This window comes from Oncorhynchus kisutch, linkage group LG30, assembly GCF_002021735.2.
Source record: "Oncorhynchus kisutch isolate 150728-3 linkage group LG30, Okis_V2, whole genome shotgun sequence".
NCBI lineage: Eukaryota > Metazoa > Chordata > Actinopteri > Salmoniformes > Salmonidae > Oncorhynchus > Oncorhynchus kisutch.
Genome location: NC_034203.2, coordinates 16,333,554 through 16,621,911, shown reverse-complemented (window position 1 = coordinate 16,621,911; position 288,358 = coordinate 16,333,554). Strand labels below are relative to the sequence as shown.

Here is a 288,358-nt window from a genome sequence, read left to right as displayed (position 1 = left end):
ATTATGTCCCAAATGGCACCCTATTCCCGATATAGTGCACTTCTATGGGCCCTGGTCAAAAGTAGTGCACTATATAGGGAAGAGCGCACCATCTGGGACTCAACCTTGGTTCAGCTACAACATCTGCTCTCCTGTTTGCTGTCTGTTTAAATATGAGTAGATGAGTGTGGTCCATATGCGTTGTGTTTTATCCAATACAAACAGTCCCTCAGTGATCTCTAAGCTTCAGAAATAATTATATCAAAGTCACCCGTAGTCCCTGGACCTTAAATTAAAATAAGATTATTTCACTTAATTGATTTACTACATGTGTTTTGGTGCCTTCATGTGAACATTTTCTTTGATGCGTCCCAAATGGCACCCTATTTATTATATAGTGCACTACTATTGACCAGAGTCCTATGGGGCCTTGTCAAAAGTAGTGGACTATAAAAGAAATAGGGTGCCATTTGGGATGCTGGACTTCAGAGAGAGCGAGTTGCCTCATTTTCCCTTGGAGTTTCCTAAACAGGATGTTTCATTGAAGATTGTACCCTTTCTGCTTGTTTCCTCTCACAAATCACATTTAATTCATTCCTGTTTTTGTTTCATTTTTAGTTCATAAATGCGCGTTGGATTTTTTTGAACGGGGGGGTATTCGGCCTACCCTGAACGCTCTGATGGTTTGCGTTTTCAAATAGCACCCTCTTTCCTATATAGTGCTCATAGGGCTCTGGTAAAAAAGTAGTGCACTATATAGGGAATTGGGTGCCTTTCGGGTCAAAACCATGGTGTGTTCCCGTGCAATGCCCTCATAAAACAGAGACACCCCAGTCAGAATGTGTATCTTCTAAGTGTTAGGAGAGTGAGTCAATGTTTCTAAACTACACATGGGAACCTACACCAGGGTGAATTGAATACAGACGTTGTTTTTGTTCTTGCGTGTAGCTATAGATAAGCCATCTAAAACAGCAGGCACAACTAGGCTTTACTCAACTTTAGCTGCGTCTCAAATGGCACTTTATTACCAATAGACCAATAGGCCCTGGTCAAAAGTAGTGCACTATGTAGGGAATAGGGTGCTGTTTGGGACACTGAACTGTTTCTGTGGCATATTGGACACACATTAACATAGTTATCATACAGCAGCAAAAGGTGTTACTTTTCCTAAACATCACTGCAGTCCCAGAACAAAGACTTGTCTACTTTTCCTAAACATCACTGCAGTCCCAGAACAAAGACTTGTCTACTTTTCCTAAACATCACTGCAGTCCCAGAACAAAGACTTGTCTACTTTTCCTAAACATCACTGCAGTCCCAGAACAAAGACTTGTCTACTTTTCCTAAACATCACTGCAGTCCCAGAACAAAGACTTGTCTACTTTTCCTAAACATCACTGCAGTCCCAGAACAAAGACTTGTCTACTTTTCCTAAACATCACTGCAGTCCCAGAACAAAGACTTGTCTACTTTTCCTAAACATCACTGCAGTCCCAGAACAAAGACTTGTCTACTTTTCCTAAACATCACTGCAGTCCCAGAACAAAGACTTGTCTACTTTTCCTAAACATCACTGCAGTCCCAGAACAAAGACTTGTCTACTTTTCCTAAACATCACTGCAGTCCCAGAACAAAGACTTGTCTACTTTTCCTAAACATCACTGCAGTCCCAGAACAAAGGCTTGTCTACTTTTCCTAAACATCACTGCAGTCCCAGAACAAAGACTTGTCTACTTTTCCTAAACATCACTGCAGTCCCAGAACAAAGACTTGTCTACTTTTCCTAAACATCACTGCAGTCCCAGAACAAAGACTTGTCTACTTTTCCTAAACATCACTGCAGTCCCAGAACAAAGACTTGTCTACTTTTCCTAAACATCACTGCAGTCCCAGAACAAAGACTTGTCTACTTTTCCTAAACATCACTGCAGTCCCAGAACAAAGACTTGTCTACTTTTCCTAAACATCACTGCAGTCCCAGAACAAAGACTTGTCTACTTTTCCTAAACATCACTGCAGTCCCAGAACAAAGACTTGTCTACTTTTCTTCCTCCATTTTCACCCCAGTGAGACGTAGTGCACTACTTTTGACCAATACCCCGCCTTTTGACGTGACCATATAGTTCATTTGGGATGCAGACCTGAACTGAGACGGCCCTGCCTGCCTCGGGATCATAATGGACAAATTATTATTCATTTCTTAGCAAGAAACTTTGTCATTTCTTACTACAGTTGAAGTCGGAAGTTTACATGCACTTAGGTTGGAGTCATTAAAACTCATTTTTAATTTAATTTCTTGTTAACAAACTATAGTTTTGGCAAGTCGGTTAGGACATCTACTCTTTGCGTGACACAAGTAATTTTTCCAACAATTGTTTCCAGACAGATTATTTCACTTATAATTCACTGTATCACAATTCCAGTGGGTCAGAGGTTTACATACACTAAGTTGACTGTGCCTTTAAACAGCTTGGAAAATTCCAGAAAATTATTTCATTGCTTTGGATGCTTCTGATAGGCTAATTGACATCATTTGAGTCAATTGGAGGTGTACCTGTGGATGTATTTCAAGACCTACCTTCAAACCTCTTTTCTTGACATCATGGGAAAATCAAAAGAAATCAGCCAAGACCTCAGAAAAAATTGTAGACCTCCCCAAGTCTGGTTCTTTCTTGGGAGAAATTTCCAAACGCCTGAAGGTACCACGTTCATCTGTACAAACAATAGTACGCACTTATAAACAGCATGGGGCCACGCAGCCGTCATACCGCTCAGGAAGGAGACGCGTTCTGTCTCCTAGAGATGAACGTACTTTGGTGCGAAAAGTGCAAATCAATCCCAGAACAACAGCAAAGGACCTTGTGAAGATGCTGGAGGAAACAGGTACAAAAGTATCTATATCCACAGTAAACCGAGTCCAAAATCGACATAACCTGAAAGGCCGCGCAGCAAGGAAGAAGCCACTTCTCCAAAACCGCCATTAAAAAGCCAGACAACGGTTTGCAACTGCACATGGGGACAAAGATCATACTTTTTGGAAAAATGTTCTCTATTCTGATGAAACAAAAATAGAACTGTTTGGCCATAATGACCATTGTTATGTTTGAAGGAAAAAGGGGGATGCTTGCAAGCCGAAAACACCATCCCAACCTTGAAGCACAGGGGCGGCAGCATCATGTTGTGGGGGTGCTTTACTGCAGGAGGGACTGGTGCACTTCACAAAATAGATTTCATCATGAGGCAGGAAAATTATGTGGATATATTGAAGCAACATCTCAAGACATCAGTCAGGAAGTTAAAGCTTGGTCGCAAATGGTCTTCCAAATGGACAATGACCCCAAGCATACTTCCAAAGTTGTGGCAAAATGTCTTAAGGACAACAAAGTCAAAGTTTTGGAGTGGCCATGACAAAGCCCTGACCTCAATCCCATAGAAAATGTGTGGGCAGAACTGAAAAAGTGTGTGCAAGCAAGGAGGCCTACAAACCTGACTCAATTACACCAGCTCTGTCAGGAGGAATGGGCCAAAATTCACCCAACTTATTGTGGGAAGCTTGTGGAAGGCTACCCGAAACATTTAACCCAAGTTAAACAATTTAAAGGCAATGCTACGTAATACTAATTGAGTGCATGTAAACTTCTGACCCACTGGGAATGTAACGAAAGCTGAAATAAATCATTCTCTCTGCTATTATTCTGACATTTCACATTCTTAAAATGAAGTGGTGATCCTAACTGACCAAAGACAGGGAATTTTTACTAGTATTAAATGTCAGGAATTGTGAAAAACTGAGTTTAAATGTATTTGTCTAAGTTGTATGTAAACTTCTGACTTCAGCTGTATTTAACAATCATCAGCAAAATATGACAATCAGATAATGCCCCGTAATGTCCTATAATTTGACTAAATCATTATTTATCAGATGCTAGCTAGGCTTTCTCAGACTCTGCAGACATTAAAGAAATACTTCAGGATTTTGCCAATGAAGCCCATTGTCTACTTCCCCAGAGTCAGATTAACTCTTAGGATACGTTTTTTTTATTTCTGCGTGCAGAGACATGCTAAAGTCCTGAAGTCTTCCTTTAAAGTCTCTGAAATGGGGAACTATTACCCTGAAAGTGCCATCAGTCACATTTTTTATTTTGACTGAGAAACGGAAAAGCCATTGTGTTCAGAGCCCTGATGATCCAGCCTGGAAATTGGACAGCTTCAATTTGATTTCCTTCCTCTGCCACCATCGCCCGCCCGCCGCTTGCTGAAGTTATCAGTGTGCATTAGAATTACACTATCAGTCAGGCCTTCCCCCATTCCATTCCAGAATTCACATTAGAGCTCTATTTATCCGTTATCCTCGCTCTTGATATTTCCTTTGGCTTCTGTCGCCTTATAGCCCAGACATATGGGCCTCTCATCTGTTGCTGCTTTGGAAAGGATCATCTCTTTCATTGCATAGTATTGATGACTGGAATCCGCTTTTCATTTATGTTAATAATGTTGCCCTTCTTCTGAGTATTTCCAGATAAGCTTCAGCCAAAGCCCAGATCATGATATATGGAATGGCTAACGTAGGCTTCATACTGTGGTCCCCTCTCCCTTTGACTGTCAGACTGTGCTGCTTGGAGTGTCCACGCGGGAGTGTCCACTTAGGTTCTCCACAGAATGTCCATCTGAACATCTCTCTATATTGACTTCCCCATTGAGTCATGTGTACATTCCATGATCCAGTAGAAGGAACATACATACATGCCCCTGCACCCATAGTCATACTCATTGTCTTAGTAAACCGCCCTCCAAAACGGACCAGCCACCTATGTGCTCCTGTCTGTCTCTCAATCAGCACTAGAATGGTCACCATTACATTATGCACGGAGAGGGCTCGCGAAAGTGTCCCAAATGGCACCCTGTTCCCTATATAGTGCACTACTCTCGACCAGGGCCCTATAGAGTGGCGTACCCTTTCTCACAACCCTTCTTAATCTCTTGACGTTCTCCACTGCAGTATCTGTTTAAGACGGCAAGTTCTTAGGGAAACATACCATCCCTATTTTTGTCCTAAAAGCAAAAAGTCTAAATGGATTTACAGTATCTGATTTATCTGAAAAAAGACCTATGTTTGCATGGAAATGAAGGAAGGTGTACAGTCTGTAGAACAGGGGAATGTTCTGTTAGAACAGGGGAATATTCCATTGGGACTCTATGTGTGGTTTGATGGCTATTTTACCACATCAGAGAATAATCCTTAAATGTGAATTTCGAATAAAATAATCGACTTGATTCTTAATAAAAATTCACCATTTTAATTAAACAGATTAATTATCTGCGATGTATCCCCGGAGATGCGACTGTTTTGCGAACTACAACACGAGTATAGAACAAACATTTTCTGAGGTACTGTACTTACTGATGTACCCAGCCGATGAGGAAACCAGTATAGGTCCAAAGCCAGCAGCAGCTGTAGCAGTTGGTTGAGTCATGTTATCAGATGGAGGGAAGCGGGCCTTACATCCTCTCGCCAAGGAAAATGAGGCGAGATGCAAAATCTGATAAATCCATTTGTATTGATCGAGTGCTACTCAAAACATCCACTGAGAGACTCACTGACTGATGCCCTTAGTCAGTATGTTAGTCACGCTCCCTACTATCTGCTACTGGGACCGAGCTGAGAGTAGTTTAAATCCTTGAGTCGTCACGAAGACCGCTGTTTCGGGCCTGTCGATACTCCATGTAGATTAGACACTCCGTACGCCTCTGTCTGTATTCTGCACAATGTCACTAAAAACTAGGGATTTTCTTTGACTCATTATGTCAGTTTACTTCCTGGGATAAAAGACCACCTCGGGATTATCTGGGATAATTACGGTGATGAAGTTGCATTGAGTCTTTATTTGCAGTCGAGACTGATCAATACCAAAGTCATCGCAACACAGGCCTAGACTAGTTATTCAATAAAATGCAGTACATTTGAGGTAGAAACCCAGGCCACAATGTGTTTGGTCTAGTTTGTTCTCCATTGAGAGGAAGATAGACAGCTGAACAGAGTATTTTGATATATCTACTTGCTCAGTGGGCCAGAGGACCCAAGGCTAATGGATTCAGCTAGTGTCCATGAACCAGGCCAAATTAGACTCTGTATGCACGTTCCAAACGTTCGCAGACGCAGCTCAAAACATACCCTCTCCTCAAAGGGCAGTGCCTCTGGCCAAGAGCCAACACACACTGCCAACCATCTTTATCTGTGTACATCAGAATAAAATACGGAGAGAGCATACACACACTGATAAAATACCCTGTGCATTCCAAATGGCACCCTATTCCTTTTATAGGGCCCATAGGGCTGTGGTCATAAGTAGTACTCTATGTAGGGTGCCATTTTGGACACTGGCTCTGCCTCTCCTGGCCAAACACTGGCACAACTACCACCCAGCTCCACGGGAGCTCCTTGAAAGATTCAAGGCAGGCGACATTACAGCCCAACATAAATCAAGAAGTCGTCATTTGAACGTGATGAATTATTGACTACTTTTAGAATGCTATGCTTATTTAATCAACCATATTCAATTAGGATGACAAAATGTCACCTTTTTGTTTTTTTTGTCATCACAGCTATTCATTTCAGTGTACCAGTTTCATTTAGTTATGAAATGGCAAAACAAAGCAATGGCTATACAACCCAACAATTAACCAAAACACATGTAAATGTCCAACAGTAGCCATCCGCAGCCAAGCTTCCATTGCTCCAATAGCACTAGATTACAGTAATAGCCATCCCATTGGCTGCAACCACATATAACCTCCTCAACTGTAAACATTGGAATCCACAGAAATAATGGGATAGATTTAAGTGGCATTTCAGTTTAACAACGTATCAATGTATTTCCAGAGCAACTGCTGTCTGAATGTCTTGAGACTGAATTACAATATTTGCCTGATATTTACTCGCACTAAATTGTACCGTCATGGAGAGAGATGGTGAAGTGGGTTTTCCATTTCAGGCTTATGGCGCCGCCAGGAGCAATAATGTGTGTAACATGGTGTAGGTCTGCTGTTAATTTCTGACTAATGTCATGCTTTACAAACCAACCTATCAACGGTGTGCTGGGTTACGACAAGCAAACACATGGAACTGCTTATCCTCCATTGGTAACACCATCTCTCCTTTTACCAGGAAGGGAGCTTTCTAATCATGCCTTGCGATCGATGTCTCATCAGTGCCGTATCTCAGATCCCTGCTGTCCCATACAGACAGTGTGTCTCATGCATGTTTCATTGTGCTATGTAACGTCTACTGTTTCACCAAAGCAGACAATAAGTGTAATATCTAGGCCTCCAAAAATCGTTCATAGAACAGTAGCCTTCAGGCCCTAGGAATCTGTTACACATCACTAGATAAATGCACTGGAAAGCACAGGCAACAATAGGTGCCAAATGAGCATGTGAATACAGTATTAACACTGCTGAACCCCTACTGTGCACCATCACAGTCATAGAGCTCTGCCATAATGGCCTGCTGTCAAGGCCATGATCGACTGGTGCGATGTCGTGTGTGATGGATGGCGGTTGGATGGTGGTGGTGGTGGTGGTGGTGGTGGGGGGTCGTAACAGAGAGATAAAGCTGCGTCCTAAATCGCACCCTTTTCTCTAGATAGTTCACTACTTTTGTCCAGGGCCCAAAGTAGTGTAGGATATAGGGAAGCGGGTGACATTTGTGACGCTGCCAAAAGTAAGGGGCTGGGTGGAACATGGCTGAATGCACCGCCCACACTCCTGTCTCTCTAGGCCAAGGGTCCATGGGAGCCCCCATCCATCACCTCAAATCAGTCAATCAGTTAATGGACCAATCACGGCTGTCAGAAAGGCACTTACTGTAATATATATATATATATACCGCCCCATAATATGATTATGATCCCACCAATCATAACTAATAATAAACTAGTCCTTAATCTCTCTAAAAAAATAAGAGCATTGTATTTGGTACAAATCATTCCGTAAATTCTAGACCTCTGCTGAATCTGGTAATGAATGGTGCGGTTGTTGAACAAGTTGAGGAGACGAAATGACTTGGTGTTACCTTGGATTGTAAACAGTCATGGTCAAAACATTTTGATTCAGTGGTTGGGAAGAGGTCTGTCCTTGATAAAGAAATACTCGTCTTTTTTTGACACCACACTCAACAAAGCAAGTCCTGCAGGCTCGAGTTCTATCTTATCTTGATTATTGCCCAGTCACATGGTCAGGTGCTGTGAAGAAGGACCTATAAAAACTGCAGCTGGCCCAGAACAGAGCAGCACCTCTTGCTCTTCACTGTAATCAGAGGGCTTATATCAATACTATACATGCCAGTCTCTCTTGGCCAAAAGTAGAGGAGAGACAGACTGCATCACTTATTCTTTTTGTAAGAAACATTCATATGTTGAAAATTCCAAGTTATTTTCAGTGTTACACAGCACTGATACACACACTTACCCCACCAGACATGCCATCAGGGGTCTTTTCACAGTCCCCAAATCCAGAACAAATTCAAGAAAACTTCAGCAGTATGGAATTCCCTTCCATCTCATATTGCTCAAATAAACAGCGAACCTGCTTTCAAAAAAACAGATAAAGCAACACCTCGCAGCACAACACCTCTCCCCTATTTGACCTAGATATTGTTTGTATGTACCGATATGTAGACTATATGTGACATTTCAAATGTATGTAGTTCTGTCCTTGAGCTGTTCTTGTCTAATGATGTTCTGTATTATGTTTCATGTTTTGTGTGGACCCCAGGAAGAGTAGCTGCTGCTATTGCAACAGCTAATGGGGATCTGAATTAAATACCAAAATGATAAGGATTTTAGTTCACCATGTTTTTTTTCCCCTTCTTGTGGTGGTGCTCGAACATGTCATAGAGCGAGGGCCAAAATGCACACACTGGTTCTTATCGAGCTAGTCTGCCAAAGGCTATGTTTTACACAGGTACCCCAAATCTGATCTTTTGCCACTAATTGGTGTTTTGACCAATCAGATCAGATCTGTTGCCAATAATTGGGCAAAATATCAGAATTGGGCTCTCTATGTGAACGCAGCAAAAGAGATGTGTTTCCTTCGTCTCAGTTTAATAAGGAAGGTCCCTAATGTAGTTCCCCCTAAACCAAGGGCACACCACTCACCACAAGGGTCTTCATGATAACAATGTCTGTCTCCGTCCTAAGGATCCCATAATCCTATGCGACTCCCGTGGTCTGCTTTTATTTCATTTTGTATTTATAGTTTATTTCACCAGGGAAGCCACATTTAGTTTGAGGATTTATTTCAAGTGAGCCTTGGCCAAGAAAATAGCATACATTAATTTACACACACAACGCAGACAAAAAAAGAAGTGAGTTAATTTGTCAAGTAAGAACAGTGCATGGAAAGAGCCCTCTTATAGGCTGACTGCTGGTGGTGAGATTGACAGAACAGCAGCTGGCTTTTACAGCCTGGGATTGAACGGGGATGATCTGCTCATCCAGAGATGGATTCGTAAAGCCTCTGTCGCTCCCAGTGGTGCTCTTTCCTTCTCACTGTGGAGTCCAGTAAGAACCCTGGTCTCCAACTTCCCCCACATATTAATATGATCAGGATGGGTGTTTTCCGTTGCTGTCTTGTACCATTTCTATCTGTGAGATGCTCCCGTTATGTCCTGAAGGGTGGGAAGGAAGAGGAGCTCTGAAAGAGGCCATTCGGATTGAATCCAGGGGATTAGGAGCCTTTGGATCAGCTGCTACTGTCATTTACTGCACTTTACATTCTACTGTAGGGGCTCCCCTATAGACAGCCTTTGATTTTGACCTCCTTGGGGAGTTAGAATTAATAGGGACTGCAATGTGACAGTAGCCTGGTTTCATGATCTGTTTGTTCTGTCTAGCCAACTCCCTATGGTCATTATCTGTTTGTGTTGCATAGCCACCCATTGGAGTTGGCAAGACAACACCAACAAATCTGTGACCAGGCTCATGTGACGGTTCCTTTTGACCAAAACTCAAGGAGTTGAGTTTTGGTCAATGGCTCCAAGCTTGACCCGTCACTTTTCACTGTACCTCCCAAACCAGAGTTTTAGGTTTTAGATTTATGGCTGCGAACATCTGCTGTCCATTCTGAGTGGAAATAATGAGTCCTGTACGTCTTTACATTCACCCAGAGCCACACAGACGTGAGTCAGCACCTGGGGGACAGCTCCACCGACTCGCCCCGGTCAAGGCCGGACTCAGAGCCGTGGCGCTATTCCTAGGCTACTATTCACTCCAAACTGGTGTTTTTGAAGTTGTTTTGTTTGGCTGTAGGCATTATTTTGTTCTGCTGAAGTCGTAGCCTCTTTTACGGTCCTAGTCCTGACCAAGCTTAAAGCCACAGACAAAACTTAAAGGGCACATCCTATCATAACATGAAATAAATAGCTTACCAGTCACCTGCCAGGCCAAGGCTGAGTCCCAAATGGCTCGCTATGTAGTGCACTACTTTTGACCAGGGCCCATGGCTTTTACTGCCTGGGATTTAAACGTAAACAATAGGGTGCCGTTTGGGATGCGGCCCAAGTCTGTTGTTATTGAGCCCCAGAGGCCAAAGTCTGTAAACGCTGAGCTTTTCAGTGAAGGAAAGCCTTTTAAAAATCCTGTGTTAATAATTTAAATCCCTGTTTAAAGGCTTATTGGGTGATACTGAGGGGTACATTGAAACATCCAAACATTTCTGTTCCATTTCATAGTGTTATGATGTAGAAGAGTAGGGGACACACACACTTTTTCCAATTCAATATTAGCCAGCCCCAGTATTATGAAAAATGTCAGTGCTTCAAAACTATAATTCTAAGCAATAACTGTTTAAAAATAATAATAATAATTAAATCCTACCATGCTCCCAAATTGCACCCTATTCCCTACTTAGTCTCTGGTCAAACGATGCACTAATGGGCCCTGGTCATAGGTAGTGCACTACATAGGGAATAGCCCAGTGCTCTGTTGAGAGTCATCTGTTCACAGGTTGCATGGCAGGCTAATATCTAATAAAGGCATTCTGTTATCCTGAACGCTGATGGTGCTGTGACCTATAGGCAGGGTCACACATGGTGCCCCGGGGTCATGTGTGTTCAAAGGGGATATGGCTGAGTTAAATATCACAGTGATTTGACAGATCACACATGGCAGTTTCCTACCCTAAACAGGCTTAATGGATATGTTCTGTGGTTATGGATTCAATGTTTGTCAGTATTGATTTAGGTATTGATCCAATGCTTTTATTTTTTTTTGCAAATGATTGAGATAACGTCTGCTGTTTCATAGATCCCCAAACAGCCTTCGATGTGTCTGTCTGTTTCAGTTGTCTGGTTTTTGGAAGCAATGCTTTGTTAATGATTGGGATGTTGTAAGGCTATTTCATAGGAACTCCTGAGACAGGAGCGTTTTAAGAGCTGGGCTTTTTGGGGGGGGGGGCTTTTAAAGAGATCATAAAAGGATGTCCAGGAAAGTTACTGGCTTGTGTTTGAAAGTTGAAAAGTCAACTTCTGATCTCTCTCCTGCTGATGCTCTCTAGTCACCTGACATGGCTGTTCAGAGTGGTAGTCTAACAGAGAAGTCAGGTTTGAATTAGCTTTACTCCAGGGGACCACAGATGACCTACACGTACATAGCTGAGGGTCCTTTCTCCCACCCCTCTCTCTCTCTCCGCCTCTCTTATTGTCATGCTAAAAGGGGGGGCCGGTCTCACGGTAATTGACCCTAATTAACATAAACACATTTGGCATCTCCGTGCCTCCGCTCATTACAAGCCGCTGATGTGCCTTTGGAACATCTACATTTAACAAGTCCAATGAATCAATTTAATATACACCATCACCATATATCCAGCATTTCATTTAGGCAGCTCTAAAGAAACATAATGGAGAAAATGTATATCAGAAGGACAGAGTATGAGTTGGTCTACTGGATGTTATCAAGGCTATGCTGCATGCTGTAGGCTTGTTCGTTTAGCAGACAAGTTATGCTCATAAGTCCTGTGCCGTTATTTTATATCATATGGTTTTATAGTAAGAAGAATATAATTGAACTTGGCTGAATAAAATAGAAAGGATATTTTTCCCTTTCTGGAGCGAGTGCGCAGATGAAGTGGCTCTGTTGAGCGTAAAAGTGATCATTTGAAACAGGTCCTATACGCTAGATTGAGTTATTTGGCAACTTGTGAGAGATACAAACCTTAAAATGTCTTATAAATCAAAACATGTAATGGGGCCTCATGGACCGGCTAAAGGCTATTGATGATTTAAGAACGTCGCAAAGAAAAGCTTGCGCTGTGTTCCTTGCCTCAGGCTGCACAGACCGTTCTCTCATCAAGTGATCATATTATCACCCATCAGACTATTCTCAATGTAATATTGTCTTCACTAATATGTACAGTTATCATTATTAAATGGGTAGGAACAGGGGAAAGGGGAAAAGGTCATCCGTATGCACTCCAATAGCAAATGGAGGTCACTGTCCCACTCATGCTGGATAGACCACTCCGGTTGTTGCACTGTAATTGAAGGCCTAGCCGCTAGGCCTCGACATTCTCTCCCAAATCATGAATAGAAAGATTGGAGAATAGCATAAGGTAACCGGTCCATCCAGAATGATACAGGCCACACTCAAAGGCGATTACTAGAATTTGTTTGAATTTGGAGTAAAGGCTAGACCAATTATGTACCAAAGACATCTTAAATAACTTTTTTTGTCATGTTTTTCTGCCTTGCGTAATATGTATTTTATAACGGCACAATCTCAATTTTGATTCAAATTTTTTTTTCACGCTTGGGCATATATATGTGTATGCATAAGCTCTAATATGCGTATGGGTGTTTAATTAAATGCGTATGGGTGTTGAATTAATATGCGTCTGTGTGTTTAACTAATGTGTGAATGGGTGTTGAACTAGTATGCGTATGGGTGTCAAATTAATATGCGTATGGATGTTGAAAGCGCTGTCCATTTCGTTGTGTTAGGCTTTGAAACAACATCCACAATAACCATGTTTTATACTGTTTCAACCTGTTGTTGAACTTCTTTCTTCAAATCAATCACAGTGAGCTGAGTTTTAAAAGCACCATACTGTTCTGATAAGTGTTTGATGTGATTTTTGATTGTATTTGCATTACTGTCAGAGTGGTTATAGGAACAACAGAGCCCTGAGTACCAGACCATTAGGACCTAATGGAGGGACAATAGAGCCCTGAGTACCAGACCATTAGGACCTAATGGAGGAAGAACAGAGCCCTGAGTACCAGGCATTAGGACCTAATGGAGGAACAATAGAGCCCTGAGTACCAGACCATTAGGACCTAATGGAGGAAGAACAGAGCCCTGAGTACCAGGCATTAGGACCTAATGGAGGAAGAACAGAGCCCTGAGTACCAGGCATTAGGACCTGATGGAGGAAGAACAGAGCCCTGATTACCAGGCATTAGGACCTAATGGAGGAAGAACAGAGCCCTGAGTACCAGACCATTAGGACCTAATGGAGGAAGAACAGAGCCCTGATTACCAGGCATTAGGACCTAATGGAGGAAGAACAGAGCCCTGAGTACCAGACCATTAGGACCTAATGGAGGAAGAACAGAGCCCTGAGTACCAGGCATTAGGACCTAATGGAGGAAGAACAGAGCCCTGAGTACCAGGCATTAGGACCTAATGGAGGAAGAACAGAGCCCTGAGTACCAGACCATTAGGGACCTAATGGAGGAAGAACAGAGCCCTGAGTACCAGGCCATTAGGACTTAATGGAGGAACAATAGAGCCCTGAGTACCAGGCCATTAGGACTTAATGGAGGAACAATAGAGCCCTGAGTACCAGACGATTAGGACTTAATGGAGGAACAATAGAACCCTGAGTACCAGGCCATTAGGACCTAATGGAGGAACAATAGAGCCCTGAGTACCAGGCCATTAGGACTTAATGGAGGAACAATAGAGCCCTGAGTACCAGGCCATTAGGACTTAATGGAGGAACAATAGAGCCCTGAGTACCAGACCATTAGGACTTAATAGAGGAACAATAGAGCCCTGAGTACCAGGACATTAGAACCTAATGGAGGAACAATAGAGCCCTGAGTACCAGACGATTAGGACTTAATGGAGGAACAATAGAACCCTGAGTACCAGGCCATTAGGACCTAATGGAGGAATAATAGAGCACTGAGTACCAGGCCATTAGGACTTAATGGAGGAACAATAGAGCCCTGAGTACCAGGCCATTAGGACCTGATGGAGGGAAAATAGGGCCCTGAGTAGCAGGCCATTAGGACTTAATGGAGGAACAATAGAGCCCTGAGTAGCAGGCCATTGGGACCTGATGGAGGAACAATAGACCCTGAGTACAAGGCCATTGGGACCTGATGGATGGAAAATAGAGCCCTGAGTAGCAGGCCATCAAATCAAATATCAAATCAAATCACATGTTATTTGTCACATACACATGGTTAGCAGATGTTATTGCGAGTGTAGCGAAATGCTTGTGCTTCTAGTTCCGACAATGCAGTAATAACCAACAAGTAATCTAGCTAACAATTCCTAAACTACTACCTTATAGACACAAGTGTAAGGGGATAAAGAATATGTACATAAAGATATATGAGTGAGTGATGGTACAGAGCGGCATAGGCAAGATACAGTAGATGGTATTGAGTGCAGTATATACATATGAGATGAGTATGTAAACAAAGTGGCATAGTTGAAGTGGCTAGTGATACATGTATCACTAGCCACTTTAACTATGCCATGTTATTTCTTATATTAGTACCCCAGGCCATTAAGACCTGATGGAGGTACAATAGAGCCCTGAGTAGCAGGCCATTAGGACCTGATGGCGGAACAATAGAGCCCTGAGAACCAGGCCATTAGGACCTGATGGAGGACCTGATGAACAATAGAGCCCTGAGCACCTGATGGTAGTTAGCAAATTGGGTACCACCCTGATGGCCGTCGAAACGTTGGTATTACATTTTTGCATCTGAGCTCCTAGAGTGTGCGGCTCTCTTTTATTTTCAAGCTAATTGGGTACTACCTAAGCATGTCCAGAGTGCATAAGAGGAGATTACTGTGACTTAACAATTCACATGGAATTTTATTGTCGTCCTGACTGCCGGTGTGGCGGAAATACGGTCACCGCAACTGCTCCAATCTTCATCACTGCTTCTGGGACAAGGGCTGCCTTACTGTATAATGCAGATACTTAATATATGCCATTTAGCAGACACTTGTATCCAAAACGACTTACAATCATGCATGTATACATTTTACGTATGGGTGGTCCCAGGAATCGAACCCTCTATCCTGGAATGGCAAGTGCCATGCTCTACCAATTGAGCTACAGAGGACCTCTTTCTCTCGGGTCAAGGTCAGTTCAATAAGTATGCAGACGTGCCAGGTGATGTGTTTTAGTGGGCCGTGGTTGTTTATGAGTGTGCTTAGAGACAATGGACGGAAGTTGGTGAGTGATGTGTGGCCTGAGGATGTAGCTTGACTATCGACTGTTCACACTACTTTGCTCTGTTCTTGCCTGTGTCCCAAATTCTCCCTTTTCTCTTGACAGTTCATAGGGCTCTTGTCAAAAGTAGTGCACTATATAAGGGATATGGTGCCATTAGGGACACCATACTCCATGGTTATGAATAATACATTAGTATACATTAGTTTGATTCATGTTTGAGGCTTTACTGCTGGGTTTGTGAAACTCTGTCCTTGGGATTCTAAGGGGTGCACATGTCGTTTTTTGCCCTATCACTACACCGCTGATTCAAATAATCAACTAATCATCAAGCTTTGATTTGAATCAGCTGTGTAGTGTTAGCGCACAAGCCAAAACGTGAACCGAGTTTGGGAAACGCTGCTCTACTGTGTATTACAGTCCAGTGTCTGGACCATTTCCCAGCTATGCTGATAGAAACAGTCCCAAATGGTACACTGTTCCCTAATGTAATGTACTGTAGGCTCTGGTCAAAAGTAGTGTACTATATAGGAAATGCTGTGCCATTTTGAGACACCGACTTGTTCCAAATGGGCCACCACCATGCTCATGTAGTATTTCCTCTCTCACTCTCAACCCCTTGCAGCAACAGACTAGCGCCTAGCAACCACGACCGGATACAGCGGCTGAGACACGAGTTCCAGCAGGCCAGGGGAGACGACGACCCTGACGACCGGAGACGCACCTACAGCTTCGAGCAGCCCTGGGTGAGTGTCTGAGACCGGGCTGAGAACCAGGTCGGTCCTGCCTGGCTCTCCATGGACCTCCTCCATGGACCCCCTCACTAACCACCACCAACCTCCCCACCACTGCCAGCCTAGGAGGGCTGCTAATACCCTGGCTAGCTGGCTGGCTAGCTGGCTGGCTAGCTGGCTACATCGTGGAGCCTCCTACTACGACTAACCTCACAACCACCGGGGCCAGCCCTGAGTATGGACTGTCCAGTATGACACTGACTGAACAAGCTCAGCCTGTGGAGCTTCTTCTCATTAACTCCTCTGAGTCTCCCACCTAACCCAGGCTCTTCTCTAATAGGGTTGTTCCATATGATTTCAACGACCGTAACAAGTTTGGCGACTTCATCTTAAATCAGCCATAAATACACTTGTGACAGGGGGAATGGAAGCTTGTTGTGTCCAACAGGGAGGGAAAATGTCATTCTAGCTTCACAAGTTTTGTATTTTTAAAACATTTCTAGCCTGTCTATTTATCTATTTTGGTTAAAGGGTGTTGTGCTCAACCCGCTCAGTTTTCTACCACAATACCTCAGAAAATGAGTAGGACCAACCAGCTCATCTGCTTTTACACTATGATTTGACTATTAGTTCAGTCTTCTTTCTTTTTCTTTACCATATTAAAACGAGAGTTCAGTGTAACAGGGTTGACCTTTAAAAGAATCACTAATAACATCAAATGAAGAATAATATTCAGAAATTACTTTGTCACAGCAACTAAATAACTAGGGCTTTAGAATGATGGTGAAAACATGTAGAAATGTTGGTGTTAAGTGGAGGAATGTTGGGGTAAAATGGGTAAAAAATCTTCTTAGAAGTCAGAGGGTGTATGGAAGGACATGTCAAAATGCTGAATTTTGGTACTTTAGTGTTTATTAATATTAAAAATCTGATTTATTGAATTATCCATGTGGTATATATTAAAGAGCACTTCATTTTATATAACAGGCTTTTAAAATACAATATTGGCGCACAAATTCTACATAAAATATCAAAGGGATGCACGCAAAAGGCACTCTTTGTGGAGTGACCCAGAAGTGCTCAAAGTTCAAATTATAAAATACTTTGACAATCCTGTTTGTAAGCTTTTAAATAATATCAAACTCAACATTTTTTCTTTTTCAGTGATGAAAACATGGATTTCTCATGTTACGGTGGGGTATGCAAAATGGTCTCCTGAATGTTTTGGCATTCAGGTCCGAAAAGTAGACCACCGCAAACATGTATGAAAGGTTCAATTCAAATCAAAAAGGATGCAGTCAGAAAGGGTTTCAAATCATATGGAACGACCCAATAACTCTTACAACAACGGTTAAGTCCCAAATGGCATCCTATTCCCTATTTAGTGCGCTACTTTTGGCTAGAGGCCTATGTGACCTGGTTAAAAGTAGTGCACTACATGGAAAATAGGGTGCCTTTTTGGTTGCAACCAACATCTCCACCTGCATGCGTCTAGGAGCATGTGACCCTCTGGCACACTCACCTGACCTCTAACCCCACCCGTCACGACCACCACCCCCGTCGCACCACCCTTCTCATCCCATCTGCCATCAATGCCATCTGTTGGTCTGTCTGTCTGTCTCTCACAAAACAAGGACCCGCCCACCTTCTCAAGGACCAATGGACTCCTGTCTGTGTGTCTGATTGCGGGGGTGCTTTCTGTGTGATAAGAAAGCACCCCCGCAATTGTCGGTTTTTAACTGTGCCTTTTTAGAGAAGAGGTTCGGGCGTTGTGGATTTTTTTGAATTTGTACTCTTTTGTTGGCATGGCCACCAAAATAGGATGAGTGATAATTCAAGCAATTACAATTGGGAAAAATTGGAAATGCCTTGATAATTCTTACAGAATACCTTTCTATGATGTAATTGAAGGTCTCTGGTTCCTAGGTAAAGACTGCACTATGTCCTATTCTTCCATCCATTACACCAGCAGTATGCCTTAAGTATACATTTTACATTCTGTCTGTTACAACGTCAAATTATGAATGATCAGCAAAATAATTTGCCTAATGTTTGAAAGTCACTACTTTTTAATATTTCTAGAATATGTATATATTGTTGTGTCATGTCTTTTGTCCTATAACCACTGCTGTGTATATTTAAATATTTGGCTGTATTACTCCTATACGTTGTTATGAAGTACATTTGTACTAATTCAACTTTCGTCTCTTAGGCCTCTATATACGTGTGATGTTGTTTTTAGACTGTCAACATGTACCGTTTTTCTAATCTTTTGTATGGCGTTGTCTAAGGATTGATTTGAATGAGTTTTCTAACAGTTGTAAACGGAGAGATCATGAACAGACTACATTTGACCTCTGGGGCTGTATGAATCAGGTGTATCAGAGTCGGAGTACTGAGCTAGGATCATTCACTGTGATCTAAAATGCAGAACTGATCCTAGATCAGCACTCCTACTCTGAGACAATTCATGCGTACGGGCCCTGGGCTTCATTTAGAGGTGATGATGATAAATCAAATAAAAAGCTTGGTCTTGTTTTGAGACACTGAGTGTGCCATGTGTGGGGAAGGGCTTTCAAGCTGCGCTTTGTTGCTCTACACAGTCAAGCATGTACATATCGGTTGTGTCCCAAATGGCACCCTATTCCCTGTATAGTACACTACTGCCCAGCGCCTTAGGGGAATAGGGTGCTATTTTGGACTCAGGCATAGTCATTAAAGGGGCAATCTGCAGTTGCTTCATCCATTTTTTGACTTCTAAATTAATGATATGTACCCATTGATTGTTGAAGAATATTACTTATAAATGCCACATGAGCTTAGTTCAACTGTTGTACCCCATCAGAACCCGAAATATAAGCTTGTTCTTCTCCAATGTTTGTAAACAATGTAAATGTAACAAACACTACATAGCCTCTAAACATGGTTTCAACTATACATTTGATGTCATGGATGGTTCGTCCTTGCATCCAGAGCTGTCTGAATTTGAGAGCGGTCACATTTCTCCAGCCCCTACACTCGGCTTTTTACCAAATCACCTTGTTTCAACTGCTGATTGCCGATTTAAACTCCTTGATAATACCATCACATTGTTTATTTACATTACTGATAGAAAGCGAAGTTACCCTGTTCCCATGACCGCACCATTGAAGGGAGTCAGACATAATTGCCATCACAATTTATTTCTAAATAACAGAATAACCAACGTCTTACAGAACCGCATAGTAATCAGCAGTAATTTTGTGTTCTTAGATTTTATTTTCTCTGCCATACTGATTGCCAAATTATGGAAAATGGTAACATATGTCGCTGAAAACTCAATTATGCTCCCTGTGCATATAGAGTGCCTTCAGAAAGTATACAGACCCCTTGACTTTTTCCACATTTTGTTACATTACAGCCTTGTTCTGAAATTGATTAAATTATTTTTTCCCCTCATCCATCTACACACAATTACCCCATAATGACAAAACTAAAACAGTTTTCTATACTTTCTTACTCAATCATTTGTTGAAGCACCTTTGACAGCAATTACAGCCTTGGGTCTTCTTGGGTATGACACTGTAAGCTTGGCACACCTGTATTTGGGGATTTTCTCCCATTCTTCTCTGCAGATCCTCAAGCTCTGTCAGGTTGGATGGGGAGCGTTGCTGCATAGCTATTTTCAGGTCTCTCCAGAGATGTTAGATCGGGTTCAAGTCCGGGCTCTGACTGGGCCACTCAAGGACATTCAGAGACTTGTCCCAAAGCCACTCCTGCGTTGTCTTGGCTGTGTTCTTAAGGTCTTTGTCCTGTTGGAAGGTGAACCTTAACCCCCAGTCTGTGGTCCTGAGCGCTCTGGAGCAGATTTTCATCAGTAATCTCTCTACTTTGTTCCATTCTTCTTTTCCTCGATCCTGAGTAGTCTTCAAGTCCCTCCCACTGAAAAACATCTCCATGATGCTTCCACCACCATGCTTAACCGTAGGGATGGTGCCAGGATTCTTCCAAACGTGACGCTTGGCATTCAGGCCAAAGAGTTCAATCATGGTTTTATCAGACCAGAGAATCTTGTTTCTCATGGTCTGAGGGTTGCCTTTTGGGAAACTCCAAGTGGCTGTCATGTGCGTTTTACTGAGGAGTGGCTTCCGTCTGGCCACTCTACCATAAAGGCCCGATTGGTAGAGTGCTGCAGAGATGGTTGTCCTTCTGGAACGTTCTCCCATTTCCACAGAGGAACTCTGGAGCTCTGGTCACCTCCCTCACCAAGGCCCTTCTCCCCCGATTGTTCAGTTTGGCCAGGCAGCCAGCTCTAGGAAGAGTCTTGGAGGCCACTGTGTTCTTGGGGACCTTCAAGGCTGCAGAAATGTTTTGGTACCCTTCCCAGATCTGTGCCTCGACATAATCCTGTCTCAGAGCTCTACGGACTATTCTTTAAACCTCATGGCTTGGTTTTTCCTCTTACATGCGCTGTCAACTGTGGGACCTTGTATAGACAGGTGATTTGATTTGATTTGTGTGCCTTTCCAAATCATGTCCAATCAATTTAATTTACCACAGGTGAACTCCAATCAAGTTGTAGGAATATGTTAAGGATGATCAATGGAAACAGGATGAACCTGAGCTCAATTTCGAGTCTCTTAGCAAAGGGTCTGAATACCCAAGTATATCATGTATTTCAGTTTTTTTTTTTTGCTGAGGATTTTTTATTTATTTAATCAACTTTAGAATAAGGCTGTAACATAACAAAATGTGGAAAAACTCATGCACTTGAACATTCATTGTGCAATGCTTTGTTCACTATATAGAGGATAGGGTGCTATTTGGGACGCAGGATGCATTTTGTAGCTGTCTCATTATTAGAGTGAATTGATCAGACTAAGAGGCCCTATATATCAGAACATTAACCCCATCAGTCCAGCCCCACCCACTCCATTCCATTTAGCGTGAGGAGACAGACTCAGCACATAACGTTCAATTAACATCTTCTGTAGTGGCCATAGTGTTCGGTCTAGACTAGTGTCACAAGTCCAATTACAGAACGCTGACTTGAATGAGAATGTCCGTTCTAGTAATTCTATTTCTATGGTCAAGTCAGTAAGAAGAATGACTTCTCTACATACACAAGGTGAAAAGAGTTCTGGGAATTCCATTCTGGGGCCCATAGGGTAAACAATGAAGGGAGAGTCCCGCCATGTGGAAGCACTGACCCTGTCACTGTGAGTGTTCTTAGCAGGCTTTGATATTACAGGTCAGGCCAGCCCTGTGCATTATCTCCCCTTTAGCCCGCTGGGGCCTGCTGTCTGGAATCCAGCATGTCTGTAGTTGTGCTGCAAATCACTTCCCTAATGATCCTGTCCTGCATGCTGTTTAGTTAGGTGTTCCTGGTTAGCGGAGGTTAGACAGCTCTACCTCTGATTGCTACCCCTCTGGATGGTATATTTCTCACTGTAGTACAATGGTCCAGAGGAGAGCGGCGGAATCTGGCTTGTATTCTGTAGGGAAGAAACGTTTTGGCAATGGGTACTACCGAAACTCGTCCAATAACAACACAGATTGTCACTTTGCGTTGCAAAACTTTTTGCTATGGTGTGCCCTACTGAACACGACCATGGTTTCCTTGGGCTAATTCGATCACAGTGACTGATCGACTGTGTTTCTGCGTTGGGGAACCGTTATTGCGATCATTTACCACACTAAGAGCAGTGCGTCCACGGGGGCTGCTTTCGGCAGCCAGAAGCGTTTATATTGCCTCTCTGTATTTTATTTTAGCGCCTTCCGCGTTCATTTTAATACCTTGATAAGCTTTATAGGTTGTGGTTTTCTAGCTTTGTTTCCTTGTCTTACAAAGTTATTATTTCAAGACACTAAAGGGATCAAGTATATCCAATCACACCATATTGCAAACTGTAATTTACGTATGCAATATGTAATATGCACAGTGAAATTCACATCTGGAACACATCTCGCTAGCGATATGGATGGAGATGAGCTACCTTTTAGGTGTCCATGGCCTGGCTGGCGTCGCCATGGCAACAGAGTGCGACAGCGCGCCCAACAGCCCAGGTTATGCCAATCAATCCCCGATGATTAAAAGGATTCATTAGGTTTAATGTGGGTGTCTCGGAGGTCCTCCCTGCGATGACGGGACAAATTGCTTTATGGCCCTTCCACCACTAGAGCGTGGCACTCTGTATGAATACTTGGCATGGCCCATCAAAGTAATATTAGATAGCCTTTGTGTTATGACTGATCCGCAGCCATTACACCCACCTCCTCGCTGATGAAAGATGGGGAAGGAGAAAGAAGGCGTGGTAGTTAGTCGTTCCTCGACGTGTTTCAATGTGTTCCGTGGAGGATATATGGGATGTGTGGCTGAAATGGCACCCTATTCCCATATACAGTGCGCTATTTTTGACCAGGCCCCTGGTCAAAAATGTAGGTTATACTGTAGGGTGCCATTTGGGAGGCATCCACAGTCACATGCCAGGAGGAGCTGGAGATAAGTGAATGACGACGCTGTTCCTCCGTGGCGTTCCGTGGCGTGCGCTCTGGCTGTTCAGGACGGTTAATGACCTGCGCTAGGGCGTCGGCTGAGAGGCTTCGTATACACCTGCAGTACTAACATCCATCTCATCTCCGTCCACCCTGCGTCACCAGCATGCTCCTCCGTCCTCCTCTCTGTCTGTCAGTCTAACCTCTGTTTGACCTGGCCACGGTGAAGGACAAGAGCAGGCCATGTCTTGATGGCTCCTGGTAAGTATTGCAGAGCCATATATTTAGAGTTTGGCCAACTTTTAGTCCCTTCTATTTATTCATAGATTCACAGATGCACTGTAAATGCATCCTAATACATTTGGTCGAATCTCAATGTCCACACTCTTAAATGTAAGGCTCTGGTGCATTGTATGTGTCGGATAGTTGTGTGTGTTGAATAACCAGGATGTTGGCCCCTCCCTCTTTCAGCCCAACAACACCAACACAGGCCCAAGCCCGTACCAGACAGACGGACAACAGACAGGCCGACACTCTGTGTCTGTAGAGGTGCAGAGACAGAGACAGAGGCAGGAGGAGAGAGACGCCTTCCAACAGGCGCAGAGACAGTACAGCTCCCTGCCACGGTGAGTGAGGGTGTGTGTGTGTGTGTGTGTGTGTGTGTGTGTGTGTGTGTGCGTGTCTGCGTAACAGTGAGGGAGAGAGAACACACATAGGCCATACAATGTTTTCCTCGTTCAACATAATCCCTATATTTTTTCAATTTGCATTTGAGTCATTTAGCAGACGCTCTTACCCAGAGCGAATTACAGGAGCGATTAGTGTTAAGTGCCTTGTTCAAGGGCACAACGGCAGATTTTTCACCTAGTCGGCTCAGGGATTTGGACAAGAGATGTTTCGGTAACTGGCCCAATGCTCTTAACCGTTTGGCTGACTGCCGTGACCATGGTATTATGCATTCATATACATAAAATCAGCCTGATATTATCAGTCCACATATACAAATGGGTAATTCCTGTCAAGCACAAATCAAATGTTATTGGTCTCACACATTTTTAGCAGATGTTAATGCGGGTGTAGCGAAATGCTTGTGTTCCTAGCTCCAACAGAGCAGTAGGATCTAACAATTCACAACAATATGCATACATCTGAAGTAAAATAATGGAATTAAGATATATATAAATATTAGGAAGTGCAATGTCGGAGTGGCATTGACTAAAATACAGTAGAATAGAATACAGTATGTTAACATGATTAAAGTGACTAGTGTTCCATTATTAAAGAGACCATTGATTCCATGTCTATGTACAGTTGGAGTCGTTAAAACTAATTTTTCAATCACTCCACAAATTTCTTGTTAACCTCTTGAAGCTGTTTGGCAAAAGAACGTTCCCAAAGTAAACGGCCTATTTCTCATGATCAGATGCTAGAATATGCATATAATTGACAGATTAGGATAGAAAACACTCTAAAGTTTCCAAAACTGTAAAAATATTGTCTGTGGGTATAACAGAACTGATATTGCAGGCGAAAGCCTGAGGATAAACCAATCAGGAAGAGCCTCTTATTTTGAAACCTCTGTGTTCCTATGCGTGCCTGTCCTCCATTTAAAGGGATATCCACCAGATTCCTTTTTCTGTGGCTTCTCTAAGGTGTCAACAGTCTTTAGACATAGTTTCAGGCTTTTATTTTGAAAAATGAGCGTGAAGGATCACATTGTGTAAGTGGAGAGGTGGGGGCTCTCAGAGTGAGATGGTGTGCGATTGAGTGAAGCGGCCATTGTTCCTCCCGCTGTTATGGAAAAAGTTACACACTCGGTTGATATATTATCGAATATATATTTTAAAAACTACCTGGGGAATGATTATAAAAAACGTTTGACATGTTTCTGTGGACATTATGAAGACTATTTGGAATTTCCATCTGCGTTGTCGTGACCGCTCTTTCCTGTGGATTTCTGAACATAACGCGACAAAGAAACGTCAGTATTTTGGGTATAAAAATAATGTTTATGGAACAAAAGGAACATTTGCTGTGTAACTGGGAGTCTTGTGAGTGAAAACATCCGAAGATCCTCAAAGGTAAACGGTGAATTTGATTGCTTTTCTGATTTTTGTGACCAAGCTTCCTGATGCTAAGTGTACATAATGCTATGCTAGGCTATCGATAAACTTACACAAACGCTTGGATTGCTTTCGCTGTAAAGCATAATTTCTAAATCTGAGACGACAGGGTGATTAACAAAAGGCTAAGCTGTGTTTCAAAATATTGCACTTGTGATTTCATGAATATGAATATTTTCTAGTAATATTATTTGACTGTTGCGTATATGCTATTCAGCGGTTGCAGACGAAAATGATCCCGCTACAGGGATTGGTAGGGTCAAGAACTATAGTTTTGGCAAATCTACTTTGTGCATGACAAAAGTAATTTTTCCAACAATTGTTTACGGACAGATTATTTCACTTCTAATTCACTATCACAATTCCAGTGGGTCAGAAGTTGACTGTGCCTTTAAACAGCTTGGAAAATTCCAGAAAAGTATGTAATGGCTTTAGAAGTTTCTGATAGGCTAATTGACCACATTTGAGTCAATTGGAGGTGTACCTGTGGATGTATTTCAAGGCCTACCTTCAAATTCAGTGCCTCTTTGCTTGACATTATGGGAGGAGAATCAAAAGAAATCAGCCAAGACCTCCATTGTAGACCTCCACAAGTCTGGTTCATCCTTGGGAGCGATTTTCAAATGCCTGAAGGTACCACGTTCATCTGTACAGACAATAGTACGCAAGTATAAACACCATGGGACCATGCAGCCGTCATACCGCTCAGGAAGGAGACGTGTTCTGTCTCCTAGAGATGAATATACTTTAGTGTGAAAAGTGCATATCAATCCCAGAACAACAGCAAAGGACCTTGTGAAGATGCTGGAGGAAACAGGTACAAAAGTGTCTATATCCACAGTAAAACAAGTCCTATATCGACATAACCTGAAAGGCCGCTCAGCAAGGAAGAAGCCACTGCTCCAAAACCGCCATAAAAAAACAGACTACGGTTTGCAACTGCACATGGGGACAAAGATTGTACTTTTTGGATAAATGTCCTCTGGTCTGATGAAAGAAAAATAGAACCTTTTGGCCGTAATGACCATCGTTATGTTTGGAGCAAAAAGGGGGAGGTTTGCAAGCCAAAGAACACCATCCCAATCATGAAGCACAGGGGTGGCAGCATCATGTTGTGGGGGTGCTTTGCTGCAGGAGATACTGGTGCACTTCACAAGATAGATGGCATCATGAGGAAAGGAAATTGTGGATGTATTGAAGCAACATCTCAAGACATCAGTCAGGAAGTTAAAGTTTGGTCTTCCAAATGGGTCTTCCAAATGGACAATGACCCCAAGCATACTTCAAAAGTTGTGGCAAAATGGCTTAAGTACAACAAATTCAAGGTATTGGAGTGGCCATCACAAAGCCCTGACCTCAGTCCCATAGAACATTTGTGGGCAGAACTGAAAAAGTGTGTGCGAGCAAGGAGGCCTACAAACCTGACTCAGTTACACCAGCTCTGTCAGGATGAATGGGCCAAAGTTCACGCAACTTATTGTGGGAAGCTTGTGGAAGGCTACCTGAAACGTTTGACCCAAGTTAAAACTTCTTATGGCTGCAGGGGCAATATTGACTGGCTTGGATGAAAGGTGCCTAGAGTAAACGGCCTGCTCCTCAGTCCCAGTTGCTAATATATGCATATTATTGTTAGTATTGGATATAAAACACTCTGAGGTTTCTTAAACTGTTTGAATGATGTGTGTGAGTATAACAGAACTCATATGGCAGGCAAAAACCTGAGAAGAAATCCAAACAGGAAGTGGGAAATCTGAGGTTGGTTGATTTTCAACCCAGCCCCTATTGAATACACAGTGGGATATTGGTTATGTTGCACTTCCTAAGGCTTCCACTAGATGTCAACCGTCTTTAGAAACTTGTTTGAGGATTCTGTTGTGAAGTGGGGACTCATAAGGGCTGTTTGAGCCAGGTGTCTGGTCGATTGCCACAGGCTCTGAGGCGCGGTCTCGAGTGAGTTAGCTCTTGTTCCATTGCTTTTCTACAGACCTTGGAATTCTCCGGTTGGAATATTATTGACGTTTTATGTTAAAAACATCCTAAAGATTGATTCTATACTTAGTTTGACAAGTTTCTACGGACAGTAGAAAACTTTTTGACATTTCGTCTGCAACTAGGGAACGCTCTTCATGACTTTGGATTTGTTTACCAAACGAGCTAACAAAAGTAGGTCTTTGGACATAAATTATGGACATTATCGAACTAAATCAAACATTTAATGTGGAACTGGGATTCCTGGGAGAGCATTCTGATGAAGATCATCAAAGGTAAGTGAATATTTCTAATGCTGTTTCTGACTTCTGTTGACTACCCAATATGGCGGATATCTTTTTGGCTCCTTTGTTGTCTGAAAGCTGTTCTCAGATTATTGCATGGTTTGCTTTCTCCGTAAAGTTTTTTTGAAATCTATTGTGTCCTATGAGTGTCATCTGATGAAAATCGTCAAAGGTTAGTGATTCCTTTTATCTCTATTTGTGCTTTTTGTGACTCCTCTCTTTGGCTGGAAAAATGGCAGATTCTTTCTGTGACTTAGCGTTGACCTAACATAATCGTTTGTGGTGCTTGTGCTGTAAAGCCTATTTGAAATCGGACACGTTGGTGGGATTAACAAAAAGATTACATTTAAAATGGTATAAGATACATGTATGTTTGAGGAATTTTAATTATGAGATTTCTGTTGTTTGAATTTGGCGCTCTGCACTTTCACTGGCTGTTGTCATATCAATCCCGTTAACGGGATTGCAGCCCTTAAACAATTTAAAGGCAGTGCTACCAAATACTAATTGAGTGCATGTAAACTTCTGACCCGCTGGGAATGTGATGAAAGAAATGAAAGCTGAAATAAATAATTCTCTCTAGTATTATTCTGACAGTTCACATACTTAAAATAAAGTGGTGATCCTAACTGACCTAAAACAGAGAATGTTTACTAGGATTAATTGTGAAAAACTGAGAAACTTACACAAATGCTTGTCTAGCTTTGGCTGTAACGCATATTTTGAAAATCTGAGATGACAGGATGATTAACAAAAGGCTAAGCTGTGTCTCAATATATTTCACTTGTGATTTTCATGAATAGGAATATTTTCTAGGAATATTTATGTCCGTTGCGTTATGCTAATTAGTGTCAGTCGATGATTACTTTCCCTCATGCGGGATGGGAAGTCACTAGAGGTTAAAGGCAGTGCTACCAAATACTAATTGAGTGCATGTAAACTTCTGACCCGCTGGGAATGTGATGAAAGAAATGAAAGCTGAAATAAATAATTCTCTCTACTATTATTCTGACAGTTCACATTCTTAAAATAAAGTGGTGACCCTAACTGACCTAAAACAGAGAATGTTTACTAGGATTAATTGTGAAAAACTGAGATTAAATGTGTTTGGCTAAGGTGTATATAAACTTTAACTTCAACTGTATGTAGGGCAGCAGCCTTTAAGGTGCAGGGTTGAGTAACTGGGTGGTTGATGTCCTTGATTATCTTTTTGGCCTTCCTGTGAAGGTGCTGTAGGTGTCCTGGAGGGTAGGCAATGTGCCTCCAGTGATGTGTTGTGAAACCATAGTCTGGGGTTGCGTCCCAAATGGCCCCCTATTCTCTACATAAAGTACCCTTTTGACCAGAGCCCTATAGGCCCTGGTCAAAGTAGTCATGATGTAAGGCATAGGTTGCCATTTGTGATGCAGCCAGGCTGTATTGCGTTACCAGCCCCAGTAATCTGACATGATCACACTAATCTGAGATAATGTGGTTAACTTTGATCTATGTGATATGTGTGTTATTACAGGAAGTGGTGTGTCCGTCTGTGGCTTATGATTGGCTGAGGGGTTAGAGGATATTTCATGCTTGTGATTGGCTGAGGGATTATAGGATAGGTCATGCTTGTGTAGTGGGAAGCTGCTAAATGAGCTTGACTGGACTGTGAATTGTAGATGTTTTGTGGTAGCGATGAGTGTGTGTACAGGTGTATGTGTGTGTGGGGGGGCAAACTGTAATTAGTTTAATTCACTTTAGGCGGTGGTTTTCCCCAGACCCTCCACAATTACAATACACTAAACTGTCAAGGCCTAGTAGATGTTGAAAACAAGTAGGTCCAACCACATCAAATTGCAAACCTTGCTAGCGACCATAGAAACTGGAGGAAGCGTTTGGTCGAACTGCTCTGCAGCTGAACCATGATACTGTATGCTAACTAGTACAGTCAGTGGTGAGTTTGAACCAAGAGACACATTTTACACTAACCTGAGATACACTACATGACCAAAAGTATGTCGACACCTGCTCATTCCAAGATTGTAGGCATTACTATGTATGTGGACACCTGCTCGTCGAATATCTCATTCTAAAATCATGGGCATTAAAATGGAGTAGTTCCCCTCTTTGCTGATATAACAGCCTCTTTTCTTCTGGGAAAGCTTTCCACTAGATGTTGGAACATTGCTGTGTGGACTTGCTTCCATTCAGCCACGAGCATAAGTGAGGTTGGGCGCTGGTGTTGGGTGATTAGGCCTGGCTTGCAGTCGGCGTTACAATTCATCCCAACAGTGTTTGATTGGGTTGAGGACAGGGCTCTGTGCAGGCCAGTCGAGGTCTTCCACACCGATCTCGACTAACCAATTCTGTATGGACTTCGCTTTGTGAATGGTGGCATTGTCATGCTGAAAAAGGAAAGGGCCTTCCCCAAACTGTTGCCACAAAGTTGGAAGCACAGAATCATCTAGAATGTCATTGAATGTTGTAGCGTTAAGATTTCCCTTCACTGGAACGAAGGGGCCTAGTCCTAACCATGGAAAAACAGCCCAGACCATTATTCCTCCTCCACCTAACTTTACCGGACGCACTGTGCGTTTGGGCAGGTAGAGTTCTCCTGGCATCCACCAAACCCAGATTAGTCTGTCGACTGCCAGATGGTGAAGCGTGATTCATCACTCCAGAGAACGAGTTGCCGCTGCTCCAGAGTCCAATGGCGGCGAGCTTTGCACCGCTCCAGCCGATGCTTGTCATTGTGCATGGTGATCTTAGTCTTGTGTGCGGCTGCTCTGCCATGGAAACCCATTTCATGAAGCTCCCGATGAACAGTTATTGGGTTGATGTTGCTTCCAGTGGCAGTTTGTAACAGACGATTTGTACGCACTTCAGCACTCGGCAGTCCCGTTCTGTGAGCTTGTGTGGCCTACCACTTTGCGGTTGAGCCGTTGTTGCTTCAAAACCTTTCCACTTCACAATAACACCACTTACAGTTGACATGGGCAGCTCTAGTAGGGCAGAAAATTGACGATCTGACTTATTGGAAAGATGGAGTCCTATGACAGTGCCATGTTGAAAGTCACTGAACTCTTCAGTGAGGCCGTTCTACAGCCAATGTTTGTCTATGGAGATTGCATGGCCGTGTGGTCGATTTTATACACCTGTCAGCAACGGGTGTGGCTGAAATGGTCAAATCCATTCATTTGAAGGGGTGTCCACATACTTTTGTGTATGTAACCGTAAATACCCCGTATGCTCTCGACCCTACATTCTCCAGTCAGCAATGACTTATCACCAAGATGTAATCTCCTAGTCTCCGAGCTAGTACTTCATCAATGCTGCTTAATCCTCGGTTGTTGATACAGAATCCCGCTTGTTAAATATTTGAAGAAGCAGATCTGTTTAAAGCGGAGATTTATTGTACCAATGTCTCCGATGCCTGGTCAAAGAAACATCCTGTGGCTTTGTGGTGTAATTTCATTGTAATTCTATTAAGGCCAGTTGTTTGGATAAACCTGTTTTGTATTATTTTAAGAATCTGATTGTTTACCTTCAAAATGCCATTGGATGACCAGACCACAGCCTTGGAGTAAAATGGGGCCTGGTATCAGCTTGTGTGATTTTGATGGATTTCATATGGCCCCAGACACACACACACACACACACACACACACACACACACACACACACAACTTCTGTCGTTGGTTGAATGGCTGAATCATGGCCTATGCGTTCAAAAACAGCTTTCGTTTCAGATAAAGGTCAGTTTCCTCTTGGGGAAGCTTTGCTAAACAAGGGGTTCCAATTCAAATGCATCATTTGTTGTTGTTGAGAGCCCATATTGATATTCTTCAATGAAACAGCATTGATCACACAGCAAAAGTCATGCCATTTACAGCAGGACCAAAGGGCCTCCCACTGCAACAGCTGCCGTAGCTTTGGTCTCTTTAGAACACTGACTGTCTAAGTGCGTCCCAAATGGCACCCTATTCCCCATATAGTGCACTACTTTTCACCGGAGCCCTATGGTTGTGCACTGAGGGAATGGAATAGTGTGCCATTTGGGACATAGAGAATCTCACTAATGCCACATGTTCCTCCTCCATCCCTCCTCTCGCTTTCTCATTTTACATCATATGTACAGTACTGGCACGATATCTAATGGAGAAGAGATAGCTGGTTTACATTACTCACAGAGAAATGGCCCAGTTGTCCTTTTATGTCAATGAAATGAAATCATATGTGGAGGATGAAGAGACCCCGTCTTTTGAAATTGGAATTGTTCAACCAGGGGTTTAATGTAGATAGTTGGGTTTGTGTTTCAATGTGCAGTACCTGTCAAAGCTTGGACACACCTACTCATTCAAGGGGTTTTCTTTATTTTCTACATTGTAGAATAATAGTGAAGACATCAAAACTATGAAATAACACACATGGAATCATGTGGTAAGCAAACAAAGTGTTAAACAAATGAAACAATATTTCAGATGTTAGATTCTTCAAAGTAGCCACACTTTGCCTTGATGACAGCTTGAGGTAGTCACCTGGAATGCTTTTCCAACGGTCTTGAAGGAGTTCCCACATATGCTGAACACTTGTTGGCTGCTTTTCCTTCACTCTGCGGTCCAACTCATCCCAAATCATTTCAATTGGGTTCATGAGGTCAGTACAGGTGCATCAAAGCTGGGACCGAGAGACTGAAAAACAGCTTCTATCTCAAGGCCATCAGACTGTTAAACAGCCACCACTAACATTGAGTGGCTGCTGCCAACACACTGACTCAACTCCAGCCACTTTAATAATGGGAATTGATGTGAAATTATGTAAAATATATCCCTAGCCACTTTAAACAATGCTACCTAATATAATGTTTACATAACCTACATTATTCATCTCATATGTATACGTATATACTGTACTCTATCATCTACTGCATCTTTATGTAATACATGTATCACTAGCAACTTTAACTATGCCACTTTGTTTACATACTCATCTCATATGTATATACTGTACTCGATACCATCTACTGTATCTTGCCTATGCCGCTCTTTACCATCACTCATTCATATATCTTTATGTACATATTCTTTATCCCCTTACACTTGTGTGTATAAGACAGTAGTTTTGGAATTGTTAGTTAGATTACTTGTTGGTTAGTACTGCATTGTCGGAACTAGAAGCACAAGCATTTCGCTACACTCGCATTAACATCTGCTAACCATGTGTATGTGACAAATAAAATTTGATTTGATTTTGATTTGATGATAGTCCGACTAAGCGCAAACCAGATGGGATGGCGTATTGCTGCAGTATGCTTTTGTACTTATGCTGGTTACGTGTGCCTTGAATTCTAAATAAAAACACTGACAGTGTCACCAGCAAAGCACCATCACACCACCTCCTCCATGCTTCACTGTGGGAACTCATCAGTCCAAACGATAGATTTCCACTGGTCTTATGTCCATTGCTCGTGTTTCTTGGCCCAAGTAAGTCTCTTCTTCTTATTGGCGTCCTTTTAGTAGTGGTTTCTTTGCGGCAAATCGACCATGAAGTTCTGATTCATGAAGTCTCCTCTGAACAGTTGATGTTGAGATGTGTCTGTTACTTGAACTCTGTGAAGCATTTATTTGGGCTGCAATTTGAGGCTGGTAACTTTAATGAACTTATCCTCTGCAGCAGAGGTAACTCTGGGTCTTCCTATCCTGTGGAGTTCTTCATGACAGACAGTTTCATTATAGCGCTTGATGGTTTTTGCGACTGCTCTTGAAGAAACTTTAGTTTCTCTTTGCTTATTTGAGCTGTTCTTGCCATAATATGGACTTGTTTTTTAATCAAATAGGGCTATCTTCTGTATACCACCCCTACCTTATCACAACACAGCTGACTGAGATTGATTGGCTCAAACGCATTAAGAAGGAAACTTTTAACAAGGCACACCTGTTAATTGAAATGCATTCCAGGTGACTACCTCATGAAGCTGGTTGAGAAAATGGCAAGAGTGAAAAGCTGTCATCAAGGCAAAGGGTGGCTACTTTGAAGAATCTCAAATATAAAATGTGTTTAACACTTTTTTTGCTTACTACATGATTCCTTATGTGTTATTTCATAGTTTTGATGTCTTCACTATTATTCTACAATGTAGAAAATAGTAAAAATAAAGAAAAACCCTTGAATGAGTACGTGTGTCCAAACTTTTGACTGGTGCTGTATGTTATGGGTTGAAAGAAAGCATATCTACACTGAACAAAAATAGAAATGCAACATTTAAATTGGTCCCATGTTTCATGAGCTGAAATAAAAGATTTCCAAATTATTTTTTTCCTTACGCACAAAAAGCTTATTTCTCTGAAATGATGTGCACAAATGTGTTTACATCCCTGTTATTGAGCATTTCTCCTTTGCCAAGATAATCCATCCACCTGACAGGTGTGGCATATCAAGAATCTGATGACAATAAAATAATAAAAGGCCACTCTAAAATGTGCAGTTTTGTCACAAAACACATTGTTTGGAGGGAGTGTGAAATTGGCATGCTGGTTACAGGAATGTCCACCGGAGCTGTTGCCAATTGAATGTTAATTTCTCTAATTTCTCTCTCGTCCAACCGGCCTCACAACTGCAGACCACGTGTATTGCGTCGTGTGGGCGAGCAGTTTGCTGATGTCAACTTTGTGAACAGACTGCCCCGTGGTGGCGGTGGGTTTATGGTATGGGCTGGAATAAGCTTCGGACAACGAACACAATTGTATTTATATCGATGGCAATTTAAATGCAAAGAGATACTATGACGAGATTGTGAGGCCCTTTTTTTTTAAGGTATCTATGAGCAACAGATGCATATCTTCATTCCCAGTCATGTGAAATCCATAGATTAGGGCATGATTTATTTATTTAAACTGACTGATTTCCTCATATGAACTGTAACTCTGTAAAATCAATGAAATTGGTGAGTTGATATTTTTGGTCAGTATATTTTTAACCGGTCATCTTCACACAAAGGTCTGGTATCACACGCATTTTTCATTATAATGCTTCTTCAAATGATTCTTCAAATACAGAAATAATATGGTTTCTTCTTCACAGTTGGTTGATAAATCCACTAATTATGCATGGCTCTGAGACAAAAGCCTGTTAGTTGCAGACCTGGGTTCAAATACTATTTGAAATCTTTCATATACTTTGAGTGTTTGCTCTATCCTGCCTAGAGTGCCAGGTGGGTGGGGTTTACAGTTTTGGGACTATTCTATTGGTCCATCAGACAAGCTCAATCAAGCACAGATTAAGGATTTGAAATGATTTCAAATGGCGTTTGAACCCAGGTCTGGTTCGTTGATGTTATTCAGTCTATTCAATTTCTCCTGCCCCTGAGATAAGCAGTGCTCTAGGCCTGAACACTCATGCATATCATATGGGCTGAACACAGAGAGCTCACAAAGTGCCCAGTCAAGCATGAGTCGGGGTGATGTCACACACACACACATCTGCAGGGCTGACTGACTGTATGTTGTATGGAAGAAGGAGGCTGACAGCTCCTCCTTTTTAAATACCATGTCAGATTTCTACTGTGAAACCGCCAGAGTGACATAGTGGGTCCGGTTGAGTCTCATTTGCAGCAGGGCTGCTATTACTGCCTGTCAAACCCAATGGGCCGGTCTGTCCCTCACAAAAGGGTTATATGGATGGAAAGGCTGTGTCACTGTCCCTCTAGGTTAATGTGTTTCTATGTTTTTATTGTGTGCTAAATTGCCTATTGGTTATGGGTGGTGCTGGGCTTTGTCTGGCCCGGCCTCTCTCTGTGGAATCTCCTCTTTCCGAGTCATTGCACCCCTTCTCTTTAAAACCCTCTTAACATCTTCACTCGTGTCTCACCCGTAGAAATAGCATCACCACTGGCACACTCTAAATGGCAGCCTGTTTTATTCCCATGGGTACAGTATAAATAGACACCAGTCCAGTCCACCCATTATGGGATTATTGGCTTGAATATGGAATCCCATTCTAGTCATTCTATTTCTGTCGTATCACCTTTTCTCTCACTTTCTCACCCTTCTCTTTCTGAGTCAATGCACTCTTCCTCTTTAAAACGCTCCGTTCACTCGTGTCTCGCACTTCCTTTCATTCACGCTTTCTCCCTCCCTCCACAGGCAACCCAGGAAGAACCCCAGCTCCATCTCGCAGGACTCCTGGGACAAGGTCTACCCGCCGGGCGATGGCTTCCAGACGGCCAAGGAGAACCCTCGCTACTCTAGCTACAAGGGCTCCAGAAACGGCTACCCGGGGATGAGCGGAGTGAATGCCCGCGTCCTCCTGGAGGCCCAGGAGCTGCTGAGGCAGGAGCAGAGACGCAGGGAGCAGGAGGCCAAAGGGAAGCAGCTACTGCTAGCGCCCCCGCAGGAACACCCCGGGAACAACACCTATGACGGGTACTCGGCTCACAAGGACCCTGTGTCGCCTAAGGGCCCCTATAGACAGGACGTACCCCCCTCGCCCTCCCAGCTGGCCAGGCTCAACAAGCTGCAGGGGCCCGAGAAGGGAAGGCCCTTCTACTCCTGAGGGAACAGAGGAAAGGGGAAGGTATAGTGGAAGGGACAGGGCTTCCAAGAGGAGGCCACAGGGCTTCCAAGAGGAGGCCACAATTGGTGGCGCTGGATATGGACAACTTGAGGAGCTGCTTAGCAGCAACTCCTGAGGAGATAGGGACAGGACAGACAAGAGCCACTGTTGTGGAAGATGTGGACAACTTGAGGAGCTACTTAGCATAGAATGGGGAAGCTCCTTCTACTCATGAGGGGATAGGGGTAAGGATAGGGACAGGCAAGAGGGGGCCACAGTTGTGGAAGATGTGGACAACTTGAGGAGCTGATTGGCCGAGATTGATCTAAGAAGAGTTAGGGACTGCACAGTGGGTGTTTGAATTAATGGCTTACCCTGGATGTGACCTCTTAGTCTTCCATTCAGTCCTAGTCAGTCATGTTCCCCTCCTACAGACTGCTTGTTGTTAAGTGAGACTTTCTGTATTTATGGTCACAATGCTTTCTGGGTAGTAGTGTTGTGTGATTCACAGACATCTGTTACCCTCACGCTCTGACAATCAAACAGATAGGCAAACGGCCGTTATTTTAAGCCAAGTGGGGGTGTGTGTGTGTGTGTGTGTGTGTGTGTGGGTGTGTGTGTGTGCATGCGTGCATGTGAGAGAGACCGTGTGTCTGAATGTGAGTGAGCGATGTGCGAGTGTGGTGTGGTCTCCATCATTGACACTTCCATTGTGGTCTGGTGTTGTTAACCATGGCTCCTACATGACCTGTCACCCCTGCACCTTGCCCACCCCTGGCCAGGAAAAAACCCTGGGCTGCCTAGACAGTACTACTCTAACACTAAATCAAAATAACAATGTTGAGCTTCTCTCGGTATTCTATTTATCTGTTTTAATCGTTTTTGTCTTTATGAGAAGCCCCTTCAGTAGTCCCCAGAGGGTTCGAGAAAAGAGAGAGGGAGTGGAAAGAGAGGGAGTGTGTTAAAGGAGGGGGAGAAGGAGGGCATAGCACTGGTTATTAATGAAGGCCCCTCATAAATGATTCATGTGTGTGTCGTCTCCACAGAGAGTGAGAGAGAGGTCTCTGATCCACTGCCTGGCCTCTCTGCTCTGGGCACGGCTAACCTGGCCTGCCTGTCTGCCTGTCTCTGGCTCCATCCTCTCCTCCTCCCCACCTCTCCTCTTCCCCCGTCAGCCCTGCACTGAATTTTTCATCACAAGCCACCTGCTGCCTGCCACAGCCAAAGAACAGAACACAGTCGCAAGAGGCTGTTCCGGAGTGGAGGGCCACATCACTGTTTCGCTCCACAAAGAAACAGAAAGAGAGACAATCGGAATACTGATGCAAGATTTCGGTTTAATCGACCCATCTTCCTTTGTTAATAAAAATATGAAATTGTGTTTGAGTGGTAGTTGCGTTCAGCTGCCGTATAGCTGGGAACTAGTGAGTCACTCTCCTCTTGTATATAATGGGCCTTTAATGTGACGATGCTCGGATGTCTATGAAATGTACAGAATGGTGGAGATGAATGCAACCGAACAAAGGAGAGTGTGGTGAATACACAAAAGGGGGAAAAAAATAAAATGACTGGCGTATGTACTCTGTCGCCTCGTGGTATACTATAACAGAAGTGTCTGGCACCTCGCTGCTTTGGAGATGTGCTTCAATGTGTTCTCCCTACGCCAAGTACAGTCATATGAAATGCATTAGCTTCCATTTGTGAGTTAACGCGGACTACGTTCCAAATGGCACTCTATTCCCTACATAGTGCACTACTTTTGACCAGATCCCTATGGTTGAGCTAAATAGTTTGAGTGCCATTTGGGACTCAGGCCATGGTGTGAGAGAGCGAACTCCCTGTATCAGCTGTTGAACATGTCTAACATGGAAATAAGAGTGTTATGTCGTCTGCTCTGCAGTACTTCGCCAATGTCTGCAGTCTGGTGGGAATCTGTTGTGTGGTGTCCATTGCTAGCCTGGTTCCAGAGCTGTTTGTGCTGTCTAGTTTACGTCTACGGTCATCGTTGTTAACAAGGGTGTAGGATGAAGTTCCCTCGGCCTATCTTGGGTTAGTTTTGCATTTCCCCCACTAATGGTTATGATTGGGGGAGGGGAAAGCAGATCCTAAATCTGTACCTAGGGAAAACTCGAGCCCGGATGCAGTTAACAAGATGGCACAAACAGACCTGGGACCAGGCTAGTTCATGGCTAGGTTCAGAGGTCTATAATAAGTGCCTGAGGAGGGAAAACAATGTGTTCAGAATGTTTTTGTAGCTAACTGACACACCAATACACCAAGTATTTTTCACATACCGTTTGAATCTCTTCGGTACAGTATGTCATGATTGTTTTGGGGTACTTTTGTTTCCCTGAACAGCTTTCGTTGTTTGGTTCTAGTTTTTTTTACAGTGAAAGTTAAAATAAGCCTCTGCGTTAGGGGATCAGTCTATTTGTATCCCGTCTGACTTCACAATGCTGTATGTATGTATCATGACGTTTAAAGTATAAAGCTATTGTAAGCACAGTGCAATTGTTTTTCAGACTTTGACCTGATATATTTAGAAATGTATACAGACCTTTTTCCTGTACATATCACATTTAAAATAAAAGGAGGGTGGTTTCAACCTGTTTACAACTGTCTGTCTGGGATGTGTTCTATTCTTCATCCTGTCCTTTTGAAAAATGAACTGGAAGTGGTGTCAGGCTCAGGAATCCTCATTAGTAGCAGTGAGTCTGGTTTCATCCACTCTTGAATCTTTAATAGGCTTTTGCCTTCTTTATCATTAGGCTATTGTAGTTCTAAGCTTCAAATCTTGAATTAGAATAGAGCTCTGTGCATATGTATGTCCCTGTATGGTTGTGTATGTGATTTTGTGTATATGCCTTAGTCCCCTGCGTGTCCGCATTTGCATTGTCAATGCAGTTCGTATGCTTTAATAATCCCTAAATCCCTATGTTTCCTGTTGTTAATTGTAGTCATTCTTATTGTCTCTCATAAGGGACTTGTTGAATGACACTGGCTACTGTGTGTGTTACTAGGGTTAAAGTTGACATTCTAAACAAATACCATTTAAGCCATTTCAGCCACTGAGGGGAGGGTGGGGGGGGGGCTCTCTTCAAACGGAGAGATGAGAGCGGAGGAAAGAAAGAAGTGGAAGGAAAGAGATCCTTCCATCTCATCCTGTTCTTTTATCTTCCTAGCTTTGTGTGCTCTTTCATTGAGTGAAGAAATAAGCCACAGAGAGCGCCGTGTCCTCATGCTGTTGTCTACGCCTCCGGCCAGAGAAGGAGTTGTCGTCAACCTTCAGTCTTTTTCCTGTTTGACACTTCTACAGGAAACCGAAATATGTATTATTGCGTAGCTCAGGTCTGTTTGATCCCCTGCTATGGATGTGTCACGACAATGACTGACTTTGTTGTTTCGTATATGAGATGAGACTTTCACACGTTATTTTGCTTTATTTTCAAACGCAGGACTGACTACTGGGTCATATTTACTAGGAGCCAAAAAGGAAGCAAACGGGCCAAAACGAGGAGGGACCTACCTGGATTTGTCTATTAATGGAAAACTTTTCACATTTTGTTACGCTACAGCCTTATTCTAAAATGGATGATCCCCCCCCTCATCAATCTACACACAATACCCCATAATGACAAAATAATATGTAACATTTACATAAGTATTCAGACACTTTACTCAGTACTTCGTTGAAGCACCTTTGGCAAAGAATATAGCCTTGAGTCTTCTTGGGTATGACGCTACAATCTTGGCACATCTGTATTTGGGGAGTTTCTCCCATTCTTCTCTGCAGATCCTCTCAAGCTCTGTCAGGTTGGATGGGCAGTGTCGCTGCACAGCTATTTTCAGGTCTCTCCAGATATATTTGATTGAGGTAAAGTCCGGGCTCTGGCTGGGCCACTCAAGGACATTGAGACTCATCCTGAAGCCACTCCTGCATTGCCTTGGCTGTGTGCTTATGGTCTTTGTCCTGTTGGAAGGTGAACCTTCGTCTGAGTTCCTGAGCGTTCTAGAGCAGGTTTTCATCAATAATCTCTCTGTACTTTGCTTTGTTCATTTTTTCCTCGAACCTGACTAGTCTCCCAGTCCCTGCCACTGAAAAACATCCCCACAGTTTGATGTTGCCACCACCATGCTTCACCGTAGGGATGGTGCCAGGTGTTCTCCAGACGTGACACTTGGCATTCAGGCCAAAATTTCTTATGTTCTAAGAGTCCTTTAGACACCTTTTGGCAAACTCCAAGCTAGCTGTCATGTGCCTTTTACTAAGGAGTGGCTTCCGTCTGACCACTCTACCGTAAAGGCCTGATTGGTGGAGTGCTGCAGAGATGGTTTCCCTTCCTGAAGTTTCTCCCATCTCCACAGAGAAACTCTGGAGTTCTGTCAGAGTGACCGAGTTCTTGGTGACCTCCCTGACCAAGGCCATTCTCCCCCGATTGCTTAGTTTGACCGGACTGCCAGCTCTAGGAAAAGTGTTTCCAAACTCATTCCATTTAAGAACGATGGAGGCCACTGTGTTCTTGGGGCCCTTTAATGCTGCAAAAATGTTTTGGTACCCTTCCCCAGATCTGTGCCTTGACACAATCCTGTCTCAGAGCTCTACGGACAATTCCTTTGACCTCATGGCTTGGTTTTTGCTCTGACATGTACTGTCAACTGTGGGACCTTATATAGACAGGTGTGTGCTTTTCTAAATCATGTCCAATAAATTGAATTTACCACAGATGGACTCCAAGTTGTAGAAACATCTCAAGGATGATCAATGGAAACAGGATGCACCTGAGCTCAATTTAAGAGTCTCATAGCAAAGGGTCTGAATACTTATGCAATGTTATGCAATGTTTTTTTTAATTAGCAAAAATTTCTTAAACCTTTTTTTCGCTTTGTCATTAAGGGGTATTGTGTGTAGATTGCAGTTTTTTTTTAAATTCAATCCATTTTAAAATAAGACTAACGTAACAACATTTCACAGTGTGTGCACTAATGAATAATACCCAGATGATAGACAGCTGAATGACAATGGACCCTGCCTGCGTAAAAAACATCTACCATAGTTTCCAAACCTGTAGTAGATTTTGCCCTTACACATTCTTGTCAATGATAGTAAAGGTATATCTATGTGTGGTAGAGATGCCTTTTCCCGAGTTCCAACATTCCAAGTGTCGCCCAACATCGCCACGCTGAGGTAAAGGTCGTCCAGGGTCCCAGAGAGGTCACAGGGTTCACCCTCAGCTGGTGTTTAGCTCACAGGATACACCGCCTGCTTTGATTAAACACCTTTGATACACATACCTTTACACTCGTATGTATACACATCATATTACATCTCATCACAAGTATAAAAATATACATACAATATAAATGAACATTTGGTGTATATATGGTATAATGTAATATATGACATTGATTAACACTGGTGTTCAGGTTTCAGCTCAGAGGCTGGCTTTGGTTAACAGAGTTGACCTCTCCAGGACACAGTTGCCATGGGAGCAGTATGGCGAGAAGACTATAACAATCAGAGGTCTACACCTGCATTCCTAGTGAACAAGAATAGGATACATTTTAGATGGGACATAAAACAGCTAATGAGCACTGTCTCTTATGAGGCAAGCAATGATTCATTTTACAATATTCTAGAATTCACATGCAAGGGACCATCCAAAAAGGGCTAATCCACATGCAGGGGAGTATCCAAAAAGGGCTAATCCACAAGCAGGGGAGTATCCAAAAAGGGCTAATCCACATGCAGGGGAGTATCCAAAAAGGGCTAATCCACATGCAGGGGAGTATCCAAAAAGGGCTAATCCACATGCAGGGGAGTATCCAAAAAGGGCTAATCCACATGCAGGGGAGTATCCAAAAAGGGCTAATCCACATGCAGGGGACCATCCAAAAAGTGCTAATCCACATGCAAGGTACCATCCGATAGGTCTATCTCTTTCTTGTTCTATATCTATATTGTAGCTGTTTTCAGCCCAGGCTTACGCAGCAGCAGTCTGGTGTGGACTGAGGGTTATAAAAGTGTTTGTATCCCAGCCGCAGGTGCTGCCACATCATTACTCATACTCTTAACAGCTATCGCTGAGCATTTAATGCTCTCCTCTCCCCATAACCCCCAGCCACGCCACAGATCAAGTCATGGATCGCTTCTCTATGAGGAACTGTAGAACATACACTGGGCTCTAAAACGGCCTATTTCACCATTATTCTCACGTCATGGTAGAGTTAGTGGGGTTGATTACACCCCATCCTTCTGTTACGCTGTTACACAGTTATTCTGTTACACGGTTACGATGATGAACATGTCAGACCTGGGTTCATACACTTTGAAATACTGTCTCTGTGCTTGATTGAGCTTGCCTGTTTTAATGGAACCAATGTAAAAGTCTCCATGCCGGCTAAAGCCAACGCTCAGAAGTATTTGGAAGATTTCAAATACTATTTTAACCCAGGTTTGGAACATGTTTGTAGGTCGGGTGGGTCGCTGCAGTAAAGGCTGTTCAAAGGTGACACCTGTTTCTTGCCTATGTTTTCTCTGTGATGGATGGGGTCTTTATGGGTGACGCATCCTTCAGGAATTCCGAGAGGAAGCTGTCCTAGTCACGGGAGGAAACTGGAACATAAATTCTGAAGGAGACAAAAGAAATGTCGCAAATGCACCCGTATTCCCTATATAGAGCACTTCTTTTCACCAGGGCACTATGGGCTCTGGTCAAAAGTAGTGCACTACATAGGGAATAGAGTGTTATTTGGGGCTCAGACAAAGGAAACCAATAGGTGGAAGAAATTTGAGGTATTTTGTTTGTGCAGTATAGTATGCACAGCCCACTGTATGCCTACTGTTCTTGACTAGTGGGGAAGTAAGAAAGGCACATGGCAGCACTAGCCAAGGACAGGGCGGATAAATTACTCCCTGAATCCTAAAGGCATTTATACTCCAATACGATTCACCCAGCTTCTCTCTGTCAAATGCACCATGAAATGGCTCTGACATGCCCCAGTTAGCGAATGAAATCCTTCCGCCCTGGATCGCTGTCTGACGGACATTGGAGCTCTCAGATACTGGCTGGCATGTTCTCCAGTCATAGTGTCCCAAATGGCTCCCTATATAGGGCAGTACTATGTCAAAATTAGTTAAAACCACATAGGGAATATGGTGCCATTTTGGGTGCCCACCCAGCCTGGCTAGTTTACTCTATAGAGAGTTTCCCTCCCTATAGATGGCTAGAGTTTTGACTAACTAATGTCATGGTCCTGAACTCGGTGACAGATTTCATACTCAGGCAGTGGCTTTGGCCCAAACAGGCCTCCTGTATCGACAACTGGATGTCCTGGGTGAGTAAGGAGTGTGAAAGTGTAATATCTGTTATGGTATATTTAATATCTGTTACAGTGTATTTGTAATGTCTGTTACAGTATATTTGTAATAGCTGTTACAGTATATTTAATATCTGTTACAGTATATTTGTAATAGCTGTTACAGTATATTTAATATCTGTTACAGTGTATTTGTAATGTCTGTTACAGTATATTTGTAAAGTGGTAATGGGGATCCAAATAATGTATAGAGTGTAGGATGAAGAGGCAATCAGCAGTTGCTACATCCATTTTTTGACTTATACATTAATTATACCCATTTGATTGTTGAAGAATATAACTTATAAATGCCTCATGGGCTTAGTTCAACATACATAACCCATTTGAACCCAAAATAAAAGCTTGTTATACTCCAATGTGTGTAAACAATGATATTATAAATTAACACTATAGCCTCAACATGTTTACAATCATCATTTTGACATCATGGATGGTCCTTGCATCTATAGCTCTGTCTATGAATTTAAATGTTTACAGTTCTCCAGCCCTATCCCTCAGCTTCAAAAAAACAAAATTATAATCATTTTACTCCCCAATTTTGATATTGTCATATAACTGCAACTCCCCAACGGGCTGGGGAGAGGCGAAAGGCAAATCGTGCGTCCTCCGAAACATGACACACCAAGCCGCGCTTTTTAACACCCACTCGCTTAACCCGGAAGCCAGCTACACCAATGTGTTGGAGGAAACACTGTTCAACTGACAACTGAAATCAGCCTTCAGGTGCCTGGCTTGCCACATGGAGTCGCTAGAGCACGATGAGCCGGACAACGCTGGGCCAATTGTGCGCTGCCCTATGGGACTCCCAGTCACGGGCCGGTTGTGACAAAGCCTGGGATTGAACCCCAGGCTGTAGTGATGCCGTAACATTGCCTTAGACTGCTGCACCACTCAGGAGGCCATCCCTCAGCTTTTATACCAAAACAGTGTTTGGGTAGACAGTTTGTTATTATTTGAATTGCAAGTATTCCCACGAATATAAAAAGAGACATGATCGTGTCTCCAATGTAATCCAGGTATGAAGTTATATTTTCAAATGCAATCTCTTTTGGGGACTTTTTGGGGGGGTCAATTTGCAGTGTACAAATTATAGCAATTAAGTTCCGCCCCCACGACCATCCACTCTGACAAAAATTGGCCCGCAGCTGAATCTAAACTCAGCAAGAAAAGAAACGTCCTCTCACTGTCAACTGCGTTTATTTTCAGCAAACTTAACATGTGTAAATATTTGCATGAACATAAGATTCAACAACTGAGATATAAACTGAACAAGTTCCACAGACGTGACTAACAGAAATGGAATAATGTGTCCCTGGACAAAGGGGGGTCAAAATCAAAAGTTACAGTAGGTATCTGGTGTAGCCACCAGCTGCATTAAGTACTACAGTGCATCTTCTCCTCATGGACTGTATCAGGTTTTCCAGTTCTTTCTGTGAAATGTTACCCCACTCTTCCACCAAGGCATCTGCAAGTTCCCAGACATTTCTGGGGGGAATGGCCCTAGCCCTCTCCCTCTGATCCAACAGGTCCCAGACATGCTCAATGGGATTGAGATCTGGGCTCTTCACTGGCCATGGCAAAACACTGACATTGCTGTCTTGCAGGAAATCACGCACAGAATGAGCAGTAAGGCTGGTGGCATTGTCATGCTGGGGGTTCATGTTAGGATGAGCCTGCAGGAAGGGTACCACATGAGGGAGGAGGATGTCTTCCCTGTAACGCACAGCAATGAGATTGCCTGCAATGACAACAAGCTCAGTCCAATGATGCTGTGACACACAGCCCCAGACCATGACGAACCCTCCACCTCCAAATCGATCCCGCTCCAGAGTACAGACCTCGGTGTAACTCTCATTCCTTTTACGATAAACGCGAATCAGACCATCACCCCTGGTGAGATAAAACCGTGACTCGTCAGTGAAGAGCACTTTTTGCCAGTCCTGTCTGGTCCAGCGATGGTGGGTTTGTGCCCATATGTGACGTTGTTGCCGGTGATGTCTGGTGAGGACCTGCCTTACAACAGGCCTACAAGCCCTCTGTCCAGCCTCTCTCAGCCTATTGTGGACAGTCTGAGCACTGATGGAGGGATTGTGCCTTCCTGGTGTAACTCGAGCAGTGGTTGTTGCCATCCTGTACCTGTCCCACAGGTGTGATGTTCGGATGTACCGATCCTGTGCAGGTGTTACACGTGGTCTTCCACTGCGAGGACAATCAGCTGTCCGTCCTGTCTCTCTGTAGAGCTGTCTTAGGCATCTTAGGGACCCTGGGTATCTTTCTTTTGGTGTTTTTCAGTCAGTAGAAAGGTCTCTTTAGTGTCCTAAGTTTTCATAACTGTGACCTTAATTGCCTATCGTCTGGAAGCTGTTAGTGTCTTTTACGACCTTTCCACAAGTGCATGTTCATTAATTGTTTATGGTTCATTGAACAAGCATGGGAAACAATGTTTAAACCCTTTACAATGAAGATCTGTGAAGATATTTGTATTTTTACGAATTATCTTTGAAAGACAGGGTCCTGAAAAGGGGACATTTATTTGCCTACCCCTGCAGTAAACACACACGCACACACACACACTGGACATGTTGGAGAAATTAACAGCTGCAGTACGTTATCTCAAAATATGAATATTTATTGTGGAACAGAACCTACATGTATAGTGTGTATTTGTATTGTGTTGATGTGCCTTCCATACAGTTATGAGTGTATTTACATTTCTGTATACGTAATGTGAATACTTTTGAGTCCACTGTGTGTATACTGTACTTTAATACATAAGCATCACAAAGAGTCTGAAACCTGTGCATTATATACAACTTATTTTATGTAATTTGAAAGCACTTTACAGTGCCCACAACCATATGCCTCGAAATAAAAGGAGCTAAATAAGAAATAAAAGGGGACCTCTGGCCTCAAACTGCTATGTGATTGAAACCCATTTCAGCTCTGGCATTTCTCCCCCGTAATGGAAAATAAAGACTGGGGAGTGTCCAAGATGGAGTCTCTAAATGAAAAACATGGAGCATGTGACCCAGGGCCGAGGCCTTTCCATCTCCTCCGCCTGGTGCAGCTGCTGACCAGGGTTGCGTCCCAAATGGCACCCTATTCACTTTACAGTGCAAAACTTTTGATCAGAGCCCTACGTGGCTCTATTCCCTATATAGTGCGGTCCCTATATAGTGCACACTACCCTATGGGTACTAGTCAAAAATACTGCACTAGCCTATCATAGAGACAACCATTTTTTAAGTCTCTGCGATGCCGAGTGTGACTACTGTATTGATTTGAAACAAGACATATATGATATGCATTTATATTTATAGAAAGCATTTGAATTGTAATTATAGAGAATTTTGTTACATGATACCTTAGACAATATTAGCAACATTATCTCTGACATGATGATGCATCAGAATGGAGAAAGCGAGGACCTCAATAGGAATGGTGAGTATCATGCTTTATCTCATTTTGTTGTATTTTATTTACTTAGCTAGGCTAGTCCACTCAGCAACACTTGCCACTGTTTTCCAGGGAGTCAATGTTCTGTGGGCTGGATCCTAACCATGGCCCAGTCAGCAGCCACAGCCTTACAGGATTTAATTCCAAACTGGCTGAATGCATCTGGAGGTGTCACTGCTTCTATTTCACTGACTGACCAGCTTTAGGATTAGCCACCAGCGATAGGGGGTGATGGCTAAGAGAGGGGATGCACTCAGTACGCACATCCTTCCTTCCAGCTTATCAGTGACCACAGAGACCAAATGAAACAAAAACAGAAGACCATATTGAGAAAGCTTTGTGTGCCCCAGCTGCTAGCGCCCAGTGGATCCCATGGGTTGTTCCAAGTGGCACCCTATTCCCTTTACAGTGCACTACTTCTGACCAAAGCCCTATGGGTACTATGTAGGGAATAGGGTACCATTTGGAAGGCAGATGGTACCATGCAGCGCTGGACCAGCTGGGCTCCTGGTCTGGTCTGATGCCAGCAGCTGCTCCTCTCTGAACCAGCTCCAGCTGTGGACCCCCACTGGAAGGTTGGGGGTGGTGGCGGCGGTGATGGCTTTTCTAAGAAAAGGCAATGGAAATAATATAGAAGAGTCTCAAATCAATTAGTGACACAATCACTGCAGCCCAGGCCTGTAACAAACGTCTCTCTAATTGCATGGTTTTGACCCAAATGGCACCCAATTCCCTATATAGTGCACTACTTTTGACCATGGGCCCTGGTCAAAAGTAGTGCACTGTGTAGCGACTTTGGGGCCATTTGGGTCCCAGGCCACCCAAATGTTGGTTCATTATGTCTCACTGACCTGCTTTTTGTGCCATCACCAGAAACAATTACACATCTTCTGGTCAGACGTGATTGTAAAGTGGCTAATTATTGTGTCTACCGCCGGCATTCAGACGAGCCAATTGTGAGACAATAAACTAACAAGCCAATTCACAGCCATAAAAGAATGACGTTACAGGAGAATTGTTACATTGGTATTAGTACATTGAATTAACATTCTGCAACACCTTTCAACTGGGTATCTTTTGAAGGACATCCAGCATTTCAGTTCTCACACAGAGAGACTCACAGTAGTTAAATCCGTTTTATTATATTTCCAATTACATGGGCCCTGGTCAAAAGTAGTGCACAGAGACAGAGGCCATCCCAGGCGGCGGCCACCCGGCCGCCCACTCTGTCTGGGGCAGAGAGCCCAGTAAACAAATGAGTCCTTGAATGCATTCATTGTATTTTTATGTAAATTATATGTATTTGTATTCTACCTTTGCTTTTTAGCACCTGGTTCATGATGTGATGAGAAGTCTGACAGGATGACTGGAATAGGCAGGAGGAAAGACAATGGTAAACTCTGTTACATGTATACGGATAAAACTATTGCAACTGAGGGAAATTATAATCTATGTATGTGTTATGAAGGGTGTGAAAATGACTTTTGGTGGGATTCCCTTCCTACTTATTCGTTTATTAACATTGAATGTGTGCAGGGCTTTTTGTGCCATCACCAGAAACAATTACACATCTTCTGGTCAGACATGATTGTAAAATGGCTAATTGTTGTGTCTACTGCCGGCCCGCCAGCATTCAGATGAGCCAATTGTGAGACAATAAACTAACAAGCCAATTCACAGCCATAAAAGAATGACGTTACAGGAGAATTGTTACATTGGTATTAGTACATTGAATGAACATTCTGCACCGCCTTTCAACTGGGTATCTTTTGAAGGACATCCCGCATTTCAGTTCTCACACAGAGAGACTCACAGTAGAGACTCATCATTTGTATTCTATTTCCAAATCCAGTCCAACTCGTGCTGAATTCTCATTTTACGAGATATGCATATTCATCCAAAAAGGGAATTCCACATATTGGATTGTGGGAAGAATGTTCAAATAGGGTTTAAAGGGAGAATGTGGCGTGATATAGGCCAGTTAACTTTTTCCCTTTCATGTCCAGACTAATAAACAAAGCTGCCAAGCACCGGTGCCTTTTAAAGTCTTGTGTATTTTCATTTTTATTTCACCAAATCATTTTAAAGGCACTCTCACTTAGCTAAGCTCTTCCTTACAGAACAATGTAGAACTCATTCACATACAGGGCATACAATTTCATCAGTTGACATTTTAAAATACTGTCAGTCCACACAGAATATGATGGACATAGAATGTAATTGCTTGACAGTTTAGGCCTGATCTGGATTCAGCCAATTACCAAAAATTACCAGTCTCTAGCCTATCAATAACAAATGAACCATTTTACTGCACTGTGACATGGAATATTACTGATTTCCACTGACCTGCTTTACAGCACTCAGATGACGTGACAACACCACCGTGTGATAGATTTACAAACCAATAGCAGTGTGATCTCTGATGCTTTCTACCATGACCTTTGTTTACATCTCGTTGAGTCAATCGATTGTCGATACTATTGATTTCCTGGACATGTAACTGTCCTACCATGGATCAGCCTGTGGCTGTGTCCAATATGACACCCTATTCCCTATATTGTGCACTACTTTTGACCAGCGCCCTATGGGCATATAGGGTTCCATTAGAGACTTAACCTGTGTGTCTATTGACATGCAGGCTGGTGCATGACATAACCCTGGATACTTCCTAAATCTGTTGGAACCCAATGTTGCTGACTGGGCAGAATAGGGTCTACTCTTTAAGATATGCAAAGAGAATGCAGTGGTGTGTGCTATCTGGTATGCAAAAATGACAATGACAGCAGTTGAAAAGAAAGGCATGTGTTTAGAATCCACTATGTCATTCCATCTGCCTTCAGCATAATGTCACAGGTTTCTAATAGTTACTAATCCTATTTATTGAACTTTAACAGCACAGACATCAGAGAGTCAGAGATACACTACCGGTCAAAAGTTTTAGAATACCTACTCATTCAAGGATTTTTCTTTATTTTTACTACTTTCTACATTGGAGAATAATAGTGAAGACATCAACAACTATGAAATAACACACAAGGAATCATGTAGCAACCCAAAAAGTATTAAACAAATCAAAATATATTTTTTATTTGATATTCTTCAAATAGCCACCCTTTGCCTAGATGACAGCTTTGAACACTCTTGCCATTCTCTCAACCAGATTCACTTGGAATGCTTTTCCAACAGTCTTGAAGGAGTTCCCACATATGCTGAGCACTTGTTGGCTGCTTTTCCTTCACTCTGCGCTTTGTCTCATCCCAAACCATCTCAACTCGGTTGAGGTCGGGGGATTGTGGAGGCCAGGTCATCTGACGCAGCACTCCATCACTCTCCCTCTTGGTAAAATAGTCCATACACAGTCTGGAGCTGTGCTGGATCAAATCAAATCAAAGATTATTTGTCATGTGCACCGAATACAACAGGTGTAGATCTTACAGTAAAATGCTCACTTACAAGCCCTAACCAACAGTGCAATTTTTAAGTAAAAAATTGGTATTAGGTAAACAATAGATAAGTAAAGAAAAAAAGTAAAATGACAGTGAAAATAACAGTAGCGAGGCTATATGCAGGTGGTGGTCATTGTCCTGTTGAAAAACAAATGATAGTCCCTCTAAGCCCAAACCAGATGGGATGGCATATCACTGCAGAATGCTGTGGTAGCCATGCTGGTTAAGTGTGCCATGAATTCTAAATAAATCACAGACAATGTCACCAGGAAAGCACCCCCACACCATAACACCTCCTCCTCCATGCTTTACGGTGGGAAATACAGTGTGGGTGAACGGAGATCATCCGTTCACCCACACCGCGTCGCACAAAGACACAGCGGTTGGAACCAAAAATCTCCAATTTGGGCTGCAGACCAGAGGACACATTTCCATTGGTCTAAAGTCCATTGCTTGTATTTCCTATCCCAAGCACGTCTCTTATTATTCGACAATGAAGGCCTGATTCACACAGTCTCCTCTGAACAGTAGATGTTGAGATGTGTCTGTTACTTGAACTCTGTGAAGCATTTATTTGGGCTGCAATTTCTGAGGCTGGAAATTCTAATGAACTTATCCTCTGCAGCAAAGGTAACTCTGGGTCTTCCTTTCCTGTGACGGTCCTTATGAGAGCCAGTTTCACCATAGCTCTTGAAGGTTTTTGTGGCTGCACTTGGAGAAACTTTCAAAGTTCTTGAAATGTTCCTCATTGACTGACCTTCATGTCTTAAAGTAATGATGGACTATCATTTCTCTTTGATTATTTGAGCTGTTCTTGCCATAATATGGACGTGGTCTTTTACCAAATAGAGCTATCTTCTGTATTCCACCCCTACCTTGTCACAACACAACTGACTGGCTCAAACACATTAAGAAGGAAATAAATTCCACAAATTCACTTTTAACAAGGCACACCTGTTAACTGAAATGCATTCCAGGTGACTACCTCATGAATCTGGAAAAGAGAATGCCAAGAGTGCGCAAAGCTGTCATCAAGGCAAAGGGTGGCTACTTTGAAGTATCTCAAATATTAAATAGATGTTGATTTGTTTAACACTTTTTCACTACATGATTCCTGTGGTAGTTCATAGTTGTGATGTCTTCACTATTATTCTACAATGTAGAAAATAGTACAAATAAAGAAAACCCTTGAATGAGTAGGTGTTCTGAAACTTTTGACCGGTAGTGTAAGTACAAAATTACATGTTTTATTTGAAGTTGAATTGACAAGGTAAAATCTATTTTTAAATTGGTCCTGGCCAGCACACAAATCACAACTAAAGAAAATGTTCCGAATTCAGTTGAAAACAGTAGATGGCATCCAATATCAAATTATTCTAACTACCCAGTCACCAAAGTTGTTCCTCTGTTCTCTCTTTAATGACACCTATTTAATATGCCTCAGATGCTGAAGTCCACAATACCAATCAGAAAGAATAGCATAACATCTCTCAGATGTGTATGAAAAGGTGGCATCTGTCTGGAAAGGCCTCTTGTCCTGTCTGAATAGCTATAATTTTCCTTTTCAATCATCCCTCCATCACATACAGAAAATGCCTGTACAAAGAAGTCCTGCTCTCATTCCTTGTGCAACGCCAGATGCATACTGATTAATAGTTGTCTGTGTTGGAGCTGTACCATCCCCTCTCGTTTATCTCTCTCCGTCATTCTTCCAATTCTGATGAAGGCCGTTGGCGGCTGAAACATCATGATTTTAACTTAAATTAGTTTTTTTGTTTTTTAACGCATCACAATTTTAATTGTGAGCGAGAGTCACGTGTATTTCTTCCAAATTCTCTTATGTCTCACATTTGTTGAGCTCCTTCCGCTCTCCACATTTTCATTCTGCCCATTCCTCGAGTTTCCCTATTAAACGCTGACACGGGAGTTACAGACCATTCTATCGTTTCCTGTTAACTGTTCCTGTTAACTGAGATTATGAGGGACACTTCATTGTGTCTTTAATGAGAGGAGAAGAGGTTGACCCCTGAGGTCACACAAATAGGCTCACAGAGGGAGATGTTACATCAAGGGTGCATCCCAAATCGCACCCTGTTTCCTATTAAGTCCAGTACTTTTGACCAGAACTCTATGGGCCCTGGTCAAAAGTAGCACACTACATAAGGAATAGGGTGCCATTTGAGACACATCACAGGCTCACAGAGAGAGGTATTACATCCCTTTTACTAAGGCTGGCGGTGGGGGCTGAGGCTCATCTCATCCCAGACCATATGTACCAGTGTCCAGAGAGAATGACTTTGATCTTGACTGCTGACATGCTGCTTCCCCAGGGTCAGATATGAGCGGAGCTTCAGAACTCAGCTCAGATTCAGGGCAAGAGCTAAGGCCAATGGCTAACCTGTGGCCTCTGACCTTTCTCCCAAGAGGAAGGGGGTGGGGGGGGGGGGGGTGGGGGGTGGGGGGTTCTTAACCTCAGTGAGCATTCTGCTCTGTGCTCTTGCAGTCATCTTTGCAGGACACCCACACCTAGGGAGAGTAGCAACCGTGCGGGGGGGGGGGGGGGGGAACAGCCCTTTGGGAGGGGAGAGACTCTGCTGCATCACTCCAATACCAGATACTGTATGAAATCATCTGAAATGGCACTCTATTCCCTATATTGTACACTACTTAGTGAAAAAAAGAAGTATTGCACCATATAGTGAAAAGGGTGCCATTTCAGACACACCGTCTCTGCTGCTTAGCCTTTTACCCTCCTTATATCAGTCCCTGTCCCTTACACTCAACAGTCACAGCAACAATATGTTGCCCGGAAACAGCACAGACCCAGAATCTCAAGGTCAAGATCAACCCCTTCCATTCAGTCCACTCAGTCTGTTGCTCCCCTCGCTCGCCTCACTCCCCTCAAGGTGGGCACACAAAATCCCTCCATCCTCTTGGGGATTTCTTATTCATTCCAACAGATTCTTTCCCTCCCTCATCCCTCCTTCCTTCTCTTTATCTGTTTTGTACATTGTGTTTTCTTCAGCCAGGTGTGATAAGGCAATCTTGACCTCCACACACACACACACACACACACACACACACACACACACACACACACACACACACACACACACACACACACACACACACACACACACACACACACACGCTCGCACGCACACACACGCTCGCACGCACACACACCACGCACCTCTACACATTGTCCCTTCAATCTCTTTTTCTTCATGTGGTGGTGTGAATGTGAAAGGAGGGATTATCACCTGAATTCATGTCCCCCAAGGGGTCAGGGGGAAGGACTGGTCGCCTCTGCGGTCATTACTGGGTCACTCTTTGATGTCCTGATCCACTAGGGTGTCCCTGACTTTAATGGTTAGCTGCTAGAGGACTAAAATTGTCATTGGGCGCCCCAGGAGGACATTGTGCGGTCTATTGCAACATGATGAATGTCAATCACTTACTTTAGTGTTTGTTCCCCATCAACACTGGAACTAGAACACTGAAACTTAAAGCCAGAATTCAACTAGACTTTTTGTAACGAGGATTGTGTCTGACTAGCTGAGGAACACTCAACTCCGTTCTCTTAAATCAAGGTGGAGTTGAGTTTTGATAACTGGTCGCGAGATTTGCGAGCAACAACATTAAATCAATATCAGCCGATGATTGTAGAAATGTCAATTCTGAAAACGGTTAGCTGTACCTATGTTTGTCTTGTACAACCCCGGTCCTTTTGTGGGGTGCTGAAATTCCTAGTTTTAATAAAAACGTTTATGGAATACAACTACCGACTTTCCCTTCATTTGTCTTGCTCAACTCAACTCAAATGCGCCAATTGAATCTCAGCTTCCGTAGTACATCAAGGCTACCACCCGTCCAGTTAAGCAACACAAATGAGGAAAAGGTTGGTGGTTGAATTCGATAAAAGTGTACCGGACAAAAATAGAGCAAAACTCTCCAATTTCTGGACTGGGGGCCTAGCCCCCCTCCCCCGCTGGACTACCCGCCAGCCATCCTCGCATACTTAGTGCCCTCTCAGATTTTTGGGTTGCATTATACCCCTGGAATCAATATTGTTCCACAAGTTCCACAACTGAAGACTGGGTTTGGAGTTCCCAACAACTTTTAAGAAGATGACTATCAAAACGACACCTAGTCTCAAATCAAATCAAATCAAATTTTATTTGTCACATACACATGGTTAGCAGATGTTAATGCGAGTGTAGCGAAATGCTTGTGCTTCTAGTTCCGACAATGCAGTAATAAACCAACAAGTAATCTAACTAACAATTCCAAAACTACTGTCTTATACACACAAGTGTAAGGGGATAAAGAATATGTACATAAGGATATATGAATGAGTGATGGTACAGAGCAGCATAGGCAAGATACAGTAGATGATATCGAGTACAGTATATACATATGAGATGAGTATGTAAACAAAGTGGCATAGTTAAAGTGGCTAGTGATACATGTATTACATAAGGATGCAGTCGATGATATAGAGTACAGTATATACGTATGCATATGAGATGAATAATGTAGGGTAAGTAACATTATATAAGGTAGCATTGTTTAAAGTGGCTAGTGATATATTTACATCATTTCCCATCAATTCCCATTATTAAAGTGGCTGGAGTTGAGTCAGTGTCATTGTCAGTGTGTTGGCAGCAGCCACTCAATGTTAGTGGTGGCTGTTTAACAGTCTGATGGCCTTGAGATAGAAGCTGTTTTTCAGTCTCTCGGTCCCAGCTTTGATGCACCTGTACTGACCTCACCTTCTGGATGATAGCGGGGTGAACAGGCAGTGGCTCGGGTGGTTGATGTCCTTGATGATCTTTATGGCCTTCCTGTAACATCGGGTGGTGTAGGTGTCCTGGAGGGCAGGTCGTTTGCCCCCGGTGATGCGTTGTGCAGACCTCACTACCCTCTGGAGACCCTTACGGTTGAGGGCGGAGCAGTTGCCGTACCAGGCGGTGATACAGCCCGCCAGGATACTCTCGATTGTACATCTGTAGAAGTTTGTGAGTGCTTTTGGTGACAAGCCGAATTTCTTCAGCCTCCTGAGGTTGAAGAGGCGCTGCTGCGCCTTCTTCACGATGCTGTCTGTGTGAGTGGACCAATTCAGTTTGTCTGTGATGTGTATGCCGAGGAACTTAAAACTTGCTACCCTCTCCACTACTGTTCCATCGATGTGGATAGGGGGGTGTTCCCTCTGCTGTTTCCTGAAGTCCACAATCATCTCCTTAGTTTTGTTGACGTTGAGTGTGAGGTTATTTTCCTGACACCACACTCCGAAGGCCCTCACCTCCTCCCTGTAGGCCGTCTCGTCGTTGTTGGTAATCAAGCCTACCACTGTTGTGTCGTCCGCAAACATGATGATTGAGTTGGAGGCGTGCGTGGCCACGCAGTCGTGGGTGAACAGGGAGTACAGGAGAGGGCTCAGAACGCACCCTTGTGGGGCCCCAGTGTTGAGGATCAGCGGGGAGGAGATGTTGTTGCCTACCCTCACCACCTGGGGGCGGCCCGTCAGGAAGTCCAGTACCCAGTTGCACAGGGCGGGGTCGATGCCCAGGGTCTCGAGCTTGATGACGAGCTTGGAGGGTACTATGGTGTTGAATGCCGAGCTGTAGTCGATGAACAGCATTCTCACATAGGTATTCCTCTTGTCCAGGTGGGTTAGGGCAGTGTGCAGTGTGGTTGAGATTGCATCGTCTGTGGACCTATTTGGGCGGTAAGCAAATTGGAGTGGGTCTAGGGTGTCAGGTAGGGTGGAGGTGATATGGTCCTTGACTAGTCTCTCAAAGCACTTCATGATGACGGATGTGAGTGCTACGGGGCGGTAGTCGTTTAGCTCAGTTACCTTAGCTTTCTTGGGAACAGGAACAATGGTGGCCCTCTTGAAGCATGTGGGAACAGCCGACTGGTATAGGGATTGATTGAATATGTCCGTAAACACACCGGCCAGCTGGTCTGCGCATGCTCTGAGGGCGCGGCTTGGGATGCCGTCTGGGCCTGCAGCCTTGCGAGGGTTAACACGTTTAAATGTCTTACTCACCTCGGCTGCAGTGAAGGAGAGACCGCATGTTTTCGTTGCAGGCCGTGTCAGTGGCACTGTATTGTCCTCAAAGCGGGCAAAAAAGTTATTTAGTCTGCCTGGGAGCAAGACATCCTGGTCCGTGACTGGGCTGGATTTCTTCCTGTAGTCCGTGATTGACTGTAGACCCTGCCACATGCCTCTTGTGTCTGAGCCGTTGAATTGAGATTCTACTTTGTCTCTATACTGACACTTAGCTTGTTTGATAGCCTTGCGGAGGGAATAGCTGCACTGTTTGTATTCGGTCATGTTGCCAGACACCTTGCCCTGACTAAAAGCAGTGGTTCGCGCTTTCAGTTCCACACGAATGCTGCCATCAAGTCTGTGTATGGCTTTAAATTGAACATACCAGTACTTGCTGTAACATCCCCAGCACTGCCAGAAGTGAAAGACCCTTATTTCACACTCTTTTACCCCCATTAGCTGAGAGTCCAGACGAACTTCCTCCCTCCCTGTCCCAGAGCTGAGGCTAGATGCTAGAGCTACCTCACTCACTCACACTAATAATAGGGCAACGTCTCAGGACAGAGCCGACCGCAGCTTGTTAACTTTGATTGGTTGGTGTCTGGTGAAAACTTTTCAAGAAGAAGAAGAAACGGAAGACGATCGGATGTCAAAAAGAAACTTGTCTTCTGCTTTATTTATAAAAACATGACTAAAATTACATTATGTCTGTTTGATTATCAGACTAGTGAACACCAACACACAACAGCAGCTCTGTGGTGAAAAATGTAATGTGTTCCAGATGGTTTCTACTGGCCGAATGCTGGCTGCTGCATGGCTGAAATAGCTTGGGCCTGCTCCTCCTTACCCTGACACGCAAGCTAACTAACCCAATCTGATCGCTGGCCGCCAGCCCCTGTAATTCCCAAACACAGCTATTTCATTTGTGTTGCAGGTATAAGTCAGGACTCCCGGGCATCAGGGAGAAGGGTAAACAGGTTTCAAAGCCTAGCAGAAGCCTCAGACTGACGTGAGGTGGAGCAGAACTCATTAGTTTCACACCAGAAAAAGCTGCATGGCTGCATCTGGAAGGATTACGCATAACACCACACTGGGTGCCATTCAGTTAGCAGCCTTTGTGGATGTGGAAGTATTAAGTTTGCAATATAGTTAAGTTTCCAGAAATCCTGGGTAGAGGATTCCTGGATTTCCTGCTTATGTTGATTCCATCCTGATTCCAGGAATTTTCCAACAAGGATTTCTGGAAAAACAATTTTGGGAACGTTACTAGAATTTCTACAACCCTAGGTTTAGAGTTCAGGGGACAAACCTGATGAATAAAGGTTCAGGGTAGTAACTTTCTGCACACAGTCTACTGTATGGGACACTTAGCAATGTTTGGACTCGTGGCTGCTTGGACGTTAAACGCTCATCACTTACATTGTGACCTGTTTTTGTCAACTTGATTAGGGACAACATCTGGCATAATCACAGGCAGCCATCACAAACTATTTGTCAAAATAAACCATTATAAACATAACCGACGGCATCATTGCGCGGCAATCAGTGCAGATTATAGGTTTAGGTATACTCAACATTAGAACATACTCAACAACTACGTGGGGGAAAACACAGTCTCTTTCAGCATGATTCGGGATGATTAAATGCTGTGGTAATTGAACATCTGAAGGTCTGGTGTTGTTGAGGCCTTCGGTGTGTCCCAAATGGCAACATATTCCCTATATAGGGCAGTACTTCTGTCCAGAGCCCTGGGCTCTGGTCAAAACGAGTGCACTACATAGGGAATAGGGTGCCATTTGGTTATAGTCTGTTATTCTACAGCCTAGTTGTACAGCCATTTCCTGCATGGGGCTTCTGCTGCGGTCATCTGATGACTGATAACCATGCAGCAGATGTTTCAGGAAGCAAGCCATTGATAACAATCCCTGGAGGAGCACAATGATTAGGGTTCATCACCATCACACACCATCCACTGCAACTCTACATCTACACACAGGCAGATACACACCATCTAGCCATCCATCATAGCAGTAAATAAGATGCCTCGTTCTAAGGAATCTCACAGAAACACACCGAGCCGGTGATGATGAAATAGATGAGAAGACACTGATCTTACATCCAGGGGCTGATTGTCTTTGGGATTATGGACAACAACAAGATGCATTACATGTATTTTATATAGAGTGAGAATGGTTCTACATTACGTATGTACGTCTGGGGCTTTGATTCAATCTCAGCATACTATATGAACTTGCATAGACCGCTGCTGGAATTAAATGAAGCAAAACGGCTTATAAAATGCACATGGAATAATTTTGGAGATCATGCAATTGCATATGTAAAACTGAAACCTGCTGGTAAAAGTTGCACTGATAAGCAAGCAAGGAGGATGGAGAGAGAGAGTGCCCAGGGAACTGGCAGTGTCTTGTTGTGCGTTTATTCTTGCTCATAGTCGGTCTCAGCTTCAGAAGCCTGTCTGCAGGGTAGAAACTCATTCACCTCTGAAGGATTTGAGAAACACTGCAATCGTCCTGAATTTAAATGGCTTCAATCCACCGCATACAGATTGCTCTGTCTGAACACAGCCTGATATGACATTCAATAGTTCAGAGACCTCTCTCTCTTTCTCTCCCTCTTTCTTTCTCTTTCCATAACTCTCTCTCTCTCTCACACACGCACACACAAGACAGTATACACACACATAACTCCTCCCTCTCTCTCCCTCTTTCCCTCTTTTTCCTAACACCAATGAAGAGATAACCTTCCTCAACCAGAAGGACAGTTACACAAACCAGCAAACATTACACTAGCTAAGATACATTTTTTCTGTTTCTAATTGGGGACAGTGCTCACACCATGAAGGGGGAAAAGTTCACATTCTGCTTAACTGTGTGTGTGTGTGTGTGTGTGTGTGCGTGTGTGAGTTTGAGTGAGCGTGTGAGTGTAACTTTCTGCCTAACCAAGTCAAGCATCAGAAAGTGTCCTGATTCAATGTAACCTGAATGATGATCCAGATCCCCCACGGAGAATACAATTCCTCTACGAACATACCCCTATAAAAAAAAACATGTCAAATTTGGTGTTAACATGTCAACTCTAAATTTAATACATGAAAATATTGCTTCAAGTGTGAAATTTAAGCTCAACATGTGAAACAGCTGTTTTCACATGTTGAGCTTAAATTTCACACTTGAAGCAATATTCACATGTGAGGAGAATCACGTTTTGACCTCGTATGTGAATTGTGGTTTCACACGTTAAAAACATTCACATATGAACATTTTCCGTTTCATACTGTACGTGTAAAACATACACGGGATTGTTTTTCACATGTGAACTTGCAATTCCACATTTGAAAGTGAGATACCCATGTGATCGTTTTTCACATGTGAAACTGCAAATTTGCTTTTTACATTTTATAGTTTTTCACACATAAAAAAAAACGACATGTTAAAATCTCACTTTCACATGTGGAATTGCCAAGTTCACATGTGTGGTTGAAATGATGTTATTCTCCTCCCATGTGAATAGATGGTGTTATCATGTTGCTGTAGCAATGTTCCCACCAGCAGAATTAGGGTGACCACATCTAAAAAGCACAAATGTGGGACAAAGGAACGATTTTGCAGGACATTCGCGGAACAGTGGACAGAACATTTTCAGGCAGGTTAATAATGGATCATGTTCAAATGGCAACATAGTACTGCTGCATGAAGTTCACTGCTTGTTAAACACCTTTAATAGAGTCATAGTGTTATTACAACAGGTACAATCCTCTAGTGAGTGAGGTACTTTTGTGCCATTGATATTAAGTGAAACTTCTGAAGTCGAGAACAGAATTCTTAGCATTGTAAACAAAAATAATGATATTTAAAGCAAAGAATACCCCACAATATATATTTTTTTCTCTCCACCACTGCCCAGCCCCTATGTCTATGTCTCAGCGCAGAACAACAGTTCAGTGAAAGGAGGATATCCCATTTCCCTCCTAAACAATGGGCTGACAGTGTGATCATGTGGCAAAGCGACGGATTCAAAACCGCTTTGTAGAATATAAAGGCGATAAAGTGGCAGCATCATTAGTTATGATGGCTTCATTTTGTCCCACTTAATTGTTTTCATTATTGGCAAGCAATCTCTGATGAAGAGTAAGGATGTGTTACATTGTAAGGCATCAGGTTTGAAGTGTGTGAATGTGCATACAGACAATGTGAATTTAGACAAACATGGGCTGTATGATTATGAAAGACTAGAATTGAAAAACCCCCAGCTTGGACTGGTTGCAAACTCTGTCTGAAATAGCAATATGATCTCACACAAGAACACTTAACAAGCACGTGTGGCAGTAGTGTTTGGCCACCGTATGCTGTATGATGTCATAGCTCAAGGTCTCGATGTCATTACTGGAACCCTGAGCCACCTTTACTCGAACACAATACGTCACAGAGGGACTATCATCAATTCTCATAATATGTATTAGAAGACCCCAAATACAGCCAAGCAGCTCAATTACAGCCAAGCCATTCAAATTATATTCACATTTATGAGAGAATGTCAAATGAACGAGCTCATGCTGTGTTGAGCTAACCTAAATTGCAGTAAAAGTAAAAGACGCTCATCTTAGCAAAAACAGAATAATTACACTGAAAAAAACTTGGGCAAACTTTCCCTGTGTTCAAACTGTAAATTGGAGTCTTTTAAGTACAGGTGTCGGATCTTAATTTGATCAATATTTTGTTGCTGAGAATCTTCCTGCACGGTAGGAAATGCGAACTTATTGTAACGCCTGTTGTCAGAAGGAATGGACCAAAGCGCAGCGTGAAAAGTGTTCATGATTTTTTTTATTATCAAAAAACACTCGAACAAAGTATAAAAACAAAAGCGAACAGTTCTGTCAGGTGACAGAGACTAAACAGAAAATAACTACCCACTAACACAGGTGGGGAAAAGTCTGCCTAAGTATGATTCCCAATCAGAGACAACGATAGACAGCTGCCTCTGATTGGGAACCACACTCGGCCAAAACAAAGAAATAGACAACATAGAATGCCCACCCCAAATCACACCCTGACCTAACCAAATAGAGAAATAAAACGTCTCCTAAGGTCAGGGCGTGACACTCATAGCATATTCAAGGTCTACAAAATGCTTCAAATTTTTTACATTTCCACATTAAAATGTCAGACTTGATTTGTTATGAAAAATATATCAACCCCTACAAATAAATTCCATTAAGTAGCAAACTGGCTCAAATTAAGATCCTACATCTGTAACTTCAGGGCAAGTTGTACTTTGTGATTAATGACACTACTTTGTGAGGCTCTCTATGGAACAAATAACCACAAAAGCAAGAGGCAAGCAGTATAAACGTTCTGAATTGTGCTGCACACGGCTGAAAGTAAACCAGGGGTCCCTACAGGTTTGCCTAATCTGTGAATAGAATGAGAGGTCACAAAATAGATACAGTAGATATAAATTGCACAATGGATTATGTGTATGACGGCTACTCTTCTTTGTGTTGCAGGTACATTGTGATTCCCTCAATGCGCTGTTGAATAAATGTTATAGGATGCCCTTTACATCCATCTCAACTCAGGACCAAACCCAGAGATGCGTCATGCACCTGTCCTGAGCCCCCTCTCTGAAGGAAAAGTGGGTGCTTCTATTGAAACACAGAGAAGCCATTTTGGATCTGGTTAAGCATGAACATAGGAGTAAGTGAAGCCAGAGGCCACATAATGGCTTACTGGAATAGAGAAACTGATGGATGCTGTTGGACCTTCCCCACCTGTGGTGCTGTGCACGGACTCCCATCCAACCGCTGCATAAAAAACAAATTTGAATCCTGTTGCAGCCAAAGCCCATTTGATCAGGTCTGCATTCCAAATTGCACCCTATTCCCTATTTAATGCACTACTTTTGACCAGGACCTACCTGTATTTACAGTAGCAGGGAGTAGGGTACTATTTGGGGGTGCAGGCAGATCCCTGTGACAGAACATCAGTTTAATGTCCTCTCTCTCATTTCCTAAACAGCAGAATGCACAGTTGGGGGATGATGGAATCTCTAATTCGATGTGCGGTTGAACATTGAAAAAAGGGGGGTTTTAAAAGAAAACATTTAAACAGAATTTGCTAGATGCAAAGTATTAAACGCCAATGGCGGAATATATCTATTTTTCTTACCCTGGCATGAATGTGTGTTTCCATGACAACTGTTGATAACAGCTATTTTCCAAGGCCCGGAATATTCATATTGAAAGAAGTCATTGACATTTACTCTCTCTGGGTGTAAAAAAAAAGAAGGCAAAGGATAACGCACTGTGTAAAAAGACATGTAACACAACATGTTCAGCACACCATCATAAGACTGTGCCCATGGATGGTTTACCTTGAGGTGAACAAAGATACTGATCAAAAGTGTTTTAATTGCTCCTCTCCTTCCCCCTGATCCAAGCATATGGCAGACTGATGCTGCAGTTAATACCATTTCCCAGGTGAGAGATGTCTTCTGAACGTTCCGTGCACACTGACTAATGAACACGTCTGTGATAGATTACACAGGAGGTATTCTCAAGGGGATGATAAAGACAGACATACTTAAATAGAACACGTTGTGTCTCGTTCGAGTATCAATCCGTCTACCCCCACTGACTCGCTGCATGGAAGTCCCTCTTAGAGTAAATGACACCAGGTCAAATCATGTCAAACAAAAAACAACGTTATGTACAGTAACGACAAAGTGAAAGTACTGCCTCGGAGGCAGATAAACAACAACTTCAACACGGCCTTTTTGTCTCTTGCAGAAGATAAATGTGTGAGTCCTCCGGTGAGGAACGCTTTAGAGCCGAGCATCCTGAATGTGTGAAAGATGAAGGCACCACACACCCAGTCTGAACGTCAACTCTGTGATGTGCAATCTGTTACCTGGTTTTTGTAGTTCAAACCCATCACACACCAGCAGACACGGAGGTACACTGTTTGAAGCTGCAGTTTCCACCTTTACTTTTCAAGAAGCATATTCCCCAACGCTTCACAACACAAAGGCTGACTCGGATGAAACCCAGCAGTTGGCATGACAACAAGGAGGAGTTGAATCGAAGTAAACAATCGCTCCTATTGTTTATGAAAAGGCGTGGAGGTCTAAATTAGCTCAACGCTAACTCAGAAGACAAGCTGCTCATTTTCCCCCAGAAAACAAAACCAAGGGCTTCTTTCAGATGGTTCCATATGGAAACACACCAAGCCAGAACATTAGCTGACTAATGAAATTGCCACATGAATCCCTGGCTGGGTGAGTGAGTGTAGCCACAGTGTAATGCCTGGTTTCTAAGCTGATTTAAACCAATCAAGAAGTACTGGGACTCTTGTTCACACAGTCATGAACTTCAACATCAGGTAATGTTATGAATGATGACTGACAAGCAGGTTAGAATTTGTCATCCAACCTGCTTTTACTCTACGTTTGCATGCCCTGGGGGCAATCATTAATCGCCCTGTGTTGGCCGTGTGGGGGAAATGCATGTGCATTGGGAAGATATACATGTCCCTCCACCCCAACCCCATCTACCATGGGAACACTGCCCCATTGACACACATCTCCATCTCCCATGTTGGCCAGTCAATAGTGTGTGAGACATGGACCATTTAGCTGGTTGCAGATCAAATGTCTCTTGCATTGGCACCCATTAGCACATGACGAGTAGTGGCTATGGTCAAAGGGCCACTCTGCAATGAGCTCACACTGACTGTATCGCCATTGTCTTTTCCACAAAGTCAATTTCAACTGTGACCTACACTCAAAAAGTATGGGTTCAACAAGTGTTCTTCTAAAATCCTCAAAGTTCTTTGAAAATGGCCCCCAAAAGGTTCTTCCAAAAACCCCATTAGAGGTGGGGTTCATAGAGGAACCTTCTTAGTTGGTGCAGGTTCTGGCAGGAACCTAACTGCCCAACTGAAACATTTGTATTTGCATTTGAAAGGACAGCAGGTGCAGGCACTTAACAGAATAATGCAAAGATCTCTTTAATTTAAGGTAAGTTTTGTCCCCTTGTATGGTCTAAATGTATATTGTTTTATGATGATACGATCTATCTTTTCAGATTTGTGCAAATCTTTCTAAAATAGAACATGGACACAATTCAATGGTTAACAATAAACAAAGAGGTAAGGCTATGTAGGCTATAAGAACGTGTTGAAGGCTAACAGTATTGGGTGCAGATGACTGAACTGCTCACTTTTGTGTCTGTGTCTGTAGGTATACAGATGAGGAGGAATACAAAGGTATGTCCCATAGGCCTCTACATTATGGACAAGGTATGTGTATGAAAACCATTATCAAAACAGTTTTATTCATTCACATTCACCACAAAACCAAGGTATGAATACTGTCGTGTGCATGTTTTGTTAACCATCTGTATAATTACTATTTTTGGGGGGTTCACAAATCAAATCAAATCAAATTGTATTTGTCACATACACATGGTTAGCAGATGTTAATGCGAGTGTAGCGAAATGCTTGTGCTTCTAGTTCCGACAATGCAGTAATAACGAACAAGTAATCTAACTAACAATTCCCCCCCCCAAAAAAACTACTGTCTTATACACACAAGTGTAAGGGGATAAGGAATATGTACATAAGGATATATGAATGAGTGATGGTACAGAGCAGCATAGGCAAGATACAGTAGATGATATCGAGTACAGTATATACATATGAGATGAGTATGTAAACAAAGTGGCATAGTTAAAGTGGCTAGTGATACATGTATTACATAAGGATGCAGTCGATGATATAGAGTACAGTATATACGTATGCATATGAGATGAATAATGTAGGGTAAGTAACATTATAAAAGGTAGCATTGTTTAAAGTGGCTAGTGATATATTTACATCATTTCCCATCAATTCCCATTATTAAAGTGGCTGGAGTTGAGTCACCCTCCCTACACCTCCCTACACCTCTGTGTTCTTTGGTATCTATAATCAATGACCCAGATCCACATCTTCAATTGGAAGAAGTCACATGTAGGCAGGAAACCTGTTTGATCACCATGCACTGTAAAATCATTCTGGCTATGGATACGGAGAACATCAACACAATAACATCAACACGCCAGAGGATATACCCATTGGGCTCTACGGGGTGTTTACCTCATATTTACATGATCTTATTCTGCTTTGCCACTAAAATAATACTAAACACTGAGAACTAAAATATTGTGTTATTTTTGTTATTGTTATGCATATTATTACTTTTCATGATAACAATATTGGCGGGGGGGGGGTTTAAAAAATGAACCACAAAAAGGTTCTTCAAAAGGTTATTTGAGGATCCATTAAAATGGGTTATTTGAAGAACTTATTGGGGTTCCCCCGCAGTTTCAATTTGAAGAACCCATGAAGGATACTCAAGGAACCTTTTCTCTTTAGATTCTTCAGCCACCAAAAGACTGCAGTGATATAACTCGATTCAGACATAGCTTCCCTTGTTTTTTGTGTTCATTAAATAAACGTGTAGCGCTGAGGAATTTGTTCCTTTGTATTTGAAATTGCCATGAGCTGATGTCCATACTGCATTGCAATGCTTCAACAGATTATGCAAATGTGTCGTGCTGTGGCCTCTCTTAATGCCTGGAATAAAGTGAGTGTTTAATTACTTGTATCAAGGTAAGAGTGGCTCTATGTTCTCCTTCTGTGCACATGACATTATCATAGCATAGTGCTCTGTTTCCTTTTACTCTTACAAATCCTAGGGACTAATCCTGTTGTAAACATGAGTATTTTACCTCTTAATTCTGTTGGTCTGACTGTTGGTCCAACTATTTTTATCATTACTTTCAAGTGATGGTGGTTTTATGCTAAATCCATGCCACAAGTCCTGCATGTTTCATGTTTCATTCCTGTATGACTGCCTACATGTGACTCCTTCCAATTGAAGATGTGGATCTGGGTCATTGATTAGATACCAAAGAACACTATTTATCATTCAGATGAGTTCCCCACAGAGTTAGTTAACCTAACAGGGATGTAAGAAAACTGGAGGCTTATTATAAGAACTAGTGATGCTTGTCCATCACTTCCAGTCAGTTCCGGGACCAGGCTGTGTCCCAAATAACACCCCATTCCCTACATAGTGTAATGGGCCCTGGTCAAAAGTCGTGGACTATGTAGGGAAAAGGGTGCAATTTGGGACGCAAGCCATTTCAGGTGGCCATTTGCGTGCCATTTGGACAGACTGATGCTAAGTGGCACTCCAAAACGATCCAGCCGGAAATAATTGTAATTTATGTCGACAGAACATCGGACTCATCGGGGGTCTACACCCTTCTCTCCCCCCTGTTGCTACCCTTATGTCTTCTTGTGTTACCCACGGCGCTGCCAAAATGGGATAACAGGCATCATTTTGTTTAAGCTTTTATGACGGACATGTTTGTTCCCCCAACCATTAGATAGAATAATGAATTCAATAAGCAATGGCTTCCTTACCCGCGCGCTGTACGGAAGCCCCAACAATGAAGGTTTATGCGACGTGCTAAACAGCCTAACGTCCTTCGCCCTCATTACAGAGGGTTTCACAGCCTGCTAACAGCTCCTCAGTCAAGCTTGAATATCAGGCCAAGATTATAAACTGCTCATCAAGCTGTACACATGACCACTGAATGAGAAAAGAGACTTTTACATCAGGTTTATTAGACAAAAATAATCCATGAAGGGTAGCTACATGTTTTCAGATCAGGATCAAGATCATTTTGAAAGTAATGTTGATGTCCATATCATGTACACATGCTTATGTGCTTTATAGCTTGTTACTGGATCTTTATTTTCCTGGTTCCATTGTGAAAAAGTATACTTTCCCAATTATACCCTGAGATGCATTCTGACGGAGTTCCAAATAGCACCCTGTTCCTTTTATAGTGCACTACTTTTGACCGGATCCTATAGGGAATAGGGTGCCATTTGGGATGGGACCATAGTGTGTAGTCAGGTGAGTAGGCATGAGCTCTTAGTGGAAATGTTCTGGTGTTTATGTGGCGACGATTAGCACTGTAGTGGCTTGATGTCCACTCATGGGCCCATTTCAGTCATTTTCCCGAGATTGCATTTTGCCATGCCTGCATCTTTGTAAAATAACTGGATTAAACACAGAGGCTTGGGATTTGAAAGCAAGCCTGACATATGAATTGATAGAGATCTTTTCTCCGTGACAGTCTTGTATATTGTAGAGATCCTTGCTATATGAGCCACATTACAGTTCCCAGCAAGTGGGTTCAAATCAAATGTTATTTGTCACATGCGTTGTAAACAACAGGTGTAGACTAACAGTGAAATGCTTACTTACAGGCCGTTCCCAACAATGCAGAGAGAAACATTAAAAAAATGTATACAAAATATTACAACACGAAGATAATAACTACACAATGAGTAACGATAACCTGCCTATATACATGGGGTACCAGTACCGAGTCGACGTGCAGGGGTATGAGGTAATTGAGGTAATATGCACATATAGGTAAGGGTAAAGTGACTAGGCAACAGGATAGATAACAAACAGTAGCAGCAGAATATGTCAGGAGTCAAAAGAGTTAGTGCAAATAGGTTCAATGCAGATAGTCCGGGTAGCTATTTGGTTAACTGTTTAGCAGTTTTATGGCTTGGAGGTAGAAGCTGTTCTGGGTCCTGTTGGTTCCAGACTTAATGCATCGGTACCGCCTTGCCATGCAGTAGCAGAGAGAACAGTCTATGACTTGGATGGCTGGAGTCTTTGCCAATTTTTAGTGCCTTCCTCTGACACCGGCTGGTATAGAGGTCTTGGATGGCAGGCAGGGAGCTCTGCCCCAGTGATGTGCTGGGCCATATGCTCTACCCTCTATAGCACCTTGCGGTTGTATGCCAAGCAGTTGCCATACCAAGCGGTGATGCAACCAGTCAAGATGCTCTCAATGGTGCAGCTGTAAAACTATTTGAGGATCTGAGGGCTCATGTCAAATCTTTTCAGCGTCCTGAGGGGGAAGAGGCATTGTCGTGCCCTCTTCACGACTGTGTTTGTGTGTGTGGACCATGTTAAATCATTGGTGATGTGGACACCGAGGAACATGAAGCTCTCGACCCGCTCCACTATAGCCCCATCGATGTAGATGGGGATGTGCTCATCCCTTAATTTCCTGTAGTCCACGATCAGATACTTTTCCTTGCTGACGATGAGGGAGAAGTTGTTGACTTGGCACCACACTATCTCATCATTGTCTTGATCAGGCCTACCACTGTCGTGATCCATTTTCAGTTTTCTCTTATCACAGCTATTAAACTCCGTAACTGGTGTAGTGGAAATTCTACACTGGGACCCTCAAAGGCAATCTTAAATGAATCATTCTTTATTATCAGCGCGCTGCAGAAGTTCCAACCAACTCAATGCATCAAGTACACATGTCAATCAGGAGCTCTACCCGGGGCAGTCCCGTTAGTTCTCGTATATACAGAGAAGTTGTATTTGGTTCAGTTCCAGGCTGTATCACAACCGGCCGTGATTGGGAGTCCCATTGGGTGGCACAGAATTGGCCCAGCGTTGTCTGGGTTAGGGTTTGGCCGGGGTAGGCCGACATTGTAAATAAGAATTTGTTAAATAAAGGTTCAATACATTTTTTTAAAATAAAAAAATGTCTCATCACGGCCCCATTTGTGGTAATGACAGGTTGGTATCTCAATCCATTCTTAGTCTAAATTACTATACGTTTTGCAGGGTTCAGACCTCCACAATCAACCTGATACCCCAAATAAACCATTTTGGACATGCCTAAATAAATTACGGGCACAGTTGACCACCCTCCTCCCTTCCAGCACTCATCATTCTGGAGTTTCTTCATGTTCTTCTTCAGATAGTGTTTGAGTTCGTCCTCTCAATGGCACATGCTCAAAGTGGATGGCCCTTGATAATGCCTCTCACCTGAGCCGCAACGTCCTTTCCAGTCCATTACGTCTTGTCCATTTTCCTACCAGTACACCAGCAGCATGAGAGAAGTTTAGACAGGATCTCTCTCCATGCTCACTCCATGTGGACTCATGTTGCACTCCTGAGAGAAAAGGCAGTTGATAGCTTTGACTGGATGCTGTGTACAGTTTGCTGGCTCAGACAATATGGTCAAGGACCATATTGCATGCCATTGTAGCCATTACTTCAATTTGACCACACTGTTCTTTGTCAAATTATCCCTTCCATTCTAGACAACATCTGTGGTCACCTTCGCCATAACTTCGAGAGAGGACAAACCAGAAAAACAGTTTAGTTTAGGGCATTTCTGATTCAGGGATGAAATTACGGACTGGACACCCGAATGCCGGAGGACCTGCTTTCCCGTCCCCTGTGGTTCTATGTTGGTTGAAATTCCTGTGGTTGCCCTTCAGCCCAACATCCCAGAGGGATCCCAGGATCTGTGCGCCTGCGCAGACGCATCTACCCTCTGTCGGTGGCTGAAACCAAGGACATGAAGGAGTACATCCATGAGACACTCCAACAAGGTTTCATCCGCACGTCCCACCTCTCCTATGTCAAGAAGGATGGAGGGTTACGCCTGTGTATTGATTACAGAGGACTTAATGAGATCACCACCAAATACCTTTACCCTCTCACGTTGGTGCCGGCAGCCATCGAACACCTCCGCGGGGCCCGGTTCTTTTACTAAATTGGACCAAAATGAATGAAAGACAGCTTTTAACTGATGCCATTTGGCTTAGCCAATGCTCCGTCAGTGTTCCAGGCATTCATTAACGAGGTGTTCCGGGACATACTCGGACACCAGGTGGTCGTTTATATCGACAACATCCTGGTGTACTCGCAACCTTGGAGGATCACATCGCTCACGTCCGAGTAGTTCTGGAATGCCTCCTGGCTAACCAAAGGTTTGTCAAGGCAGAGAAGTGCCAGTTTCATTAGGAGTCTGTCTCCTTTCTAGGTTACCAAATCAGCCTGCAAGGAGTGAAGATGGACGTCAAGAAGGTAGATGCCGTCAGGTCATGGCCAGTCCCAACCACCATAAAGGGGTTGCAATGGTTTTTGGGGTTTGCCAACTTCTACCGCCGTTTCATCAGGAACTTGAGCTCTACCGCTGCTCCTCTCACCTCTTTCCTCTTGCCTTCCGCCTACTGAAGGGACATTTCACCTCCGCTCTGTTGCTCAAATAATGAGATCCCACAATACCCTTTGTGGTGGAGGTGGACGCTTCAGATGTGGGGGCAGTTCTGTCTCAACGACAAGGAAATCCACAAAAATTGTATCCATGTGCGTATTACTCTAAGAAGCTGTCCTCTGCAGAGAGGAATTACGGCGTCGGTGATCGAGAGCTCCTGCCGGTGATGTTGGCATTAGAAGAGTGGCGACACTGGCTGGAGGGCGCCAAGGACACATTCATCATCCTCACCAACCATCGGAACCTGGAGAACATACGGACTGCGAGGAGGCTGAATCCGTGCCAAGCAAGGTGGGCCCTTTTCTTTACGAGATTTGACTCCACGCTGACCCAGCCCAGTTTCAAATAGCACCAAAGCCGATGGCCTGTCCAATCTCTACGATTCTGGAGAGGATCCTGAATGCACCCATAGTCCCTTCCTCTCGAGTTGTAGCCCCTGTGGTCTGGGACGTTTATGTGGACATTCGCCAGGCTCTGAAGTGGGAGCCAACACCCACTACCTATAAAAATGTCTAAAAACACAATTTCACTGTGATATGATGGGGTATTGTGTGTAGGCCAGTGACACGTCTCAATGTAATCAGTTTTAAATTCAGGCTGTACCACAACAACAAGTCAAGGGGTGTGAATACTTTCTGAAAGCACTGTAGGTGTTCATCTAGTCCAGGTGGGAATTGACAGTGTGAACCTACATGTTTCTAGTAGACCACCATAATCCCTGTGCCCAAGAACTCCAAGGTAACCTGTCTAAATGACTACCGTCCCGTACATCTGCCGCTCATACTCCAACTCAGAGTAGGAGTGCTGACTTGGGATCAGTTTTCCCTTTTAGATTATTATGATTAACATTACATGGACAGGAGTGACCTGATCCTAGATGTATTCTATGAATACGAGCCCTGAGCAGCAGACATTCCCATGCTACATGCAAGACAAGGAGGTACTGGCACACTCCATTACCGTATCTCTGGAATGGCACTGCAATTAAATTATAGGCTTAAGCATGTGGGCTTTGGAGAACCTGTTAACGGAGTCAGTGTGAGTGCATCATCTTTCACAATCAGCCGTCTGTGTGATGTGCCCAGGCTGGGAAATGGGACTACTGCAGATGGAGAGATGTCTCAGCTGTGAAATGATTGGCTGGCTTGGTTTAACTTTGGACCGTAATATGCAGATCCAGAAGGAGCTAGGAGCTGGGAGCTAGCGAGAGAACATAGTGAAGTTAGTACGTTTCACTTTCAGATGCTGTGATTGTTTCATTATTGCTCTTGTTTGCTTTAGAAACGGTGGTGGTTTTGGGGTAGTCCAACAGTCCAGCAGTTTGTGTTTTCTCCTCAGTGTGTTTTCTTAAGGTAACCTTTGTGAGTTCATGAATGCTAAGGAAAATAAGGAAATTGATACTAGAGTGTTGAAAGGTCATTGGGGTGCTTTGTTTTTTTCTAGGGGTTTGACCCTGAACTATGTTTAGGCCATTGTTTGACTCTCAAAGGCCATATTGCCTCTAAAATCTACATTTCAGACAACATACATTCTGGGCATATTTTTAGCTTGATGTTAAATAACACTGAAAGAGTTGCATAGCAAGGCGGTCTTTAAGAAGGAAGCTTTCACGCTGTTAGCGACAATGTTATCATCCTGCCAGTTCAGGAAACTGTCACTGTGTCAAGCTGCAGTATTAAACAGACCAGCAGCTAGCCATATCTCACTGTTTCCATTGGACCCTCAACAGCCTCTCACAACTGTCTGAGTAGCCCACTGCAGAAACGGCCTTATCACAGGAGTAGCCTTACTAATGTCATGTAGGCTCATTTTATATGCCTAAATTGTATCATTAGCAAAAACCTGTTTTGAATTTAAACCAGTTTTTCAATAAATATTTTATCTGTTCGTTATAAATCCTGTATGGCCTAATATTTAACTCTTAGAAGCAGTTAAACAATATATATGGATTCAAAATTCTAAATTAGATGTCTATCTCCTAAAACATCAGAGCCAAGACAACCGTGGCTATGGGGTCCAAATTAGGACAGCCTCAGTCTCACTGATTGCTGAGACTGAATATGTTCTAATATGGAGACCGCATCTGTCTGTCATATAAGATGATTCTATCACTGATTGGCTTATGTCCCGGGAGCCCTCCAGCAACAGCTTCCTGTGCAGTTGGAACATATTGTGAGCCCAGTGTGACATCAGAACTGGGATGGATCCTAACCCCTCTCCTGTCCCACCCATCGGCAGACTTAATTGCTGACTCTATGGTAGACTCCAATCTAGACCACTCCCAACCTGCTTGTTTTTCTTTAGTTTTTCTTACAAGAATGCCATTCCTCCTTTCCCCCCTTTCTTTTTGAGCACTACTTCATTTGATCTTTATTTCATACCAGGTCCTGAGATTTCTCTATCGGTTTTCTATTTCTCAAGACTCTATAGGCCACTTCCTGTTTTCTTCTTATTTTCAAACCCTTTTCCTCCTCTTACTGTATACCAGGCCCTGAGAGTTCTATCTGGTTTCCACAGCCTCTCGTATGAAAGGCCATTCGTCCACAGCCAATTCAGCTATCAAACAGGGTTCAAGTGGCCTTGGCAGCCATAAATAAGAATTGTTCTCTTGATCTATATAAGCAGTTTTTTTGTCAACCATTTTGACCCTTTTCTTAGTAGCACTGTCTGCAACGCTTCCTGCTACTGAGAAGATTTTTCCGTATCCTTGCTTCTCACCAGACCTGATAAGCAGTGGATGCATGTTTTTCATCTCAAAGCATCCAGGCCTTTTCCTGTTCCAATAAAAAAAAAACTGAGGAAGTGTTGGATTTGAAAAAGTTGGCTGTGAAACAATGAGGATGGGAACCATGGTGAACTCCACTACCTGTGTGATGTAACCATGTATATGGGCATACTGTCATTTTTTGCGTCCCAAATGGCATCCTATTCGTTATTTAGTTCACAATTTTTTAACAGAGCTCTATGGGCCCTGGTCAAAAGTTGTGCACTATATAGGGAATATGGTCCTATCTCAACATATAGTAAGTATCGTTATACTTTCAAATGACCAGGCACTCAATATTGATGACATGAGACCAGTGTTATGTAGCAGTAGCAAGTTCTTAAATGAATCTTAGTAGCAGCACATTCTCAAATGAACAGATTGGTGGAAGGTTTGGGCTATAAAAAAATGTGTTACTTTCAAGAGACCCCTCTGCAGAGTTCAGTAAGCTACACAGCATAAGCCCAGACTTCTCTTACTCCAAAGTTGCCTGTTTTATCTTACTCCAGTGAGAAAATGCCAGTAGCACCAACTAGAGAGTGGCTGTGTTGTTTTGAAAAGACTAAACAGTGACACACAACACTAGCCAAATCCCCTGGTGCTCTGAACTCGTTGACAGTGGACTAATGACCACAGACTCTGACTCTGTTCTTCCAAACAGCCATATAAATTAGCCAGCGTCTTCTGCTCTTTTTTTCTGACCTTATAATTGATACCATCAAAGGCTGGCACTGCATCCTTGTGGGATGACTTGGATTATGGGAGTCAACAGATTCTTGATTGAGTGCAGAGAAAGCAAGCTGAGGTCTGGTACAGACTCACAAGGCAACAGTCCAATGTCTAGCGCTGGTGAATTGTGATTGATGACAGCATTCCTCGTCTTTAATGTGTTTCGTTTCAGCTACTGAAGACATAGTGAAAGAACCAACTATATGCCTGTGTCCCAAATGGCACCCTATTCTCTATACAGTATATTGCACAAACATAGACACTATGAAAGTAATGGGATGCCTTTTGGAATGTACAGTAGGCTAAGAGGCCTTTCTCTCTGGTGTTGTTTCAGCTACTGAACCATGGAATCAAGTTTGGCCTAAAAAACACCAGTCTGCAGAAGGTGTAATATCTGAATACTGTTTGGTTAATAAGAGCAGGTCCGATATGTTTAACTGTTTTTCAGTCCTCAGTGTACTGGGACACTCACACAGGAGTCTAACTTCACTAATGTACAGTCCTGTCCTCCTGAGTATTGTCCTCCTGAGTACAGAAACAAAAAGCTGATATAAATACACTGAACGTACAAAACATTGTGAACACCTTCCTAATATTGAGTTGCACCCCCTTTTCCCACAGAACAGTCACAATTCGTCAGAGCATGGACTCTAAGGTGTGAAAGCGTTCCACAGGGATGCTGGCCCATGTTGAATCCAATGCTTCCCACAGTTGTGCCAAGTTGGCTGGATATCTTTTGGGTGGTGGACCATTCTTGATACACACAGGAAACTGTTGAGCGTGAAAAACCTAGAAACATTGCAGTTCTTGGCACCTACTAGCATACCCCTTTCAAAGGCACTTAAATATTTTCTCTTGCCCATTCACCCTCTGAATGGCCTACATACACAACCCATGTCTCAATCGCCTCAAGGCTTAAAAATCCTTCCTTAACCCATCTCCTCCCATTCATATTCTACACTGATTGAAGTGGATTTAACAGGTGACAACAATAAGGGATCATAGCTTTCACCTGGATTCAGCTGGTCAGTCTATGTCATGGAAAGAGCAGGTATTCCTAACATTTTGTATACTCAGTGTATATCACATACAGTAGTTCATCTGCCCTGCTTTCTCTGTCTTTTGTCTCTCGCGGCCTGGCCAAGGGTAATATTTGATAATGAGTGCCCCACTGCTGCCATGGCAACAGGCCCAGCGCATCGAGACAAATGCCTCTTGGAACTCCACTCTGAGTCTGCATCCCAAATGGCACCCTATTCCCTATATAGTGCATTACCTTTGAACAGGGCCCATGCACTATGTAAGGAATAGGGTGCCATTTGGGACAAACACACTGCTTCCACCGACAGCCATGCTGTACATCTACAGTAGCTAGTCACTGAGCTGCTGCTGCTAACACTCCACTTCGCAATGATGCATTATGCAGCGCTACCATCCACCACCACCAACATCCCCAGTCAGTCATCTCAATCTGTTTTAATCACCTACACTGGGCCTCCAGCGCCCTTAATCCCTTCAACCTCCAAATGAGAGTACGGAGGGAGGGAGTACTATACAGTCTAACTGAAATTTGTCATGTAAAATAATCATTTCCAAAAGCAGGTTGAGGTTATCCTTGATGACAAGTGTCTGAGTGAAGGAGGCCTCGTTGAGATGAATGCTTGATTGTTGATAATTATTTTCATTAGGTTGTAGGCTAACTTCGCTGTCTCCCAGCTGGAGCACAGCAAGTGTAGCAGTGTAGCCCAGCCTAAATCCTCCATCCCCCCCATCTGATCACGTGAAGGTTGCGGGTGCCCTGCCAGGCTGCCGTGCCCTCAGCTGCCTAGCGACCAGATGACAAGAGCCACTCTCCCGCCTGTTTCACCCTCTTGACACGTGGCAGAGCAGAAGCAGCACAGATTTTGGCTCCTGAATGACTTCACAGGCCCAGCAGTAGAGGATGGGAACCAATATGAGCCTCCCCGGGTGATCATGATGACTTTTCATAGTCCCAAATGGCACCTTATTCCCTGCAAAGTGCACTACGTTTGACCATAACCTATTGAATCCTGGTTAAACATGGCTATGATGTAGGGAATAGGATGTCATTTCGGACGTAGACACGGTGTAGTCCCTCACCCATGAAACAATGCATGCTCAGAGTAAAGCAGTGTGTGGATGCTCTGTTTGCAAACTTATCACCCCAGGGGAAAGAAAATAGTTCACAATAAGTCCCTGGATCACCACAATGATATGCCTTCAGCAGATGATTTACCCATGTGTCATTTCTTTGTTCATAGTGTGACAAAATGGTATGAACCAACAACAACAAAAAGGATTAGACACACAGTTGTTTAATTAGATTACGATTCATTTTTCATCAGGGGGCTTTGTTTTATTACATTGGAATTTGTATTTTTATGCCGCTATAAGTTCTACTCTATATGATTTAATCTCTCTCGTTCATTAAGAACATCTTACAACACTGTTATACAGTACGATCATTATTGCAAGGATCATATAACACAAGCATGCAATGTATTAATGAGAATTTCCCCATTAAGAGACTCTGTTGTTTTAGTACATCAGTTTAATGATATGGAAGACCTCCCTATAACATGCCATAACCCCACTCATGTAGCCTTTAACATCAGGGCCGGCTCCAGGCATAAGTGATATAAGTGGTCGTTTGGGGCCCCCAGCTGCTAGGGGGCCAAATACTTTTGTTGTTGTTGTCATGTCACACCCATGCATAACCCGCAAGAGGTCTCTTCACAGTCCCCAAGTCCAGAACAGACTATGGAAGGCGCTCAGTACTAAATAGAGTCATGACTACATGGAACTCTATTCCACATCAAGTAACTGATGGTAGTAAAATTAGATTTGAAAAAAAAAAAAAGATTAAAAAACACCTTATGGAACAACAGGGACTGTGAAGCAGCACAAGCATAGGCACAGACACATGCATACACACACTCAAAATAGCATACGCACTATACACACACGTACACATGGATTTTGTACTGTATATATGTGGTAGTGGTGGAGTAGGGGCCTGAGGGCACACAGTCTGTGAATGTATTGTAATGGTTTTTTTTTGTATTATATAAACTGGACCCCAGGAAGAGTAGCTGCTGCCTTGGCATGTCTTGTGGGCTATCCATAATAAAGACAAATATCAGCTAACAATTTTTTGATTGGTAAGTTATTCTAGCCAGCTATCTAAACGTGTAGTAATCATGCTCGAATACCGAAAGGGCCTGCAGGGCGTGTGCCCAGAGGCCCTGACCTCCAGGGATGTCCCACTGAAGTCACTCTCACTCCGATATCATTAGACTTGCAGAAAGCTTGCTTTCAAACCGTTACATTTTCTCTACTCCCCATGGTAAAATCTCGCTTAGGGCCCCCAAAAGGCTAGGGCCGGCCCTGAACATGCCTCAACCCTGGAGCAATGGACTGCCTTAATGTGAGATGACAAAGGACCCCAGAAAGACTGGCTGTCCTAATGGGGACCCGAAGAGAAAATTAAAGAGGAAACAGTGGGATGCTTGGAGGATGATACTGGGCACAACCGCTGTGGTCAACTTTAGGAAGAGCTAGAGAAGAAGAGATCTGAACACATAGTGATAACAAGGCAACAGTAAACATGTCGTCCCCCACAAATGATAAAGCGCCCCAAGACTTATGCCACGTTAATGATATCGGAGTGAGAGTGACTTCAGTGGGACATCCCTGGAGGTCAGGGCCTCTGGGCACACGCCCTGCAGGCCCTTTCGGTATTCGAGCATGATTACTACACATTTAGATAGCTGGCTAGAATAACTTACCAATCAAAAAATTGTTAACTGATATTTGTATTTATTATGGATAGCCCACAAGACATGCCAAGGCAGCAGCTACTCTTCCTGGGGTCCAGTTTATATAATTTTAAAAAAAAACATTACAATACATTCACAGACTGTGTGCCCTCAGGCCCCTACTCCACCACTTGGCTTGGGCCAATTGAGATATCGCATGTGACAAACAAATTTCAGATTATCCATTATATTGACCAGATACTCAATGGTCGCTCTAACAATGAAAACTAATCATATTAAAAATGGAAGTCAGTTAGCCTGGGTACCAGTCTCTTTAGCTAATCCACTCTCTGTTGTCCATGTCATGTTTCAAAGGCAATGACAAGAAACGGTAAGGAGTGGAACGTTAGCTAAAGAGACTGGAGAAGACAGATGTTCCTCTCGCTTCACCATATTCCTCTCTGGTGGGACTCACACATTTCAGTTAGTTACTATAGCTCCCACCTTGTGCCAATCAGTGTCATTTAGTAAATGCTGTATCTCTAGGAAATTATGCATCATTCACACAAGTTTCATCAAAATCGGGCCAGTGCAGTCTAAGATATTGCGTGTGACTACGTATGAACAAACGGACGGAAACCAATCCACAGTCCTGTCCCCGATTCTATTGTGGAGGACAATAACACCTAGACTAGTAACCGACTGTCTGTGCAGCTCTGTCCTTCAGCCACTGTGAAACTGTTAAATCTACGGAAGTCCAGAGAGGACATACGAATAAAAAAAAGATTATTATTTATTTCATGATCACAACATAGCAAAAGTTGTTTTGTCGAGATCACAAGATAATTAAAAGTATCCATTCATTTGTTCAAATGTACGATAACCACCTCATCAAGAGGCCCTGTGATCGCAATGCGCTCGTGGGGCATTTAAGCACTGAACGATGCCTGACTGGGAGCTCTGTTTCCCAGGTTGCGTGCCCCCTCCCCAAGACTACAGCCAATCACATGCAAGGAACAACACAGCTAACTTGGCTAGTCTTGTGAGCTAGCTAGTATGCTATCTTGTTATCTATGCTGCCTGTTAGCTTGCATAACTGATATGTGTATAATTATAAGTGGCACTTCATGTTTTTGTGATAATGTTTACATTTACAGCGAGTCAGCTCAACTCCCGACAGGCTGATCAGATTCAATTTCAGCCTCAGAGCTTGATCAGATTCGTTAGCAGCCTCAGAGTCTGATAAATCAGGATTCTGCCTTGTAGGCTGTTTCATAGGTAAAGCTCCTTGCAGGCTGACAAAGCAGTCAGTGGGTGCAACCCGGTCTCAGGGCTTTTTGTGTTATTCTGTAAGTAAATCCGAGACATTTAGTACGATATGTTACGTTTGGTATGGTTACATAAGACAGATGGTATAACAAAAATGTCTAGCAACCCAAAGGTTGTGTGTTCGAATCTCATCCCTGACAACTTTAGCATTTTAGCTAACCTTAACCCTTTAAACTAACTCCCAAACTTAGCGAGCTAGGTAACAATAGCTGCCTAGCTAGAATTCGTAACATATCATGCGTTTAGCAAATTCGTAAGATATTGTACGTTTTGCAAATTCATAACATATTGTAAATTTAGCAAATTCGTAACATGTAATCCGATTTGTAATTCGTACAAATGGGTGATGGATAACCACAAATTACTACACACCATACAAAACGTAACATATCATACTAAATGGATTTCCGTACAGAATAATACAGATTGCTCTGAGACCAGGTTTGTGGGTTATTTAGCTAGTAAAAAATAGCTTTAAATTTAGAACAGGGATGTCAAACTTTTGGCCCGCGAGGGGGTACAATCTAGCCCATGGATGGTTTAAGTAAAATAAAAAATGAAATCTTTGGAAAAAAAATTTTTGGGGGGAGGGGGGACAAACTCAATATAATCAATGACTAAAACTAAATTGAAACTGTGTAGAAATTGTAATGGATGTACATTCATAAGTTTCTTGACTGTGGCCAGCTACCTAATAATCAGTTAAATGAAAGCTAGACAGTCAGGGAGCATCAGAAATGCCAAAAAACGATAGATAGAGGAAGAAAGCAAAGAAATATAACACATTTTCAGTGCTGTCCTCCGGACTTTGTTGAAGACCAAATGCAACCCCTGGGACAAACTGAATTTGACATCCCTGATCTACAACGAACGAGAGAAAGTGAACTAATGAAAAAGGTAGAATGACATTTCAGTGTGGCGTGCGTGACTCTGAGTGCCATGACATTCAGAGGAAACTGTGTAGACAGCCAGGGAGAAGGGCTTCATTGGTATTGGATTGATACAGAATGAGAACGTGAAACCTATCCCATCATGACTCTCCCGGGCTCTGGCTCTTTGGCTCGGGCAGCTCTAGCTGTCTCTCATTTCTATCAAGGCCCAGTATCATAGGACAGGATTGTGTTCCACGGTGTGGAAGAGGCGATGTTGTTATAATGGAGTGTGATGGAAGGGTGTGTGTGTGTGGTTGTGATGTTAGGAGGTTCAGTAGAAAGTGGAGACAAACACAACAGAAAGTCCAAAAGCCCAGAGCAGAGGTCTGTCACATAGGGGGGTTTATCCAGACAGGAACACTGTCAGTCTCAAGAGAACGGATTTTTGGCTGGGGTTATGTCCCAAATGGCATCCTATTCCCTATGTAGTGCACTACTTTTGACCAAGGCCCATAGGACTAGTATACTATATAGGGAATAGGGTGTCATTTTGAACTCATGCTGGGTTTTACCCTTGATGTTCTGGCCTGCTCCAATAAACTAGCCTGCATCTCTCTAACCTCAGATGATAGTTAATAGCCATGTAATGACATTAGAACAAAGTCAGATGTGAAATATGTAACATATGTTTCATGTAACCTTGGTTTGGACTTTCAACGCTGTCATATCGGGCTCATGAAAATACATGACTGAAACAGGTTGATAAATTGGCTTCGTTGTTAGTGGTTGAGTGAGAATGTTCACTATTGCATACGAGGGTGTAATGTAACAAAAACTGGTCGTTCAAATGTATCACGGGGCACAAACTTATGATCATGTAAGTTATATGTGATAAACTTCATCCATTTTATACATTTGGGGGACAAAATGATAGTCTTTCTCTAGCTTGGCACTTTTCACAACATTGGCCTTGAGGAAATAAAGAAGAGAGTAAAGTGTTTTGTTTTGACGTATTATTTTCAGCAATGACTTGTTGGTTTATCTCTTTTTCTTTGTGTCCATTAATTTGATGGATGAGGAATACACTGCTGTTACAGATCCTGTCTGTACTCAGGGGTAACATGTCTGTGTTGTTGTGTCATAAGTCATGTTGTCTGTCTGACAGAGGGAAACAGAGCAAGGAAGAAATGGTTTGATGCTGTTCATGCCTCAAAATACCCCTCGACACACACACACACACACACACACACACACACACACACACACACACACACAGCTTTGTCTTTGTTTTCGTGATTTTTCATGACTTTTTGGGGAGTCAAAATGATATTTTCCTCTCCACTTAATGAATCGACTGATGAGCTTCATGTTTGCCCAGAGAGAGAGCAGGGGATGCTTTGCTACTGTTGCATTCTGAAGCTGAGACAATGAGAGACTGAGAGGGGAAAGCTTCTCAATCCTCTCTGTACCAGAAACCCATTTCAAGGTCCCCTGTGGTGCCATTTGGGACACAATCCATTGTTTTGTAGAACAATGCCAAGATGACACACAGACATGGTGACACAGGAGATTAGTTGACACACTTACATCCTCTCACTCGTTTTCTGTTTCCCTCTCTTCATCCCCCTCTTCCTGAATAAACAAGGGATGTAATATGTTTGATATATAACAAGATTAGAAGTAGCAATCACCAAAACCTGAAGATTGGATTATTTTGAAAGTGAATATTTTGCTAACAAGATGACAACCATCGCACCGTGGGTGTGTGATCTAGCTCGTGAGTTCAATATCTAAACGTCATGGAAGTGGACGGAAATGTCACGTAAATGTCACAGGCTTGAATACACTTGAATACTGACAACAGTGATACGGTGCTGTCGTGAATGGGTGTATACTCTGGAGAAAGGGAAAAAGAATGCATTTGAATTGGGACTGTAAGCTGCACCGCAAGTAAATAGAGGCTGCACATATCCAATGTGTACTTGCACTGTATGACGATCTCTGAGTGTGTATAACGGTTTGTCTTCCTGGGGAACTAGCCAAAGTAGAATGCATTATAGTCAAGAATGCCATCTGCTTTCAGAATGGAGACGATCCTTTCCACAAACCTTTACTGCTTGTCCATCACTACCAATGGTAGTAATTGGTAGTGTAGTCAGCAATATGGCTCCATAGAACACATTTGCACTTATGATGCGTCCAGTCAATGTCAATTGGCATCACACACAAAATGACTGTTAATTGGCTTTTGTTCAGGCACAAAGAGGTATGAGGTGTGGCTAAAAAAAAATTGCCCTGGCCATCATAAGCATCTGTTAATGTCATTCTCCTCATAATGTTTGGTGTTGAGGATGAGTGTGTCAGACTGGTAATGGTAATTCTACGTTTGGCTACACTTAGAATGTCTGTGTCCGAAATGACTCCCTATGGAGTACACTACCTTTGACCGGGGACCATAGGGCTCTGGTCAAAAGTAGTGCACTATATAGGGAATATGGTGTCATTTGTTCTCTTCCTTAGTCTTGTGTGGCTAGCTAGGTAATCACAAGCTAATGCAACAGCCATGACCTTTCATGTCATGTTAAATGTTCGAACATGTTAAATGTTCGTGACATTTTTCATTCCATCACTCCTCTACTCTCAACAGTTGCCTGAGCCCTCCAGCATAATCTCTAGGGATGAGGAGAGGCAAAGTCTTAGTCAAACGATAGTGTATCTCATTATTCTTGTGACTGAGAGGGGACTTGTGTGTGTGTGTGTGTGTGTGTGTGTGTGTGTGTGTGTGTGTGTGTGTGTGTGTGTGTGTGTGTGTGTGTGTGTGTGTGTGTGTGTGTGTGTGTGTGTGTGTGTGTGTGTGTGTGTGTGTGTGTGTGTGTGTGTGAGTGAGGGAGAGAGCAGACACATTCTTGAGGATAAGCTTGCGAGGGTTATTGATCGGAGGCCAGTGGAAAGTAGTCGATCACCAGTGGCCTAGATAGTGTTAGGTAGGAGGACTTAGGTATTAATAAGATATGGGTCTTATAGCGTACTCTTCAAATCAGAGGAATTGATCATCATATATATCATTGTTGAGAACTGATGTAAGGTTTTCAATTCCCTTCGCATATGACGTATTCATAAGAGTAGGTTTGACTATGGAAAGTAAGAGAGAGCAGCAAGAGGAGAAATAATGAACAGACCGATAGACAGAGAAAATATGTACAGTAGCCATAAGGGGAGAGACAGAGAGGCAGTTGGGTGAGTATGTTGAGTGAGAGGGCCTCAGTGGCATATGCTCCCTGAGGGTAGAGCTAGACCTGGTGTGTGTGTGCGCTGGCAGATAGCAAATAAATGAACAAAATAATAAGAATATTTGTCACATGCTACGAAAAACAACAGGTGTGGACAAAGTGAAATGCTTACTTACAGGCCCTTCCCAACAATGATAGAAAAATAATAACACAAGGAATAAATACACAATGAGTAATGATAACTTGGCTATATACATGGGGTTCCAGTGCCAAGTCGACATGCAGGGGTAGGAGATAATTGAGGTAGATACAGTTGAAGTCGGAGGTTTACATACACTTAGTCATTAAAGTCATTAAAGTCATTAAAACTTGTTTTTCAACCACTCCACAAATTTCTTGTTAGCAAACTATAGTTTTGGCAAGTCGGTTAGGACATCTACTTTGTGCATGACACAAGTCATTTTTCCAACAATTGTTTACAGACAGATTATTTCACTTATAATTCACTGTACCACAATTCCAGTGGGTCAGACGTTTACATACACTAAGTTGACTGTGCCTTTAAACAGCTTGGAAAATTCCAGAAAATGTGTCATGGCTTTAGATGCTTCTGATAGGCTAATTGACATCATTTGAGTCAATAGGTGTACCTTTGGATGTATTTCAAGGCCTACCTTCAAACTCAGTGCCTCTTTGCTTGACATCATCGGAGAATAAAATAAATCAGCCAAGACCACGGAAAAAGTATTGTAGACCTGGTTCATCCTTGGGAGCAATTTGCAAATGCCTGAAGGTACCACGTTCATCTGTACAAACAATAGTACGCAAGTATAAACACCATGGGACCATGCAGCTGTCATACCGCCCAGGAAGGAGACGTGTTCAAAGGACCTTGTGAAGATGCTGGAGGAAACAGGTACAAAAGTATCTATATCCACAGTAAAACGAGTCCTATATCAACATAACTTGAAAGGCCACTCAGCAAGGAAGAAGCCACTGCTCCAAAACCGCCATAAAAAGCCAGACTACGGTTTGCAACTGCACATGGGGACAAAGACCATACTTCTTGGAGAAATGTTCTCTAGTCTGATGAAACAAAAATAAAACTGTTTGGTCATAATGACCATTGTTATGTTTGGAGGAAAAAGGGGGAGGCTTTAAGCCGAAGAACACTATCCCAACCTTGAAGCACGGGGGTGGCAGCATCATGTGTGAGGGTGCTTTGCTGCAGTAGGGACTGGTGCACTTCACAAAATAGATGGCATCATGAGGCAGCAAAATTATGTGGATATATTGAAGCAACATCTCAAGACATCAGTCCCAACTTATTGTGGGAAGCTTGTGGAAGGCTACCTGAAACGTTTGACCCAAGTTAAACAATTTTAAGGCAATGCTACCAAATACTAATTGAGTGTATGTAACCTTCTGACCCACCGGGAATGTGTTGAAAGAAATAAAAGCTGAAATAAATAATTTTCTCTACTATTCCACATTCTTAAAATAAAATGGTGATACTAACTGACCTAAGACAGGGAATTTTAACGAGGAATTGTGAAAAACTGAGTTGATATGTATTTGGCTAAGGTGTATGTAAACTTCCGACTTAAAATGTACATACTTAGGAAAGTATTCCAACCCCCTTGACTTTTTCCACGTTGTTAGGTTACAGCCTTATTCTAAAATGGATTAAATAGTTTTTCCCCCTCATCACTCTACACACAATACCCAGTAATGTCAAAGCAAAAACAGGTTTTTAGAAATTGTTGCTAATTTTTTGAAAAAATAGAAACTGAATTATCACATTTCCATATAGCACGTATTCAGACCCTTTACTCAGAACTTTGTTGAATGACCTTTGGCAGCGATTAAAGCCTTGAGTCTTCTTGGGTTTGACACTACACGCTTGGCACACCTGTGTTTGGGGAGTTACTCCCATTCTTCTCTGCATATCCTCTCAAGCTTTGTCAGGTTGGATGAGAAGTGTTGCTGCACAGCTATTTTCAGGTCTCTACAGAGATGTTCGATTGGGTTCAAGTCTGGGCTCTGGCTGGGCCACTCAAGGTCATTCAGAGACATGTCCCGAAGCCACTCCTGTGTTGTCTTGGCTTTGTGCACAGGGTCGTTGTCCTGGTGGAAGGTGAACCTTCGCCCCAGTCTTAGAGCTCTGAAGCAGGAGCAGGTTTTCATCTCGCTGTCCTTTACTCCGTTCATCTTTGCCTTGATCCTGACTAGTCTCCCAGTCCCTACCGCTGTTAAACATTGACACAGTATGATGATGCCACCACCATGCTTTACCGTAGGGGTGATGCCAGATTTCCTCCAGACGTGACACTTGGCATTCAGGCCAAAGAGTTCAATCTTGGTTTCATCAGACCAGAGAATCTTCTTGGCAAACTCCAAGCGGCCTGTCATGTGCCTTTTACTGAGGAGTGGTTTCCCTCTAGCCACCAAGGCCTGATTGGTGGAGTGCTGCAAAGATGGTTTCCTTCTGGAAGGTTCTCCCATCTCCACAGAGGAACTGTAGAGCTCTGTCAGAGTGACCATCAGGTTCTTAGTCACCTCCCTGACCAGGGCTGTTCTTCCCCGATTCCTCAGTTTGGCCAGCCTGCCAGCTCTAGGAAGAGTCTTGGTGGTTCAAAACTTCTTCCATTTAAGAATGATGGAGGCCACTGTGTTCTTGGGGACCTTCAATGCTGCAGAAATTTTTTGGTACCCTTCCCAGATTTGTGTGTCGACACAATCCTGTCTCAGAGATCTACGAACAGTTCCTTCGAACTCATGGCTTGGTTTTTGCTCTGACATGCACTGTCAACTGTGGGACCTTATATAGACAGGTGTGTGACTTTCCAAATCATGACCTATCAATTGAATTTACCACAGGTGCACTTCAAGTTGTAGAAACATCTCAAGGATGATGAATGGAAACAATATGCACCTGAGCTCAATTTCATTCTCTCATTGCAAAGGGCCTGAATACTTATGTAAATAAGGTATTTCTCTTTTTTTTCTAAAAACTTGTTTTTGCTTTGTCATTGTGGGGTATTGTGTGTAGATTGCAGATTTTTGTATGTCATTTAATGCATTTTAGATTAAGGCTGTAATGTAACAAAATGTCGAAAAAGTCCAGGGTCCCGAATACTTTCCGTTGGCCCTGTATACCCGGACTATCTGCATTGAACCTATTTGCACTAACTCTTTTGACTCCTGACATATTCTGCTGCTACTGTTTGTTATCTGTCCTGTTGCCTAGTCACTTTACCCTTACCTATATGTGCATATTACCTCAATTACCTCATACCCCTGCACATTGACTTGGTACTGGTACCCCATGTATATCGCCATGTTATCATTATGTTACTCATTATGTATTTATTCCTCGTGTTATTATTTTCATTTTTTTTCTATAATTTTTAAGTAAGCATTTCACTTTGTCCACACCTGTTGTTTTTCGTAGCATGTGACAAATATTCTTATTATTTTGTTCATTTATTTGCTATCTGCCAGCGCACACACACACACCAGGTCTAGCTCTACCCTCAGGGAGCATATGCCACTGAGGCCCTCTCACTCAACATACTCACCCAACTGCCTCTCTGTCTCTCCCCTTATGGCTACTGTACATATTTTCTCTGTCTATCGGTCTGTTCATTATTTCTCCTCTTGCTGCTCTCTCTTACTTTCCATAGTCAAACCTACTCTTATGAATACGTCATATGCGAAGGGAATTGAAAACCTTACATCAGTTCTCAACAATGATATATATGATGATCAATTCCTCTGATTTGAAGAGTACGCTATAAGACCCATATCTTATTAATACCTATGTCCCCCTACCTAACACTATCTAGGCCACTGGTGATCGACTACTTTCCACTGGCCTCCGATCAATAACCCTCACAAGCTTATCTACCCTACTCCCTATATAGTGCACTACTTTCTTTTCTTTTTCAAAAACATTTTCTTCACACAGAAGGTGCATTATGCCTTTACTAGTCCTATATCAACGGACCCCTCCGTGAAAATAATCCCAGCACCCCCATCCCCAAACTACTTCCAGAGACTATGGGTTGTTGTCCCGGTACCACACTGCCAGGTCAATGACCGCTTGTCTCAAATGCTGTCTCATCATCATCGGTGATCAGGCAAATCACCCTCATATCATCAGCAAACTTAATGATGGTGTTCGAGTCGTTCGCAGCCATGCAGATGTGAGTTATACAGGGAGTACAGGAGAGGATTAAGCATGCATCCCTGATGGCCCCTGTGTTGAGGGTCAGCGTGGCAGATGTTTTGTTGCCTACCCTCACCGCCTGGGGTGGGCCCATCAGGAAATCCAGGATCCAATTGCAGAGGGAGGTGTTGAGTCCAAGGGTCTTGACCTTAGTGATGAGCTTTATGGGCACTATGGTGTTGAATGCTGAGCTATAGTCAATGAACAGCAATCTCACGTAGATGTTCCTCTTGTCCAGGTGGGAACAGGCCGTGTGGAGTGCAATAGAGATTGCGTCATCTGGATCTGTTGGGGTGGTATGCAAATTGGAGTGGGTCCAGGGTGTCTGGGATGATGGTGTTGATATGAGCCATGACTAGCCTTTCAAATCATTTCATTGCTACAGATGTGAGTGCTACGGGGCGATAGTCATTTACACAGGTTACTCTGGCGTTCTTGGGCAGGTTGAAAATGTCAGTGAAGACACTTGCCAGCTGGTCAGCACATGCTCTGAGTAATGGTAATCCATCTGGCCCTGCGGCCTTGTGAATGTTAACCTGTTTAAAGATGTTACTTACCTCGGCTGTGGAGAGCGAGATCACACAGTCGCCTAGAACTGCTGGTGTTCTCATACATGCTTCAGTGTGGCTTGCCTCGATGCGAGCATAGAAGTAAATATTTAGAAGTAATATTGCATAGAAAAACCAGCTAGATTATCCATGTCCTTCTTCAGTCATGACTCAGAGAAACATAGGATATTACAGTTCTTCAGGTCCCGTTGATAGGATATTCTCGACCGGAGCGCATCCAGTTTGCTCCCCAGTGATTGTACGTTCACCAATAGAATGGAGGGTAGAGGTGGTTATGTACTCGAGGCTCGTTTGCCTCTCTTGGGGAATCTCTTCCTCTGCCGACTCGTTGAAGCAGAATTCTTCATCTAAATCGAGGTTAGTGATCGCTGTTCTGATGTCCAAAAGCTTTTTTCGGTCATAGGAAATGATGGCGGAAATATTATGTAAAAAAAAAAAGAAGTTCAGATCAGCGTAAAAAAACCATAAAGGAGTAGAATTGGTCAGGAGCCCGTAAAACGGCAGCTATCCATCTTGGCAGCTCCATCCTTTCCTGAGAGAGCAGACGGTGTGTGTGTTTGGGTGTGCATGTCTGTGTGTTTATGTGTGTGCGTATGTGTGGTTATGTGTGCATGTGTGTGTGTGTGTGTGTGTGTGTGTGTGTGTGTGTGTGTGTGTGTGTGTGTCAGACAGACAGACAGAGATGACCCAGCGTAGCACCACCAGACTGCTCAGTGGCCTCTGGAGCTGGTTGCCAGGCAGGAAGACAGAGATGATCTAATGTACACTTATATATGTACACATATATCTAGCCCTACTATACAGAGTAGGAAAGAAAATAAAGCAGGTCACCGACAGGAAGAATTTTAGACTGACGGCCATATAAAGAGCACCAAGCCGATTCAGACGAGGGTCTTTTGGGCACAGTGGCTTGAAGTAAAAAGTCAAGAGTGTGCACAATCCCGTTCGCAAAACACAAAGTGGCATTGGTTGTCTTAGCAATCTTTAAAGATAGTTTATTTACCTTGAAAGTCAAGCTTTATAACACCAAACCACACAGTAATCCTCTAAGGCAACACAAAGGGAATCAAGTGGAAAATGGTAGCTTTTGCTTCAGACTCAAGAGGAGTTCGTTCCTCCACTTAATTCTCAGTTCTAAAAATAGAGAAATAAAGGTTTCACAATTACCCTATTTCTTATTTCCATAATGTAATGGCTTTCCTTTCCAGGTGTCCAATCAGCAGTAGCTAATATTAGCACTGTGCTCAATCCTCTGAAGTCTTCTTTAGACAGGGGGGACGATAATTCTCCCCTCACCCTTGGACCATCTGTCTGAACCAGACACACATCAGGGGATAATGGCATTATGCCACCAATACCAGGAGGATTCATTCCAACCATGGCTATCATATATCTGCCATTATGCCCCTCAATACACATTAGTTACTGATCCTATATAATGTAGTATGGATGGATTAAAAAAATGTTAATCGTGTAAATCGACATAAAAACATTTGCATCAATTACCATAAGTCATACTGTAGCACAGATAGCACCCTTGACATTTGGAGTGAGTGAAGAGCATCCCTCTAAGAGCAACAAGATTCTTCTAATGGAAATGCTATGTTTATTTCTTGGCTTAACACACCAGAGGCCTTTGAATCACCTACTTTACTGTAGAAGGCCTTTGCTCCAGATTCACTGCCTCAAGTCCAGTCGGCAGTCAGCAAACAGGCTCTTTTAATATGTGTCACAAATGGCACCCTATTCCCCTCATAGTGCACTACTTTTGGAGCAGAAACCCCCCATCGTCCTTCACAGCATGTAGCGTTAATCCTGGGAGCAAACCTCCATATGCCTGGACAAACTTAATTAACATCAATCACTTATTAACATAACTGCTTTCGTCTGAGCTGCCTTTCTTCTCTAATTAGATAATTTTTATACGAGTGACGATGTTCAGGCGATGTTCAACGGCCTCGAACACTACTAACAAAGATTGGGGTCTTCATTTCAATTTCTGCTCTGGCTTTTGCATCAGCCATCAGGACACGGTGATGCAAAGCTGCAAAGCACAACGTTGCCTTGGCTATTAATCCCGAAGTCATTAGCTATGCATCAATTACTCAAGATGCCTGCCACGTTTTTGATTAGGGCGAGCGAATCACGGAAGACTGACTAACTGAATATTTAACAGTCCGCTCCGATACGCTAGCCAATGCCTCTCTGACTGACGACCCCCACTGTGTCAGAAGGCAGAGCACATCTGTCTATGATGCAGGGACTCACAGTGGGCAGAAAACTGCTAATTGATCAAAAACCCAATACTGATACTGACTTCACTCAAGAGCCTCAGATATGGGCGTTCTGAAACCGGTACACATAAACAGCCAGCCATATCTATTCCAATGGTTGTTTCACAGTTCTATGTTAGGAATATACTCCCCTTACTGAAAAGTGCCCACTCAATGGATTGGCTGTATACCTGTTTGTGCCAGAGACCTATAGTTGAAGTCGGAAGTTTGCATACACCTTAGCCAAAGACATTTCAACTCAGTTTTTCACCATTCCTGACATTTAAACTCTGTAAAAATCTCTGTCTTAGGTCAGTTAGGCTCACCACTTTATTTTATGAATGTGAAATGTCAGAATAATAGTAGAGAGAATTATTTATTTCAGATTTTATTTCTTTCATCACATTCTCAGTGGGTCAGACTTTTACATACACTCAATTAGTATTTGGTAGCATTGCCTTTAAATTGTTTAACTTGGGTCAAACATTTCGAGTGGCCTTGCATAAGCTTCCCACAATAAGTTGGGTGAATTTTGGCCCATTCCTCCTGACTGAGCTGGTGTAACTGAGTCAGGGTTGTAAAGGCCTCCTTGCTCGCACACACTTTTTCAGTTCTGCTCACAAATTTTCTATGGGATTGAGGTCAAGGCTTTGTGATGGCCACTCCAATACCTTGACTTTGTTGTCCTTAAGCCATTTTGGCACAACTTTAGAAGTATGCTTGGGGTCATTGTCCATTTGGAAGACCCATTTGCGACCAAACTTTAACTGATGTCTTGAGATGTTGCTTCAATATATCCACATAATTTTGCTGCCTCATGATGCCATCTATTTTGTGAAGTGCACCAGTCCCTACTGCAGCACAGTGGTTGAGAAACGAGTTTTAAGGACTCTAAGTGTTTGTAAACTTCCGACTTCAACTGTATATGCTTCTTCCTGTAGATTAAATAATAATTGTTTGACAATAATCGTTGTCAGATCTGTAGCCAGTACAGTATCCTGCAGGTCTCATTCCCACATACCTCCCCATGGGGATAGAGAAAGGGATGTGCGCTCACTGTGCTGCTGTGGGCCTACACAGTACTCAGTAGTGGGAGGAAACATCATCTCACGCTCCTCTGGATATTAGTGAATAATTGTTCAGCCAGATGATAGGAAGTCATTGCTCATCAGTAGGGCCATATGCAAAAACAGATACATTACATTGACAGTAGGCCTGCGTCCCTAATGGAACCCTATTCCCTCTGTAGTGCACTACTGTTGACCAGCTTCATGGTAGGGTGCCATTATGACACAAACTAAGTCATCACCAGTAGGGCCATAAAAAAAATAAAAAAAATACAATTAGGAATGTTCCTGTATGAAATGGGATCTTCGTCACCAAGGGCTTTTGTCGAAACCAAAATAGTAGTGTAGCCTACTGTAAATGTTCATATGACGAAGTAATAGTTGTTAAGACAGAAAGGTGGGTCTCTGTATCCCCAAGGCTAGTGATAACAAAACAGTGGTGCTGTAGGAGCCAGACCGATGGATGGGAACAGTGTTGCTTGAAGGTTATAATGGAATTGAAGAAAAATACATGCTTCAGGTTCAGAATAATGCCTGTAGTAAAAAGAGTAATGGTGGACATGAGAAAGAGAAATCTAATGAAAAGGTTCTAAAAAATTAATTGGCACTCCCAGGTCTATTAAATACGTGGCAATAGCCGGGTGTAATTTCTCTCGATCGCAGCACTCAATGCATTGAGTTCAAAGTGATTGCAGAAGTTAATTATGTTCAAAAGAGCTGCGTTGTTTCATCACACTAGATTGCAGGCAGCTAGGATTAATGGCAGCAGGCGTGGAGGGAAAATCCAATAGAAGCATCATTAACATTCTCCTTTGAGATACTCGCATTCAGGTTCAGTGTATTGCTCAATAATCACAGCATATTACTCCTCCTCATCTCAATACAGAACATGTGATTCCCTCCTGAAGGACGACTATTTTGTGTCAGTGATATGAAGGACAAAATCATTTTGATGAAATCTTGTGAAACGGATCAACATTTTTCTTTTCCACCAAGGGGTTTATGTGACTTTATATGGCTCTCTCTCCACTCAAGCCGCCAAGCTTACCCTAGTAAAACTGACTATCCTACCGATCCTCGACTTCGGCGATGTCATCTACAAAATGGCTTCCAACACTCTACTCAGCAAACTGGATGCAGTCTATCACAGTGCCATCCGTTTTGTCACTAAAGCACCTTATACCACCCACCACTGCGACTTGTATGCTCTAGTCGGCTGGCCCTCGCTACATATTCGTCGCCAGACCCACTGGCTCCAGGTCATCTACAAGTCTATGCTAGGTAAAGCTCCGCCTTATCTCAGCTCACTGGTCACGATGGCAACACCCATCCGTAGCACGCGCTCCAGCAGGTGTATCTCACTGATCATCCCTAAAGCCAACACCTCATTTGGCCGCCTTTCGTTCCAGTACTCTGCTGCCTGTGACTGGAACGAATTGCAAAAATCGCTGAAGTTGGAGACTTTTATCTCCCTCACCAACTTCAAACATCAGCTATCTGAGCAGCTAACCGATCGCTGCAGCTGTACATAGTCTATTGGTAAATAGCCCACCCTTTTCACCTACCTCATCCCCATACTGTTTTTATTTATTTACTTTTCTGCTCTTCTGCACACCAATATCTCTACCTGTACATGACCATCTGATCTTTTATCACTCCAGTGTTAATCTGCAAAATTGTAATTATTTGCCTACCTCCTCATGCCTTTTGCACACATTGTATATAGACCCCCCCTTTGTTTTCTACTGTGTTATTGACTTGTTAATTGTTTACTCCATGTGTAACTCTTTGTTGTATGCTCACACTGCTATGCTTTATCTTGGCCAGGTCGCAGTTGCAAATGAGAACTTGTTCTCAACTAGCCTACCTGGTTAAATAAAGGTGTTCTCAACTAGCCTACCTGGTTAAATAAAGGTGTTCTCAACTAGCCTACCTGGTTAAATAAAGGTGTTCTCAACTAGCCTACCTGGTTAAATAAAGGTGTTCTCAACTAGCCTACCTGGTTAAATAAAGGTGTTCTCAACTAGCCTACCTGGTTAAATAAAGGTGTTCTCAACTAGCCTACCTGGTTAAATAAAGGTGTTCTCAACTAGCCTACCTGGTTAAATAAAGGTGTTCTCAACTAGCCTACCTGGTTAAATAAAGGTGTTCTCAACTAGCCTACCTGGTTAAATAAAGGTGTTCTCAACTAGCCTACCTGGTTAAATAAAGGTGTTCTCAACTAGCCTACCTGGTTAAATAAAGGTGTTCTCAACTAGCCTACCTGGTTAAATAAAGGTGTTCTCAACTAGCCTACCTGGTTAAATAAAGGTGTTCTCAACTAGCCTACCTGGTTAAATAAAGGTGTTCTCAACTAGCCTACCTGGTTAAATAAAGGTGTTCTCAACTAGCCTACCTGGTTAAATAAAGGTGTTCTCAACTAGCCTACCTGGTTAAATAAAGGTGTTCTCAACTAGCCTACCTGGTTAAATAAAGGTGTTCTCAACTAGCCTACCTGGTTAAATAAAGGTGTTCTCAACTAGCCTACCTGGTTAAATAAAGGTGTTCTCAACTAGCCTACCTGGTTAAATAAAGGTGTTCTCAACTAGCCTACCTGGTTAAATAAAGGTGTTCTCAACTAGCCTACCTGGTTAAATAAAGGTGTTCTCAACTAGCCTACCTGGTTAAATAAAGGTGTTCTCAACTAGCCTACCTGGTTAAATAAAGGTGTTCTCAACTAGCCTACCTGGTTAAATAAAGGTGTTCTCAACTAGCCTACCTGGTTAAATAAAGGTGTTCTCAACTAGCCTACCTGGTTAAATAAAGGTGTTCTCAACTAGCCTACCTGGTTAAATAAAGGTGTTCTCAACTAGCCTACCTGGTTAAATAAAGGTGTTCTCAACTAGCCTACCTGGTTAAATAAAGGTGTTCTCAACTAGCCTACCTGGTTAAATAAAGGTGTTCTCAACTAGCCTACCTGGTTAAAGAAAGGTGTTCTCAACTAGCCTACCTGGTTAAATAAAGGTGTTCTCAACTAGCCTACCTGGTTAAATAAAGGTGTTCTCAACTAGCCTACCTGGTTAAATAAAGGTGAAAAAAAAAAAAAAAAAAAACATGTAGTGTAACAAAAATTACACATCAATGTACAGCTATACATTTTGCAGCACCTGTTATTGTACATTGTAACAGTTAGGCGAGAGAGATTATGCGGCTGTGTTCCAGATCTTCATTTTCTGGGGGAACAGGCTTTGCAGCAAAGTCCAGGCAGCCCCCATGCCTAGACTCATGTAACCCCCTCTCTCACCCCCACCACAGACACATCTCTGGAGCCCTGTATCTTTCAGAGCAGCACCAGGCATTACTAAAGGTGTTCAGGCATTCACCCCATTCCTCACATGTGTTGTTTAAGCATTGACGCTCCTCCACCCATGTTCAGCTCTGGGCAAATTTTGTTTCTATTAATTAGCATAAATATATGTATGTGATTCCTCCTTCCCGTCTCCTCAACCAAACCCCAGTAATCCAATATGCAAATGATAATTGGAAATGTATGTATTTCAAAAAAGCTCTACTGTAATGACATCGCTGGGGTGCCTGATGATAATAAACCTGTAGACTAGTCTAGTAATCCTACTGAAGCTTCACTGCTGAAGAATATCTACTGGAATATCACTACTGGAGCATCTCTACTGAAGAATCACTACTGAAGCATCTCTACTGGAGCACCACTACTGGAGCATCTCTACTGGAGCATCTCTACGGGAGCATCACTACTGGAGCATCACTACTGGAGCATCTCTACTGGAGCATCACTACCGGAGCATCACTACTGGAGCATCTCTACTGGAGCATCACTACTGGAGCATCACTACAGGAGCATCACTACAGGAGCATCTCTACTGAAGCATCACTACAGGAGCATCACTACTGGAGCATCTCCACTGAAGCATCTCCACTGAAGCATCTCTTGAAGCATCACTACTGAAGCATCACTACTGAACATCTCTACTGGAGCATCACTACTGGAGCATCACTGCTGAAGCATCACTGCTGAAGCATCTCTACTGGAGCATCACTGCTGAAGCATCACTGCTGAAGCATCTCTTGAAGCATCACTACTGAAGCATCACTGCTGAACATCTCTACTGGAGCATCACCACTGGAGCATCACTGCTGAAGCATCACTGCTGAAGCATCACTGCTGAAGCATCACTGCAGGGCCTCTTGAACAATAATCCTAGGCAAGCACCCCTTGAAATGAATGGATTTGGCCACACTCGTTGCTGACTGGTGTATAAAATCAAGCACACAGCCATGCAATCTCCATAGACAAACATTGGCAGTAGAATGGCCTTGCTGAAGTGCTCAGTGACTTTCAATGTGGCACTGTCATAGGATGCCACATTTCCAACAAGTCAGTTGGTCAAATTTCTGCCCTGCTAGAGCTGCCCCGGTCAACTGTAAGTGCTGTTATTGTGAAGTGGAAACGTCTTTGAGCAGCAACAGCTCAGCCGCGAAGTGGTAAGCCACACAAGCTCACAGAATGGAACTGCCGAGTGCTGCAGTGCGTAGCGCTTAAAATTGTCTGTCCTCAGTTGCAACACTCACTACCGAGTTCCAAACTGCCTCTGGAAGTAATGTCAGCACAGGAACTGTTCGTTGCACCATGTGCAATGCCAAGCGTCGGCTGGAGTGATGTTAAAAAGCTCGCCACCATTGGACACTGGAGCAGTGGAAACGCGTTCTCTGGAGTGTTCAATCACGCTTCACAATCTGGCAGTCCGACGGACTGGTGGAATAATGTTCTGGGGCTGTTTTTCATGGCTCGGTCTAGGCCTCTTAGTTTTAGTGAAGGGAAATCTAGATGCTACAGAATACAATGACATTCTAGACGATTCTTTGCTTCCAACTTTGTGGCAACAGTTTGGGGAAGGCCCTTTCCTGTTTCAGCATGACAATGCCCCCGTGCACAAAGCGAGGTCCATACAGAAATGGTTTGTCGAGATCGGTGTGGAAGAACTTGACTGGTTTGCACAGGGCCCTGACAGCTCCATCGAATGCTCTTGTGGCTGAATGGAAGCAAAGTTCTAGTATCTAGTGGAAAGCCTTCCCAGAAGAATGGAGGCTGTTATTGCAGCAAAGGGGGGACCAACTCCATTTTAATGCCCATGATTTTAGAATGAGATATTCGACGAGCAGGTGTCCACATACTTTTTGTCATGTGGTGTATATGGTGATTTACATTTTCTAGAACGGTTGTATTACTGTTGCAAGTTACATTGGGCAACGTTTTGACCAGAAGGTGTTCCTCAGGCTTTAATGATAAAGACATTAGTCATGTTTTCTTTTAACATAGACCTTGTGGTCGAAATGCTGTCTAGTAAATTCACATGGGAGCATAATTCAAGCTGCCATATTGACACATTCATTAACAGTCTGTTGTGACAATGAAACGTCTGCTGTGAATGAGAACGTACAGTGTTATGTGTCAAAAAAAGAGTGATTCTTGTTTACATTTTTGCATACCGGGTGTTGTGAATGGCACATGACAAATTGAATCTCTTGACAACGTTGTCCACTAAACGGAGTCTCTGGCCTCTGTAGCTAAAATAAATTAAATGATAGACATGGGGTGAAATCCTTTTGTATGTACAGCACTACCTGGTCAAGATAGGTTGACCTGACAGTCACAAGAACTAACAGGCTACATGCTTGACATCAACCTTCATTTTGTATGCATCCCAAATGGCACCCTTTTGAGCAGGACCCATAGGCTATAGGGTGCCATTTGGGACACAACCATACTGTTCTTTTTAAAAAACTTTCACCCAAATCCAGCCAATGAGGGAACTGTAGCCTAGCACTGTATCTAATCTACCCACAGAAAGACACCCATCTGGTAAACATTTCAACTGGAACCATGCAAATGAACTCTGGGTAATTATCAGTTTGATGGATTGGAAGGGGAGGTGAGGTGACAAAATTACAACTCACCTGTTGACGTAGTTGGGCTAAGTGATAAATATCAATATCGCCATGGAAACTGCGAGTTGCGTGCTTACTGATCTGGAACGTAAATGTTCGGGGCGGGGTAGACGTTTCAGAGAGAGGTGGCATAGCATCACAGAGGGTGTCAAGAATTAGTGTGTCCCAAATGGCACCCTATTCCCGACATAGTGCACTGCCCTTGTCAAAAGTAGTGCACTGCATAGGGAATAGGGTGTGATTTGGGAAGCAGTAGGGTGTCAAGGATTAGTGCTCTAACCTGCGGGTGATAAATAACATAGGCATGCTGATATTCCTCTGCTGGAAACCCCTCATACTTCTGAGTGGTTACCAAGGAAACCAGATAGAGAGAAAAGGCCCCCTAATTTAATGTTGGACTAGATGACCTCTTGAGTGCACAGGGTGGGTGGATAGGGGGGAGGGGTTTCTCTTGTGGACATTTCTAGTGTAGTTACAGTAAAATGCATACAAAAACACTTCATATACAGACAATCAATATACACAGGGCACAGAATAGCAACATAAACATACTCTAACACTCCTGTATCATAGCTTCAACTACGGTAAATGGCGTACCTCCTAAAACTCTGCATGGTGGTCAAATTGAGTCTTTGAGATTGAGAATCAATCCATTTTTCACATTCAATTATTCATTTGCCATTAATGTTCATCAAGAAAAGACCTTGGGAAGTTTAGTTGTCCATTATTTCATTCTCCAAATATTGAACAACAGCTTACAGCTTTTGAAAATCACTCAGGGCTTGGAAGCATTCCATAATGAGAAATAATCCCCCTGCTTCAGGTTCTCTGTATCTGTCATACAGCAGGCTATAAATCAATACTGTATCAGTGGGAGCGACATCTGTGGGAAAGCTGGGAAATCAGAACCTTTGGGCAGAGAGAGGGAGACGAGTTATCAAATGATCAAATAATGAGCAGCTCCAAGAAAATATTAGTGTGTGACAGAAAGTTCAGAGGATTAAACTCAGTCAAAAGTGTTTGTGGTGTATTTGAGTGTGTGTGCAGGACCGGCTCCAGGCATAAGCGATATAAGAGGTCGCTTAGGGCCCCAGGAACTCAGTCGGGGTCACAACTTACTGGTGAGAGTTAGAATAGTAGGTACAAGTTTGACATTTGGTTGTGCATCAGAAATGTTTCTCTTGTTATGTCATTCAATGACAATCACTCAATTAGCCATGTCAGCTAAAAAAATTATATTGGTAAGTTAGTCTATCTAAACTGCCCAGGGGCCCTGACCTACAGGTGGCCCCCATTGATTTTGTTAGTCACTCTCACTCAGATATCACTAACATCGCATTAGTCATGAGCAATTGTATTATTACAGTATAAAATAACATAATTTGAAAAAAAATGTTACCATACAGTATAGCTCAGTGTTTGTATTATTTATTTTATTTAGTCATTTTTGATAATCTTTATCAAGGGTACCGATAATTATTGACCTGACTATAGGTCGAATTAAGATCCTACACCTGTATGTCTTGCAACATGTGAGTACGTGCACTTATGCAAGTGTGTTTGTCTTCGAATGTGTTTAAGTTTTGGCTGGATTTCCGAGTTCATTCATAATGTATCAAGGAGAGTGCTCATAAAGCATTACCACGCTGATCATCTCTCAGACAGTCGTCTGGCATTGATCCCAGTGCTGCCGTGGGCAACACAGGGCAGGACACACTGGGGAGGAAACTAAAGCCCTTCTGTTCAAATATTGATCCAACGCCAACGGCTCCCTCCCATTCACACTCACTCACACTTCTTCACATCTTACAGCACATCAAAGAGAAAAATAATGGCCATGAACTGAACTGTTACAATGGCAAGGGCTAATGTCTATATCAACAGAGAATTAAAATGACAACAACATTCTACAGCCCTGAAGGTATAGGCTGCTATGTGTGGATTTGTTGTTGTGTTTTTTTACCCTGAACAAAATTCTGGATAATCAATGTTATGAACACTGACAATTCTCCAGCCCAAGGTTTTCTCCCTGTAGACATGCCCAGGGAGACAGTGACCAAAAATTTGCTCAGGCATTTCAAACATGGCTCATTGTTCTCATTGAGGCCCCCATTATTAGTCAAATAATGATAATTCTTCACACAAAAAAAAGAACAATTTACACCAGCCCACTGCGCTAAAGCTGGACCAGCCCATCTGGCATTTCCCCGAACTGCCCAATGGCCAGTTCGTTCTGGACCTGCCCCCAGTGAGTCAAATAGTAACTAAATGAGGATCTGAACCTCCACCCGTTTAACCCTTCGTAGGTTGAAGAGAAGAAGACAGACGAGTGGCCTGAAAGAGTCGGGTCCTAATGGATTGTGTGGATACAGCGTAATGAGGTAATGTGTCTTGTATAGAGGAGGGAGTCTATGGCTGTTGTCTTCATTAACCTCCAACAATGGGCTTGTGTTACATCACTCAGTTACAAAGCAGTAGGGAGAAAATAGTATTCCTAAAGGACAGGTGTTTACTGGTACATGTAATAAACCACAAGGGATTTTAACACTAAACTCCTGATGGACTACCATGGTCTGTAGTTTAAAAGAAATGAACAATGGCAAAGCTGAGTAGTGTTTATTCATTATTTAATTGCCTAATGCTTGAAAGTGGATGTTAAGGATAGGATATGACCTAGACTCCATACTGCTTTCAGGGCCTTAACTGAAGAGATGCATACATGTACCGTAGAGGCTTTTAAAATACATTCTGCTCTCCCTGAAATTCACTCTCCCAGTATTACTGATTGAGGTGTAGACCCCGGGCTGCATCCCAAGTAGCACTCTATTCCCTACATACTATAGTGCACTACTTTTGACCAAAGCCCATAGGACTCTGGTCAAAAGTAGTGTACTACAGTATATAGGGAATAGGGTTCCATTTGGGATGCAGTCAAGGTGAGCGAGCTCGCCATCTCATCACCCCCATAACATACCCTCGAGAACTGAGCTGAGCAGGGAACAAATGTGCTCCTTCATAGCCCAGTAAACCACCAACTCAGTAACCACTGGAGCCAGTGGAGTAGGAGAGATGTATGGTCCTGTAAACCATTCCAGCCCTCCTTCCATGTGTTGAGGCTGTAACTTGACACCTTGACACTACACATCACATTCAGAATAAAAAATGAGGTGAGGTGGAGCAAAAATGTGAAATGTTGTCAGCTGGGAATGTCTGCTCTGGGTGATTTAGTAACTGGGCTGGAGTCAATTAATGCCACGTATTAGGCTAATGTAAATACTATGACAAGGTTGGTCAGGTGGTTGGCTAGAGCTACTTTTAGAACTGTTGAGGGTACTCCAAAGAAGTGAATGGGAGATGCTATGGAAAATAAAGTGTTACTCCCATTTTCTGTTTTCTGAAATGTAGTACTAGATGAATAGTTTCAAGTTGTATTAGTCTTATGTACAGGATACACATAGTATCCACCATCCAACAAAATGCTTACTTGCAGGTTCCTTCTCAACAGTACAACAACAATAAGAAACAATAAAAGATAAGGACACGAACATGAAGTAAATGGCTCAATAGAATACTTTACTTATTGAGTTTATTTTTCCAGAGACAGTGCACATGAATCAGCGTTTCAGTACAAGTGATGGCTTTAGCCAGCCGGTGAAATATCAACCGCAGTCCCTGGACAAGTTATTAAAAAAGTTACAACACAGATGAACAATGAGCTTTGAGCACATGCAGAGCCACCAAGGACAAGCAACACACAGCACTCATGCAGAGCAACCAAGGACAAGCAACACACAGCACGCAGACAGAGCAACCAAGGACAAGCAACACACAGCACACATGCAGAGCAACCAAGGACAAGCAACACACAGCACACATGCAGAGCAACCAAGGACAAGCAACACACAGCACGCAGACAGAGCCACAAAGGACAAGCAACACACAGCACGCAGACAGAGCCACAAAGGACAAGCAACACACAGCACGCAGACAGAGCCACAAAGGACATGCAACACACAGCACACAGACAGAGCAACCAAGGACAAGCAACACACAGCACACATGCAGAGCAACCAAGGACAAGCAACACACAGCACACAGACAGAGCAACCAAGGACAAGCAACACACAGCACGCAGACAGAGCCACAAAGGACAAGCAACACACAGCACACAGACAGAGCCACAAAGGACAAGCAACACACAGCACACATGCAGAGCAACCAAGGACAAGCAGCACACAGCACTCAGACAGAACCACAAAGGACAAGCAACACACAGCACGCAGACAGAGCCACAAAGGACAAGCAACACACAGCACACATGCAGAGCAACCAAGGACAAGCAACACACAGCACGCAGACAGAGCCACAAAGGACAAGCAACACACAGCACGCAGACAGAGCCACAAAGGACAAGCAACACACAGCACACAGACAGACAGAGCAATATACATAAAAGCAACTAACAGTGTTTACACACCTCAAAAGCTACAGGCAACAGATAACATGGAAAGTGGCAATACACAGCTAGGGATTATGTTCACAAGTGTGATTGAATAAACATTTTAGCATAAGTATAATACAGGAAGGCACAATTTCTAGTCCAATATTTACAGAGTATGGTAGCAGCAGTTGTGATATGTGTGTAGAATTAATGTACAGGCGTAGGATCTTCATTTGATCACTATTTTTTTGCTGAGAATTTTCCTGCATGGCAGGAAATGCAAACTTGCAGTGTACTTGAGTTTTAAAATGACTAAATTCTAAAGTTTGTCATTTCCACTTTTAAATGTCAAACTTGATTTTCCCTAATGAAAAATGTATCAACCCCTACAAAAATGTCCCATAATTATTAGCTACATAATAATTCACATTTCCTGTTGCTGCAAGATTATTCCCTTCTATAGCAAACTGGTTCAAATTCAGATCCTACATCTGTATATGTGTGAGCGTATGTCTGTGTGGGAGCGTGCATGAGCGAGTGCATGTGTGCTACGGTGCAGAGAATCAGGTGCTCAGTCCAGTCCAAGTGTTCAGCAGTCTGATGGCTTGTCTCTGAGCCTGTCGGTATATCAGACCTCCTACTCTGATACCGTCTTCCCGATGGTAAGTGAGTGGACAGCTCGTGGCTGTGGTGTGTGGTGTCCTTGATGATGCTGCTGGGCTTCTTCAGGCACCGTTTCGAGTAGATGTCCTGGATGGCTGAGAGCATGGTCCCAGTGATATATACTGGGCCGTCTTCAGCACGCTGGAGGGCCTTGCGTTCGTTGACAAAGCAATGCTCATACCAGGCCAGTCTGAATGGTGCATGACACATTTATTCAGCCGCCTTAGGAAGTAAAGACGCTATTGTGCCCTCTTGACAAGAGTGGTGGTGTTGTTGGTCCATGCTAAGTCCTCGGTGATGTGGACGCAGAGGAACATAAAACTGCTCACTTGCTCTACTGCAGTCCCATTGAAGTGGATTGGGGCATATTCTCTCCTCTGCTTCTTAAAGTCAACAATCAACTCCTTCGTTTTGCTGACATTGAGGGAGAGGTTGTTGTCCTGTCACCACAATGACAGTTCACTTCCCTCCTCCTTATAGGCTGACTCGTCGTTGTTGTTTATCAGTCCTACAACCGTGGTGTCATAAGCAAAATTGATGATAGAGTTGGTGTCATGCAAAGCCACACAGTCATGGGTGAACAGGGAGCATAGCAGAGGGCTGAGGACACACCTATGGGGGGCCCCTGTGTTAAGAGTCCGTGTGGAGAAGGTGTTACCAATCCTCACAGCATGTGGTCTGCCTGTCAGGAAGTCCAGGATCCAGTAGCAGAGGGTAGCGTCCAGACAAAGGGCTCTGAGCTTGTTGACGAGCTTGGAGGGAACAATAGTGTTGAATGCTGAACTGTAGTCAATGAACATCATTCTCACACACAGAAAATTCTCCAGTGTTAAATCAACGCTGAAATAGTGAGACCATATACACACTGGAACCAGTGTTAAATTAACACACTGCTTAGTGTAAAACCTTATTCAAATATTTCCCAGTGTGCCTTTCGAGTGAATTGTAAAGTTACCACCTATGACTGTATTTGTTTGTGACAAAGACATGGTTGTTGCATTCATCCATTTTCGGTCCTATGGACTTCACCAAGGGAGGTCCTGAGTGAATATGTTATCATAAACATATATATATATATATATATATATATATATATATATATATTTGACACAATACCATACATATTTCATAATGTCTTATTTAGATCCTAAATGTAGAAATGGTTGTTCCAGTTTAGATGCTTTAGGTCAGGGATGGGCAACTCCAGTCCTTGGGGGGGCCCCCCATCCCTAGCAATACAGCTGATTAAACTAATTGCATTCTAAACTGAAGATCATGATTAGTTAACTGTTGTAGTTAGGTGTGTTAGCTGGGGCTGGGGTGAAAATGTGACAACATTTCATGCCCCCGAGGACTGGAGTTGCCCATCCCTGCTTTACTGTAGGTAGTCTCATATAATAGTCTTCCCAACCCTGACAGAGGTTGTGGGTGCAAAAAAAATCCAAATGTCAGATATCCTCACTCTGGCTGGATTTCAACAGGAATTACGCATCACGTTGGAAGCCAATACAATGTGACTTGCAAGCCTAATGGGGCCTGTAAACTGTGAGTTTCAAGCCAATGTATTACACTATAACAAAATAAGGTTTAGATTTGTTCCTAAATGGGTACAAAAACAACTTAAACTGGTATACTCACGGGTGGCCAAAAATAACTAACTGAAAGCCATGCCACCATTAGGCCATGCCATCAATATAATTTCCCAGAGTGCCTTGCCTTTTCGAGTGAATTGTAGAGTTACCACCCATGACTGCATTTGTTAGTGACAGAAACATGGTTGTTGAATTCATTCCCTTTCAATCCTGTGGTCTTCACCAAGTGAGTTGCTAGGTAAATGTTATCATTAAAGTTGCACTTAAGGCACTAAATTACATATCTCACAAGGCATTATTTTGAGGCCTAGTATAACCCTAGTACAGTGGCCTGGCACTTGTGTTTTACAGGAAACATCAAGCCTGCAAGTATTTCCAGTAACATTTACTAACCTTGGGAAAGGCAACGTGATGTGTAATTCATATTGGAATCCACCCAGAGTCAAAATATCCAGCAGATGGAATTTTTATTCACCTGGAACCTGAATTCAGAAGTGCTGGCAAGGTCAGGAACATTGTGAGGAGACTACATAAGCCATTCAAACTGGAACAACCATTCCATTAACGGGTGCAATCAAACTAACTTGATTGGATTAGTTTAGAAAAATATATGTTATTTATCTTTGTGTAGCATAAGATTAATCAATCCATGTACACCCAAAAACACACATAAAAATGTAAATCAACCCCACAAAATAAGGCCTTATAAAATACATCCGTTATTGTGTTAAATATTTTCTTAATTTTTTATGATAACATATTCTCTTAGGATCTCACTTGCTGAAGTCCATAGGACAAAAACTGGATGAATGCAACAACTATGTCTCTGTCATTAACAAGTACAGTCATGCGGTGGCACCGAAAGGTTGCTAGATCGAATCCCGACCTGTAGAGGTAAAAATGTGTCGTTCTGCCCCTGAACAAGGCAGTTAACCCACTGTTCCTAGGCTGTCATTGCAAATAAGAATGTGTTCTTAACTGACTTGCCTAGTTAAATAAAATGGGTGCTAACTTGGCAACTCTGGGAAATATTAAAATACATTTTTACACTAAGCAGTGTGTTAATATAAGACTCTTTCAGTGTTGATTTGACACTGTGTAGGTGTTCCTCTTGTCCAGAAGTTTTGGGGCCGTGTGAATAGCGCTGGAAATGGCATCTTCTGTGGATCTGATGGAGCGGTAGGCAAATCGGAGTGGGTCCAGTGTTCCTGGCATGTTGACCTTGATGTGGGCCATGATGACCGGGGTGAGTTCAAAGGGGATGTCAAGTTCTTAGACACTGGAGTTACGGTGGTCTCCCTGAAGCAAGTGGGGACCACAGCCATGGACAGGGACATTTTGAAGATGTCAGAGAAGTCGCCCGCCAGCTGGTCAACACACGTACAGGGCCAGGGATGTCTTAGGGGCCGACGGCTTTGTGAGTATTCACTCTTTTGAGAGTTTTCCTCACGTTAGCTTCAGAGAGTGAAAGCACCTGGTCGTAACAGCTAGAGCCTTCCTGGATGGCTCGGTATTGTCTGCCTCAAAGTGAGCTTTAAATGTGTTAAGCTCGCCTGTTAGGGACGCTTCGGTGGATTTGCCTTTGTAGTTTTTGGAAGTCTGTAGTCCTGGCCACATGCGTGACGAGTCTGAGTTTGAGTCCGCATTGTCTTTTTGTGTTCCTAATGGATTTGCAGAGCTCCTGCTTGCCTTGTACGTGTCGAGCGTCATCGAGTCATCAAATCAAATCCAAATCAAATTTTATTGGTCACATACACATGGTTAGCAGATGTTAATGCGAGTGTAGCGAAATGCTTGTGCTTCTAGTTCCGACCATGCAGTAATATCTAACAAGTAATCTAACCTAACAATTTCACAACAACTACCTTATACACACAAGTGTAAAGGAATGAATAAGAATATGTACATATAAATATATGAATGAGTGGTGGCCGAACGGCATAGGCAAGATGCAGTCGATGGTATAGAGTACAGTATATATATGAGATGAGTATTGTAGGGTAGGTACACATTATATAAAGTGGCATTGTTAAAAGTGGCTAGAGTTGAGTCAGTATGTTGGCAGCAGCCCCTCAATGTTAGTGATGGCTGTTTAACAGTCTGATGGCCTTGAGATAGAAGCTGTTTTTCAGTCTCTCGGTCCCAGCTTTGATGCACCCGTACTGACCTCGCCTTCTGGATGATAACGGGGGGAACAGGCAGTGGCTCGGGTGGTTGTCCTTGATGATCTTTATGGCCTTCCTGTGACATCGGGTGGTGTAGGTGTCCTGGAGGGCAGGTAGTTTGCCCCCGGTGATGCGTTGTGCAGACCTCACTACCCTCTGGAGAGCCTTGTGGTTGTGGGCGGAGCAGTTGCCGTACCAGGCGGTGATACAGCCTGACAGGATGCTCTCGATTGTGCATCTGTAAAAGTTTGTGAGTGTTTTTGGTGACAAGCCAAATTTCTTCAGCCTCCTGAGGTTGAAGAGGCGCTGCTATGCCTTCTTCACCACACTGTCTGTGTGGGTGGACCATTTCAGTTTGTGATGTGTATGCCGAGGAACTTAAAAGTTCCCATCCCATCGATGTGGATAGGGGGCTGCTCCCTCTGCTGTTTCCTGAAGTCCACGATCATCTCCTTTGTTTTGTTGACATTGAGTGTGAGGTTATTTTCCTGACACCACACTCCAAGGGCCCTCACCTCCTCCCTGTAGGCCGTCTCGTCGTTTTTGGTAATCAAGCCTACCACTGTAGCGTCGTCTGCAAACTTGATGATTGAGTTGGAGGCGTGCATGGCCATGCAGTCATGGGTGAACAGGGAGTACGGGAGAGGGCTGAGAACGCACCCTTGTGAGGCCCCAGTGTTGAGGATCAGTGGGGTGGAGATGTTGTTACCTACCCTCGCCACCTGGGGGTGGCCCGTCAGGAAGTCCAGGACCCAGTTGCACAGAGTGGGGTCTAGATCCAGGGTCTCGAGCTTAATGACGAGTTTGGAGGGTACTATGGTGTTAAATGCTGAGCTGTAGTTGAGGAACAGCATTCTTATATAGGTATTCCTCTTGTCCAGATGGGTTAAGGCGGTGTGCAGTGTGATTGCGTCGTCTGTGGACCTATTGGGGCGGTAAGCAAATAGGAGTGGGTCTAGTGTGTCAGGTAGGGTGGAGGTGATATGTTCCTTGACTAGTCTCTCAAAGCACTTCATGATGACGGAAGTGAGTGCTACCAGGCGGTAGTCATTTAGCTCAGTTACCTTAGCTTTTTTGGGAACAGGAACAATAGTGGCCCTCTTCAAGCATGTGGGAACAGCAGAGTGGGATAAAGTTTGATTTAATAAGTCCATTAACATACCAGCCAGCTGGTCTGCGCATGCTCTGAGGACGTGGCTGGGAATGCCGTCTGGGCCTGCAGCCTTGCGAGGGTTAACACGTTTAAATGTTTTACTCATGTTGGCTGCAGTGAAGGAGAGCCCGCAGGTTTTGGTAGCGGGCCGTGTCAGTGGCACTGTATTGTCCTCAAAGCGAGAAGTTGAAGTTGTTTAGTTTGTCTGGGAGCAAGACATCGGCGTCCACAACGGGGATGGTTTTCTTTTTGTAGTCCGTGATTGACTGTAGACCCTGCCACATACCTCTCTGGGAAATTCTCTGAATGGTAGTGGATTGAAATCAAGCAGTGTAGAGTCTATCTCTATGTCAGTAGGCTTTGCAATGTAAAACATGTTTAAAAAAGGTCCGTTTCCACATTGAATTTCGTGTTTGGTTTGGAGTCTTCCTTCAACATGATCTGAGTTGCTTGGTGATAATGAACGCTCAAATATGGTAATTCGAGTGTTTTGGCTATACACTGTTATACACAGACTAGCGTCCTGTCCAGGGGGTGTGCTTGTACATCAAGCTGCCTTACACTACAGAAACAGGAGGTTTCTGCCCCTATGGACCGTTCTGGCTCGGACAATGATTCCTTTTCCAAGGCTTACTTTACTTATGTACTGTGCAAATTTAACACGATTCTGCATTGCTCTACAGGATGCCAAGAATTCATCAAGATCAGAGTGATATCCGTTGCTTATAATGAGTTGTACATATTTGCTCATAACTTAGGATCAGTACATACAGTGTCTACTCAGTCACTCAACGTGAGAGCATCCACAAGCTCCAATCAAGAGTGCCTGACCCCTTTGATAATAACTATTTAATCTGTATTGTTTGTCACATTTGATATCATCAGTTGTGTATCAATAACAACCACGAGCTCAATGGACTCGACATTAAATCATGTTTCCTCATCCTATCTTGCTATATCATGCTGTATAAAACAGAATTAAAAAAAACTGGGTTAAGATTACCTCCTGATGACAAACGGAACATTACAATATCCTCCACCTCCACTTCTCTGTGTTCAGACTTGACACAAATGAAAACACATTTCTGTAGATGATCTTATCACTCTTCTGCAGATGAGCCAAATAAGAGCAGCTGCCAGATAGTCTTGATCTTTTTATATCACGCTGCTGTCTGGGTTTGATATGGAAAATAGATGAGAATCCACGGCTGCGGTACTATGGGATTGGTGACTAATAACAACTAATGGAACGACTTTTGATATATTCTGTGTATATTTTCAAATGCCTCCTAGTAAACTGAAGGCATTTGGTCTTTAGTAACTTCTGGATCGTTGGACGTTGACAATGGTGGCCTGCCGTTTTATCTCTGAGCTCTTTCGCCATAACACAGTAATTGGTGTGTTGAACCCTTGGTGCTTGTCAGGACAGACAGAGATAGTGTGTCTGTGTCTTCACTGCCCTCCTGGCCTCCTGGCCCTTTCCCACAGACTCTGTGTCCCAAATGGCACCCAATTCCCTACACAGTAAGGCCACAGTATCTGACCAGCGTAAACATACTCAATCAGTGGCTCAGGCTGTCAGACGCCCAGGATGTCTCAGACCGCTGAGCTCTGCCTGACTGATTACACTGTCACTTACAAACTTTAACCTTTGAGCTAGAAGCTTCTGGTTGGTCTGGAGCCTTTCTCCCCTTATACCTGACAAGAGACTTTTCTATTAAAAACATTGTCGACTCAGCACAAAAAAAGTTTTGTCCCTGAATTCAGGCATGTCATATGCCAAGTTATTGTAGGCTTCGTCTTATCCTCCCTGATGTTTTCAAACCAACTAGTTAGTTGGAGGTAACATGATCCATATGGATTGTATGTTTTGTACAGGCAGAGAAGATATGCCCATACTGCCGTTATTTTCTCCAATACAGAGTTCCATTTTGGATAAGTAGTGTAGAACTTGTGAGAAACTTCACTTCAGGCCATAAAATACGCTGAACTTTCAGAGACTTCAGACAGGAACCCAGAGGAACTTTCTCAAAGCTTCAGCCCTCTTAAAAACACAGAGGTAATTGCAGACAGTTGATTTGCCAGCAACCCCTTTGGAACATGCACTAACACACACACACGCCTGCACGCACGCACACACACACACACACACACACACACACACACACACACACACACACACACACACACTTAAAAAGTCCTGCCTCTGGAGATCCCCAGCACTGTTTAGGTTTGAACCAAACAAGACAGCTGGACTCCGTTCTCAATGTCACGATGTGTCCTCCCCATGTGGTTCAATGTAATCCACTACTTTGGTCTCTGGTCAAAAGACATCATCTCTTCTCTGAGCCTGTCCGTCTGTGGGTCTAGGACAGCAGGGCTATGTTCAGTAACCGCTCACCTTATTACTAGGGATCTGGGAAGGGAGACCAGCCCATCAGTTGAAACAACCAGGCTGCATCCCAAATTGCACCTATTTCCTATATAGTGCACTACTTTTGACCAGGGCCTATAGGACTCTAGTCAAAATCAATGCACTATGTAGGAAATAGCGTGCCATGTGGGACTCAGGACCTGTGGTGGTGTGGTATAGCAGGCTACTGACAACATGCAAATGACTCAGATATAATTGGGCATGCTGTGTCAACCCTGATAGTCCTCTATGAAAACACATACTGTAGTTCTGGCGAGTGGGGGAATCAGAATCATGATGGTGTAATAAAACACCATCTAAAAGAACAATCAATATTTCCATAGCAATTTGAATGTGTTACACACATGTCTTGTCTGGAACAAGTTAATCGAAACCATCTAACATGAGTCATTGATCATGTCATTGTCACGGCTGTTAGAATGGACGGACCAAGGCGCAGCGTGATTAGAGTTCCGCATCTTTTATTTAGTGAAACTTAAACAAACAATAAAACAAACAACGACCGTGAAGTAACGTAGTGCTACAAAACACTAACACAAAACAATATCCCACAAATGCAGGTGGGAACAGGGACACCTTAAGTATGATCCCCAATTAGAGACAACGATAATCAGCTGCCTCTAATTGGGAACCATACTCAATTCCAAACATAGAAATAAATCGACTAGAACACCCCCTAGTCACGCCCTGACCTACAACACCATAGAGAACCAAGGGCTCTCTATGTCCAGGGCGTGACAGTCATATGGTTTAGGGGTGTTGGTGGGCAAGTACTGTAGTAGGAAAATAGATATAGCTAGAGCACTTAAACATCTTCAAACACAAAAGCCATGTCATATAAGACCTTATGATAAATACACCATACCAATGTTGATAACAAAGGCTATGCGAATGAAAAGGAGAATTTAAAACAGCTTTTGCAAAAAAATCATGAGATCTCACACAGGAATGTGTCACAGACATGAGAAGCGTTAATATATCACCCTGTTAGACCTGTCATGTAAATGATGTGACGAGGTAAGAAATACATCTCAGTAGTGGTGATAGCTGAAATGACTGTATTTACAGAATATTTGGCACCGATTCACTCAGTGGTATTAAACTTTTGAAAAAGAGCTGAGGCCTGATGGTACTATTGTTCTCGACACAGCAGAGGAGACAAGAGACTCATACACCCACCTCACATTCAAATCAAACTGATGAGACAGCAAAAAGACAGCAGCCAAGAAAAGGCTGTCCCAAATGAACAGTAAAAGGAACCCTGCATGGGTCAACGATGACAACGTAATAGTGAGCTAAATCTGAATCCTGTGGCAAAAAGATATTTAGCCTTAACAGATGATTTCTCCACTATCTGATCCCCTCATTAGTCCCTGAGAACCTGTATGTCCCAAATGGAACCCTATTCCCTGTGTGGTGCACTTATTTTCAACAGAGCCCTCGTCAAAAGTAGTGCGCTACACAGGGAATAGCGTGCCATTTGGGACGTAAAGCACTCGTCTTGGCGGTTCACCGAAAGACAGCACCACTGGCAGCTTGGCCTTTGTTTGAGCTGGGTGGGAAACGATGACAGTTCCATGGGTGCGATTCATCTCCAGCACCATGTTCTCATCATGGCTATATGACCTCATGATGTGTCCAACCATAGAAATATAATTAGTTATATTTCAATATGTCCAAATGTCTTCCTCTGCTAGAAATTGTGTGATTTAACTAGGTTATGTATCTGAGATCAAACAAGAGGTCATTCTTGGCAGTGGCAAAAATGGCTTCTTCCAAGGTGGAATTTGTGCGATTTGCTCCATGTGTGAAGGCTTGTGTGTGGATGTGTGTGTTTACAATACTATACACCAGTATGCACTGTACCCTCGCCATAACTGTGTAATGCATCTCTGTCACTCAGTCTGTAATTACAGTGATATTACTGTGCAATTACAGAAACTGCTCCTCTCCTCCATCATTCCTGGCTTATTACCTGTCAGAGGAAAATGCACACGTGCATGCACACGTAATAATCCATTACATTCTTTTGGTAACCAAATTTGACACTCTCTCAGTGACCTCCTACAAAAACTCCTTGTTTGGTGAGCAATTTATTATTATTATTTTTTTAAACGCCACCTGCTGGAGAAGACAGATTTGGGGCCAAGTTATCCGTCGCACTTCGCCTCTTAGATCTACTCATTTTAGAGCTACTCTAGCTACTGTAGCTAGCTACAATAGTGAGCTTCTTCTCACACATACACACCCCTTGTTATCTCTATCTCTCTCTGTAAATCTATCTCTCTCACTTGCTGTCTCTCTGTGTAACTCTCTCTCTTTCCCTCTGTGTTACTACTCTCAATCACACTCACATAAACACTCACACATGGTTATCTACAGCTACCATAAGTCTTGTGTGAAACAACAGCGGGTTCAAATTACAGCATAACCATATCATCCCCTCATGACTGCTGCTATTTTGGTTGTGTTTGGGATTATTTTGAGTAGTGTGTGATCCACTATGATGAATGTTACACGGTTGAAATCCCAACGTAAAATAATTTATTACCGTACACACACATGCATGCACACACACACAAACACACTTATTGTTTTCCCTTGACTTGCGCATGATCCCCCATGATGCATAGGAATGGCATACAGTTGAAATCCCAACTTCAATGAGAAAAATATACTGGGACAAGTTCATCGAACACATGATAACATTTTACAGGAATTCAAGCCCTGTTACTGTGAAGTGCCTCAATAGATACTAAGCAAATGTCTCAAACACCAACATCCTCCTCCCTCCTCTGACAGTAAGATCATTTATCACTGTACACAAACACTCACACCCACACATACACACCCATACTCACACACACCCACACATACACACCCATACCCACACACACCCACACATACACACCCATACCCATACACACCCACACATACACACCCACACATACACACCCATACCCACACACACCCACACATACACACCCATACCCACACACACCCACACATACACACCTATACCCACACATACACACCCATACCCACCCACACATACACACCCATACCAACACGCACACATACATACCCACACATACATACCCATACCCACACCCACACATACACCCCCACACCCACACATACACACCCATACCCACACATACACATACACACCCACACATACACACCTATACCCACACATACACACCCACACCCATACATACACACCCATACCCTCACCCACACATACATACCCATACCCACATCCGCACATACACACTCATACCCACACCCACACACTCATACCCACACCCACACACTCATACCCACACCCACAAGGTCTCACAGTCTCACTTTAGATGTTCATCCATGTTTCTCAAACGTCAAATTTTGAAATTGTTCCAAATGTCAAATTGCGAAGTGTTAAGTTTAGGCATGAACTCTGAATTGTTAAGGTAAGGGTTAATGTTTGGGGTAGGCTTAAAACCAAATAACTTTCTATCATTGTATTTGAACCTCCAACCTTTGGAATCAGAAGCAGATGCTGACATCCGTCCACTATTTACTACACCTTAGCAAAACCAAAACCTACTTGAAGGTAACAGTGCTCATTGTTGCCCCTAGTGGCCAGTTTCCACGCCATATCCCAACGTCCTCAGACATGGATGGACGTCGAATACTGACTTCTATCATGGGTGACCTGGCTGCCCCCCCCCCCCCCCCCACACACACACACACAGACCGCAGTGTAGTTCTGTCACATAAGACCTGTTACTATGACGCAACTTAACTCAACACACTCAGTCCGGTGTGACTGGCAGTCAGAGGTAGAGCCCTTGACATCCTCTTCAGAAACTTACCAACCTCAACCCAGATGCACAGAGTCAATCGTTCCTACTTCCAAATGAGAGATTTGGGCTCCTATTCATAATGCATCTCAGAGTAGGAGTACTGATCTAGGATCCGTTTTTCCCTTTGACATCATAATGAACAAGATTGTATGGACAGGTGGGACTTGAGCTTGCACAGTTGCACCAGGTGGTGATAGGGTTTAAGATGTATTCTTACAAAATGTGGATGTTTACTTATCATATGGGAGCTAGCTATGGCGAGAAATTATGTGAAATGTGCTGCCTTTAGTCAAATATTTTGTCAATGCAGAATGTTTTTATTTGTGTGTGTGGGGGGGGGGGTCGGGGGTTAAAAAAAACAGTGTGCTGATGATTGAGTTACTTTCTTTCTCACTCCCTTCAGCGATAGCAAGCCTGATCTTTTAACAGACTGTTAGAATGTTGTGTGATCATTAGATAACAGTTGGCCGACACACTCTGCTTTAATAAGCAATAGGCTACAGAAAACTGTGACGGACATGGCAGCATTCTTAATGCGTTCTTAATTGGAACAGAAGACAGCTTTCCATATATCAAAATATTCCTCTTAGAATTGAAGTGCCAGTAAAACAATATATAATACTGTAATTGCATAAGAATATAGTAGCCTACTGCAGAAACAAGGATCTATCAGAAGCAAGGCATCAAGTGAAGTGCTTAAAGTGATTATTCCGCAAAACCCCTTATGCCATTGTTATAAGGGCCTATTGTTATACGTTCAACGCTTGTTGTTTTTTGAATTTGCGACAGGTAGCGTAAGATTAGTATATCAAAATGAATGGTTCAACTTTGTTTGTGTATTATCTTTATTCCTTCCAATCCAGAACATCTCCCTCTGCTGTGCGCCAGCGGGAGGAGGGCGCACAGTGTCTTTCGCTCCTGCCCACTCTTCTCGTAGTCATCTGTCTGTGCCTGTGTGCGTCTTGGAGCTGGAATTTTGGGAGTGGAAATGCCACTGTTACTTTCACAGTTGGCGTCAAGTCGAATGAGAGTGACCCTCTGACATTCTACTGTGTCGGTCAGACAGCGCGCATCGGAAAAGGGCCGAACCGTTACCGAACGAACGCAGTCAAAAGGAATAGGAATTGGGGATTTTAGACGGGGTAGTAGTGAGTGGATGAGATATTATTGAATCTTTTAAGTTTATTATTCCACTTTGGATATACAATTATCAGTTATCGATTGATAGACTAACTGTTGGGGCACTTTAGGCGTCTGGATTTTCGGAATCAACAATTGTTTTCTGCGTTTGGATTATTATTATTTTTATTTTCCTGGGAAATGGCAAGTTCTTATTCTGCGAGAGAAACACGAATTTCCGAGGAAAGAGGAAACAGCAGCTGAATAGGCTACTAAAGGATGCTGGCAACCTGAAGCTGTCAGACAAATTTCTCCTACATTTCTGAGACATTTGTTGTTTTGCTTTGAGGACTATAAAACCGTGGAAATATCAAAGTTTATTTTTTTATTTTTTTATATATTTTTTTACAGATTTGTGTATTTTACAGTCCAATGATGTATTGTGGATTTATACTGTTATTTTCAACCCAACTCATTGTTGTGGCTTCATTGATTCAAAGCGGTAAGTGTAGACTGTTGAAATATCATATTTTCTAACATTGGCCTTATAAAAGCCTTAATTTGGACGATTTGAAATCACGACTCACCTGTTTTCGTCACGTCTACGGAGGTGCACCTAGGCTACAGTACAGGGGTTTGCAAGACGCATCTGAAGCCTAAGCTCTCTCGTCTAAATCAGTTGAAAGTCAACCTTTCGAAAACGGTAGAGTTGATTGGTTATGTATTTATCTAAAGGTATCAACAGTAGGGAGAGGGAATACATGATTTTTGTTCCAAGGTGTTCGTTCTCATGTATTGTTTATGGTGTCGGTAAATGGGCACTTGTGAGAGCATGTCAAAAATGACACAAAGTTGCTTATTTCTGACTCATATCTCATGCTTCACTAGTTTTGAAACAAGTACACTGGTAAAATGTGTGTTTTTACATCTTCTGTTAATAATTTCCACTGACGATTGGCAGAGCGTTATTACTCTTTTTTTTCTGAATGATAAAATGTATATTTTTTAAAGGGTCGCCTACAACATCATCTTGTTTTTTCCTGTTCATTCAAAAATCAGATGTCATTTCTCGCTCACGGAATTCGTTCTTAAATAATTATCTCTGTCTGTTTTAGTTGCAGATAAATGTGGAGATAACATTGAGATAACCAATGCAGATTATCTCACCTCGACTGGCTATCCGAACTCATACCCTCCATCACAGCAATGTATGTGGGTGATATCAGCCCCAGAACCGGGCCAGAAGATACTCATCAACTTTAACCCACATTTTGATCTGGAGGACCGAGAATGCAAGTACGTAAAGCGCTCTTTTTCTGGACGTAGTGTGTGACTCTGCCACCTATTGGTCAATATAAGAACTTTATATTACAAGGACTCCTTCTGGGGCCGTAGGTATCAGAGTAAGAGTGCTGATCCCCCCCCCCCCCCCCCCCATGTTTTTTATTAATTTAGGTCTACATTGCAAAACTAAAATAAACACTCATACAGTGAGATGCTTGATGCGAACATGGAAGAGGACTAGACTGGAGCATCAACCATTACCGTCATTTGAGAGGAAATATAATTGGATCGATGTGTTTTGGTTTTATTATTTGATTTGCTCTGTAGTGCTGTCTACAATATTGTTGGGTCAAAGATCACTTATATTTTGCCTAGTCCCTGTCTTTAGCTGTGCTACCTAGTGCCGATCATTGATTATGATTTGGGTCACACATACAGTATCTGACAGACACACACACACACACACACACACACACACACACACACACACACAACAACACACATGCATTCGGCACCTTGGGATAAGTGTGCATTCTCACTAACGCCCAATATGTTCACAATCTACCATAAATAACCCCATTCGTATAATGATCCCTTTGTCTGTGTAAATCACAGGCTCACTGACTGTCTTGCACATGGGGTCCTTGACTACTATTAGATCACATTTCACCACCAAGGGACCTATAAAATGTGAGCACTCTTTAGGATTCTGGCAGATACTGGATAGTGTATAGCTTTCTATAAGGAGAGATGTTCTTGGGAAACATGTTGGGAATGCCTTCTGTTCCATGCTACTGCATCCCTAGGTTTTTAGAGAGCAACCAAGTCTGTGTTTTTGAATCTGATGATAGATTTACTGTAATATTCATTCTGACATACACTACAATACGGTGCCTTCGGAAAGTATTCAGACCCCTTGACTTGTTCCACATTTTGTTGGGTTACAGCCTCATTCTAAAATTGATTGAATTGTTGTTTCCCATCATCAACCTACACACAATACCCAATAATAACAAAAAAATCAAGTTATTTAGACATTTTTGCTAATTTATTAAAGAGAAAGAAATGTAAATGTCACATTTACATAAGTATTCATACCCTTTACTCAGTACTTTGTTAAAGCACCTTTGGCAGCAATTACAGCCTCAAATCTTCTTGGGTATGATGCTACAAGCTTGGCACACCTGTATTTGGGGAGTTTCTCCCATTCTTCTCTGCAGATCCTCTCAAGCTCTATCAAGTTGGATGGGGAGCATTGCTGCACAGCTATTTTCAGGTCTCTCCAGAGATGTGCGATCCTTTTCAAGTCCGGGCTCTGGCTGGGCCACTCAATGACATTCAAAGAATTGTCCTGAAGCTAATCCTGCGCTGTCTTGGCTGTCTGCTTGGGGTTGTTGTCCTGTTGGAAGGTGAACCTTCAACCCAGTCTGAGGTCCTGAGCGCTCTTGAGCAGGATCTCTGTACTTTGCTCCGTTCATCTTTGCCTCAATCCTGACTAGCGGAAAAACACCCTCACAGCATGATGCTGCCACAACCATGCTTCACCGTAGGGATGGTACCAGGTTACCTCCAGACGTGACGCCTGGCATTCAGGCCATAGAGTTCAATTTTGGTTTCATCACACCAGAGAATCTTGTTTTTCATGGTCTGAGAGTCTTTAGGTGAGTTTTGGCAAACTCCAAGCAGGCTGTCATGTGCATTTTACTGAGGAGTGGCTTCCATCTACCATAAGGGCCTGATTGGTAGAGTGCTGCAGAGATGGTTGTCTTTCTGGAAGGTTCTCCCATCTCCACAGAGGAACTCAGAGCTCTGTCAGAGTGACCATCGGGTTCTTGGTCACCTCCCTGACCAAGGCCCTTCTCCCCCTTTTTCTCAGTTTGGCTGGGCGGCCAGGTCTAGGAAGAGTCTTGGTGGTTCCAAACTTCTTTCATTTTAGAATGATGGAGGCTACTGTGTTATTTGGGACCTTCAATGCTGCAGACATTTTTTTGGTACCCTTCCCCAGATCTGTGCCTTGACACAATCCTGTCTCAGAGCTCTACGGACAATACCTTCGACCTCATGGCTTGGTTTTTGCTCTGACATGCACTGTCAACTGTGGGACCTTATATAGACAGGTGTGTGCCTTTCCAAAGCATGTCCAATCAATTGAAGTCACCACAGGTGCACTCCAATCAAGTTGTAGAAACATCTCAAGGATGATCAATGGAAACCGGATGAACCTGAGCTCAATTTCGCGTCTCATAGCAAAGGGTCTATTTCAGTTTTTATTTTTGCATAAATTTGCTCACATTTCTAAATACCTGTTTTCGCTTTGTCATTATGGGGTATTGTGTGTAGATTGATGAGGATTTTTATTTAATTTAATCCATTTTAGAATAAGCCTGTAACGTAACAAAATGTGGAAAAAGTCGAGGGGTCTGAATACTTTCTGAAGGCTCTGTATATAGTGTATAGGATCTATAAGGAGAGATGTAGTTCTTTGGAACCATTGGAACACCGCCAGATTCTCCAGTAAATTAATCACTGTTGACATTGCGTCTCCGAGTTGTAATGCCAACCGAGCCGGTGTTTTTTATTTGATGATAGGTTTACTGTAATATTTGTTGTGAGGATTTATTTTATAGCTCATAGTCACGGTTTGGTTAATGTGAATGTTGTTTTTGGCTATTAAACAAAATAAATATCAAATGAGGGGCCGTGGCAAAACCACAGATTCCTACGAGAAAACGTACCCCTTTTCCTTTCATCAACACCATCTGCAAACCAAACTCCAAAACGTGATATTTTAATGTCACCTATAAAACATATGACTGAAACGGTTAGGTTCGTTGTCCTACAGTGGTGGCACTGACCCCGGCACACATGTCGGCATGGGTTCGAATCCGGCCCACTGTTGACTCCACCTCCTCCTACCTTTCCTGTCTTCTCTCTACTGTCTTATCTGTTCAGTAAAAAAACCTAGAAAATACAAAAGGAGTGTGACTGCCTCACTGCCTCACTCCTTAATATATATATACAAAAGTATGCGGACACACCTTCAAATTAGTGGATTCGGTCTATTTCAGACACACCCGTTGCTGACAGGTGTATAAAATCGAGCACACAGCCATGTAATCTCCACAGACAAACATTGGCAGTAGGTTGACCCATACTATGGACTTTCAACGTGGCACCATCGTAGGGTGCCACCTTTCCAACAAGTCCTGTTGTGTGCTGCTATTGTGAAGTGCAACACTCACTACCATGTTCCAAACTGCCTCTGGAAGCAACGTCAGCACAATAACTGTTCGTCGGGAGCTTCATGAAATGGGTTTCCATGGCCGAGCAGCTGCACACAAGCTTAAGATCACCATGCGCAATGCCAAGCGTTGGCTGGAGTGGTGTAAAGCCTGCCAACATTGGACTCTGGACCAGGGGAAACGCATTCTCTGGAGTGATGAATCACCATCTGGCAGTCTCACGGTCCATAGAGAAATGGTTTGTCGAGATCGGTGTGGAAGAACTTGACTGGCATGGACAGAGCCCTGACCTAAACCCCATCAAACACCTTTGCGATGAATTGGAACGCCGACTGCGAGCCAGGCATATAATCGCCAATATCAGTGCCCAACCTCACTAATGCTCTTGTGGCTGAATGGAAGCAAGCCCCGCAGCAATGTTCCAACATCTACTGGAAAGCCTTCCCAGAAGAGGGGAGGCTGTTATAGCAGCAAAGGGAACCAACTCCATATTAACGCCCATGACTTCGGAATGAAATGTGCGACGAGCAGATGTCCACATCATTTTGGTCATGTAGTATATATATATATATATATATATGTGTACAGTACCAGTCAAAAGTTTAGACACACCTACTCATTCAATGGTTTTTCTTTATTTTTACTATTTTCTACATTGTAGAATAATAGTGAAGACATCAAAACTATGAAATACCACATATGGAATCATGTAGTAACCAAAAAAGTGTTAATTAAACCAAAATACACTACCGTTCAAAACTTTGGGGTATTTATTTGTCACATGCGAATAAATACAACAGGTGTAGACTTTACAGTTAAATGCTTACTTACAAGCCCTAACCGGCAATGCAGTTTATCCACATATGTGGTTCCCACCGTGAAGCATGGAGGAGGAGGTGTGATGGTGTGGGGGTGGTTTGCTGGTGATACTGTCTGTGATTTATTTAGCATTCAAGACACACTTAACCAGCATGGCTACCACAGCATTCTGCAGCAATACCCAATCTCATCTGGTTTGCGCTTAGAGGGACTATCATTTGTTTTTCAACAGGACAATGACGCAACACACCTCCAGGCTCTGTAAGGGATATTTGACCAAGAAAGAGAGTGTTGGAGTGGTGCATCAAATTATTTCATCTGGTTGGTTTGGGATAAGTTGGACCGCAGAGTGAAGGAAAAGCATCCAACAAGTGCTCAGCATATGTGGGAACTCCTTCAAGACTGTTAGATAAGCATTCCAGGTGAAGCTGGTTGAAAGAATGCCAAGAGTGTGCAAATCTGTCAAGAAGGCAAAGAGTGGCTACTTTGAAGAATCTAAAATATATTTGGATTGGTTTAATTAACACTTTTTTGGTAACTATATGATTCCATATGTGTTATTTCATAGTTTTCATGTCTTCACTATTATTCTACAATGTAGAAAATAGTGAAAATAAAGAAAAACCCTTGAATGAATAGGTGTTCTAAAACATTTCACCGGTAATGTACATAACTAAGGGGTCATCCATCGGAATGTACTGGAAAGGAGGCGGATGTCGTTCTACTTGCATGGCAGCCACAGTTTGACTTTCTTATGGCTCATCCTAATAGAAATGTATTGTCTGCACTGAATTCCTCCCTTATCAGATATAATGTCCGGGGAAGCTGCAGTGCATGACTGCATCCCAAATGTCACCTTATTCCCTATTACACTACTTTTGACACCTCTGGTCAAAAGTATTACACAATATAGGGAATAGGGTGCCATTTGGGATGCAGACCACTAGGTGTCTGCCATGGCTCTCCTATATTTTAATTAAATTACAGAGCCAAATAGAACATACATGTCCCTGTGCCATGGAACATGTCTGTAACTATCCAACCAAAGAATTTTTAACGTGATGGTTCTTTTTGCCTTCAAGCATTAGTCCAAAACATTCGTTTTTTTTTCTTCGAACGAGAGGTCTATAATTATGTTTTCAGTGTGATGCCCGAACAACAACCTCTCCCTCAACATCAGAAAGACCAAGGAGCTGATCGTGGACTACAGGAAATGGAGGGCCGAGCACGCCCCATTCACATCGAAGAGGGGGTTGAGAGCTTCAAGTTCCTCTGTGTCCACATCACTAAGGACCTATCATGGTCCAAATACACCAACACAGTCGTGAAGAGGGTACGACGAAACCTCTTCCCCCTTTAGGAGGCTGAAAAGATTTGGCATGCGCCCTCATATCCTCAAAACGTTATACAGCTGCACCATTGAGAGCGTCTTGACTGGCTGCATCACCGCTTGGTAAGGCAACTGCTTGGCATCTGACCATAAGGCGCTACAGATTGTAGTGCATATGGGCCAGTGTATCACTGGCGCTGAGCTCAATGGCATGTCATCCAGGACCTCTATACCAGGTGGTGTCAGAGGGAGGTCATAAAAATTGTCAAAGACTCCAGACACCCAAGTCATAGACTGTTCTCTTTGCTACCGCACGGCAAGCAGTACCAGAGCGCCAAGTCTGGGAACAAAAGGCTCCTTTACAGCTTCTACCCCCCAAGCCATAAGACTGCTGAACAGTTCATCAAATCTCTACCCTGTCTATTTGCATTGACCCCCTTTTTATTTTCACTGACCCTCTTGAACTGGCTCTCTTCACACTCACTGAACTCTACTCACAGACTCACACATACTATACCGACAGTCTAACACACACACACACACACACACACACACACACACACACACACACACACACACACACACACACACACACACACACACACACACATCTATCCTGATTGTCAAAATCAAATACAATTTCATTGGTCACAAATACACATGGTTAGCAGATGTTAATGCGAGTGTAGCGAAATGCTTGTGCTTCTAGTTCCGACCATGCAGTAATATCTATTATCTATCTATCTAACATTTACCCCTACCTACATGCACAATTTACCTCAATTAGCTCAACTATCTCGTACCCCTGCACATTGACTCGGTACCTGTAGTGAGGTGCGTCCTGGCGGCAGAGAAGTCAGGCGCAGGAGAGCGGAAACTGATTTACAACGGTGTCGTTTAATATCCATAAACCACCGTCAACAGAACAATACAAATAAATGGGCCAAACAAAACCCTGTAAATAACAGCATACTGTTGTACTGCAAGAAACAATTACGGACAAGGACATGGGGGGGGGGGACCGAGGGTTAATTACACAACATGGAATTGATGGAATTGGAACCAGGTGTGATGGAAGACAAGACAAAACCAATGGAAAATGAAAAGTGGTTCAACGATGGCTGGAAGGTCGGTGACTTCGACCGCCGAACGCCGCCCAAACAAGGAGAGGGACCAACTTCGGCGAAAGTCGTGACAGTACCGGTATTCCTTGTGTATTGTCTCGTTATTTTATTGTGAGAGAGAGAGAGAGAGAGAGAGAGAGAGAGAGAGAGAGAGAGAGAGAGAGAGAGAGAGAGAGAGAGAGAGAGAGAGAGAGAGAGAGAGAGAGAGAGAGAGAGAGAGAGAGAGAGAGAGAGAGAGAGAGAGAGAGAGAGAGAGAGAGAGAGAGAGAGAGAGAGAGAGAGAGAGAGAGAGAGAGAGAGAGAGAGAGAGAGAGAGAGAGAGAGAGAGAGAGAGAGAGAGAGAGAGAGAGAGAGAGAGAGAGAGAGAGAGAGAGAGAGAGAGAGAGAGAGAGAGAGAGAGAGAGAATGAAAAGGTTAGAAAGGAGGTTTGCTGGAGAAATGCAGGTTTGAACTCTTCCCTTGAAATCACAGTCGGAACAGAACTGACACAATAACATTCATGGAGTGGTCAGATATCAAAATAACATCAATAAGGCTTTTGTGGAGATGCTCTGTGCCTTGAGTCGATATGCCAGCATGACTGTGGCCAATGTGGAGAAGCATCAAAGACAGAGTCTGTGTCCCGGTCAAAATGTTGCACTACACAGGGAATAGGGTGCTATTTGGGATGTAATCCTAAATCTAACCAAAGACAGACTTATCTCACACTGACACTAAAATAGCATGACCGTTTTTTAAAATTTGTTTGAACAGTTTCCTCGAGCGTGACCATGACACAGAGAGAGAGGGAGAGAGAGAGAGAGCGATAGAGCGAAAGGTTAGGAAGGAGGTTTGAATCATACTCATAATCACAGACAGCACTTTGAATCGTTCTGAATCATACTCATAATCACAGACAGCACTTTGATTCGTTCTGAATCATACTCATAATCACAGACAGCACTTTGAATCGTTCTGAATCATACTCATAATCACAGACAGCACTTTGAATCGTTCTGAATCATACTCATAATCACAGACAGTACTTTGAATCGTTATGAATCCTACTCATAATCACAGACAGCACTTTGAATCGTTCTGAATCATACTCATAATCACAGACAGCACTTTGATTCGTTCTGAATCATACTCATAATCACAGACAGTACTTTGAATCGTTATGAATCATACCCATAATGATTCAAAGGAGAAATGCCACATCAGCATGGCCTACTGTTCAATCAGCCGTTTACATTTAGGGTTGGCCTAGCGTGTCAACCTCCAGACACACCAATGTGTTCGTTTCAATGGAAGCAGAATGGAGGCAGGAAAATCAGGAAAGGCCAGGTGTATTATTGGATCCAACATGGGTTGTTTGTGGTTTTGCTTCTAAGGAACTAAATTGGGTCATGAACTTCTACAACAATCTGTTTGTTTGTTCTCGGTTCCATGGCCATGTTCCTTTTATTTCACCACTTTGAAGTTGACAGGAATCTTAACAGCTACTGATTATATTAGAGCCTTGGAAGGTCAGTCTGCCCTCCCATCTTGCACGTGAATACCGTTGGTGGCTCCAAATTTACTCACAAGAGTATATCCTGTGTCATTTCGTGACATTGGCCTAGGATACAAGTTTTAAAAACAACCATAACAGATCTCGTAAATCAAAGAGACAGTTTCCTGTACGCACAAATCCTAATTTAAGATCTTTGGCGCTCGAGATTAGAATTTTCACCCAAATCTCCCAATTACATCTATGGAAGATTAATGCGAACATCAGAGTTACGACTGATGTGCTTGTCTGAAGTTACTCTCTCGTGAACTTCAAGTCGTGTATCTGAATCAAATCTTAATGCCAGGATGTAGGGTGATTACAAGACTAAAGGCTGCATGAGGCACACTTCATTTTCCCTTGTTGTCTGTAGTTGACGTAACCTTTGTGGTATGACACATATAAAACAAAACCACAACTGCAGACCTGCAGACTCCCAACCAGCAGTGGTGCTGCTGTTGACCTGGCCAAAGACATTGTCTGAGTACCAAATGGCACCACTATGTAGGGACTATGTAGGGACTATGTAGGGACTATGTAAGGACTATGTAAGGACTATGTAGGGACGAGGGTCTCCTGCTATGGAGAAATGGATACAACTCTAATTGAATGATCCCCCTCAGTGTGGTCAATTCATTTCCACTGCGCTACTATGGCTCTGTGGTCATTGTGGTCATCCAGATGAAAGACTTGAGGTTAGTTAGATGGCTGGTGGTGGCTGTTATAGAGCCACAGGCCAGTTAGCGTGATGACCAGTTGCACTATGACCTCTTGGACAGACCTCTGGATTTCTTCTTTTCTGACCTGAGGCTCTTGCGTTTTCTCATTTTTCTTCTCTACACACATTCTCTCTATCTCTCTCCCTCTCGCTCTCTCATTGTAGCTGAAGGTATAGAGTTGAAGTCGGACATTTACATGCACTTAGGTTGGAGTTATTAAAACTCATTTTTCAACCACTCCACAAATGTATTGTTAACAAACTATAGTTTTGGCAAGTTGGTTAGGACATCTACTTTGTGCTTGACACAAATCATTATTCCAATTGTTTACAGACAGATTATTTCACCTATAATTCACTGTATCACAATTCCAGTGGGTCAGAAGTTTAAATACACTAAGTTGACTGTGCCTTTAAACAGCTTGGAAAATTCCAGAAAATTATGTCATGGCTTTAGGAGCTTCTATTAGGCTAATTGACATCATTTGAGTCAATTGGAGGTGTACCTGTGGATGTATTTCAAGGCCTACCTTCAAACTCAGTGTCTCTTTGCTTGACATCATGGGAAATCAAAATAAATCAGCCAAGACCTCAGAAAAGTTGTAGACCTCCACAAGTCTGGTTCATCCTTGGGAGCCAAACACCTGAATGTACCACGTTCATCTGTACAAACAATAGTACGCAAGTATAAACACCATGGGACCATGCAGCCGTCATACCGCACCGGAAGGAGACGCATTCTGTCTCCTAGAGATGAACCTACTTTGCTGCGAAAAGTGCAAATCAATCCCAGAACAACAGCAAAGGATCTTGTGAAGATGCTGGAGGAAATGGGTACAAAGTATCTATATCCACAGTAAAACGAGTCCTATATCGACATAACCTGAAAGGCCGCTCAGCAAGGAAGAAGCCACTGCCCCAAAAACCGCCATAAATAAGCCAGACTACGGTTTGCAAATGCACATGGAGACAAAGATTGTACTTTTTGGAGAAATGTCCTCTGGTCTGATGAAACAAAAATAGAACTCTTTGGCCATAATGACCATCCTTATGTTTGGAGGAAAAAGGGGGAGGCTTGCTAGCCAAAGAACACCATCCCAACCGTGAAGCACTGGGGTGGCAGCATCATGCTGTGGGGGTGCTTTGCACTTCACAAAATAGATGGCATCATGAGGCAGGAAAATTATGTGGATATATTGAAGCAACATCTCAAGCCATCAGTCAGGAAGTTAAAGCTTGGTCGCAAATGGGTCTTCCAAATGGACAATGATCCCAAGCATACTTCCAAAGTTGTGGGAAAAAATGGCTTAAGGACAACAAAGTCAAGGTATTGGAGTGGCCATCACAAAGCCCTGACCTCAATCCTATTGAAAATTTGTGGGCAGAACTGAAAAAGCGTGTGCGAGCAAGGAGGCCGACAAACCTGACTCAGTTACACCAGCTCTGTCAGGGGGAATGGGCCAAAATTCACCCATCTTATTGTGGGAAGCTTGTGGAAGGCTACCCGAAACGTTTGACCCAAGTTAAACAATTTAAAGGCAATGCTAATTGAGTGTATGTAAACTTCTGACCCACTGGGAATGTGATGAAAGAAATAAAACCTGAAATAAATTACTCTCTCTACTATTATTCTGACATTTCACGTTCTTAAAATGAAGTGGTGATCCTAACTGACCTTAGACAGGGATTTTTTACTCGCACACGCTTTTTCAGGATTAAATGTCAGGAATTGTGAAAAACTAAGTTTAAACGTTTTTGGCTAAGGCTTAAACTCCCGACTTCAACTGTATGTTTAAGTCTGTATAACCCATGTCCTTCCTCCATTAGGGCAATGTGCACTCCAATAATTTTTACCCCTTGCACAGTGGCACTGCCAGCCTGTTAACATCTTGGGACAATGTTCTTTGCAGTTGAACTATTTGTGAACTTCACGACTGGGTTTCACTGAATAGCCACATAATTTGGAGTCACTTACATAAACATGACAGGAGGGTGTGAGTCCCAAATGGCACCCTATTCACTATATAGAAGCTTAAAGGGTCCTGGTCAAAAGTAGTGCACTAAACAGGGAATAGAGTGCCATTTCAGATGCAAAAATAATGAACCATCCTGTGTATAAGTAAAGACTTCCTCCAGAGGACTTCTGTTTTAAGCAGAAAACCTTCGCTTGATATATAAATAGGTATTAACTGTTCTATAATTCTGATTTTGAGCAATTGTGTTCCTTGTTATTTCTCAAGACTGTTGTCATGAGTGTTTGGATGGGTTTTCCAAAGCAAATGTAGTCACTCGCATTGGCTTAAACCAGACGAAACACTGTGCTGTGTCCCAAATGGCACCTTATTCCCTTTATAGTGCATTACATTTGTGGGCTCTGGTTAAAAGAATTGCACTATATAGGGTGCCATTTGAGACGGAACACTGTGTGTGTTCTGTTTACCCACACACAGACAATGGATGTAAAATGTGCTCTTCAGTCATCTTCAGTCTAAAGTGCATTTTAGTAATCAGAGCATCAGAGGTCCTTTGCCTCCCTACTGATCAGCGGGCTGCAGTGCTGCACAGCCAAATGAAAACACATGTCAGATTAAGGCCTAACGAGCAGATTAACGAGGAGAGAGTTTAGACAAAACTCAGATTCAGAGCAGTGCTGCACTGCGATCTCACAGCTGCTTTCCCTCCCTGGATTTACAGAACAGAAAGCACCCACTTCCAGATGTCTTCAGGACTTAGTAAACGCCTCGAGTCACAAGAACTGGGTACCAGACCTGGGTTGAAGTACTCTTTGAAATGATTTCAAATACTTAATCTGTGCTTGATTGACCTTGCCTGGTTTAAACAGACCAATAGAATAGTAGCACACCAAGCTCATCTGTCACTCCAGGCAGGCTAGATCAAACATTCAAAATATTTGAAACATTTCAAATAGTATTTGAACCCAGGACCTGCTGTCTACAGCATGTTTGTACAAAGCCTGTCCCCCTTGACAGTGAAAGTTCACTGTGAATAGTCATATTGTCCTATTAATGTGTCGACTTTTGAGATACCATGGTAACATGATGTGTATGCGTGTCTGTGCTAACAACAGTCATGAGACACTGAACATCAAACAGCCAAATATAGCAACCTGGTCTCGGAGCATTTCATTTTTTTGTCAATCCGAGACACTCCATTTAGTATGATATGTTACGTTTTTTATGTTTTGTATTAATTTGTGGATGTCCATCATCCATTTAGTATGATAAATAAAAAAATACAATTTGTATGATATGTTAAGAATTTGCTAAATGTACAATATTTTACGAATTTGCTAAAATTATAATATGCTACGATTTTGCAAAATATATGATATGTTACGAATTCTAATTTGTAGTGGCTAACATTAGCTAGGCTAGGGTTTAGCATTAGGGGAATAGGGTTAAGGTTAGGAGTTAAGTTATTAGCTAAAAGTAGTTGAAAAGTTGCTAATTAAGCTAAAATGCTAAAGTTGTCCATTATGAGATTCAAACATGCAATCTTTGAGTTGCTAGATGTTCAGGTTATACACCCACCCATCCACCCTGACCAACCACCGACCATTCGTCTTTAGTAACCTTCTGTTTTATGTAATCCTACCAAACATAATATATCATACTAATTTGAGTGTCCCAGATTTAGCTTTACTATGTTATGTCTAATCTATGAGACAAAGCTGAAAATGGTGCAATAGTGCTTTTGACTCTGTTTGGATCATGTGATTCTAGCTTTAGGCGATTTCAGAGTGGACAAAAGGTCCATAGGAATGCAGGGAGACGTCTTGCAGCTTAGGTCAGGATCTCTAAGGGGTCAAAGGTGAGTCAGACGGTTGCCCAGTTAGTGTCCTCAGTTAAAGGGAGGATGGTCTATATCACTTCAGCATGGCAGAGGCTGCGACTCAAATGGCACTCTATTCCCTAAAAAGTGCACTACATTTGACCAGGGCCCATATAGGGAATAGTGTGACAGATAGGAAGACAGATAGGAAGTTATGGTTAGCCGCCCACCAACAGCAGGGACCCTGGCGGAGAATAACTCTCTATCACGAGTGGCATGGAGGAATGCAGTCTAAGGCACGCCTGTATCAGGCGTCACTACTATGCCTTGTATCTGCTCCTCACGCAACACAAGGCCCTCAGGCTGACCCTCAAGTCTGTCTGAACTCATAAAGCAGCATTGTTTATTAGGCGGGACCGGAGAGGACCAATGATATGCACTGAGTGTACAAAACATTAAGAACACCTTCCTAATACCCGTCATATTATAGCCGCTAACTGCTACACACAGCCTACATCGTTAATGTCACCATATTAGGTAACCTTGTCACCATCATAGCTAGTCAACATAGCTACTAGAAGTAAACCCGCTACAATCATGCAGCACAGTGTGCAGTCAGCAACAGTTTAGCAGTTACACCGTCGGGTCCCGGTCGCAATAAATTAATATAACCAAAAGCTTACCTTGACTTAGAACAGTTCCAGTGGATAGCCATAGCCAGCCAGCTAACATAGCACCCCTCTCTATTTCAGATCGGTGTTGGAGTAGGATAAACTAGCTAGGTGCATTCGCTAGCTAAGTGAAAGTGTTTTTTGTTTTTTTTACAAAATATGAAATCTCTCTCTCACTCTTGCTTTTCCTTAATTTGTTAAGAAATACATTTGTTCAAAACTGTTCAACTATTGTCTTTCTCTCTCTTTGAGTCAACTACTCACCACATTCTGTGCACTACAGTGCTAGCTAGCTGGAGCTTATGCTTTCAGTATTGGATTGATTCTCTGATCCTTTGATTAGGCTGACAACATGCCAGTTCATGCTGCAAGAACTCTGATAGGTTGGAGGACATTCTCCAGAAGTTGTCATAATGAGTGTGTAAGTCTATGGAAGGGGTGAGAAACATGAGCCTCCTAGGTTTTGTAGTGAAGTCAATGTATCCAGAGGAGGACGGAAACCAGCTGACCTCCGGCTACACCATGGTGCAGAGTTACTGTAGACTTTCATTGTTTTAATCAATTATTTGATGATGTGAATATATTTAGTATAGTTTTATCTTTAAAGGATAACATTTTTAATGTTTCTCTATTTTTATGTTTATGAAATTCACTGAGGAGGATGGTCCTCCCTTTCCACCTGAGGAGCCTCCACTGACTCCAACGTTTCCCACAGTTGTGTCAAGTTGGCTGGATGTCCTTTGTGTGCTGGACCATTCTTGATACACACAACAAACTGTTGAGCGTGACAAACCCAGCAGTGTTGCAGTTCTTGACACAAACCGGTGTGCCTGGCACCTACTACCATACCCTGTTCAAACGCACTTAAATATTTTGTATTGCCCATTCACCTTCTGAATGGTACACATACACAATCCATGTCTCAATTGTCTCAAGGCTTAAAATATTTATTTAACATGTCTCCTCCCCTTCATCTAGACTGATTGATGTGGATTTAACAAGTGACATCAATAAGGGATCATCGCTTTCACCTGGATTCACCTGGTCAGTCTATGTCATGGAAAGAGCAGGTGTTTCATAATGTGCATAATATACAGCGAACACTGTTTTGAAGCCACCGTGTCTCCCATGTTGGTTCTCCCTCTCCATTGTGAAAAATATTTTGGAAGCTATGGATATGCATTTATTCATGTCTACATTTGTTTTTACCACGTTTATTCCACTAGACACCTTAATGCATACGTAAAAATTATATAATGTGAGCTAAACATTTTTTAAAAATCATTTTGTCCTTGAAACATTTAATTGAAATAATCTAGAGTTCTATTAATTCCTATGGAGGACTGCTCCTACTGAGGTGACAAGTGGCTTCGAAACGCATCTCATTGGCCAATACATAGCATCAGCAATCTAGTATTTATATACATCATTGGAGAGGACAGCATACGTCTTGAATACTTGACTCATTCACCACATGACTGTGGAGGAGTTGGAGATTAGACTTGTGTACCAAATGGCACCCTATTCCCTGTATAGTGCACTACTTCTGACCAGAGCCCTATGGACCGTGGTGCACTAGAATCGTAAATAGGGTGCTGTTTGGGATGGAGATCAGATCCCCTGTCCCCCCGGGTACTCAACGGCTTGTAATTAGGAAGGACTAGATGGCTATCTATCACCACTGACTACACCTGGATCAAAACAGAACAGGCAGTGGACTGGAGTACAGCTGTAGTCTAAAAATAAGAGTTACTGCTGTGTCCTCTGCCTGCCCATGTGGTCTGGTCACTCTAGTGAATCAACTCAAAGGTGTTTGTGTTTTTCAGGTGTGCTGTGTAGAAATGGATTATTGACATCTTTCTAATGCCCGCCAGGACAAACATTAATGTATTGATAAGTACATTGTTGTGCTATAATATGGATGAAAAATAGCCTTGATCACCAATCATCATGAGGACTCCAGTCACCATGTCTGTGTTTCCATCTCGGGGTCAGTCAGACACTACAAGGCTGAAACAGAGGTGTTTGTGGCCAGCCGGCTGGAATCACACAGCCCAGTAAGCCCCATTAGGGAACACTGCTTTTCTTTCAGAGAGAAGGTACCAGTGTTTGTCTGCCTGCCTGTCTATCTGTCCAGAATGCGTCCCAAATGGCACCTATTCCCTACATGGGTACTGGTCAAAAGTAGTGCGCTATATAGGGAATAGGGTGCTATTTGGGATGCAGACTTTGTCTGTCAAGCTGAGCGGAGAGGAGGCCATTACCAGGGGAGGTTGAGAGGAGGTTGAGGTGGTGAGTTTGAGTTAATTAACATCATATGTTTTGGGGGAGTGGGTTCTGTCTCTGTGAGGTATGTCCCCTCAGGCTCAGGCAGAAAGGGGTGATAAACTTGTCTTGGTGACAAATACTAAAACCATGTCAAAACGCGGCCAGACTGACAGTGTTTATTGCTTTCGCTTAACTCACTTAAATGTGTAGAAGGGTAGACGGTGTGTCATCTGACAAAGGGCTCTTTTCCCGTTAACTCTCAAAGGTATATACGTTTAATTTTCAGTATATAGACTTGGGTACACACTTTAAATGTTTGTTTAACCTAAACGGTACACTGACTGAGGCATTTGGTATAGTGACACATTTAAGTGGTTGGCCCCCTAGGTTCAATTTGACTGTATTTGTTCAAGGCCTGAACAGACAGGTGTTTTGTAACGTTGTGCTCATTAACAGTGGCTTACGCTGTTTCTAGACACCTTAGCTAGACCTGTAAAATGGCGCTCTGTTGTTGAAGACCCAGGTAATTATGGTACGTTGTTTGTCGACACCCAGCAGATGAGGATCACCTGCGCGTGGCCGAAATTTGCAATGTCCTGTCTGGTCCTTAAGGGAATCTGTCTATTATCCTCTGCCTATGTACATTGTGTAGCTTATGATCACCTATAAAAACACGTCGTCGTTAATGCACCAGCCAAGAGATCCTCATGATCAAACAATGCCATCAATCAAACTCCAAACATAAAACATACATGAATTATGACGACAATCTTTGCACCTGACTAGTTTATTGGTCACAGACAGTCACAGCTTAGGGCATAAAATGTGTTTCCAATGTTTAAATGAACACTGCATTATAAAATCTATTCATTCTGTTCACGGCAGGCTTTATTTGACCTGTGGGAAGCGTTTTAAGTGGCCTCTTGTAAAGCACTAGTGCCTAGCACTTCAGTGATGTTGTGTATGTATGCCATTTTTATTCATTTGCATCATGCCCCACTCAGATGGACTCGTAAAAGCAGCACCATGGGGAGATAGAATGCAGATGGCTATACAGGCCTGACCTGGGGCTTTCATTGCTCACTGAGACAGCCCTATTAACCAACCAAAAATCTATCCACACACCCTTGTTAAATAGACTACTTTCCCCCTTATTGTCCAGTAGAATCGCTGGTTAGGTTATTCATGCCCTCTTAGGAGAATGGTCTGGTAAGTGTTTTACTATGGTTCACTACAAATACACACACACACACACACACACACACACACACACACACACACACACACACACACACACACACACACACACACACACACACACACACACACACACACACACACACACACTACAATAGCAAGTCCATCTGGGGCTTAAAACAGTAGTAACCTTCTTGTCCTAAAGTAAGGACTTCCTTAACAACTGAATGTGATATTCTAACACAATAATTGTCCTCCTATATCATATATCTTATTACCATTTGGACTAGGCTAGTTGTGTTACCTTACCCTCCCCACGGCTATATTCTCTCCATCATCTATCATCTGGAAGGCATCATGGGAACGTTTACAAGCACGGCCAGCTTTTCTTTACTTGCACGCACACCACACACACACACACACACACACACACACACACACACACACACACACACACAAAATACACGCTGGGAATAAATCAGTGTGCCTGCAAGGCTAGCAGCCTCCCTCCATCCTCTCCTCTCCTCTCACTAGAGAAGTCAAGTCATTAGTGATTCCACTGGCAAAGCCACGCTCAGGGTTAATTCAGCCTGCGGTGTCAAACATGCTGGAAACTGGAAACTGTCGATGGACGGACACACTCTGTCTGAGTCTCAGCTGGGTCCTGCTCCAGGGCAGATGGAAAATGTCTCATCAGACACAGTCAGACATACCGTTAGCCAGACACAGCTGTAACACCATTGCCAGAGACAGAGACACACTTCCAGGACAAACTCACTCACTCCTAGTCACTCCCCCGGCCCTAAAATTAGATGCAACCCTACAGATGGTGTGTCTTAGAACAGAATGCAACACTGTGCCTCCCTGCTGGTGCAGACAGACACCAACCCCTCCCTCCCTTTCTCTCTTTCTCTCTTTTGTCTTTCTCTTTCGCTCTCTCTCTCTCTGTCTCTCTCTCCTCGTCCTCCCAACCCCTCTCCGTTTGCAGTTCAATTGGCCACGCAGCTGAGGAGGATGAGCAACCCCATCCTTCCCCCTCTATTTCCACACAGGCAGCAAAAAGAACCCACAGTGAATCCTACAGGGAAATTAAAAAGAGGAGAGGTGGAACCCTTCATTGGTGATCTCTAATCCACCCGAGGATGGGGAGTTTTTGGGGGGAGTGGGACAGAGACAGCCGTCGTCATCAAGCCTGCTTAGACAGCAGCCATGGGATTAGGAAGAGTCAACTATACAGGATTCAGAAAATACTAATTCACCCTTGAGTACCATCCAGTACTATGAGTACCATCCAGTACTTGCAATGTTGCTGTTTTCATTTTACATATTGATCCCATTATGTGTGATCCGTGGGGTAAACAAAACGGTTAGTGTGTTCACATTGATTCATGTGGTTAGAGTAGATACTATTGGTTCACGTGTTGTCCATATGTTAGCAGGCTGGGTTACAAAGATATACTCTCTCACACATACAAACACACACCCCAGAGAGGTGCCTGAGAGCCCAATGAGAGAACAAACCTGGCCTCTAGTAGTTGCCTTGAAAAGGGCATTGTCTAAAACCTCACGTCAACAGCTTTTTACAAGGGCTCGTGTTCTTAGCCATGAGAAAACAACTTGTCCACAGAGAGAAATTCCTCTGCCAATGTACCATGATGGGGCTGTCTACGTACAGAATCAAACTCCTGGGCAAACTTGCTGATGAAGTAGCTGTGTGTAAAGCCTAGGATACGTCCCCAATGGCATCCTATTTCCTATATAGTGCACTACTTTTGACCCGGACCCTGGTCAAAAGTAGGGCACTACATAGGGAATAGGGTGCCATTTGGGGGCGTAGCCCTAGACTTATTTTTGCAGGCCAGGCAGAGGCTGTTTCCACAGCTGGCTCAGAAAGGAAAAGGGTTGTTGGCTCGGCTGTGCCTGGAAAAAAAGTAGTATGTTCTCCAACAGGCACCATGAGCTCATCATTTCATCTCCGCATTTCACACACATACACACGGTCACACATGAGAGAGAGAGAGAGTGCCTTAACAGTTCACACCCAATTACGTTTAATTGAATTAGGTATAGTATAAAACAGAAGGGCTGGGGTTGGGTTCATGTTTTGTGGACAGATTCAATTTAAATGGGAGTGACAACTTTCGCGAGAACTTTACTTCTGGGTAACCAAGATTAGGGTTGGGTTATCCTCCGCTTGTTCTCAAACACTCACACACAGACGTTACAGTACACACACAAACATGTACGCACATTCTAGTACTGTAGAGGTTAGAGAATCTTTGTTATCTTTGTTAGCTGACCCAGAGTGGTAGGGCACAGGGAATGGTCTATTTAAGAATGAGCTGATAATATTTTAGGTGATAATGTATGAGGTTATAATGTATGAAGTGACCATGTATGAGGCGACAATGCATGAGCCGATAATTTATGGGACGATAATGTGTGAGGTGATATTGTCTGAGGTTCCCATGGAACACTGATAACAGAGGCAGATGAAGTCACCCCTGGAGCATACTGCTCCGTGGGAGTACGTTCTCATGTTTCCTCATCTTCGTTGTCTTGTTATTATAACCCTCCCAGTGGGTATAGACCCTCAGTAGTTACCTCAACTCCCATATCATCCAGCCATAGCATTCTACAACGGCCTTTTCATCTCAGTAGATTGAGGGCGTGTGGTCAAATCTCTAAACCTAACAAAGGAGTTGGGTTTGAGGAGCAGAGCTATTGTATGATTAACCCAAACCGCTGTCTGAGTTGGTCTTGGAATGATGCTATGTGCAACATAGCCTGGAATCCAAACTGATTATTGTTTCCGTATTGTTTGATCAACTCTGAGGCCTTTTTTCCTGAACCAACAGGTGTGTTTGACTCCCCCCTCCCCTTTCTAGCTCTAACTTGGCTGACAGCTACTTTATTGAGGAAAAGTATACTTACTCTGCCTGTGACATGTGCTTGTCCCACCTAGCTATCTTAGGACGAATGCACTAACTGTAAGTCGCTTTGGTTAAGAGCGTCAGTTATATAACTAGAATGTAAATGTTAATGTCCAGTCTGAGATTCAAAGGTTGGGGGTTCAATTCCTCATTCACGCTATAGAAACAATAAATGGGCTCCAGACCGTTCTTTTTTTATTTGTATATATATATATATATTTTTAAATCTCCCCAATTTGGTATCCAATTGGTAGTTACAGTCTTGTCTCATCGCTGCAACTCTCGTACGGGCTCGGGAGAGGCGGAGGTCGAGAGCCGTGCCTCCACCGAAACACAACCCAATCAAGCCGCACTGCTTCTTGGCACAATGCCAACTTAACCCGGAAGCCAGCCGCACCAATGTGTCGGAGGAAATACCGAACACCTGGCGACCGTGTCAACGTGCACTGCACCCGGCCCGCCACAGGAGTCACTAGTGAGCGATGGGACAAGGACATCCCTCCCCTAACCCAGACGATGCTGGGCCAATTGTGCACCGCCCCATGAGTTTTCGGGCCACGGCCAGCCATGACAGAGCCTGGACTCAAACCCAGAATCTCTAGTGGCACAGCTAGCACTGCGATGCAGTGTCTTAGACCACTGCGCCACTCGGGAGGCCTTTCTACGGGTCGTTCTGGCTCTGACAAGGCTTTATACTACTACTACTACTACTACTACTACTACTACTACTACTACTACTGCCACACTATTGTTAGCCTTAGCAGCAGCAGTTTTGTACAGTAAGTCTTACACTGATCCTCTCCTATGTCCTCTCCTCAGGTATGACTATGTGGAGGTGTTTAACGGTGGGGACGAGAAGGCACCAACCCTGGGGAAGTTCTGTGGGAAGATCGCCCCCTCCCCTATCATCTCAAGCGGCAGCCAGCTTCTCATCAAGTTTGTGTCCGACTATGAAACCCACGGGGCTGGATTCTCCGTACGTTACGAGGTCTTCAAGACAGGTCAGCCTCTTTGGATATGGTGTTGAACCGTTTGTAAAGTATTTCTAACTATTGTGTGTTATTACTTGTGTCCCTCTGTTCAAATACAGACTTAACGTCTTAGGGGCAAATTCTAACTTCCACTTAAGTCACATGTTCACTTAGTGATTCATTGATAGCAACGGGAGACTAAGGGAAAATTCGACTTAAGTGGGAGTAAGGATTTGGCACTAAGAGGCTGAGTCTTCTGTTCAAGGTTTTACAGGCTCGAGTCAGAGAGAGAGAGAGAGAGAGAGGGGGGGGGGGTGAGAGAGAGAGAGGGGGGGGGGGAGTGAGAGAGAGAGGGGGGGAGTGAGGAGAGAGAGAGAGGGAGGAAAGGAGGCAGAGGGAATTGATAGAGGAGAGAGAGAAAGAGAGACGGGGGGAGTGAGAGAGAGAGGGGGGAGTGAGGAGAGAGAGAGGGAGGAAAGGAGGCAGAGGGAATTGATAGAGGAGAGAGATGGAGAGAGTGAAAGAGAGAAATATAAAGAGATAGAGAAATAGAGAGAGAGAGTAGGGAGGATGTACCAGACAGGTGCAGGAGACCCCAGGCTCATTTAGTTAATGGGCTGTTTGTCATTGGAGGATTGAGGGTGACCTACACATTAAATGGATGCTCTGGCAAGGATAGGCTGAATCTAGAACAGCAGAGGGAGGTAGAGGCGGGGGGAGTTGGGTGGGGTGAGGTGGGGGGGAGCAGCCAAATGTGGGTTGTTTTAACCAAGAGTGCGCCCCAATTGGCACCCTATTCCCTATATAGTGCACTGTATCTTCGAAAAGTTGTAGTCAGAAGTAGTGCACTATATAGGGTACAAGAGGGTATAATTTGGGACACACCCAAGTGTATGAGTTAAAAATTGTCCCGCCTACATAATCCCATGACATGTTGGAGTCCCCTCTTGTCACATTTAAAAACCCATTACATTCGCAAAAGCATATTGCCCTGTTGTTCCCTCTATGGCTATGCTCCCATTTACCAATGTAATATACTGTGACAAACCAAGCTACGGCGCTGACTACAAGTCTACCATTACAAAGAGAGAAACGCAACACTGGAAATGGTCGTAAACGGCTCTCGTGATGACGACAAGCACCATTTGTGTTAAAGATAGCATATCGTCAGGGTGACTAATGAATATGGCTTGCGTCCCAAATACCACCCTATTTCCTACATAGTGCACTACTTTCAGCCAGAGCCCTGGTCAAAAGCAGTGCACTCACTATATAGGGAATAGGGTGTCATTTGGGATACAACAAACAAATGGAGCACATCTGCCCGCCATTGCCAGAGCTCCTCCTCTCATTGACCACATAATATGCATCAATGGTCGTGTAAATGATACACACCGGGTCCTCCACAGAACCGTAAGGCTATATCTGTCTAGCTCTCTCCTCTCACTGTCGTTTCACTGCCATTCCTCGAACCAAAAACACGTCTTGTGGTTTAGAAAGACGGCCATTTTTACAGAACCACATCAAACTGTGGCTTAGATAGGGAAGGGTCTCCATCAAAGTGGGTGGAGTTTGGCAGGAGATTCATTGATGGGCGTATGTGCAGGAAAGACAATCTCTCATCAACACTGTGTGCCTCTGTCATCTCGTCTTCCTTACAAAGAGCAGTCAATGTTACAACAGTAACCTGGGCTTGCACATGTCCCTTTATGACAGGGGGAAGAGGGTCGAGTGACTCCATGGCTTTTGGACTGAGGTGAACTGTGTCTGTCTTCATAGGCATGTGGGGGTCTACCAACAGGCTCATAGGTCCTGTACACTGTACTATGCATTTTGAGCAATGGTTTTGATACAATTGTGTAAAATAATTACACAAAGCATTGTGGAGACAGCGCAAGCTCTCTGTTGTGTCACCAGAACCGTTGTATGGAACATGTTGTACATTAGTAGTTAGATAGTTTCTTCAGGCCACTTCTTCAGCAGAGCAACCATGAAAAGAGCTCTTCAGTCTTCACAGTGGGGAGTGGTCTCTTCCTGACTGAGACTCATTGGGGGTGGGGTGGAGTGAGGGTGAGGGGTTTGTTGGGGTGGGGTGTAGTTGGGGTGAGGGGTTTGTTGGGGTGGGGTGTAGTTGGGGTGAGGTGTAGTTGGGGTGGGGTGTAGTTGGGGTGGGGTGTAGTTGGGGTGAGGTGTAGTTGGGGTGAGGTGTAGTTGGGGTGAGGTGTAGTTGGGGTGAGAGGTTTGTTGGGCGACGTCTCCAAAAACAACCCAGAGTGTTTGTGTCTGACTGCAGCAGTCAATAAATACCAGACGGTTCCCCCCAGTCAAAACACAGACATAGCCAGCTAGTGGCACCGAGGGTATGACCAATAGGAACAGGCTCAGTGGACACCTCAGTGATAATGGAGTAAATGGACTCAGGGCCCATGAACCACTTATGACGGTGGCCCATCAAATAATCCTAAATTACAACATTCTAGTTATGGTAACACCTTTCTTGTTTTCAGATCCTCAACTATGATTATTGTTATGGGCATATAAGAATGGAGCTTATTAACAGCATTAATACATTTAATACAAGCTTGAAGACAAAAACCTACAGCCATTGACGCAAATATTAGTCATCAAAACAGGATAATGACATGCAACGCTTAACATACAATACATATTCCTCTCTCAACTTCTCCACAGGGCCTGAGTGCTCCAGAAACTTCACCTCATCCAAGGGCGTAATAAAGACACCAGGCTTCCCAGACAAGTACCCCAACAACCTGGACTGCACCTTCATGGTCATCGCCCCCAAGATGTCCGAGATCGTGGTGGACTTCGACGCGTTCGACATGGAGCCTGACACCACCCCTCCACCCGGGGCACTGTGTCGCTACGACTGGCTGGAGATCTGGGACGGGTTCCCTGCAGGTGAGAAAGGGAGGGAGGGTAATGTGAAGGGCTTGTGTTGAAAAAGAAAGAGATCGGGGGAGAGAATGAAAAAGATCGCCAAAGAGAGATGGAGGAAGAAAGATAAACAGATTTGTCTTATCAGCCAGCAGTACTGTTGTTTTCACCCACCAGGCCACACAGATTGATTTAGCACATTAAGGAGACAGGCAGAACCTACACTATTCATGGTCTACAGTGATGGTTTTTCACTGGAATGCCTTGCCCGGTCTCCATTGTTGTGTGATTGGGCTGAGGTCTGAAGAGAAGAGGAGGAAATGTACATTGAAAAGCATCAGAGTGGTGCCTGGCTAGGCACACTGCTTTGTCTGTCTCCCTGAGACTCCCTCTATACTAGGGCCTTGCCAGGCTAGGGTCTTCGTCCCAAACTAGAAAGGGAATAATGTGCCATTCGAGACAGGACTGGCACAGCCCTTTAGAAACTATCACACACCTCATAGCTGGGCTCCTGATAGCTCGGCCCCTCATAGCTGGGCTCCTCATAGCTGGGCTCCCCATAGCTGGGCTCCCCATAGCTGGGCTCCTCATAGCTGGGCTCCTCATAGCTGGGCTAGTGCTGTATACATGCCTGCCAGGACTCTCAATAAACATGTTGTCTGTCCCGGTGTCTGCTAAAGCTTTATATTTGCAGTGTGTAGATGTGTAACAGTCCAGATAGCAGACAAAACACTGTAGCCTACATCCCAGAGAGTTATTTACTTTGTCACAATACATTTGACAAAAAGAGAGGGAAATGGAGACAAAATAGGGAAGTAAACATTCAATATATTACCTTGACACATAATTGGAGATGAGGGACATTTTTTCTGTGCCATACACGTTATATATTGGCTGTCATTTTGGAGTCACTTTGACTGAAAATAAGAATAGAGTGTATTTCTAAACACTTCTACATTAATGTGGATACTACCATGATACCGGATAATCCTGAATGAATCGGGAAAAATGATGAGTGAGAAAGTTACAGAGGCATTAATATAATCCCCCCCCCCCCAAAAAAAAACATGCTAACCTCCCCTGTTATTGTAATGGGGGTATGATATTTGTGTGTCTGTAACTAACCACTCATCATTATTCATGATTCCTTCAGGACTATCCGTTATCATGGTAGTAGTAGAAAGTGACTCTAAAATGACACAATATATCACCATTACTTTCCATTGGGCACAAGCTTATCTGAAACGCAACCAAAACAAACAGGAAATGTTTCCAACAAGTTTGTGGAGTCACAAGCTTGTAGTTTGTCATTGCGTGCTAGGAATATGAGACCAAATACTAAACTTTTGACTACTTGAATACACTTGAATGAGTTTGTCCTAATACTTTTGGCCCCCTAAAATAGGAGGACTACAGTATGTTCAAAAAGTGCTCTAATTTCTAAACGGTTCACCCGATACTGTATGGAGGAAAATACCCTCAAATTACAGCAGAGAGTCTGCACTATAACCTCAAAGTCATTGTGTCATTTCAAATCCAAAGTGCTGGAGTATTGAGCTAAAACAACAACAAACAATTCACTACCCCAATACTTTTGGAGCTCACTGTAGCTGAATCATGATGTTGTCTTGGCACCTACTGTCATAGAGTTGACATAACTCTTTGTTATTGTCTTTCTGTTCCTCTTTCTGTTCCTCTTTCTGTTCCTCTTTCTGTGCCTATTTCCTTAACTCTCTCTCTTTCTCTCTCCCCCTCCCTCCCTCCCTCCCAGTGGGTCCCCACATCGGGCGGTACTGTGGTAACAGCAGTCCTGGACGGGTCATCTCCTACACTGGGATCCTGTCTATGACCATCAACACTGACAACGCCATCGCCAGAGAGGGCTTCTCAGCCAATTACACTGTCAGAGAGAAGAGCCTGCCACAGGGACAGACACCAGAGGGTTAGTACAGCCTACTACCTCACGTTAAACTTTGTCCCAGCCAGAACTGCCATGCCACAGACTAGCATCCTGCACAGGGGGCGTACTTGTATATAACTCCGGGGCCACAGTGTCCAACTCTAAGTGCACTCACAGTAGGTGGGATTAGCTGGGATGGGGGCGGGGAGGGGGAGGTCAGGAAGGACAGTGTGTGGGGCTGACTGGTGACACAGGGTCTAAATGCCTCACAAACACACAGAGCCAGGATGGACTTACGACACCCCATCCCAGAGAATAAAAACAGTCTCTGTCCCTCCTTCTATCTCCTCTCAGCTTTCTGTTAATTCTACCATTTCTATTCATGAGTCTACTCCTGTTCGCTCCTCTTAGCACGCAGCGGCAGAACCTCAAAATATCCACATATCATTGCAATCTAAAATGAAAGACCTTATCAGAGACTATTTCAACAGTTAATGTGATCAAAGCCGCAGTATGGAGTGTTCCAAGTGATAAGATTAAGTCATCAGGGGAACAGGAGGAATACTGATATCTGACAACATTACATTCCATCCGCCTTCCTCTCATGTAATGGAAAAAAAAAAGTCTAAACAGTTTTAAGAACATTTCGGCACACACATTTCTACTTCCAAACCGACTGATAGGGAAGTAATAGTGTGTGTGTGTGTGTGTGTGTGTGTGTGTGTGTGTGTGTGTGTGTGTGTGTGTGTGTGTGTGTGTGTGTGTGTGTGTGTGTGTGTGTGTGTGTGTGTGTGTGTGTGTGTGTGTTCGTATGGTGTTCTATGTTTGGTTTTTTCATCCCGCAACATTTAAAATAAGTAAAGAAAAACATGTATTAATTCAATTAAGACATGACATTGTTTGTGTCAACGTGTGGGCCTACGCTTGCTTTTGGGAATCTCATAATAATATTATTAATTTATTAATAACATATCTTGAAAAAATAGCTACTTTAAAAAAGGATGCTTCTAGTTTGTGTGTGTGTGATTTTTTTGAGATGTCAAGAGTTAGTCAACCCAGTACCTATGTGGTGTACTCAGTGTGGCTCGTTACGGAAGGTTCTAGATGTGTCAACTTTGAATAGCTCCAGCTGAGATATACAAGAACATGCTGTTCTTTTCTTCTGACTCAGTTCAGAGAGGCTTGAGGAAGTTCGCGTTTAGTTCCAGTAAGACACAGTTCTTTCCCATTGCATTTCTCTTCCAAGTTGTCTTCGAGGCCAAGACCTCCCTGAGTCACACAACATCTCTTTAGAGACCGACAGGACAAGACAGAGGATGGAGGCTCATAGCCCTCACTCTAATTCTAACCCAAAAAATCTAACTCTAACCATAACCCCAAAAAGTTGCTGTTTAACAACAGAGTTGCCGTTGATAGTCTATTGATGATTTAATCTGTCAAACATTAACATTTATAGTAGTTTCTCAAATTCTTGTCCTGGGGACCCAAAGTGATGCACATTAAACATTTTCCCTAGCCCTCAGACACCTAATGATAAGTAGATTAGCTGAAACCACTGTGTTAGTACCAGGACAAAAACTAAAATGGTCAACCCCTTGGGTCCCCAGGACCAGGATTGAGAAACACTGATCAACAGAGGACTGTCCAAATAAAGTCTAACTCAGGTTCTATATCTCTGTTGACAGACTTTAAGTGTGTGGAGGGCCTGGGGATGGAGTCAGGGGTGATCACCTCGGATCAGATCACTGCCTCCTCTCAGTACAACTCTAACTGGTCTCCTGAACGCTCCAGACTCAACTACAAAGAGAATGGCTGGACCCCCTCTGAAGACTCCAACAGAGAGTGGATTCAGGTAAGAGGCAGCCCTGGGGCAGCTGGGTTACATGTGTGGCATCTGCGTCCCAAACAGTTGGAAAGTGGTGCACTACATAGGTGAATAGAGTTACATATGTGTGTCAGTGACAGTACCAATGCTCTTGGTGCGTGTAAAACATCATGGCTGCACATGAAGCCCTGGGTTGAGCAACAGTTGGTTATTCTAGACTCATCCCGGACTGTGTGTTTTGTCCTTCACCGCTACCAGTTCGGGACAGCTACTGTCATTGTGAAAAGTTTTAAGAGTGCATCTCTCTATGTATCCACACAGTCCGGGGGTTGTAGGCAGACAGTGTGGGAGACTCAGGTCTGTCTCCACCAGTCTGAACCAATGTCACGGCTGTCTGCCAGCATCCCTAATGAGAAGTGTGTGATCCATTAGGTGCGTGCGTGCGTGCGTGTGTGTGTGTGTGTGTGTGTGTGTGTGTGTGTGTGTGTGTGTGTGTGTGTGTGTGTGTGTGTGTGTGTGTGTGTGTGTGTGTGTGTGTGTGTGTGTGTGTGTGATCCTTGCAGCACAGGTCATGAGGGTGTTCAAGAATGACATTCTTGGAAAAATAAACATCATAAAGTCACAAAAAAGACAGATTGTGATCGAGAGGCCAGGCTGACTAGACTAGTTGGCATTTGGGTTGATTAAGTCCTTCCTACACACACTGTCTAACAGGGACATGACTTCTATAATCTAGTTTGGTAAAGGTAGCAACACCCTCAGGGGGATGCTTCTTGTTGTAAATGCAGATTGTTACATGAGGCTATTCTGTAACACTACTCTACACCAACACTCCAAACACGATGAACTGAACAGACTGCGTTTTTTCCCCCAAAACAGAACTCCAGCAGTAAAGTGGTTATATTGTCTTTCAATATAATCACACTCCAATAACTCTGAACTGAGCAGGAACATGTACTCCAAGATTGCATTACTAGAACAGAATAGAATAATAATAATAATAGAATAATACATCATGTATTTTAATACAACCAAATGCAATAACTGATATGGACTGATATGAAAAAAACATATTTATCAAATGAACTTCCCCCATAGTTTGACCCCAAAGCATTTTGCAAATGTGTCACGCTTCAAATCATGGGAAGTCTGTAAATCGGGGTATATAATTACATGACCACAGAATAATGCAGTAACACAGTCTAAAGGATGGGAAGGCACCACAGTGTCCTGTTTTTGGCCTCACTCCCGAACTCTCTTGGAGAGGAAGAAATAGCCTCCCCATGGGTTTGTGTGGGGGGGGGTGTGTGTGGTGTGTGCATGGGTTTGTGTGGGCTGTGTGAGTGACAGAGGACCCCTGGGAACGTCAAGCCCCAGATGGACTTGCTACTGTAGTGTGTGGGTGTGTGTGACTCTGCATGGGTTTGTGTGGGCTATGTGAGTGACAGAGGACCCCTGGGAACTGGCACTCTATGGTGAAGCTGTAGTGTTACCATAGAGCTGTACATTCCTTATAGCCTATCCTGGTAAATCCCCTAGAGTTTCTATATATTCCCCTCCGCCTTCAACAAAGTCATGGCAACCCCTTTCTAGCACACAAGCCACGCTGTTAAGACTCCTTGAGCCACTTGAACATTTGATCCATGTACTCAATGGTATTCGTGATACAATTGAGAATCATGCACAGCAGTGTAATTAAAGAGCGCGACAACAAATCTGTATAAATTAAAAACTGCTGAGATTGTTTGCCAAAGGCAAAGTCCACTTGAGTACACATGGGCTTGAGTCCACTTGAGTACAGAGGAGTTGTGGACAGTGTCCTGGGTTGTCTTGGCACGAAAGATCTTGTTGCTCTGCTTCAGTCCCAGTCTCAAGTTGATCTCGCAACCAAACCAAAGCCCTTTATTATGATAGAAACCTCTGTCCGCCGTTTCCTATTCTATCTGACATGAACTCTGCAGCGGCCGGCCAAGCCTATTGGCCAGACTTCCTCTATGAAAGGACTGATGCTAATTACTCTCCCATATTCCTAATTACTCAACACTTGGCAGCGTTGACACTCTGTGGCTGAAAATAAAACCCTCTGCTCAGGCCTTTAATGGAGAAAACAATGGGATGCAGACACGGCTGCATTCATCAGCCGGACCGTGACTAAATGAGATTGAACAAAAACATTGGCACATCCTTCAAAACAGGATATTGGTGTTTTTCTGGCGAGGAGAGAAAGAGCTTGTAACCAGCGCTAGGCTGCTGTGACTGACTGCTGTGACCCACTTTGTCACGAAAGTGCTGTGTCATAACTGTGGGGTTAGACTGGACAAGATCAGGACAAGAAAAGGGTTCTGACCACATGCAGGGGAAATAAAGCTAAGACGTTCACTGAACAAGGTTCTCTAAAGTGACAGAGGCACTCATGGTGAGGTCAGTTGAGGGTGTGGCTTGTCGCTTTTGATCATGTTAACATATTCTACATCAGAGATGGGCAACTTTGACGGGAGTGGAGGCCACAATAAAAAACGGAACTCATCATGAGAGGCCGTGGTGGCTCGTGGGTCTGCGTGCCCACATCCATACCAGAAGACTTTGCCATTTACCAGTAATTCCTTTCAATTCTACTCATTTAGCCATGGGGCGGAGAGAAAAATGTGCAGTTTTATAACTAGTTAATGACTAAAGCATACCAGAATAATTGAATTCTTCTACAGTCTTCAACCATGATGCCCAATAAATAAATACATAAAATGCCACGCTCAGTCCATAATAAATCTTCCAGTATGATTCTGATTTGTTTCTCCTGACAAGTGGCATTGGATCATATTATGGGACCTAAATATCGCATCCTTCGTGTTGTCTCTTAGGGTGATGGGAACTCCTCCAACAGTCTCTGAGGACTCCTTTGTTTTCATCTCTTTCCGCTAACAACATTCACTCGCAGAGCAGCCAGGCCCAAATGTGTTCTACAGATGTACGGCCCTTTCCTGGTTTCCAACGTCACAGACCCGAGACAAACGTTTCTCCTCAAGCACTACGCCTCTATAAATACTTTGTCTTTGGAGAGGAAGGAAACCTTTCCTGCATAAGCTTACCTCACAGGTTTCAATAACATGTCAATCTCACTGTAATTCAAAAACGGCCAGGTTGGGGATAAATTACGCACAGTGATGGGTTGGCAGTTTCATCCATAGCTGTGGCATCCGGAGGAAACTTGCTATCGACATGGGGCCTAGATACATCCCTTTAATATAAAAGCCAAGATGATCCAATTAAATCAGCAGACTATCTATACAGCCAAAGATTCGTCATAAAGGAGCCTAAAGCTGTAACGCTCGCTGCTGGGAGAGAGAGAGGAGGACCAAGGTGCAGCGTGGTAAGTATTCATATTCTCTTTTAATGAAAACGAATACCCGAACAGGAAATAACAAAATACGAGAACGAAACGAAAACAGTCCTGAACGGTGAAATACAAACACAGAACAGAAAATAAACACCCACAAAACACAGGTGGAAAAAGGCTACCTAAGTATGATTCTCAATCAGAGACAACTAACGACACCTGCCTCTGATTGAGAACCATACCAGGCCAAACTCAAAACACAACATAGAAAACCAAACATAGACAACCCACCCAACTCACTCCCTGACCACCCTAAAACAAAGACAAAACAAAGGAACTAAGGTCAGAACGTGACGAAAGCACACATTACTGCCAGGCGACATTAAAATAAAAAATTGTGTCCTGGAAATAGTATCAATAAAATGTTAACTGTTGACTCAATAATAGAATTGTATGTATTGATGGCACACACGCATGAATTAGGTAAGTCATTATATTCAGCTGAAGTAAGACTAATGAAGTACTACTTGTCTGTGTCCCAGGTGGCACCCTGCTCCCTACAAAGTGCCCTACTTTTGACCGGAGCTCTTGTCAAAAGTAGTGCACTGTAAGGAATAGGGTTCCATTTGTGACACAGTCTCTGGCTAGCTGCACCATGCTGCGGAGTGGGCCACGCAATATAGCATACTTCATCAGAACTAAATTCATCAACCTCAAAATACCTCTACCTCAAAAACATAAATCATCATTTAAACCCCCTTAAAGTAGAAGGCATGGAGCTGCACCGGTTTTTAGGCTATAAATCAATATTATCTCAAAGACTCTCTCTAACGGTTCTCTGAAAGAAAGATGCTCTACTTCGATGACGCAAAAAAAGCGACTCAAGACAAAAGCACAGACACAAACACACCCACACTAATATCATGAAGCAACCAACCATACTAAGCCCCACCTAGTTTAAAGTACATAAATATTTAATACATGAAGCCCAGAGCAGAAGGGTGGCCAGCAGGCAGCCCTGCCTTCCATTTCCCTGTGCCCTTGAGAGACCAGGGTGTGTGTCCGAAATGACACCTTATTCTCAATATAGAGGGCCCTGGTCAAAAATAGTGCACTATATAGGAAATAGGTTGCATCCCATTTGGGACACAACCCTAAAGAGACCAGCTGCTCCCTGCAGCTCAGGAATTCCCCAGACAGACAATGGAGTCTCTCTCTCTCTACTCTGCTGGCCAGGCCAGGCGGTGGAGCTCACTTCCTGTGGACCTGCCCCTGCTCCCAGAGGAAGGGCCAACGCTCCTGTTTTCACCGTCAGAGGCATTATGGCCTTCCCACCGGTTCCGTCCTGTCCCTCACAATCGGCCTAACAGGCCCCGCCCTGCTCAGAAAGTAGGCAGAGGCTCTATGTTCATTCATACAGAGTGTTTTAACATGGTCAACACTGACAACCCACTTAACAGACCACATCATGAGTGGCTCTGTCAGTAGCTGCCCCCCGACAGGTAGCTGGAAGTGGCTTCTGTCAGATCTTTTCTAACACTGTTAGCAGGTTAGTTGGCAACTTCCTGCCTTTAAGCCCACTGTATATGATGCTCATCCACATGCAGGACATTGAGAGTTATACTGCAACCAATTAACTAATTGGCTATTTTCTTCGTTTGCACCTGGCAAGACTTCTGTGAAGTTAAAGAGTTTTGGTTGATTTGGATGCAGGAATAAAGCACTGGGTAGCAGCACTATTCCCTGTGCAGGTCTTTCAGCCCTTTATCTCTGTTTTGCCTAATGCATGAGCTAACAGGGTTCAAGCTAACTGGGTGTTTCTGGTTTGTGTTGCCAGGTGGACCTGGGATTTCTCCGCTTTGTCTCAGCCGTGGGAACACAGGGCGCCATCTCCAAGGAAACCAAGAAGGAGTACTTTGTCCGCTCCTACAAAGTGGATGTGAGCTCCAATGGAGAGGACTGGGTCACAATAAAGGAGGGATCCAAGCAGAAGGTAAGACTGACTCATAAGATCATTTTTAAACCTTTTGTTTAAATTATCATAAAGGTCTTTACTGTCACCCGGCCTAGAACCCAAAGAGCAGGTAAAGGAGAAGCAAGAGAACAATGGCCAGGACAAATTCCCCAGAAGGAAGAAATCTAGAGAGGTTATATACATGAGTAATAGAAAGACTGGGTTCAGTCTGATTTGGAAATCAAAACCACACATTTCACAATAGGGCAGATTTCCTGTACTCTGGACAACAAAAACCAGGGGAATCTGTCCTATTTTACAGAACAGATTCAGACATTTCTATTTAACATATGTGACTGAGGTAAACGATTTTGTCTCTATTCTTCTGGAATAAAGCAGAAGATGTGTTTCTGCTGGACATCATGATGATCTCCTTCCTCTTTGCTTCTTCTTCTTCTTCTTCATCATCTTCTTCATCTTCTTAATCTTCTTCTTCTTCTTCTTCATCATCATCATCATCATCATCATATTCTTCTTCATCTTCTTCTTCTTCTTCATCATCATCATCATCGTCATCTTCTTCTTCTCCTCCAGATTTTCCAGGGGAACCACAACCCTACAGATGTGGCCAGGTCGTTCCTTCCCAAGCAGACTCTGGCGCGCTACGTCCGCATCAGACCCATGTCCTGGGAGATAGGCATATGCATGCGCTTCGAGGTTTACGGCTGCAAGACCTCAGGTACACACACACACACACACACTCACACATACACACACATTTTCATTCTAATCTAGACCCTATTTACCATGCTTTCCAGTGCTCTAAGAAATCTAATTAATCCTGTACTTGGCTGTGCAGAAGACAGCCTTGTGATTTAGAATAATCACTGCTTCCAAAGCCGGTCGTGGGTCATGCTAGGTAGTTATTCATTGTAAAAGTGCAATGGAAAACAGCAAAAAGGCAAGTTGAGTCATCGTACATCCAGTATTTACGATATTACTAAGCGCAGCACTTGGTTCTTCCCAGAAATCCATCCTCTCTTATTTCCCTCAGCAGGAGAACATTATAAATATGGTATTACACTGTTCCTCACTGCAGGGCAGTGTGTGTGTGTGTGTGCGTGTGTGTGTGTGTGTGTGTGCGTGTGTGTGTGTGTGTGTGTGTGTGCGTGTGTGTGTATGCGTGTGTGTGTATGTGTGTGTGCGTGCGTGTGTGTGTGTGTGTGTGTGTGTGTGTGTGTGTATTGTACAAGATGATTAAGAGCTTGGAATGACACAGGGAGGATGTAGACCGTCTGTCTCTGTCCTCCAGTTATACTGCCTCTGTGAGTTCAGCCCAGCCACCTCGTATGATACACACACATGACCACACAAACGCGGGCGCACACACACACACACACACACACACACACACACACACACACACACACACACACACACACACACACACACACACACACACACACACACACACACACACACACACACACCCACAGGGTAGTTCCCACAAAGACAAATCACAAAATTACTCACAAAGATCTCAGGACTGGAGTGACATGTGTCCCAAATTCTTTAAAAAAATATATTATTTTACCTTTATTTTACTAGGCAAGTCAGTTAAGAACAAATTCTTATTTTCAATGACGGCCTAGGAACAACCTTTCGGTTACTAGTCCAACGCTCTAACCACGAGGCTACCCTATTCCCTATATGGCGCACAACTTTTGGCCAGAGCCCATGAGGACAGAACCTCAATCTGATCCCTTCTCTACTTTCTCTCTCTCTCTCTCTCTCTCTCTCTCTCTCTCTCTCTCTCTTGCTCTCTCTCTCTCACACACACACACACACACACACTCACAAACGCAGACTACCCCTGTTCAGGCATGCTGGGGATGGTCTCCGGACAGATCTCAGACGCACAGGTCACTGCGTCGTCACACGCGGAGCGTGGCTGGGTACCGGAGAACGCCAGGTTGCTAACAGGGAGGTCGGGATGGACCCAGCAACAGACCAGACAGCCCTTCAGGAACGAGTGGCTGCAGGTGGACCTGGGCCAGGACAAGCTGGTCAGTGGCCTGGTTATCCAGGGAGGACACCACAGGTAGGTAGCCTAGAGGACAGAGACGGGGGCCAGCAACCAGAGAGTTGGAAACTGTGTGTGTTTGTGTGTCTTTCTGGATCAATAAAGTTGTATTTTTATTCTATAGAGACAAGAATGTGTTCATGAAGAGGTTCAAGGTGGGTTACAGCAGCAACGGCTCTGACTGGACCATGGTGAATGAAGACAACGATGCCAAGCCTAAGGTAAGGGAAGCAGCCTGAGAATTCATGTTTGGAATTCACCTCCTCCCACAGAGACCCACTGATCAATAGAAAATCATTCCGATCATATAGGATGTTGCCAAGATTGATGTTGACAAGAGCGCAACATATCCTGTTGGTCAAGTCAAGGATGACATGTCAGTGTGTGGAAGCCATCAGCACCTAGCTGGTCCAAATATCCAGCAGTACTCTTCATACTCCCTGTCACGGTCGCAAGACATTGAACATCCATCTATTCCAGATGGTGGGACTCCTGATTTATGGCAGACAGAGGAAGATCTTATTTGTGTCCCAAATGGCACCCTGTTCCCTATGTAGTGCACTACTTTGGACGAGGGCCCATAGGCCTCTTGTCCAAAGTAGTTTACAGCATAGAAAATGGGGTGCTATTTGGGATGCCGCCCTAGATATTCCCCTGCCCTGTTTCCTGTGTCTTTTTATAAAGCTCCTTTCCAGCCTCCAATCTTCAAAGACGAATAGAGAGGAAGTCTATTTCAGCCATACATCCCGGCAGCATCTCAAATGGCACCCTATTCCCTATACAGTGTACTACTCTGGTCAAAAGTAGTGCACTGTATAGGGAATAGTGAGCCATTTGGGAGGCAGAGAGAATGTTTTTCAAGCTGCCACACCAGGCTTCACTTTGATTGAGGGTTTTAGAGGGAAACTTAAGAACCTAGGGCCTGGCACCATGGTGGTAGCAGGCCTGGTGTCCCGGACTCCCACTACCTGCTCACCGCACGGGCTAACCATTTTCACATGTCCTCTCGCTTTAAATAATATATTAAGGAGGAACTCATAGATCCTAGAGGTCTTCAAAGAAATGTGTTTTGTTTTGATAGAAATTCGATTCTTTTTCAATAGACTAGAGCCTCAAGGTGTGTGTGTGTATGTTTGCGTGCATGCAAGTGTCTGTGTGAATCCTAACTAACAAACGTTTCTTTTCTCTCTTCCAGATCTTCATTGGGAACCAGAACCATGACACCCCAGAGCTGCGTACTCTGGGCCCTCTGCTTACTCGCTTCCTCAGGGTTTACCCAGAGAGAGCCACCCCCGAGGGCCTGGGCCTCAGACTGGAGCTGCTGGGCTGTGAGATCCAGGGTGAGATAGTGCAAACATCTCACACACACACACAGTTTTGGCTTAACAACGACAGCAACAGAGTGAACAAACAGATCTTGGACCAAACTAGTGTTATTTAAAAAAATAAAAAATAATAATTGAACATTTATTTAACTAGGCAAGTCAGTTAAGAACAAATTCTTATTTATAATGACGGCCTAGCCCGGCCAAACCCGGACGACGCTGGGACAATTGTGCGCTGCCCTATGGGATTCCCAATCACGGCCGGTTGTGATACAGCCTGAAATCGAACCAGGGTGTCTGTAGTGACGCCTCTAGCACTGAGATGCAGTGCCTTAGACCGCTGCGCGACTTTGGAGCCACCCAAGCAGGACAGTATTAGGATTAAAGAACCCCTCTGACAGGGTCTAGAGTTAGACAACAACCATAGTGGCCTCACACAGATGGAATCCCAGATAGGCTTCACTCACCTACTCCTAACTAAAGACCTGAGACCTGGGTGAGTGACAAGCCTTGGGCAGTAGGGGGAGTAGTTGTGTAGACTTTTCTGCTTGATGACAATGTGTACCCTACCTGTCAGTTAGTGTGTTATGTGGGAGGGTTAAGACATGAAAGGCTGATGTGTGCCAGGGCAGGCTGCCCTGACTCTGGGCTGGGGGGGGGAGTCACAGTGGGACGGTGAGTGGGGCTGAGGTGGGGGTGAAGTGGGAGTGGGGGTGGGAGAGTGAGTGACTGAGGGTTGGGGATTTCTAGGTCTGGTATGGGGTGTCTGGTTACCCTAGTAGGGAGGAAGATGAGGATCAGTAGTACAGGCCAGACGGTGGGGTAGTGGAGGAAAGAGGAGAGGAGGTGGAAGAAAGAGGAGGAGAGGAGGGGAGAAGAGGTGGAAAAAGGATGATCTCCACATCAAAGAAAGAGCACGAGAGCATCCGAACACTCACTTGGGAACAAGCACACACTCACACACACTCACAGGGCCACATTGGGAAATACACTATGAGCAATCTATACTAATTATTTCCCCAATTCTCCTTCACACCTTGATTCCAACCCCTCTGCAGCTACCAGGCTCTCCACACTTGGCTCTCCACACTCCGACTTTCTGTATCGATCTTGCTACCAGTAGCAACCAGCCTCACTCCACAGTCTCATGTTACCGGATCGTTTCCTATCTCCACCCAGACCATGTGCCCTGGAAGCCTGCTTGGTTTCACCATGTCAGTGTCATTAACATCTAAAATCAAACAAATGGCCATATCCCCTAATCCAATCACAAAGGTTGACCTGTAAACTGGCTGCTTACTACAACCAAACAGCAGAGGTATCATTTCCCTGAAGGATTCTTCTCTATCTCTCTCTCTCTCTCTCTCTCTCTCTCTCTCTCTCTCACCCCACTAACTCTCTCCTCTCTCCCTCCCTCTCTCTCTCTCTCACCCCACTCACTCTCTCCTCTCTCCCTCCCTCTCTCTCTCTCTCTCTCTCACCCCACTCACTCTCTCCTCTCTCCTTCCCTCTCCAGAGCCCACAACTGTCCCACCGACCACGCCTGTAGCGATCACGTTTGCTGTGACCACGTTCGCTGCCACCACGACCGCGTCTGTGACCACGCCCGCGCCGACGTCAGAAGAGTGTGACGACGAGCAGGCCAGCTGTCACAGTGGAACAGGAACAGGAGCAGGAGGGGAGGACTACGACCCAACAGGTGCCGACCACCAGCCTCCCTTGCTCTCTCTCTCGTCATCCCACTCTCCTTCTCACACCCACCCTTTCTCTATCTATCCATCCTCATCATGTCTCTCTCACTCTTCTCTACCCTACCCTAGAGGAGTTATTGTTTGTATATCGTTGTATTTTACATTTGTGTTACTCTCCTTGTGTATTCATGTTTTGTCTTTTTTTGTGGTCCCTAGGAAGAATAGCTCCTGCCTCTGCAATTACTAATGGGGATCCAAATAAACAAATATCTATCTGTCTAATATATCTGATCTATCTATCCATCCATTTGACCCACCCTCTGATCCATGAACCCCACTGACTGTGCCCATCTGTGTCTGACAGGTGACACCACAGTGGCAGACCCTATCATAGAGGGAGACCGCATACCAGGTGAGAACGTCCATAAACTACCAGCTCATGTAGTCCACCCATCCATTCATGCATCCATCCTTCTCTCCGCCTCTCTTTTGTTGTCTGTCTATAAAGCAAATGAGGCAGATCATCATGGTTGGATTTTGACATGAAATATAGAACAGGATGGTAGACTTGACCATATAATTGATGTCATCCAAACTACAGAGATGTTGCCAGATCTATGTGTGCTGTTGACCAGTGCTGGGTCCTGGTCTAATGTTGTGCTCTCTAAAATAAATAGGCTGCCATTTGGAACACAGCCGGTGTTTGGCCTTGAGATGGAAAAACATAACTGCAGAAACAGAAAAAGGAGCCTTGAGTCTCAATTAACTGAGCAAGTCATATGACAACAACCAGAGGGCACAACAACAGTTAGTTATTCTCTGAGTACTGCAACAGCGTCTGACAACAAAAGAAACATTCTTTGTAAAAAAAAAAGAAAAGGGAAAAAAAAAGAGCTAATGTCAAACATGTGTCCATAAAATGTATATAGTATGTATAAGCTGGAAGTAGAAGCCTGGGTATTCTTTTTTTACTCCAATTAGGGGAGGGGTGGTAGGGTTAGGGGAAAAAAGAAGGAACATATATTTAAAATAATTTACCTCAAAATGTATATGGGGGATTGAAAATGGAGACAAAATATTGATATAAGCCACAATCTATCTGCAATATTAAAGCATTATTTTTACTCATAGCTGTAGCATTCATTTGGATGCTGTGATTAACCACTGCCGTCATGTTATGTTTTGTCCCAAATGGGCCCATTATTCCCTTTATAGTTCACTACTTTTCACCACGGCCCATTGGGCTCTGCTCAAAAGTAGTGCACTATATAGGGAATAGGGGCCCATTTGTAGCTGGCGTAGAGGGGATGAGAAACAAGTTTTTCGTAGTGTACATTCTGGAAATGGTTTAGTCTTCATTACTGTTCTGTTCGTGGCACTACTTCCTTCTCTCTGGAAGGTCCCTTCAGTCTTCCTTCTCCTGGTACTAAACACATGTTGGATCTGTGAATCTGTCTTTTGTTTAATATAAAATATCGTATCTAAGTTTGAGTGCCTTCAAGTTACTGTAAGAAATGGTCATTTTCCTGAATACAAATGGTGTGCTTGCTTCTTCAGATGTTCAAAATTATTTTCATATATTTTATTTGTTAGAGGGAAATTGGAAATGACACGTTGTTACTACCTTACCTCACTCTCTATTCATGTTGTGTAACATTAAGTTAATAATAGTTACACTTAGCCAGAGGAAACAAGCTAGGTTACTTACAAGGTTGACCTCTTTTCCAGAGTACCTGTGGTTCGCGTGTGACTTTGGTTGGGCGGACAACCCATCGTTCTGCGGCTGGACACTGGAGACGGATGCTGGTGCTGGGTGGATGATTCATACCAGTGGGGCCCCTACAGTCCACAGAGGACCCAACCTAGATCACACAGGTGAGAGGACAGAGAATGCATAAACACACACACACACACACAGTGTGCACACACACGACACAGAGTGCATGTGGACACACACACACACACACACAATAATATTACTGTAGTAAATAAGCACTATCACAATGAACATGGACTCAGAAATAGCTACTTAGCTTGTCTCTTACTGCCCTCTAAAGGAGGTTCAGGAAATTTCATCTACATGCTGCTGGCTACTGAGACCGAAAGGAAGGAGGAAGAGTCAGAGGAGAGGATGGAGGAGAGGGTGGCACGCCTAGCCAGCCTGCCCGTCACTGCCCCTGACGCAGACTTGTGTGTGTCCTTCTGGTACCACATGTTCGGGGAGCACGCCGGCACCCTGCACATCAAACAGAACAAGGAGACAGAGGAGGGACGGACTGAGGCACTGCTCTGGACTGTCAGTGGACACCAGGGCAGCCGATGGAGGGAGGGACGAGTGCTGGTGCCCCACTCTAACAAACCCTATAAGGTAAAGCACTAGGCTAGACCTTGGTCATGAGTCTGTTAGACCTCGGTTAGGTTCCAAATAGCACCACATTCCCTTGTAATGCACCATATGGGCCCTAGTCAGAAGTAATGCACCATATGGACCCTAGTCAGAAGTAATGCATTATATGTGCCCTATGGTTCAGAAGTAATGCATTATATGGGCTCTATGGTCAGAAGTAATGCATTATATGGCTCTATGGTCAGAAGTAATGCATTATATGGCTCTATGGTCAGAAGTAATGCATTATATGGGCCCTAGTCATAAGTAATGCATTATATGGGCCCTATGGTCAGAGGTAATGCATTATATGGGCCCTATGGTCAGAAGTAATGCATTATATGGCTCTATGGTCAGAAGTAATGCATTATATGGGCCCTAGTCATAAGTAATGCATTATATGGGCCCTATGGTCAGAGGTAATGCATTATATGGGCCCTATGGTCAGAAGTAATGCATTATATGGGCTCTATGGTCAGAAGTAATGCATTATATGGCTCTATGGTCAGAAGTAATGCATTATATGGCTCTATGGTCAGAAGTAATGCATTATATGGGCCCTAGTCATAAGTAATGCATTATATGGGCCCTATGGTCAGAGGTAATGCATTATATGGGCCCTATGGTCAGAAGTAATGCATTATATGGCTCTATGGTCAGAAGTAATGCATTATATGGGCCCTAGTCATAAGTAATGCATTATATGGGTCCTAGTCATAAGTAATGCATTATATGGGCCCTATGGTCAGAGGTAATGCATTATATGGGCCCTATGGTCAGAAGTAATGCATTATATGGGACCTATGGTGAGAAGTAATGCACAATATGGGCCCTATGGTCTGAAGTAAGGCACTATGTGGGCCCTATGGTCTGAAATAATGCAATATATGGGCCCTATGGTTTGAAGTAATGCATTATATGGGCCCTATGGTGAGAAGTAATGCATTATATGGGCCCTATGGTCAGAAGTAATGCATTATATGCGCCCTATGGTCAGAAGTATTGCATTATATGGGCCCTATGGTCAGAAGTAATGCATTATATGGGCCATAGTCAGATGTAATGCACTATATTGGCCCTATGGTCAGAAGTAATGCATTATATGGGCCCTACGGTCAGAAGTAATGCCTTATATGGGCGTTATGGTCTGAAGTAATGCATTATATGGGCCCTACAGTCAGAAGTAATGCATTATATGGGCCCTATGGTCAGACGTAATGCATATATGTCGCCAATAAAGAACAAAACGAACGTGGAGATATACAGTGCTCAAGGCAACTATACACAAACAAGATCCCACAACAAACAGGTGGGAAAAGGCTGCCTAAATATGATCCCCAATCAGAGACAACGATAGACATCTGCCTCTGATTGGGAACCATACCAAACTAGAAATAAAGTAACTAGAATGCCCACCCTAGTCACAGCCCGACCTAACCAAAATAGAGAATAAAGGATCTCTAAGGTCAGGGCGTGACATATGTGGGCCCTATGGTCTGAAGTAATGCATTATATGGGCCCTATGGTCAGAAGTAATGCATTATATGGCCCTATGGTCAGAAGTAATGCATTATATAGCAGTATTTCACCTATATGTTTATGTTGTTGTTGCTAGGTGGTGATTGAGGGAGTGGGAGACAGGAGCACAGGACATATCGCGCTGGACAATATCAAGATCCTGGATGGACTCACAACAGAGGAGTGTAAGGGTAAGTGTCACTGCCCTGGTCTATAACTCTCTGCTAGGGCTGCACAGCCTGGTTGGAATATTCCTGGAATAAGTAGGAAATAAGCAGGAAATGCAGATTCCTCCAACCAGGATTTCTAGAAAGACTGAGACATTTGGGAAAGTTACGGGAATTTTGCAACCCTCTTTGCTCTCTGGTTGTGGTGCTTTATTACACTTATGATCCTTAAGATGTGTAACAACTCAAATAACGTGGCCATTTTGGATGGGTGTTGTTTTTCCCCCTTTAGATCCAGATATACGCGAGGCTCCTACGTCCCAGCCAACAGAGATCTGCATATACCGTAAGTACAATACCTCAGTGCTCATTCATGGTTGTAATATTTGTTAGAGCTTGTGGGTGACGAGCCTCCTAACGTCTAACCTATGCTATGCCTATATGTATCCAGCTGTTCATACTTTTTTAAGGCTCTTTCCATCCTTAAAAAATAAAGTGAAGCGAGACAGGAAAGGAAGGAAGAGAGATGGTGTGCTAGACGGGCCGTGGGCCAGATTCAATCCCACACCAGCACTGGTATACATGTGTGTTCCGAAGGCAGCAGCAGGAACTGATAGACCACCCCAGGCCACTAAAGTCATTTTTTTCTGTCTCAATTTCAGCAATAGACCCGTACTACCCAGCGGTAGTGGAGAACAGTGAGCTGGGTGACCCAGGCAACATGCTGAAAACCCTGGACCCCATCCTCATCACCATCATCGCTATGAGCGCTCTGGGGGTCTTGCTGGGGGCTATCTGTGGTGTCGTCCTCTACTGTGCCTGCTCACACGGCCACATGTCCGACAGCAGGAACTTGTCGGCTCTGGAGAACTATAACTTTGAGCTGGTGGACGGAGTCAAGCTAAAGAAGGACAGCAAGCTGAATGCACAGAACAGCTACTCAGAGGCGTAAGCTAAAGGCGTGAGCTTCCTCTGAGGGAAGGAAGCACAAGCAGCCTCATAGCTGGAGGAACTAGACCACCGGACGGAGGGTTGGGACCCAAATGGCACCGTATTCCATATATACTGCACTATGTAGGGGATAGGGTGCCCTGTAGTGCACTATGTAGGGGATAGGGTGCCATTTTGGACGCAGTCAGCCATAGAGATGGTAGGAGGTTGTGATCGAGTCGTGATATTCTCAGGGGCTGCAGTGAAAGGAATTTACCAGTAGGGGGCACTGTGTATAAAGAAAATGTGTACAGCAAAAAGGATTATTTAGTTTTTTGGATGTTTTGTGACGTGCTTTGTTTTTATGTAATCAGATGCTGGTGTTGAGACCAATTAATATGAAAGTATTTATCATGTTTTTGTTATTTTTCTTCTGAAAATATATGATTTTTCATTTTTCTCTGAAGTCAATACTGTTTCACAGAAAGAAAGAGCATAAAAACTTCACTATCCTGACGTGCGGCTGGCTATTCAGCTGGCCATGTTATGTTTCTGTTGTATGTCGGCATCGATTTGTGCATTCTGTGTGTGTGTGTGTGTGTGTGTGTGTGTGTGTGTGTGTGTGTGTGTGTGTGTGTGTGTGTGTGTGTGTGTGTGTGTGTGTGTGTGTGTGTGTGTCCAGAGGGGTGCTTGCCCTGGCCCTAGACCTGTGTCTAGTTCCGACAGTGCCTTTTGAAAGTTTGTGTTGCCTTTTCTCTACTGATTCTGTTCATAGCAGTACATAGGCATCCACTGGTAGTGTCTGATTCTGTTCATAGCAGTACATAGGCATCCACTGGTAGTGTCTGATTCTGTTCATAGCAGTACATAGGCATCCACTGGTAGTGTCTGATTCTGTTCATAGCAGTACATAGACATCCACTGGTAGTGTCTGATTCTGTTCATAGCAGTACATAGGCATCCACTGGTAGTGTCTGATTCTGTTCATAGCAGTACATAGGCATCCACTGGTAGTGTCTGATTCTGATCATAGCAGTACATAGGCATCCACTGGTAGTGTCTGATTCTGTTCATAGCAGTACATAGGCATCCACTGGTAGTGTCTGATTCTGTTCATAGCAGTACATAGGCATCCACTGGTAGTGTCTGATTCTGTTCTGATCACAGCAGTACATAGACATCCACTGGTAGTGTCTGATTCTGTTCTGATCACAGCAGTACATAGACATCCACTGGTAGAGTCTGATTCTGTTCTGATCACAGCAGTACATAGGCATCCACTGGTAGTGTCTGATTCTGTTCTGATCACAGCAGTACATAGACATCCACTGGTAGTGTCTGATTCTGTTCTGATCACAGTAGTACATAGACATCCACTGGTAGAGTCTGATTCTGTTCTGATCACAGCAGTACATAGGCATCCACTGGTAGTGTCTGATTCTGTTCTGATCACAGCAGTACATAGACATCCACTGGTAGAGTCTGATTCTGTTCTGATCACAGCAGTACATAGACATCCACTGGTAGTGTCTGATTCTGTTCTGATCACAGCAGTACATAGGCATCCACTGGTAGTCTGATTCTGTTCTGATCAGATCAGTACATAGGCTTCCACTGGTAGAGTCTGATTCTGTTCTGTACATAATTATGTATAAGCATCGGCTGGTAGAGTCTGATTCTATTCCGATCATATGAGTGAGTAGGCATCAGCTGGTTAGAGTCTGATTCTGTTCTGATCATAGCAGTAAGTAGGCATCCACTGTTAGAGTCTGATTCTGTTCTGATCATCATGGCAGTACATAGGCATCGGCTGGTGGAGTCAGATTGGCAGGACTTCATGCCATCCCCATAGTACATGACACATCCAACTTATTGTACATAGGTTTTAATATATTTGAGCGGCCTTTTATATAAAAAAAAATACAAACTGCTGCAGTATCCTTTCTTTGTGCTCTCTGTATCATAGGTGATGTTGTCTGGATGTCCTCATGTATTTAATGGGTATTTTGTGTTGTTATGTTCCATTGGTGCTCTCACAATGCTGCCTGGGAAAAGAGTGTGTTATTATGGCCAATGGTTATATTCGCTACAAAGGCCTAACAAGAAGAGAGGGAAGAGCCCATCGGCTGTGTCTGAAATGACACCCTATTCCCTAGAGTGCACTACATGCCCTGATCAATAGTCGTGCACTATATAGGGAATAGTATGGCATTTGGGACGCAACCAGACAACAGACTGGAGGGGGTGAAGCATCTCTAGGAGAGAAAAAATGCTGCTATGACAATACTTGAGCCAGTTTCCCAGACACAGATTAAGAATCTCTTTGAGAATGCTTTTTAGTCCAGGACAAGGCTTAATCTGGGTTCTGGGGAACTGGCCCTACATGTCTATGGTGGAATGATGGACCTTGCTAGAATGAAAGATACTCTTCTGCCATGCTGTTTTCATGTACTGTAGCTTACATCCTATGTGCTCTCCTTTTGTCTGTATTGAACACTAACGTAAAGAGTTCATGCAAAACAAAGTACTATATAAAACAGCAAAAACATAGATCCAAGATTCATTGAATGGATGCGATGTAGCTATACCGTTTATTCCTTCGGCCAAGGGTCTATTTGAGCTTCTATGTTTCGCCTCTGTTATGTTTCCTTCGTTCAGGGAACCTAGTTAGACAGATGCTTCATGGTTCTGCTTTGAGCTCTTAATGGTATTCCATATTCCACAGGATTAGAATTATTCAAATTAGAATGAGTCATTCCTGTTTCTATGGTTCCACCTCTCAAAAATGTAAGGGCCTCATGTTTTGGTGTGGTCCTCTTCAATAGGAAAGGATGCTGCAGCACTAGGATGTGAAAACAATGTTGCACTGATATATTTAAAAGATCTTTGTGTTGTTTATGATATTGTTTTGTGAAGAAAAAAAATAGAGAGAGAGAAAGCGAGAGAAGGATAAGACAGTGTTACAGATAACTATTTTACATGGTTTCAGATGACATGATATAATTCTGAAATGTACAATTATGGAGATGTTTTTCATTATTGAAAAAGCTATACACGTCTCTTTACTTACGTAATGTTTATATTTAGTTGGTATGTTATATCACCTTGTGTTTTTGTACTGTCACAAATGTCTGTGCCATTTTTTTTCTACAAAATGTTTTCTTTTCTTCAATACTGCTAAATGTAATTTGCCATCCTAGATATAAAAAAGGAAAGAAAAAAATGATTAAGCAGTTAAGGCCTTATTGACTGAGGGAATTATGTTTCTATACTTGGACCCAAATGTCCGCATTCCCTATACTGTGCAATACCTTTCTCCTGGGCCCATAGGGCTCTGGTCAAATGTAGTGCACTATGTAGGGAATAGGGTGCTATTTGACTCCCTGGTCAGCTTCAAGATCTACGTAGTTTCTGACTGATCAATGACTACTACATTCCAAAGAATTGGATCAAATAAATGTTTGAATAAGATTCATTCTTTCAAGTGGGTTCAGTTCAAAGATAAGGGGCAAATCCTAACTTCCATTTACGTCTAATTGATATTTACAGTGGGTTTCCATAGCAGACGACAAGGGACGTTGAAACATCGAAATCCTTTCATTTTCAAGAGAGGGAAGCGAAGTGGGCTGGGGCGTGAACAGGGCCAAAATTGAGGATAGCTGAATTTTATGCAAGTACTCTGCCATTGACCAATCACTTTGGCTTCCGGTCTCTGCTGGATTGGCTGTTGATACCTAACAGTACCTAGCATGCTTTTTGTTTGTTAGCACCCACATGAGGGTGAAGCTAGTGTGGCTATATGATTTAATGCTGATAGTGGAAATCCCCTGTTAGGTCTGGATTCAATCAATATCGCAAAAGAATCCATGTTAAAATGTAATTTCATAATGAGCCGACATATGCAACATTTACCTTGAATGCAGTCTCCGCGGACGCGGGAACCCTACCTTTAAACTTCAATCGCGCTATAACGCGGATCTTCCGCAATACTTCTGCTATATGGATTGAATCCAATATAAATTAGACTTAAATGGAAGTCAGGATTTTCCCCATCTACCCGGACTTGTCTCTTTCTCGTGTGGCCTGTGGAATTTCTACATTGAACACTGGAGGACAGTGTTGTATAAAACGCTTTGTATTGCAAAGGCTGTAGCATTACCTCCCCCAAATCAATGGCAACAAATCAAGAGCATCGTCACTCAGTTTCTCATTCAGTAGATTAGGGCATACATGATCAAATAAAGTAATTACCAGCGCTACTCAGTTCCTGTAAAGTTCAGTTGTTGCAGGTAGAGAGAGATACCATGTGCGAAGACTTGCATGGTTCAGATGAGGTTTCCTGAGAAAGCCACCATGATTAAGTGCCATCACCCCCATAGAGCTATCAGGCATAGAGCTATACTTAATATCACCATAGAGCTATACTTAATATCACCATAGAGCTATACTTAATATCACCATAGAGCTATACTTAATATCACCATAGAGCTATACTTAATATCACCATAGAGCTATACTTAATATCACCATAGAGCTATACTTAATATCACCATAGAGCTATACTTAATATCACCATAGAGCTATACTTAATATCACCATAGAGCTATACTTAATGAAGGCTTTACTCTTCCACCATTACACACCAAAGACAGCACTGAATGCTGAATGTACAGCAATGTAAGGCTGTCCTCAAAGCCCAAAACAGGGAAAAGGCATTTTCCTGAGAATGTCCTTTAGAACCACACTTCCCACTGACAACACTTGATAGGGCAGGCCTACCAAAATATGTCCTATTTGTGCTTCTCTCTCTTAGTGGGTTTGCTGCACTCTGTGTGACCTGACATTCCTCCCTGGTTTAGACAACATATGTTTTTAACATAACTTGTGCACTGGAACTGAAGACCTAAACACAAAGTACAGATATCCTGATTGGGCATTTTTAAATGACAAAAGACAAACAAATATGACAAGCAACGTTTGAAATGTTGTTTTGGTTGTGACTAATTATTTGGCTGCACAATAACATTGTCCTAACATCATCAAATACATTGATTAGAATACAAAGGACTATCATTCTGTGTTAATGTAATCTCTTTCACTTACAGCTTAATTGGAACCTAGATTCATTTATCATTACTTATTCATTGATAATTTACTCATTTAATTGAATTATAATGTATGACTCATACATTAGCCCTGATTAAGTTAAACATGTATTAATTATAGGATGGTAATTAGGAGGTACTAGATGAGTGGCTGATGATTTGGGGGAGAGATCCCTGTTGCTTCATGTGAGTGTTATTTAGCCACAGGGGGGCTCAAGTATGCACAACAGCAGCTGTGCAGTCATAGGTTGATGACACAATGTCTAAATGTGTGCAGATCTAGGCTGGTGGCAAGACCCCCGACATTTTTAGATACCCCTAACCGAGGTATAACAAATCACAACCATGTTTTACCATATCTCTAAGGTCTCCCATAAATTAAATGAATGGTTGTGGCAAAATATTTGACTGCAAACGTGGTTACATTTATACTGTAGATGTTGTGACACACCCACTTAACTCTAGCAAGTGCAGAATAATGAGCTGTGGTGTGATCAGTTTTCATTTCTACAGTTCAGTATAGGCAGTCAACAGATGCAGCTTGCTTACCAAATGAGACCCATTGACTAACTGGAATGTTATCCCAGCATGAATAATGGAGGGATAGTAAATGGGGGGATAGTTGGTTGTCTGGTTGTGAAGGAAAGTCTGTGAAAGGGCTATCACAGACAGACTTGCCTTTAGATCTTTCCAACGCCTAATTGGCCTGTGGGTGGAGTTTATTATGTTGAATGTGGCCAAAAGTCCTTCGGGTCATATTCCTTCGGAAGTCCGGCAGGATGATAATTTGGCCGATATTAACTGTGGGTGGTTGGCATTGATTACGGACTGGAGAGTGACATAACCTGTGAGGGTTACTGAGAAGTTAGTTAGAGTGTAGCTAGGTCATAGACTAGGACTAAGAAGCATTGGTTATGAGGGACATAGTACAGCTCCACACACATATACATTTGATGAGTATCCCTGGGCTTTGATGGACAGTAAAAGGATTGCAGAGGAGGTGGAGCAGATCAAGTATGATGCACAAAGACCACTATCTCACAGTCAATCTCCATCCACCATAAATGATTACATACAGCACGTTTTACCATTCTAAGGCGCCTCTTGTTTGCCATAAATGGGGCATATGTACTTGTTGGGATTACTGCAGTTTCCAAGACCAATGCATGAGTCACCTCAACATGAAAGCTCATACTTCACATGCGAGACCAGTTCAGGTGTCACATGGGCTAGCCAGCCATGGTTGGTAGCGAAATAGGTTGCAAATGAGGTAATGCATGCCAGCAATTTCCAGACGGCATTTTGGCTGTTGAATGGCAGTCCAGTTCCATAGCGTCTCTGTCTCTAGTAACTGCCCGAGGGGAGGACTGACGGTGGGAGTGGGCCTATCAAGGACAGTTCTGGAATATTCAGGGTGGCATTGACATTGGAGAAGTGCAATTCCTATGAAATGTGACGGCCCATTTCTTGTCAATGCGTGTCAGGTTGTGTTGGTTCATTATAGTGAACACCAACGCCTTATGCAGTTGTCATGTGTGGTTGCATCCTCCGCATGCACCATAACTGTCACCAAGTCAACATATACGGCAACTCCAGGGCAGACAGCCAGGATGGTCTGGAAGAAGCAATGCGCCAGCTGAGCCCAACCAGGATAAAAGTGCACTGGAACATCCCAATGTGCATCAGAAATACAGTGAGCCAGGAGATGGTCATGTTGGATTAAGGCAGATGGATTGGACTAGCAATGAATCAAAACAAACTTCTAAATGATAAGGAGGTGACTTAAGATCCCAATCCTGGAGAGGCAAGTTGTTAAGCTAGGGAGAGGGTGTCAGAGTCCAGGGTGGGATTCCCGTTCCTTTCGTTTGATCTTTAAAGAGGCTCGTGACTTGGAATACTTGGCGTTTCCATGCCAAGCAGTCTGCTGCCGTTTCATATATCCAGACAAAGGTGATTGAGTGTATATGGTGGGCATATTGGATTCCTAACATAGTTGAAGTACACGAAAATAGTATTGAGTACAGGTCATAAGTACAGTGCACACATCAGAAAAATGTATCTCATTTAGCGTATACATATACAGGCGATTAACCCAACATTCTATGTTAAGGTTTCAGCTATATTGGATTTTGGACGCCGTATTGTATTTGACGTCAAATCTAGGAGAGGGGGGGGGGTGCCTAACATAATTGCAAGAGTAGGAGCTAAACATACTGTATAAAATCCACCTTAGACTGGAAAAAATGACAGTGTCTGAGCCCACTTGCCTAAGAGCTGATTACAATAGTCACAAGATCAAACAACTGTATGCATTTTTGTCAGGCAGGACCATACAGGGAGTTTTTCCTAGCCACCGTGCTTCTACATATACATTGGTTGCTGTTTGGGGTTTTAGGCTGGGATTTTGTAGAAGCACTTTGTGACATCGGTTGATGTAAAAAAGGGCTTCATAAATACATTTGATTGATTGATTAGATTGATACAGCAGTGAATTAAAGCAGTTTGTCTATTTAACAGCAACCAAAAAGTGAAGTTTACATTCATCATAAACATTCAGAGTTTATATTTCTGATTATTGTATCTGTGTGTTTACAGGTCTATATATTAAAATATCCAAATGTTGTCTGTTTGTGTATGTCGAGCTGACGACTGACTACTTGCAATTTTGGGATACAATATTTATTAATTTAACCACTTTTGCAGTAAAATATTTTTATACAACCGTCCATTTCATATATGGGATAACTTAGAGATATGGAAACATGGTTGTGCTTTGTTATATGTTGGGTAGGGGTATCTCAATAGCGAAAGTCCTTTTTGAGGATATGCCACTAGGCTTATCGTCACTGTTCTCATTTGACTATACACACACACTCATTCCGAGAACACATCATATCTTTTATAATAATGTTTCACAGAGGAATAAATACATTTAAACCTATATTATGCAGAGCCCTACTCAGTGTCAGTGATATGTCTTGTTTTTCAGTTTACACCACCTAGAAAATACATTGTAACTCTTTTATAATATAAGTCACTCCATAAGTCACTCCATAAGTCACTGTAAGTCACTCCAAAGCGAGTGACTTACAGTCATGCTTGCATACATTTTTTACGAAAAAAGGGAGCAAACTTCTTTAGCAGACTCAAAGTAAGGCAGCATAAATTATGTTTTCTTACAAACAAACAATGCTCTGCCAAGTAAACAAGAGGGTCATTAAAGCTTCCTGTTTGGTCACTGATCACATACACAACATGAACAACCCAATAGTGGTTTCACTAAACTACAGTGTCTCTCAGGAGGAGTTTACTATTGTTTTTCACTGAGCAACATTAAAAAAATTGTGTTTGAGAGTATAGTCTCACGTTTGATCTCCAGAATGTCTGCTCTCTTTCTGAGGTAAGAGTGTTGAATCATCACTTAGTAACAGCAGTTATCAGTAGGTAGGACCGGAAGCCTTCCAGACAAGTTATAATGTGTGTCATATATTAAACCATCCTTATCTGAGTAAATATAACTTTGTATCTAAACAAATTACTGTGTGTGTGTGTGTGTGTGTGTGTGTGTGTGTGTGTGTGTGTGTGTGTGTGTGTGTGTGTGTGTGTGTGTGTGTGTGTGTGTGTGTGTGTGTGTGTGTGTGTGTGTGTGTGTGTGTGTGGACATGTTTAACTTTACTTGTGAGGACCTTAATTCCCCACAAGACTAGTCAATTATTTATTTTTTACCAACTGGTGACATTTTGCCGGAAAAAGGCTATTTCTAGGGTGTTTACTTTTAGGGTTAAGGATAGGTTTTAGGTTTTTAGGGTTAGGGCTAGGTTAATGGTTAGGTTTAGGGTTGTGTTAGGGTAAGTAGAAATTTGAATGGCAATCAATTGTGTGTCCCCACAAGGTTCGTAAAACCAGACTGCGTGTGTGTTTGAAGTGCTCAGGGTCAGTACTGTTATTTAGGAATAGAAGGATTCACAGGTCTACTCCATTGCCCTCCAAGTAGAGTCGGTATTTCCTGTGTGGGCGGTCCTAGATAAGAATAAGTGACTGTAATTCGTCGTCCACTTTGTTGAAGGAAAAAATATTTCGCCCTAGACTGAGGATCTATTGTAACGTGTTCGGGCGAGCTGCCCCTAGTAAAATAATTTACATCCCGCTTTCCTCGACTTTTTTTGTATTTTGAACGGGGCAAGCATAATTTTAAACGGATAAGGCACATCACTGACACTTTGCAGTATTTCCTTCCGTGAATAACAGTTTTTTTCTCTATAAAAAGCGCACGGGATACTTTTTATTTTCTCAGTAAATGCTGCTCTGAAATTATAAACAAAGACAAAAACACGAGTCAAGGTAAGATTCTATACTTTATTTTCTCAAATGATTGTCCAGCATATATTGGTTAGGCTATGCCAAGATTGTATAGGCTACTGAAATGTTCAAGGGATTCGACAAAGGGTATGATGAGGAATGAGTTGGGGAACTTTGGGTGGGGATAGCGGCGGCCGGATGGGGCGACGAAAAACCGAATGGCTATGTGAATTCACTCGTATCAAATTGTCTAAAAATCGACATTTTTTGTGTTTATCTGTAGCCTGCCAAGGTAAATTACTACATTGTTCAGTTTTAGGCCCGTATCATTACATTTTGACGCATTTTGGTTGGTAGACATTGTGTTTGTTTGTCCCCCATTGTCGTCCACTGTCTGGAGGGAATGTAGAAGACAAGATATCAGAGCAGGCCTTCCTTCCTACCATAGTTGAAATTTGTAGCTGACATTTTACGTGAGTCTACTATAAAATATAGCCCCCTATGCCATGATTTAACTTAACGTTTTTTGAAGTGGATATATATCGTGTCAAGAGTTGTTGCAGACCACATTGTAACATTGTTGCCTCCATTGTCCAAAGGGGATTGGTTGGAAGGCCTGGGCTCTTGGCCATCGAGTGTCTCTCCCTGGGGTAGTCTAAAATGGACCATGTCAATCAATATGTGGTAGCCTATGTACACGTATATTTCTAATGTCATTTCACAGATTCTTAAACGGTAAGTTTGTATCAAATAACTATAATTGTATTTGGGAGTGTCTCACAGCAGCCTTTGATATAGAGATTATGATGTATGTCTTCAAATGGTAACTCATTGAGTTAAAACAAAAAATACCTGTGTGTGTGTGTGTAAACTGTGGTTCACCATTTTAGCATTGAGTCAATCCAAAGAGGTATGTGTTGTTGTGAGTGGTTAGCTAGTATTTTGTCATGTTTCAAATGTCATCCTATTCAGTATATTACTTTTGGCCAAGGCCTATGGGGTAGTAGAGGACTACATAAGGAATAGGGTGCCATTTAGGTTATGTGTACTACACTCATAATGTAGTTGAGTTGACTGTGTGCATTGAGACTGACAAGATAGATCCTGCCTTTATAATCACTTCCTGTAAGAACAGTGTAGCCAGAGGCTGCGTTCTTCAGCAAAGAAGGCGAAAGCACAGAATGATTTGTTAAGCTGTGTAAAGCCTTCCGCATGCTTCGGTTCGGCTGGCGCCTTAGGTGAACCAAACGAGTGTGCTCGCATACTCCCTTAAAAGACCTTAGCTTGACAAATGAGAACCGTTTGTCCATCTTGAGATACTGTAGCAAGTACACACTTCTTCAAAATAGTCAGAATTAATCTAAGATATTTAATGACATATTTCTTGAGTGGATGTTTTTAGTCTACGATCTTAGTCACGCAATTGTGTATATATAACTATTTCTCAAGTGAAAACATTTGCATGAAAATGATTAATCTCTTGAATGACAAACACTTGATTGAAGAATCCCTGCTGTTGACCAATCACCAACAAAGGGGCGTAGACTTAGGGAACAGACCCACAAAAAATGTGTGTTCACAAACAGCCGAAAACCCTGTGCCGAAGACCAAAACGAACAAAAAGCTACAAAATGTCATCAGAATATTTGCACTAATTGTTTCGGATAGGAAGCATGCAGATGCCTTAAGCACTGACACCAATCCAAATTGCTATTTGCTGTCTGACTGAGCCATTCTTGTTAATTTCTTATTTTAAGGATTAAAGTGTGCTCGTTTAATGGCCGTAGTCAGATTAATTGGGGTGAAATAAGTCTTTGCTTAGGAGATCCTGTCTGATATCATAGACCTAGAACGTTTGATGACATAGCATTATTGTCTCAAGGGCAGGAGTCAAGGGGTGAACCCCCCCCCTTGCGTTTTATCTTGCGCCTACATGCACACACACACAGTGGTAATTACATAGGCTCAGAGTCACTTCAGATGCTTCATAATAGCACACAGACCACGGGGTAGAAGTGGTGTTGGGCTGGCCCAATGAGTCACTTCCCTTCCCTATATAATACAATATATGCCATTTAGCAGAAGCTTTATCCAAAGTGACTTAGTCATATGTTCATACATTGCCTTCTGTTAGTTACGTTGTTAGGACTTAAAGGGGTAGTTCAGGATTTTTGCATTAACGCCCTTTATCTGTTCAAGTCAGATGAACTCATGGTTAGCTAATTTCCCCCCAACATCGGACACTCTAGAGGTTGGAGGATTAAATCACCTCGAGCTCAACATACAAATGGCCTGGGAAGTAATGGTACTTTTTGTGACTAAAGCCACCCTTCAAGCTAGCTGATCACAGTTTATGTAAGTTAAGTTAGGCTTTGAGAGTTTTCAACAAAAAAAAGTTATATATATACACACACACTTTTGTGGGACATGCTGTATATTGTAAAATTAAGCTGTGCGACAGTCCACATAATTTAATATCCAACTTTTTACCTAAATTATTCATACATGTTAGTATTAAACTGTTATCTACTTATTCAAAACATAAGATGAATCTGTAAAACAAATAATGAGACACTTATTTGGTTACAACACTGAATAAGATGTTGGCGAAGAACCATTTTTAAGGGGCTACAGGAGGGCGCACCGGGCTACGCAATGAAAAGTTGACAGGCCAAATTTTTAGGCTAGTCAACTATCTAGTAAACACTTTGGAGATGAGGTTATCCGTTTTGTTCAAAAAGAGACCAATCTTGTAATTTAACAAAATAGTAAGGGACCGTATGCCGATAATACGGTCCTAAACTGCTAATCAAAGAGTTAACAGTGGTAGTATATACACTGAAATGTCAAACATGCTATTTGCTAACTTGTTAGCTAACTTTTTTACGACACCAATCACAAAACATTGATGACTTGATCACAAGATAACACTGTTGAAGGTAATATATTTCTTAAACGCTGTTGAGTATACCCATAATACGGGGTGCTACGCTACCATTTTTATGACTAACTTTGTTCATACTGGACGTAGTTTTGTAAACCAATGCTAACTAGCATTAGCGCATTGACTGGAAGTCTACAGGAACAGCTGGCATTCTAGCTGTTCCCATAGACCTCCAGTCATTGTGCTAATGCTAGTTGGCAACTTAATTCAAACTGAACTCAGTCATAAAAAATGGTATCCAAGTGTTAATCTGATTCTGGGAAAGGATTTCCCAAACAATCCCTTCAACAGCAACAATAGCACCGGGCTAGCCTAGGTTTGTGTCCCAACTGGCACCCTATTCCCTCAATAGTACACTACTTAAAAAGTAGTGCAAAGGGTCTCAGGTCAAAAGTAGCGCACTATAAGGGTGTAGGGTACCATTTGGGACGCTAGACTAGGAGTGTCCGAATAATATCATACTGTATGTAGTAGGCTATATGACTGATCTGTCATGGGGTCAAACGTCTTAGATTAGGAGTGCTAGGATCAGCTCCCCCTGTCCATTGTTATTCATTGTGATTTAAAAATTCTAGACTGATCCTAAGTCAGCACACCTATTGTGAGATGCTTGATACATACGACCCCCGGAGTTGTCCGACTGATTCAACAGATGACTAGTACTGATTCAATGGCATGTTGTTCAGGCTTGCTAGTCAGATATGAGTCACATTGCAGGCTCAAATGAGTAGACCCCTCAGGACTGGCAGTGTCGACTAAAATTAATAGCCCTAGCCCTAGACCCCTCATTGTGGAAGTTTGCATTAGTCATTTTATGTGTTTTAACTCTTATGTGTTCTGGATCTGGAACATGACTAAGTTGGAATGTGTTCTCTGGGTACGATCTGAGATCACGATCAAGACCTACCCCCACCTCCTTTTCTGAGAGGAGTTACACATGTTTGTTGTAGGTAATATATTTAGGCGGCAGGTAGCCTAGCGGTTAGAGCGTTGGGCCACTAACCGAAAGATTGCTAAATCGAATCCCCGAGGGGACAAGGTATAAATCTGTCGTTCTGCCCCTGAACAAGGCAGTAACCCGCTGTCATTGTAAATAAGAATTTGTTCTTAACTGACTTGCCTGGTTAAATAAAATAAAAAATATTATAATTGTAATGGGCTGTATGTACACTATCAAGTGTCTCAGAGTAAAAGTGATGATCTAGGATCAGTTTAGTCTTTTAGATCACAAATAATAGCCTTCATGGATGGGGGGCTGGTCCCTGGTCAGCACTCCTACTCTGAGACGCTAGATACATTATGGCTAAGATCATGTTAAGGCAGCAGCTCTTGTTCACACCATTGAGTAGCCTACTGGCTTGTAGACGCCCCCCGTGAAAACACAACATCAAAAAATGAATTGGATTAAGCAGGAATTCCTCAGTTTAGGTTGTTTCCTCAGTATTCCCTTGTACGACCCAATGCTCTTGCTGATCCATCCACACAGTGCTGTTAAGGGAGAGCAGCATACACAGCAGTTGAATTAAAGGTGCAATATGCAGAAATAACTCAGCCTTTTCCTGGTTGCTTAAATTCTAAAAGTTTGCTTAAATTCAGTTTGTGACAAAACAAGCAATGCAAAGTGTAGAGAATCATTATACCATCTAAACAGCTGTGAAATATATTTTCAATTACCAATTTTTTTTGTATTTTCAGCTGTTTGAAGCTGGTGTATTAAAATCGGAACTGAAGAACGGAACGCATAGAAATAGTGCACATAGAACACATCTGCCGCTTCTTAAACTTGCTTTTGATGACATTGACAGATCTATAACTCAGATTTCTATATGCGTTTGGTCAGGTCACCCAAAAAGTTACATACTGCAGATTTAAAGAAATGTCTTAATTTTCTGCTATGAGAGCTAATGCACAGAGGGAGAGAAAGAGAGAAGGGGCGGTGGGTGAGAGTGCACTGTGACTTACGCGAGCAGGTGGGAGTTGACAAGGAGAGTGGGGGTTGAGTGTCCGTTCACCTTATTGAGGGACAACCAGACCGCTAACCTAGAACAAACAATGCAGACATATTTTGTGAGGTTATCATTCATACCCCACCATTCACTCATTGAATGTGTTGATAATATTTTGATTCAAATGCAAATGTATTTTACACGTTAATTGACATACGGAGTACCATAGAAATGTGCTTATTTTGTACACATCCCTATTTGTGTGCAGCCAAAAGTGGTCTGTCGACAATCGTGGTTTCATGTGGTTAACCAGCGAGGTGAGTGAGGCCGTGAGATGCGTGCACCATACATACTGGTGTGGTCGGTCTCTTTCTATATCACCGGATGCAGCTCAAACAGTTCATAGCTAGTTTAGCGACCACTTAGCAACAAGATGAAACCTTCCATAAACACAACCAACTGACTCAGTGGATAGGTGTTAGGTCTTGTACTGTCTCCCCCTCTCTAAACAGGATTGTGTTAATCATTACAAATGACTGCAATATGCTCCCTTTTTTAGCTGCCCCTTGAGCAAACATTAGGCCTTGTTTTGATGTTTGCTCAAAATCTTGAATATATTGGTGAGGTATTGACATACATCTTAACCTATGCATTTTCTCTATTTTAGCATCCATAATGCAAGTAACTTTTTCTAAACAATTACATATCACTATACAATTGTGGAGTGCAGGCAGTTTGTCGACTTTTGTACAGCAGACTAGCAGAGCTGTTGACACATTCTGCATTGAGTCAAGTGCACATGTGGTGACCTGTGTGTGCCTGAAGCTTCCATGATGCGTCCATTATGCTGGAAACCTACAGACTGTTTTTAGATTCAAAACCAGGCCATTCTTACACACAACTCAGCAGACTCTGACAGTGACCAAGTCAAGTAAGAAGTAGGAAAGAGTTTTACGGAGATATTCTCACTCATTTTCTACTGTCTGTTTTGCATAGGAATGTCAAGAATGTCACTCCCAAGGCTGGTGAGTGGGTGGAGCCTTTAGGCTTACATGCATAAGGGACAGATTCTCCTCACAGGGCAACTAGATGTCTGCAATGAAACATTTGATGAATTTACATCACAGAGCGAGATAATATTTCTGCCCCCGAGGCATGCTTCTTTCAGCCAGGCTGTAGATTAAACCACCCGGTCTTCAATATGACCTGTCTGCATCCAATGACCGGCAGGGGATTGGGTTACCTCTAGTGTTCTCCCTAGGTACCCTTTAAAACCTATAGAAAACAATTTGTTTGGTCAGTGGTATACTGTGGTAATATAATGTAGTTATTTCTTGAGTTCGGTTTGCATTGCAGTGACTGAGATGTGGTTGGCTTCCCTACCTCAGTTGAGTCTAAGTCGCTCTGGATAAGAGTGTCTGCTAAATGACCTTAGGTCTTCAGTAGACCTTATATTTTTCACTGACAGTCTGTAGCCTAAAGCAGAGTTTACCAAACTAAGTCCTGGGCCCCTCCCCTGTGTGCACGTTTTGGTATTTGCCCTAGTACTACACAGCTGATTCAAATAATCAAAGCTTGAATAGTTGGTTATTTGAATCAGTTGTGTAATACCAGGACAAAAAAACTAAATGTGTGGGGTGGAGGCTGAAGGATAGGTCTGCTGACTGCAACAGTTAGACTGCTCTCTCTCTCTCTCTCTCTCTCTCTCTCTCTCTCTCTCTCTCTCTGTTGAACCTGACCATACAAAGCCATGATTCGCCAGAGTTTATTCACACCAATATAAATATTATGCTCTTAAATATGCCATGACAGACGGCGTCTGTTCACAGTTGCAACGCAACAGATTCAGAAACGTCACTTTAAAATCTCTGAAATTCCTTGAGGTTTGTACAGGGTTTTTCATTATAGTAGTAGTTTGAGCAAAGATTCTAGCAAATTGTAGCTGCAAAGGGCATGAAATTGACGCTTCTCATCACATTTCCCCCTGTTGTCATCTCTTAAAGTAGACCTGGGTTATTTCATCCCTACACAAATCACTGATTGTATCCCATGACTGATATACTGCTTTTAGAAAATGGATATTCCCTTTCCCATGATCTAGTCCTCAGCCAAGATGAGTCATGGTTTCCCATGCTAAGAGAATGGATTTTCCTGACTGGTGCTGCGTGCACTACTTTCGAACCGGAGCCCTATAGGCCCTGTTCAAAAGTTGTGCACTATATATGGAATAGGGTGACATTTGGGATGCACCCTGGGAAAGGCTTACCACCACAGCAGACCAGCTGTACACCCTTAGAAAGTTACCTCTGGATGCAGTTTTACAAATCAGATTGGTTACTGTTCGACTGTGTGTATTTTGATGTAGCCAAAGACATCTGGTGACTCTTTGGCCTAGATTAAATTCCCTCTCAAATTTAACTGACATCCAGGTGGTTTAGACTAGAGGTCGACGATTATGATTTTTCAACGCCGATACCGATTATTGGAGGACCAAAAAAGCCGATGCCGATTATTATTATTTTTTATATATATATATTTTGTAATAAGGACAATTACAAAAATACTGAATGAACACTTAATATAATACATCATTAAAATCAATTTAGCCTCAAGTAAATAATGAAACATGTTCAATTTGGTTTAAATGCAAAAACAAAGTGTTGGAGTAAGTGCAATATGTGCTATGTAAGAAAGCTAACATTTCAGTTCCTTGCTCAGAATATGAGAACATTTGAAAGCTGGTGGTTCCTTTTAACATGAATCTTCAATATTCCCAGGTAAGAAGTTTTAGGTTGTAGGAATTAGAGGACTATTTCCCTCTATACCATTTGTATTTCATTAATCTTTGACTATTGGATGTTCTTATAGGCACTTTAGTATTGCCGGTGTAACAGTATAGCTTCCGTCCCTCTCCTCGCTCGAACCAGCAACACAGCGACAATTAGCTCGCGCTAACTAGCTAGCCATTTCACTTCGGTTACACGAGCCTCATCTCGGGAGTTGATAAGCTTGAAGTCATAAACAGCAATGCTTGATGCACAACGAAGAGCTGCTGTCAAAACGCACAAATGTGCTGTTTGAAAGAATGTTTACGCACCTGCTTCTGCCTACCACCGCTCAGTCAGATACTTGTATACTCAGTCAGATTATATGCAACGCAGGACACGCTAGATAATATCTAGTAATATCATCAACCATGTGTAGTTAACTAGTGATTATGATTGATTTGTTTTTTTATAAGAAAAGTTTAATGCTAGCTAGCAACTTACCTTGGCTTACTGCATTCGCGTAACAGGCAGTCTCCTTGTGGAGTGCAATGACCGTGCAATAATGGCAGGTCATTATTGCGTTGGACTAGTTAACTGTAAGATTGCAAGATTGGATCCCCCGAGCTGACGAGGTGAAAATCTGTCATTCTGCCCCTGAACAAGGCAGTTAACCCACCGCTCCTAGGCCGTCATTGAAAATAAGAATATGTTCTTAACTGACTTGCCTAGTTAAAGGTAGTAAAAAAGGTAGCCCAAAAATACTGATTTCCGATTTTTATGAAATTGGCCCTAATTAATCGGCCATTCCGATTAATCGGTCGACCTCTAGTTTAGACACACACACAAAATGTTGCTCAATTAGCAGAATTGTCTCTCTTAGCTGTGTTTGTCAGGTTTCACAGTACCAGTTCTTCCATATGGCGTTCACATGCTTCCAAGCCGAAAGAGTTCAGAAGAGTTTGTGCATATATTATGACATTTTGTGTACATTGTACATTTTTGCACATTGGTGGGTTTTTATCCCGGCTGTCCGGGCACACATGGAGGCAAGCTGTAGTCGGTAGCCGAAGTCTACGCTCCTTTGTCGGTAATTGGTCAACAGTAGGAATTCTTAAACAATCTTTGTAATTCAACCAGAGATGACTCATTTTCAAGCACATTTTTTCATTGAAAAATACTTCACCAAACATCTTAGTTAGATGTAAAATTGCATGACTAAGATCTCTTCTGCAAAAACGTCAAAATTAATGACAGATTTCTTGTATTAATTCTGACTATTTTGAGGAAGTTTATAGTGGCTACGGCGTCTCACAATGGAAAAACAGTACTGCCGCTGCTTGTTTTTTCAAGGGAAGATCTTTTTACGGGAGTATGCAAGCACGCTCGTTCGGTTCACCCTAGCAGAGTTTGGCTATGTGCCAGCCAAACTGACTGCTGATGCCTTTAGCCTAGGCTACCAATGTTCTTTCTGGATAAAAAGGGGGCTTAGGTGCTCAGTGTGGCAGGGGGCATTGCGAAGGGCGTGGTCAGCCCATGTGCACGGCTGGATTTTAGTGGCCCCATCTTGGTGGTGTAGGTAGATTATTTTTTACATTTTTTAAGCCAATTTCCTGCAATTCTACAAATTTCTCCAAGGAGCTGAGAGAAAAAGTAATCGTTTTGAAACATTGGCCCTGGCCAAAAGTAGTGCCCTATATAGGGAATAGGGTGCCATTTGGGATGTCTCCTATATCCGTCAACCCCTTGCAATTTGGTGCTTTGTAGAGGATGATACCCTGAGCTGGAAACAAAGATCCTGTCCAGGAATGTTGGGGGGAGTCTGGATGGTTAGATTGCTGCTATTTGTGTTGTATCATGTTCAACTGGATCGTATTCATTACTAATGCACAACAAACGAAAATGTGAGTTTCTTAATGGACAAGTTCAGGATGTCCTTCCATGTTTCAGTCCATTTTCTTCCGTTTAGTGTCTACTGGTGAATATGACCCTGGTGTCTCTCTTTAGATGTAGGCTACGTCTAGATGGGCTCCTCTTGTACCTTTTTATACCCTTTCACATCTTGGATGTGACTGCTAAAATCAGTTGTGACAGTTAGAAGATTTCCAGGCAGCTTTTCGTCTCTTAACCATATTTGTGAGTGAGAGGGTATCACTGAAGCTCTTTGGTGGAGATGGCCTGGCCAGTACCGCCACAGGACGTGTTACTTTTATATACCTTGACCCCCCCCCCCCTGTTTTCTTACATTGTATCCTTCCTCTAAAATGTATTAAATAAATACAAATCCTCAGCAATTTACACACAATACCCCATCATGACAAAGCAAAAGCAGGTTGTTAGACATGTTTTAAAATTGATTAAAAATAAATAACGTACCTTATTTACGTAAGTATTCAGTCCCTTTGCTATGAGACTCGAAGTTGAGCTCAGATGCACCCTGTTTCCATTGATCATCCTTGATGTTTCTACAACTTGATTGGAGTCCACCCATGGTAAATACAATTGATTGGATATGATTTGGAAAGGCACACCTGTCTATATAAGGTCGAAAGAATTGTCCGTAGACCTCAGAGACCGGATTGTGTCGAGGCACAGTTCTGGGGAAGGGTACGAAAAAATTTCTGCAGCATTGAAGGTTCCCAAGAACAATGGCCTCCATCATTCTTAAATGGAATACGTTTGGAACCACCAAAACTCTTTTTAGAGCTGGCCTCCAGGCCAAACTGAGCAATCTGAGGAGAGGGGCCTTGATCAAGGAGGTGACCAAGAACCTGATGGTCACTCTGACAGAGCTCCAGAGATCCTCTGTGGAGGTGGGAGAACCTTTCAGAAGGACAACCATCTCTGCAGCACTCCACCAATCAGGCCTTTACGGTAGAGTGGCCAGGCGGAAGCCAATCCTCAGTAAAAGGCACATGACGGCCCGCTTGGAGTTTGCCAGAAGGAACCTTAAGCCTCTCAGACCATGAGAAACAAGATTATTTGGTCTGATGAACTCAAGATTGAACTCCATGGCCTGAATGCCAAGTGTCACTTCTGGAGGAAACCTGGCACCGTCCCTACGGTGAAAGGTGGTGGTGGCAACATCATGCTGTGGGGACGCCTCACAAGTCCTCAATTGGCAACTTCATTAATTAGTACCCGCTAAAAACACCAGTCTCAATGTCAACAGTGAAGAAGCGACTACTGGATTCTGGCCTTCTAGGCAGAGTTCCTCTGTCCAGTTTCTGTGTTCTTTTGCCCATCTTTGGAAAGTCAATATATATAAAAAATATTTAAATAAATAAAAAGAGTTCTTAACAGGGTGTGTTTTTTTTTACCCTCTTTTCTTTTTATTGGCCTGTCTGAGATATGGCTTTTCCTTTGCAACTCTTCCTAGAAGGCCAGTGTCCCGGAATAGCCTCTTCACTGTTGACGTTGAGACTGGTGCTTTTAGCGGGCACTATTTAATGAAGCTGGCAGTTTAGGACTTGAGGCATCTGTTTCTCAAACTAGAGACACTAATGTACTTGTCCTCTTGCTCAGTTGTGCACCGGGGCCTCCCACTCGTCTTTCTATTCTGGTTAGAGACCGTTTGCACTGTCCTTTGAAGGGAGTAGTGCACAGCGTTGTACGAGATCTTCAGATTCTTGGAGATTTCTCGCATGGAATAGCCTTCATTTCTCAGAACAAGAATGGACTGACGAGTTTCAGAAGAAAATACTTTGTTTCTGATCATTTTGAGTCTGTAATTGAACCCACAAATGCTGATGCTACAGATACTCATCTAGTCTAAAGAAGTCCAGTTGTACTGCTTCCTTAAGCATAAAAACAGTTTTCAGTTGTGCTAACATAATTGCAAAAGGGTTTTCTAATGATCAATTAGCCTTTTTAAAATGATAAACTTGGATTAGCTAACACAACACAGGAGTGATAGTTGCTGACAATGGGCCTCTGTACGCCTATGTAGAGATTCCATTTGAAAAAATCTGCCTTTTCCAGCTCCAATAGTAATTTACATCATTAACAATGTCTACACTGTATTGCTGATCAATTTGAGGCTATTTTCTTGTCCATTAAAATAACATTTCTTTCAAATCGAGGACATTTCTAAGTGACCCCAAACTTTTGAACAGTGGTGTATGTAAATATGATATATTTTTAAATGTAAATTAGCAACATTTTCTAAAAATAGTTTTTGCTTTGTCATTGTGGGGTATTTTGTGGGGGGGAAAACGATTGAATCAATTTTAGAATAAGGCTGTAATTTAATCATGTGGAAAAAGTCGAGGGGTCTGAATATTTTCTGAAGGCACTGTAGGCTAGGCTGTGTTCACGTACGCAAATGCCTGAGGTAGTTTGTGCGTGCTTGTGTACAACTACATGTGGAGTCTGTTCCAGAGACACAACTCCCTCAAATACTGCCCAAGCTGATCATTTTGTCAAGAAAAGAAATGCAGTACTGGGTGTACTTTTGAGATATCTCAGTGATATTTGTGAAGTGGGTAATGCTACAGTATAAGATACCCAATAAGGCTATTTCTGCTCTCTGACTCTCTTTAACCAAGTATTGTTGGCAAGGCGGACTCTCTCCGTCATTCTTTGTCTTTTACCGGGCTGAGAGAGGGAGAGAACTTGAGAGGTGCTGACTTCATAAGTGAGAAGAACTGGGCAGATTCCAGGCCGTCAGAGGAAATGTGTCACTGGGAGAGAGAGCGAGAAGGAGGAGGACTTTGGGAGGCATGTAGCTGCCGGACCATATATGGGAGTAGAGGACTCACACCTCTCCATTCTCTGCTCTGTGTTAGGAAGCAGTGGTCTTGTCAAGCAATGTGTTCCAAATGCCACCCTATTCGCTATATAGTGCAATACTTTTGACCTATAGTCCTATGGGGCCTGGTCAAAAGTAGGGCACTATATAGGGAATAGGGTGCCATTTGGGATCCTGGGGTCTCGTTTATAAACAGTGTACACGCATGTTTTTCATGCAAAGTTGGCATTTATAAAAACTGAACTTGATGTGAAAATGTGCTCACCTTTCTACAAACTTGAGACCATGCGTACGCACAGTTTCTAGTGGTTGAAGTATTGCATTTAGGGATGCACGATATATCGGACGATATTAGCTAAAGATGCCGATGTCTAGTTTAACGCAGACATTAAAAACCGATGTCAAAGCTACCGTGCATTCCTATATAACGTAGGTACATTACGTAATAACGACACGTACAATGTTTCTCTAGATCTCTCAGACAATGTCTTCTGTGTGGATCGAGCAGTCAAGAAGTCGAGCAGTCATTTGAAAGAGTAAGACAATTTCAGCGAGACAACTCAAAGGCTAAATCCATTAAAGGCAAGATGATGGAATGCATTCCTTAACAATCAACCGTTCTCTGTCGTGGGTGATCTTGACTTATGCTGACTGGTCGAGCACCGGTACACACTACCAAGTGCGCTATTTTTCAGATGTTGCCCTACCGAATTAACACAGTAATAGCGTCACTGCTATTAGCTTCACGACATACATACTATGAAACGCCGTTTGGGTCTTTGCGTGTCAAAAAATATACAGTAGCACTGTCAAAGCTGTACAAAGAGTCTGCAAACACCGGCCACGAACTATGTTTTTACAATACCGCGTTGGTAATAAAGCATAATTTGTTCGGCTGAAACTTCTGGGGTAGCTAGCTAGCTTTAGCTTGGTATCTAGCTAGCACCAATACAACCAACCTGAAAAACAATGCCCAGTAGAATCTGCAGTCATTTTCATTATTCTTAGCAATGATTTAGGAATCCTTGTGAGTAAGTATTAGCTAGGTTGCCACTTGTTGTTTGCCTATTGAAATTGAACTTCAGTTCATGAAAATAAATAGCTAGCCAGCTACTTAACCATGTTGCCCAAAGCTAACATAATAAAAGAGCTTAATCTGGCTAGTGAGGCCCGACCGGACCGAGTTATGTGTTGCAAAGCTAGCCACAATAAAGATTAGGCACAATAGTGGAATTTGCAGTTTGCCTTCTAAGTAAAAGTATGTAATTGACAGTGATGCAAATGAATACAAATAGTAGAATTATGCAATACTTTTATTTTGAAGGCTAACCCGCAAAGTCCACTATTGTGGCTAGCTTCACATAGATGGGTCCGATCACCATTAATCGAATAAGAACTGTCTTATAAATTAGGGTCATTTTAGATGACACCTAGCTATATAGTTAGCTAGCTAACTATAGCTACTGAAACAGATGTTGTATTATTTGACACGCAACGACCCAAAGGGCGTTCCATATAAATCCTTTTTGAGAATGAAATGACTCAACAACGAAACAGCACAGCAAGTAAGTGAAAGATAGGTTTTGATTATGTTTTACTGGTAATGGGGACATGTGTAAATGCCAACAAATTTTTTTTTTGTGTGTGTGAACTTTATTTAACTAGGCAAGTCAATTAAAATTCTTATTTACAATGACGGCCCGGACGACACTGGCCAAATTGTGCGCCGCCCTATGGGACTCCCAATCACGGCCGGATGTGATACAGCCTGGATTCGAACCTGGGATTGTAGTGATGCCTCTTGTACTGAGATGCAGCGCCTTAGACCGCTGTGTGTGTTAAGCATTCTAGTACAGTTAAATAGTTAAGAGGCCGCAAGATTTTTACATATCGGTAAGGAAAATATTGGGTATCGGCCAAAATGTCATATTGGTGCATCTCTAATTGCATTGCAAGTAGATATGATGGACATGCTTATTCATAACTATGAACAGGTTCATAACAAGATGCAATCATTTGCCATTAGTGAGAATGGAGAATCTATTTAATTGCATTTTAAAATAATTAGGAATAGGCTATTTATTTAATTTCCATGATCAATGAGTAATCAATTCCTCACTTTTTTCTGTGATGGTTTCATAGTCACGAGGTAGCATATGCCTACAACAAGGATACCGTTCTTCCCATCGCTTGTATAATTGGATCCGCTTTACAGTACTAAATAGATAAGCCAGTTCATGTATTTTTCTGTATGCCATCCGATCCGATTGACGTGGAACAGACCGCTGTAGGTTACTTCTGTAGCTTAATTCTGAATATTGTCATTTTAAATTTATCGAGTAGACTGTTGCATTTTTACACACAGTATTTTCATAACCATTGCAGAATAACTTCTTCGCCTTTTCTAACCACGATGGGTTCATATTCCCAAAGTAGTCATAGTCTACAACAAATCACCATCACCATCTCATTTATTTGGCCCTATTAGATACACTATTTTAAGTATTTACCTCTATGCATCAGACAAGAAGTGTGGTTAATATAGCATACAGGTGAACAGACAGTTGATATTTAGTATTGAAGTGTGCATGGCTACCACTGTGCGTAGACATTGTTTCAGAATTCGCAGGCAGCGCAGAAAAAGTAAATGCTAAACATTAGGCCCTATTAAATTCAAACGGTCTGTTTACAGGTCCACAGCTATTTGCAATTGTTCTTTCATAAACTTTTTGTATAGGCTTATAGCAAATGTTTAACTTTCTGCCATCACCTCCAAAGACATTTGATCAAGTTCGTTATTGCTATTTCCTCTGCCTAATTCGAATACTTCCTAATTATACAGCAAATAAGAGCGTTACTGTCGCCATACAATCGTTTTTTTAATGCTCGTTGACACTCGCACAGTTTCAGGACGGGTCTGATTTACAACGGGAAACGTGTATGTATGGCGTGCACCAATTTTAGAAATCTCTTTGTTTGTGTACAGTCTTTTCAGGAGTGGCGCACGCAGATATTTACTGTAAAATGTAGGCAGTGCAATGCTTACAGATCTTCTCTGTATCGGGGTTAGCCCAATATGAATGTTGGCCACCATGTTTCCAAGGTCTTGTAACGAAAATGACATCAGAATTCAGCTGATTACTTTTTCTTCTTCTCCTAAATAGTTTTTTGATTGGTTTTCTGTTCAGTGACAATGGTGGTAGTGTTCTGAGTGCTGCATTAGTTTGCTATTTATGTTAAAGATGATTAAGCAGCAGCAGCTCAAACAATGTCTTCAAGTGCTGACGACCACATTTAAAGCAAGGACTTTGACTCCTGTCCTCTATCTCTGGGGGTGTGTAGGTCCTTATCTGAAGGACTAGATATTCCCATCCCTGACTACCTTCGGCGTGCTTAAACAGCAGCCGTCTATCCCTACATGAAATTAACTTGCTTTGTTCGTGTTGTGCTAAATGTTTCGCACACTTCTCAAAACACCCTCATGATAGAGGCCTAACAAAAAGTTAGATTTGGTCACATACAGGAAACGTATCTAGATGTTCTAACACTTAAAACCCTCCACCAAATGCTTTACCACAGCTTCATAACCACTGACATGCATATTCTACACTGCGACTTATAAAGAGGTCCTTTTGTACGGCTTGGAAGATGCCAGTATCGCGATTCTTGTTTAGTATCTTGGCAAGGAAACAAAACACGAAGCATATTTAACTTCTTTAGGAAAACAAACAGTATGTTGTCATCCAGAGACACATATATTTATTTTCCAAGCTGTAGCACACAATGTTTTACATACAGCAGGTTTTTAAGACCAGGGAGACTTTTTATACCTATATCGCGATATCTTTTCCGTTACAGCCCTTTGTGGCTTCTTGCTTTCAGAATATGATAAGTGCTTCGTTCAATCCATGTCATGTAGATTGAATTAATCCACTGTCTGTTTTTGTCTCCTTTCAGATGGATCTGAAGCTACTTTCTATAGCAACATTATTAGGAATCCTATGTTTCTGCAGTGCACAGCAAGGTAAGGTCATTTGAGACACACACAAGACACACAATGTTCTACATCTTGCTGTTTTGTCTGCTCTATTGACTTATCTTTGTTGCTCTTTGATGCATATTCTTCAGATCATGATAGTGTGGCAGTTCATTTTAGGATTGCATTATGGTTTTAGGAGACCGGATGTCCTAATGGGAGGATGTTGTGTATTCAAAAAATTGTCTACAGCTGCCTGGCTTTGAATGGAATATATTGGAAGAAGTGAAATGGCATGTTGAGCCAGCTAGAGGGGGCAGCTTTAAATTTCTGCATCCCAAATGAACCCTATATACAATGTAGTGCACTACTTTTTGACCATAGTAGACCACAGTAGTGCACTACACGGGGAATCGGGTGCCGTTTATGGCGCAAACTTTCTGAATGCTGCCTCTTGGCAAATAGTTGTGGCTGTTTCTTACAAAGTATTGCTTCTTCCTTTCAGAGGGCAGTGATTGCATCAAGGCGAATGCACAATCATGTGGGGAATGCATCCAGGTGGCAGAGAAATGTGGATGGTGTACAGACGCGGTAAGTGTCTCTTTTGATAGTTGTTTGAGTGCACACGCTCACAGGGGCAGAATGTTTCGACTTACCGAACTAGAAGCAGTTACCTCAACAGTGTTTGTATTTAGAGGTTAACAATGGCAGGGATATCATTACAATACCAGGTAGAGAGCTTGCTGTGAAATGGTAGGGCGGGGGGGGGGGGGGTGCAGGCAACTCAGAGTATTGTAATACAGAGCCGTCGTGAGTCACGTTGCGGAACATAACTCACCCTGACACTTCCTGTCAGAGCTTGCCTGGGGTTGTGTCCCAAACGGCACCCTATTTCCTACATAGTGCACTACTTTTGACCCGAGCCTTATGGGGCCTTGTCAAGTGTAGTGCACTATATAGGGAATAGGGTGCCATGTGGGATGCACACCTGTTCTATCAAAGGTCAACAATGCAGGCTGCTGAAGAACTTAGTGCAGTCGACCTGTTTACCAATCTCAATGAGCAACACCAAATGTCAGGTACCTCGTTCAACACTGCTGAAACAGAAGCAAAAACTGACATCTTCAGCAATAATACCCATTATAAAATTGTGTGATGGTTTGATTCAGAAAAATCCCCCTTTTAAGAACGAGGCCAGACATAGTACTATATTCATTCAGACTTGGCACATTGTCTTTGGCAAACCACTGCTGTACCTTGTGTAAAATCATGTGCATCCAATCTAAACTTTGCCTGTTCCTGACGGAGAATGGCCTATTTCTGTGTCCCAAATTCGCTCTATTCCCTACATAGTGCACTACTTTAGACCAGAGTCCTATGGGCCATGGTCAAAAGTAGTGTACTATATAGGGTGCCATTAGGGACGCAGGGAAAGTGTTCAGATAGCTTGCACATGCAGGGTAACGTTAAATAGCTAGAGGACACAACTCATTAAAATCCAAACCTCCAGGGCACTTCTAGTCAAGGGCCAGTCTTGACAGGCATACCGTGTATTTTTGTATCTATGATAACTATTGTGAAAAGTCGATAAATAAAGTTTGGGTTATTTGTCATCGCTAATGACGACGTGTTTTGTTTTCTTTCTCTGTGCAGGACTTCCTGAAGCAGGGAGAGTCTAAGTCAGCTCGCTGTGATGAGCTGAAGTCCCTGATCACGAAGGGCTGCAGTAAGGCCAAGATCGAGAACCCCCGGGGCAGTATCTCCATCGACAAGGACAAGCCCGTCACCAACCGCAAGAAGGACGTGGCCGAGAAGCTGAAGCCTGACCAGATCACTCAGATCCAGCCCCAGAAACTCAGCCTCAACCTCCGATCTGGTAAAGACTTAAATCTGATCCTATATCAGGTCAGGAGTTATCTTGTAGGTCATAATGAGTAAGATTAGATGGACATTGAGGAACTGATCCTAGATCGGCAATCCTACTCTAATAAGAGGTTTTGTGAATACTGGCCCTGCCTCCTGCTAGGATATTAAATATTTCTTGAACTTTCCATTAACATGCAGTCATTGATGGCTATATCTAAATTGTCAGTCAGAATCCTGTTGCTGTTTGTATCATCCGGAATGATGAAGTCAACATGTTCTCTGAATCTGTTCTATTCTATTTCCACCATGCAGGTGAGGCCCAGACATTTAAGTTGAAGTTCAAGCGGGCAGAGGACTACCCCATCGACCTCTACTACTTGATGGACCTCTCTTTCTCCATGAAAGACGATTTGGAGAACGTCAAGAACCTGGGGACTGACCTGATGCGTGAGATGCAGGAGATCACGTCAGACTTCAGGATTGGTAAGACACATTCAACTTTAAAACGTTCAAAGTGAAACAACTCTTCGGTCGACTATAAAAGGTCTTCTTTATACAGATAGGTAGTTAGTTGTTGGCCATCTCTCCCTGTCTGTAGGCCAGCTACAGGGTTATAAGACGGGGGACACCACTCCTCAATGTTTCTCTCCTGCCTCCCCCTGCCGCTAGCCTGTCTTTGGATGTTAGATCTTGGTTTCCCAACTCCTGTCCATCCTCCTTAGCTACAGCCAGATGCTAACCATTTCTGCCTCCTCTGCCAGCTCTTTCTAAACCTTGACTGTTTTCCTAACCAGGTTTTGGCTCATTTGTGGAGAAGACTGTGATGCCCTACATCAGCACCACCCCAGCCAGGCTGTTGAACCCCTGCACGAGCAATGAGAACTGCACCAGCCCTTTCAGCTATAAGAACGTGCTCAAGTTGACCGAGAATGGGCAGCAGTTCAACAGCCTGGTCAGCAAGCAGCAGATCTCTGGAAACCTGGACTCCCCTGAGGGAGGCTTCGATGCCATCATGCAGGTGGCAGTCTGTGGGGTGAGTGACCTGGCATGGGCTAAGTGTGCTAGTCTCCGTTAAGGGCCTGCATTCATAAAGCGCAGAGTAGTACGACTGATCTAGGATCAATCAGTAGTACTACTGATCAAGATAAATAAGATTACATGGACAGGGGGGACCTGATCCTAGATCAGCACTTCTAATATAAGACTCTTTATACCAGCCCAGAAGTACAGAAATGTTCCAAATCGGCTAGAATGGTGAATGGTTGAAATAATACCAGCCAGTGGAAAGTAGGGCTGTACCCAAAAAACTAAAGTTGTCTGTTCATTCGACCAATCGGTTGGTTGAAAATTTGAAAATATATTTCTCCATATATAGACACATCTTATGCATTTTAATCAAATCAACTATAGGCACTGAGCTTGTCTGATGCTTTAAGCGAACTGTTTGATTAAATAATTAAGACACACAAATGACTAGCAGGAGTCCGACCGCAATTGATTTGATTGTGCTGGGCCTGGCTCAGACTGTGTTAAAACAAAACTGCGAGTGACTGTGACTAGCACCCGTTGTTTCTCTCTCCTCCCTGCTGTAGCGACCACCACAGAACACCAACAGTGTGTTCACACTGCCCGTGTTGCTGAAGCTGCAACAGAATTGCAGCCATTTCTGACTTAAATGTTGTTACTGAAATCCCTCAATTTGTTTAGTTAAAACATTCCCTATTCCCTCAACTCTTGCTCTCTTCACATGACACGTATGCATCACATGCATGTGACCAATAGGGCCTGACCTATAGCATATCATCAATAAATTGGTTATTACTAACTCTGAACACTGTAACCCGTGACAGCAAAATGGATGCAGAGGACGTAACAAATAAACTTGAAACTGGGGAATGTTTACTGGTTGCTCAGGAGGTAAAGGGGAAGTCAGATGTGTGGAACAAATTTGACTAGTTGTGGAAAATACTGGAGATCAAGAAAAACGTGAGGCGCAAGCGCTGCGTGCATTTTATGTGTGTCAAACGGGTGCTGTTAGATTACAATATACATTTTCTGACTGTAAACATTAAATAAATAAGCGTACCAGAGTCAGTTTTTTTTATAGCCTTTATTACAGCAAAGACTAAAGTCGCATTCATTCGTGAATGCTATTCCCGAAATGGAACGGTTTAGGCCCATTTATTGTTTACTCTAATTATTCAAATCATGAATGACTCCTATGCTGGGATAACATGAACTAATACATTATTGATTGATACAGTAGCCTACGTAAGTATTGAAATATAGGCCTAAGTAAGACTAAACAGGATGTGCTCTTAGGCCTACAGTTCAATGGTTGTTATACAAGGATACTATACTAAGCCTACCAATGAAAACAACATTATTATTATTATTATTATTGTAATAATGATGACTATTATAATAATAATAATAGAAAGAAGATCAAGGAAAATGAAGGTCACTACTAGAAATACAAATCATTTAGAACAGTGTAAACGACACTAAATCAATTATAAATAATACAAGAGAGGCTGGTCTAATAGAAAACAAGTGTAAAGCCTTTATTACAGCATAACAAATATTAAAAACAGCTGAATTTGTGTACTTTATCTGACATGTTGTGGTTGCCTGAGGCTTGGTGCGCACAGAATCAGTAGCCTATTAATCACACAGGCATAAAGCCAGGCACATTAAACAGTTAGGCTATTGATTTATAGACCTAATTGGTTCCCTCTCCTCAATTTTCTTAGAGAATTAAGGCAAGGGCTGTCTTCCCCCGCATTGTTCTCCACACCAATATGCTGGTTAACTTTGCTATTATGCACATTGCAACATGGTCTAGGAAAAGGCGTCAATTTCAGAACCGCGGACAGCGACCACTATCCAACGCGGGACAAAGCGCATTTGTTATAAAATAATATTATTTTTGCACCATTGTTTTTACATAATATAACCATATATAATTTCAGTAGCAAATGTCTTACACCGATGGACTGTGCCATCCCCACGGCCACCACCCTCCAAAAAGCAAGTTCTGCAGGCTCTAGTTTTGTCTAATCTTGATTATTGTCCAGTCGTGTGGTCCAGTGCTACAAGGAAAGACCTAGTTAAGCTGCAGCCCAGAACAGAGCTGCACGTTTTGCTCTTATTTGTAATCAGAGGGCTTATAAATACTATGCATGCCAGTCTCTCATGGCTTAGAGTTGAGGAGACTAATGTTTCTTATAAAAATAAGAAGTGATGCAATGTGTTGAAAATCCCAAATTGTTTGCATAGTCAACTTGAACACTTATCCCACCAGACAAGTCACCAGGAGTCTTTTCATAGTCTCCAAGTCCAGAACAAATTCAAGAAAACGTACAGTATTATATAGAGCCCTTATTGCATGGAACTTCTATCTCATATTGCTAAAATAAACAGCAAACCTGGTTTCAAAAAACAGATAAAGCAACACCTCACAATGCCTCTCCCTTATTTGACCTAGATAGTTTGTGTATGCATTGATATGTAGGCTGTGTGTGCCTTTTTTAAAATGTATGTAGTTCTGTCCTTGAGCTGTTCTTGTCTAATGATGTTCTGTATTATGTTTCATGTTTTGTGTGGACCCCAGGAAGAGTAGCTGCTGCTTTTGCAACAGCTATTGGGGATCGTAATAAAATACCAAATACCAATGGATCAGTCCATCAGACAGGTGTCTTATACACCATGATTTGTTTATAAAAATGTTGCTACTGCCTGACTTAAAGAACAGCTTATCAACCAAACAATCGACTAGTCGACTAAATTGGTTTAGCTCTAGTGCAAAGCATTGCAACAAGGAATTTTGATATAGTTTGGAGAATTTATTTTTCGAGAGCTCTAATTGGTAGTATTTGTTTCTGTCCATCAGGATGCCATTGGCTGGAGGAACGTCACTCGTCTGCTGGTGTTCTCCACTGACGCTGGGTTCCACTTTGCTGGAGACGGCAAACTGGGCGGCATCGTTCTGCCCAACGATGGAAAGTGTCATCTGGAAAACAACATGTACACCATGAGCCATTACTACGTATGTGTTTCTCTGTATACTATATACTCTATACCTTCCAGACATTTTGTATTGCATTTGTTGCATTATAGTGTGCTTATTTTGTGTGCTCACCTCACCACATGAATTTCCATGTGAACGGACAATACGGTTTCCATGTGAACGGACAATAAGGTTATCATATATGGTATAACATGCTGTATGACTGGCTGATGTCTCTGTGGTACAGATCGTTGGATGTTTGTTTTGACATTTTCATCTTTCATTTCTTTTCAATTAATAGGACTATCCCTCCATTGCCCATTTGGTCCAGAAACTGAGCGACAACAACATTCAGACAATTTTTGCAGTTACTGAGGAATTCCAGCCGGTTTACAAGGAACTGAAGAATCTCATCCCCAAGTCAGCAGTAGGAACCCTGTCCTCCAACTCCAGCAACGTCATCAAGCTCATTATCGATTCTTACAATGTGAGTTTAACCCCCTCGCTTTGACACCAGCTTTGAATGGGAAAGGCTGTTTTGATGTGAAGCTAATAATTACTGTGCAGAAAATCAATACCTGGGATCTGTCCCAAATGCACCCTATTCCCAAATAGTGTACTACTTTTTACCAGGTTTTTTCTATTGACACATTTGGTTAACATTCTTTGTTTGGTAGTCTCTTTCATCTGAAGTCATTCTGGAGAACAACAAGGTGCCTGAAGGTGTGTCCATAAAATACAAGTCCATCTGCAAGAATGGCGTGGTTGGTACGGGAGAGAACGGAAGAAAATGCTCTAACATCTCCATTGGAGATGAGGTAAGTGAGAGCGAGCGCTTCCTGTCCTTGGTGGTCTAGTCTCTATTGAAATAGTGGTGGAGAATTTACATTTGTCAATGTAATACATCTAGAAAAATGTGTAAACCATCCAAGACATTTTTAGGAGGTTACTATTGGAAAAACAAGAGGGAATATATTTGACCGTTACTCAACGTTTCAGCTCAGAGGTCTTTCTCAAGACCAGTCTCCAGGAGCTTACTAATGCCTTCTATCATCCTATCTCCTAGGTGTCCTTTGACATTACCATCGAGTCCCAGAAGTGTCCATCTCAAGGCAAGTCAGAGACCATTAGGATCAAGCCGCTGGGTTTCAATGAGGATGTGGAGATCGTCCTCAACTTCATCTGCGAATGTGAATGTTCCAAAGGCGGAGAACCTCTCAGCAAGATCTGCCACAATGGCAACGGGACCTTTGAGTGTGGAGCCTGCAGGTAGGCACAACATAAAACACTGGTTTGGGTTCTGATTTTCAGGTGTGAATTACCATAATGTTCTTCTGAAACTATACGGGTCATATTCACTAGGATCCAAACGGTAGAAAAAGGACCAAAAGGGACTACATTAACTTATCCAATAAGAAATGCTTTTTTTTGTTTTCCGCAGTACCATTTTTTGCTTCCATATGCACGAATGAATACGATCTTGCTTTGGTTCAGGTGCAACGAAGGACGTATCGGCAGACTGTGTGAGTGCAGCACAGACGAGGTGAGGACAGACGACCTGGACGGTAACTGTCGGAAGGACAACGGTACAGACATCTGCAGCAACAACGGAGACTGTGTGTGTGGAACATGTGAGTGTAAGAAGAGGGAGAACCCCGAGGAACGGTACAGTGGGAAATTCTGCGACTGTGACAACTTCAACTGTGACCGCTCCAACAACAAACTCTGTGGAGGTAGGACCTGTGGCTGGCCCTCTTTGTTTGAATGTATACAAGTTTTCGTAGACCTATTGTATTCATTCAACACTGCTGCATACTGTAACATCTAGAGAAGAAAATACTGAAAGAATGTGTTTTTAAAATGTACAGCATATCATGAATTGTCTGTTTTCTCCACCTCTTTCCTCAGCCATGGCCTAACCTACTGAAAGAAAATGTTTGTTTGATTGGATGATTCTTCAAAATGGATGGCTGTGTTGTGTAGGCCTAGCATAGATTCAATCTCTTATTTTCTCTACTAGGACATGGGCGTTGTGAGTGCAGGGTGTGTATCTGCGATGCCAACTACACAGGCAGCGCCTGCGACTGTTCCCTGGACACTTCCACCTGCCTGGCAGCCAACAAGCAGATATGTAATGGCCGGGGCACCTGCGAGTGTGGCGTCTGCAAATGCACCAACCCCAAGTTCCAGGGCCCCACCTGTGAGATCTGCCCCACCTGCCCCGGAGTCTGCGCTGAGCACAAGTGAGTCCCTGTTCAGGGTGTTAACCATAGACAACATCGTCTCTTTATCTCTGTTATTACCCACCCACAATGCTGACAGGGAGTTGTGGATTTGTACATTGCCTTTGGAAGGATTCAGACCCATTTGACTTTTTCCACATTTTGTAACATTACAGCCTTATTCTAAAATTGATTAAATAAAAATAATTCCTCAATCTACACACAATACCCCATAATGACAAAGCAAAAACAGTTTTTTAGCTTATTTACGTAAGTATTCAATCCCTTTGCTAGGAGACTTGAAAATGTGTTTCTATAACTTCATTGGAGTCTGCCTGTGGTAAATTTAAATTGATTGGACATGGTTTGGAAAGGCGAACACCTGCCAATATAAGGTCCCACCGTTGACAGTGCATGTCAGAGCAAAAACCAAGCCTTGAAGTCGAAGGAATTGTCCGTAGAGACAGGATTGTGTCAATGCACAGATCTGGGGAAGGGTACCAAAACATTTTTGCAGCATTGAAGGTCCCCAAGAACACAGTGGCCCCCATCATTCTTAAATGGAAGACGTTTGGAACCACCAAGGCTCTCGGGGAGAGAAGGGCCTTGGTCAGGGAGGTGACCAAGAACCCGAGTTCCTCTGTGGAGATGGGAGAACGTTCCAGAAGGACAACCATCTCTGCAGCACTCCACCAATCAGGCCTTTATGGTAGAGTGGCCAGACGGAAGTCACTCCTCAGTAAAAGGCACATGACAGTCCGCTTCGAGTTTGCCAAAAGGCACCTAGACTGACCATGAGAAAGTAGGTTCTCTGGTCTAATTAAACCAAGATTGGACTCTTTGGCCTCAATGCCAAGCGTCACGTCTGGAGGAAACCTGGCACCATCCCTACGGTGAAGCGTGGTGGCAGCATCATGCTGTGGGGATGTTTTTCAGCAGCAGGGACTGGGAGACTAGTCAGGATGGAGGCAAAGATGTACAGAGGTCCTTAATGAAAACCTGTTCCAGAGCGCTCAAGACTTCAGACTGGGGCGAAGGTTCACCTTCAAACAGGTCAACGACCCTAAGCACACAGCCAAGACCACGCAGGAGTTGCTTTGGGACAAGTCTCTAAATGTCCTTGAGTGGCCCAGCCAGAACCCGATCGAACAGCGAGACCTGACAATATCGGTGCAGCGATGCTCCCCTTCCAACCTAACAGAGCTTGAGAGGATCTGCAGAGCAGAATGGAACAAAGTCCTCAATTACAGGTGTGCCAAGCTTGTAGTGTCATACCCAAGAAGACTAAGCTATAATCACTGCCAAAGGTGATTTTAGCAAAGTACTGAGTAAAGGGTCTGAATGCTTATGTAATATGATAGCCTTTTTTTTTGTATGAATCAGCAGAAATTTCTTTAAAAAATTTGCTTTATCATTGTGTGTGTGGATTGAGGGCCATACATTTTAGAGTAAGGCTGTAACCTAACAGAATGTGGAAAAAGTCAAGGAGTCTGAATACTTTCCGAAGGCACTGTATAACCTGGGGGAAAAATGTGTATTGTAAAAAAAACAGACAATGATAAATCAGTTTTTATTCATCTTAATACCTATCTGTATGGCTATAGCCTGACCATGTTATTGTCCTCTCTCTAAAAGGGAGTGTGTTCAGTGCCGGGCCTTTGAAACTGGAGAGAAGAAGGACACGTGTCAGAGGGACTGCAGCTATTTCAACCTGATCAGAGTGAAGGATCGGGACAAGCTGCCCCAGCCAGCCGACCAATCCTACCCCCTATCCCACTGTAAGGAGAGGGACGCCAACGACTGCTGGTTCTACTACACCTACGCCGTCAGGAACGACACAATGAGGGAGGTCTACGTGGTCGAGACTCTGGGTGAGTGGATGGCTGGTGCTGCACCATTGAGAAGCAAATATCTTTGATCATCCATTTAGGAATAGCCTGCCCTAATGACTTCATGTCTGTATGGCATTTTACAGCCTGCATCCCTAATGACACCTTTAATCCCTATAATCTCTGGTCAAAAGTAGTGTACTACAAAATGACATGGTGCACTACGAAGGGAATAGGGTGCCATTTGGGACAGAGCCAAAGTGCAGGCCTATAATTATACATTTTATTTGGCGGACGCCTTTCAAAACACAAGTACACAGTCCATTGTATATGATTAACTGTAAATGCATAATGTTGCCATGCGTGTTCCCTGCTGTGCTCCAGAGTGCCCAGCGGGCCCTGACATCATCCCCATCGTGGCTGGCGTGGTGGCGGGCATTGTGCTCATTGGCCTGGCCCTACTGCTCATCTGGAAGCTGCTCATGATCATCCACGACCGCAGAGAGTTCGCCAAGTTTGAGAAGGAGAAGATGAACGCCAAATGGGACACGGTAAGGCATCCTGTTGGATCACACCAGCACAGCTGGCTTTCAAATAAGAATATCAACTTTTATATTAGTGGTGATTTGCTTTCTTTTCACTGTTCAGATATCTGGGATTGCATTCATAAAGTGTCTCAGAGTAGGTGTGCTGATCTAGGATCTGTTTTGCATTTAGATCACAATGAATAAGATTGAATGGATAGGGGGGCCTGACTCTAGATCAGCACTCCTATTCAGAGACACTAGATGGATACGGCCCCTGGTCTACTCTTGAAATGTGAGATGAATTTCTGTCCTAAATTAACTAACACACACACACACACACACACACACACTATATATATATATATATATATATATATATATATATATATATATATATATATATATATATATATATAGCTTACTGCTTGTGATTTCAGAGCTCATTCATCCAGCATTCCTTTTACGCCTATCTCAAGAGATTCACTTAATTGCCTTGGTTATCTGTGCGAAAACCAACTGTTATATTTGTGCCTTGGTTGTCTCTTTAGCTACATCTCCTGTTTTGTGCCAACAATGGCAGCACAGAAACCTGGCTCTGTCACGCTGTTGAGGGAGTGGCCTTTCCTCCATGGGCATTTTGCTGGCTAGGAGTGCTGCCACTATCTGTCCACTCATCAGTACTTCATGCCCATAATAGGCAATGAAGCTGAGGGAGAGGGTGTGCTTGGTCACCAACAGAATAAAGCTCAATCCAGCTGCTCAGTGTGCTCTGACAGTCATAGCAACAGTATTTCATGTTTATAGTAGAATGACAGAGCACTTGTGTGCTGAGAAAGTGCACAGCTGAGAGAGAATATAGCCTCTGGTCGAGTCCCAAATGGCTCCATATTACCTAAATAGTGCACTACCTTTTGACGAGAACCCCTGTGGGCCCTGGTCAAAAATAGTGGTACTGGTCAAAAGTAGTGGTAGTGCACTATAAATGGAATAGGGTGCTATTTGGGACGCAACCTCATTCTCAAAGAGCATGGCTATTGCTAAACCATTGGGGTTGGATATGTTTGTATTCTGAATGATGGATAGACCCCTAGTTGGTAAACCTTTTCTGCTTTCTTTTTCCCTCAACCATTACTCCCTCCATCCTGTCATCTTTTACTGCTTACTTTCTTTTCATGCTCTTTCTTGTTCTTCTTTTCTCTGACCCCTGTCTGTCTCATTGTTGACCATAGCAAGAGAATCCTATATACAAGAGCCCTATAAATAAGTTCCAGAATCCAAGCTATGGGCGTAAAGGCGTGGTCCTATAAGTTTACGTTTGTATTGCCTATCTCTCTTTTCCCTTTTCCTGCATGTACTTTACTTTCCCCTTGTGGTGTTTTGTGATTCAGTTTTGCATCTTTTCTTCACCCTTTTTCACTGATATTTTCATTCTTAAGAAAAAAACAGATTCAACTTCTTAAAAGCAAAAGCTGTAATATAACCGTTTTCTCATTTCAGTAGCGAGTTTAAAGTTTCTGGTACTGTCTGAGGCAACCTGAAGAACACATGTCTAAAAATGAATCACTTAATAAAACGGGATATATATATTTTAACTACGGTGGTCTATAGCTCACCAACATCTATCCAATTCGCTCTGCCTTATTTTAAATGGGTTCATGTTTAACATGTATTTAACTGCATGTTGTTGGGTGTGCCATTAACATCCTAGATTATAGGACTGGTGACTGCTTTGTTCGCAAGTCCCTATTGAAATGTTGAAAATCGTATTGTCCAAATGGAGACGTGCTGCTCTGGAATTAATTTTAACCAAACAATGTGATATGTGAAGTGGTTCTAACCGAATGATTCTCTTTTTGGACTACATTCCAAATGGCAACTATGGGCCCTGGTCAAAAATAGTTAAGTATGTACAGTGGGGAGAACAAGTATTTCATACACTGCCGATTTTGCAGGTTTTCCTACTTACAAAGCATGTAGAGATCTGTAATTTTTATCATAGGTACACTTCAACTGTGAGATGGAATCTAAAACAAAAATCCAGAAAATCGCATTGTATGAATTTTTTTTTTTTTGTAATTAATTTGCACGACATAAGTATTTGATACATCAGAAAAGCAGAACTTAATATTTGGTACAGAAACCTTTGTTTGCAATTACTGTGATCATATGTTTCCTGTAGTTCTTGGCCAGGTTTGCACACACTGCAGCAGGGATTTTGGCCCACTCCCCCATACAGGTTTCGGGGCTGTCGCTGGGCAATACAGACTTTCAGCTCCCTCCAAATATTTTCTATTGGGATCAGGTCTGGAGACTGGCTAGGCCACTCCTTAGTTGCCCTGGATGCGTGTTTCGGGTCGTTGTCATGCTGGAAGACCCAGCCATGACCCATCTTCAATGCTCTTACTAAGGGAGAGAGGCTGTTGGCCAAGATCTCGCGATACATGGCCCCATCCATCCCCCCCTCAATACGGTGCAGTCGTCCTGTCCCCTTTGCAGAAAAGCATCCCCAAAGAATGATGTTTCCACCTCCATGCTTCACGTTTGGGATGGTGTTCTTGGGGTTGTACTCATACTTCTTCTTCCTCCAAACACGGCGAGTAAAGTTTAGACCAAAAAGCTCTATTTTTGTCTCATCAGACCACATGACCTTATCCTATTCCTTCTCTGGATCATCCAGATGGTCATTGGCAAACTTCAGATGGGCCTGGACATGCGCTGGCTTGAGCAGGGGGACCTTGCGTGCGCTGCAGGATTTTAATCCATGCGTAGTGTGTTACTAATGGTTTTCTTTGAGACTGTGGTCCCAGCTCTCTTCAGGTCATTAACCAGGTCCTGCTGTGTAGTTCTGGGCTGATCCCTCACCTTCCTCATGATCATTGATGCCCCACGAGGTGAGATCTTGCATGGAGCCCCAGACCGAGGGTTATTGACCGTCATCTTGAACTTCTTCCATTTTCTAATAATTGCGCCAACAGTTGTTGCATTCTCACCAAGCTGCTTGCCTATTGTCCTGTAGCCCATCCCAGCCTTGTGCAGGTCTACAATTTGAACCCTGATGTCCTTACACAGCTCTCTGGTCTTGGCCATTGTGGAGAGGTTGGAGTCTGATTGAGTGTGTGGACAGGTGTCTTTCAAAAAAGTTCAAACAGGTGCAGTTAATACAGGTAATGAGTGGAGAACAGGAGGGCTTCTTAAAGAAAAACTAACAGGTCTGTGAGAGCTGGAATACTTACTGGTTGGTAGGTGATCAAATACTTATGTCATGCAATAAAATGCAAATTAATTACTTAAAAATCATACAATGTGATTTTCTGGATTTTGTTTTCGATTCCGTCTGAGTTGAAGTGTACCTATGATAGAAATTACAGACCTCTACATGCTTTAAGTAGGAAACACTGCCGATTTTGCAGGTTATCAAATACTTGTTCTCCCCACTGTATGTATGTATGTATGTATGTATGTATGTATGTATGTATGTAGTTAAATAAAAGGTTAACAAAAAAATAGGGAATAGGCTGCCATTTGGGACAAAGACAATGTATCCATGATTACTCTTTTTCTCACTCTTTTTGCTTGTCTTTTGCAGGGTGAGAATCCCATCTACAAGAGTGCTGTAACAACTGTTGTCAATCCAAAATACGAGGGCAAATGATGGAGAATCCTCTGTCATTACAACACTGTATGCAAAATAATATTGTGGAGGGTTTATGTTCATGGTTTGTTTTTGTAGTCACCAAATAATAGCAGTGCATTTTGCCACTATTTCAATATGTTTTACTAACCGTTTTTTTTCTATGCATCATTTGAATTGAAAAATTGTACAGTATGTATAAACTTTGGTTTTTACTTTTTTGTAGAACATGGTGGAATGTTTAAACTGATATTTTTTTTTGCCACAGGACTGGCAAGGTCATTGAAGGTGTGGTTGTGCCTTTCATAGAACCGTGGAGCCATTATTTCTGTTTTTGAGGGTGAAATTGGATGTCGATATGGGACAAGATACGTAGCGATAGCTGGCCATTAGGACAGCAGTAAATTGTAATGTGTACAGTTTGTAGGAAATTCTGTGTAAAGCCATATTTTAGTCACAGAAAAGGGCTGGAAGCAAAGGTATGTTAATCAATTTATTATTCAACCTGAACAATCAATTTAAATGTTTATTTTTTAAAGATAGTCATAATATTTGTAAATCTTTATAAATAAAATGACATTAATGTACATTAGTAGTATTATGGGCTCCAGGTTTAAATGGTTTAGTTTTAAAGAACTCAGGTCCCTATTAAACTCTTAATTAATAGCGATGCCAAATATTAGAACTCACTGCCTTGTTTGCAAACAATATGCCTTATTTTTAAGTGTCTTGCTTCAGTTACAGAAATGGAGTTCTGAATGGTTTATTACTTGACCTGTATCCTCAGCGTGTTTTTCTTTACTGTTGAATAATTCTCTTCTAATTAGATGGTTTAATCAAACTCTTCCATTGAATAATGGTGACTACATTTCAGTTATAAAGATCAGTGTTAAGGGAGTGACGTCATTCAGATCTTTGAAGAATTTCAAACATCCCACTTAGTTGTAAGAACACAGTTTTTAAAGTGCCTTTTTATTTCATCACATTCACATTTTGCATTACTTTATTTCTGAAATTATTTATTAAAGTTCCAAAACAAATTACCCCAAAATTGTTCCATGCTGCGTGTGTGTCATTTGTCCTTGCTTTCTTTTTGTTAGAAACATGCCAAAGAATGTTTGGCTCACTGTGGCCTAGGCCTCTGATCCAGCTTTCAATTCACTGTTCATCTTATGCTACCCACATGTTTTCTACAGTTTAACAAGATGCATTTCACCTCTTATTTTTGCCAATTCATGCATTTTCCAACTCTGGATAAATCTCAGGATAGTGTCCTGATCTGAACAACAAAAATACAGCTGCCACTGTTTTCAGATGCTGCACTGCCTAATGAGCATTTGTAGATACTTGAGTCATATGGCATCAGCACTGCCACAGAGGAGGGGAACAAGGCCAATCCACAGGACACAGTTGGTGTGAACATTGGTATCAGGAGTTGGAAGCTCTGCTCCAATACAGGTTGGGAGAATGCCCAATGGTTGAAATTAGTTTTCTGGTGTTAGACCTTTTTTGCAAGGGAGACAGTTTGACGTTAGTGGGTCTTTCTGGTACATTTTTTGTTTTTGTGAATAGTTCCATCACAGAATAAAATTGTAATCCCGTAAATAATACATTGTATAATTTTGTTCCACTGATTTAAATCAAGCTGTAAGTAGTGTACAGATTGACATCTCTCCCAACCTGCAGTCAGGCACCACCAGGCAGCATTCAAATAATATAAGAATCATTTCCGTACTGCAATTGAAAGACTGCGTTTCTGCGTCTGTTTCCATCTTGTATGTTAGGTGGTCCATTCCCAAGGTAATACAGAGGGTTTAGAATAGCGTGTACAACAGATGGAACTTTCTCGTTTTTGAGCGTGAGCTCATCAACCCAGTGTTCTCTACCTCATTGCTCTCTACAGATTGGTGCCAGCCACCGACCAATCAGGATGCGTCTTCTATTGCAAAGTTGTTAACCCCCAACAAGAACACTTCTCCCAGTTTTGCTAGCTAATCTTCTTGGAAATAACAAGTATAATTATCTGATCTCAATAACGTATTACTTCGACGGAGACTTTCCGATACGATCAAGAGAAATCCGATGCTTAACAAAAAGCTGAATGACGTCTTATCAGGAGAATTTTACTTGCATGGCGTTTGCAAAACGATAACGTTACGCCAGCGTCTGTCCTTGGCTTTTGGGGAATCACTCATGATCACAAGAAATTGTTATCACCCATCATGGAGTCAATTTTACGGTAAGTTTTTCAGATATCTCAGTATTGCTGATCGAAACAACTGTCGTGTGAAAATCGTCTTTGTTGGATAGCAAGCTATCACAATTAAATTGAATGGCTTAAGTTGGCAAACCACCGATGCCAAGTCAAATCAGCATGCTAGGCTACTAGTAACTAACTACTTTAACGTTACAATCGCGAGCCAGCTCCACTTTTAGCTAGTAAGTTAGCTAACGTTTTTTGTTTGGTTTAAATGTTATAAATTGTCGTTTGCTTTCAAATGTTCTGACCTTCGAAATGCTAAATGTATTATAGTCCAAAGAGTCAGGACGAAAGCCAGCTAATGCTAAGTTACGGACCAAATTCAAGACCGCAACGTGTCATACATAAATCTGGTGTAAACTGTACAATTATTATTGTAAATCGGTTTATAAGTTTATAACTAACTAATTGTCATGTTCTAGCTAGGCAAGGAAGACAATATTTGATAGCTTACACTGCCAACCAACTACCAGTGGTCTACAAAGGAACTGCACATTCATATTTGAAGTGTTGACTAACGCCAAGTTGTTTGGCATGTAGGTAATTAATAACAGAATAAATCAGTAGAGTGGCTGGATCAGACTTAACGTTACTAGCCCTGGGCTCGATGTCAGAGACAAAACACTAGGCTTGTCCTCGCTTTGCGAACTACATTCCCAATGCTGTGTTGACGTTTAGAAACGTAAAGTATTGCTTTCACTAGTTAAAAAAAAATGTTGATATGCCTCTTATACAGTTGCAGTTTTACACATCCATAAGCTGTGTGTGCCTCCAGTTGATGAATTACACTTCCTACCAATTTACGTTTACACACAGAGCTGATTAGCACAGGTGGCCGCCTATGTCTTCCGTAAACAAGCAATGTAACATGGAGATATGTGGAAACACTAACCCAATAAAGGTACCCGTACCGCAAGCGATACGTTCAGAACGTAACTCCCCGACCAGAAGACACTATCGTCAATCGCCACTAAAGCAGTTAGCCTCTGAATGGGGTAGACTTGTCCTGGGCTCATAATCACGAAGCGTCTCGGAGAATGCGGATTTTAGGATCAGTTTAGCCTTTTGGGTCTTGTTGAGTTAGATTACATGGACAGGGGAGAGAGCAGGGGTGTATTCATTAGTTGGATTCTGTTACAAAACGTTTGGGCTGTTGCAAAAGGTTTTGCAATGGAAACTGTTTACTTTAATAACCAGTGGGAGTGGGACCTACCTGCATTTGTCCAATAGAAAGTCGTTTTTGTTGACAAACGCGTAGGGACCTACCTGCATTTAGTTTAAAACGAGTTTGTATTGGACAAATGCAGGTACAGTGCATTTGGAAAGTATTCAGACCCCTTGACTTTTTTTCACATTTTGTTAGGTTACAGGCTAATTCTAAAATGGATTAAATGTTTTCCTTCAATCTACATACAATACCCCATAATGACAAGGCAAAAACGGGTTTAGAAAATGTTGCTAATTTTATTTGTTAAAAAACAAATTTACATAAGTATTCAGACCCTTTATTCACAACTTTGTTGAAGCACGTTTGGCAGTGATTATAGCATCAAGTCTTCTTGGGTATGATGCTACAAGCTTGGCACACCTGTATTTTTGGAGTTTGTCCCATTCTGCTCTGCAGATCCTCAAGCTCTGTCAGGTTGGATGAGGACCGTCGCAACACAGCTATTTTCAGGTCTCCAGAGCTGTTTGATCTGGTTCAAGTCTCCGGGCTCTGGCTGGGCCACTCCTGCGTGGTCTTGACTGTGTGCTTCGGGTCATTGTCCTGTTTGAAGGTCAACCTTCGCCCTAGTCTGTGAACCTGCTCCAGAGTGCTCAGGACTTCATCAAGGATCTCTCTGTACTTGCTCTTTCCCTCGATCCTGACTAGTCTCCCAGTCTCTGATGCTGAAAAACATGGATGGTATTGGCCAGGTGATGAGCGGTGCCTAGTTTCCTCCAGACTTGGCATTCAGGCCAAAGAGTCCAATCTTGGTTTCATCAGAACAGAGAATATTGTTTCTCATTGTCAGAGTCCTTTAGGTGCCTTTTGGCAAAATCAAAGTGGTCTGTCATGTGCCTTTTACTGAGGAGTGGCTTCCGTCTGGCCACTCTACTGTAAAGGCCTGATTGGTGGAGTGCTGCAGAGATGGTTGTCCTTCTGGAAGGTTCTCCCATCTCCACAGAGGAACTCTAGTGCTCTGTCAGAGTGACCATTGGGTTCTTGGTCACCTCCCTGACCAGGGAGCTATTCCACCTCTAGGAATAGTCTTGGTGTTTCCAAACTTCTTTAATTTAAGAATGATGGAGGCCACTGTGTTCTTGGGGACCTTGAATGCTGCTGAAATGTTTTGGTAACCTTCCCCAGATCTGTGCCTCAAAACAGTCCTTTAACCTCATGGCTTTATTTTTGTTCTGACATGCACTGTCAACTGTGGGACCTTATATAGACAGGTGTCTTTCCAAATCATGTCCAATCAATTGAATTTACCGCAGGTGGAAAATGGAAACAGGATGCACTTGAGCTCAATTTCGAGTCTCTTAGCAAAGGGTCTGAATACTTCTGTAAATAAGGTATGTTTTATTTAATACATTTACAAAAATGTCTACCTGTTTTTGGTTTGTTATTATGGGGTATTGTGTGTAGATTGAGGAATTTTAACTTATTCCATTTTAGAATAAGGCTGTAATGTACATTTTTTGGGGGCGGGGGGTCTTAACTTTCCAAATGCACTGTAGGTCCCTCCCCGTTTGTCTCATAATGTTTGCCCGTTTTGGTTCCTAGCGTAAACAATGTTTTGCCTCTCTAATCTGAGCAATGAATACACACAAGCACAACCTACTCTGAGATTTTAGTTACTCTTTGCAATTGGAACCGCTGTCCCAGTCCCATCAACATGATGACCCTTTTAATTAAACACTCAAAGGAATGATGAGCTGTTTTTTTTTTATTCCCACTCAGATCCCAATGATGCTGTCTTTTGTAATGGTCGACGCCGAGTGGAACCTACAACTCTTGGAGCCTGGCTAGACCCGATGTCTGCCATTACTATAGGTAAGCCCTGAGAATGTCCTTATATGGGCTTTAGTAAAGCACCAGATGCATCTCCGCTTGGCATTCATGAGGTATTGGGGTAAGGCACAGAGAGACTAGCATCCTGTCCAGGGGGTGTACTTGTACATTAAGCTGCCTCACACTACAGAAACAGGAGATGGATTCATGCCCTATGGTAGCATGGCTGATGTGACTCAGATGGTACACAGCTAAGGAGAGCTGTGACACTTGTCTGGACAGGAGCCTGTTGATGGTGCAATATTCACAACCAAAATTGGCTTGAGCTTTGATTTGGTTCTCTCAAATGCTTATTTTTTTCTGGGGGGTTGAGACCTCTTTATTTGAAAATTCAAAAGTTGTATTAGAAGGGGGTAGGACTTGGGTGCTGTGTGGGTGTTTGGCACAGGATAACCAATCAGTAAAGCACAGCCACCATCATTATAGACACATTGTGACTACAATATCAAGGAGCCTTTAGACTCTGACGGTGGGAAGACTGAGTTTGGTGTCAAGCGGACTAGCCTTATTGACCATTCTGGCTCGGACAAGGCTTGCCAACTTATGGCACCAGAACCCTTTGTTTTGAGGTTCTTATTATTTCCAAATATTTGAATTACACGAGGACAGGCTTGTGGTATTGGCTGGAGCGGAATGTTTTCTAGCCACCACTGTTGAATTACGATAGGATTTACACACTGGTCAACGGAGGACCACACAGTTCGGTTGCAGCGGGCCACAGTTCTAGGGTTAATCACACCACAAGAGGGCAACATTTTCAAACTTTGAAAATATTTTCAGAAGCTGTTCAGTTCCCTGTACTGGTAGTGACTAGTAATTTAGTACGCCAAGTCATATTTTACTTTGGTTATTTTCAAATAACACTCGTAGTTTATGATTCAAGGGTTTTATATTTTTGTTTAAACTTTTAAGAGCTAGGCTTGGTACTGCATTAGCAAGATGCAGCAAAACAACTTCAAATATTTGGTATCATGCCAGAGCATTTTAATGCAAATGCATGATCATTTATGGTTTGTTAGTTATCATCCATGTCTTCCCATCCCAATATTTAATAGAAGTTACTAAATCCCAATATATTTAATCACATTTACAAAATCCCAATATTTAATCAAATTTAAAAACAGCCCCCCTCAATGTTCAAATCACATGTAAAACAACTGAGGAATAAAAGGTGCATGATAATACAATGTCTAATGTTAGAGACAATAATTCAGAATTATTAGTCACTGATAAAAAAATAAAAAAATAACTAGGCAAGTCAGATAAGGGGCCTGGGATAAAAAATACAATATAAATATCGGACAAAACACATCACAACAAGAGAGACAACACTACATAAAGAGAGACCTAATGATAAGGCAATGTAGGCTTTAGATTGTAACCAATTAGGGACATTCAGCATGCCCCTTTTGTAATTGGATTCCAAATTTAACCTGAAACATATAATGGTTAGCTACTTACCCAAATGATGTAAATGTTTTATCTGACTTGCTTAGTTTTGGGGGGCACGTCCCCCACCGTCGCGAACGCGCACGCGCTCGGGACCGCGTGGGAATGGCTGTTTGGTGATCGGTGGGTTGGGCTGCTTTGAGCGAACCGAGCGTTAAAGAGTTTTTAATGTCCGCCATGTTGGCCATGGCGTACTGAACCACCGATAGACAGGGAAGCCTCTGAAAAAAAGACCGAAATAGAGCGATCAAGATCCGGGCCTTCCCGGCTCCGTTCGCGACGCCCTAACTTTAGCTTTAATCTGCCGTACCGTATATGTCAGAATAACCGCACAGAATCATCCATGAAAGCTCAACTCGAAACCGATGTGAATTTAAGGAGATTGGATAGATTTATGTTGCATCTCGAATTTTAAAAAATGAGTAAATTGTCGTTTCGGGCACGGGCGCTGGACGCTTCCAAGCCACTACCCGTCTTCCGATGTGAGGATTTACCCGACTTGCATGAATATGCATCTATTAACCGGGCAGTGCCGCAAATGCCGACGGGGATGGAGAAAGAAGAGGAATCGGTATGTTTTTATAGTTCGAAAATATGCAAATAAACATTTCTCCTTATTTTTATATTTTGAGGCGCTCCTCTTTTTTTTCTGCGCATGTTTGCACAAAATGGCCGCCAATTTTATTTTAAAAAACACGACGAAAATGTTGTGTAGATAGTCTTAACAATAAGTGGATACATTTTCCAGATCACTAAGGATGAATTATTTATATATATTATTCAATATTCTGGTTTTAGTTGGTTATTTTCGTTGGAGGAGATTTTCTAAGTACAAAGGAATCACGTGACTCCCATGAATCCGACATTTTGTTGTGTGTCTCTGGGATATGTGCCTTGTCTGTTGGCGTAATGGCAAAGTACCGGTGCAAGGGGGAGCTAATGATCAGACATTCTTTATGTGCCTGTGTGAAGACGATACTGGCGGAAAAATTTAAACATTGCATGCCTTGAGTAGAAAAGGTCCGTGTTTTTAGATAAAAACAAAGCTAGCAAAATGTGCACTCAAACTACGCATTGTTTATTGACTCGCATGTTCTGGTCATGTTGAAGTATTAACCAACGAATGAGCAATCACTCATTGGTGCACTGTTTTGTTTTACTTTAAATTAACGTATGATTGGGTGATTACAATGTGTATTTTTCTTACCGCCTTAGTTAATATTTGGCTCTCGCCCCAAGGTTCCATGTGTCTAGAGTGTTGTCTACGCACGTGGCCTTGTTATGGTGTGGACGTTTGTACCTGTCAAAATTGCATGTCAGTCAGTCTCTGTGTTTTGGTAATCAAATCCAAGTTTAGTGGTCGTGTACACAGATATTATAGCGGGTGCAGAGAAAAGTTTGTTACTAGCTCCTAACAGTGCAGCAAAGATGTCAACTAGTACACAAATAATTATCAAAAACAAGAAATCATGCCTCTTGGGCCATGTCTGTGTTTACATTTCAGTGAAACTTGTATAGCCTGCTTTTTAAAAACATGTTATATTTTATTTATATACATGCCGTGCTTCAGTTGAAACAGCCCTTATTTAATGACCGTTGGAATTTTCTGTCAATCCATTTCAAGGGTTTTGCGGTCTGTTAGCTGAAGAACAAGCAGCTCCGTCCTTTATATCGAGGCTTGAGTTGAGTTTTGATAACTGGTCAATTTTCTTGCAACGACATTGAGTCACCAACATCAGTCGATTCTTGTAAAAATGTATTCTGTGTGTGTCCTGTACAACTGCAGTCATTCTGCGTGTGCTTAAAATTCATAAGTTAAATAAAAACTTTTATCGAATACAACCACTGACTTTTTTCTTAATTTGTGTTGCTCAACTCAATTAAATCGGCTAGTGCAATCCGGGATCTCTGGGACATCCATATCTTAACCCCTACCCTGACCATTTAAAATGTAAGAACGTTTTAAGGGAGAGGGGGTGACGTCCCAAGGAACCCGGGTAGCATATACCCAATTGAATCTCGCTAAAATATATTTTTTATTAAAAGTATGAATTTCACCACCCCGCAGAAGGATCACAGTTGTACAGGAGGTTCAGGTAAGCGTTTTCAGAATTGACATTTTAATAAGAATCGGCTGATGGTAACTCAATGTTGCTAGCGAATCCCGCGACCAGTTGTCAAAACTCAACTCCGCCTCAATATAAGAGAACGGAGTTGAGTGTTCCTCAGCTAGCCTTCTGTTTGTGTGAAGCTATAATTTTTCTGCTCCCTGCAGATGTTTTCATTAATTGCACATTTTGACTTGAATGTGTTAATTTATTTATGGGAGGTCAGGACATTTCTTCTTGACATTTCTCTGTGACACAATGTATCTTATTGCTCTCTGAGGCTTGGTGTCAGCCAGAGGTTTTGTGTGTTAGGCAGCCACCACAGCTGTAGTAAACTAGTGGCATGCAGAGCACAGTAGGAGTCCCAGCAAGGGGGCCTCTTAACAATTAGAGCCCCACAGTGGAGGTGTCATAATACCCATACAACCTAGTGGTCCAACAGTAAAATGGTTCCAATGGCTGCTAGGTTTTTACAGGTATTATGACTCATACTGTGGTACTCTTTAAGTCTCCACTCCAGTCAACTGAAATGGACTGTGTTGCCACCATAACAGACTTTGGATTTCGATACCAGGTTTAGTATCACAATTCTTGATACCATCAACATACCACAGTAAAAAAAAGTAATGTTAGCCATTCACAGAATGGCATTTGATGCAGACATAAACTATGCTACTGCTCTGTTCAATAGTTGGACATTTTTTGGGTGTAATACATTGTAATGATATTGCTTCTGACAGCCATGTATGCATTAATGAATCACATACAATCAATTTGACTTTGTTTGTCAATCTAAGGATCCAACCCTTTTTTTTTCAATTTTCGCCTAAAAATGACACCCATAGCTAACTGCCTGTAGCTCAGTACCTGAAGTAAGGATATGCATATTCTTGGTACCATTTGAAAGGTAACACTTTGAAGTTTGTGGAAATGTGAAATTTATGTTTGAGAATATAACACATAGATCTGGTAAAAAATAATACCATCTTCGAAATGCAAGAGAAAGACAATGTATTATTCCAGCCCAAGCACAATTGACATTTTGGCCACTAGATGGCAGCAGTGTATGTGCAACGTTTAGACTGATCCAATGAACCATTGCATATATGTTCAACATTTTGTATCAAGACTGCCCAAATATGCCTAATTGGTTTATTAATACATTTTCAAGTTCATAACTGTGCTCTCTCCTCAAACAATAGCATGGTATTCTTTCACTTTAATAGCTACTGTAAATTAGACCGTGCAGTTAAATATTTTTTTATCTAAGCTTTCTGTCCATATCAGATAAGTCTATGTCCTGGGATTTTTTGTTGTTGCTTACAAACTCATGCTCATCACATTAGCCTACGTTAGCTCAACCGTCCTGTGGACGGGACACCAATCCCGCAGAGGTTATTAACATGATCTTTTTATGAATTATGATACCTTTGTTTAATTTAAAATGTGCCATATATATATTTATTTCAAAAAAATAAAGGGAACACTAAAATAACACATCCTAGATCTGAATGAATTAAATATTCTTATTAAATACTTTTTTCTTTACATAGTTGAATGTGCTGACAACAAAATCACACAAATTATCAATGGAAATCAAATTTATTAGCCCATGGAGGTCTGGATTTGGAGTCACAATCAAAATTAAAGTGGAAAACCACACTACAGGCTGATCCAACTTTGATGTAATGCCCTTAAAACAAGTCAAAATGAGGCTCAGTAGTGTGTGTGGCCTCCATGTGCCTATATGACCTCCCTACAACGCCTGGGCATGCTCCTGATGAGGTGACGGATGGTCTCCTGAGGGATCTCCTCCCAGACCTGGACTAAAGCATCCGCCAACTTCTGGACAGTCTGTGGTGGATAGAGCGAGACATGATGTCCCAGATGTGCTCAATTGGATTCAGGTCTGGGGAACGGGCGGGCCAGTCCATAGCATCAATGCCTTCCTCTTGCAGGAACTGCTGACACACTCCAGCCACATGAGGTCTAGCATTGTCTTGCATTAGGAGGAACCCAGGGCCAACCGCACCAGCATATGGTCTTACAAGGGGTCTGAGGATCTCATCTCGGTACCTAATGGCAGTCAGGCTACCTCTGGCGAGCACATGGAGGGCTGTGTGGCCCCCCCAAAGAAATGCCACCCTACACCATGACTGACCCAACGCCAAACCGGTCATGCTGGAGGATGTTGCAGGCAGCAGAACGTTCTCCACGGCGTCTCCAGACTGTCACGTCTGTCACGTGCTCAGTGTGAACCTGCTTTCATCTGTGAAGAGCACAGGGCGCCAGTGACGAATTTGCCAATCTTGGTGTTCTCTGGCAAATGCCAAACGTCCTGCACAGTGTTGGGCTGTAAGCCCAACCCCCACATGTGGACGTCGGGCCCTTATGGAGTCGTTTTCTGACCGTTTGAGCAGACACATGCACATTTGTGGCCTGCTGGAGTCATTTTGCAGTGCTCTGGCAGTGCTCCTCTTGATCATCCTTGCACAAAGGTGGAGGTAGCGGTCCTGCTGCTGGGTTGTTGCCCTCCTACGGCCTCCTCCACGTCTCCTGATGTACTGGCCTGTCTCCTGGTAGCGCCTCCATGCTCTGGACACTACGCTGACAGACACAGCAAACCTTCTTGCCACAGCTCGCATTGATGTGCCATCCTGGATGTGCTGCACTACCTGAGCCACTTGTGTGGGTTGTAGACTCCGTCTCACGCTACCACTAGAGTGAAAGCACCGCCAGCATTCAAAAGTGACCAAAACATCAGCCAGGAAGCATAGGAACTCAGTGTTGCTTCCTAAGTGGACAGTTTGATCTCACAGAAGTGTGATTGACTTGGAGTTACATTGTGATGTTTAAGTGTTCCCTTTATTTTTTTGAGCAGTGTGTATGTGTATATATATATATCTATCTATATATCTATATATATATATATCTATCTATATATCTATATATATCTATCTATATATCTATATATATCTATCTATATATCTATATATATCTATCTATCTATATCTATCTATCTATCTATATATATATATATATATCTATATATATCTATATATATATATCTATATATATCTATATATATATATATCTATATATATATATCTATATCTATATATCTATATCTATATATATATCTATATCACAAAGTGACGTTGGCTGATGAACATTCTCATAGAAAAAAACCTACATCTCCTAAGCCCATGTTTATCACAGATCTTATTTTCGGCGGTTATCCAAGAATGCCATACATTCTCCGCCTAGTCTTTGTCCAACGAATCATGGCGGAGTTGGTACCTATAAAAAGTCGCCTTTACTATTTATCTCCATAGAGCATCTTTGGGAGACGTGAGAGAGACCAAATAATTGAATGAATAAAGATTTTGGTGGTAATCAGCTTATTTTGCATTATTTTCCGTTACTGCCTTATTCTGAAATTGATTACAAAGTTTGACACTCATCTACACATTTTTTTTTGACTCCCTCATTAGACCACCCCCTCATTTTTGCAAATTTCTTAAAAATAAAAAAACTGACACGTTACATAAGTATTCAGACCCTTTACTCAGTACTTTGAAGCACCTTTGTCAGCGATTTAAAGCCTAAAGACTTATTTGATATGATGCTACAAGTTTGGCACACCTGTATTTGTGGAGTTTCTCCCTTTCCTTTCTGCAGACCCTCTCAAGCTCTGCCAGTCTGAGGTCCTGAGAGCTCTGGAGCAGGTTTTCATCAAGGATCTCTCTGTGCTTTGCTCCGCTCATCTTTCCCTCAATCCTGACTAGTCTCCCAGTCCCTGCCGCTGAAAAACATCCCCACAGCAGGATGCTGCCACCACCATGCTTCATCGTAGGGATGGTGCCAGGTTTCCTCCAGATGTGATGCTTGGCATTCAGGCCAAAGAGTTAAGTCTTGGTTTCACCAGAGCAGAAATTCTTGTTTCTCATGGTCAGTCCTTTATGTGCATTTTAGGCAAAATCCAAGTGGGCTGTCATGTTCCTTTTTTTCTAAGGAGTCGCTTCCGTCTGGCCGCTCTACCTGATTTGGCGGAGTGCTGCGGAGATAGTTGTCCTTCTGGAACGTTCTCCCATCTTCACAGAGTAACTCTGTAGCACTGTCAGTGACCATCGGGTTCTTGGTCCCCTCCCTGACCAAGGCCCTTCTCCCCTGATTGCTCAGTTTGGCCAGGCAGTTAACTCTAGGAAGAGTCTTGGTGGTTCCAAACTTCTTCCGTTTTAAGAATGATGAGGGTCACTGTTCTTGGGGACCTTCAATACTGCAGAAATGTTTTGGTATCCTTTCCCAGATCTGTGCCTCGACACAATCCTTTCTCTGAGCGCTACGGACAATTTCTTTGACTTCATGGCTTGGTTTTTGCTCTGACATGCACTGTCAACTGTGGGACCTTACAGACGTGTGTGCCTTTCCAAATCATGTCCAATCAATTGAATTTACCACAAGTGGACTCCAATCAATGGACATTGTTTTGCCAACAGTAATTAAGTTTAAACATTTCCACATGCTTTGTCGCTTTATTCAAGTGCATTAATTTATCTGCAGCATGAGTTGGGAGCTAACATGATGCAGCCAAGACTCCCAGTGCAGGCTAGCAATGAGTAAGTGGAGCAGTCATGGTGCATGCTATTATAAGGGGTTGGCTGCACTGATATATATGCTTGATCAGTGAGACCCATTTGACAGAAGTCCCGAAAGTAACTGTTCTTGTACCGGAAAGTTTTTCACATTCTAGTATCTAACAAGTGCTGAAGTTTTGTTGCGCTGTGCAGCACTAGTATTGCGTAAGAGGCACGCAAGGATAGGAGTGATTTGTTTATGTAGAATACTGTGCACATTGTCAGAGGAGCTGTCAGGCAAGTGACAGCTTTTCAGTAACTGGCATGGGAAATGAGATGTGTGGTATCCACCTTATGTCACACAGTTATTTTGATGGATGTTTTGGTTGGGGTAGGGAATGGCTGTTCTACCTTTAATACTATGTCTATGCCTTCTAGGTGATTGCACATTAGACTTTTTCAACCTAGCTTCTCTACTTTTATCCACAGCAGTTGGACAGACATCTACCATACATGGTTACCTTTTTATTTTGTGTTGTCTTTGGTTTACCACAGTGGAATTCTCTTGAGTTATGATTAGTGGGGGTAGAACAGCTGGAGGGCTTGGGACTCCCTATTTCTTCCTTCTACAGGGGCGAACTGTGTGTCATCCCAGACAGCCAGTGTTTGTTACGTGAACTCACCATCACTGGGTCATTGTCTGAGACAGGGTGCAGAGGGAATTGGTGGGATCTGTTGATTTGTCTGCGTGCCAGTTTTCCTTGGAAGACACAGATGTTGGCAGACCACCAGTTTCTTACTGCTTTGACCTCCTTCACCTGGACTGTGTTGTGCAATAGGCTACATGTCCACAATCTCTGCGGTAGTGCTACCGATAACAGGTGTAAAGTGGTTTCACCGCCACGCATGCATAACTGCTTATGAACTGTTATCCATTAACCCTTAGCCTACAATTCTGTGGCCCTGCGGAATTCTAATGAACATAATAATAAAAAAAGCCCCATCAAAATCTGTCTAAGCACAATGTTTTTTTTTGTTGCATTGGCTGCGTCTCAATCCACTGCATCTGCCGATATCGCCCTTCTGCATTGAAAGGTGTCGGAGCTAGAGGGGTGTTTGTCAGACCATTAGACATCCCGAAAATCGGTCTTCTCACAAAAACATCTGTAGCGTCCGAACGGTTTGGCCTACAAAGTTCTCTGTTTCGCTCTAGGATGCCCACAAGCCTCAAGACTGGTCCTCGGTACCAGTTTAAAAAAATTAAATAGTTCCGTACCTAAAATAAGGGGATAAATGCGTAGTTATTAGTTTCCTGATCTGTCTTCTCACAGATATAGGACAGTCACTTCAGAACAAACTTCCTTTCGATTTTTTGGGGGGTGACTATCTGTTCCATGTAGTGAATCTGTTATTCAATTCATATCTATTGGCTAATAGCAGTAATGCCAAATTCAATGTCTCATCCAATATTTTTTAAATATGTTTTTTTGATACCTTAAGGGGTCTTAAAATCAAATAGCTAAATGATCCTTGTTATGACCATCAAAACAATTCCAACTTGTCTTACCTTGCTTCAAAGTAGCCTATAGGCAAAATCCCACCATGGAAATGTGGAGGCAATTATTTTATAAACATGTCATAGGTGGTGAGTACGTTTCAAGTTTGGGAGGCTTACTATTTATCCTACAATTCTGCGTGCCAGTCACAATTTTTATATGCACGTTTCTCAATAATTCGGGACAGTAGATGCCTGGTAGGCATTCGGGACAGTAGATGCCTGGTAGGCATTCGGGACAGTAGATGCCTGGTAGGCATTCGGGACAGGAACAGCAGTGGTGGGCCGCCAGAGCAGACAGACCTTGACAGTGATCGATACGCTCATTTAAAGCCTATTTCTAGACTGTCGCAGTCTGGAGGAGGAAGAGACCGATGGTGGATGGTTCAGGCCAGGTTGGCTATTTTTGTTGTGGTATTAACTGCAGTTCAACTAGTCTATTATCTGCCAGCCCTTTGCCATCGCTAGGGAAGTAGCCTATAAAAATGGTGTTTGATTACGTTTGGCAGCCCGTGTGTTTTTCTAAGGCTGCAGTTCTGGGCCTCTGTAAAAAGCAGAGAGTTTGGTCTGCTTCAGGTTTTCATGTTTGAACCTGAGAAGATATTGCGATACTGGTATCGTCATGGCCCTAGTCGTTAAAAGGCTAATATCGGGCGATATCGGGAAAACGATATCGGTCGGCCTCCTATTGAATCAAATTGATTTATATATTGGTATATATTATATATTGGTTAATATTTTATTGCATTTTGTTTTTGTATAGTTTTTTTCTTTCAAAACCGGTAACTAATTGTTCCATAAATGAATCATTGTGCCTATGAAGAGAGACTTGACTGTTTCTGATAGAGCTGGGACGATACCAGTATTGCGATACTCGATAGTATCGTGGCAAGGAAACGCAACATGAAGCGGATTCTTTAGGAAAATGAGTCAACTGTTAGAAACAAACACTTCCAGAGTCCCATTATATTTAGTTTCTAAGATGAGCACACACTATTTTATATGCAGCTGGTTTTTAAAGGACCAAAGAGTTTGGTCTACATTGTTTTCATTTTTTGCATGGAGAAAACATCGCAATACTGCTATCGTCACAGCCGTAGCTGCGGACAAGGGAACACTTCAGGACTCCAGATGGGAGTGGAATGTGCATCCCAAATGCCACCCTATTCACTACATAGTGCACTTTTAATCAGGCCAAAGTCTTCTCTTGACCTGGGTAAAAGTAGTGCACTAAATAGGGAATGGGTTTCCATTTGACACAGCTGGTGAGAAGGCAGAGGAAACAACTCTAGTTTGCCTAGGGCTCCCAGAGCAGTGAAACCATAAACACACACTCTGCGGAGATGATGTACAAGTCTGGGCCTACGCTGTGCTTGTGCTGTGTTGACAGGCTGCCAAGGGCAAGGTGCCCACGTCTGTCTGAGAGCCGGAGGCCCTTTCATTTTAGTACTGTTGGCCAGCACGCTCAGACGAGCACTGCCCCAGGCCCTGTTCAGAGCCAGAGGACACTGTTCAAACTTGATACACTGTTTTATCCACTGGTGTTTTGTAGTTATTTCAAAGGACTGTCATTATTTGGTTGTTGTAAAGTGCATCTGCAAGGTGCCTCGTCCAAACTAGTCCCCAGACTTTGGAACAGGAGCAGGAATGCGAGTGTCTACAAATTGCCTTTGCTATAAGTGGAGGAGTGTACGTGGGTTCTGCACCTGGAGGAAAAACCTAATAAATCAGTGTGTGACTGCTAACCATTCCAGCACTTTTACTCCTGCCTTGCCAAGTCCTGCTGTGTACTTTTGATTTTCCAGTCCTTTGTTGTTTTTCTAGTACTTTCAAACAATGACTAGTTTTGTCACCTGAAATCTCCTTGAAAAGGCTGCCGTTTCTGTCAGTACTGATTTGTTCCTGCCCTCATGGATCAGATGGCAGCAGTTGGTGTGACCGTGATTGACGTTCACTCTGACATAAGTACTCCTCTCTCTAGGCATCCGTTACCTCAGACTCCCAGCTGACCCTGTCAATTTAGCCATTCAAGTGCTTGGACTTTGTTTAATATGTAGGGCCTGTTGGGCAGAGGTATGTTGTTCAATAATTTGCCCTCATCTCTGAACTTCTCCCTGTGGTCCTGCGTGGCTCAGTTGGTAGAACATGGCGATTGCAACGGAGGGTTGGTTTCCTGCTGGGGCCACACCCCAAAATGTAAGCATGATTTAGAAATCACTATGCTAAATGGCATATATTATATTACTAAACTCTTTCTCGGTCTCTCTAGGAACACCATCTCCAGAGGGCCATGTCGGCCCAGTCGGTGTATGGAGAGAAACACAACATGGTCATCCCTGTCCCGGAGGCAGACGGCAACATCGCCTACTACGAGTCCCTCTACCCCCGGGGACTTCAAGATGCCAAAGCAGCTTATTCACATACAGCGTGAGTAACACCCCCGGTATTAGTATTAGTTTAGATGATATTATATCGATAATTTGACTCCTAAGTATGGATTTGTATAACTAAAAAAACATGACTAGTACTCGCTACTCGCTAATGCTGTCTCGTCCTAGAGCTCAGGGGTACTCAAATACTATTGAAGAAGGTCCGGTCACACACATTTCCTAGGTGGTAAAGATCCGGATGGATATTGCCATTTGTCTGCGTAGGAACAACCCCCACCTCGCAGCCCATGCGATCCCGAACTGTTCAAACTGTTCTCACCCCTCTTGTTGGCAGAGAGGGAAAATAGCCGTTTTAAAGCTTGTTTCCTGTAATTCTACAAATTTTTCATGTAGTTTGTGTGTTCGTATGATACCAGGAGTCAAATCCCGATCTAATAAAAACACGTTTCTGGGCCTGGAGCCAGCCCATGGTCCGTCTATTAAGTACAGGTGCTATAGCTTGTCCTCCATCTTCTTTATAAATAGTGAGCCAATGTGTTTTCAGCACTTTTTATTTCCATGACTGATCAAAACTCGTTTTCTCATGGCTCTCAACCAAATCGACCCTAACACCCTGTGTCACTTCTGGACATCTGACAGGATCTGATTGGTATAAGCAATGATGAAACTTCCACCCAGCCTATCAGAAGACACAGTGAAGCTGTTTCCATATTGATTGCAGCAGTCAGATCCTCTTAGATCTGCCTAAGTGCACAGGGCATTAGGTCAAGGTGTCCATTTTGGAGGTGTTGATCAACCATCTACATTTGCAGGTGTAGCTTCTTAGGCAATGGCAAGATGTTTTTGTCCATTTTGTGGCATTTGAGATGGTAGGGGGAGGGGGATCTTGGCCTTAGTAGATCGTATCGTCCATGAATCACATTATTTGTTGTGATTGATTCAGATAAGAGCTAGGCTAAATGTAATTTCCTGGTCATGTCTTTTTGTCATTGTTTTAAAGTAGAAGTCCCTGCTGCCGTTTGTCCGATGTGACACATATTTTCTATGATAAGCATGGAGTTCATTCATGTCACCTTGTTTGACGTTTTTGCTGCAAGTCTAGCAGTAGAAGCCGACAGAGCTCAAATCAAACTTCTAATGACATTGTAATTTATTTAAATGAAAGTGTGTGTGTTTTAGGATTCAGGATTCTTGTCCGTCTTGGACCTTTGAAAGTGTCATTAACAAAATTTAAATGCAGTTGCCTAGAATGACTGCCATGAATTTGTATGTTCCTCTAGCTTGATTCTGCTCAGATTTGCTTAACCGACCAAATGTAAAGTAATCACTTTACCCCCAATCAATACAGCTGTAGCTTTGGTCAGAATAGTGAAGGAGGATAAAGATGGTGGCCTCCATGCGCTTACCATAAATTCCTTGTTTCCCAAAATTCTCTATTGTACATTGCTCTGTTACAAGTGATGCAGCAATATGACATTTTTGGCTGATTCCGATATCTGATATTTTCCTTGCCCCCCCCCATATCTGATATTTTCCTTGCCCCCCCCCCCCCCGATATCTGATATTTTCCTTGCCCCCCCCCCGATATCTGATATTTTCCTTGCCCCCCCCCCCCCCCCGATATCTGATATTTTCCTTGCGCCCCCCCCCCCCCCCCCCGATATCTGATATTTTCCTTGCCCCCCCCCCCCCATATCTGATATTTTCCTTGCCCCCCCCCCCCCCGATATCTGATATTTTCCTTGCCCCCCCCCCCCCGATATCTGATATTTTCCTTGCCCCCCCCCCGATACTGATATTTTCCTTGCCCCCCCCGATATCTGATATTTTCCTTGCCCCCCCCCCCGATATCTGATATTTTCCTTGCCCCCCCCCCCCCCCCCATATCTGATATTTTCCTTGCCCCCCCCCCCCCGATATCTGATATTTTCCTTGCCCCCCCCCCCGATATCTGATACTTTCCTTGCCCACCCCCCCGATATCTGATATTTTCCTTGCCCCCCCCCCCCCCCCCGATATCTGATATTTTCCTTGCCCCCCCCGATATCTGATATTTTCCTTGCCCCCCCCCCCCGATATCTGATATTTTCCTTGCCCCCCCCCCCCCCCCCGATATCTGATATTTTCCTTGCCCCCCCCGATATCTGATATTTTCCTTGCCCCCCCCCGATATCTGATATTTTCCTTGCCCCCCCCCCGATATCTGATATTTTCCTTGCCCCCCCCCCCCCGATATCTGATATTTTCCTTGCCCCCCCCCCCCCCCCCCCGATATCAGATATTTTCCTTGCCCCCCCCCCCCCCGATATCTGATATTTTCCTTGCCCCCCCCCCCGATATCTGATACTTTCCTTGCCCACCCCCCCGATATCTGATATTTTCCTTGCCCCCCCCCCCCCCCCCGATATCTGATATTTTCCTGCCCCCCCCGATACTGATATTTTCTTGCCCCCCCCCCCAGATATCTGAATATTTTCCTTGCTTGCCCCCTTCCCTTGCCGCCCCGATATCTGTATTTTCCTTGCCCCCCTGCCCCCCCCCGATATCTGATATTTTCCTTGCCCCCCCCCCATATCTGATATTTTCCTTGCACCCCCCCTGCCCCCCCCCCGATATCTGATATTTTCCTTGCCCCCCCCCCCCCCCCCCCATATCAGATATTTTCCTTTCCTTGCACCCCCCCCCCCTATATCTGATATTTTCTCTTTGCCCCCCCCCCCCCCGATATCTGATACTTTCCTTGCACACCCCCCCGATAATCCGATATTTTCCGTGCCCCCCCCCCCCCCCCGAATCGTATTTTTCCTCTTGCCCCACCCGATATCGATATTTTTCCTTGCCCCCCCCCCCGATATCTGATATTTCCTTGCCCCCCCAGTATCTGATATTTCCTTTCCTTGCCCCCCCCCCCGATATCTGATATTTTCCTTGCCCCCCCCCCGATATCTGATATTTTCCTTGCCCCCCCCCCCCCCGATATCTGATATTTTCCTTGCCCCCCCCCCCCCCCCCCGATATCAGATATTTTCCTTGCCCCCCCCCGATATCTGATATTTTCCTTGCCCCCCCCCGATATCTGATATTTTCCTTGCCCCCCCGATATCTGATATTTTCCTTGCCCCCCCCCGATATCTGATATTTTCCTTGCCCCCCCCCGATATCTGATATTTTCCTTGCCCCCCCCCCCCCCGATATCTGATATTTTCCTTGCCCCCCCCCCCCCCCCCCCGATATCTGATATTTTCCTTGCCCCCCCCGATATCTGATATTTTCCTTGCCCCCCCCCCGATATCTGATATTTTCCTTGCCCCCCCCCCGATATCTGATATTTTCCTTGCCCCCCCCCCCGATATCTGATATTTTCCTTGCCCCCCCCCCCCCCCCGATATCTGATATTTTCCTTGCCCCCCCCGATATCTGATATTTTCCTTGCCCCCCCCCGATATCTGATATTTTCCTTGCCCCCCCCCCATACTGATATTTGTAATTTTTTTGCTGCTTTATAAAGCATTCCAGTACAGTTGAATAGTTAACACACATACATGGACGCAGCGGTCTAAGGCACTGCATCTCAGTGCAAGAGGCATCACTACAGTCCCTGGTTCGATTCCAGGCTGTATCATATCCGGCTGTGATTGGGAGGTGCAGAATTGGCCCAGCGTCGTCCGGGGTAGGCAGTCATTGTAAATAAGAATTTGTTCTTAACTGACTTTCCTAGTTAAATAAAGTTTACATACACGCACCACTTTGACCAAAAAGTTATTTTGATGGCATTTACAGTTAAATAAATGGTGGTATTCTTCAGCTTGCAAGCCTCCCCCTTTTTCCTCCAAACATAACGATGGTCATTATGGCCAAACAGTTCTATTTTTGTTTCATCAGACCAGAGGACATTTCTTCAAAAAGTACAATCTTTGTCCCCATGTGCAGTTGCAAACCGTAGTCTGGCTTTTTTTTATGGCGGTTTTGGAGCAGTGGCTTCTTCCTTGCTGAGCGGCCTTTCAGGTTATGTCGACATAGGACTCGTTTTACTGTGGATATAGATACTTTTGTACCTGTTTCCTCCATCTTCACAAGGTCCTTTGCTTTGTTCTGGGATTGCGTCTCCTTCCTGAGCGGTATGACGGCTGCGTGGTCCCATTGTGTTTATACTTGCGTACTATTGTCTGTACAGATGAACGTGGTACCTTCAGGCATTTGGAAATGGCTCCCAAGGATGAACCAGACTTGTGGAGAGCTACAATTTGTTTCGGAGGTCTTGACTGTTTTCTTTTGATTTTTCCCATGATGTCAAGCAAAGAGGCACTGAGTTTGAAGGTCGGCCTTGAAATACATCCAAAGGTACACCTCCAATTTACTCCAATGATGTCAATTAGTCTAGCAAAAGCTTCTAAAGCCATGACATAATTTTCTTGAATTTCCCAAGCCGTTTAAAGGCACAGTCAATTTAGTGAATGTAAACTTCTGACCCACTGGAATTAATATTACAGTGAATTATAAGTGAAATAATCTCTGTAAACAATTGTTGGAAAAATGACTTGTGTCATGCACAAAGTAGATGTCCAAACCATCTTGTCAAAACTATAGTTTGTTAACAAGAAGTTTGTGGAGTGGTTGAAAAACGAGTTTTAACGACTCCAACCTAAGTGTATGTGAACTTCTGACTTCAACTGTATGTCCCCATTACCTGTAACCTGTAAACCTACTTCTTTCACTTACTTGCTGTGCTGTTTCATTGTTCCAGGATTTCGATGGAAATACTTTTTGTTCTTTGCCTTTTGGGTCTTTGCGTGTCAAAAAATATGCACGTCAAATAACACTATTTGACTTGTCAAATAAACTTGTTGACCAATCAGGACCTGAACATGACTGTACGTCACATAATTTAACGCGTTCATACATTTTTTTCGTAGTTATTTCACATTGATTACACTCACTCGTATGTTGCAACGAGTCATTGATACGTATGCTGTGATGCTGGTTAAGTTGTCTCACGCACATACAGTGCTGGTCATAAGAAAATCTAGTCAGCTCATTGACGCAAACAACGTTCTTCCCCAAAAACATAGCAACACGACATCTGTTTCAGTAGCATCATCTGACACTAATTAGCATAACGCAACAGACATAAATCTTCCTATTCATGAAAGTCACAAGTGAAATATATTGGAACACAGCTTAGCCTTTTGTTAATCACCCTGTCATCTCAGATTTTCAAATTATGCTTTACAGCCAACGCTAGTTTATCATAGCCTAGCGTAGCATTATGCCTTGCTAGCAGCAGGCAAACTTGTCACGGAAATCCGAAAAGCAATCAAATTCAATCCATCCTCAAGGTGTTTTTCTAATATCTATTCGATAATATATCAGTCGGGACAATTCGTTTTTCACTCTGACCGATTGGAGTAATGGCTGAATAGTGAAAATGACTGCAGTTTCTACTGGTCATTGTGTTCAGGCCGGTTGTATTTGTGCTAGCTCGGTACCAACCTAAAGCTAGCTACCCCAGAAGTTGCGGTCAAACAAATGATGCTTTATTACCAACGTGGTATTGTTAACACATCGTGTGTGGCCGGTGTTTGCTTGTTTGCAGACTTTTTTGTACAGCTTTGACAGTGCTACTGTATCTTTTTTGACAGGCAAAGACCCAAACTCTGGTAGTGCAACATCTTAAAAATAGCGCACTTGGTAGTGTGTACCGGTGCTCGACCAGTCAGCGAAAGCCAACATCACCCACACGAGAACAGTTTATTGTCAAGGGCAATGAATTCCATTGTCTTGGCTTTAATGAATTTCGCCTTTTTAGTTGTCTCGCTGAAATGTTCTTACTCTTTCAAATGACTGCTCGACTTGTTGACTGCTCGATCCACACAGCAGACATTGTGTGGGCTAGGTTAGGAATGCTGTGTTGCACGTGTAGAGCAACATTTTACGTGGCGTTATTGCGTCATGTTCCAATGTTATATTGGTATGCACGTCAGTTTGACATCGGCGTTAAACTAGACAGCTAATATCGTCCGATTCCAATATGTTCACTGATATATCGTGCATCCCTATCTGTTATTTTTTTATTGTTTTGGTATCGGCCTTAGCACAGTATACATGATCCTAATTTAAGCTCCGAGACACATGCAATTTTGAAAATCTTCATCTGAAGTCTTGAAATGGAATTTCACATTAGCATGTGTGGTCAGTGGTAACAGGGGAGTTACACTGGGACGTGCGTCATGGTAGCTTTTGCCAGCACGAGCCACTTTATCAAGTGGTTTTTAATTCTTGAAAACCGAACCAGAACATACATTTACGCTGAGCAGCATGAATCTCTTGCGGGTTTGACATCACGATGGGGATTTAAAATGGCTCCCAGGATCTCTGATAGTCCGCTTCATTCCCATCCTCATGTCTAAAGATCTCTCATCCAGCTTTTAGCAGTCTAAAAAAGAACCTTTCCCTTTCTCTGCTCTCTGTAGCTTTAAGCCTGGACACTGACATCCTCATGTCTAAACTCTCTCTCTCGGTCTCTCTCTCTGTAGCTTTAAGCCTGGACACTGACATCCTCATGTCTAAACTCTCGATCTCTCTCTTTAGCTTTAAGCCTGGACACTGACATCCTCATGTCTAAACTCTCTCTCTGTAGCTTTAAGCCTGGACACTGACATCCTCATGTCTAAACTCTCGGTCTCTCGCTTTAGCTTTAAGCCTGGACACTGACATCCTCATGTCTAAACTCTCTCTCTGTAGCTTTAAGCCTGGACACTGACATCCTCATGTCTAAACTCTCTCGGTCTCTCTCTTTAGCTTTAAGCCTGGACACTGACATCCTCATGTCTAAACTCTCTCTCTCTCTGTCTCTCTCTGTAGCTTTCAGCCTGGACACGGAGCAGCCGGACTATGATCTGGACACAGAGGATGAGGCCTTTGTTCACAAACTGAAGAAGAAGATGGAGATCACCTTTTTACAGTTTGAGGAGATGACCGACCGACTGGAGAAAGGCAGTGGGCAGCAGGTAAGCCTTGGATCCTGTATCCCAAATAGCACCCTATTTCTTATATAGTGCTAATCTGGGCATCCCCCCCCAACCCTCATATCCCCAATCACATGCACTTGGCTTAGATGGGAGAAGAGAGAGTAGCCCACAATAGGTACTCGTAGCATCAGCCTAGCGGGCGGTGTACATGAGATACTCTTTTTAGTTACTCATGGTGGCGTCTTCAGGTCATGTTTTAAGTGTCTCTCTATTTCTGTTATTACGGTGCTATGTTATTAGTATGCCTGCGCGGTAGTCTCGGTGTTGATGGACCTGGCCTGATTGCAATGGCAACCATGTACTGTGGAAATACGGTGAAGTAAACGTTGTTAAACTGGAACCTAGTCGTTGTCATTTTAAGTTAATAGCGTCTAGAGTCCTGGGAATCTTTGGGTTAAGTCATGACAGTGACCCTGCCTCTTCCAAAATGTGACCCTCCCTCCCCTCTTCCCCCTGTCAGGCGGTGAGCCTGCAGGAGGCCAAGCTGCTGCTGAAGGAGGATGACGAGCTGATCAAGGAGGTGTTTGACTACTGGACCAGGAAGAGGAAAAACAACAAGCACGGCACGCTGCACCCCACTGTGAAGCAGGAGAAGAGGGACGGATCCAGCACCTCAGACCCCTACGTGGCCTTCCGCAGGAGGACGGAGAAGATGCAGACCAGAAAGGTAGGATCCCACCTCTAGACCAGGGCATATAGGGGCTAGTTGACCCAACTCAGGTAAACACTAAGGGCCTGTTTCCCGGACACGGATAAAGCCTAGTCTCGGTCAATGGAAATTCCCATGGAGCATGCTTTTTAGTTCAGGACTAGGCTTTATCTGTGTCCAGGAAACTGGCCCCAAGTGTGTGGTATGTACCAATACCCCTACACATTTCCATTTCAACTAAATAGAGGCCTACGCTAGGTTGTTGACAGCAGGTGACTGTCAATTTAATGGTGAAATTGCCCACCTCAGAACCGTAAGAACGAGGAGGCTGGTTATGAGAAAATGCTGAAGCTGCGGAGGGACCTGAGCCGAGCCGTCACCATCCTGGAGATGATCAAGAGGAGGGAGAAGAGCAAGAGAGAGCTGCTGCACCTCACCCTGGAGATCGTAGAGAAGAGGTGGGTACTACTCAGAGAGACACAGGTTGTTTTTAAAGGCATGTTGCTAGGATGCCAGCCATCTTGGTCAGGAAAGCTTTCAATTCTAGAAACTGATCAAATTATGGTAGAGTATTGTATAAAACAATGCGTTTGTAGATGTGTTTTGTTAGCTAGCTAGCCAACCATCAATTAGACCTATAGGATCTCTGGTACTACTGTATAGGAATGGTTCTGATCCATTTAAGAGAGTTAGCCTTCGATCATTTAGTTCCTAAACAATGTTTTAAATCGGGTTTTGATGGTGGCTGACGGTTTGCTTGAGATCCAGTTGTTTTTCAAATGCTTGATTATATCTTGACTTTGACCATTGCCCCTCCAGGAATGGCATGTCCGACTTTGGTGGTGAGATCATGGCTGAAGTGCTGGCCCAGCGTGCACTGGACAAGCCTGCCCATATTATCCCTCTGGTGCCGCTGACCAACAGCAACCAGTACAGACATCAGGACCACATGGACCTCAAGGACTACAAGTCCAAGGTGAGAGAGGGAGATAGCAACAGAGCAAGAGGGTGACCTCAATGGCCCATATTCATATACAGTTGAAGTCGGAAGTTTACATACACTTAGGTTGGAGTCATTAAATCTTGTTTTTTACCACTCTACAAATGTCTTGTTAACAAACTATAGTTTTGACAAGCCGGTTAGGACATCTACTTTGTGCGTGACACAAGTCATTTTTCCAACAATTGTTTAGGTTATTTAACTTATAATTCACTGTATCACAATTCCAGTGGGTCAGAAGTGTACATAAACTAAGTTGACTGTGCCTTTAAACAGCTTGGAAAATTCCAGAAAATGATGTCATGGCTTTAGAAGCCTAAATTACATGATCTGAGTCAATTGGTGTACCTGTGGATGTATTTCAAGGCCTACCTCCAAACTCTGTGCCTCTGTGCTTGACATCATGGAAAATCTAAATAAATCATCCAAGACTTCAGAAAAAATATTGTAGACCTCCACAACTCTGGTTCGTCTTTGGGATCAATTTCCAAACGCCTCATCTGTACAAATAATAGTACGCAAGTATAAACGCCATGGGACCACACAGCCGTCATACCGCTCAGGAAGGAGACGCGTTCTGTCTCCTAGAGATGAACGTACGTTGGTGCGAAAAGTGCATATCAATCCCAGAACAACAGCAAAGGACCATGTGAAGATGCTGGAGGAAACGGGTACAAAAGTATCTATATCCACAGTAAAACGAGTCCAATATCGACATAATCTGAAAGGCCGCTCAGCAAGGAAGAAGCCACGGCTCCAAAACCGCAATAAAAAAGCCAGACTACAGTTTGCAACTGCACATGGGGACAAAGATCGTACTATTGAATTGTAGAATTGTATGGCCATAATGACCATCGTTATGTTTGGAGGGAAAAGGGGGAGGCTTATAAGCCAAAGAACACCATCCCAACCGTGAAGCATGGGGGTGGCAGCATTATGTTGTGGGGGTGCTTTGCTGCAGGGGTGACTGGTGCACTTCACAAAATAGATGGCATCATGGGGTAGGGAAAGTATGTGGATATATTGAAGCAACATCTCAAGACATCAGTCAGGAAGTTAAAGCTTGGTCGCAAACGAGTCTTCCAAATGGACAATTACCCCAAGCATACTTCCAAATCAAATTTTATTTGTCACATACACATGGTTAGCAAACTCCATGCCTCTGCTTGACATCATGGGAAAATCGTTTTCTTGTGGCAAGTTGGCCACAGTTGTGACAAGATGGCTTAAAAACAAAGTCAAGGTATTGGAGTGGCCATCACAAAGCCCTGACCTCAATCCTATAGAACATTTGTGGGCAGAACTGAAAAAGCATGTGCGAGCAAGGAGGCCTACAACCCTGACTCAGTTACACCAGCTCTGTCAGGAGGAATGGGCCAAAATTCACCCAACTTATTGTGGTACGCTTGTGGAAGGCTACCCAAAACGTTTGACCCACGTTAAACCCAAGTTAAAAGACAGCAGTATTGGTAGAGATACTTTTAATGTTCGGCTATGAAAAGCCAACTGACATTTACTCCTGAGGTGCTGACTTGCTGCACCCTCGACAACTACTGTGATTATTATTATTTGACCATGCTGGTCATTTATGAACATTTGAACATCTTGGCCATGTTCTGTTATAATCTCCACCCGGCACAGCCAGAAGAGGACTGGCCACCCCTCATAGCCTGGTTCCTCTCTAGGTTTTGGCCTTTCTAGGGAGTTTTTCCTAGCCACTGTGCTTCTACACCTGCATTGCTTGCTGTTTGGGGTTTTAGGCTGGGTTTCTGTACAGCACTTTGAGATATCAGCTGATGTACGAAGGGCTATATAAACATATTTAATTTGAGTTAAACAATTTAAAGGCAATGCTACTTCCGCCTTCTACTGCAGACTGCTAGAGCTAGGATCAGTTTGGCCTTTCAGAGCCCAATGAATGATCCTAGATCAGCAGCTCTACTCGGATATACTTGGTGAATACGGGCCAATCTCTTGAAGATATTCTCCTGAAATATTAGACTGCAAGTGAGTGACAAAATGTGTCTGGGTCCTTATCTCCTTTCTAGCCGGAGAAGACCGAGGTCGTCAGGCAGAAGAGGAAGTATGAGAAGAAGCCTAAAGTCTTACCCCTGTCAGCTGCTGCCCTCCACCACTCTGGTCCCTCTGTGTTCAATGCTAAGGACGTCCACCAGTATGACTTCCCCAGCTCAGACGACGAGCTGCACTCCCAGGTAGGCAGAGCTCTTTGACTTGGGCTGTCTCCCAAATGGACCCCGAGGCAATTAGATATCTGAGAGGATTTGATTGGTATAAGCAACACTACACAGCTGATTCAAATTATCAAAGCTGGATGATTATTTGAACAGAACTTCCACCCCGTGGGGTCCCGAGGACAGAGTTCGGGAAACCCTGACTTAGCCCATCAAAGAGGATGGTGGCGCTATGGCTATGATTATTTTCACCTTACAAACCTTCTCAGATCTCCACAAGGGCTTTGGGGTCGCTTTAGGATTGGGCCTTGGACATCTGTGGTGGAAATCTGTTAATCATAAAAATGGCAGCCTGTTGGTGACCTGTGACTGACTGGTCTCTCTCCCTTTACTCCTCTCTAGATGCACTCAGGTTCCTCAGAAGCTGAGGAGGAGAACGACCCAGACGGTTCTTTTGCCTTCCGGAGGAAAGCAGGCTGTCAATATTATGCCGTGAGTATAGACGACTCCATACAGTAACTTTATTGAACATTTTTACAAAATGCACAATCAATCAATTACAATACAACGTACTTCAAAACAGAAACACAGCCGAAGTGAGCACACACATTCCCATATAGTCCCAGTGGCATACTGTCTGGCCATGTTTCATAACTCCTGTCATGTCTAATGGCTGCTCTTGTTTGTCCCCAGTCTCAGTTGGACCACGGGGGCAGCTGGCCGTGGGTCAGTCCGTCAGAGGGCGGCCTGGGAGACACTCGTTACCGCTACTGCCTCACCACCCTCACCGTGCCACCACGCTGCCTGGGCATGGCGCGACGACGCCTGGGACGAGGGGGAAGGTAGGTTACTTCAGAGTTAAAGGGGCAATCTGGGATTCAAACATCCAAGCAGTCCACCCCTGCCAATATTTTAGTAAAAAGCTGAGTAATGGGGCAGGAGCAATGCAACTAGCCTCCAATTCATAGACCGAGCTATGGATGCTAGTACTGACCACCCATGAGAATAAAATTCTAGTTTTCTGGGACCAATAGCATGAATGAATTGCGTGGCTAACAGAATGACTAAACACTGTTCCCCCTCCTCTTTCCCCCAGGGTTTTGCTGGACAGGGCGCACACAGACTTTGACAATGTATTTCATGGGCTGGACTCGGAAATGCTTGACCTGCCTCCCCACTCTCCAGTCACAGACAAGTTTGCTAGTACCTCACAAACAAATACCTCGGACAGAACCTCTTCTTATTCATCCTCTTCTGCAGACCTCAGTCAGATACTGTTGAACATTAAGTCGAGCCGATGGAGGCACTTTAGGCCCCGGACACTATCACTACACGACGAGGACAACGTGGTCACAGACCCCTTGTTCAGGAGGCTGGGCAGGGGCCTGAGTCGCATCACCTCTACCCTGGCTGGCACCACTGGCCCCCTGAGAGGAGCTGGCCCCCCGGCCCCCACAGCTGGTGAGTAGAGCCCGGGGTTATTCTCACTCACACACACCGTACCATAGACAAACACACTAGAGGTCGACCGATTAATCGGAATGGCCGATTAATTAGGGCCGATTTCAAGTTTTCATACCAATCGGAAATCGGTATTTTTGAGCGCAGATTTTGCCTATTTATTTTTTAAAGTTTTTATTTAACTAGGCAAGTCAGTTAAGAACACATTCTTATTTTCAATGACGGCCTGGAATGTTCTGCCTCGTTTAGGGCAGAACGACAGAGTTTTACCTTGTCCACTCGGGGGATCCAATCTTGCACGTTTACAGTTAACTAGTCCAATGCTCTAACCACCTGATTACATTGCACACCACGAGGAGACTACCTGTTACGCGAATGCAGTAAGCCAAGGTAAGTTGCTAGCTAGCATTAAACTTATCTTATAAAAAAAAACAATCAACGACTGTCGTTGCTCCAATTATATACTTAACCATAAATAAGCCTTTCTTAAAATCAATACACAAGTATATATTTTTAAACCTGCATATTTAGCTAAAAGAAATCCAGGTTAGCAGGCAATATTAACCAGCGGAAATTGTCAGCTCTTTCGTTCATTGCACGCAGTGTCAGGGTATATGCAACAGTTTGGGCTGCCTGGCTCTTAGTGAACTAATTTGCCCGAATTTTACGTAATTATGACATAACATTGACGGTTGTACAATGTAACAGGAATATTTAGACTCATGGATGCCACCCGTTACATAAAATACGGAACGGAATAAACGTTTTGTTTTCGAGGTGATAGGTCAAATCCAGAAACTAAGGCTCGTATTTCTGTGTGTTTATTATAGTTAAGTCTATGATTTGATAGAGCAGTCTGACTGAGGGGTGGTAGGCAGCAGCAGGCTCGTAATAGTCAAAGGTATATGGTTTAGAGAGAAATAGTCGACGCGTTATAATTCCTGTAATAACTTGCGGCTGAACTTGAAAGGGGTTCCTTGTTATTTTACCGTTCATGTCTTCCACAGAGATCTACTTCAAATAAGGTCTGTGTTTCGTGCAGGTTAGGGTGCAGGCTTAAACCACCTCGGCGTTTTGACACCCGTGTAAATCTCACTAGGATAAGGTAATGTTTGTCAACATATTTTCACAAATCCGCTCTACAATTTTTTAAATCTTTGCTTATATTTAGCCAATATTGATCAGAGTTACCGTGTCCTATGGATATCTACACAGTTATAAAATTGGCAAGGTGGTGTAAGCCTACACAAAACACAGACCTTATTTTAAGTGAATCAAAAAAATATCCTATAGAATAAATGAATGAAGGAACCGCTTTTCAGATTTTTCTAGGTGTCATGGGAATTATGACTCGCACTTTGGTAGTCAATTCTTACCATGCCCATTATTAAATAGGATTTCCTGCATATAGAAACTTGTTTTTTCCCCAACATTCATCATTCATGTTATTTGAGACTAAATTGATTTTATTTATGTATTATATTATGTTAAAATAAGTGTTCATTGTTCATTCAGTATTGTTGCAATTGTCATTTTTACAAAAATGTGTGTGTGTATATATATCGGCTTTTTTTTGTCCTCCAATAATCGGTATCGGCGTTGAAAAATCCAAATCGGTCGACCTCTACCACACACATACATTCCACATCCCAGATGAAAGGCACTGAATCATGGTTTGTCTAGCGAGCAGGAGCTATATAAAAAAAAGCAAACCTTTACTTTGGTAGGTGTTTGAGAAAGGTCATTGGGAAATCATTGTGTTAGATCAATTCTCTCTCCCAGCCACCCCTGCTTTTGTGCTGCTGTCCGTGTGTGGGTTGAATTTAAGGGCACTTCCCAAATGGCACCCTATTCCCTATATAATGCACTAGGACCCATAAGGTCTAGTCAAACATAGGGCACTATATAGGGAAAAGGGGGACATTTGGGACCTTAACTTAGTTGACCACAAGGGAAATAAAACATTTTCTTGTTCCTTTTGAGGTGGGGACAATGTGATCAATTCCTTTCTTCATGAGTGTGACATTTTGAATGGCTGTAATGTTTAGAATTCATGTGGCGTTGCCTTTCCCCCTGGCCAGCAACAGTCAATTAAAAATGTATGTGATAAATATATTCTGTGGGTGGACAGACGTGGAGGGGACGCTGCTCTGAATATAAAGTATCGTCTGCGTACCAAGTGGCACCCGATTCCCGATATAGGCCTTGGTCACTATAAAGTGATTAAGGTTTCGCTTGGGACGCAGCAATTGTCCTTTCTACTATTGTCTTGGGGCATCAGTGTGAATGAGTTCCCCAATTGTCAAACTGTTTTCAGAGTAATACCATTTCACAAGCATACAAATGTAACCCTTTGTTGGCTTGATGTCACCGCTCACAGTGATCTCAGTCAGAGGTTTTTTTCGGGCCACCTATGTCCAAACCCCCCAAAACGTGCAAAGTTAAATGACGAAAAGTTTTTTGTTGTAATACATTTCTAAAAAATATATATATATATATATATATATATATAAGATCATCTTTGAGAATTAACAATCACCAAAATAAAAGCTAAACAGTCAAGGAGAATCGAAAGTTCCACAAATAATACATTCAGGCGTATTTTTGTCATGGGTTTTGTTATGTTTGAGTCACTGAATGGCATAAGCCATGGCAAAATGTGTAGAATTGCAGGACATTAGCTTTAAAATTGTAAAATGGTATTTTCGCCAGGTGGCAAAATGTGTGGAATTGCAGGAAATTAGCTTTAAAATTGTAAAATTGTATTTTCGCCAGGTGGCAAAATGTGTGGAATTGCAGGAAATTTGCTCCTGTGGCCAACAGGAGGGCCTCTAAAATATTCTGTCAGCCTAAGCCCCATTTTAATCTAAAAAACCCTCTGAAATGTCAGCCTATTGATTTCTTCCAGAATTTTCATTACATGTCAGTTGAGTGATTGGGAAGAGATTTGTTGATATTGGATGGCTTTGGTTTTAAAGATGGACTGATTTTTATGGTACTGTGTGGTTGAATAATCAAATACTTTATTCTCTATAGGGAAATGTGGTGTTTGTGGGGCTTGGTTGGCCTCCTGATCTTAACCCCTCGGCGGATAGGGTCAGTGCTGAGAGGGCAGAACACACACACAGCTCTGGTCAGCAGCAAGTCTATCTCCGCTCGGGGCCTCAGTGAGCGTTAAAAGCCACAAGATGGACATTCAGCCAGGCTCTGTCTTCTACCCTTCCCCCTAGTCCCTTAACACTCCTGGCTATTACGTCCCCCACAGGCTGCATCCCTATTCCTTATAATGCAGGGCATTAACCTTTAGCCACTTGGGACAAGTAGGACAGATTTTAAAATAAAAAATGTTACTTGTCCAAAAGCTCATTGTATGATACAAGGATGCCACTTTACAAAATAAAATGCATTATCTTTTTTACAAGAAATGTAGAAAACACTCTTCTTTGCTTATTCAAGCCAGTCTCAAAATAAAACATTTCCCTTTTTTCAAGCTTCTCCAAGACTTCTAGGAATATTGCAACATTACAAGTACTACCAAATACTTTTTATGCCCCCTCCAGGGCTCGAATTTAAGGGCGTCCCGTCGTCCCTGGACCGATAAATATTTCTATGGTTAAACAGACTGGGACGACGGATCCAAAATTAATACAACCACTGCACACATACATTTCTGTTTTTTGCAAAAGCATTGAGGCTGACGCAACAGATCAGAGAGTTTAGCTTAAAATGTTGATTGTTTTATTTCTTCATATTATAAGCTCATCAATACACACATGGCTATAGGATACGTGTGAATTGTCCAAAATGCAATAGTGGGAAAACGCCGTTCTCAAAAGCGCACAGCACGCGTGAGCATGATCATGTGACCGATGAAGTCATCTGTTTAGAAATTGAGAGATCTAAAGTTGCATCAACCAGCATGGGTTACTAATATAACTAGGAGCATGAGGCATTTTGGTTTAAATGGCTTTAATTATTTTTAAAATTCCCTCAACATTTCTGTAGTCTTATTTAGGCTACTTTGAAACAAGCAAAGACATGCTTCATAAAATTATATAAAACATTGCTGTTTTAAACAATTAAGTTTATGGTTAAATCGTTTCAGAATGCTTGCCTGCGCTCAGATTCAAGGTGGTTAATGTGCGTTGCGCAATAGGCATTGTCCTTCACTCTACGGTCTTGTGACCATTTTGGTCTGAACTCACCGGGCCCCATATGTCAACAGAATCAAGCCTTTCAGACCAGGGGTGGGCAACTCCAGTCTTCAAGGGCCTGATTTGGTTGTCACACTTTTTCTCCATCCTTAGCAAACACGGCTGATTAATCAAATTGCATTCTAAACTGAAGATCATGATCAGGTGGTTATTGGAGTCAGGTGTGTTAGCTGAGGCAAAACTGTGACCCCAATCAGGCCCTGGAAGACTGGAATTGCCCACCCCGGCTTTCGACGTCAATGTTAATTATCCTTCATTATATCTGTCAAACATGACTGGCGTTAGCCTATGTTTATGTAATTAAAAGTCCCATTAAAGTTTGGCTCCATTTTCTTGCTGCTCCCTCCTGTCAGCATCAGTTTAGACATGCGGCTGTAGCCAATATGCACGTAGGCTTTTTAAATTATGAAACATTTATTAGAATATATATATATAATCTAATATTGTTTTTGTCCGGCAAGAGGACGAGCGTAAAATGTTGAGCCCTGTAGTGCCATAGATAGGCCTTGGTTCTAAAAAAAATAGTGCTCTAAATGCCTTGGGAAAGTATTCAGACCCCTTGACTTTCTCCACATTTTGTTACATTACAGCCTTACTCTAAAATGTATTAAATAAAATGTCCTCATCAATACCCCATAATGACAAAGCGAAAACAGGTTTTTAGGTCCCACAGTTGACAGTGCATGTCAGAGCAAAAATCAAGCCATGAGGTTAAAGGAATGTTTCGAGGAACAGATCTGGGGAAGGTTACCAAAACATTTCAGCAGCATTCAAGGTCTCCAAGAACACAGTGGCCTCCCATTTGTTTTATTTTTTACCCCCTTGTCCCCAATTTAAATCTCGTCTCATTGCTGCAACCCAACGGGCTCGGGAGGCGAAGGTCGAGTCATGCGAGCTCTGAAACATGACCCGCCAAACCGCGCTTCTTAATACCCGCCCACTTAACCCAGAAGCCAGCCACACCAATGTGTCAGAGGAAACACCATTTACCTGATGCCCGAGGTTAGCCTGCAGGTGCCGTCACAAGGAGTCTTTAGAGCGCGATGAGCCAAGTAAAGCCCCCCCAGATCCTCGATATAAACCTGCCCCAGACCTCAGACTGGGGCGAAGGTTCACCGTCCAGCAAGACAACAACTCTAAGCACACAGCCAAGACAACTCAGGAGTGGCTTTGGGATAAAAGTCTCTGAATGTCCAGCCAGAGCCCGGACTTGAACCTGATTTGAACATCTCTGGAGAGACCTGAAAATAGCTGTGCAGTGTGGATCCCCACCCAACCTGACTGAGCTTGAGAGGATCTGCAGAGTAGAATGGGAGAAACTCCCCAAATACAGATGTGCCAAGCTTGTAGCATCATACCCAAGAAGACTTGAGGCTGTAATCACTGACAAAGGTGCTTAAACAAATTACTGCGTGAAGGGTCTGAATAGTTATGTAAATCTGATATTTCATTTTTTTTAATACATTTGCTAAAATAAAATATACTGTTTTTGCTTTGTCATTATGGGAGGGGGGGCAAATTTAATGAATTTTGAATAAGGCTGTGCTATAACAAAATAGGGAAAAACCCAAAGGGTTTGAATACTTACCTAATTGGGTGGCATTTTGGGTTGCATCCCAAATTGATGTGACCGGTCTGTGTGTGACCTGTTCTCCTCTCTGTCTCCCCTGCAGCTTTTACCGCCCAACAATACCAGCAGCATCAGGAGCAGCTGGCCTTGATGCAGAAACAGCAGCTGGAGCAGATCCAACAGCAACTGCAAGCCACCACCACCACTACCAACAGCACGCAGGTTAGTTAGCCCGCTCTCTGACCTGGGCTGGTATTCTCAGTGGCTCAGAATACGAGCGCTGATCCAGGATTCGTTTTGCCTTTTTAGATCAAAATGAATAAGATTCAATGGATAGGAGAGACCTGGTCCTAGATCAGCACTCCTCCTCTGAGATGTTTGATATAGCCCCATGACCTCTCTCGCTCTGTCCATCTGTTTGTCTTTTCAGCATGGTGTTAATACGTTGTTCTCCTCCTCTACCAGGTTTTGGTGTCCAAGACGTTAGATTGTGCCTGTGCCCAGTTTGCTGCCTCTGCCCTGGTGACCACAGACCAGCTTCTGGCCTTGAAGACCAAGGATGAGGATGGACCGGGCAGCGGGGTCAACGGGGTCCTTCCACCCTCAGGTTAACACTGCACCCAAGCATTTGTTGTGGTCAGGTGGTTATTGTAAAAGGGTAATGCCTTAGCAGGTTAAATAAATACACTTTTTTTTAAAGCAGAGCATCAAAGAGAAGAGAAAATTGCACATAGAACTTTGAACGCTCTGACAAAGGCCATGAGGCGCGGTATACAAGCTAAATAAACACAAGTGAATCTGCTAAGCGCAGTGTGCAAGTTTTCCTCTCCAGATATCATCAAATTATTCCCACGCACCTGCAACAAGTAACCTCTGATGTGCAAGTGCGTTTTGAATTAAATGCAGGGCTTTCACAGAAGCAAACGTAAAAGGTTGGAACTGATCAAAGGAGAAACTGCTTGTATAGCTTCTGCTAGGACCATGCACATGAGGTGATTTTGTTTTCTGTCTTCCCTTCCTACAGGTGTCTACAAGGGCTTTCACCTCACTAGCACAGCATCCCCGTCGCCTGCAGCCCCCACCTCCACCCCTCTGACCACCACTACCCCCTCCTTCCCCTTCCTGTTGCCCAGCACCAACAGCAACAACGGCACCACCACTCAGGTCCTGATGGGGAACAACAACAACCTCCGTCTGAGCATGTCCTCCCCCGGGGGACTCCTCACCAAGCGCCACATACCCCGGACGCTAAGCCACGCTCCCGTTGCCGTGTCGTCATCTGCCTTAAAGTTGGCTGCCACCGCTAACTGTCAAATGCCTAAGGTCTCCACAAACACCCCGTCAATGGACCTGGTGCCAAGGTGAGAGAGGGGGAGGAACAGGATGAGTCTGTTTTTCCAAATGGCACCCTACTCCCTTTTTATAGTGCACTATTCACCAGGGCTCTGATGGGGCTGTTGTCTGAAGTAGTACTATATAGGGAATAGGGTCCATTTGGGACACAGATTAAGTGTATAGAAATGGACCATTACACAGTGTTCAGACAACCGTAGCTTAAACCGCTGATTCAGGAACATTACCTGAGTCCGTCTGAGTCAATATTAATGTAGGTATTACTGAACAGTGTCTGATTGATTTGTACATATTCTCTCCACTTGCCTCCAGGGAAAATCAGGATCAAGAAAAGCCAGCACTAAACAGCATTTTGGACAACACAGTGGCTATGGAGGTCACGTGACCTCGGAACACGGACTGGACTGTGGGCTCACCCGGGAACTCATTTAGGTGCTGTGCATCGTAGAGTTGTCAATGCAAGGAAGGGGTAGTGGAATGCGCACACAGCATACAACGCTGTCTCCATGGTGACGGTCGGGACTTAATTGCAATGGTCGTCTCGTACTTTTTTCATTTCCTATTTGTTACTGTTGATAAGAAATATCAACATCTGTAATTATGAATATGGCAATTATTTGTACAGTACCAGATATTTGTAATACCCCCTTGTATATAATGTTACTTGAATACGGAAATTGTTCATTTGATGTTTTGCACTTGGGATTAAAAAAATATATATATATGTAAAAAGACAAACTGCAGCTGGTTCGAGTGTGAGGTGGGTGTGAGTTGTACAACAGTGTCATCACGTCAGTGCATGGTGTGGAACCTGCTGTTTTATCTATTTATTGTGCCGTGTTTACAGTTTGTTTGTTTTTGTTAGGTTTGTTTATTTTTTTTGTCCCCACTGTACCCTCATTGGTTCCTGTGCTGTAGTCTGGGTTTAGGTAGCTATGAACTTCTCTGTATTTGTTCATTGTATCATGTGGAAACAAATGGTGACATGCATTCATACAGAGTTGGTGGGTGTGGATTTAAGGCATGGGTTTGTCAGTCAGGGTAATCACTTAAGATCTTCCATTTTAAATTGTTCATGAGACAAAGTAACACAATGGGAATGAAGTCTGTTCCTAGAAGTCACTGCTGCTTAACTAAACACTATTTGTTTCCATGAATGCTGCTTTTATATGATTTAGGGCTCCGGTTTGTTTTCACATCAGTACCTTTTTCTTTTCTTTTTTTTTAAAGACCCCTTCCTCAATTATTTTTGTATCCCCCTTCCGTTTCTGATGATTGTATGTTCCTCGTTGAAAGACTTCATTATTTTGTTACTTGTTGATGAAATGCGATCGGGTAGAGGAATGTAAGTAACATCTTGATTACATGTATCATTCCGGTTTATACATAAGAGGAAAACATGTATAAAAAGGCAGATTTCATTGCTTTTAGGATAATAATTCTCCAGAACGCTGCGAGGCCAAGATGAACCACAAGTATCGGGTGCCTTCCTTTGGAAATACGAGCTCTCTTCTGTGAAGAGTACGGTACTAAACAAGGCTACTAGTTAGTTGTTGTTGTACCACCAATATGAATGCCCATTCCAATGGCATAATTGATCCATTTTTTAAATTTATTTTTTATCCACAAAATGAAAAATTATCTTCTCACAAAAAAATAAAACCCAGGGCATTATGTGTTTGGACCAGCATGTATCTTTTTTTGTTGTTGTCTCGTCCCATTGTTCCATGTTGTGGTCATAGTAGAGTGGGAAAGAGTAGGGTGAAGTTAACCCTTGATGCTTATCTGGTCCTCTAGCTGTTGGTAGAACATGACAATTCCTGGGGCCACCCATACGTAAAAATGTATGCACGCTTGACTAAGTGGCTTTGTGTAAAAGGGTCTGTTAAATGGCATATTTCCCCTAGTAATGCAGCAGTTATCTCCATATCAAATCATTTCTGGGTATCAATTAAAGACATGCTCTGGAACTTTGGTGACCTAAGTATATATATTTTTTAAACCTCCCACTTTGGGCTGGATGTGTCTTTGTTGCTTATAACCCATCCATAACCGCCCGGCTATATGTGAAAATCTGAGGCCCAACCCTAACCCGATAATATAGAGAATGCTTTGTAGGCTTCAGTCAAAGACAGCGTAGTGTTTTAAAAAGTAAATTTTTTTATAGGATGTAGTATATTTCTTTTAGTCTGGTTTAGATGTTTCTGCTTATGTTTTCCAACATTTTGGTAGGCTATTTGTTTTGTCAACTTGTCTATAATTGTATACATGCATTCTCATAAATCAATAGAATTAATGCTTCAAAATAGTTGACCGGTAAAGTTATTTCGCGGCGCAATAACAAAAACTGGAAATATTTTCTGTGCAAAATGTCTAAATAACATCCTTTTGACTGGGTGTAGGCAAAAGACAGCTGTGAGAACTACCCAAAATGCTTCTGATAAGATTTTAGTTTGGCTTTTTTTCAGTGGCAGGGACTGGGAGACTAGTCAGGATTGAGGGAAAGATGTAGAGATGTAGTAGAGAGCTCCTTGATAACCTGTTCAGGACCTCAGACTGTGGTGAATGTTCACCTTCCAACAGGACAAGGACCCTAAGCACACAGCCAAGGCAACGCAGGAGTGGCTTTAGGACAAGTCTCTGAATGTCTTTGAGTGGCCCGGAAACCGATAGCTGTGCAGCGACGCTCCTCATCCAACCTGACAGAGTTTGAGAGGATCTGCAGAGAAGAATTTGAGAAACTCCCCAAATACAGGTGTACCAAGCTTGTGCCATACTCAAGACTCTAGGCTGTAATTGCTGCCAAAGCTGCTTCAACAAAGTACAATCTTTGTCGCCATCTGCAGTTGCAAACCGTAGTCTGGCTTTTTGGAGCAGTGGCTTCTTCCTTGCTGAGTGGCCTTTCAAGTTATGTCGATATAGGACTCGTTTTACTGTGGATATAGATACTTTTGTACCTGTTTCCTCCAGCATCTTCACATGGTCCTTTGCTGTTCTGGGATTGCTTTGTACTTTTCGCACCAAAGTACTTTCATCTCTAGGAGACAGAATGCGTCTCCTTCCTGAGCGGTATGACGGCTGCGTTGTCCCATGGTGTTTATACTTGCGTACTATTGTTTGTACAGATGAATGTGGTACCTTCAGGCATTTGGAAATTGCTCCCAAGGATGAACCAGACTTGTGGAGGTCTACAATATTTTTCTGATGTCTTGGCTGATTTTCTTTTGATTTTCCCATGACGTCAGGCAAAGAGGCACTGAGTTTGAAGGTAGGCCTTGAAATACATCCACAGGTACACCTCCAATTGACTCAAATGATGTCAATTAGCCTATCAGAAGCTTCTAAAGCCATGACATCATTTTCTGGAATTTTCCAAGCTGTTTAAAAGGCAGTCAACTTAGTGTATGTAAACTTCTGACCCCCTGAAATTGTAATACAGTGAATAAGTGAAATAATCTGTAAACAATTGTAAGAAAAATTACTTGTCATGCACAAAGTAGATGTCCTAACCGACTTTCCAAAACTATAGTTTGTTAGCAAGAAATCTGTGGAGTGGTTGAAAAACAAGTTTATGACTCCAACCTAAGTGTATGTAAACATCTGACTTCAACTTTATTACCACTCTCACAGGAGACATTCTTCCACTCATGGGTACATGACTGACATCCTGTGGTTGGTTGACGGTATTGCACCTTGGCCACTTATTGTTGCTGTTGGAATGAATGGAGTGTAAGAGAAGTCACTGCAGGTGTCTAAAGAGGAGTTGGGATATGCAAGAAACACTTATTACACACTTGTCTAACAGGACAAATATAAGTACCCCCCTAATAATAACAGTGGCACGCACCTCATAGGTCACATCTTGCCATCACAGTAGCAAGATTTGTGACCTGTTGCCACAAGAAAAGTGAAGCACAAACTCCACTGTAAATACAAATTATATTTATCTATTTTCCCCTTTCGTACTTCAACTATTTGCACATTGTTACAACACGGTACATCGTCATAACATTTGAAATGGCTCTATTCTTTTGAAACTTGAGTAATGTTTACTGTTCATTTGTTTATTTCCCTTTTGTTTATCTATTTAATTTGCTTTGGCAATATACACGTTTCCCATGCCAATAAAGCCCTTTGAATTGGTAGAGGGAACTCTGTCCTTTATCTCAGAGGAAGAGGGCCTCTGTCTCAGCTCCTTAATGCTCAGAGAATGTTCCTGTTACAGACTCCTTTCCCTCAGCCAGTCCCTCTCAAGCCAGCTGGTATCCCACACACCCCACAGTAACTCCACACACACCTCGGCTTCGTTGCTGTATAACACGCTTCGGGACACGATTCGAATTAAGCAGTTGTGTTAGCCACACTGTCTGGAATGTTATACATACACGCACAGACTCATCAAAATCATTCTCATTCAAAAAAGGCATACACGTTACCAAGAATCAATATAATCCATGAATGAAACAGAATGAACATATGGGCATTTTTAGACCAATCACAACTTTTATTTTCATGACAATTTTCCAAGGCCAAATTACAAATAAATAAGGAAGGAAACATTTGCAAATAGCCCATGATGTCACAAGGCCAGTAACCCACGCTAAACCAGAAGGAAAAAGACCCACCCCAAAAAACTGGTGAACAACAAAGACCAAATAGGTTTAAATGAGGTTTTACACCTGCACAACTGGTATATCTTTAGGAAATTTGATCATATTAACACCTCCCCTTCCAACGTATTTACTATGAGAAACAATGCGAGAGGTCAAATTAATCTGTACACCAAACTTTGTTCCTTGTCTTTAGGTACATCAGTAGTTAAAGTGGATGACTTCACTACTAAGACATGTAATGTATGTATGTATGTGTGTATGTATGTAGGTAGGTATGTACCTACACTACCGTTCAAAAGTTTGGGGTCACTTAGAAATGTCCTTGTTTTTGAAAGAAAAGCAAATTTTTTGTCCAAAAAACATAAAATTGACCAGAAATACAGTGTAGACATTGTTGATGTTGTAAATGACTATTGTAGCTGGAAACCGCAGATTTTTTATGAAATATCTACATTGGCGTACAGAGGCCCATTATCAGCAACCATCACTTCTGTGTTCCAATGGCATGTTGTGTTAGCTATTCCAAGTTTATCATTTTAAAAGGCTAATTGATCATTAGAAAACCCTTTTGTAATTATTTTAGCACAGATGAAAACTGTTAAAGAAGCAATAAAACTGACCTTTTTAGACTAGTTGAGTATCTGGAGCATCAGCATTTGTGCATTTGATTACAGGCTCAAAAAGGCAAGAAACAAAGACCTTTCTTCTGAAACTCATCAGTCCATTCTTGTTCTGAGAAATGAAGGTTATTCCATGCGAGAAATTGCCAACAAACTGAAGATCTTGTACAACGCTGTGTACTACTCCCTTCACAGAACAGCGCAAACTGGCACTAACCAGAATAATAGAAGGAGGAATGGGAGGCCCCGGTGCTCAACTGAGCAAGAGGACAAGTACATTAGAGTGTCTAGTTTGAGAAACAGATGCCTGACAAGTCCTGAACTGGCAGCTTCATTAAATAGTACCTGCAAAACACCAATCTCAACATCAACAGTGAAAAGGCGACTCTGGGATGCTGGCCTTCTAGGGTTTTCTAATGATCAATTAGCCTTTTAAAACGATAAACTTGGATTAGCTAACACAACATGTCATTGTAACACAGGAGTGATGGTTGCTGATAATGGGCCTCTGTACGGCTATGTAGATATTCCATTTGAAAAAATCAGCCGTTTCCAGCTACAATAGTCATTTACAACATTAACTATGTCTACACTGTATTTCTGATCAATTTGTTATTTTAATGAACAAAATCTTTTGCTTTTCTTTCAAAAACAAGGAAATTTCTCAGTGACCCCAAACCTTTGAATGCTAGTGTATGTATGTATGTATATGTATGTGTGTAGAACCTCAGAGAAACACTCAAGATACAGCACTTTGTATATTCCTATGAACAAATCTTCTTAACCAATTGTGGCCTGGTATGGGATAGCAAAGCAGCAGACTGGACAGACATTGGTTGGGAATTGAATACAAAGAACCAATGAAATATCAGGAACTGTAAGAAGAACGGGAACCAGCCTGCACCTGGGTTCCTCATTCGTAACATCATCAGTGTTTTGGACTACTTCCCAAAACCGAGGGTCCTTTTCAAATGCTGAAATATCCCTTGTGCTAAATATCCAAGCTCTTCTTCTACGGTATATACTGTACATTGCTCATACACACTAATTCATTTGCAGACAATACATATATGGCAGCCTATAATGTATGTGGAATTCCAAACGAGATTGGCCCAGAGATATTTATGATGCTTTTAATCTTCCTGAAATGAAATCAATAATAACTTCATTTTGTCTGGAATACCATTGACATCTCTACCCACAATAATTATTGAGAAATAACTTGTTTGAAAGTTGGGAAATGTGTGAAATTTTGGCCTTACCCGGGCCTTATCGTAAATGTCGCAAAAAGTCCCCTTTTGAATTTCGTTCGGTATTGGAAATGGTTTAAAAACAATATACTCTACAAGTACATAACATTTCCAGAGTGGTCGCTCTGCTACTTTTGAAATGATGATCTATTTTTGGAGCATCTACAACACAGTTCACGTGGGAACGGACTCAGAACTCCCTCTGCTGGTGATTTGCAGTTGGTTATGTCCTCTAACGTCAATTAATGTAGAAAATGGGTCATATCATCAAAAGGCCTGGGCAAAGCAAAAATATCATGAACTCTCCAACTTTTAATACAATGATTTCAACTTTGAAAAGGTATGCCAAACCTCCTTAACCCAAAGTACCTTTCCAAGGTTTACATATCTTTGGGCAAATCTCGTATGGAATTGCCCAAATTACTTTTCATCTTGGATTTTATTTCTGAATACATTATACGTCACAAATGTATATAGTGCATTCACAAGGAATCATGCAACCCAAATAACTTCCTGGAGACATAAATCTGTTCACCTGTAGTGCCTTAATCGTCACCATTGTATTTTTCTTTTACAAGGCCAAAATATTAGTCTTCATTACTATAATTGGTACAGTACTTTCACAATACAGAAAAATAAGTATAGAGTCATATTACTGCCATCAAATCTGAATGAATTCAAGATGATTGAATTCAGATTACATTTCTGTTGGCACTAATATCACACCATAAAGAGGCTATATGTTACTACTTCTACAACAATGTTTTCTGTCCGTCCGCCTGTCCTCTAGGTTTTCTTTGTACATTTAATTGGAAAGAGACGGGCCCGCACCCACACATTCATACACTGTGAAGGGGCTCGCTCTCTCTGTGCATTTTTCCTTTACATACTTTAGGTTTTAGAATTTGTATTTCGTATAAATATTGCACATTCAATCTGCATTTCATATTTCATCAATAATAGCAACAGTAACTAGAGCTATGACAAAGAAATAGGACAATGCATTCCTGTAATACGAACAGGGATATCAGGGTAGATGGGACTACCGTTGGATGACACAAACACACAGTCTGCCGAAGAGCAACTAAAAAAGGCAAACGGCTACAGATCTGGACTGGGAGCCATTGGCTCTCTTAGGAGACATCCATGCAGTACACGGGTCATCATTTTATGGAGTAAAAACGGCAGGTTTAGGCCCATGTCGATAAAGACAATCTACGTGGTTTTACGGAACCAGATCGTCCTGGTGATAACATGGTTTATGGAGCCACAGACCTGGTTTAGCAGGACACTGTATGTAACATCGTTTTGCTGGAGGAAACATTGAAAGGTAAAAGACTTCTACAGGTCAGGTGGGGTGGGCATGCAGCGGGCTTCACAGAGACATAGGGAACAAGCTCAGGGTCAGAGAACGCACGCACGCACACACACACACCCAAACATCAGCACAAATCACACATACACACCCCTGTAAATTTGGACATTACTATACAGATTATGTTTCAAAGATGAACCAGTGGCAGAGACGGCCTCCTACTGGTTAAGTGACAGAGTAGAAATGAATAAGGGTCTCAGTAGGATTGGTGTCACGTGCTGAGAAGTTGCCCTTTAGGCACAGATCAAGGATCAGCTTGTCCTCTCCCCATCTTAGCCTCAACCACAGGGAAGAGAAACTAAACTTCGATCAGCTTTACGGGGCAACTGCATCCTACTTCCCCGTAGCCCCCCCCCCCCCCCCGGACACCATCATTACTTACCTGGTCCCAGATCATTTCTTGCCTGGGTCAACTCATGACATCTCACAAATAGTCAAGAGGAGGTGGCTAAAGTAAAAAACGATCCAGGATCAGGCTACATTACGAGAAACAGGTTCCACCAGCCAACCCAGGCACATCATATCAGCCCGTAGCCACACACAGGGGCACAGAGCAGGGAGGAGATTCCATCACTGGCACACTGTAACAAAGTGACATAGGACTTAATCTAGTCAAGTCAGTAAACACATACTCTTCCATAGAATAGAAGCAACCTTCAGGACCTAGAGGCAGACGAGGGAAATGTCAGTTTGGTAACAGATAAATGAGAAACAAACCATTCAGAGAAAAACAAGAAATAAGGAAAGCAAATAAAAATTGCGAGTTGCGTTACAAAAATCGTATGGTTTCGCAAAACACTAATTTCTCTCAGACATAAGATGTTCATCGAATAGGTTTCGGAAATGAACCAAGACAAACCGATTACGTTAAAAAAAGAAAGACAACGAAACATCACCACATCCCGAAACATTTATACAATAAAAGGGATCCCTGCATAGATTCAAACCTGGATGTGGAACGTTTAAACCGAAGGGCCTCATTTTTCAGAGTCGTAATTCATTAGTGCACAACATAGCAAAACGTTTCTTGTTGGACAAGTTCAGGTAGTCCCTCCTTGTTTCAGTCAGTTTTCTTCCGTTTGATGCCTAATGAACACGATCCAGGCCACATTCACACAAAAAAAACATCCTTTCTACTATCAGGTGTCTGGACTACACTCAGAGGCCAAAGACCATGCTAGATGGAGGATAGGAGAGAGAAGGAAAGGAGAAACGTAGGAGAGGAGCGGAGGAGTGGGACAAGATTAACGTGTAATTTTCTGTGTCACGGTCGAGTCACGCCATGATGCCAGCATCGTCATAGCAACACACAGACCCCGGAAAAACTTTTGACGAAGACAAGCAACTGATGATGCTCGAACTGGCTTGGCCCTCTGTCTTTTGTCTTGGGAAGGGGGGGGGGGGGGGGGCTGTGTCTGTTTGTGTGTAACTTGCCGCCGTACATTCTCTCCAGTTTTCATGTCATCTAGATAGCGCTTGTTAGATTCCTTGCGTATGCCTGTGTGTGTGTGTGTTACTTGCCACCGTACATTCTCTCGATGTCTTCCTGATAGTGTGATTTGAGCTCCTTGCGTTTGAGTTTGAATGCGTCAGTCACCAGGCCAGTCTCCGGTGTCCAAGGCTCTGCACTCAGACGGATCTTCCTCGGAATCTCAAAGCGCTCCAGTTTGGCTGTGGGGGGGAAACAACACCGGACTTTAGAGACGAATGCATGGGTTGGGGTTGAGAAATACAATTCAACGCTAGGGACAAAAAGATGGAGAAACAGTACTCATATGTTACAACCAGAAACCTCTATTCCTCCTTCCACCCGTCTCTCATCATCTTCTCCATCCCTCCATCCTACCTGACAGAGCGGCCTCTGTGATGATGTGGAGAACGTCTCTCTCCATGTCAGGGTTGTTACAGATCTCCTCCCAGCTGCCCCGTAACCCTCGCTGCTCCGCCAGCGCCATTAACTGCTTCTGATTGGGCACCACAAAGCCAATCACGTACGACTGGTCACTGGGACGGAGAGAGTTAAGGAAATGGAGAGATAAGTGTTATTGTTTTATATAGAAAACACAGTTGATTTGTATAATTCCTTTTTATGATTCATTATAATAATAACTAGAATGATGATGATGTAAGGCAAAGATGGAGAGAGAAAGACGGGCCAGAATAGGATGAAGGATAGAGAGAGCAATGAGTCGGAAAGACAAAGAGAGACAGGAGAGAGGTAGAAAGTGGGTGACAGACAGCAGATGGAGACAGAACAAGTTGACAAGGAGAGTGTACTGAGTGTACAAAACATTAAGAACACCTGCTCTTTCCTTGACAGACTGACCAGGTGAAAGCTATGATCCCTTATTGATGTCACCTGTTAAATACACTTCATTGTGTAGGTGAAGGGGAGGAGACAGGTTAAGAAGGATTTTTAAGCCTTGAGACATAGATTGTGTCTGTGTGCCATTAAGAGGGTGAATATTTAAGTGCCTTTGAACGGGGTATTGGTAGTAGGTGCCAGAGGCACCGTTTTGTGTCGTGATGAGGGCACGACAAAACAGTTCTCTCAGGAGACTGAAAAAATTTGGCATGGGTCCTCAGATCCTTAAAAGGCTCTACAGCTGCACCATCGAGAGCACTCGTTGCATCACTGCCTGGTATAGCAACTGCTCAGCCTCCGACCGCAAGAAACTACAGAGGGTAGTGCGAACAGCCCAGTACATCACTGGGGCCAAGCTTCCTGCCATACAGGACCTCTATACCAGGCTGTGTCAGAGGAAGGCCCTAAACATTTTCAAAGACTCCAGCCATCCTAGTCATAGACTGTTCTCTCTGCTACCGCACGGCAAGCGGTACCAGAGCAACAAGTCTTGGTCCAAGAGGCTTCTTAACAGCTTCTACCCCCAAGCCATAAGACTCCTGAACATCTAATCAAATGGCTACCCAGAATATTTGCATTGCCCCCCCCCCCCTTCCCCCTCTTTTACACCGCTGTCTCTGTTATTATCATTATATATTATGCATAGTCACTTTAATAACTCTACGTACATGTACATATTACCTCAATTACCTTGACTAACCAGTGCCCCCTGTATATAGTCTCGCTATCGGTTTGTTTACCGCTGCTCTTCAATTACCTTGACTAACCAGTGCCCCCTGTATATAGTCTCGCTATCGGTTTGTTTACCGCTGCTCTTCAATTACCTTGACTAACCAGTGCCCCCTGTATATAGTCTCGCTATCGGTTTGTTTACCGCTGCTCTTCAATTACCTTGACTAACCAGTGCCCCCTGTATATAGTCTCGCTATCGGTTTGTTTACCGCTGCTCTTCAATTACCTTGACTACCAGTGCCCCCTGTATATAGTCTCGCTATCGGTTTGTTTACCGCTGCTCTTCAATTACCTTGACTAACCAGTGCCCCCTGTATATAGTCTCGCTATCGGTTTGTTTACCGCTGCTCTTCAATTACCTTGACTAACCAGTGCCCCCTGTATATAGTCTCGCTATCGGTTTGTTTACCGCTGCTCTTCAATTACCTTGACTAACCAGTGCCCCCTGTATATAGTCTCGCTATCGGTTTGTTTACCGCTGCTCTTCAATTACCTTGACTAACCAGTGCCCCCTGTATATAGTCTCGCTATCGGTTTGTTTACCGCTGCTCTTCAATTACCTTGACTAACCAGTGCCCCCTGTATATAGTCTCGCTATCGGTTTGTTTACCGCTGCTCTTCAATTACCTTGACTAACCAGTGCCCCCTGTATATAGTCTCGCTATCGGTTTGTTTACCGCTGCTCTTCAATTACCTTGACTAACCAGTGCCCCCTGTATATAGTCTCGCTATCGGTTTGTTTACCGCTGCTCTTCAATTACCTTGACTAACCAGTGCCCCCTGTATATAGTCTCGCTATCGGTTTGTTTACCGCTGCTCTTCAATTACCTTGACTAACCAGTGCCCCCTGTATATAGTCTCGCTATCGGTTTGTTTACCGCTGCTCTTCAATTACCTTGACTAACCAGTGCCCCCTGTATATAGTCTCGCTATCGGTTTGTTTACCGCTGCTCTTCAATTACCTTGACTAACCAGTGCCCCCTGTATATAGTCTCGCTATCGGTTTGTTTACCGCTGCTCTTCAATTACCTTGACTAACCAGTGCCCCCTGTATATAGTCTCGCTATCGGTTTGTTTACCGCTGCTCTTCAATTACCTTGACTAACCAGTGCCCCCTGTATATAGTCTCGCTATCGGTTTGTTTACCGCTGCTCTTCAATTACCTTGACTAACCAGTGCCCCCTGTATATAGTCTCACTATCGGTTTGTTTACCGCTGCTCTTCAATTACCTTGACTAACCAGTGCCCCCTGTATATAGTCTCGCTATCGGTTTGTTTACCGCTGCTCTTCAATTACCTTGACTAACCAGTGCCCCCTGTATATAGTCTCGCTATCGGTTTGTTTACCGCTGCTCTTCAATTACCTTGACTAACCAGTGCCCCCTGTATATAGTCTCGCTATCGGTTTGTTTACCGCTGCTCTTCAATTACCTTGACTAACCAGTGCCCCCTGTATATAGTCTCGCTATCGGTTTGTTTACCGCTGCTCTTCAATTACCTTGACTAACCAGTGCCCCCTGTATATAGTCTCGCTATCGGTTTGTTTACCGCTGCTCTTCAATTACCTTGACTAACCAGTGCCCCCTGTATATAGTCTCGCTATCGGTTTGTTTACCGCTGCTCTTCAATTACCTTGACTAACCAGTGCCCCCTGTATATAGTCTCGCTATCGGTTTGTTTACCGCTGCTCTTCAATTACCTTGACTAACCAGTGCCCCCTGTATATAGTCTCGCTATCGGTTTGTTTACCGCTGCTCTTCAATTACCTTGACTAACCAGTGCCCCCTGTATATAGTCTCGCTATCGGTTTGTTTACTGCTGCTCTTCAATGACTGTTACTTTTATTTCTTATTCTTATTTGTATTTTTTAAACTTCATTGTTGGTTAGGGGCTTGAAAGTAAGCATTTCACTGTTGTATTCGGCGCATGTGACTAATACAACTTGATTTGAGAACTGCAACGCTGCTGGGTTTTTCACACTCAACAGCTTCCCGTGTGTATCAAGAATGGTCCACCACCCAAAAAGGACCTCCAACCAACTTGACACAACTGCAGGAAGCATTGGAGTCAACATGGGCCGGCATCTCTGAGTGACGCTTTCGTTCTTAATAATAGCAAGGTGTTCTTAATGTTTTGTACACTCAAGGGTTATCGAGAGAGACTCCAGTCACCCGAGCGGTATATCATATGTGCATTGTTACCTGTTTGCGTAGGCGCAGATGTTGTCTACGAAAGGGCAGTTCTTCAGCATGGCCTCCACCTTCCCCAGAGACACATACTCCCCAGCCTGGAGCTTCACCAGATCCTTCTTACGATCTACACAGAAGGAACACAAATGATTGCTAAGGTAGATTTATATACATCTGCCTTTGGGAGGAATTTATCTGTCGTTTATATACGTGAATCCTTTCATATGTGATTGTTTTTGACAGAGACGGGTATGAAGTCAAGTGGATACAGAGAGAAGGGGAGGAGTATGGCTGGTAGATTCATGTCCACGCAGACAAGGGAATCATCCTCTATGTGCCCTATGTGACCTTAACCACAAGGTCCCCCTCAGTTAACTGTACTGGTATGCATTGTTAGTTGACCTGGAGGATCTGACTCGTATGTATTTAAATCCACAGATAGACAGACAACATACCATAGGGCTCTCTCTAAAAACGGCTCTTTTTTCTGGGCTGCTCACCGATAATCTTGAGGCACCCGTCTGGGTGAAACTCCCCGATGTCTCCTGTACAGAACCAGCGCTGGCCGTTGCTGTCCACGAAGAAGTCCTCGCGGTTCTTCACCTCGTTCTTGTAGTAACCCATAGTCACGTTGGGCCCGCCGATTACAATCTCCCCTCTCGGGTGTGGCTTGTCTGTGCTGTAGTAACCGCCTGGAGAAGATCAGGAGAAGAGGACGCGGTCTATGCCCAAAGCATCTTCAGCCCCACGCCCATCCCTTCAAATATAACTTTCATCCACCCTAGCCCCCAACCCCACTCACCTCCACCCTCCCAGCCCTCCCCCTAATATCACCGATTCTGCAGTCACAGTGCTATGGAGGGACTCACCCTCCTCCCAGTCCTTGAGGGTGATCTCGGAGCAGATCAGAGGAGCGCCGACCCGGCCTGTGCTGTAGTCCCACACTGACAAATAGAGAGAGGAAAATAATACACGTGAGAACGACATAGCGTATCACATTACTGTGTACAATCACCTGGCTTTCTCTATTGTGCCCCCCATTCCTCTCTTCCATCAGGCAGCAGAAGTCTACACATTTCCTTCTCTTTTACCCTCCCTCCCTTCTTCTTGGACCTACCGCCTCCATCCACCCTCCCTCACTCTCTCTCTCTCTCGGATGGTGCCAGCTCCGCAGGTCTCGGTGAGGCAGTAGCCCCGGCTGACTTCCTCCTTCCCGTCCCCTTCACTCCGTTCCATCCCCCTTACCCATTCCCTCCCTTCCCGCTCTCTTACTCTCGCTGATGGTGCCAGCTCCGCAGGTCTCGGTGAGGCCGTAGCCCCGGCTGACTTCCTCCTTCCCGTCCCCTTCACTCCGTTCCATCCCCCTTACTCATTCCCTCCCTTCCCGCTCTCTTACTCTCGCTGATGGTGCCAGCTCCGCAGGTCTCGGTGAGGCCGTAGCCCTGGCCCACGGGACAGCAGAGGCAGATGTTCATGAAGCGCTGGGTGGCAGCGGAGAGGGGCGCTCCACCAGACAACAGCACCCTCATGTGACCCCCCAACAACGAGCGCACTTTCCTAAACACCAGACTGGAGAGAGAGGGAGAGAAGGAAAGAGGATGACAGTGAGTCAGAGGATGAGAAAAACACCAAGGTAAACAACAAGTCATTCATAATAACCTCTGTGTGAACCTTAGGTTTCTGTTTAACGCAGGCACCGGCCACAGCAATATCGAGAATGTCGGTGTGCGAGTCTCCATTAAGGCTGTTGCGTTGCATTATTGCATATGCCTATATATGAGCCCAAGCCTGAAAAAAACCCAGAATTAAAATAATGATTATGACATTCAGTATACAATACATAGCTTACCGTATATTACGCACCGCAGAGAAACTTCTTAAACAAATTCTATTAATTGCCTTTGATTGTAGACTGTATTAATATGCATACTGGATGGACTGGTTACCTTATGCTATGCTCCAACATTTCTATCCATGAGTCTGGGAATGAACATAGAGGCCTAGGCAATGCTGTTGGTGCATTGATAGTAGAGGGGGATTACAGTTCACCTACAATAGTGAATTTGTATTTGATTTTGAATAGCCTAGTAATAGAGATTTTTTGGGGTGATCCATTACCTTCAGCTATAGAATATCTCACCACTGTGCGTTTCCATCTCCGCCCCTCTCACCTTCATTCCTTTCTCAAGCGCGCAGAGAGAGGGGCTGTCGACAGTTTAATTAAATACTCTATATTTCATCGTGAAAACATATTATTTATTTTCGATGTTCTCAAACAGATTTCACTAGGTTTCCTAAATTAAGCCCTGGGTAGCTGCAGGAACAGGGTTGGAGAGCCCATGGCATAGGGTTTGGGGGCAATATCACCTGTCATGCAGTGAGAGGCTGCATGCTCCTCAAACAGTGGTTGATGCCTGGAGTGAAATAACTGCAGTAGCCTACCCCAACCAACAGGTGGGAAAGCGGCCTCCATTCGCTATTCGTGTGCATAGTCTTTTTTTCTTTCTGCCCATTTGATAATGGGCCGTTCTAAATATGAACTCATGTAATATATTAGTAAAGACAATATTACATTGAGAATAGTCTGATGGGTGATAATATGATCACTTGATGAGAGAACGGTCTGTGCAGCCTGAGGCAAGGAACACAGCGCAAGCTTTTCTTTGCGACGTTCTTAAATCATCAATAGCCTTTAGCCGGTCCATGAGGCCCCATTACATGTTTTGATTTATAAGACATTCTAAGGTTTGTATCTCTCACAAGTTGCCAAATAACTCAATCTAGCGTATAGGACCTGTTTCAAATGATCACTTTTACGCTCAACAGAGCCACTTCATCTGCGCACTCGCTCCAGAAAGGGAAAAATATCCTTTCTATTTTATTCAGCCAAGTTCAATTATATTCTTCTTACTATAAAACCATATAATATAAAATAATGGCACAGGACTTAAAGGCATAATGTGTCAGCTAAACCAACAAGCCTACAGCCAACAGGATAACATACAGTAGACCAACTCATATTCTGTTCTTCTGAAATACATTTTCTTCATATCATGTTTCTTTAGACCTACCTAAAATAAATCATGGATTTATGGTGATGGTGTATATTCAATTGATTTATAGACTTGTTAAAAATGTAGATTCCAAAGGCACATCAGCAGCGTGTATGTGTGAAGGCCTGGAGAAGCTAAACGTGTTTATGTTAATTAACGGTCAATTACCGTGAGACCGGCAGTCTTTTGCATGGCAATAACTGGCTGACACAATGTCATGGCCGCCACAGTCCTAGTTCAACCTCCTGGAGACTATCAATCATTACCCATTGACTGTGTGTGTGTGTGTGTGTGTGTGTGTGTGTTACAGGTGTGTGTATTACCTGTCACAGAGCGGGGTCTTGTAGCCCTTGGTGATCTGTTCCATCTTGTAGTTGTAGGCCAACACAAAGAGGGTTCTCTGCACACTGCTCATCTCCTCCACCTTGGTCATCACATTCTTATAGATCCGATCCATGATCTCCTACAGGAGGGAGAATGAGGGACAGAGAAGGAAAGAGGACAAAACACCACTTAAAATAAAAAAATTAAAAATCTGTGCATATCTTACAGAATATTAACTGCTTATATAGATATATATAGATATATATATTCTACGGTAGCTTTAGTGCTTACTGGTACAGCAGCCATGAGTGTAGGTTTTAGAACACTGGTGTCTCCTTTACTGCCCTTCTTAATCTTAGTGGACTGGGGAGGAAGAGAGGAGAGAGAGAGATGGATCAGACTAGGAGTAGAGCATAGACCTGTTCTCTAATAGAGGAGGAGCTCCAATAGAGGGTTCCTACATACAGCATGTGTTGTTGAGCCTTGGTTTACTGTCTCGCTCTGTGTGTGTGTGTGTTCACCTGGTCTGCTAGCGTCTGTGGGGAGGAGTATCCGATGCAACAGCCGTGAGAGATACACACCATCTCTGCACTCAGCTCCAGAACATGGGCCAGTGGCAGGTACCCAATGTAGGTGTCTGTCTCACTGCACGAATGGAAACAAAAAATAATAATTTTTATTCAACTGCCAAAAATACAGAAAATATATAACTATATATATATATGGAATCATGTAGTAACCAAATACATGTGTTAATTAAACAAATCAAAATATATTTCATATTTGAGATTCCTCAAAGTAGCCAACCTTTGCCTTGACAGCTTTGCACACTCTTGGCATTCTCTCAACCAGCTTTAGTCCCCTAGAATGCATTTCAATTAGCAGGTGTGTCTTTCTTTCCTTGTTAATGCATTTGATCCAATCAGTTGTGTTGTGGCAAGGTAGGGGTGGTATACAGTAGATAGCCCTGTTTGGTAAAAGACCAAGTCCATTTATTTGACAAGAACAGCTCAAATAAGCAAAGAGAAATGACAGTCCATCATTACTTTAAGACATGTAGGTCAGTCAATGTGGACAATTTCAAGAACTTTTAAAGTTTCTTCAAGTGCAGTCGCAAAAACCATCAAGCACTATGATGAAACTGTCTCTCATGAGGACCACCACAGGAATGGAAGACCCAGAGTTACCTCTGCTGCAGAGGATAAGTTCATTAGAGTTACCAGCCTCAGAAATTGCAGCCCAAATAAGTGCTTCACAGAGTTCAAGTAACAGACACATCTCAACACCAACTGTTCAGATAAGACTGCATGAATCAGGCCTTCATGGTCAAATTGCTGCAAATAAACCACTATTAAAGGAAACCAAATAATAAGAAGAGACTTGCTTGGGCCAAGAAACATGAGCAATGGACATTAGTCTGATGAGTCCAAATTTGAGATTTTTGGTTCCAACCGCTATGTCTTTGTGAGACGCAGAGTAGGTGAACGGATGATCACTGCATGTGTGGTTCTCACTGTGAAGCATGGAGGAAGAGGTGTGATGGAGCTTGCTGGTGAAATTCAAGGCACACTGAAGGAAAAGCAGTCAACAAGTGCCCAGCATATGTGGGAACTCCCTCAAGACTGTTGGAAAAACATTCCTCAAGAAGCAGGTTGAGAGAAAGCCCAAGAGAGTGCAAAGCTGTCATCAAGGCTACTTTGAAGAATCTCAAATATAAAATATTTTGATTTGTTTAAAACTGTTTTTCTTACTACATGATTCCATGTGTTATTTCATAGTTTTTATGCCTTAACTATTATTTTACAATGTAGAAAATAACCCTTGAATGAGGAGGTGTCCAAACTTTTGACTAGTACTAATATAGAGAAGAGAAGATGAAGAGCAGGACACTCAGAGATATTCATGAGATGAGAGAGAAAGAGATATGTTTACATTCTGTAGGGCAAATGGTGGCAGATAGAAAGAGAGAGAGAGAGACATTGAAAACGGATGAATGAGGAAAAGAGAAAAGGAGAAAAACAGTGATCAGGGCACACAGGGGGGGAAAGAGAGGGGCAGTGAGAGAGAGAAAAGTCAAAAACAATTAGCAGTCAATCTAGAAGACACCATAGTTCTCTGTACGTACTCCAGGTCTGGGATGCGCTCTGCCATGCCTGTGACGCCCGCGATGATGTTGCTATGGGAGATCATGACGCCCTTGGGGATGCCCGTGGAGCCGCTGGTGTACATGATTACAGCGATGTCAGAGGGCACGGGCCGCCGGCGCGCCACCGCCACTACAGACGCGCGCAGAGAGAGATAGAGGGAGAGGGGGGGGGGGGGGGAGGCAGCAGGGACGTTAAAAGAGGTCACACAAAGAGACTTTTGGGTCAGAACATTGCACAATGCGGGGGCATCAGAGAACGGCTATCGATCTTTCTTTCAAGAGAGGGCATGCACATAGCACAGGGCTAATACAATCTGATAGGATATGACAGAGAGGGCTATTCAGGTACAAAAAAACTATGATTCTGGAAGTCAGATTACATTTCAGTTGCTAAGACCACAGGGCAGAAGTACCAAGTCAGACAACGCGTAGACCCAAACACACACACGCCCCTCACACACCCACGCTCTCCCTCCTTACTGTTGTCGGGTCTGGAGCCCAGCTCTTGCACGGCGTCCATGTTGTGGACCATGATGCCGCGGGGGAAGCCAGGCCAACTGGTTGGCTTACTGTCCACCACGATGATGTGCTGCAGCCGAGGCACCTCCAACAGAATGTCCTGGGAGGAGATGGCAGGAGGAGAGGGAGGAGAGAGGGGGAGAGAAAGTAGCTATTGACTGGAGATTGCAGTCGGACTGCATAGAATCAATGTAGTCTATGATCTACAAATCATCTCGCATTCCAAATAACTACTCATTATGCCATTAAGACTAGCAATTCTACGCATTGCCTTGTACAAACGGATCCCCTCAAACACACTGACTGTCAACACTTAGACTGTCTGCTCAAGTACTGTAAGTGGGCAACTGTTCCAACGCGTAATATATATAGGCAAGACTATTTAAAATGTGGGAAAATGGTATTATCTGGCTGGAGTGTGTACTGTCTCATATGGCATTGTAGAAAGTGATCAGGACAAGGCGAGCAGAGCTGACCTTGAGACGGCTGTGTAGCAGGTCTTTGCTGGTGATGATGTGGGTGATCTCAGTCTCGTTCAAACCGTGGGCAATGGCCGCTCCGCCCAGAGTAGAGTACAACGTCACCACTGTCAGAATGACACAGACTGGAGTTAGAGATTCATTGTGTGTGTGTGTGTGTGTGTGTGTTGCTACAGTGTGCTACTGTCTAACATAAACACTCACATGGGAAGTTGTATATGAAGCAGGCCTGTGCTGCTATCATCCACTCGGCCCTGGTCTCACAGAAGATGGCGATGTTACACTGAGGCCTCTGGCCCAGCGCGGCCAGTCCACTGCCAAAACACACTGCTGCCTGGTAGGTCTCCTCATACGACATCCACTGATACTCCCCCAGGATCACCTAGAGATAACACGACCACATACACTGTTAACACTAATATACTGCTGCTTGGTAGGCCTCATCGTACGACATCCATTTATGTCCCCGGCTAAGAAAAACCTTTGTCGAGCGTCGGTCTACCGGTCTACATTTGAAATGCATGCATTTTTCCATAGACACCACCTATGTGTTTCAATAAGCTTGTCTGATGCGTTAGTCACATCGTTTGATTAAATAATTAAGACACACTAATGACTCAAAGAGGGAAACCGATGGCCACGCGGTGTTAAAAAAATTAAATGACAGCGAGTGCCTGTGTGACTGAGTAAGGTTGTCGCTCTCTCTCCCCTCCTTGCTGCAGTGAACAAGCACCACAGCACAGCAAGCGTTTATCGAGCTGTCCGTGCTGAAGCTGCACCATCATTACAGCCATTTAGGTTCTTACTTGATTCTCTGACTGAAAAGTTGTTACCCAAATCCCTCATTTGTTTAGGAAAAAACATTCCCTAAACTCTTGCTGTTTTTACGTGAAACATGGTTATAATGTTTCACATTATAAAATTAGTTATAAACTCTGAACACAGCAAAATGGATGCGGAAGACCTGAAAATAAAACTTGAAATTGGGGAATGTTTGCTGGTTGCTCAGGAGGGAAAGGGGAAGTTAGATGTGTGGAAGACATGTGATTTAGCTGTGAAAACTACTGGAGATCCAGTATATTGTAGCCAGCACTGTGTGAATATTAGGCCTATGTGTGCCAAACAGGTGCTGTTAGATTACATTATTATTACTACTACTATTTTCTGATTATTTGGAACAGTATAAACACAAATTAAATGGTAAGTAATAACAGAGAGTTTGTTAAAAAATAAAATAATTTAAAAGCCTTTATTACAGCATAGCAATAAAATAAGATTGCAGCATAGCAATGATTGGCACTAACAGAATCAGTAGGCTACTAAACAAAACACCCAAACAGGCAACAGAAGCAGGAACTTTCTTATTTCTGTAGACACACTACATTGAGCACCCGAGTGGCGCAGCAGTCTAAGGCACTGTATCTCAGTACCTGAGGCGTCACGACAGTCCCTGGTTCGAATCCAGGCGCACAATTGGCCTAGCGTCACCCAGGTTTGGCCGGGCTAGGTCGTCATTGTAAATAAAAATGTGTTCTTAACTGACTTGTCTAGTTAAATAAAGGTGAAGTAAAAAAAATAAAAAAAATATGTAATACTTATACTGTATGTGGACCTGCTCGTCAAACATCTCATTCCAAAATCATGTTCATTAATATGGAGTTGGTCCCTCCTTTGCTGCTATAACAGCCTCCACTCTTCTGGGAAACCTTTCCACAAGACGTGGGAACATTGCTGCGGGGACTTGCTTCCATTCAGCCACAAGAGCATTAGTGATGTTGGGTGATTAGGCCTGGCTCGCAGTCAGAGTTCGAATTCATCCCAAAGGTGTTCGATGGGGTTGAGGTCGGGGATCGGTGAAGCCAGTCAAGTTCTTCCACACCAATCTTGACAAACCATTTCTGTATGGACCTCGCTTTGTGCACAGGGGCATTGTCATGCTGAAATCGTCTAGAACGTCATTGTACGCTGTAGCATTAAGATTTCCCTTCCCTTGAACTAAGGGGCCTCGCCTGAACAATTCAAAACTGCCATGGACCCTTATTCCTCCTCCACCAAACTGTACAGTTGGCACTGTGCATTGGGGCAGGTAGCGTTCTCCTGGCATCCGCCAAACCCAGATTTGGCTCCTGACAAACCGTTATGGTCCTGATGTTGCTTCCAGAGGCAGTTTGGAACTTGGTAGTGAGTGTTGCAACCGAGAACAAATCATTTTTATTCGCAACGCGCTTCAGCACTCGCCAATCCCGCTGTGTGCTTGTATGGCCTACCACTTCACGGCTGAGCCGTTGTTGATCCTAGACATTTCCACTTCACAATAACAGCACTTACAGTTAACCGGAGAAGCTCAAGCAGGGCAGAAATTTGACGAACTGAATTGTTGGAAAGGGTGGCATCCTATGACGATGTCACGTTGAAAGTCACTGAGCTCTTCAGTAAGGCCATTCTACTGCCAATGTTTACGGGGCACTGAAGATTATGTTTCAGAACCGCCGACAGCAACCACTATTCAATGTGGGAGATGCGCATTTGTTATCAAATAATATTATATGTATTAGTGATGCATCATTACTCATACATAATATAACCATACACAATTTCAGTAGCATCTTAGAGTGATGGATTGTGTCATCCCCGTGGCCTCCGCAAAGCACTAGTCCACTGAGGCAGGTGAGAAACAGGCGGGTGTCTTGTGCACAATAAAAAAAAACGTAACTAAAGAAATCTCGGGCGGCCAACAGCCTATTGACTGAATAATCGACTAACTGAGGTCAGCCCTATAAGTGACAAAAAAATGTCAATAAAAAAAAAAAGTCTGTAACACAACAAAATGTGGAAAAAGGGGTGTGAATATTTTCTGAAGGCACAGTATATTTTAAATTGTAATGTTTTTCCACCAGGTCCTCCAACCAGGGTAGGGGATGGTAGGGGCAAAAAAGGGGGATCAGAAATTATTCATCTGTCTGCTAGTTTCATAGCTGACCCCCAAAAAATTAAAATACCATTGTTAATACTAGAAGTACGCACCACTAAACTGTCACACACCGATGTCTGGTAGGTCTCCTTATACGACAGTATTACCCCAGAATTATCTATAAAAACCAGCTGCCTTCAAACAGGGTTAGACAGTGCCATCTAATGTCCTTCTACTGCAACCATAGCAAAGAGGCCTTTCCCATACAAATTATACAGTGCCTTTGGAAAATTTTCAGACCACTTGACTTTTTCCACATTTTGTTACATTACAGCCTTATTCTAAAATTGATTAAAATGTTTTGACTAGTCTCCCAGTCCCTGCAGCTGAAAAACATCCCCACAGCCTGATGCTGCCACTTCCATGCTTCACCGTAGGGATGGTGCCAGGTTTCCTCCAGACGTGACATTTGGCATTCAGGCCAAAATAGTTCAATCTTGGTTTCATCAGACCAGAGAATCTTGTTTCTCGTGGTCTGTGAGACTTTAGGTGCCTTTTGGCAAACTCCAAGCGGGCTGTCATGTGGCTTTTACTGAGGAGTGGCTTCTGTCTGGCCACTCTACCATAAAGCCCTGATTGGTGGAGTGCTGCAGAGATGGTTGTCCTTCTTGAAGGTTCTCCCATCTCCAGAGAGGAACTTTAGAGCTCTGTCAGAATGACCATCGGGTTCATGGTCACCTCCCTGACCAAGGCCCTTCTCCCCCAATTGCTCAGTTTGGCTGAGCAGCCAGCTCTAGGAAGAGTCCTAGTGGTTCCAAACTTCTTTCATTTAAGAATGATGGAGGCAACTGTGTTCTTGGGACCTTCAATGCTGCAAAAAAAATTTGGTAACCTTCCCCAGATCTGTGCTTCGACACAATGCTGTCTCTGAGCTCTACGGACAATTGCTTTGACCTAATGGCTTGGTTTTTGCTCTGACACGCACTGTTAACTGTGGGACCTTACATAGAGACAGGTGTGTGACTTTCCAAATCATGCCAAATCAATTGAATTTACTGCAGGTGGACTCCAATAAAGTTGTAGAAACATCTCAACGATGAACAATGGAAACAGGATGCACCTGAGCTCAATTTCAAATCTCTAGCAAAGGGTCTAAATACTTATATAAATAAGGTATTTCTGTTTTCTATTTTTAAGAAATGGGTTATTGTGTGTAGATTGCTGAGGATTTTTATTTATTTAATCCATTTTAAAATAAGGCTGTAACGTAACAAAATGTGGAAAAAGTCAAGGGGTCTGAATACTTTCCAAAGGCACTGTATCAAGAAAGATAATTAAATCCACTTTTCTCCCTCTTCCTCACCTTCTTGAAGACCTTCCCATTGGGTTGGAGCTCGTCCTCCTCGCTCAGCACCTCTCTCGTGCCCAGGCAGTTCCTCTCTGGGAACCTGGTCGCTCCATGCTCCATCACCTTGTCCAGGGTGTCCACTCCTGGGTGCAAGGAAGACACCAGCTTCTGCTGGCTACCATCCTCATGGTTGGTCGCCCGGTAAGGGCCCGCCGGGCGACCGCTCACTGACCGTGCCTTGACCCGCCGCGCCCGGTCTAGGTTGGCTCCTGCGCCCGAGAGCAGGTACCAGGGCAGGAAGGTGATGACAGAGTAGACCCAGACAACCGAGCGGAAGACCTGCAGCAGCAGTGGGTTCATGTCCTCTTTTAGTTTCATCTTGGATGTCAGGGATCAAGGGTCACGGGGTGGAGTCTGTTGAGGTGGGTGGGGCAGGAAGTGTGAGGGATACACCCCAACACTTCTTTCGAAAACAGATTGTGTTCCTTCTCATGCACTGGTGGTTCCTCTGATAGATCCGCTTGATGGATGGACTGACAGACAGCTTGGTTTTAGTCAGCTCCCCTGTAGTGAGAGAACAGAAAACACTTTAGAGATGAAGACAGGCATAGCGGAGAGGGAGGGAGGGATAGAAAGCGCAAATGCATTTAAAAAAATTAAACACATTAGTAATGTACCATTTGTTAGACCACCCAGCAATGAATTTAGGCTACATGGCTCTAATCTCCTTGGAATAATAGTCAAATTAGGCAAGCAGTGTAATCTCCATCAGACCAGGGTTCTCTCGAAAGAACGTAAAAGGGCCGCTGCGCCCCCTTGTGGTTGGGCTGCACCACTATGTAAAACAATATATAATAATTAAAAAACACCAGGGGTCGCGTTAGCATTCAAAAGTCTGCATTTTCAAAACACAGACCCGTCAAAAATCTGTGTTGTAATAGATTCCCCTGCCCTCTAATTAAACAAATGGACAATAAATACATGGGTCCACTCAGTGTTCTAGAATGCAGGAAAATCCGGGTCAGTTCAAGAGGGTGCTATGTGAATACATAGTGTTATTATACTCACATACAATAATCATTAATCTGAACGATAATATAGCCTCAATATGCAAGTACTCAACTTTGTTGAAATACAAATGCTATAAGTGCGTAGGAAAAATGGCTTGCGACACTCATCTGAATAAATCATTATAAATACGTTTTTTTTTCCATTCTTCGATGTTACCACAATGTAACAAATAATCGAACTCTGCTTCGAACATTAGCAAACAAACCAGTGTGAAAACAGCCACATAAAATGTTCAACGTAAAATGTGCTCTCAATCTCCTACTTCCTCATCTCCCACACCATCCCCCGCAGACAGGCAGAGAGCGAGTGGTCTGGAGGATGGAAGAGACGTTTTGGAACGTGTCTATTTAAATAGTTGGAACTTTAAATTTAACCTGTCATGGTCAATACACCTGCGTTCTCAGAATGCAACATGTTTTTCTCGGGGGGGGGGGTTCTGCTTGAAAAAAAGCTCAATTCTGCGTTAACGCGATCCCTGCAATATAGTAGTCCACACAGTACAGTAAAGAAAAGCAGAGTATGGTTCAGTACAGTAGAGTATATTACATTATACTGTACTCTACACGTGTGCTCTACTGTACTCTACTTTTCTTTACTCTACTATTCTGTGTTCTACTGTAATGTACTCTACTGTACTGTGCTACACTGCAACTGTGGGTTGGGACTACTATGATTTCCCATTGTAGCCAATTCCATTGAAGTCATTCTGTTACAGATTTTTCAGTCACCGATTTGGCAACAGTGATGCATTTTAAATCACTTAGTAATTCATGAACAAAACTGTAGTCAGTAAAAACATTATTTTTACATTTAGTCACATTTTTTATTTAACCCCCCCCAAAGTATCAGCCTTTCCCAGAAATATCTGTATCGGTCTTTATTACACAGATAAAGCACTGACATTACATAAATAGAATAAACAGATACATCTGCTCATTTGCTGTCATTTCTAGAAATGTTCAACGGTTGCCAGAAGAGGGTGCTCTACGTGCTGCTCATTGATCATTCAGCCCTCGGTAACTATATGAGAGAGAGAGATGGCATGGTGGTCTGAAGGTGAGTAGCTTGCCCTGTCCTCATCACATTCTCACTTAGATAATGTTAGCTGGCTAGCTAGCCAGCAAGGTAGTTAGCTTAGCTATCTAGCTAGCAAGCAATTTGTGCTGCGTACACTTGAAGTCGGAACTTTACATACACCTCAGCCAAATACATTTAAACTCAGTTTTTCACAATTCCTGACATTTAATCCTAGTAGAAATTCCCTGTCTTAGGTCAGTTAGGATCACCACTTTATTTTAAGAATGTGAAATGTCAGAATAATAGTAGAAATAATTTTTTAATTCAGCTTTTATTTCTTTCATCATATTCCCAGTAGGTCAGAAGTTCACTCAATTAGTATTTGGTAGCATTGCCTTTAAATGGTTTAACTTGGGTCAAACGTTTCGAGTAGCCTTCCACAACCAGTCCATCCAGTATGCATATTAATACAGTCCACACTCAAAGGCAATTACTAGAATTTGTTTAAATTTTAGAGTATAGGCTAGACCTATTATATACACCAAAGACATCTTAAATCAGTTTTGTTTTATTTTTTTCAGCCATGCGTAATATGCAGTAGGTTATATATTGTATAACGGCACAATCATCATTTTAATTCAGGGTTGATTGTTTATTTTCGGGCTTGGGGTCATAAGCCTATACATATGTATAAGCTCTAACATGCGTATGGCTGTTTTGAATGAATCAACACCTTAGAAAGCGCTGTCCATTTCGTTGTGTTAGGCTTTGAAACAACATCCACAATAACCATGTTTTATACTGTTTCAACCTGTTGTTGAACTTCTTTCTTCAAATCAATCACAGTGAGCTGAGTTTTAAAAGCACCATACTGTTATGATGATAAGTGTTTGATGTGATTTTTGATTGTATTTGCATTGATGTCAGAGTGGTTATAGGAACAACAGAGCCCTGAGTACCAGACCATTAGGACCTAATGGAGGAAGAACAGAGCCCTGAGTACCAGACCATTAGGACCTAATGGAGGGACAATAGAGCCCTGAGTACCAGACCATTAGGACCTAATGGAGGAACAACAGAGCCCTGAGTACCAGACCATTAGGACCTAATGGAGGGACAATAGAGCCCTGAGTACCAGACCATTAGGACCTAATGGAGGGACAATAGAGCCCTGAGTACCAGGCATTAGGACCTAATGGAGGGACAACAGAGCCCTGAGTACCAGACCATTAGGACCTAATGGAGGGACAATAGAGCCCCGAGAACCAGACCATTAGGACCTAATGGAGGGACAATAGAGCCCTGAGTACCAGACCATTAGGACCTAATGGAGGAAGAACAGAGCCCTGAGTACCAGACCATTAGGACCTAATGGAGGAAGAACAGAGCCCTGAGTACCAGACCATTAGGACCTAATGGAGGGACAATAGAGCCCCGAGAACCAGGCCATTAGGACCTAATGGAGGGACAACAGAGCCCTGAGTACCAGACCATTAGGACCTAATGGAGGGACAATAGAGCCCCGAGAACCAGGCCATTAGGACCTGATGGAGGGACAACAGAGCCCTGAGTACCAGACCATTAGGACCTAATGGAGGGACAATAGAGCCCTGAGTACCAGACCATTAGGACCTAATGGAGGGACAATAGAGCCCCGAGAACCAGGCCATTAGGACCTGATGGAGGGACAACAGAGCCCTGAGTACCAGACCATTAGGACCTAATTAATGGAGGGACAAATGAGACCTGAGTAACAGGCCATTAGGACCTGATGGAGGGGCAATAGAGCCCCGAGAACCAGGTCATTAGGACCTGACGGGGGAACAATAGAGCCGTGAAAACCAGGCCATTAGGACCTGATGGGGGAACAATAGAGTCCTGAATACCAGACCATCAGGACCTGATGGTAGTTAGCAAGCTGGGTACTAGTAAAGCATGTCCAGAGTGCATAAAAGGGGAATACCGTGACTCAGTCACATGGCATTTTACTGCGGTCATGACCCATGACTTCCGGTGTGGCGGTAATATGTTCCCGCAACAGCCCTATTCACAACTAGGATTGGGTTATAGATAACAAATTTAGACTGAGCTTTGTAACTACGCTGATAGTAACTGCAGGCAAGACTTGATCTAGATTTCCTCCCAATAGATTTTGCACCAAAGAAATGAATAGATCTCAAGGGAGACTATAGGCCTAGTTGAGCATAGGGAAGTAGAATCACCCTCTCACACACTTCCCTGAAAAAAATGTTCTAGGTTGTGTGGGAAGCTAGACTAACCCATGACCTTTCAAAGGAGAATACTGTACTCTGATCAATGGTCATGCATTCTTGACTTCAAAACTTGCAGCCTATGACTCTGACACCGACACAGGTTTGTTCCATGTAATTTCAGAAAACCATGACACCCACCATCTCAGATTGTTCTGAAATTGTTTCTTTTTTGTTAGAAACAGATAAGATTAGCATTACGGCAACACTATTTTGTTAAAATATCATTTTATCTCTGAGAAATTAAGCTAATTGATTGCACCCAAATTGTCCATTTGAATTTATAGAATTCATGTAATATTCAATAAATATAGTACCTAATATCTGATTTGGACCAAACCTTTTTTTAACAATGAGTAAGTAAGACATGAGGAATCCCCCAAAAATAGTCAAAAGCCATCCACGGAGCCCCCATACCCCATGCCAATCCCACCCCAACAACCAGTATATAGTATCAGTTCTCTATGTTTGACAAGTAGGATAGAGCTGCGGCTCGGATATTGTTTCTTCATCCTATGTAATGTATTCTCAGTGAAGTTTTTTCCTCCTGTTCAGAGAAAATAGTTATTGAAGTTGCTTGCATCCTTTACCATAAAGTAGTGTGGAAGCATGCAGGATGCAGCTGTTTCTGCCATACAGCCACACTCTTTTATCCATTTTGCTGGTATCAGTGTTTAGTAAAGAGATCACACCATTTCAACTGTAACTTTGGGTAGAAAATCAATAGATTTGGCCCATGACAAAAATAAATTGTGTGGCCATCCTCACAATTCAAGCCAGTCCTCCGTGAAAGCAAATCAGTTTGTCCTTCTTTTATGCTTAATAAGTGTCCAGGAAATGGCCACTTTGTGTGTGGTTTATTCCCTTCAAAAAAAGGTCTGGGTTAGTTACGGTTTGACCATTCCTGATGAACAAGCAAACCATTAGGCCACAGCAGTTCTAATGGTCTCAATGTTATGGTCTCAAATGGTCTTCAATGGAAATAGTTGAAAACACACACTGTATAGTGTTTTGTAATGTTGTTTTGTTTAATGTATTTTTAATTGAACCTTTATTTAACTAGGCAAGTCAGTTAAGAACAAACTCTTATTTACAATGACAGCCTACCCCTGCCAAACCCTAACCCGGTAGACGCTAGACCAATTGTGCGCCGCCCTATGGGACTCCCAATCAGGGCCGGTTGTGATACAGTCTGGAATTGAACCAGGTTCTGTAGTGACGCCTCTTGCACTGAGATGCAGTGCCTTAGACCACTGCGCCACTCGGGAAAGTAGTGTGAATTAAACCCAACCCAATACCATGGGTGACTGACACAGATACATAGAGTTGTTTCCTAATAACTGTATTGACAAACATAAGACTGCTATGCAATTAATTATTTTATTAGGGTTGACACAACAATGAAGTCCTTAGCGCATTTCACCATCAAAGTTTTGGGCTTCCAGGAAAAGTCTTTGTATGAGAATTGCATAGGGATAGCCTTAGAGAACAGACACTTGTTGGACTACTCAAGGAGAGTTGGTTTGACGCATTAGGTTGCTATTAGGACAAACTGAATTGCTGGCTTGAATTGTGAGTATGACCACAACATTTATTTTCATAATGAGACAAATCCATTGGTTTTCTACCCAAAGTCGCAAAGGAAATGTTGTGATCAATTTAACAAACACAAGAGACCAACACAATTGATAAAATAGTGTTGCGGTATAGCAGGAACAGCTGCATCTAGTGGTCAAAACCTTGTACTTTCACACTACTTTATGGCAAATAATGCAAGTGACTTGAATTAGAAATTTCTCTAAAAAGGGAAAAAAAAACATCACCAGATTCACAGGGAATACATTAAATAGTATGGAGAAGCAATACTCCAAGCCACAGTTTCATACCACTTGTCAAACATAGAGAACTGCGAACTGGTTGTTGGGTGGGATTGGCATGCGGTGTGGGGGATCCGCTTTAGATGTGTGTATATTCATTGGTAGGAAGAACTTTGGTGTAAATCGGATGTTGGGTATTATATTTAATAAATGAATATTATCTGAATCTTATAAATTGAAATGGCCAATTTGGGTGCAATCAATTAGCTTAATTTCTCAGAGATCAAATTATATTTCAAGAAAATGTTGTTTCTGGAATGCTAATCGTATCTGTTACTAACTACAGAAACTATTTCAGAAATCTGAGATGGTGGGTGTCTTTGAGGTGGAATGACCCACAGAGGTCACCAAGTCAGACTAGTCTAAACTAGTACAGCCACTAATGCAAAGTCTCACAGCTCTTCATCAAAGGCTTTGACAAACAAGTCCAGAAATACAGGTCCAGCCTCTATGGTAGAGAGGCTGGAGAGGCTAATAAATGCTTAAGGACACACCTCAAAAGATCTCCCAGTCAAGTTTTAGGCCACTCTGAGTCTCCACTTAAATGAGTCATGGGGCAGAGTAATAACGGCTTGCAGACCACATGGCTGAACGGGAACTATGAAACTGAAATGTAGGCCTAACAGCACAGTAAACATATAACTAGTTCTACTCCTGTAATTGTAAACAAATGAGTTGTTCCCTTATTGTTAGGGATAGTCTAGGTCAAGTCTGGTTCTGGAAAACAGAACTCTCAATCACCCAGAAGACATCCTCTGCTGTGTAAACTCTACTTCCACTTGACCCCAAAGTAAAGACAAGACAACATTCCTAGAGTCCTTGAAACAGACAGACACACACAGAGAGAGATAGAGAGAGAGAGAATGTGTTGTTAAATCATCTGGAGGAATCCACCACTCTGTCCACCAGTGTCATAACAAACACAGTTTGCACAACAGTTAAAGTATTTGTAACTAACAAGATGTGAATGATGCCTAATGTGGTGCCATAGCAGTATTGGTATAAGTTAATCAAATCAAAGCATCTGACCACCTTACATCCTGAACTGGTTCAGTCAGCCCATACCCACGAGACTCCAAATCTGTCATCACCTCCTATCTGAAAGGTTTCACTCTATCTATGGCCTTCTCACCATCATTATATTCTAGTTGTCGTTGTTATCTGCACAGCACACACCATCTCCTTCTCCCAGAAAGGAAACACCACAGGCTCGTCTCCAGACATGTGTCATGTGACATTTGTGATTGTCTGTTGCCATGACGCAGTTGTTTGAGCAACGTTACCGGTATGGCGAGGACAGTTAGTCCTACTTAGCAGGGTCTATAATGCTAGATAATGTGGCAGGCCAAAAGACAATAACGTTACCACATTGCTGGATGAACAATTTTTCCATATCTATGCAAAAATAGGCTATGCTAACTAAATATGCTACAGGTACATAGTTAACGTTCACTAACTAAAAATATAACAAACAAACCAAATAGTTAGGTAACTAACAGTTACCCAGGTCCTGATAACGTGTAATAAAACGTGATATAAATCAGAGGGGATCAACACACTCAAAATGCCATGATGAAACCCTTTTGTCAACACCACAGTAAGATAACGTTAACTACCGTAGTGAACTAGCTTACTAACGTCACCAGACAGGAAAGTGCCTATCAAATATATCAAACGTTAGCATCAACAGCCCGGCATTACAGCTGTGGATGACACACACACACAGCTAACTAATAAAATAAATAAAAAATAAAGTTTCGAGAAAAGCAAGCCGACACTAGCTAGTAACCTATTGAGTCTCATTTCAATTACACCAAATAACATTGGATTATCCGTCGAGAGAGCTACTGGTAACAAGCAACAAAATAGAATTGCTAGCCAGCTAACGTTAGCTAACATCGCAGCACATCTGCAAGAATCGAGAGCCCAGACAATGCAACCTCACCTCTTCATCATCCGCTATTCCTGCGTCTCTTGGAAGAATTTCGTCAATACACCAACCTCATTTGTAGGCTTTGTGACAATATCACTCCCAAAACATCACAGCTATGGCGCCAATGTATTTATTAAACTAAGATATTGTAATGAAAATCTGCGGGCATCAACGGCCCTTGTTATCAGCCCGGAAGTGATGGGGAAACGAAACGTTGTCAAGGCAGTCCGCTTGCCTGCGATTGGATCGCTGAAGGTGGCGCGTGCTTGAGGTAGCTGTGATGTCAACAGGGTTACTGGCGGTCAGAGGAAGAGCTCCTGCCTCGTTTGGAAGGCTTGAGAAATCTTGTTGTAATAAATATATAAGACAAATTCTCCATTCACAAAACCAACTTACACCAAGAGGAAACATTTTCTGGAACATGCTTATTCTTGACATTGTCTAGAAAAATGCATGGTTAAGGCCTTACAAATATTGTATACCATACAAATTTAAGGAAGTGCACTTTAAAATTTGACATAAGATATATTCATGTAATTCTATGTTGTCCAAATTTGTGGCTATTGATGATATCTGCGTTTTCTGTGAAAAAAGGTGAGAATTTGTCTCACTTGTTCTTTGATCATTTGTGTCAGAATTTTGGGAAAACCTTGCAGAATACTTATTTACCATTATGAACACTACCCATGTTTTTGACATGAAGGATATAATATGTTAGTATTGCAATGATAACAAGACCATTGAAATTATTGTGATTTTTTAAATTCTTGTTGCCAAATACTTTATACACAAACAAAAATTCAAAAATTATATACCAAAATTGCACTCATTTTTGATTGAATTTAACTATCTTATTAAAATATTAACCCTAGTGAATAACAACAAGAATAACATTTTCCTGAATCATTATAATTATATTTTTTTCAGAGTGATTACAATTGCACTAGAATTGTTTATTCTTTTATTATTTCATTGATGTGTTTTGTATGTTTTAGTATTTTCTTGTTAATACGTGCGTTCTGTTTTGTATGATGTAGCACTGTAAGTTGTTGATCTGTATTGTGAATACAAAAAAAAAGGAGTGAGATTTTTTTTTAATAAAAAAATGAAAGAACAAAATAAAACGAAAAAAAGAGCCGCTGACGAATGTGCCGATGATGATGTGCAACTTTCTATATTTGTTGTACCTTTATTTAACCAGGTAGGCCAGTTGAGAACAAGTCCTCATTTACAACTGCGACCTGGCCAAGATAAAGCAAAGCAGTGCGGCAAAAACAACAACACAGAGTTACACATAAACAAACATACGGTCAATAACACAATATATATATTTTTTTTAAATCTATGTACAGTGTGTGCAAATGTAGAAGAGTAGGTAGGTCTGCAATAAATAGGCCCTAGAGGTAAAATAATTACAATTTAGCATTAACACTGGACTGATAGATGTGCAGATGATGATGTGCAGGTAGAGATACTGGGGTCCAAAAGAGCAAGAGGGTAAGTATTAATATGGGGATGAGGTAGTCGGGTGTGATATTTACAGATTGGCTGTGTACAGGTACAGGTAAGCTGCTCTGACAGCTGATGCTTAAAGTTAGAGAGGGATATATAAGACTCCAGCTTCAGTGGTTTTTGCAATTCATTCCAGTCATTGGCAGCAGAGAACTGGAAGGAAAGGCGGTCAAAGGAAGTGTTGGCTCAGGGGATGACCAGTGAAATAAACCTGCTGGAGCGCGTGCTACGGGTGGGTGTTGCTATGGTGACCAGTGAGCTGAGATAAGGTGGGGCTTTACCTAGCAAAAACTTATAGATGACCTGGAGCCAGTGGGTTTGGCGACGAATATGTAGTGAGGGCCAGCCAACGAGAGCATTACAGGTCGCGGTGGTGGGTAGTATATGGGGCTTTGGTGACAAAATGAATGGCACTGTGATAGACTACATCCAGTTTGCTGTGTAGAGTGTTGGGGGCTATTTTGTAAATAACATAGCCGAAGTCAAGGATCGGTAGGATAGTCAGTTTACCGAGGGTATGTTTGGCAGCATGAGTGAAGGAGGCTTTGTTGCGAAATAGAAAGCCGATTCTAGATTTAATTTTGGATTGGAGATGCTTAATGTGAGTCTGGAAGGAGAGTTTGCAGTCTAACCAGACACCTAGGTATTTGTAGTTGTCCACACATTCTAAGTCAGAACTGTCCAGAGTAGTGATGCTAGTCGGGCGGGAGGGTGCGGGCAGCAATCGGTTGAAGAGCATGCACTTCATTTTACTAGCATTTAAAAGCAGTTGGAGGCTATGGAATGAGTGTTGTATGGCATTGAAGCTCATTTGGAGGTTTGTTAGCACAGTGTCCAAAGGAGGGCCAGATGTATACAGAATGGTGTCGTCTGCGTAGAGGTGGATCAGTGAATCACCAGCAGCAAGAGCGACATCATTGATATATACAGAGAAAAGAGTCGGCCCGAGAATTGAACCCTGTGGCACCCCCATAGAGACTGCCTGAGTTTCAGACAACAGGCCCTCCGATTTGACACACTGAACTCTATCTGAGTAGTTGGTGAACCAGGCGAGTCATTTGAGAAGCCAAGGCTATTGAGTTTGCAGATAAGAATGCGGTGACTTACAGAGTCGAAAGCCTTGGCCAGGTCAATGTTTAGGACCTTGAGCGTGGCTGTGCGTGGTATGACCAGCTTGGAAACCAGATTGCATAGTGGAGAAGGTACGTTGGGATTTGAAATGGTCGGTGATCTGTTTGTTAACTTGGCTTTTGAAGATCTTAGATAGGCAGGGCAGGATGGATATAGGTCTGTAACAGTTTGGGTCCAGGGTGTCTCCCCCATTGAAGAGGGGGATGATTGCGGCAGCTTTCCAATCCTTGGGGATCTCAGACGATATGAAAGAGAGGTTGAACAGGCTGGTAATAGGGGTTGCGACAATGGTGGTGGATAGTTTCAGAAATAGAGGGTCCAGATTGTCAAGCCCAGCTGATTTGTACGGGTCCAGGTTTTGTAGCTCTTTCAGAACATCTGCTATCTGGATTTGGGTAAAGGAGAAGGCTTGGGCTTGGGCGAGTAGCTGCGGGGGGGGCGGAGCTGTTGGCCGAGGTTGGAGTAGCCAGGCGGAAGGCATGGCCAGCCGTTGAGAAATGCTTGTTGAAGTTTTCGATAATCATGGATTTATCGGTGGTGACCGTGTTACCTAGCCTCAGTGCAGTGGGCAGCTGGGAGGAGGTGCTCTTGTTCTCCATGGACTTCACAGTGTCCCAGAACTTTTTGGAGTTGGAGCTACAGGATGCAAATTTCTGCCTGAAGAAGCTGGCCTTAACTTACCTGACTGACTGCGTGTATTAGTTCCTGACTTCCCTGAACAGTTGCATATCGCCGGGGACTATTCGATGCTATTGCAGTCCGCCACAGGATGTTTTTGTGCTGGTCGAGGGCAGTCAGGTCTGGAGTGAACCAAGGGCTATATCTGTGATGTTACTTTTAAAGAATGACCTGGCATCCTCAACTGACGGGATGAGGTCAATGTCCTTCCAGGATACCCGGGCCAGGTCGATTAGAAAGGCCTGCTCACAGAAGTGTTTTAGGGAGTGTTTGACAGGGATGAGGGGTGGTCGTTTGACTGCGGCTCCGTAGCGTATACAGGCAATGAGGCAGTGATCGCTGAGATCCTGGTTGAAGACAGCGGAGGTGTATTTGGAGGGCCAGTTGGTCAGGATGACGTCTATGAGGGTGCCCTTGTTTACAGATTTAGGGTTGTACCTGGTGGGTTCCTTGATGATTTGTGTGAGATTGAGGGCATCTAGCTTAGATTGTAGGACTGCCGGGGTGTTAAGCATATCCCAGTTTAGGTCACCTAACAGAACAAACTCTGAAGCTAGATGGGGGGGCGATCAATTCACAAATGGTGTCCAGGGCACAGCTGGGAGCTGAGGGGGGTCGGTAGCAGGCGGCAACAGTGAGAGACTTATTTCTGGAGAGAGTAATTTTTTAAATTATTAGTTCGAACTGTTTGGGTGGATCTGGATCTGGAAAGTATGACATTACTTTGCAGGCTATCTCTGCAGTAGACTGCAACTCCTCCCCCTTTGGCAGTTCTATCTTGACGGAAAATGTTATAGTTGGGTATGGAAATCTCAGAATTTTTGGTGGCCTTCCTGAGCCAGGATTCAGACACGGCAAGGACATCAGGGTTAGCAGAGTGTGCTAAAGCAGTGAGTAAAACAAACTTAGGGAGGAGGCTTCTGATGTTGACATGCATGAAACCAAGGCTTTTTCGATCACAGAAGTAAACAAATGAGGGTGCCTGGGGACATGCAGGGCCTGGGTTTACCTCCACATCACCCGCGGAACAGAGGAGGAGTAGTATGAGGGTGCGGCTAAAGGCTATCAAAACTGGTCGCCTAGAGCGTTGGGGACAGAGAATAAAAGGAGCAGATTTCTGGGCATGGTAGAATATATTCAGGGCATAATGCGCAGACAGGGGTATGGTGGTGTGCGGGTACAGCGGAGGTAAGCCCAGGCACTGGGTGATGATGAGAGAGGTTATATCTCTGGACATGCTGGTTGTAATGGGTGAGGTCACCGCATGTGTGGTGGGACAAAGGAGGTATCAGGGGTATAAAGAGTGGAACTAGGGGCTCCATTGTAAACTAAAACAATGATAACTAACCTGAACAACAGTATACAAGGCATATTGACATTTGAGAGAGACATACAGCGAGGCATACAGTAATCACAGGTGTTGAATTGGGAGAGCTAGCTAAAACAGTAGGTGAGACAACAACAGCTAATCAGCTAGCACAACAACAGCAGGTAATTTTCATCACAGGTACACTTAAACTATGACAGACAAAATGAGGAAAAGAAATCCAGAAAATCACATTGTAGGATTTTTAATGAATTTGCAAATTATGGTGGAAAATAAGTATTTGGTCAATAACAAAAGTTTATCTCAATACTTTGTTATATACCCTTTGTTGGCAATGACAGAGGTGAAACGTTTTCTGTAAGTCTTCACAAGGTTTTCACACATTGTTGCTGGTATTTTGGCCCATTCCTCCATGCAGATCTCCTCTAGAGCAGTGAGGAGAATTTGAGTCCCTGGCGGCGTAGTGTGTTACTGATGGTAGGCTTTGTTACTTTGGTCCCAGCTCTCTGCAGGTCATTCACTAGGTCCCCCCGTGTGGTTCTGGGATTTTTGCTCACCGTTCTTGTGATCATTTTGACCCCACGGGGTGAGATCTTGCGTGGAGCCCCAGATCGAGGGAGATTATCAGTGGTCTTGTATGTCTTCCATTTCCTAATAATTGCTCCCACAGTTGATTTCTTCAAACCAAGCTGCTTACCTATTGCTGATTCAGTCTTCCCAGCCTGGTGCAGGTCTACAATTTTGTTTCTGGTGTCCTTTGACAGCTCTTTGGTCTTGGCCATAGTGGAGTTTGGAGTGTGACTGTTTGAGGTTGTGGACAGGTGTCTTTTATACTGATAACAAGTTCAAACAGGTGCCATTAATACAGGTAACGAGTGGAGGACAGAGGAGCCTCTTAAAGAAGAAGTTACAGGTCTGTGAGAGACAGAAATCTTGCTTGTTTGTAGGTGACCAAATACTTATTTTCCACCATAATTTGCAAATAAATTCATAAAAAATCCTACAATGTGATTTTCTGGATTTTTTTTTCTTCTCATTTTGTCTGTCATAGTTGAAGTGTACCTATGATGAAAATGACAGGCCTCTCTCATCTTTTTAAGTGGGACAACTTGCACAATTGGTGGCTGACTAAATATTTTTTTTGCCCCACTGTGTATTTCAGAATAATAAACATTGAGGCCTATGGATTTTGAAAAGTATTGTTTTCTCTTTATTAAATGCTTTTCCACCCACCGTCCCTTCATGCACAGAATATTTCATTATCCTAAACAAGCCTGCGCCGACTGCGAATTATGATTCAAGGCGCGCATCACTAGTGTATCTTATCTGCTCATAGATCTCTGGTTTCTTCACCCGCAGGCCGTTTGCCAGTACGGCAGGAGTCTTCTTCTTCTTCTTCCTCCTCTTCTTCCTCTTCTTCTTCTCCAGGGCGACCCCCACAATTCTGAACACCATCTCGTTTATGCTATCAGCAGGGCTTTCTTGGGGCTGGGCAGTCTTATTATCAATTGCCTTCTCATCTAAGGTTGATGCAATCTTCTCATCATTGGCCATTTTGGCCTTCTATAGCACAAACCAGTTGATGCAGCTGTCCATGCCTGATAGATTCATGACGACATCGGGCGGTGCCCACATTTTTTAAGGTTTTGGAGAGTGAGTTATAATGCTATCCATTACCTCATACCAATAGGCCATGACTTTTCAAACACGTTATCTTTTGCTGGTGTCTTTCATTTCATTTTTTACAATCTGTTGTGCGGGATGTTTAAGTGCATGGAATATAATTTGTCTATGGGGCTAGGCGGCTAGGGCTATTTACAAGGCTGAAAGAAACAAATGGATAACAAGATTGAACGTTACAAATCTATTTTATCTGACTGTAGGCTGTTAATCAGTGGTGGAAAAAGTACCCAATCATCATACTTGAGTAAAAGTAAAGATACCTTAATAGAAAATGACTCAAGTCACCCAGTAAAATACTATTTGAGTAAAAGTCTCAAAGTAATTGGTTTTAAATATACTTAAGTATCAAAAGTAATAGTATAAATGAAGCCAGACTGCACCATGTTCTTGTTTGATTAATTTACGGATAGCCAGGGGCACACTCCAACACTCAGACATCATTTACATATGTTTAGAATCCGGCAGATCAGAGTCAATAGGGATGACCGGGGATGTTCTCTTGATAAGAGCATGAATTTGACTATTTTCCTGTCCTGTTAAACATTCAAAATGTAATGAAAGACAAGGCATAAAGTAAAAGTTGTATTTAAATTAGCAAAAACAGCCCAAAATAACTATACTCCCAAGCCTCCTGCTGTTTCCTTTTAAAGAGAATGCTTTCATCAAACTTTTGTCTGAGTATATTTATCCAATCCATTAAGAGTAGATAAGAATTTATGAGATGATAGTTGGAAATGTAATTCCATTTCCATTTCTATTGCTTAAGTGCTTGAAATGTAGCAATGAATCTCTCAAACCTCTAGGTGGCATGCTCCCTCCTTGTTACAGCTGTACAGCTGATGGTCATACAATGGGGATACGCTGTTGAGTGGCCAACAGAAAGCGAAAGAGGGAGACAGACACCAGGGGTGTAGGGCAGAGGAGGCTGGTGGGATGAGCTACAGGATGAAGGGCTCAACGGAGTCAAACATGTGGTTTCCATATGTTTGATATGTTTGACACCGTTCCATTGATTCCGTTCCAGCCATTACAATGAGCTCGTCATCCTATCGCTCCTCCCACCAGCCTCCTCTGGTGTAGGGGAGTGGGAGTGGGAGTGGGAGTGGGAGTGGGAGTGGAGAGGAGAGGAGAGGAGAGGAGAGGAGAGGAGAGGAGAGGAGAGGAGAGGAGAGGAGAGGAGAGGAGAGGAGAGGAGAGGAGAGGAGAGGAGAGGAGAGGAGAGGAGAGGAGAGGAGAGGAGAGGAGAGGAGAGGAGAGGAGCTACTGCAGTAACTCACTGGTAGTGGCCAGCACAAGGTCTGAGAGAAGAGATCCTGTTGACCAACCATCAGCCCATCGATTGATGGCCAGAGGCTCCTGACCTGATCCTCTCCCTTCCATCCTCTCCCTATTCTCCCCTCTCATGCCCTCATTTCCCCTAGGAAAGCTGGGCTTTCACTCCTGCAGTGTGGCTCCTCCCAAAAAAGAGGGCCTCATTTATTTTTTAATTTAAGCTGGGAGAGAGGAAATGTAAAGGGGAAGGAGGGAACAGAAGATGGCGGAAGAGGGAGGCAAGAGGAAGGGTGAGAGAGAGCGAGAGAGAACGGGGGAGGGGGGTGGGGGGGAGTACATGCTCATCACCATGATGGCGATGAGCATGTACTCACCTTAAAAATGACATGAAAGTGAAATGGCCAGGTTAGCCCCTCTTGACCCCATGACCCTGGACTAGTGATATCCACTCAACACAACCAAACATCTCCAGGGTATTGGCATATTTGTTGAAAAAAAGACAATCATCCTCGCACTTCATATGTATTGACCATATGTCCAGTGGTGTTAGGTTCCCCATCATACACATGTAAACAACACACACACACACACACACACACACACACACACACACACACACACACACACACACACACACAATCTGTGTGTACAAGAAGAGGAAATAATAGCTGTCCCCAGGCCCTTCCTTTCTCATCTAGACCTCTGAGGTCATCAAGATGAGACAGCAACCATCAGAGGGCAGATGTTATAATCCGAGGAAGCACTTTCATCTCCTCTGTAAATATGTGTGTCCCATCTGATAATGACACCGACACACCCTTGAGCTGCTTGCCCTCGTGCCTGGGTCCTCACTTAGTGGTGACCCTAAAGGCAGACAGAGGAAGAGAGGGAAATGCATAATATCCTGAGACCTAACCATAGGTGACGACCTCTTCTCCCTGACAGGCTTAGACTAGCTGGCGGACTCTCCCTTGGGAGTCTCCCTGAGCAACACCAATATTGACCCATGTCATGGGATCGCTTCATGATGATGGCGATGGGTAATGTGTTTTGTCATTTCTCTAATTCCCTCCAAAGTACACAATGAATGGTGAAGTGTCAATGGGGAATTGTGTGAATAAACAGAATTAGATGACATTACTAGATATTGGGGGGGGGGGGGGGGGTGTTTCTCATAGTGGCTGCTATGGCAGTGTTAAATAGATGATCGTATGGTTTCCATAGCAAGAGTGCAAAGACCAAGCTCCTATTAACTTAAATGCTGGTTACATTCTATCAGACTGCCAGCTCCAGTTGCGAGCAGTTCAGAATTATGAAGATAAACAACTGAAGTCCCAAATACGACTTTTGTCTGTTCACCATACATGTTTTTCATGTCTTTTTTTACCTTGTAAAAAAGAACCCTCGAATTATCCCATTCTTCTGAGTGATGTAGTAGGATGAAGAATGCAACCATTGAGTCCCTGCCTGAGCATGCGGCCCCTTTGACGTCCAGTTGGGCTTAACATTTGGCAAAGGGAGGGGTGTAAGGAGGGGGGAGAGGGGCGAAGAGGATTAGTGAAACAAAGGGATCCTTCTCTGTCATCAAAGAGGATCTTCTCCTGGCTCATCCCCTGCTCTCTGGCGGCAGGTTTTATTTTCCAAGGGAGGGAGTGGTGGCTGGTGGAGAGAGGAATGGAGGGAGGGAATGAGAGAGGACAGAGAGGAGGGGGGAGTACCGATTTCAAAGTAATCTTTGACTTTAAGCCCTGCAGTCTCTCCCAAACGAAGCCCCCTGTCCCAGACACCATGATGTCTATGGCTCCCCAATGGCAGCCCAGTGGCCTGCCAGTCGCCCTCTCTTCCTTCTCACGCTTTTGTCATGGTGGCATTTAAGTGGCATTTTTCACCGGCAAGATGACCAAATGAAGGAGCTTCTTTGAGGGACCTGAATGAGACAGGCTTTAACTTTCCATCCCGGTGTCTCCTCTTAAAACAACACCAAACGGGAAACAAAAACACACTTTGTAGCCAGAATTCTTTTAGGCATGTTCGATATCAGACTGTCAGAGAGAAAAGAGGAATGAAAGGAGTTTGGGCTTCAGTTATTCCTTGAAGTCAATGGAGATCTATGATATGGAAATAGATGGAGATGTATTGCTTTATATTTGTTATGAATCATGATTGTTTGACTTAACATTTTTTTTCACACAGATTACGAAGATCAACAAATTGTGTTTTCACTTCAGCAAGTTGAAAATCGCCACCATTTACCTCCCAAACATGGACAAGAAACTTTGCTTGCAAGTCACAGTCATACCAACACTTTTTATGTAATATTTGTACACACACACACACACACACACGCACAGGGAGAGAGATAGAGAGCGAGAGAGAAAGAGAAAGAGAGAGAGAGATAGAGAGAGAGCGAGAGAGAGAGAGAGAGAGAGAGAGACAGAGAGAGAGAGAGAGAGACAGAGAGAGAGAGAGAGAGAGAGAGACCGAGAGAGATCCCTTTCCATGGTCTCATTAATATTGCACTAGTTGTAACAGCAGCAGAGCCATGAGCCATGAGGCCACAGTGATATGGGCTGTAGAGTTAGGAAAATGTATTTTTTCATTCAAACATCTGACTTTCCCCTCACACAAAACATAGTCCAGTAATTTGGGAAGAGAATGGATCCATGCAAATTCATGAAAAGAAAACACATTACACTGAAACAACATTGTTCCAGATGACAAAATATCCATCAGAAAAATCCTGTAGAGGAGCATTGTATCTCTGAAGATCTGACTCAATTCCATCAGATGAACTTTTGAGTAGTGCGGAGGTCCTAGCCTACTCCTCCTATATTGTCTAAGATCTTTATTACACCCTTTGTTCTGACCTCCTACTCCTCAGTTTTAAGGCGGACTTTATTTGCTCACATACCCTTAGGGTCATCAGCCTATATCTCCACTATGGTCTCCACAGGCCCAGGCAACCCCATGGTGAACTGAGGTAGAGTTAATCCCAAATGAGATGGGGTTGTGACTACTGTAGGAGGGGCCAGATCTCGCTGTTGTTAGCCTGGCTACATTGGGGGTGGTGGAGCTAGTTGAGTTGTAAGATGTTATACTTATACTCTTTAATCCCAGCCTCAGGCTATAAACTACACACAGATACATGCAGTATAATGGCACCAGAGGAGATGGCTGCCGTTTTACGGTCTCCTAACTAATTGTGCTAATGTGTGTGTTTTTTCACGTTATTTGTAACTTATTTTCTACATAATATTTCTGCCACTGTCTCTTTTGACCGAAAAGAGCTTCTAGATATTAGGACAGGGATTACTCACCTCGTACTGGACAAATATTTTTTCTTCAACGAGTCGGACACAAATGATTTACTTCAGACACCCGACAAGGCCTATATCCCAGTGATTCGCATGAGAAAGAGACAGAGATATTGGAGACGTAGGTTGGGGTGCCTTGTAAGGATCCAAAGGCGAGTAGGTAATCTGCATCTACCATCAGTCCTATTAGCCAACGTACAATCAGTTTTTTAAAACATCCAGTTCTTGCCTCTGTTCTTTAGGGAGAATATTGTAGAATCTGTATTCTTGTTTCTCATTCAAAATACATATTTTTACACCAATCTACAGTATGTTTCTAGGGAGGGATTTCTGTATCTGGGTGGACAAAAGTTGGATTTGGCTTGAAAAGGGGTATTTGTTCTGTGGGAAATGTCATTCTCTATTGTTTCACCCATAGTCTGAACACTTGTCTCACCCATAGTTTATAAGGGCACAAGGCGAGACCCAGATGGAGACACGGAAGGCAGATGGTTTGAGTCTTTGATATTTATTAATAATCCAAAAGAGGTAGGCAAGAGAACGGTCGTGGAGAGGCAAAAGGTCAAAACCAGTTCAGAGTCCAGGAGGTACAGTGTGGCAGACAGGCTCGAGGTCAGGGCTGGCAGAATGGTCAGGCAGGCGGGTACAGAGTCCAGAAAACAGGCAAGGGTCAAAACCGTGAGGACTAACAAAAGAGAATAGAAAAGGCAGGAAAAACTGGAAAAATCACACTGGTTGACTTGGAACATACAAGACGAACTGGCGAAGACAGACAGAAAACACAGGTTTAAATACCTGGGGGATAATGGGGGAGATGGTTAACACCTGGAGGGGGTGGAGACAAGCACAAGGACAGGTGAAACAAATCAGGGTGTGACATAGTTGACACATCCACATTTGGACACTTAAGTCTCCCTAAGTCTCAATGTACAAAATAATTTCTGAAACTCTTGTGGTGTCAAAGTCATTACATGATAAAGTGGGGACAAAAGATAAACCCTTACTCAAGGCCAACTCACATGAAGTGGTGATGGGACGTGAAGAACGGTTGATCACACTCAGGCATTCTGACTGTGTGTCCAATAGGGGCCTTGCTCCTCTGTTCTTCTTGCCCCTCTGACACTTCTTCCATGTCGGCGGTGCTGCTGATCCCTGTTAGGCCATTGAGGGTATCCTCTTCCCCCTCACTTGCGTCCTAAAAAAATCCACTCCCATGGGAATCATAACTGTAATCCAAATCTGCATCAAGAGAAGATGCACTCGAGTGTGGAGTTAGGGTAACATGTTCTGGGTAGTCTCTGACGTCACGCGCCGTCTGTCAACGGCCTTGCCTGGGATTCCCTCTCCAAAGATACACTGGATTATGTAGTCATGGCTCTATGTAGGACTGTGCGCCTCCCATATTATGTTTTGGACTTGGGAACTGTGAAGCAACCTCTGGTGGCATGTCTTGTGGGGTATGCATGGGTGTCTGAGCTGTGTGCCAGTAGTTTAAACATATAGCTTGGTGCATTCAACATGCTTCTCACAAATACAAGTAGTGTTGAAGTCAATCTCTCCTCTACTTTGAGCCAGGAGAGATTGACATGCATATTATTAATGTTAGCTCTCCATGTACATTTAAGGACCAGGCAAGCTGCCCTGTTCTGGGCCAATTGTAATTTGCCTAAGTCCCTCTTTGTGGCATCTGACCACAGGATTGGACAGTCGTCCAGGTGTGACAAAACTAGGGCATGTAGCACCTGCCTTATTGATAGTGTTGTTAAGAAGAGGGAGCAGTGCTTTATTATGGACAGACCTCTCCCAATCTTAGCTACTGTTGCATCAATATGTTTTCACCATGACAGTTTACACTCCAGGGTCACTGCAAGCAGTTTAGTGTCCTTAACTTGGTCAAATTCCAATTTATTCATAAAAAGATTACGTTTGGGTTTATGGTTTAGTGAATGATTTGTCCCAAATACAATGCATTTAGTTTTTGAAATATTTAGCACTAACATATTTCTTGCTACCCATTCTGAAACTGACTGCAGCTCTTAACTTCTCTAGGGTAGGGGGCAGCATTGGGAATTTTGGATGAAAAGCATGCCCACTATAACGGAACTTTTGGACATTTTGTCTGCTCGTGCGTCATGAAGTTGGATTACTGGGCTGAATGCGCTAACAACAAGGAGGAATTTGAACATAAATTATGGACATTATCGAACAAAACAAACATTTATTGTTGGAACTGGGATTCCTGGGAGTGGATTCTGATGAAGATCATCAAAGGTAGGTGAATATTTATAATGCTATTTCTGACTTCTGTTGACTCCAACATGGCGGATATCTGTATAGCTTGATTTTGTCGTCTGAGCGCCCTATTCAGATTATTGCATGGTGTGCTTTTTCCGTAAAGTTTTTTAAAAATCTGACACAGTGGTTGCATTAAGGAGAAGTGGGTCTAAAATTCCATGTGTAATAGTTATTTTATAGTATCTTTTATCAATGTTGATTATGAGTATTTCTGTAAATAAATCTTTGCAAAATCACTGGATGTTTTGGAACTACTGAACATAATGTGCCAATGTAAACTCCGATTTTAGGATATAAATATGAACTTTACCGAACAAAACATACATGTATTGTGGAACATGAAGTCCTATGAGTGTCATCTGATGAAGATCATCAAAGGTTAGTGATTAATTTGATCTATATTTCTGCTTTTTGTGACTCCTCTCTTTGGCTGGAGAATGGCTGTGTTTTTCTGTGACTTGGCTCTGACCTAACATAATCATTTGGTTTGCTTTCGTCGTAAAGCCTTTTTGAAATCAGATACTGTGGTTGGATTTACAACAAGTGTATCTTTAAAATGGTGTGGGATTTCTGTTGTTTTGAATTTGAAGCCCTGCAGTTTCACTGGCTGTTGACAGGTGGGATGCTACCGTCCCACGTACCCTAGAGAGGTTAAGTGTTGCAGTGATTTCACTTGCTGGTCTAGCTGACGTGTATAGTGTTGAGTCATCAGCATACATAGACACATAGGCTTTACTCAGAGCCAATGGCAGGTCATTAATAAATATTTTTTTAAAGTAAGGGGCCTAGACAGCTTCCCTGGGGAATGCCTGACTCTACCTGGATTATGTTGGGAGAGGATTCCATTAAAGAACACAGTCTATGTTCTGTCAATCCACAATATAGCAGTAGATGTAAAGCCATCACACACACGTTTTTCCAGCAGCAGATTATGATCAATAATGTCAAGAGATGCACTGAAGTCTAACAAAACAGCTCCCACAATCTTTGCATTATCAATTTCTCTCAGCCAATCATTAGTAATTTGTGTCAATGCCGTATATGTTGAATGCCCTTCCCTATAAACATGCTGAAAAACTTTTTATTGTGAAATAGCAATGTATCTGGTCAAACACCTTCTTTTTTTTGGTAACAGGTTAATTGGTAGGCTGTTTAAGCCAGTAAAGGGTGCTTTGCTATTCTTGGGTAGCAGAATAACTTTTTCATCCCTCCAGGCATGAGGGCACACACATTCCTGTAGGCTTTCCATGACAAGGTGGCTTGTCATTGTTGATAGACAACAATAATTGTTTCACCTCTTCCACACTCACTTTACAGAATTCAAAATTCTAATGTTGGTCTATCATAATTTGATCAGTTATGCAGGGATGTGTACGTTCAGAATTTGTTGTTGGCATGTCATGCCTGTTTGCTAATTTTGCCAATGAAAAAACGATTTATGTATTTGGCAATATTAATGGGTTTTGAGATGAATGAGCCATCTGATTCAATGAAAATGTTAATTTAAGGAGCTCCAAGGCTTTTCACTATCATTCTTTATATAATTTATCTTTGTTTCATAGTTTCTTATTTTGGTTCAGTTAAGTCACATGATTTCTCAATTTACTGTATGTTTACCACTTGGCCTTGCAGCCAGACTTATTTGCCATTCCTTTTGCCTCATCCCTCTCAATCATCAAATGTTTCTATTCATCATCAATCCACGCAGATTTAACAGTTTTTACAGTACATTTCTTAATGGGTGCATTATTAGTAAACGGAATAAGCAATTCCATAAAGGTGTCAAGTGCAGCATCTGGTTGCTCCTCATTACACATCACAGGTGTTATCGCATTGTGCTGATTAGCAACACAGACAGGGCCGACTGGAGATGTGGGGTTGCTGAAGTTATGTAAGAATATGAGTCCCAGAAACAGCAGCACAAGCGTCGAGACGAAGGCGGAAATGGCGCTCACACAGCCTGTGGTCAGTGCGATGCGCCTACAGTTCTGACAGCTCTCGTATTCTGCACTGTCATACGACTCCGCGGAAGCGGATTTACCTCTAGACACAGCTAAATTCCGGCTATTTCGTATGGTTCGTGCGTTCGCCTCCTCCCGGTGGTACGCCGCCGTGAGCGCTGGGTGCAGAGGAGGAGGATACGGTGGCAGGCTGTCTTGCGGGAGACTGGATGTAGAACGGATAAACGTCGGTGGCTGTAATGTTGTTGGGGAGGTTGTGTATCCGGTACTCCGGTGGCGACAGAGAGGGCATGTTTCGCCTACATGCTTTAAAGCCTAGGCTGCTCAAAATAATGTATGATGTGACCAGATGATTTCCAACGCCTCTCCCTCGGGTTTACACAGACGCAGGGAGCTCCATTCCCGCCATTCTGCGTGGTTTTGAAAGCATCAAGTACCAGAATAGTGCTAGAATACGATAATAGGTCTACAATGTGAGGGTAATTTAATGTGGTAATTCCGTCTCGGTAAAGAGGAAGCGGCCCCTGGAACTCTCTCTCTCACACACAGCGGATAGGACAGAACTGCATTCATTCACGGTTCTCCCGCTGCTTCAATTTGGCATCAACCAGAATCTAGACTAGAGTCGTTTCCCCGGTAGAGCTGTTTGGATCTGGGGCTCAACTGGAGCACTGGCACAACCTAGAAATAGTGCCAGATTAGGCTATATCAGATTATGCAGGTTTAATAAACCCGTTTAGATCTGTTGCATGCTTAAACGAATAACCCTTGCATAACACCTAATCTATCCTCCTGCCAGGTGCATATTTGCATGGCTTAGTTTATTTGCACAAACCAAAACAATGGTCCTATTCTTTTTTTTTTTAATAGTCAAGAGTCTCCGTTTCTTTATTGTGATCAGGCTGCGCACCACTGTGTTACACATTTCAGCACCATGTTGGGTGGAAAGCACCAGTGTTGCCAGCACCATGACGATGTTCTCTGTTGTTATCACGTGGTTGGTGTGCTGGCTGAGATACAGACCTGACCCGGAACCCGGACATTCTTCCTCGTCCAATGCCAACCGGAGACATTTCAATGTTTTATGAGATTACCTTTCAAATGTATTCACTTCAATGTATTAATGTATTGAGGGGTCAGTTTAAGTGTAGGCTATATCCTATTATATATGCTTAGGTGTGTGATTCCACTTCATAATTGGACCAATTAAATAATATGTGCAGGTATTGTGTTCCACCTCTGGTGGGCCTGTCATATCACTATGAATGTAGGCTAGGTCATCATGACTCATATTCAGATTGTGTGTTCTGGCTGTGTTTACACAGGCAGCCCAATTCTGATATGTTTTCCACTAATTGGTCTTTTGATCAATCACATCAGATTTTTCACATCAGCTCTTTTTCAGAGCTGACCTGAGTGGTCAAATGACCAATTAGTGAAACAAATATCAGAATTGGGTTGCCTGTCTAAACGCAAATGTGTCACCCATATTTACATTAACCAAAGAATAATGTTTCCTCTGTCCTGACTGTTATGTACTACTTGATGACAGAAAGGTTTTAGAGCAGTTTCTCAGTCAGCCGAACCCTGGAATGTAGCCCTTCAATCAATCAATCAATCAATCATGTATTTTATAATGTCCTTTTTTTCTTTTTTTTTACATCAGCAGATGTCACAAAGTACTTTACAGAAATCCATCCTAAAACCCCAAAGAGCAAGCAATGCAGATGCACAGTGGCTAGGAAAAACTCCCTAGATGGTAGGAACCTAGGAAGTAATGTAGATAGGAACCAGGCTCCAGGGGGGTAGCCAGTCCCTGGCTGTACCGGATGGAGATTTAAGAGTACATTTAGCCATTCAGATGACACTGATTCCGTCAGAGCTCAAGTGTTATCGTTTTAATAAAAGTGATCCTTGAGTCATGGCTTGCAAGTCCGTTCTCTCCTTTCTGATCTGGCATTATTGAATAAGGGAATGTGTATTTGTAGTTCATATTGATTGGTATGTCTACATTGTCACCCTCAATCTCAGGCTCACATAAGAATTAGGCTTACCACTGGCACCCTCTGGTGGCTCATACATTTACAACATTCAAAAATAAAACTACTGAATCCTGTCCAGCTCAGTGATGCTGCATGAATCCCAATGTGCTTATCACACTGACAGAATGCATTGTTTTATGTTCTGGTCTTCTTTTTTTAATGTAATAAAAAAAATCCCCTTTTTTTCCTGGTATCCAATTGGTACTGTAGTTACAGTCTTGTCTCAGCGCTGCAACTCCCGTACAGACTCAGGAGTGGCAAAGGTCAACCAAGCTGCACTGCTTCTTGACACAATGCCCACTTAACCTGGCTACACCAATGTGTCAGAGGAAACACCTGGCAACTGTGTCAGCAGCCCACCACAGGAGTCAATGGTGCATGATGGGACAAGGACATTACTGCCAGGAAAACCCTCCCCTAACCTGGACGACGTTGGGCCAGTTGTGCACCGTCTCATGGGTCTCCCGTTCGGCTGTGACAGAGCCTCGACTCGAAACCCGAAGTGCCTTAGACCACTGCACCACTCGGGAGGCCCCATGTTCTGGTCTTCTAAAGAGACCAATGCAGGCAGTGCAGCTGCTAAGGGGAGGACGGCTCATAATAATGGCTGGAACGGAGTTAATGGAATTGCATGTTTGAGATGTATTTGATGCCATTCCACCCATTCCGTTCCAGCTATTACCACGAGTCCGTTCTCCCCAATTAAGGTGCCACCAACCTCCTGTGAATGCAGGGTTTTCCACATCATCAAGCACATATTGTAGGCTACCCACATTGTTTACTTGATATCCCATTTATCATTCTCATGGTGGGAAATAAATTCCCTGTCAAAGTCAATATTGTCAACATTATAACACGTTTTCCATGGAGATCCCTAGATGGAGAGGTGTAATAATGACATTATTCACAATCAGATCACGGAGAGATATTGGGTTCAGTGTTGATGGGAGGAAATCTACTCCCACAATGGTGAAAGGTATTAAGTTACAGGTCAATAAGAGGCAGATCTGGTTAAATGGTGGGGCATTTCCATTTGCACTACAACACATAGGTATTTTTTGTACACACATGTGCACCCACAAATGAAGAAAACACAGGCACACACAGGGCTGGCTCCAGGAATAAGTGTCGTAAATGGTCGCTTAGTGACCAGTGGCTCCAGACCCAAAGGAACTCAGTCGGAGACTCAACTTACTGTTGAGAGTGAGAATAGTAGATTTTGGTTGTGTTTCAGCAGATGTTCTCTTGTTTTGTCAGTCACTGACAGTCACCCAGCTAACAATTTTTAGATTTGTAATTTAGTCTAGCCCATTATCTAAACTTGTAGTAACATTGGCCGAATACTGACCGGACATGCAGGGCAAGTGCCCGGGGGCCCTGACCTCCAGGGGGGCCCCATTGATTTTGTTAGTCACTCTCACTCAGATATAATTAACAGGGCATAAGTCATGGCAAAATGTGTAGAATTTCACGAAATTTGCTTTAAAACTGCCAAAACATCTCTCCACCCCATGGCAAAATTGATATTTGTATTTTTTAAAAATCTTTATTTAACTAGGCAAGTCAGTTAAAAACAAATTCTTATTTATAATGACGGCCTAACCCGGCCAATGCTGGGCCAATTGCTTTAAAACTACAAAAATGTATCTTTGTCCCATGACAACATGAGTAGAATTGCATAAAACTTGTTATAAAATTGCTAAACTTTTATTTTTCCTTCCACAATCAAGAGAGGGGCCACAGTAATGTTTTACCAGCTTGGTGGGCCCCCCAACCAAATCTCGCTTAGGGTCCCCAAAAGGCTAGAGCTGACCTTACCCACACACACGCACACACGCACACACACACACACACACACACACACACACACACACACACACACACACACACACACACACACACACGCACACACACACTAGCCCATTTGCTGAATTAAATTGACATACAGCACGTGATTGGCCTACAGAATGTGATTCAGTATTACAGTAGTGTCACTAATCCAAAGTTAACCAGTTAACAATGACATTTGACATCAAGGTGCCAACATCAGAGAGAGAATGACTCAGGCTCCTACTGGGCTAAAGGTCACCTGAGGGCTTATGGTTTAGTTTAGGGTACAGGAGGAGGACCAAGGGGCTCACACAGTAGCCTGGGGGTAGGGATGGAGGGCTATGAATGGGGGATGTAGGTAGCCTTATGAGTTCACCATAGGGACAATAAACTACAAACTCATCACTGTCCCCAGTCATCATCCTTAGTCATCCTGCTGCATGGCCTGAGGGCTCAGGGTTAACAAATGCCCCTCTACCCATCTCCCTCTCTTCTTCTCTTTCTCCCACTCACCTAGTCCCACATACAGTGCCTTCCGAAAGTAGTTACTCCACAATACTAACCTAATTGACAGAGTGAAAAGAAGGAAGCCTGTATAGACTAAAACTATTAAAAAACATGCATCTTGTTCTAAAGTAATACTGCACAAAATGTGGCAAATCAATTAACTTTTTGTCCTGAAAACAAAGTGTTATGTTTCGGTCGAATCCAATACAACACATTACTGAGTACCACTCTCCAAATATTCAAGCATAGTAGTGGCTTTATCATGTTATGGGTATGCTTGTAATCATTAAGAACTGGGGAGTTTTTCAGGATAAAAAAATTATGAAATTGAGCTAAGCACAGTAAAAATCCTAGAGGAAAACCTGGTTCAGTCTGCTTCCACTAGACACTGGGAGATGAATTCCCCTTTCAGCACCACAATAATATAAAAGACAAGGCCAAATCTACACTGGAGTTGCTTACCAAGATGACATTGAATGTTCCTGAGTGGCCTAGTTAAAGTTGGGGCTTAAATCGTCTTTAAAGTATATGGCAAGACATGAAAATGGCTGTCTAGCAATGATCAACAACCAACTTGACAGAGCTTGAAGAATTTAAAAAAGAATGTGTGCAAATATTGTACAATCCTGGTGTTCAAGGTACCTAGAGACACCCAGAAAGACTCGCTGCCTAAGGTGATTCTAACATGTATTGACTTAGGGGTGTGAATAGATATTTATGTATTTGATCAAATGTGTTAAAACGTATAAAAACATGTTGTCGCTTTGTCATTATGTGGTATTGTGTGTAGACAGGTGAGAAAAGCATACATTTAATCAATTTTTGAATTCAGCACAACAAAATGTGGAATAAGTCAAGGGGTATGAATACTTTCTGAAGGCACTGTAGGCTCACTGATGCAAAATATCCCCAGTTTGAGCTTCGATTGTAGAACCTCAGATTGCATATAATTGACCATTTCAAAGAACCAGAGATAAATTAGCCATTGTTGAATAAGCTTACAGGCTATATGGGCAACTAATTGACAAATGACCAAATGGTTCAAATACAGTGTAACCATAATACTATTTAATCCTTAGAAACTATTCTTAGTTTGCAATCTTTTTGAAAAGATCCCACATCTGCATATATAGCTAACGTTCTGACTGGACTATGCTGGTAGGTCTATATGCTATCGTTTTAATATATTCTCATATCTCGAGGACAGTATACACAACAATAGGCTGCGAGTTGGTGTAGATAAGATAATGTTATTATTTCCTGTGGGAATTACGTCCCCTGTCACAGTGGCAAACATGTCTCTGTGGGCTAATTAATCGGTTGTACCCTCAAAGTAAATGGGAAATGGCTTTACAACCATTCCGGAGTTATTTGAATGACCTGAAAACTGTTTGTAAAGCAATCACAGCAACAAGTGCCCACTGTAAACGCAGGGCATTCAGTTGTCATCTGTCATCGTAATGTGGGAATGACAAGGTTCCCACATTGTAAATACTGACTTAGAGGGGTCATCAAAAAGAAAAACTCCAAACCTCCAATAGCGACATCTTTCTGATTTATACTGATTTAATGTTGCTATAAAAGGGTAAAATTGCACTAGACCTTTGAACAATATAATATTTATATTAGGCTACAATTGGCCATGATGTCCACAAACGAGTCAGCATTCATAATTAAAAGAACAACTCGTCAATAAATAAATTAATCAAAATACCATGAGATGTGGACCTATAGAAAATTACAGAATGTTTAAACCAGAACCAGACCA

At 43.0% G+C, this 288,358-nt stretch overlaps 5 protein-coding genes across 16 annotated transcripts in view; 4 read left to right on the top strand and 1 right to left on the bottom strand.

Moving 5' to 3' along the window:
- The window catches only part of LOC109874536 (partitioning defective 3 homolog), a 239,563-nt gene extending 201,356 nt beyond the window's left edge, over positions 1 to 38,207 (top strand). For 7 of the 10 annotated variants that reach the window (XM_031809815.1, XM_031809812.1, XM_020466486.2 and 4 more), the window contains 3 exons: positions 16,082 to 16,202; positions 23,136 to 23,290; positions 35,178 to 38,207. In XM_031809815.1, the coding sequence (XP_031665675.1) occupies positions 16,082 to 16,202; positions 23,136 to 23,290; positions 35,178 to 35,586 (685 nt within the window). In that variant the 3' untranslated portion in view covers positions 35,587 to 38,207. The remainder of the gene's footprint in view (positions 1 to 16,081; positions 16,203 to 23,135; positions 23,291 to 35,177) is intronic. The other 3 variants (XM_031809814.1, XM_031809813.1, XM_020466485.2) reach the window with 2 other exon arrangements.
- A 75,934-nt stretch (positions 38,208 to 114,141) lies between these two features.
- Positions 114,142 to 161,687, top strand: LOC109875067 (neuropilin-1a). The gene is made up of 18 exons (XM_020467222.2): positions 114,142 to 114,830; positions 115,444 to 115,624; positions 136,057 to 136,238; positions 138,900 to 139,127; positions 140,875 to 141,045; positions 142,689 to 142,855; positions 148,000 to 148,155; positions 148,711 to 148,855; positions 149,983 to 150,217; positions 150,324 to 150,420; positions 151,395 to 151,539; positions 153,041 to 153,223; positions 153,580 to 153,627; positions 154,944 to 155,090; positions 155,273 to 155,583; positions 157,217 to 157,310; positions 157,579 to 157,632; positions 157,949 to 161,687. Exons 1-18 carry the CDS (start codon positions 114,761 to 114,763, stop codon positions 158,236 to 158,238), a joined length of 2,904 nt encoding a protein of 967 aa, XP_020322811.1. The 5' UTR covers positions 114,142 to 114,760; the 3' UTR covers positions 158,239 to 161,687.
- A 5,690-nt stretch (positions 161,688 to 167,377) lies between these two features.
- LOC109875271 (integrin beta-1) lies at positions 167,378 to 199,139 on the top strand. Of its 2 annotated transcripts, XM_020467557.2 has the most exons (16): positions 167,378 to 167,662; positions 183,983 to 184,049; positions 184,507 to 184,592; positions 185,655 to 185,877; positions 186,180 to 186,350; positions 186,662 to 186,900; positions 189,760 to 189,915; positions 190,178 to 190,363; positions 190,554 to 190,694; positions 190,943 to 191,145; positions 191,371 to 191,609; positions 191,897 to 192,119; positions 193,734 to 193,969; positions 194,312 to 194,478; positions 195,684 to 195,767; positions 198,041 to 199,139. In XM_020467557.2, the coding sequence occupies exons 2-15, from the start codon at positions 183,983 to 183,985 to the stop codon at positions 195,759 to 195,761; spliced, it is 2,415 nt and encodes an 804-aa protein (XP_020323146.1). In that variant the 5' UTR covers positions 167,378 to 167,662; the 3' UTR covers positions 195,762 to 195,767; positions 198,041 to 199,139. The 2 variants fall into 2 exon arrangements, with proteins under 2 accessions (XP_020323146.1, XP_020323147.1); XM_020467558.2 differs by lacking the exon at positions 195,684 to 195,767 and having other exon boundaries at positions 167,380 to 167,662.
- Positions 199,140 to 204,894: 5,755 nt separating this feature from the next.
- LOC109875272 (enhancer of polycomb homolog 1-like) lies at positions 204,895 to 236,916 on the top strand. Its single transcript, XM_020467559.2, is given in 15 exon segments — positions 204,895 to 205,420; positions 215,359 to 215,472; positions 215,474 to 215,516; positions 222,341 to 222,486; positions 222,968 to 223,174; positions 223,466 to 223,614; positions 223,976 to 224,132; positions 226,205 to 226,369; positions 226,751 to 226,840; positions 227,042 to 227,190; positions 227,445 to 227,809; positions 233,697 to 233,815; positions 234,059 to 234,200; positions 234,618 to 234,954; positions 235,259 to 236,916. Coding segments are annotated over 15 exon segments (2,409 nt in total). The 5' UTR covers positions 204,895 to 205,267; the 3' UTR covers positions 235,332 to 236,916.
- Positions 236,917 to 239,425: 2,509 nt separating this feature from the next.
- Positions 239,426 to 267,248, bottom strand: LOC109875162 (long-chain-fatty-acid--CoA ligase 3). 2 transcript variants are annotated; one of them, XM_020467382.2, is made up of 15 exons: positions 267,046 to 267,248; positions 258,886 to 259,429; positions 254,816 to 254,993; positions 254,609 to 254,718; positions 254,094 to 254,232; positions 253,593 to 253,743; positions 251,989 to 252,112; positions 251,759 to 251,830; positions 251,467 to 251,606; positions 249,487 to 249,659; positions 248,960 to 249,034; positions 248,591 to 248,782; positions 248,103 to 248,217; positions 244,651 to 244,808; positions 239,426 to 244,475 (listed from the first exon to the last, which is right to left on the bottom strand). In XM_020467382.2, the coding sequence occupies exons 2-15, from the start codon at positions 259,246 to 259,248 to the stop codon at positions 244,318 to 244,320; spliced, it is 2,148 nt and encodes a 715-aa protein (XP_020322971.1). In that variant the 5' UTR covers positions 259,249 to 259,429; positions 267,046 to 267,248; the 3' UTR covers positions 239,426 to 244,317. The 2 variants fall into 2 exon arrangements, with proteins under 2 accessions (XP_020322971.1, XP_020322972.1); XM_020467383.2 differs by having other exon boundaries at positions 258,886 to 259,434; positions 267,051 to 267,248.
- Between the last annotated feature and the right edge of the window lie 21,110 nt (positions 267,249 to 288,358).

What these genes read in the sequence shown, in the direction of transcription:
- LOC109875067 (XM_020467222.2), top strand. Translation starts at nt 114,761, where the DNA reads ATGATGTATTGTGGATTTATACTGTTATTTTCAACCCAACTCATTGTT. An exon ending in CACAACAGAGGAGTGTAAGG is followed by an intron (nt 157,311 to 157,578) that starts GTAAGTGTCACT and finishes TTCCCCCTTTAG; the next exon opens with ATCCAGATATACGCGAGGCT. An exon ending in AACAGAGATCTGCATATACC is followed by an intron (nt 157,633 to 157,948) that starts GTAAGTACAATA and finishes TCTCAATTTCAG; the next exon opens with CAATAGACCCGTACTACCCA.
- LOC109875271 (XM_020467557.2), top strand. Translation starts at nt 183,983, where the DNA reads ATGGATCTGAAGCTACTTTCTATAGCAACATTATTAGGAATCCTATGT. An exon ending in CACGTCAGACTTCAGGATTG is followed by an intron (nt 186,351 to 186,661) that starts GTAAGACACATT and finishes TTTCCTAACCAG; the next exon opens with GTTTTGGCTCATTTGTGGAG. An exon ending in TCATTATCGATTCTTACAAT is followed by an intron (nt 190,364 to 190,553) that starts GTGAGTTTAACC and finishes TTTGTTTGGTAG; the next exon opens with TCTCTTTCATCTGAAGTCAT.
- LOC109875162 (XM_020467382.2), bottom strand. Translation starts at nt 259,248, where the DNA reads ATGAAACTAAAAGAGGACATGAACCCACTGCTGCTGCAGGTCTTCCGC. An exon ending in GAGCGCATCCCAGACCTGGA is followed by an intron (nt 252,113 to 253,592) that starts GTACGTACAGAG and finishes CCATTCGTGCAG; the next exon opens with TGAGACAGACACCTACATTG. An exon ending in CCTCAAGGACTGGGAGGAGG is followed by an intron (nt 248,783 to 248,959) that starts GTGAGTCCCTCC and finishes GATCTTCTCCAG; the next exon opens with GCGGTTACTACAGCACAGAC.